Raw genomic sequence first — 288,358 nt, 5'->3', positions numbered from 1 at the left:
CTTTTCTTCTTCTCCGTCCAAGGCAAGATTTAGTTTCCTTGTCTTGGCCGGTCCTTCATAAACTGGGGTATCCTCAATATTCTCTATTTCTTTGAGCTCTGATTACCTGACTAGCCTAGGTAGTCCTATTGTTGCTTCTCCTCTAGTGTAGTTTTTGAAGTAATCGGGAACTTCCCTTAGGCCTTCATGGCACTTTGAGGTGCTTGCTTGGGTACTAGCTCCACTAGAAGATATTTGGTCCAATTCACCTGTGTTCCCTTGTTCTTCTTTTTTGTTACTATTCACCATTTCACTCTTCATTCTCACATTGGGTTTGAACTTTCTAAGCTTTTTGCTTTGTGAGACCAGTGATGGATTTTCAATAGCAATCGCACTCCCAAGGCATGGTTCTTCGGCCATACAAACACCTTCAAGCCCTTTAGGATTCCATTTAAAATTTGGGTACTCAGGTGCTTTTGTGGGCTTAGTTAAGTACAATTCTACCACTCTGGTCTACATTCTTTCGAATTTATTGAAGTTCTCTATCTTGGCCTTTTGGCGCTGTACACCCTCCTTCTTTTTCCTGGACCAGTTGCTATTAGATAGTGGTGGAGGGTCGATCTTGGGGTATTCAATGGCCATGAGTGCCTATAGGATTGCCAAGTCATTGTCAAATACTTGGCCTTCCAAGGTTGCATTATCAGCTTCGATTTCCATATCCCAATCTATGTCGGCACTGTAGCCTTCTATTATGGACTCTTCAGGGTCACTGTCCCATTTGATGCCTATCATGAAGACTGGCATTTCCTCGGCATTTCCACTAGTTCTGATTCATCGTTCTAGATTGGTGCTTGCCCAAAAAAGCAGTGAGGAAAAGGCAATAACAGTCAACACCAAATGCCACCGAGGATCAAATAACATTTTGGTGAGAAGATGACATATCAAGACTGAATGCAAGTTGAAAATTATGGTTGGAACTCAGCAATAATGCCAAAATATGCAAAATTGATCCACAAGGCTACAAGAACCGTTGTCCTTCTTATCCGATCCAACTAGGAGATAGACTATAGCTTCCACTCCTAGGTTGATGCTTTGGTCCATCAAGATTGAATCTTTTCTTTGGATATCAACTGGGAAAAAAAAGGTGAGTATAAATCCCATATAAATGTATTAATACCAAAAACCATGTTAAATTGGCAAACCATCATCACAAGCCATCTATATCTATGGATGGAGATTAGATGCATGTGAGGATGCAAGAAAACAAAAGAGTTTTGCAAAGGCAACACCAACAACAAGGTCGTACAAAATTATATATTACTATCAAAAGCACCATGAAAATTTTGGTTTTGCAAAGTTACATGGACCATGCATGCGTAGAAATGGAGAAATTTGCATGCCCACCCACCCAGATAACTTTGAATTGATATGAAACTTTTCAAGGAAATGAAACCTACTCTAATTAACACCCATGAAAATTTTTATGGCCATCTGACACTTGACCAATCCATGATGATCCACATATGTGAATTTTATGCACCTATGCATGTGTAGAAATGGGGTATTTTGCATGCCCATCGACCTAAATGCTTCTCGATTGACACAAAACTTTGTGAGTATATGGAAATTAATCTAAGTAACACTCTTTAGGTTGCATGGCGATCAGACACTTGACCATTCCATGATGGTCCATAGATGCGATTTTCATGCACCTATGCACCATGCATGTGCACAAATGGGGAATCTTACATGCCCACCCATGCAAATGTTCCCCTATAGAGACAAAAATTTGTGAGGACATGAAACTTACTCTAATTAACACCCATTAAATTATCTCAAATACTATGGTCGAAAGAGAGAACTTGATTGCAAAATAGGGTTTGTCTTTGATACTAATGATAAATATGGCATTGATCTTGCCATTGATTCTACTTAGCATGGGAAAACACTATATTTAAACATCAATTAAAATGCATAATAAGTTAAATAAGTAGACCTAGAGCAATTTAATAGATATGTCAACATGATACAAAAATGAAAACATCTAAAAAATTCACACTCAAGAATATAGACTTCCTCAGAGATACCCTAGAATGTGAAACAATCACAAACACACACACACACACACACACACACACACACACACATCATGGAATGGTCAAATGGAAGATGGCCATGAAACCTCACATGGGTGTCAAGTAGGGTAGGTAAATGTCCTTTCAAAGTTTCATGTCAATCAAGAAACATCTGGGCCAATGGGCATGCAAAATTCCCCTTTCGTGCACATGCATGGTGCATAGGTGCATGCAATTCACATATGTGGACCATCATGGAATAATCATGTGTCAAACATGAACCTTTGCATAGGTAAATTAGAGTGGTTTTCATGTCCTTGAAAAGTTTTGTATCATTTGCAAATTATTTGGGTGGGTGGGCATACAAAATTTCCCATTTTGCACATGCGTGGTGCATCGGTGCATCAAAATTGCATCTTTGGACCATCCCTGGGACCCATCATGGAATGTCCAAAGTGTCAAATTGCCATGCAAGATTTCTCACAAAGTTTCATGTACATTATGCATGTTGCGGATGGATGGGCATGTGAGATTTCCCATTTTTTTGCATGCATGGTGCAAAGGTGTGCATGAAATTCACATCTGTGAACCATCATGTAATGATTGTCAGATGGGCATACAAATTTGCATGGGTCTTAATTAGATTACTTATATGTCCTTGAAAGTTTCATTTCAATTGGCTTGTGGGAAAAAGTGTATGTTTAATGAAGGTCTCATAGCATAAATCTTGCATATTGAAAGCTTGCACGTAGATTTAAGAGCTTAGTCAGAGTATTGGAATGGGCATTCAATGATAAGAGGATGCAGGAGCTTAGCAAGTTCTTTTGAAGAGCAATGGTCCCTAGAAAGGGCATCAAATTAACATTAGAAACTTATAGCCTCCTATTTGAGAAAAGGCATACATGTGAACTTAAATGCACCAATCCAAGTCTCAATCAAGTCACAAACTAAGGGAAGAATGAATTCATACACATTGATCCCACCACATTTTTTCAAGTGCACACATTAACTGCTACTACTGATGCCTTGATTGCAATATTCATATCAAGTGCCAATAAATGTTATTGTAGCAACTAATCCAAGAGAATTTGGAGGATACAACCACTTCATTTGCACTTCAAATGGATGCCTTATGTACAACCACTTCATGTGCGCTTCAAATGGATGACGATAAATGTTATTGTAGCAACTAATCTAAGAGAATTTGGAGGATATAGCCTCTTCATGTGCACATCAAATGGATGCTTCTTGAACCTAATTCCAAAATGATGCTAGGAAGGATGCTAGCAATGACTCTATGGGTGACACTAGTAATGATGCTTGCAATGATGCATATGTGTCAAAAAGTGTATCATTAATTGAAATGATACTGTCATTGATGCAAAAACCCTCCATTTTTTTAAATTTGAATTTCATTTGGTTGATGCATATGCATCAGAATTAGCATTAAAAAACCCGTCGGAGATACTTCTATGACCAGGCATTGACACTTGACCCTCTCACCTCTTGTAGTGAGTGCCCACCACCTGAACTCATATGTGACTATCAAATATAATCATTTTTTGATGCAAGTCATCATAGAAATTGAACTTAGATCTATTAACAACTTGAATTCACACTGTGCGCGTGTGCACACACACACACACATGCACGCATGCACGCATGCACGCATGCATGAACATACACACACATGCGCACACACACGTGTGCACGCATGCACATGCACACACACACATGCACATGCACATGCACAAGCACACACACATGCACACACGCACACGCGTGCACACACACACACACAAACTTTGTGGATGCATGTGAACATCTTCATTAAGAATCCATATTTTCTTTTAGTGATTGAGAGATTGTTTCATAGTAGCAATTAGTCTAATATATGACAAAAAATGAAACCTATTCATTGATGTATGATATGTTTGGTTTTCAAGGAATTGTACTTTTGGTAATATCTATGAGGGCGTATATACTTTATAAAGTTGAATGATAATTATCATTAAAATGAATAAGATATAAGATTTTTGGTTCGTGTCGCAAAGAAAAAGGTGCACCACCATGATCTTCCCATTAAAGTGCATGGCTTTGGTTTTAATATTAAAAAAAGAGGTATGACACCTTTTCATGGATTCTAGAGAGGCCTCTTAGGTAGAATTGTAAGTTGGTGCGGAATCTTTATCTAGGGCTGAAAGATGGATGAGCCCTTGGTCTGTGCTACAAGCATTGTGGAAGCATAGAGATTACATAAGGATCTTGGTATAGTACATGAGAGCAAGGTTGTTGGAAACTGCACTTTAAAAAAAAAAAAAGGTAGAATTAAGGCAACGTATGGAAAATATCGAGGTTACTCTCAAATTTAGTCAAATTTTATGGTATGTTTGCATCTAATGAAAAGACACCATGAATATGACTTGATAAGCCATGGGTGTAATGAAGACGCTTGCTATAGTTCCTTAGTGCTACGTGAAGGCGATTAGAGGAAAGTCATTGGTGGTGAGGGACTAAAATTGATGAACATATCTTCATTATTTGGTACAATTTTTTTCATCAAGTGAAAAAGGTAAATGGGTATGTTTTTAGATTTTTAGATATATCTCAATGAGGATTGTATAGGATTTTTGGGCTGATGAGAAGCTCATGTCTGAGATTGACTTCCATGGGAAAAAGGAGTTGGTGGGGTTTTTGGTCCCTCGTGGTGGTCAAGTGTGGAAGCACTTGAGGAGTGTAGAACGTGTGTGTTAAATGGAAGGGGCATCATGCATGTGTAACATGTGAAGATCTAGCTCCTTGTATTAAACAATGGCAAACCATTGTAGTCCTAGCATAGCATTAACATGACCCCTTGTGAGGTCGCTAGGACTGTTGCAGCAGTGTAGAAGTAAATGATGTGTTTGAGCTTGACCCAACATTTTGAAACTTAATTGGTGACTTTCTTGTTGTCTTGCTCATCAACCTAAGGTTGAGCTAGAATAGCCTCTTTTCCCACTGCTTGCAATGTCTCAACATTTGCTGAGCGATCTGAGGGCAATCCATGCGGGAAGTCATTTTCATTGCTAGCAAGTGCCCTCCACATGCACATTGCCAGGACTCAGATTAGGACCTCCCCCCAGCAAGTCGAGAGTACTCTGCTATGAAAATACGTTTACATTGGGGGACGCTCTTCAAGGGCTTGTTTCCAGGCAGCTAGGTGTGAATCGCGATGGCCAGCTGGGTAGTGAAAGATGATATGAGCGCATCTCTTCAAGCCACATGCTCAATTGAGGGGTTGGTGAAAGCTCTTTGTATGAAGGCTAGACGGTCGACTGGAATGAAGATTTCATGCAATCGATTCGTTGCCCGGCACTGGTGGCCAAATGAATCCAACTAAAATTGTTGGTTTCGTTGGCGCACCCAGGTGCGTTCCAAAGCGCCAACAATACACATTTAATGAACGATTTCCATCCATTTCCGTAGTTGAATATGAGCATTCGGCTTGCGTGGAAATAGGAACCGAGAGGAGGGGGGTGGGGAGAGGGATTTTGGGGGGGGGGGGGGGGGAAGGGGGGGTTTTATACTTTGGGGGTTTGAGGTTTGAAGTTTTTGGGGTTTGGCGGGTGGAGATTTCAAATTTGACTGCGGCCGATTGAATGCGGGCTGGAACGAAGTGCAATTAAAGAGGACGGAGGTTTAAGAATGTAGGGTGTAATGGGAGTAAAGCGGGGAGGAAACGATAAGGGTGGGCGAGGGGTCCTGCGCGGTTAAAAGGAGGAGGGGAGGGGGAGGGGCGGCGAGGGGCGAGGGGGGCGGAGGAGGCGGCGGCGGCGGCCGAGGGGAAGGGAATAAATGGGAGTACGTGAACGTGGGCGCTATCGCGGGAGGTGGCGGTTCACGACCAGTCGGTGGCGGTGGTTGGGTGGTGGCGCCCTTTTGATTATTAAGAAAAATAGTAGACATTCTGCTAAAACTGGACCTAAATTTGGAGAGAGGTAGGGAGTCAACTGACCAACTTATGACTGTGTCACGAGGAGCTATTTAATGAGGAGACCCCGCCACATTTAGCCTCACGGTTTGTCACCCATTCTACAACAATATGATGACTATGAGATCTTAGCCAACCGGTCTGCGGCTCTTTGTCTCCCCTCCTCCGCCCTCCTTCTTCTTCTTCTTCTTCTTGTTGTTCATGTTCATCTTCTTCAGTTCTTCTCGAGTTTGTGTTGGCCATGTCGGTCCTCGTTGGTTCTTCCTCCTCCTCCTCCTCCTTCGATCAAGCTCCTCTCTCCTCCACCACCTCCTCCATCGCTGGTCCTTCTTCTGTTGATGCTTCCTCCTCTTCCTCCTCCTCCTCCTCCGCTGCTGCTGCCGCCCACCAGCTTAGCTCCGCTTCCTTCTTCGCAGACGACGACGACTTTGAGGAGGATGACGACGTCCCGGATTCCTCCCCTCTTGCTCCAGCCAACCTCGACGCAGCAGCTGCTGCCTCTTCTGCTGCTCCAAACGCTGTTGCTCTCGGTCCCCTCCTGCCGCTGAAAGATCAGCTCGAAAGAGACAAGGTTCGTAGCCTCCGCAAGTGCATCCCGTCCGCGATTTGCAGATCTTGCACTTGCAGTTTGATCCTTCTCTTCGCTTTCGAAATCATTTTGCCCCACCACCGAGTTTTGCATAATCATTCATCCGAGTGATCCGACCCCTCCCAGCTGAGTTTTGCCGACTGAGCTTGGCGAATCATTCATCCGACCTCTGCGAGCCGAGTTTTGCCGACTGAACTGACGCCTGTTTTCGCACCACAGGACGACGAAAGCTTGAGGAGATGGAAAGAACAGTTGCTCGGGGGCATCCTGTTGGACTCCATCGAAGGTAATATAGTTATCTTTCGCTGCCTTAGCCATGCCGACCAACTTCCCGCCATAAGTTCCCCAGATCAGCGTCTCACATTCTTCTCTCAAGCTCTCTCCTGTTCCTGATCCCACAGATGGCGTCGATCCAGAGGTCCAAGTGCTTAGTCTTAACATCTTGTCCCAGGGACGACCCGACATTGTGATCCGTCTTCCCCTATCCTCGAGTCATAGAAGCCATCTTTTCACCCTCAAGGAGGGCAGCACCTACAGCCTCAAGTTCAAGTTCCTGGTGCGGCGGAATATCGTACCAGGCCTCACCTACGTGCACACGGTTTCGAAGAACGGGATTCGAGGTGAGTGGTTGCTCGTCATAGCGGCTCCCAACGTTCTCGCAAGGTCGCCAGAATGTGCTTCGCTTCATAGCTGATCCATAAGACTGTTAACGAGCGCGCCAAACATTTTAGTCCTCTCAATTAACTCGGAGGTGGGGGGATGATTGATATTTTTCAGTGGACAGCAGCCGCGTGATGTTGGGGACGTTCGCCCCGCAGAGGGAGCCACATACCGTGATCATGGACGAGGAGACGACACCCTCTGGCATCCTGGCGCGGGGAAGTTACACCGCGAAAACTAAGGTGCGCTTTGCAACAGTCATCTCGCCTTTGCTCTGTTCTCGTCGTCTCCAGCATATCTTCCCTTGCTCTGCATTTCCTCCTCTATTATCCTTCCATGTCATTGCCTTCCTACTGCCTTTTCTTCGCAATGTTCGCTTCTCCTCTCCCTTGCGATTCTCGTGGTTGAATTTCGGAACTCTCAAATCCTCTTCAGTGCACTGATAGCTACCGTGCCAAGATATATTTTTTGCCCCGCGGAAGGAAGCACAGATAGCTAAATTGGACTATAGCTCGCTAATGCTCCTGTCGCTGCCCCCTTCAACTCGCCTGTGTGAACTTTAACTCGCTAATGCTCCTATCGCTGCTGGCGGTTCTTTTCCTCATTTCTTATACTCTTGCTCTTGTGCGCAGTTCATTGACGACGACAGCAGGTGCCATTTTGAGATCGAGCACACCTTCGACATCCGCAAGGAGTGGTAGGGAATGATTGCTCCAGACAGGCTTACATACTTATATATGCGTGCTGGCTGGCTGTGTATAACAGGCTGTACAATCGTTGAGGATAGAATTCAAGGTTCCAATTACCTCTCTGTTTCCACCTATCCTTTGGCATGCTATCGTTACAAGCTTGTTGACGATTTAGCTTAATTTCTAAGGACGTAAGCCGACGATGTAATTCCTTGTGTATACTTTTTTTGGGGGCTAGGAATCATGTTTGCCATTTCGTCCCAGTTATCATGTAGTCTTCCACTTTGGAGGATCTTATTTCGCTTTAGTAGACGTGAAAATATAATAGATAATTTTAAGACCACCCCTTCACTAGTGCACGCTTAGCCAAGTGTTTTTCAAGCTTGCTAATTCTTTAAAATAAAACGAAATATTTTAAACTCAATTACTCCAACATATTGAGGGAAAGAAGACATTGAAACTCTATGCAAAAAGATATAAAATATAAAATCGAATCTTAAAATCATAATAGTAGCATGACCCGCCTTTGATGGGTTAGAGATGCGCTTTGTTGGGTCTCAAGGTTGGGATCCTAGGGTTCTTTTAATTTTCATGAATAAAATTTGAAGTTTAATTTGCAATTAGTATTTGAATGATTTTTAAGGATCTATTGCATCGCTTTTCTTTTGGATTTTTTGTTTGATAGCTTTGCATACCTCTCTCTCTCTCTCCCTCTCTCTCCCTCTCTCTCCCTCCATGTAAAAGTTTACAAATCTCAACATTTATTTGCTTTTTCATATTTGTTTGAATTAAACCAATGAAGCCCTAACAATGCCTTTGTTTGGAAAAAATAGATTTCTACCAATACTTCCTATGTGTATTTGTGTAGAAACCACTTGTTATATGCAAATGCATGCACGTGTCAATATTGCTACAACCTTCTCTCTACCCTTTGGACCCATAGCTTGCGGGCTCTCTCTATCAAGTCTACTTTAAATGCTTGCTCTCTCTCACTCCCTTATCTCGTTGTGCAAAGACCTCTCTAGTTGCCATGTGTGGGATGGCATGTGTCCTACACTTGAGACTTCTAGCCCTTGGATGTGTGTGTCTTAAGTCATCACTATGGACATGCTTTGGACCTAGACTCTATCTTCTTGGCTTCAATCTATCACCATGTGCTTGAGCAAATGCTCATGGTATCTTGGGGTCACTAGTCTTCTCAAGTCGGATTCATCTTCACCATTAGATACTCGTCTTGACTCTGTGTGTCTTTCTTTGAGTTGGTTGTGCCTCCCATTGTTTGAGTTCAGTGGACTTAGGATTATGCGGCTACCATCTCACGTACTATTCTTGTTCAAAATCCTATTATGATTGGGGGGTTCAAGCCTAGTAAGAATGTGGGTGGTTGTGATCATTGCTCGGGTTTGCATTGCCTCCCTTTCTCATGCAAGTCTCATTTCTTGTCTTTGTTCCAAGACTCATAGACCAGAATTTGGTCTTGGTTATGGCTGATTTTCTACTCTTTGAATTTCCTAATTTGAGGTGTACCTTGCCTTTGGGCTTGATACATGCTCAACTAGTTGAGGGCCACACATGTGGCTTGGATCAATATATGGATTCATGAAAGTATTAAAAATCTTGGATTTCTATGGAAGATAGCTCGGAGTCTTCATGATACCACCACATGGACCCTTCCATAGCTAGCTCCTTGAGGTGTCTTCGGTGTAACTCAGGGACTATTTCACTCTTGGTCTCTATGTAGTAGTCAAATACCATCGCTCTATGAGTGTGGCTAGGTCTTCTCAACCCTGATGCTCTCTACTATTGGTGGTGGGAATCTACTACTCTTAATCTTTGCTATCCATCATCTATCCTTGGCTCCAAAGTTAGCGGTCTTTTTTGGACTCTTTCCACCTTGGCATGTGTCCTTGCTTGGTTGCATACCATTGAAATCCTTTTGAGCATGTCTCACATTTGTTAAGGCTTGAAGTACTATGTAAAGTGCCTCTGAACCACCCTTTGTGTAAACACATATTCTTGTGTAGGTCTTGAGGAGCCACAAATCATCTATGGATAGGCAGATTACTTGCTTATAATAATATGTTGCTCCAAGCAATTACCCATAGCTCACTACTTGTCAGCATGCACTCTTACTCATCATCATGTGCACTCCTACCTACTGATGGCTACTACCATAAGTCATCTATGGACAGATATATTACTTTCTTATAATAATATGCTGCTCCAAGCAATTGCCCATAGCTCACTACTTGTTAGCATGCACTCTTGCTCATCGTGATGTGTACTCTTATCTATTGATGGCTACTACTCATTCCACTCTGTTCTTTCACTCATTCTTACAACACTATATGTGGTAGGATTTCCAAATGTTGGTCTTTTTTCCTCATCCCTTGGTTGAACTTTGGGTACCCACTGCCTAGTGTTACACGATGCTTGGTGTGTGAAGAGAGTGGGAGAGAAGGAAGGAGTCTCACTTGTAGCTTTCTCACATATACAATGGGGGAATATATACAAAGGTGGATCCTTTTTTAATTTGATACAGGATGCAGTGCCACACCCGCATATGTTGCCATATGCTCATCGTGAGAAGGCAAAGCGTCGGCGATATGAGGATCTTCAGGAGGGATTGTTACGGATGCATGGAGTGATGGTGATGGTAGTCCTCCACCATTACCTCATGAGGTCGTGGAGGAGGTGTTTGATGATATGGTGCGAGATTTATATATCCATAAGTCCTTAGGTAGGGATGATAGCATGGAGCAGGACAATCTTTTTACCTACAGCATCGACTCCACTATTTGAGGGGTGCACATTCTATTCTACGTGCCTTCCTTGAGTTACTAAACTTGCAGACCATTTATGGATGGAGCAATGCAAGTTTGAATGCATTACTCAAGTAAGCTTTAAAGTCTATTTTGCAAACATGGTGAATTATGCTAGTGGGTATATTACTAGTCGAATGCTTTTTCTCATTTATGGTTTTCATGTGCTTATGGAAAATGCTTCCAAGGGAAAATAAATTACCGACCTCAAGAGATATGGCAAGGCAACATGTGACCTCTCTTGGAGGATTAGATTACAAGCGCACCCATGTATGCGTCAATGATTGCGTTTTATTTCGTGGACCACAAAAGGATGCAAGAGAGTGTCCTACTTGTGGAGAGGCAAGATATAGAGCAGATCTCAAAACTTTGGATGTGCCTCGTAAGGTTTTGCGACATTTTCCCATAATCCCTCGCATCCAACATATGTTCAAGTGCAAATCCATTGCAGAGCTCATGTTATGGCATTTCTCCCATCGATCAACTGATGGCAAGTGGAGAACTCCCGCAGACACTCTTGCATGGAAGCATATTGAAGACACATGGCCAAACTTCAAGGAAGAACATAGGAACTTGAGACTTGGATTGGGTATGGACGGTGTGAACCCATTTGGTCTCAAAAGCACCTCTTATAGTGTATGGCCAGTGATATTGGTGAAATATAATCTTCCATCCTCTATGGAGATTAAGAAAGGACATGTTATGCTATCCCTTCTAATTCCAGGGAAACATAAAGTAAAAAATCCCGATGTTTATTTGGAGCCTTTGATTGATGAGCTAGAGATACTTTGGAGAGGTATCAAGGTGCATGATGTGAGCAGGCCTCCCTCGTCACGAGACTTTAACTGCAAAGCAGTCTTGATGTGGACGATGCATGACTTCCTAGGCTATGGCGAGTGTTCAGGTAAGCATTGAGCTTTTAATTATGAGTAAACAATTGATGTGGCACCCTGAACCCACCTTGAACTCTTAATTGCGTCTATTGTTCAGGTCTCACTACATCGGGTTACCATGCATGTCCTGTTTGTGGTCCTTCGCTAGTTGCCTCATGGGTAGTCGCATTGAATAAGGTCATCTATGAGAATCACCATCGATTTCTTCCATCTAATCATCCTAGATATGTTGTTCCTTGGAATGAAGTCCCCCCACAGTCACTCACTGCAGGAGATTGGATGAGAATTTGAGACGATTCCATGACTCCTCCACCACTTGGCATGAGCCAGTAAGGATTTGTAACTATTATGTGCTATATTGAATGGAAATAAAGATTGCACGCTAACACCAGCTTTTGTTTAGATACTCAATCTTTTATCGACTACCATATTGGTCCCACCTCAAGATCAATCACTTGCTTGATTCCATGCATATCTTCAAGAATGTGGCATCTACCATTTGGGAATATTTGAATGGGACACGAGATTCCGCAAGCATAAGGAAGGATCTACTCACCACAAGGAGGATGCGTGAAGCTTGCCACAAGAGAGGCCAAATGGGCGTGTCTTTTTACCTCATGCACCGTGGAGATTATCAATGGTAGAGATGGTGGTGAAACGAGCTATCACTACAATTTGTACTCCCATTGGATGCATGAGGTGTTTGAAGGGAACCTTCACAAAGAGAAAGAAAAGAGGTGTAGAGCAATTATATGGCTTGAAATCTCATGATTGGCACAAGATGCTCCAAGTAATTATTTCATGTGCATAATATCTTTTTCCTTCCAGATTTGTGAGTGAATTAGAAGCAACTAATCAATCATTCCTTGTGTGTTCAGTTCATACTACCTACTAGCATTTCTCATAGTGCATCAAAGGACGTGAAGGATTGTATTTACAAGATGGGCGAGCTTGTGAGGTACTTTACAAGATACAAAATGTGAAGCCTATCAATGCTCCATGCAAGGTTTTCATATTGCTAATATGGTGTACTTTTTTCTTTCTAGGTATGTGAGCTCAAAGAAAATAGATCCCACCACGTCTGAGAATACTTGAGTTATGTCAGTGGAGGTGGTTTGTTTAGTGGAGGAGACATTTCCACGTTCTATTCTCACAAGTCAACTACATCTCATAGTGCATTTGGTGGATGAGATTGCTATATGCAGTATTGTACATGCACGATGGTTGTTCTTCCTCGAGTGCCTCATGAAGACCTTGAAGGGCTTTGTGAGACAAAATGCAAGGCCTGAAGGTAGCATGGCTGAGGGTTGTGGTTGGTACTGAGAGTCACTTGTATATATTTCTGAGTTTCTTGTTAATGTGGATAGTTCTCTCCCACGACTATGGAGAAATGATGAAGACCTAAGGATGACCTCTATTGTGCCTAAAGATAAATGACAGAGCAAAGTAATAGACACGGAGTTGCTTAATAATATCAACCTTTATTGCATGCTTAATAGTGATGTGATGAAAAGATGGGTGACAAGATACGAGGATGCAAAGGCAAGAAGAAAAGGAGAAAGGGCCCTCTTTCGTACACACCACGGATCTCGTGTGCCATACCCTCAGCATCTAAGAGCAGTTCTAAAGGATATTCATGTGGATTCGCTACTTGACGAAATGGAGAGAGCAGAGAGAGACACGGGGATGCATATCACAATGGAAGAATGGGAGTATGCTAGGGGATGCATGAGCAAGGTCAGTATATAAAATGTTATGCATAAGTTAGGAGCTTTCAACAATTTAGATTGCTTATTTAATTGATTTTGTCTTGGTGTAGTGTACTATGTTCAATGCTATATGGTGTGAGGGCAAGCATTTTCGAACACAACGGATTGATGATAAGAGAAACACACAAGATTGCGGCATCATTGCTAGCTTTGAGGGAGCCAATGGAGCCATGGATGATTATTGTGGCATAATCTAAGATATTATTAAGCTTGACTTTCGACACTTCTTTGTGTATGTTTTGGACGTAAAGTGGTTTAAGAACGTGATGGAAATGGATCCTAATGCAACAATCAAACAATGCAACAATCAAACACCATGCAAGTGGCTTTGTAACTATTGACTCCACAAAGTTTTGGCAAAGTAAGGACACACTAGTACTACCGCAACAATGTGAACAAGTATTGTACACATATAAAAATACTCACTTTTAAATATTTGATACCTTCGATGCAAGGAAAATAACATGATTATATTTGTGTTTGAATTAGGTTGTCTATCAACCAATGGTGGATAATAATAGGTGGTGGCATGTCATACCTATTACGCCACGTTCCAAAGTGATGTATAGTACATTTTACAGATTTTGAGGCCATTACCCATGAGGACGAGCCTACCATTGGTGATGATGATTTCAATGAGCACATGAGTAGCACAAGTAGTAGTGGGTTGAATGCATTTGTAGATCTCAACACTAGTTTGGATTTTAAAGTAGATAGTTTGGCAAGGGTTGATCTCATTGAGGATGGGATTGAACTGTAGCCCATCATTGATATTGGCAAAACTATTTTACATATTGTCTCATTCTCGTCACCTCATGTAATTTTTGTATATGTGGGTTTGCCAAAAAGGCATTGATATTTTTATGAAAATTATGTGCTTTAGTAATCATGGGCAATGTTTGGAAAGCAGTGATGTACATTTATTAGCCTACACCAAAATCTCACTTTTTGTATTCTCTGTTTTGTGTTTATAAAGGCATCTAAATACGCATCTAATTCACAATGTAGACGCACTAATAGACGTGTAGTTAGACGTGCAAATAGACATGCTATTAGACGTGCCCGTATTTTCACTATTCTAGCAGCACCTATAGACGCGTCCGCAATTTTGTGCGTCTATCAAGTGTGTCTATAGTTGCTTTGTCTTATAATGAATTCATCGGAATTCTTTAAAGAATATGATATTGTTTCATTCAATTCTCTATGGATGCTGGTGACTATAGTGTTACTATTTTTTATCTTGAGAGTCTTTTTTTTTCCGCATTTCTTTGAGAAGGGATTTTTTTGAAAAGTACCTTCCATACAGGGCCCTAATTTTTATTTTAACTCTCTTGAAGATCTAATGCCCTTAAGAATCATGCCACAACTTGCAAAATAAAACCTTAAAATTTGCTAGGCTCGACTCTACTTGACATAATACATTTGAGCAATAAGGCATAGTTAGCATGTCAACGAGTTCTCCTACTTATGCACAAGGATCCCTAGTACATTTCAGTACTAGAGCATGATATAATCATCATCATCTCCCATATTAAGAAGCATCCACCTAAAAGGACAATAGGAAATCTAAAACTATGGCCGATATCACTAGTTAGTAAAATCTATGCTAAGAGCTAGTGGATTTTTAAGTCATGTGATATAAACCACTCTATCGAAATGCCCATCTTGCATATTAGGAGTTTCTAAAATTTTTTAAATATTAAACACCCTTTTGTATATTAACCACTAGGCCTTAATTTATTTCCTTATGCATATATAAATATGTAAGTGATGGAATTAATAAAAACCCATCTGTTGAACTCAAGTGATAGGGTTACATATGGTGAGTGACCCCCCTGAGGATAGGAGAATAACAATGACAATAATACTCTAAGGCAAGATAGAAGACAAACGTAGAATAAAGAATTTAGAGAGGCTGAGATGTCGCTATGATGACGGTTGGAGAACGCTAGAGTACTAGATTGTGTGAAGTAACAAATGCAAGACCATAATGTGAGACATGTGAGAAGATAGATTTTGAATACAGAAATCTATAAAATAAAGTGATCAAAGGCAAGAATGATATAATTATTAGATTCTTATCATGAAATATTTATTGTATATAATAAATTAGATGTCAAATAAAGTGAAACTGATTAAATAAATTAAGAAAGGATGAGTTGTCGATTTTGTGAAGTGATAGGTGCAAGACCATAATGCTCGGGGGGTTCACTCATCATATGTAACCCTATCACATGATTTCATCAGAAGGTCATTTTTAATTCCTAAATTTTACAAAAATTAATTTACATAAGGGATTGTATGAAGCAATTTTGGAAAAAAATTACAGATTCGTATAGAAAAAGGAAAAATTTTATTTAGAAATTTTTTACCGATAAGGGATTTTACAAATAGGCCTTGAACACACGTGAAATAGAGGGGTTATACATAGTGACCCCCACAAGCCGTAATGTGAGACATATGAGAGGATAGATTTTGAATACATTGAAATCTCACAAACTCACATGAAGATTGTAAGCCCAGTGGAATCTTAGCCACCACAAACGTGGTTCATGAGAGCCACCACCGATTGCCACCACCGGTGGAAGGTGGAAGTAATTACCACAAACATAAATCATGAAGCCTAATCACCTCTAATCACTCTTTACCATGCACTTTACTGAGCATGTAAGCCCGATGACTAGTAATTCACTGTGCTCTACTGATCATGTACATGCAAGCCTGGTGGTGGTATTTGGACCGCTAACGGTAACTGGCAGGTGAGTAATTGCAGGCCCCTATGATAGTTGGCAATAAACTACCAGCTTGGTGAAATCTTAGCCGCCGCCACCACAGGCCTGCATGGTTGCAGGTAATCTTAGATGCCACCACCGAGGAAGATGGTAGTAATTACCACATACATAAATCATGAAGCCTAATCACATCTAATCACTCATTACCATGCAAGGTAGTACTTCTGCATTTAATTAATCAAACTGCAGGCCAACCACCACGGTGGCTCTTTCCTTAACCGTTGCATTCCCTTCAGTGTTGTCTAATATCCATCTTGACCGTTTCTTTCTCTCTTATAGTCGGGCTACAAATTTAAGCCTCCGCTATTCCATTCCCTTCATTGTTTTGTCTTGTATATTTCTCGACCGTTTCTTTCACCCTTGCACTCAGATTGCAAACTTAAGCCTCCACTATTCCATTTCCTTCACTAGTTTTTCTTCTATCCCTCTCAACCATCTCTTTCTCCCTTGCACTCTTCTTGCAACTTCTATCCCCTCTCATAATGGATCCCCTTGGACACATCAAGCTCCAAAATGTGCACAATTTGAAATTTCCTCACATACTCTTTCCTTCCCCTCTACATAGTTTGGGACCTCCTTACACAATATTTAATCCCCCTTTGCAGCACAGTGGGAGAGTCTCTCCTCCGTTGATCTTGAAATCGTGACATATGAGAGCTCCTCACTCGCTCTTCAAAAGCCCAATTTGAATGCTCTAAAAAACTTCACCAGGTTGGTACAAGAGGTGGTGAACATGAAGGAAGGACAATTAGTTTGTCCAGGTCAGAAGGTTACCATAGCTGAAAGCATGATTGAAAATGTGCTAGGTATTCTTGGAGGCAATTTACAAGCATATTCCTAGAGGAATGCGCTAGGCATTCCTGGAGGCAATTCACAAGTGCCACACTTTTGGAGTAGAAGTGGAAGACAAGATCTTCCAGATGTATATCCCGACTCTCAGATTAGTAAAGATGGTGGAGTCAAGCTTTCTATCTTGCCAACAGACCTCCAAGATGTGCTGAAGAAGAAAATTCACTTCTTTCCTAATACAAGAGGAACCGTGAAGTTATGGCAGGTTCAAGCAGTAGAGCAACTGAAAGGATGTGATGTCTCTTTCTAAAGGGTGATTTCCAAGATCATGATAGCCAATTTGATGAATTGCATGGATGGAGAATCCAATTGTCAGCTTAGTCTGCTCGAGTTACAATGCACCTGATGACATCTACCCTCAAAGGTATTTTGGAGAAATACGATAAGAAGATGTCTCAAAAGGTGACTTTTAAACAAGAGAAAGCCACCAATGCAGCAAAGGCATCACAAGATGAGATAATTCTCAGGGAGGGTGCAAAAGCCAAGGTTGAAAAAATATGAAGAGGGAAGAGGAGAAGAGTGGAGATGAGGAGAGAGGGAGCAGCTAGAGAGCACACCACAAATGACTAACTGTACACTAGATTTAGTTGAAAATGTAGAATATATACAAACCCATTTAGGATTAGGGTTAGGACATCTAACCCTTTTCTTTATAGCACTCTATTGGGTTAGTGCTATGCACATATGATCACATGATGGTGCTATGCACACATGATCACATGATGTTGAGCGTGAACTCTCAAAACCTTCCCTCAAGATCAACATCATGAAGTAGGCCTTCCCTCAAGATGATGATTCTAGGGAATCGAAGAAGGACTGATTATTACAATCTATCACACCCCTTTAATGGGAATGTCCTTCCTCTACTTCAAACCAAGAGCCAGTCAATGTTTCTCGAAAAGCTCTTTACCGAGTGGTTTGGTAAAGATGTCTGCAACATTCTCTTTGCTATCACAATGCTACAGTGTGATGTCACTAAGTAACACTCTTTCTTTGATGAAGTGCTCTCTAACATCAATGTGCTTTATCTTGGAGTGATATACTAGATTCTTGAACAATGCTTGAGCTGATTGATTATCACACTATATTGTTGTTGGCTTTGACTCATCAAAATAATATGTTTTTGACAATGGTCTTCTGAGCCATATAGCCTCACATGCACCTATAGTGAGTACCCTATATTTTGCTTCAGTTGAAGATAAAGAAACAGTTGGATGTTTGTTTGACAACCATGATATAGCACCTTGACCAAGGAAAAATGCATATCCCTATGCCAATCTCCTGGTCTCATGATCTCCGAGATAGTCACTGTCACAGTATCCATGCAACTGTGGATGACTTCCTCTGTATTCTATCCCAAACTGTCTTGTACCTCTGATGTATCTCAGGACTCTTTTGGCTGCATTCCAGTAAGATTGTTTTGGATTTGCCATAAACTATGCTAGTGAGCTTATTGCACAACAAATCTCTCGCTGTGTGATAGTCAGATATATAAGACATCCGATGAGTTGCTTGTAGTACCTCTCATTGGCTGTAGGCTTTTCTGAATCTTTAGTAAGTTTCAAACTCTGTTCCATGGGAGTGGCTGCAATCTTGCAATCTGCTATATGAAACTTCTGAATCAAGAGACTATTAACATACTTGAGCTGACTCATGAATGTGCTATCTGAATCTCTCAAAAACTAAATTCCAAGAAAATAGTGCATAAGTCCAAGATCTTTCATGTCGAACTCTGTAGATAAGTCTTGTTTTAGTTTTCTGATGAAGCTATCCTTGCTTCCGGTCACAATCAGATCATCTACGTACAAAAGTGCAATAGTAATGTCTTCCCCTTGAACTTTGTAGTAGAGAGTATGATCTGCATTGGATTTCATGTATCCCAGATTAGCAAAATACTTGTCGATTCTGTTGTACCAACTTTTGGGTGCTTGCTTTAAGTCGTAGAGACTTTTCTTGAGATGGCAAGCATTATTTTCTTTTCTTGGTTCAACATAACCTGTTGATTGTTGCGTGTAGACTTCCTCATCTAGGTAACCATTGAGAAATGAATTCTTGACATCGAGCTGATACACATTCCATCTGATGAGTGTCGCTAGTGATATCAAGAACCGTATGGAATCCATCTTTGCTACTGGAGCATAAGTCTCATCATAATCCTGACCATATTGCTGTGCAAATCCTTTTGTAAAATTAGTCTGGCTTTGTATCTTTGAATACTTCCATTTGGATTGTACTTCACTTTGTATACCCATTTGTTTGCTATGGCCTTCTTTCCTGGTGGAAGGTCACATAATTTCCAAGTATTATTCTTATACAAAGAATCCATTTCTTCATTCATAGTAGTTTGCCATTCTGGCTTGTCTATTGCATCTTTGAAGTACACTGGCTCTTCTGTAGCCATGATGGTAGTCATAAGAGCATAGTTGGTCGTTTCAACTTGAATTGCTTTGCCTTTCTGAGCATATGTCAATTTGGCTGGAAGTCTTCTTTCCCTAGTAGACCGTCTGAGTTGCTATGGCTCTGCTTGGGGTGTTGTTGGCAATTCTTGTTCTTCTTCATCAACCTGTTTTGTAGATGACTGTGAAGTCGATGCTTCTATCTCCTATGTGTTTGAGTTTTCCGTTCTGATTCCTCATCAAAGATTACACCTCTGGACATAATGACCTTGTGATTGATGGGATCATACAACTTGTATGCTTTGCTTTCTTCACTGTAGCCAACCATGATGCATTTGCATGACTTTGCATCCAATTTCCTACGATGATCATCATGTATGTGGGCATATGTTATACAACCAAATATGCAGAGATGCCCAATGTGTGGCTTATGTCTAGTGAATGCTTCATAAGGAGTCATACCCTGTATCGGTTTGGTAGGAAGCCGATTAAGCAAATACTTTGCAGTGGATATTGCTTCTTCCCAATTTTGTATTCGGAAGCTGCTTCTCACTAAGCATTTCTCTAGCACTGTCTACTAAAGTCTCATTCTTCCTTTCATCTCTTACATTTTGCTAAGGCACAAGTGAATTGTCTTCAAATGCCATGACTTCTGCAAAAATTCATGAATGTTGAAGACATGTATTCACCTCCTTTATCTGATCTCATGACTTGATCTTTCTGCATGTCTGATTTTCTACCATGGCTTTGAATTCTTAAAATCTGGAAAACACTTCAGATTTCTCTTTTGGAAAGTAGACCCAACAATATCTGCTTTAGTCGTCGATGAAAGTCAAGTAGTAAAGTGAACCATTGATGCTACGGGTCTGGACATAACCCCATACATCTGTATGTATCAAATCAAGAATACCTCATGCACGATAGGTACTTTTGCCAAAGTTGGTTTGCTTTTGTTTGTCAAAGCAGCATGCTTCACAAACTTTTCCAAGAAACTGTAGCTTAGGAATCCCGATTGCGCCATATTCTGATTCCAAAGATGTAAGAAGTACTTGAAATTGGCATGACCATATCTCTTGTGCCATTTTGTAGATAGTGGCATCTGTTGTGGTTGAGCTGACATGGCATGCTTATCTAGTATTGTAGCTAGCATTTTATACAAGCGTCCTTCCTTGACACCTTTTGCTACTAGCTATCTTCTAGATTTGTCTCTGATAGTGCATTCATCTCCATCGAAGATGACTCAATAATTGTGTTCCATCATTTGTTCTACTGACAAAAGGTTCTTATTGAGCTTCGAAACGTAAAGTACATCTTTCAACACTGTATTAGATAAAATGAGACAAAATTTGCACTTTGGGAATTTTGAAATTGGGTGGATTTCATTAAATTTTGGAAAGTTTTCATTAAATTTGGGAAAAGTTTCAATGTCTGAGTGCAAGAAGATAGCTACACCTATGGAGGTAAATGCAAGGCTGTCTATGGAGGATGCCTCACCACCAACAGACATCGGGAGGTACAAGAAGTTGGGCGAGAGTCTCATATATCTGTGCAACACCAAACCGGACATCAGTTTTGCTATTGGCATTTTGAGAAGGTTCTCCATAAGCCTCGGGAGAATCATTGGAATGCAGGGATGTGGGTGCTCAGGTATGTGAAGGGCACTCTTGATTATGGCATCACCTATGGTACGGGCACTTCCTTGGCTGGTCATTGTGACTCAGATTGGGCTGCAAATGTTGATTCCAGGAAATCAATTTCTAGATATTGTTTCTCTTTAGGTTCAGGTATCTTCTCTTGGATCATTAAGAAACAACCAACAATGGCATTGTCTTCTACCGAGGCTGAGTACAAGGCATCATGCTTTGCTGCATGTGAAGCAGTGTGGCTGAGGAGGATCTTATGGCACATGGGAGTGCAAGAGGATGAGGCAACTGTGCTGAGGTGCAACAATCAAAGTTGCATGGCCATTGCTAAAAATCTAGTGTTTCATGCGCGCACAAAACATATAGAGATTCAGTACCACTATGTGCATGATTTGATCGAGGATGGGATGGTGGAATTGGTCTACTATCCAACATAGCAAAATGGAGTAAATATCTTCACCAAGGTACTCGGGAAGGATCCGCTTCAGGGTCATCTTCAGAGACTCAGCATTGGGCGGAGAAGGTAGTTCACCTATGGGTGGACATTGAGGGGGGATATTTGTGTTTTCAAGCATTTTATGCCACATTGGACTTGTTTGGGATATCCAATTCTGCTGACGTGTATTGCCGAAGGTGAAAAAACCGACAGCTGAAATTTTGCTACCCCGCGAAGTTTGAATTTTCACACCTCCTGCCCATCAAATCTTGGAAGATTAAGTACCTGCAACCTGCCCCCGCCCTGCAAATGCTTTGCAACTCGCATGCACCTTGACATGACCTTGCGCAGAATTTGGTTTGCCATTGTCTTCTTTCGGGTAAGTTGTCTTCTATTCTTTGGTTGCCTCACCAAGTAGGTTCTCTCTATTTTGGTTTGGCATTGTCGTGACTCATCTTTCATTGATCATCGCCATGGAAACATGAAGCTCTCCATGGCTTACAAGAGAAGCAAATAGAGGCTATGAGATAGAAAAGCTAAAAATCTTGGTTAGGGCACAAGGAACAGAAGACTCCTTGCAGAGTAGTAGCAGGAAGCAATTGTTGCAGATGCACGCATTCAATCATTGCCATTAGAGCAAAGAAAACAAGTTGTGATGTCACGATTGTTGATAGCATTCGAGTAAGTGACATCAGGCCATTCAGGTAAATACCATTCTTGAGTCTTCACAAGCTTTAGCCTGTAGCACTCTAAAATTCATAGAGTGACAACCCTACCAACACCTTGTATTTTCATGCCAAAACATCACCACTATTGCAATGACTTCTACACTTAGGCTGCTGTCTCTCCTTTTCTTGCATTCTGTTGAAGCCCATAGACTACTTGGATTGGGATAATCAGGCATTGCTTCCACTTTCCGGGCATCTCTCGAGAGTTTTTCCAAATAACAAGGACATCTATGGAAAGCAGACGGGATGCAAGATGTTTGACGAGCACATCATACAGATGCTTGATACAATGTAGGTCAGTGGTTGCCTAAACCATCATGGTGGTTGCTTGTGACTGAGCTTTGGGATAGTTTACTTGTTTCATTTCTTGATACAATGCAAGTCAGAGGTTTCCTAAACCAGCTCGATGGTTGTTTGTGTGATTGAGCTTTGGGATAGTTTACTAGGCTGGCCTGATTAAATGTCACAACAAGACAAAACACCCATAGACGTGCACACAGACGCGTTTCCTTAACTAAAAGAAACTTACGAGTGTGTCTATTCCCGTGTCTATTGGCGCATCTACAGACCCGCATCTACAGGCGTGTCTATATAATAGACAAACACGCAAATAGATGCCCTACTAGAAATTTTAAAAAAATAGAGCGACGCGTACATAAATGTGTTTATAGAAGAGCTTATAGATGCTCTACATAATATTTTTTGTAATAAAAGAAGAATTTTGTGTGGTTGAACAGAATGCTATGTATGTTGTGTATGCTATGTAGTTACAAGAATCCCATTTCCACATTGTGCAATTCAATTCTTATAGCCAACCGCATTTTAATTAGCATGATTGCAAGCACGTCTATAGCTGACGATTATAATTCCGAATAAAACATTACAACTCCAAAGCGTTTAGTTCACAAGGCATTAATTGATAGAACGTTGCACAAGGAAATTGAAAGCCAAAAAAATAAAAGGAGTGTATATTAATTCATAGCTCAAGTTCCTCCTCCAAGTGATCAATCTCATCTATGACAATCTTGGATTGTTAAGGGACCCCTTGCGAAATGGCTTCATCAAGCTCAGGACAAGCGGCAGGAAAAATGCCATTGCCTCTATGGCTTTCCATGTCTATTCCTTCACTGTTCCTTCACTCGAGACCTATTGGGTTTTTAAACTAGTTTGCTCTCTTGCTATCCAAGATGTAATTGTTCACATATTCTAATCTATCAAATCAAGCCGTCTTGACATGCTCAACGATATAATCCAGTGATATCTTTGTCATCTTTGAAGACCCGTGTACTGATAGATTCCCCACACATTACATTGATGAATATGATAGGTTAGTTATATGATAGTTAAGGCTAGAGGAGGTAGGCAATGGCAACAAAATGCATTTTTGTTGGTTTAGGAATAACTGCAACCCCCACAAAATATAATCTTTAGTAAATGCCAAACAACCACCACGCTTGTTTCAGTAAATCCCAATCAATAAATCCCAAACAAGGGAAAATATAAATCCCAAACACTATACTAATCCCAAACAACCACCGAGCTTGTTTTAGTGACAATGACCATGCATGAGGGACCGACTAATTCATAGGTTCAGATTAGCATTTAATCAGAATCAGACTGTAATATCCATTATTGTGCATGAGGGACCATCTAATTCACAGGCTCAAAATAGCATTGAGCCGGAATCGAGCCGGAATTAGACTATAATAACAATGACTTTGCATGAAGGACCATTGAGTTCACAAGCTTATATTAGCATTCAGTCGGTTTATCAGGCTATAATAACAATAGTTTAGAATGAGAACTATTGTTATTACAACTTGATGAACTGACCCAATGCTAATCTAATGTCTTGTTTTGATCTTTTCTTTCTTCAGTTGATTGTAATAAAAATGACTTTGCATGAGGGGCCATCTAGTTCACAGGCCATCCAAATTAGCATTGAGTTAGAATCAGACTTAATAACAAGGACTTTTCATGAGGGACCATCTAACTCGCATGCTCAGATTAGCATTAAGGTGGAGATAGACTATAAGAACATATCAAACTGTTAGAATTTTTTTATGACCGAGAAATTCTCCCATGGCAACCATCTAATCGCACATCATTCCTAGACAAGGATGTATATGACCGTCTATGCTAGGCTGGGCTACCAGCAAAGCTGGGTGTATGTGCCACCACTCCTCCCCCTCATCCCATTGAATTTTTATGATTTGGGCTCCGCCGATGATCGAGAAATTCTCCCATGGCAACCATCTAATCACACGTCATGGCTAGACAATGATGTATATGACTGCCTACATTAGGCTAGGCTACCAACAAAGCTAGGGGTATGTGCCACTGCTACTCCCCCCTCATCCTATTGAGTTATCATGATCGCAAGACTCTCCCATTGCACAGTAATTACACCATAGCCCACCAAACTAAGAAGCTCTAGATCTCCATGGAACAAACAACCTCTCCAAGCCAAGCTCGCTCAGCTTGTGTAATAGTGACACCACACCACTATTGCGGCCTCTTGCACCCAACTATGCAAGCATAAACTATGCCATGTGCACGGATGAATGGCGCCTGTCTATCTATGTGATGATAGCTACCTCACAGCTTCTCTCGTGCTCGCGGAGCTCATGAACCTGTGTAGGAGCGACACCACCCCTTGTCCAAAATACAGACGACTTCTTCTAGCAGGACCCCTACAGCCCATCATCTAGAAGCTCACACACTGCCATATCTTCCATTCTAACCAGTTGCTTGGTCTCCTCCTCATCCAGCTTCTTACAGCCCTCTCTTCACATGATCAGAGCACTACCTCGTTTGTCGTCCTCCCATCTCTAAGGCACTCACCAATCCTCTATCACTAATGCCCCAGCCAACCAAAAAACTCCCACACAGGACACTGTCAACCTCCCTATGTATTCATGATCCCCCATGGCCTCTCTTTGTTGCACCTCTCCAACTAAGCTTCCCCCAGAGATCCCCCTCCTGCACCATCTCCTACTAGAAGCCACTCCTCCTTTATGAGAAGCTATCTGCTCTCTCTCTGCATCATCCTTCCAACCAAGCTCTCCCAGAGATCCCCATGAGGCCACCCCCCGTCTTGAATTCTCCTACAAGCGACCATTTCCATGTACGTGATTTCTCGTCAATCCAGAAGCTCCCCTTTCTAAAAACGTAACCACGCTTGCATGCATGTGCTAGCCTTCTCTAAAAATCAGCCACGTCATCCTTGATTAGCCACATCATGCTTTCCTTTTTACCACTCCCAAGTTTTCCCACAATACTTGCACCAAGGCACTTAAAGCACATATTCCAACCTTAGGCTCACCTTTTCCCTTGCACATACACTTCCATCAAAGCCTTTAAATCTTGATTGCCACATATAACCATACATCCATGACGCACATACTGAGTACATGAGTGCTCCCATGACTTCACCACAATACGGAACTCCACTCATGACACTATGAACACTTGGTAAAGGACTACTATGACGGACATATGTCATCGACGATCAACACTGTCACACTGGATACCATGATGTACTCGAAAGTTGCTTACACAAGATCTAATTGAACGCCATCAAGCACACACACAAGTTGAACATCACACATGTACATATGTACAAGACGAGTTTGGGGTTTCCAAAAATCTTCACACACCTTAGCAACCCCACTCTTCTGCTATGACATTCATGTCTAGCAGCGGCTAAAAGAAAAAAATCAACAAACCGCCTGGATCAAAAACAAAATGAGTTTGTACTCTATGCATCTGCTTTTCTTTTCTTGGATTAAAAGGGTAGCTTTGACATGGCAACCATCTAATCGCACATCATGGCTAGACGTTGATGTAGATGACTGCCTATGCTAGGCTGGGCTACTAGCAAAATCCAGTTGGTGGATTGTGTGCTCTTAGCAGCAAAAGGCATCCAGAGTCACACAACTGACCAAGAAACGAAGGGGGAAAGAGTGGGAGGGTGGTAAGTCTAGCTATATAAAGGCCTTAAGGGCAGAGAAACAATTCAGCACACCCAAGAAAATTTCTCTCCTACCCCCTTCCATGCTCTCTCCAAGCCCCCTTCTACCCCTATGATGAATCTTTTGCTGCAACCTCGATGCCCCTTAATAATGCTACCCAAGTCATGGGATCCATTGTCTGCCTTGGCTCTCCATCTTGCAACACTCTACCAGCCATAGCTATGACCAAGGGAGTTGCAGGATGGGGAGCCAAGGGAAATAGGTCGTCGTTGTTCCATTAGGCAGTTCCATTAGGCACTGGCAAAGAACTCACCTTGGTGATGAGACTCTCATAATTGAGCACAACCTTTGGCACTGAGAAAGGAGAACTCAACTTGGTGATAAGCTGTAACACACTAAGAGCATGTGTCAATGTGTTGGAGCTCACCACCAGATTGAGTTCCTTGACCACTGTCAAAAATGTTCTACTTGATTGTGCTCACTGCCAAATTGAGTTCTCTCTACCAGTGCCTTGAAAGAAGCAATTCTTTGATAACCCTGCCAGTGCCTTGAAAGAAGTTTCTACAACAAAGGAAATTCCTTGAAATACTTGAAAGAAAAACCTTATGACCAACCATGTTGCAGAATAGGGAGCCAAGGGAAACGGGTCGTCGTTGTTCCGTGAGGCATTAGGAGAGAACTCAACTTGGTGTTGAGCGTCTCGTAATTGCGCACAACCTTCCGCATTAGGGAAGGAACTCTCAACTTGGTGATCAGCTCTAACACACTGAGAGCATGCGTCCGTGTGCTAGAGCTCACCACCATATTGAGTTCCTTGTTCATTGACAAATGTTGTGCTCAATTATCTCACCTCCAAGTTGAGTTCCCTCTTCCAATGCCTTGACTTCTGAAGTTGCTATGAAAAATGTTATTTCAATTATGAGGTGCTCATATTGTCCCCTGCATACGAGGAGTTCCAAGTCAAAATTGTAAAAATGTCCTACCTACAATAGCACTACCAGGTGCTCGTATTGTCCCCTGCATACAAGGCACTAGGTCAAAAGTGTAAGAAAGTGCTAACAAGGGAAAAAAGTGACACCCAGTTCTGCCACAGTGGTGGTGTTGACAAGTGCTTAAAGAAGTGTCACAAAAACAAAGTGCTAGCATCTTTGTATGTAATCTCTTTTAATAAATGTTTTCTTTGGATGTAATTTATTTTGTTTCAATTTCGATGTAATACTATTATTGCAAAAACTATCGGATGTAATTTTTTATGTTTCAATTTCAATGTAGCACCATTATCGCCAAAACTATTGTTGGCTGTTACTTAGGTAGTGAAAATGACTCTAAAGAAGAACAAATGGCATATTTTTTCCCTCATTTACATTTTATTGCAACCATAGGGATCGTTGCACAAGAAATTGTTGAAAAAATTATTCTTACTGTATTGAAAATGGTTCCAATAACCAACGCAGTGCTTTAGAACTATGATAACTCCAATAACCAGTGCGGTGGTTGCAAGGAAACTATACTAAATGCAAATGTCTGCATTTTCCTTAGCTTGGAACTAAAATAGCTCTAAGAACATGTGCAGTAGTTGAGAAATTGTTGCACAAGGAGTAATATGATTAAAATATCTATCAAATAACACTATTTTCCTTGGTTTAGAATTAAAATAGCTCCAACATCCAGCACGGTGGTTGTGGATATAGACCTTGACGGGTCCCATTAGACATTGACATGCCACGGTGGTCTGCCACAATGGTATTCATGCCAACATGGTCTATCCATGACAACATCATTGCTTGAACCAGCACGGTGGTCAGCGCAGCAAAATATTGTGTTGCGCAGCGATAGATGACAAAGCTGCATAATGACAGGTGCAAAGGCAAACGTTTTGTGCTGTGGTCAGGCCAACATGGTTGTGCTTTGAACCAGCATGGTGGTTAGCACATCAAAAGATTGTGTTGCACAGTGACAGATGGCGAAGCTGCGCAAGCAAACAGGGCAAGGCAAAGGCTGTGTGATGTAGTCAAGGTAGAGCAACAGTCTCTATGCTCATGAGTAAATGCATATAGTGCCATGTTTCAATCTTTGCGCTATTGACCATGATAAGATTGCATCTCAATCTTATGCCAGTGTGTGTTTATGACATCGGGAAAATTTTCAACGAGAGCACGGGTCCACGCAAAATTTAAATATTCACCTAGAAGCACAGTAGGTCGCGGCCCCAAAATGGCCCCAAAAATATTTTTGCGATTGCTACACTCAAGCAAACATTGACCCATCCACGTAGTTGCTGGTACCAGCATTGGAACAAATGTGCCAAGACCTGCATTCATCAGTGCAATAGGTATGGATGGGAAGGGACGTACTCCTAAAGGAGGTGGGTCTTGGGGCACGGGAACATTGGTTCCATGCAATGGCCGATAAGGTGGGAACTATGGTACCCCACAGTTGACGAAGTTTGGTGGCACTATGGGCTGTTGGGGGTTCATTATGTGCCCCTCCTTGGAGGTTCCTCGCATCCCCCTCAGCCGGGATCTTGCCCTTAGAATTCCCTCATCCATGGATCTTCATCATCCACTTGTTCCCATTGGGAAGGTCTTGCATAGGCGGAGGGTCATGGGTTTGCGAAGGTGCTTTTCTGGTTCGGGAGCTAGATGTTATTGACCTTCCCTTCTTGTCGACATGCCAGCGAAGGGATTCTCCATGTCTGTCGACTCTATTCTTCCTAAACGTCTGAACATGTTGGAGAATGTACCTCTCAAATTGGATGCAACCAAAAGTGTGTTGAGATATCGAGCTCCACTCGTGATATGCCAGGGTGACCGTTGTGCATTTATGTCACCGACTTGTTAGCTGCAAATGTGGTTGGTACACCGCCCATGAATAATAGTTGGATGATAGCTATCCTTATGTACTCTAGTTTGTGGCTCAGTTAGTATGCCACCTTAGTTAGCTGAGTTTGGTTTGAGACCTACATATAGGGTTCTTCTATTTCTTTGTACTAGATTTCTTTTGGCTTTCACAACTAAGAAGAGGAAAACTATTTTCAGCCTTCACCTTTGTGTGTATTCCCCATTGTGTATGTGAGAAAGCCGCAAGTGACACTCCTTCCTTCTCTGCCACTATCTTCACAAATTGTAGGAGAGTTGGGAGAGGCCACACTAGTGAATGAGGCTTTGGAAGCCCTTGGACCCGAGGGTTCTTGCATTACTTCATCCAAGCCCTTCATCTTGTCAGAGCTAGATAGATCTTCCTGCCAGGGGCCTATTGAGACAAGTGGGGGCTAGGAATCAATATTTTGGATCCCCAGCTATGGCAAAGGGTGGCATAGCTCGAAGCACTATCTTCCCACATGGGATCCTTGGATAGAATTCTCCTAGACCTCAAGTGAATGTAGGAGACCTCTAATTAGGCACACTCAGGCTGAACTGGGGTTCTAGAATTTTTTTAATTCTTGGGCTACCCTAGAGGTATCCCAACGGTCACAGGGATAGCTCTATGGTGACGGTCATAGGGATAAGGTATCATATCGGATGGCGGGATACTGGTAGAGCAACAGTCCACGGAATAATTATAGCGACAGGCGGCAGGATCAATCTTGCCACGTGTTTGGTGGGATAAGGAGCAAGTGGTATTCCTACGAGCATAGAGATAAGGTTAAGACAATGGGCAGTGGGACAGGGAGGTCGGCGAGATACTGATCAACGCATTAGTTGTCGGTGGTATATTTATGGCGATGGGCATGGGGATAGAAAATAGTGACAGAGTAGGCGTAACACGATAGGCGACGGGATCGATCTTGACCATGAACGTGGGGGTGGCTTACCATGGCAGTCGGTGGAATAACGAGATAGCAACGGTCGATGGGATAGCTCTAAGGGCACAGGTCAATGATTGTCAGGTGGGTGGGATAATTAACTCTGACATGCATTTAATCAAGGTAGTGGGTTAGGCCATGGTCAAAGGTTAGGTTGGCGGGATACGGCTAACTCATCAGGTCAACGGGGTTTGACCAACAAGATACTGCTTATGCATCGGTTGGTAGGATAGCTCTATGGCACCGACTCATGGGGATAGTGGAACACTACATTGCCGACTAGTTTTTGTGGATTTTTGGGAGATTTTGAGTTTTTGTTCTGGTTTTTGAATGCTAGGGGGTTGCTATACTACCTAGTCTACCTACAAAATGAAAATAAACTTGAAAGAAAATAATTTTTGCAAGCCAAAATGCAAGATTTCTTGAGGGGTGGGTTCTAGCACACAAAACAACTTCGAAATTCAGCAAGAATCATCATTTTTGTTATCTTTTTATGTGTTTGGACATCACAAACTCCTTAGCAATCTTACAAATTAAGTTTCTATAAACTCAAAACACTAGAAAGCACAAAAAGCAAACTTCAAATGATCAAAATGACTTTCCAATAGAAAATGATAGCTTTCCTAACTTTTCTGTCCAAACCTCTCACTTCTTCACTCTTCCTTGGAAGTTAAGCTTGAAGCCTTGTGCAATGGGTAGATAACGAAGGAAGACAAGGGTAATGCAAAAGCATACCTTCCTCGGAAGCGGTGCCAAAAATGTGTGGGTCTCAGCAGCGGTCACTCACGTGTTGTGGGGATGTTGAAGAGATGCTAATGGAGCCTCCACTTCAAGCTACTCCTTGTGAGAGCAATGCAATTCACATGCCATCCACAAGTATCACTCAAGCAGCCTCCAGATTATTGCAATGTGTTTCCACAAGAGAAAGAGGGAAGGGGGAGAGGGGAGAAGAGAGGGGAGAAGGGAAGGAGAGGGATAAAGGAGGAGGGAAGAGGAGAGTGATGGGGGATGGAGTTGCAAACACAAGGGCACTACAATGGAAATAAGAGAACACCCAAAACAATCTCTTGGAAGAGAAGAGGGAGCTTGTATGCATAACAATGAAGACCAAAGTCAACCATTTGGCCTTTTATACAAGTCACCTTTTGAAGGGAGGGCCAACCCTTTTCCTTTTAGCACTCTCCTTCTCTTTACAACCAAAGGCTCTTGGGCCCATAGGGTGCCAAGGCATATTGCTATTATTTCCATCTCTCCCTACTAGTGGAAATAGCGCTTGTGTTAAGCATATTAGAGCAATTGGGACAAGCCTGGTGTTAGGAGGTGCTCCTAATCAGCTCCCAAATAGCGCTTGTGTTAGCCTCGTGCCTCCATGGCTTAGGCTATTTAGGGCTCAAACTCCCTAAGCGCCCTCAAGCCTTAAGCCATTTGTGGTTCAAACCCCATTCATGAGGCTCAAAACCTGGAGTGGCGAGGCTTAATTTCTACGAGACACTTAACTGCCACAGCTTGCAACTGGAACATATAGTTGTGGCAGCTGGAACCTATAATCCATGCTTGTTTCCTGGAATCTTTGTCCTTGGGGTATTTGGGGATCAAACTCCCTGAGCTTGTCCGTTGAAGTAAATCATGAAGCTTAATCACATTTAATCAATGATTACCTTGCATTCGATGACTGTACTCTATGGATGTTAACATGCACTGACTAGTGACAGGTGACAAAGCTGCAGCAAAAGGCTGAGAGATTGCACTGCACGAAGCAGTGTAGAGATGCATGATGTACTATAGAGCTACCATGAGTCAAGCTATACAGTGTTTAGAATAAATAGATTGTGTCTCATTATTATGCTAGTGTGGCATCCTGACGTCGGGAAAATTTTTGATAAGAGCACGTGTTCATGCAAAATTCAAAATTTCACCTATGAGCATGTTGTGTCGTGACCCCAAAATGGCCTTAAAAATAGTTTCATGATTGGCTACACCCAATCAAACATTGAACCAAGAATAGTGGTTGTAAAACAAGCACATCGGGAATTTACTAGTTGGTATTTACATAAAACAAGCGTGATAGTTGTAAAATTAGCGTGGTGGTTTGGGATTTATCCATTTTTCAAGGATAAGTGGAATGTACTATTTGTTTTTATTCTATCTTTAATATAGAAAAGTACTAATAGTGTTTAGCATCTGAGAGAATATTATTGTATTAACTAAATAGTACTGACTAAGATATGGCAAGTGGTACATAGAATCTAAGAGCATGATAGTAGTGTTTCATACTTCTTGTCTCTCTCCCCATGGCTTTCCATATTTGGTTTGATCCTCCGTCATCTTTATGCTCATTAAGTTATTGATTAGGCTAGTATGATCCGCACTTTGTCATGGTATCAGAGCATAGGTTTAGCTCTCCTAGTTTAGCTCATTAGTAGTTCACTAGGATTGCTCCCATTCCTAGATTAGTTTTAGAATGTAAGATTAGTTTTAGATCTCGAGAGTTCTTCATTTAGAGAGTTGAGTTCATTGTGAGCTTGAGTGTTTCTTGCTAAGAGAAGAATTTCCGTCCATTCATTCCGTCCATGAGAGAGAGGTGTTTCTATTGAGATAAGAAGTTGTGAGGTTCTTCAGAGAGATCCCTTTTGAGAAAGAGATCTACTCTCCTCCTATTCCGAGAGGAGAGACGGGCATCAAAGCCTACAATGCAGACAAGTATCCACATCTACAAGCGACATCTATGATAGACTTCATTGACACAACTAGCAATGCATAAGCTAAGCGAGGACCAGCAACATAGGCGAAGAGATAGGCATCAACAACTAGGCCGAAACAATAAGACCAAATCACAGCAAGTAGAAGCAGTTCCATAGCAAAAGAGCTCCATAGCAAGCTTCAAAAGCGGCGACAAGCAACCTCTACAGCATGGCTGTTGACCACTCACAAGTTTTCAGCGTAGCATCTCTCCAACCAATGACACTACAGTGCCACAAAGCCCGCATGCTAGACTGCGCCTCCAAGCTCCTGCACTCCTTCAACAAGCTACAGCCCATGCACGGCTAACTCCAAGCTCTACAGCAACCAAGGCTCACGGGCTTAGCGAATCCTACGGCCATCCTCTCCAGCAGTGACGGGCGAACTCCCCTCCAGCCCTCCAAAAGCACCCTCCTTGTTCAACAAGGTACTTTGTAGTAGAGAGCTCTTAGTCTCCAAACGTTGCCAGCAGTCGCCATCAGCGCATTAGTAGCCTGACCTTCATCAACAAAGCTTCCTCAACGACACCTTCTGTAGCAACTATTGATGACAACGACCACGCTCCAAGAGCCACGGCTATAGCAAACCTTAGCCCATGGATGGCCTCCTTCAAGCTCCTACAGCCAGCTACCAGGTAGCTCTGAGGCACTTATACATCAGCAACGAAGGCTCCATTCAACTCCAACTACAGCCGCCTCACCAAGCTCCAAAACAGCTTCTCACTTGGAACTGCGCAAGCCAAAATGGGCTCTGCTCATCTTCTACGAACTTCTGCATCACCGTCTTCTTCCAAAAAGACACATGGCAGGATAGGATTTAGCTATGGTTAAAGCTAGTCAGACTAAAGGTTAAGTTAAACCTTATCTTGGCCAATGGTTAAGTGAACCTGCAACAACCAGGGTTAGGGTTAGTTAAATAACACAGTCAGCAGTGCCACATAAGCATGCACAATAAGCACACAACCTCTTGTTAAGCACAGTTTTGAATTTTGCATGTGAATCCCTGTGACACATCATCAAAGGCCCTCTTCTTCACAAAACCTTTGACAAGCCGTAACTTCTCTCTCTCTCTCTCTCCTCTTTCTTTCCCCCCTCTCTCTCTCTCTTCTCCCCCCTTTTTTCTTCTCTCTCTTCCCCCCCTCCCTCCTCGCTGGCCGCTCCTCTCCATATAAGTATAAAAGGGCTTGTTAATCCCTTGCCTTAAGTCTTAAGGCCCGGCCTGACGGCGGTGCGCCAGCCCTGCCCTGCCCAACGCCTCCTACATGCCACCCTTCGCTTGCTACCCTCCACCTCCTACCCTCCGCTCCTGCCTCCTACAACCCCCTCTCCACCCTCCCTACTCCACCACACCTCCCATCGCCCCCACCCCTTGGACTCTCACCTCCCCTGTCCTCACAAACCCTCGTATCATGGCCATTTAAAGACAAAATCACACCCAATTGATGCCAAGATTCACTCACGCAACATCCAATCTCAAATGATAATTTTCAAGTCTTTTTACCATCATTTTCAATCTCGGTAGTTGCCATTATGTAGGCACTAATTTCAACTCGTCGATTGCATATTTTTTGCCATTATCAAACTATGAAGGTCAAAATCAATTGCAAATTTCAAAGTCAAAGTCACTCATTTAAAGGATACACTTAAGCATTGTGTATGCACCTCATATTTGGATGAATACTAGCCCCTGCATACTTTCACGAGCTTTCTTAGGCCCTTGACGCTCTTTAAGAATTCCACCTCTCACCATCGATAAGCAGCATGGAGGACCTAACAGTTGAAGAAGAAATAGGTAACAATAATCTGCATCTTGTAGATCCCCTTGGAGAACAATGCAACTGCAACCACAACAACAATGGCAGATGACACTTTGGTAAATTGGAAATGCCAAAGTGCAATGGATGAGGGGATCTTGCTAGGTTCCTTCAACTCTTCGACGCAGCATGTTGTGATGGAGGTGATAAGTCAAATGAAACCAAAGCCGCCTGGTCCCCGCCGATGGCCCTAACCGATGAGGCTTCAGAATGGTACCTCGACCTTCTTATAGAGGAAAGAGCCACATGGACACTGCTAGCTAAGAAATTCAGAAGAAGATTCCAAACAGAAAGGCTACAAGATGACCCCACATTACAACTAGGCAATATAGATATGCGCAAGAAAGAAAAGGTCAGAACATACTTAGGAAGAATGAAAAGATTAATAGCAAAGTGTGATTCTCCGTCTGGACGACAAGTACCTCATAGCATGGTTCCATCTCTGGCTTGAAAAAATCCATTCGCAAGGACATGAAAAAAGTCAGCAACTATACACATTTCAGCGATGCTCATGAAGTTCAATTGACATTGAGGACGGCATGACTGATTCTGATAGTGACAATGATGGCTAGAAATCAAAAACACGAGAAGAAATATTCGAAGAAGGGAAGGAGTTCCAACAAAGATCAAACCATCAAGGACAGAGTGGAAGCCATGGCCCTAAGAGTAAAAGATGAAATGATGCAGGCTATTGAGTAAAAGCTACATGTCTCTCAGCCCCACCATAGTACCCATGGAGAGAAAATGTTTGGTTCCCACACTGTATGGTCAAGTATACAGCCAATGAATGCCCAATCTTACGGAATAGACTAAACCCACTAGAAGTGGCTTAGTCCCCACGGTTATGGTGTCCCATTTGCAATGTTGCAAGGCATGACGTAAATAGTTATTTCTACAACATGAGGGTAGCACAACCCCAGACCCAACAATACCGACAGTCTCGCCAATCCCAGTGTACAAACAACTGGCACTGGCACCTAATGCACAAGTTCCACGTCTCAACCCACTCCCGATGAGAACACAAGTGCCTCAACTAATGAGGAATCCCAACCCTTCATAATATCCACGGGCTCCCAATCTTGCTCCAGTAGTTCCAATGCAACAACTCCAACCTAAAGAGCTAGAAGCTCACTATGAATATGAAACAGAATACCCTATGTACTACATGGATGGTGCCGAAGGACTCATCCCGGTGTATGCTAATCAAGTAAGGCCCACCACATAAACACCCATCAAGTGTTTTGGTTGTGGAGAAGACCACCGCATAGCAGAATGCCCACACAAGGGTAACCCCATTACATTCCAACCTGTGCATAGGGAATGAGGAGTTCGGCATGCTTGCATGGATTGCCCACTAAGAACAGAGCCTCAACCAACCACGGAAGTAAAACATGATGTACCCCTCGGGATGATAAGTGTGGAAAATCATAGTGTGGCAACACAAAGTGTGGCATCTTAGCCAGTCTTGATCATAACAAGATAGCAGAAAGAAGCGGCACGACCAAAACTCCTTTTCGCTCAAAAGCAAAAAGCCCTCTAGCAAAACAAGCCATGCCAATCCCATAATATAGTGAGACCATGCCTAGCACATCCACGGAAAGTGCCACCCAAGGAGCTAAGAAAGCATACCCCAATGCTGAAACTGAAAAGATGCATTACCAAGCCTTGAAGCAATGGGTACCATAAGAACAAGAAAAATTTGAGGCATACAGGATGGCAGCAGCAGAGGTTAGAGTACCATTAGCACCCAGCATTGACACGGTAATTGACCCCAAAAACTTCCAATAGGTAATAGAGAAACATGCAAAACATCCCTAATTGGATGGCACTACACTAGCAAGCTTGGTAAGCTACCTCGTCACAATGCCAATTAGAACCTTACTAAGGAATTTCCCTACAATGTGGGAGAGTTTCAAAGGATGGATCAAATCTTGACAATACTCCCCCCCACGTGAAGAAGAGGAAAAGGTAATTTCAGTAAGATTCGGTGCTAGGGATGACATAAAAAATGTAACCATCGAGTAAACATTCTAGCAAGAGAACTATATGAAGAATGGGGCCTACCTCCAATGCAGAAGGCCACATTTAACATCCGCCTAGCTAACCACACGAAAATGAAGCCATTGGGTATCGTCGATAATGTGTCAACAAAAATTGTTGGAGTAAGATTCACACTCTATTTTACTATCTTGGATCTTACCAAGGGATCCACATCATACCAGATATTGTTGGGAAGACCATGGCTTTGGGAAGCATCGGTACTCCATGATTGGGGCACTGATAGAATCACTATCCAAAATAGAGAAACCACTATCAAGATAAATTTGGGAACAGGGGAAATCAAACCCACTATTCCTAGAAATGTTGAAGACACTTCTTCCACTATAGCCACCAGTCATGCATCCCCTGTACCTACCAATGTACTTAAGCCCATAGAATTGGATACACAAAGTAACATCAATAATTGGATACACACGTTGCTACAATAGGTAATTATAAAACAACACATCTAATGTTGCCAGATGTGGATGCCCAAATGATACAACTGGAAGCACCAATCTGGGACGATGAATCAAAAGTAGTGGAAATGCAGTCTTCATGACATGCGTCGAATGGGATAGTGACCCTGAAGAGTCCATAATAGAAGGCTACGGTGATGACATAGATTGGGATATGGAAACATAAGCTGATAATGCAACCTTGGAAGGCGAAGTATTTGAAAATGACTTGGCAATCCTACAGGCACTCATCATGGCCATAGAATACCCCAAGATCGACCCTCCAATACTATCCAATAGCAATCGGTCCAGGAAAAAGAAGGAGGGTGTACAGCGCCAAAAGGCCAAGATAGAGCACTTCAACCAATTCGAAAGAATGCAGACCAGAGCGATAGAATTGTACTTAACTATGACCACAAAAGCACCTGAGTCCCCAAATCTAAAATGGGATCCTAAAGGTCTTGAAGGTGTTTGTATGGCTGAAGAATTACTCCTTGGGAGTGTGACTCCTATTGAAAATCCATCACTAGTCTCACAAAGTAAAAAGCTTAGAAAGTTCAAACCCAATGTGAGAATGAAGAGTGAAATGGTGAATAGTAACAAAAAAGAAGAATAAGGGAACATAGGTGAATTGAACCAAATATCTTCAAGTGGAGCTAGCAACCAAGCAAGCACCTCAAAGTGCCATGAAGGCCTAAGGGAAGTCCCCGATTACTTCAAAAACTACACTATGGGAAAAGCCACAATATCAATGCCTAGGCTAGTCAAGGAATCAGAGCTCACAGAAACAAAGAATATTGAGGATAACCCAATTTATGAAGGACTAGCCAAGATAAGATATGGAATATAGAGATTGCATGGCTTGGTCCTACAAAGAAATGAAAGGGATTTCCCTAGAAGTTTTAGTACATACCATACCAATAAGGAAGGATCCAAACCAAAAGTATGTGGACCTTACAGGACAAATCCCAAGTACAGCACCCATGTCTATGAAGAACTAGAAAAATTATTGGATGATGGTTTCATTTATGAGATCGAGCATACCGATTGGGTGTTGCCAATTGTGATTGTTCTAAGAAAAACAAGAAGCTCATAATATGTGTGAATTTCAAGAACGTGAATGCAGCAACAACAATCGAAGATCATTATCCCCTACCATTGACTGAAATAGTTTTCGAAAGGGTGACTAGATCTAAAGTGTATAGATTCTTGGATGGGTTCAACGAGTACAACCAAGTACAAATTGCACCTCAAGATTAGGCAAAGACAGTGTTTGCCATAGAATGGGGCATTTTTGCATACAGAGTCATGCCATTCGGCTTATGCAATGCCCCATCTACTTTTCAAAGGGTAATGTACACTACCTTCAAGGAATTTCTCAACAAGTTCCTACAAGTCTTCCTTGACAACTTGTGCGTACACTCAAGAAAAAAGGATCACTTGAATGCCTTGAAGAAGTCCTTAAAAAATGTAGGGAGTATGGAATCTCTTTGAATCCTCTAAAATGCCAATTCTTGGTCACACATGGAGTAGTCTTGGGACACATAGTCTATCGACATGGGATTGCAACAACTGACATGGACAAAATAAAGATCATCATCGAACTTCCCCCCACTAAATGCCAAGGGAATCTAAGTTCTCAAGGGACATGCCGGATACTATAGAAGATTCATACTGAGGTATGCCATGATTGCAAGGCCCCTATATAAGCTCCTAGTCAACTTCATCTAGACAGACGAATGCGAACAAGCATTCGAAACCCTCAAGTGGAGATTGATCACAGTCCCTGTTCTAATGGCACCAAATTGGGACATAGAATTTCATGTACATACTGACGGTTCCAATTATGCAGTAGGGAGTGCACATGTTATGTCAACCTGGCACACAACAAAGACTGGGCCAGTATACTTTGCAAGCAGACAGCTAAATGATGCAGAGGTGAATTACACCACAATAGAAAGAGAAGCCTTGCCAATGATCTATAGCATGAAGAAACTTTGACACTATCTATTGGCTATTGACTTTATCTTCTACACAGATCATCAAGCCTTATTATATCTTGTGAATCGGCCATGTACCGGCCGGATCACTCAATGGCTTCTACTGCTACAAGAATGCAATTTCAAAATCATGGTGAGAAAAGGAGCTCAACATTTCATTACCGATCACATGTCACAATTGAGGATAGGAGAAGAGCCGAAAGAAATAGAAGATGACCTACTAGATGCTACATTATTTCAAATAGACGCTATGCCTAATCGGTGTGCAGACATCATTGGGTACTTAATGGTAGGAAGACCACCTCCTGAAATGAAAGCAGTGGATGCTAGGAAACTAATTCTAAAAGGTGCACCCGATCAACTCATTGTAGGACAACTATAGAAGATGGGAAAGGACCAGGTTTTAAGGAGATGTGTGATGCCACATGAGATCATGCCAATCCTTAGTGAAGCACATGGAGGCATTACAAGTGGACATTTCCAAGGGGAAGAAATAGCAAGAAAAGTCCTTCTCATAGGATATTGGTGGCCAACACTTTGGTCAGACATCATTGGGTACTTAATGGCAGAAAGACCACCTCCTGAAATGAAAGCAGTGGATGCTAGGAAACTCATTCTAAAAGCTGCACCCTAGCAACTCATTGCAAGACAACTATACAAGATGGGCAAGGACTAAGTTTTAAGGAGATGTGTGATGCCACATGAGATCATGCCAATCCTCAGTGAAGCACATGAAGGCATTGCAAGTGGACATTTCCAAGGGGAAGCAACAGCAACAAAAGTCATTCTTGCAAGATAGTGGTGGCCAACACTTTGGTCAGATGCCTATGAATATGTCAAAAGCTGTGATGTATGCCAATGAACTACTAAACTACAACACAAAGACTTCAATCCGCTAACGATAGTCATTGCACAAAAACCCTTTGAAAAATGGGGGATTGATTTTGTGGGTCCCACCCATCCAACAGCAAAAGGAACACAGGCATGCTACATCATTATGGCCACCACTGATTACTTTACCAAATGGGCTGAATCTAAAGCCCTCAGAAAGGTAGATGCCATAAGCACAACAAGGTTCTTGTACGAGAATGTGATCACCCCGATTTGGATGTTCCATTGAAATTGTGTCAGATAGAGGCACACATTTTCTCAATGAGGTCATCCCAGGAACTCTTGTCTAGCTTTATGGTGATCCATAGAAAGAGCACACCTTACTAACCCCAAGGGAATGGACAAGCTGAATCCACCAACAAAATTTTATGCATTTTCCTCACCAAGGTAGTAGAACCAAAGCATTATGATTGGGTAGAGAAACTAAATATAGCCTTATGGGCATACCGAACCACACTCAAGGTAAGTACAAGAAATACGCCTTTTCAATTGGTGTACGGCCTTGAAGCTGTGGTCCCACTAGAATTTCTAATACCCAGTCTACGCATAGTAGTACAAGAATGTATGGGAGATCATGCATCACTGTAAGAAAGACTCTACCAATTAGAGAAGCATACAGAGACCAAATTAGTTGCCTACCATGACATGACAACAAAAAAACGAAGAAGGAAGGCATGGTTTGATAGAAACCTTGAAGACAAAGACATCAAGGAAGGTGACCTAGTTTTATTGTACAATATCAAAGTCCATAAGGGCAAGCTCAAATTTCTAGGTCAAGGACCTTATAGAGTCAAAAAAATGAATCCCATTGGAGCTGTGCTACTAGAAACACTGGATGGAGTCCAGTTCACAACAACACTCAACCGGAGCCGACTGAAGAGCTACTACATCAATATGCAAGCCATCCTCGAAAATAATGAAGATTTGGGAGCCCCGAGTCCTCCATAGTTAGGACTAGATTATATCATGAGCACTCACTAGCATATGTACGCCTTCGTATGGAACACCAAATGCAGTAACAGCTCCTTGCACAAAATGCTCTAGCAAAAAGTAGAAAGGATGTCCTACAAGCCACGGTTTCTCTCCAAGGAAAACACCTATAGCTATCTGATGCCTTGAACCAAAAGGAAGAGGTCGAGTTATCCCCCTCCCATATGCAATCCACTTGTGATGATATGAAGAAGGAAATGGTGCACTTAAATGAAAGATCACTACTTAAAGAGGATCAGCTCCATGCCACATTAGACACAAACAATGAGTTGCAGAACATCCTCAAAGAGGGTAAACGTCAAATTCAAACACTAGAGAAGGAATGCATGGCATCAAGAAAGATACTTGTACACACCAAAGCAAAACTGGATGCTCAAGAGCAAGAGATACTCCAACTCCGTGTGCTTAATGATCAATTTTTAGGGCATACAAAAGCATATCAACAATTCAATAGTCTGAAGCTTGCATACACCTCTGCATTGGGTAAGTATAAAGACAAGTGCATGGAGTGGCAAAATCAAAAGGCAATAATTTCCAAGTTGGAAATTCAACTACTAGATCAAGCTAATGACAATGTAAAGGGGTCAGCACAAGATCTTCTACTACAAGGCATCACTACATTATACCAAAATCTTGTTGCAATCCTCCAGCAAGAGGACCACCTTGAAGGAAGAATATGCATCCTCTGGAAACACTTGCAAATCAAAATGTTACATGTAGCATTTAGTCTTGATTGGACCAGACCAGTAAACACCATATTCATTGCCATGCCTCTTTGCCCATGCCTCTCAACACTATCTCCTAATCCAAGAATCTAACTCCTATCATCCAGTTACACCTAACTTTTTTCCAACACTTGACAATCCATCCCTTGAGGATTATCAAGTTGCTTTTGCCCTGCTCTCCCTCCACTTTCCACCAACATCCCTACTACCTTCTCAAATTCACTACTTGCTTCGACCTCAAGCTTTTCCCCTAAAACCTCTTCCTCTCCCCCAAGACCACATGTTCCTCCAATCTCCCTCCACTTTCCACCAACATCCCTACTACCTTCTCAAATTCACTACTTGCTTCGACCTCAAGCTTTTCCCCTAAAACCTCTTCCTCTCCCCCAAGACCACATGTTCCTCCAATCTCCCTTGAGTTTTCAATGGAAGACACCATTAATGATTCCATCAATGAGCTTCAAGAATTGGATAATCCAATTCGCACACCCACAAGGGAGTTCCATTGGAGGTACTCAATATACCTTCACATTCCAGAAGGTGTATTGGAAGTGCTTAGTTCTAGCATATTTGTTGATCTTCCATTGCAAGCTCCACTTTCACACCTTGAAATACATGTTGCTTTCTAGGTTGAACTTGAATCACAAACCACCACCAGTTATCGACTCATGGGATTTGAAAAACTAGGTCCTAAGCTACAGTTGAGAAAAAATTCATGATATTTTCATGCAAAGTTTCATGAAATCCAAGGGAAAAACACAAATATAATAAAAAATCTTACTTCCTCATAGTGCAAGAGTATAATAAATGTGATAATAACACCATCCCATTCAAGATTTTAGCTCAAAAACTTTAGTGTACCACATGTATTCAGAAGGAGGTGTATTTTAATTCACCTTTTGAAAAAAATTTAACAAGATTACAATAAAAAGAGGCATTTTCTAATTCAACTTTAGAAAAGATCCCATTAGTTCATAAGTAAAGAGGGGTGGTTTTATTGGGGGGAAATTTTAGTTGAGGGGAGGACCTTTGCAAATGACTTTGAATCAATTTCACATCAAAGAAAAATGGCTTAATTTTCTGAACAATAATTCGTACATGTTTTGAATTATTTAAATACAAGTAAACATTGTATCAAATTTGAGCAAGAGGTTATGGTGCACCCGACCAATTACTTAATCCATAGGTTGGTTCTTTCGCTAACCTATTGATGGAATAATAAGTTGAAGTTGGGGCGCACAACACAACCTCTTGAATGTAATCAAGAGAACTTTTTTAATTTAATAAACAAGGTGTGTTTTACTCCAAGGTGTTCTTGCTTGAGCAATAGGTTGCATGCACACAACCTAGAGAAAACCTTTTGCTTGAACAATAGGTTGGGGTATAGCACAACCTATTAAAACATTTATGATTCAAGCAACACCTTGTGTTTCACTCCATGGCATTGCTTGGGTAATAGGTTGTGTGGAACACAACATAGAGAGAACGTATGGCCTGAGCAATAGGCTGGGGTACAAAATAGCCTCTCGCTCAAATAAAAAGATTTTGGTTTAAGAAATAAGACTTGAGTTTCACTTGAAGGTCTTTCTTAAGGACAGGTGCATGCAACACAACATAGAGACAACTTGTCATTTCAGGAGTAAGTTGGGTACAACAAAACCTCATTCACAAATCAAGAGATTTTAGATTTAAGTAAGAAATTGCATTTCACTCGAAGGTTTATTTGGGAAATAAGTTGCATGGAACACAAATCAGACTCAACCTTTTGTGTGACACATAGGTTGGTACAATAGAAATTGATATCCAAACTCCCAAAGAAACAAAAAGAAGAATTTTTTATTTAGAGATTGTGTTGTGCCAATTTGTTGTTCCAACAAAAGTTTATATCGATCTTGTGCTTCATGTGATCAGTTGCTCGAGCAACACCGTGGAGTGAAAAAAAAATATTGATTAACTCAATAAAGTCTCTTAACCTATTGCTCAAGAAGTAGGTTCATGAAAGACCCATCCTATTATTCAAGAAATAGGTTTGGTGCCACACAACCAGCTCTTACTCAAATGAAATTTATTTTAATTCAAGTCTTTTTGTGGCAAGTTCATCATTTTTTTTGGAGTATCTTAAAAACTAGGTCATGCCATAGGTTTGTCAAAAGGTATGAAGCATGCCACACAGGAATAGGTCCCCATATGAATGATTAATCACAAGATCTAGAAAGGCATGTGAAAAAGAAAATTGTATGCATTAACTTAAAGAAAAACCATCTATAATTGAAAAACTACCAATAAGAAATGAAAGAGATGGGCATCGAGAAATTATGAGGAAATTATTCAAAGGAATAGGAGACTTTGTTCTAAAATGTATAGAAAATGGAATTTTGTGCACATGTGTGTGTGTGTGTGTGTGTGTGTTGTTATGGATAAATTTGACCAAGTTCAAAGGCATAAATATGTGTGTGTGATTGTATGTGGCAATAGAATAATAAAATATGGTGTGCATAGGGCCCAGGGTTGAGGTGGTAGGGCATGAGCATGTGCCACACTTCCACGTAAGAGGACCCATAGGTGTGTTGTACATAATCCATGGTAGTAATATTATAAAATGTTGAGGTGGCATGGTTCCTCCATGTGCCACCCCTCGACCTAGGTGGTCCCATGCTTGCATTTAGTGAGACATGGCCCAAGGACCATGGGAAAAGTAATATAAATAGGTGGAGATGGATATTATATTGGATTATTCCCTCCATGTAGGATAGGCCCAGGGGGGGGGGGGGCTTGTAGATAGTCCAAGAATGCAAGTTAAATAATGGGGAAAGTAGGATGAGGTGGCAAGATTCCTTGTTCCAACCCTCCACTTGTCCTCCTAGATGTTTGAACGTATTATAAAATTAAGAGACCAAGGGAGATGGGGTTTGATTTATGTGGAAAAATGAGGCAAAGGGTTGTCACACACAATTGAGAGTGCATACCCACCTAGCCCACATGGGATATTCCTCCACACACACCATGCATGTGGGAGGGTGCATTTATTAGGAGAGACCCTCTCTCTTGGATATAAAAGGAGGGGGCTATTCCTTGATGTGACATGCTCATTCTTGTAAAGCCACCATGCTAGTACTTTAATTTAATATAAGCCCCTTTTTGTAGAGTATTTTATGGTAGATATATATTATCCATAAGGATAATTCGACTTTAGTTAATGCTTGATACAGCTTGGAAGGAGTATCTTAGACTTGGGATATGGGGTTTGATTTATGTGGAAAAATGAGGCAAAGGGTTGTCGCACACAATTGAGAGTGCGTACCCACCTAGCCCACATGGGAGATTCCTCCACACACACCATGCATGTGGGAGGATGCAATAATTGGGAGAGACCCCCTCTCTTGGCTATAAAAGGAGGGGGCTATTCTTTGATGTGACACACTCATTCTTGTAAAGACACCATGCTAGTACTTTGATTTCCCCCGATCCTTCCTTTCAAATAAAGCACGACTCTCTTCCCTTGATGTCTCCATCTCTACACTCCACCTCCCATCATGTACATGCTCCTCTTACCCCTCTCCATTCCTCCTTGTGCCATAGTCTCCCTCTTCATTCCCACCCCTCTTAATGATCCCTTTTCCCCACCCATGTTAATGCTTCTCCCCTCACATTCCCTTTCCCCCATGGCCTCGAGCCTTGCCATGCCTGGTGTCTAACCTCATGCCTTGATTTCTTTTCTAGTTAATAGAAATGGTGTGGCTGCTGCTGGGATACGAATTTCCACGTATGAGGATCATGCCACCTTCAACAACTTGGTAGCTCTCTTGTGCAAATTCTATCTTTCCTCCCCCTCTCTTCTCATCTCACCCCCTCTCCTCTCATCTTCTCTCTCTCTAGTCCTCCCTCTAGTTGCTCTTTTCCCCCACCTCTTTTTCTCCCCCTATTCCTCTTTCCTCTCCTCTCTCCTGTCCCCTCTCTCTCCCCTCTCTCTCTCCTCTCTCCTCTCCCCTCTCTCTCTCCTCTCTATGGCAACAAAGCTTCCGGGGGCTGTATCTTTTTGATGGGGTGGAATTTCTTGGTGCCGCAAAAGGAGAAGTGTTCAATTCTCCGAGCTCTTCATGAGTGGTTGGTCAAAATTAGAAGGTATTCCTAGGCGAAGAAGACACATGAAAAGTGAGTCTCTTCTAGAGAATTCTCTCGAGCAGCCGACAAAATGACATAATCTAGTTGTTCATCTAACTCTGTCCCTTTGAAGGTCAAGAAGAAAAGAGTGGTCAAGAAAAAGTCAAGGTCCAGGAAAAGCCAAGGAGCTATTACTATAATTACGCCAAGGAGCTAGGGTTCTTTGAATTCTTATGTAATAACATGCATTTATATGTTTAAGATGTTCGGTCCTCGAAACCCATTTGCTCCTAATCAACCTTTTGTTCTACACCATGAACTTCATGTGGTAATTTTGTTTGGACACAAAGTGAATTTTCAACAGAAAATTATGAGCTTGTTTGGGGTAGAACGCCTTGCTGAGGTTTTGGCATCCCCTTATCCACTCATCCTCCCAATCCTAGATTATTGGGAGACTTGGGATGTACGTGTCTTGGTGCTCATATGACGTCGGCTTGGGATTTACACTTTGATTGTCCTTATAGACCTTCGACAAAAGTGGCGGGCGTAGGAGTGACCTTGACTTCACCTGACGGAGAAAAGTTTTTGTATGGCAGCCCCATGGCAGCAGACACTTGCAATCAGGCTGAATACTCTACACTCATTTTTGGCTTGCAAAAAGCCAAAGAACATCAAGTCACTCAGCTAGAGGTATGAGGCGACTCACAACTGGTATGCCGACAAGTGAGCGGTGAGTGGAAAGTGAGAAGTGAAGCCTTGATAGGCCACCATCAATAGGCTACTCAGATTTGTCAAAACTTTGAAGAGATTCAAGTGAAGCATATTCCAAGAACTCAGAATAGCATCGCCGACTCACTAGCACAAGCGTCTTGTGAATCAAAAGGAGATACCTCTTCAAAGGAACGAAAATGCTGAACCTCACCCCACTAGAAGAAATCTCATGGAGACTACAAGAGCTTGAGGATTCAGAAGGTGATGTGCAAGCCCTGCATCTTCTTACCATGGTAATGGCTTTCCTCTTTGCTTTGATGACCAACTTGATGCGATGCCATACCCCCAATCTTCTGCAATGATGTCGACAAAATCTATTCCCCAATTCTGATCATAGGATGATGTTGCCGAGGATGCAAATCTTTCTTACCAAAGAATTGGCATGGTTCACAAGTTTTGCAATACATAGTGACATCCTTGAACAAGGTCGGCCAATAGTACCCAGCTATAAATCTTCTTAGCTGTATAGTCACCGGCATAGTGGCTTCCACAAAATCCATCATGATAATGCTTCAATACCTTAGGTACTTCATCTACATCAATGGCCCATCTTATTACCCCATCCATGCCTTGACAGTACAACACCCCATCAAAGAGAGTGTAGCACCTACTATTGAGTCTACGGATCTTCTTTCTCTCATAGCTAGTACTTTCCAGAGGAAAGGAGAAAGCGATCAGAAACTTGTAGATACCACCATACCATGGATCCCCAACTTCTATGGCTGCTACAAGGGTTACATCGAGGCACTCCTCTAACTCAATTAAAGAATTCTTCAAGTTGGAACAACCCCCTTTTACAATTTTGAAAGGAAAATCATATTCTTGTAGAACTGCCAACCATTTGGCTAACCGGCCCATGGAATTTGGTGATTGAAGAACCTGCTTTGCAAGACCATTGCTAGAGATTATAATGAAGGACTTTCCAGCCACATAATGCTTAAATTTCTCAATGCAGAATAGCAAAGACAAGGCATGCTTGTCAGCCTCAGAGTAGCGTCATTCAGTTTCGAGCAATTGTCGAGAAGGAAATCAAACGAGATACATGAACCGATCCTCCCCTTGCCTGAGAGAAGAATACCCGCCAGAGTGTGACCATACCTAGGATTGATATAGAAAGTCTTTGACCAATCAAAATTGCATAGAATGGGTTCTAAGGCCAGAGAACTCTTGATTTGTACAAACCCATGATCACAATCCTCATCCCAAGAGAAATCAACCCATCTTTTAATAGCATAGTCATGGGTCGCATCAAAGTAGCATATTGATCAATGAAGCGGCGATAGTATCTTGCTAGATTGACAAATGAACATACTTGACGTTTGGTTGTTGGCAAGGGCAGCTTGAGGATAGCTTCTACCTTCTCGAGGTCAGGCTTGATGCCCTCAAATGAGACAATATGTCCCAGTAACCTCGCTTGAGTGGCTCCAATGGTGCATTTATCATGGTTGAGACTGCCATTTGCATCATTGAACCTTTGGAAGGCCAACTTAACCTTCATGACTTACGTCCCGAGAATATACAAAAATCATTTAAAAACACCTCCAAGAAAACCTCCAAATAAGGAGCAAACACCATCTTCATAAATCTTTGAAAGGTAGCAGGAGCATTGGTGAGGCCAAATGGCATCACTTTGAATGCAAACGTCCCTCAGGGTGTGGAAAATGTGGTTTTAAGCACATTCTCCTTGGCAATTTTGATTTCATAAAACCCGGAGTAACCATTGTAGAAAGTATACATCTCATGACCACTTACCTTCTCGAGAATGAGGTCTTGAAAGGGCAAAGGATGAGGGTCCCTCTTGGTGGCTACATTGAGTTTCTTATAATTGATGTCGACCCGCTACTTATTGTTTCTCTTTGGGGTGACTACCACTGGTGAAACCCATTCAGTATTGTGAACCAGAACAATAAACCTAGCTTCTACAAGATTTTGCAACTTTGAGCGCAAAGCGTCGATCTGTGGGGGCCCTAATGTCCGATACTTTTGAGCCACTGACTTAGCATCAGGCTTCAGCTCTATCTTTGTTCTATGGCAGTCACATGGCAAAGGTGGTGGTAGCTAGTTGCAAAGAGGTCAGGGAAACCTTTGAACATTTCTAGGAATTCATCTTTCTCACTCAGGGTGAGGCATGGAGAAAGCATAGATTCAAGCTGTTGAGGACTAACTGTTACCTTTTTTGTGGGTGGTGGGGTCGGAGACACCCCCATCATGTAAAATTCTTCCTCTGAGAACTCCTTCCCCCCGTCTGAATCTTCCATTGACTCAGACACCGAGGATGAGAGAGTATCATTGTCTTTCTCCTCTTCTTCTTCTGGTTCAGTGGCACCTAGTTGCACCGGTATCTTCTCCTTTGAAGCACCAAAAGACATGTGTCCCGTCTTCCAATAACTGACTGCATCACTCTTTCTCAACCACGGTCTCCCGTGTATGGCTGGGTAACTCCTGCCTGTATCTTCAATGTCCACTACATAGAAATTGATGGTGGTGGTCAACCCTGTGGGGGTTAAAGGTCACTGTGCCTTTACCCCAGTTATGTACAATACTCAAACACATATATAAATGAATGAAAAAGAAGATTAGGGTGGTTTTGCACCCACCAAAACTTGTGGCTCTCTGTCTCTCTCTCTCTCCTTCTTCCGTTCTTGCTTTCGTTAAGAGCACTCTCAACTAGTATCAGAGCCCGGGTGATCTAGCTGAGCGTGCGTGAATGCTTGAAGCTCAGCAGCTCTGTGGGAGGAAGGAGAAGCTCTGTGGGAGGAAGGAGAAGCTCTGTGGGAAGCTTTGTGGGTGACTTTACTTGCATCCGAGTGTGTAGAGACCTTGGAGGAACCTTTGGAAAAGTCACTTTGGCTTTGCTAAGTGGTTTTGAGAGCCTGCTAAGTGTTTTTTCAAAGAAAAAGTCGTTTTTTGAGCTTTTCCCTGTTCCGTTCGATGACAGAGACTCCGTATTGACTTGTAGAGGCAACTATTGCTTGCTTTTGGTGTCCACTTCACTTCAGGAGCTTGGAAACACCTTCATTCTTGAATCTGGGATCATTTCATTGGATTTCTGACTCACTGTGTCAGTTCCTGCGTTTTTTTCCCGGGTGTTGGAACTCAAGTTTGGAGCAACCATTTCCAGATCTGTTAGTTCCGGTGGACTCAGGAGGTCCTAAAACTTCTATGTTGCTCATCATTCGCACTCCGGTGGAGTTTACAAACAGCTATGTTTCCAAAAACGTTTTTCAGTCCGTGTGTTGGACCCAGTGATTAAGACCACGGTTTCCAAAACCGTCTGTCCCATTGCGTTTCGGACGCCCAAAAACCCCTACCTATCAGTTCTTGCGTGATTCTGTGGAGGATTTTCAGAGTTATAGATCTCTGTGTATTCGATTTCGACGCTCTGTTATGCATTTTTCATTCTAAGGTTTTGAAACCTTAGATTTATGCCACATGGCAGTGGATAAGTGTTGACTCCCATTTCTCACTCATCGGTTGGGATTTTGGAGTTCTGGTAGGAGAGAGATATTTGCAGATTTTCTTGCTGAGTCCGATTATGCAATGGCGCCCATGTTTTGAGGCATCTCAGGTTCTATTTTCAGTAGCGGTCATTACCGTGGGACTATGATTTCTTGAGCATACCTTATGCAGATCACTCTGGTTGCAGTTTGAGTAGTGTGCGCTCATTTGTGGTATGCATTGGGTTGCAGTGGATGATTTATAGGCCATTTGGATGCATTACGGTCCTTATTGGATGCGCTGATAGGCCCAAATTGCCTTGTGGGGTGCTATTTTTTATGGACGCTTTGCACATGGATGCTATTTTATGCTGAGGGACAGCTTTGACACATTGCAAGTGATGCACTGATAGTGCTATGCTCTTATGGATGAGATATTATTGATGCATATGCCAGTGGACGATGTTTATGCTTGAGTCATTTGGCACTTATTGGCATTGTGGATTGCCATTGCAGTTGGCAATTTCTTTTGGGCCAGATTTGCTCATATGGATGCATAGTATATGCACATGAGTCAGATGCATCTTTTGATGCTTTGAGCTTTGAGTTTTGGTGATATTTCACTCTATTGTGGCATACACATTTGGGTGCACCTGGTATTTGGTGTGATTCTCTCTTGCAGGCACTAGCATTTGGGATTTTGTTTCATTTGCATTATGGCATCCTCTTCCATGTCTGAAAAGGACTTTTTCAGCATTAAAAAGTTTGATGGGACAAACTTTTCTTTGTGGAAAGAACAAATAAGGGATGTGCTTATTCAAAAGAAGCAGATTAAACCCTTGGCAGGGATTGAAGCTAAGCCTGCAAATATGTCTGAGGATGATTGGAATGAGTTGGATGCATTAGCAAAGTCTACTATTAGACTTCATCTTGCAGAGTTAGTTTATTTCACAGTAGTAAATGAGCAGACTACGGAAGATTTGTGGAAGAAACTGTGTGCCACTTATGAGAAGGAAACTGCCTCTAATAAAGTTTACCTCATGAAGAGGTTGTTTGAGCTGCAGATGAAGGAAGGGGTCTCCATTGCTTCTCACTTGAATGAATTCAATATTATTTTCAGCCAGCTTCAGGCTCAAGCTTCAGGCTCAGAAAATGAATTTTGATGCGAAGACTAAGGCAATATTTCTTTTATGTTCATTGCCATCCTCATGGGATACCTTCCGTACAGCTATCAGTAACTCTGCACCTAGTGGAGTACTAAAATTTGATGATGTTGTGGGTAGCTTGTTGGCCGAGGAGATTAGACGGAAGTCTATGGATGGCAACAAGCAGGATGCAGCCTTAAATGTGCAAAGGGGCAGATCACAGTTCAGGGGGAAGTCCCAAGAAAGAGGGAAGTTTCGTAGCAAATCCAGGGCACGGAACATTGAGTGTTACCATTGTGGCAAGAAGGGCCATATGAAAAAGGATTGCTACAAGCTGAAAAGAGAGCAAAACGATAAGAAAAAGAATGCAAATTGGGGTGCAAATCAAAAGGAAGAGAGTCCAAGGGAGGACAAAGGAAAAGTGAAGATCGAGGAGATCAATGCAGTCACACATGATAGTGACAATGACGTTCTCTTCATGTCTAGTTTATCTGCAGAGTTGCTTACCACTTCAGATGATGCATATTCCCAGGATTGGATTTTGGATTCTGGTGCTTCATTCCATGTTACTCCCCATAGGGAATGGTTCTCCACTTATGATAGTGGAAAGACAGGTTGTGTGCATCTTGGAAATTACTATGCATGTGACATAGTGGGAGCAGGTGACATAAAGTTTTCTTTTGCAAATGGGTCTGCATTTGTTTTGAAACATGTGAGACATGTGTCTAAGCTGACCAAGAGTCTTATTTCAGTGGGTCAGCTAGATGATGCTGGTTTTCACACCACTTTTGGCTTTCAGAGTTGGAAAATTCAGAAGGGCTCTATGCTTTTGGCCAGGGGTGCCAAGTGTGGGACTTTGTATCCCTTACATGTATCAGGGGTATTTGATCATGTTGTTGCAATAACCGAGCAACCAAGCACTTCTTTGTGGCATTGCAGGTTGGGGCACATGAGCCAGAATGGAATGAAACTCTTATGCCATTTGGGTTATGTTCCGCATTTGAGTTTCTCTGATTTTGAATTTTGTGAGCAGTGTCTCTATGGGAAGCAGACTAAATCAGCCCATAAAAGAAGGGGAAAGAAAGAGTTTGAAAAGCTTGATTTGGTGCATTCAGACGTATGTGGTCCCATGCCTACACGGTCATTAGGTGGGGCTGAATACTATGTGACATTCATTGATGATGCAACTAGGAAAGTGTGGGTTTATGCTATAGCTCGGAAGAGTGATGTGTTCCAGGTATTTCAGAAATGGCTGACCTTGGTTGAGAATTAGTCAGGTAGAACGCTTAAATGCCTACGGACTGACAATGGTGGAGAGTATCTCTCTCATGACTTTCAGCATTTCTATGATACACGTGGGATTAAGAGGGAGCTCACATCCCCTCGTACTCCAGAGCAAAATCCAGTTGCAGAAAAGATGAACCGTACCATTCAAGAAAGGTTGCAATGCATGCTTTCCAATGCAAGTCTTTCTGGTGGTTTTTGGGCTGAGGCAATGAAGACTATAGTGCATGTGATCAATAGATCACCTAGTAAGAGTTTGGATGGTGGTATTCTTGAAGAGGCATGGAGTGGCAAGAAGCCCTCTTACTCTCACTTGCGTATATTTGGGTGTGAGGCATATGCACATGTGCCAAAAGAGCTTCGAAAGAAGCTAGATCCTAAGTCTAGGAAATGCATCTTTCTGGGTTATGGTGAAAGTGGAGAGATGGGCTATCGTCTCTAGGATCTAGAAGCAAAGAAGATCATACGCAGCCATGATGTAGTCTTCAATGAGAAGAAGATGCATAAGGCACCCATGAGGGATGTGGAAATGAGGAGAATCACTTTCCAGGATGTGAATCCACTTGCATATGTTGATAGACAGCAAGCTGTCCATGCACCAAATGTGCAAGAAATGGTACCACCAAGTACTCCCACAGGTATACAATCAAGGGTAGATCATGGATCATCTATTGGTGGAAATGATGAGCCAAATGTGGCTGATATGCAGGTGGGACAGCAAGCTGAAATGCCCTTGAGAAGATCTTCTAGAGTGTCTAGACCGCCTGATAAGTTTATTCTAGGGGTAGACTATGTGATGCTTACTGATTGCGGGGAGCATTCTTGCTACAGAGAGGCTATGATGCGCGAGGATCAATGTAAGTGGGAGTATGCTATGCAATCAGAGATGAGTTCACTTATGAAGAATAAGACTTGGGACTTGGTTTCTTTGCCACATGGAAAGAAAGCATTGCCATGTAAATGGGTCTACAAAATGAAGGTCACAGGTGATGATGTGCCTAGGTACAAGGCCCGTTTGGTTGCTCAAGGGTTCAGGCAAGAGAAGGGTGTGGACTTTGATGAGATATTCTCTCCGGTTGTGAAGATGACCACACTTAGATGCATGCTTGGACTAGTGGCATTAGAGGATATGGAGCTTATGCAGATGGATGTCAAGACAGCTTTCTTGCATGGGGATTTGCATGAGGAAATTTACATGGTGCAGCTGGAAGGCTTTGAAGAAAAGGGCAAAGAGCATTTAGTTTGAAAGCTGAAGAAGAGTCTCTATGGTCTTAAGCAAACGCCTAGAGAATGGTATCAGAAGTTTGATGCTTTCATTCGGTCCCAGGGTTTTAGAAGGAGTGAAATTGATCACTGCCTCTACACTAAAAGGGCTAAGGATAGTAGCCTGATAATCCTAGCACTATATGTGGATGATATGCTATTGGCTAGCAAGAATACTTATGAGCTAGATGCATTAAAGGCCAAGTTGCATGAGGCCTTTGATATGAAGGATTTGGGACTTGCAGGTCATATTCTTGGTATGCGCATCACGCGTGATCGGAGTAGGAAACTCCTTTGGCTTTCACAAAAAGAGTATGTTACAAAAGTATTGCAGTGTTTCAATATGGAGGGGGGGAAGGCAGTGAGTACTCCATTGCCTCCATATGTGAAACTGAGTCATACAGATAGTCCCAAATCAAATGAGAAAAGGGCCATGATGGCCAAGGTTCCTTATGCATCAGCAGTTGGGAGTCTTATGTATGCTATGATAGCTACTAGACTAGACATTGCATTTGCAGTGGGAGTTGTTAGCCGGTATATGGCTAATCCAAGAAAGAGGCATTGGGAGGCAGTTAAGTGCATCATGAGGTACATGAAGGGTACCAAGAAGATGTGCATCTGCTTTGGTAGAGGAGACATGCGTGTACTTGGGTACACAGATTCAGACTATGCAGGGCATGTGGATAGTAGGAGATCCACTTCTGGTTATGTGTTCACCTTTGCAGGTGGTGCAGTGTCGTGGATGTCTCACGCACAGAAGTGCGTTGCTTTGTCTACCACAGAGGTTGAGTATGTTGCAGCCACAGAGGGTTGCAAGGAGGCTATATGGCTTGATCGGCTAGTGGGAGATTTGGGGATTCATACAGGTGTACCGACATTGCATAATGATTCCATGAGTGCTATTCAGCTAGCACGAAATCCGGTCTTTCATGCAAAGACCAAACACATTGAGGTCAGGTACCATTTCATCAGGGAGGTACTTGAGGACAAGCGCATAGAGCTTGTCAAGGTTCATACAGATGATAACCCTGCAGATATGCTGACGAAGAGTCTACCTAGTCAACGGTTTGAGTATTGTCGTGTATTGATGGGCATTGGATAGTATGCCCACTGGTTGTTCTCCCTTAAAGGCACATTGTCCTTTAAGTGGGAGATTGTGGGGGTTAAAGGTCACTGTGCCTTTACCCCGGTTATGTACAATACTCAAACACATATATAAATGAATGAAAAAGAAGATTAGGGTGGTTCTGCACCCACCAAAACTTGTGGCTCTCTGTCTCTCTCTCTCTCTCCTTCTTCCGTTCTTGCTTCCGTTGAGAGCACTCTCAAAGCCATTGACAGTGATGGGACAAATACTCAATGACTCCCAGGGTGGCAAGTCATCGACCATCTGCTACTTTGATTCGAGTGGAGGAACGCCTTGTGCATTCCAAATTCAACTTCTTCATGATATGGGGCACCATGATATTACATGCAGCTTCCCCATCAACACACACACTTTTGATACGGCAATTATCTATGATGACATCTACTGTATGCGGGTGCCAATCAACATCTTCAGAGATAGAAGAAATCTGTCGTACCTTTCCATTTTTCTTACTCCTTTGTGTTGAGAACCCTTGCTGGGCAGATCACGTCTCACCTTAGGGCTTAATGCTATTAGTTGAGGATGTGTGGTGCTCAAAGACCGATGAGCAAGGTCCTAAATGACCAAATAGTCTACTTGCCCTGAGCTGATAGGAAAATTCAAGGGCGACCACTTACTCCTGCGAGATCTTTTTGCCTTCTCTATTGTTGGGTCTATCATCTCAGCATCTGGGGGCTCTGATAAGGACACCTTCTTCCTGGGATGGCCCGATCCACAGTTTGGAGAGGGGTCCGAGGTGGTACGACTTATCTTCCCAAGGTGAAGGACCTCTACGTCAAAATCCTCGGTGCCTGATTCACCTGGAAAATTCACCCTTGGAATATTAGGACATTTGGTGCAATAATGACCCTTCTGGCGGCACTCGTAGCACACAACATTGGCACGTTCTCTTGGAGGGCGATTGGCTTGATTTCTGATGTCCACCATCTCAAGTCAAAGATTTCATTTAGGGCCTTGGCAAGGTCATTAACTCCGGGTTCTTTCGCAGGAGGGGCCGAGGGAGTAGGAAGGAGGGGGGATCATGGGCGAGGCTAGGGAAATCTTCCAAGTGGAGGGCGAGGGTATACATCTTGTTGAGGGTAAGCATCTAACGGAGGACCATACATTTCAAGTGGAGGTGGTGGATACATCCCTGACGGGGGATTGGGGTTTGCCCTTGAGTTGGACCCCCCAGGTTGTTGTTGCAAGAATTGTTGAGAGGGTTGCGGAGGGACAACCGTCTTCTTTGAAGTGGGGTTAGACTGAACTTTGTCAAACTTTCGAGCAATCTCTTGTGCTCGCACCATGGTCTCTAGATTCTCCCATAATTTAAGCTTGAGGCAGAATTCATCACTTGCTCCTGCTACGAGGTAGCCCAGCACATGTTGAGTCATTCCAGCTTGAAATCCGACCTTGTCCTCCTGCGTGGCAATTAAACGGTCTAGGAGCACGGTTGCTCGATTCACATATCGATGCACCGTCTCACCATCTGACTACTTCAGGTTTGCCACCTGTAGGTACACATTCTCCGGCTCCTCTTCTTTACCAAAATACTCGATCATGGTTGCTGTCAACCTTGGCCAACTTTGGCGAACATCCTCAACCTGCTTCTCATACCACACTTGAGCCAAACCCTCTAGAAATGTGGGAAGAGCGAACAACCATCTATCTTCAGTAAGAAAGTAAAGAGAAACACAACGGTGCTTGAAGGCCACAAGATACTCGTTTGGATTTTCTTCAACCTGACCATAGAACACAGGAATGTCAGCCATGCTTGGAAAAGAGGAGGGGATCGAAGAATACAGTGGAGGAGGTAAGAAAATACAAGATTATGTATTGACAATAGAGAGTGGAATTTTAAAATGGAAGTGCGGGGATGAGACTTCTAGAAAGCAAGTGTGAGCTGGAAATGGAGTATTGGGAATGGTGTGATACTCTATACGAGAAGAGTCAATGGCAAAGAAGAGTTCGTAAACAACTTTTATAGGGCCCCTGCCCATGACTGTGCACAAAAAGAAGCATCTTTTGGTGGCCACTCAGAATGTCACTAAGTGGGCTGAAGCTATTGCCCTCCCCATTGCAAATGGTAAGGCAGTTTCAAATTTCATATTTGAACGTATCTGCACAAGGTTTGGGACACCCATGGAAATAGTGTCTAACCATGGGAGTCCATTCTTAAATGAAGTAGTGGAGTTGCTCATGGATCGCGATCATCACACTTCTAGCATCTATTATCCAGCATCCATGGGACAAACGGAGTGGACCAATGGCCTCCCTTGTAAATCCATGGGAAAAATGGCTACAGGGTACAGGAGCCAGTGGGATCAAAAGGTCACTAAAGCCGTGTGGGCTTACAACATCACCCATAAAGCGTCTACAGGTCACACTCCTTTTGAGTTGGTGTACGGTATTGAGGCAATTTTACCACTAGAGATAGAGATTCTGGCCTTGAGATTGGCACAAGAACAGAGGATGATAGAAGATGAACATGTAGAGGCCAGGTTGGTACAACTTGAGAAGTTAGATGAAACCCAACACCTTGCACTACATCAAACAGAGATCCAAAAGAATCGACAAAAGGCTCGCTTGGATGCTAAGATTCACAAGGGATGGGAAAGACACTTTGCTAAGGGAGATGTTGTGCTATGCTTTCATAACAGATTGGACCACCAAATGGATAAAAAGTTCCTTCCACTGTGGACCGGTCCATACAAAGTCATTAAGGAACGTAGCAATGGGTCTGTACAAGTTCAAGAGCTGCATGAGCCATATGGCAAGAAGGTGATCAAAAAGCATTATCTCAAGCCCTTCTTTGTGTGTGATGGTCCCAGGCATGGAAATGCTATGCATTCCCTGCCTGGGGGGGGAGTTGTTATGGATAAATTTCACCAAGGTAAAAGGCATAAATATGTGTCTATGATTATATGTGTGGCAATAGTATAATAAAATATGGTGTGCATAGGGCCCAAGGTTGAGGTGGCAAGGCATGACCAGTGCCACCCTTCCACGTAAGAGGACCCATAGGTGTGTTGTACATAATCCATGGTAGTAATATTATAAAATGTTGAGGTGGCATGGTTCCTCCATGTGCCACCCCTCCACCTAGGTGGTCCCATGCTTGCATTTAGTGAGACATGGCCCAAGGATCATGGGAAAAGTAATATAAAATAGGTGGAGATGGATATTATATTGGATTATTCCCTCCATGTAGGATAGGCCCATGTGGGGGGGGGGGGTGTAGATAGTCCAAGAATGCAAGTTAAATAATGGGGAAAGTAGGATGAGGTGGCAAGATTCCTTGTTCCAACCCTCCACTTGTCCTCCTAGATGTTTGAACGTATTATAAAATTAAGAGACCAAGGGAGATGGGGTTTGATTTATGTGGAAAAATGAGGCAAAGGGTTGTCACACACAATTGAGAGTGCGTACCCACCTAGCCCACATGGGATATTCCTCCACACACACCATGCATGTGGGAGGGTGCATTTATTGGGAAAGACCCCCTCTCTTGGATATAAAAGGAGGGGGCTATTCCTTGATGTGACATGCTCATTCTTGTAAAGCCACCATGCTAGTACTTTAATTTAATATAAGCCCCTTTTTGTAGAGTATTTTATGGTAGATATATATTATCCATAAGGATAATTCGACTTTAGTTAATGCTTGATACAGCTTGGTTGGTCATCCTTACTAGCCATGATGACTCTCCTTTGTCACTCTTACTACCCCCCCCCCCATTTTTTAATCACATGTACCCCCCTAGGGTTTATCGTATGGTACCACGTGAGTGTAAGGGAGGGGGGTTATATAAGGGAAGGAAGGTACATTTTATAAGGTAAAGTCCTGTAAATAGGGGTAGATAAGGGGAATTTTCATATATTTATTGCACGCAGGTGACGCCTCCTTATTACTACTAGTGAATCCCCCGTGTGTACCCCCTCCTAACCTAACCCCAACTTATCTTGGCAGCCACTTGGCCATTTTTCCACCACCCACCATCTACCACCCACCGCCCACCTCCCACTGCTTGATCACAACTACCCTTAATGCATGCTTCTTCTTACCTTATCTGGCAAGATACGATCCTTTGGTGCGTATATGGCACGGTCTTCCATTCTTTGCATGGATCTCTTCCTTTTTCACTTGTTTTTTGGCTGCCCTGCTCCCTCCTTTGTCTCAGTGATCATCTCTTGCATTTCTTCTTCGGTGCCACCCTACCCATTATCTCATAGCCTTGGCTCCTTGATTATCATGGCTTCCCAACCGCTGCTCACCTCGACTAGTTCCCCTATGCTACTTACGTATGAGGTCTTCCTCTTTCATGTTTCCAACTAAGTTAGTCATAGCTTTTGCAAGCCTTTCATGTACTTATATATTGCTTGTTCTTGCTGTCTTGTGAGATTTGGTCTTACTGTCACTTGCGCTACTGATTGCTTGAGCATGATTTATCTACACTCAATGTCTACCTATCCCAGTTGAACCACAACTCCAGCACTTGGCCGGTATTTAATGTCAAGAATATCAAGTATAATACCCTTTTCTCATTGTATGAGCACGCGGGTGACTCCTCTTCTTTACGTAGCAAAGCCATAGACCTTATCTTTCATGCTTGTATGTGCATAGCCATATTGCATTGCAGGATGGTATGAGCCACCCGAATCTAATCCCTTGTAGCTCTCGATAAGCGCTCTCTTGTATTTACGTGTCCGCCCTTATTTTCCAACTCCTCAACTAAGGTTTGCTGTGGTTTTTTTATACATTAACGATACACGAGCTTTCTTACTATGCATAATTTTGTCTTTGAACTTTGCTGCCCCACTCCCTCAGTGACTTGCTTGTGGGCCTTATTGGCACTGTACACAGTAGACTGTTATGTATGGATATTAGAGTTAGGGAGAGTATACGTTGCTTTAATGTACACAACTTATTTTAGGAAGATATATTTATTTCACATATGTCAAAGACTGTATATTAGTACTAGGATTTATATTTTTCTATGGAGACAAAGTTCGAGATTTTTAAATCTTTGGTTACTCGGTTAAATGTCTAACATTTTATAAAATTTGATGATTACCCACTTATCCTATAAAGGAAAATCAGTTCTTGACTTTAAAAGTGTTCCAATTGCTGAGTTATTGTCTTGTCTATCTTTATTTATTTTTGCCTAGAGTAATCATGTTTTTAATAGTAATTATTTATGACAATGATAACAAGTGTGTGGGGGATGCTTGGATATCTGTCACCCACACAATAATCTATTTGTTCTAGCAAAGGTTGTTGTTTGGTTGGCTGACAGGTATAGTTCCTCACTCCTTAGATAATTGGTGTTAAAGATGTGGATGCTCGAGCTTCTATTGTAACCTTGGTCCTTTTTTATCAATAATTATTTACCTTTATATTATTGTATTCAAGCAAGTTTCCTAGATTCTTTCATATGAATTATTATTTTGGCAATTCTATTCTGAATGGATTGTATGGTTCATTTTATGATGGGATATTTAAACCTAAGCACGCACACACATAGACACACACCTTCCTCTCTTTTATATATAGACCCTAGCCCCATGCTAGCTCTCTCTCTCTCTCTCTCTCTCTCTCTCTCTCTCTCTCTCTCTCTCTCTCTCTCTCTCTCTCTCTGTGACACACACACACACACACACACACACACTCTTCCTACACTTTCCTCTCTTTTTGCTGGGGCCCTGGCCCCCTTGTTGCTCTCTCTCTCTCTCTCTCTCTCTATCTATCTATCTATCTATATATATATATATATCTTGCTCTTTGTCTCTCTATTATATTTTTACCTACCTAATTAATTCCCTCTGATCCAATTTTCCCATTCCCCCTAATTTTTTTGTAATGTCCCTAATTTTTTATATTTTCCAAAGGACTAGGTTAAGAGCCATATAGTCACAACATCAAGCAATACTAGAGGCATATAGTCACAACCATAGACCAATAGTAGCTGTCTATAGGCAAGTTGAACTCTAAACAATATTTAATGGAAAAGGTTAGTAAATTAATTTGTGACTGAGTATAGTTGTGTGTGTCTAAGCTAGCGTATATAGTATGAGTGTATGTGAATATGTGTACATGTGTGTGATTAACTACCTATGACAACTAGCTAAAATGTGTGTGTGTGTGTTTAGAATTCGTTATCCCCTCAATAATTGAACCATACAATCGATTCAATCATAGATTGTCATTAAACAAAACAATTAAAATTTAAAAATAATTCAAATATGGAGATTTAAAAAGAAATGAGATACTTTTATTTTGAAGGTATTACAGCCAAACAAGGTAGGTTTACAAAAGTGTAGAATCCATTTGGTAGTCCTGGCTCTAAGGTCAGGGTTCACTTACCTGCCACCATCCAAACAAACTAGGTGTTAGAACATCATAGTTACGTTTGGGTAGACAGGTAATGCCCGTTTTCCCCAGCTTGTTATCACTTTACCTAGGAATATAGACAACCATATGGATTCTTAGATAATTAAAAAAACAATTTAGCCACAAGTGAAGTTTAAGTCACAAGTGGAGTAAGGAGTGCATGGGTTAATAAGGGATTAGAGGAGGTATGGGACGATTAGTGGGCTTGGTATGTTGGGTGGTTCAAAAGAAAGTGTAAAGGGAAGATTTCATGGGGGTACATAAAAGAATAATTCATAGTTAGGGATGTATTCGCGCGCGCGCGCGTGTGTGTGTGTGTATGTGTGTGTTCGTGTGTAAAGAAATAAGTGTCTATGTGTGTGAGATACATTTACTAATAATCAAATTTATTTTGTGTGTGTGTGCGCGCGCGCGCGTGTGTGTGTGTGTGTGTGTGAGAGAGAGAGAGAGAGAGAGAGAGAGAGAGAGAGAGGTGTAAGGGGGGAGGATTTTAATTGATTAGGGATGGTTAGGGCATGGTACCAAGGGGGGGAACCAAGTTAGGGGGCTATCAAAGATAAGAAAATGTGAGGAAGGGAGTGTGTGTGTGTAAAGTTGCAGTTAAAAAGATAAAACAGGGGAGGTTTATATAATGCAAAAAATGACACAAGTAGGAAACTTTAGAAAAATGAAGGGGGAGCTATTAATAGTTTTCTTCTCCTTTTTTAAAAAAATTTCATGAAACAAGAGCCAAACATAGAAGTGGAAAAAAGAGGGGGGGAAAAAGGTTAGAGCTTTTTACTGAGAAAATTGTTTGTGTGTGTGTGTGTGTGAAAATGAGAAAACTATTAAGCAAGATTAATGTGTGTGTGTGGGGGGGGGGGAGAGGGGGTGGCCCACCTCCAACCTAGAGGGTAAGACTACATGCTGGGGGAGTAAGCCCACCATGTGGAACTTACTGCCCACCCAATAGTGTATAAACCAAGACTATTAAAAGTGAAAATAAGTGGTAGAATATCCAAAATTGTAGTTGCTTTGGCAACCGACAAAGTAAATTCCAATACCATACAAGATATGGTACATTGGTTCTGCACATACATACTAAACGTTAGTTAATAAAGAAAGAAGAGGGCGGCAATAACTAAACTAAAATAGATTGTATGGTACTAGCCTGACCAAAGGCTAATTGGAAGACCAATGTGTGTGTTTAGGTTCTCTTTAGGTTCCAATCAGAAAATGAACCATACAATCCATTCAGAATAGAATTTCCAAAATAATAATTCATATGAAAGAATTTAATAAACTTGCTTGAATACATTAATAAAAAGGTACATAATTATTGAAAAAAAATGACCAAGGTTACAATAGAAGCCCAGGCATCCACGTCTTTAACACCAATTATTTGAGGAGTGAGGAACTATACCTGTTAGCCAACCAAACAACAACCTTTGTTAGAACAAATACATTACTGTGTGGGTGATAGGTATCCAAGCTTCCCCCACACACTTGTTATCGTTGTCACAAATAATTACTATTAAAAACACGATTACTCTAGGCAAAAATAAATAAAGATAGAAAAGACAATTACTCAGCAATTGGAACACTTATAAAGTTGAGAAGTGATTGTCCTTTATAGGATAAGTGGGTAATCATCAAATTTTATAAAATGTTATAGACATTTAACCAAATAACCATAGATTAATAAATCCCAAACTTTATCTTCATAGAAAAATATAAATCCTAGTACTAATATACAGTCTTTGGCATATGTGAAATAAATATATCTTCCTAAAATAAGTTGTGTACATTAAAGAAACATATAGTCTCCCTAACTCTGATATCCGTACATAACAGTCTACTATGTACAGTGCTAATAAGGCCCACAAGCAAATCACTAAGGGAGTGGGGAATCCTTGCGACCTTTAAGTAAAGCAGAACTTGTAGCTATCTTGAAAGATTACATTGGAAGATTTGGATCAAGAAGGTATTTATCTACTCATTTATTCCTTGTATCTACAGTTTCAAAAAGAATTTTAGCAATAGAATATTATTTTTTATGGATTTTCTTGATTTTATATACTCTTATTCTATTAAAGATATTGAAAATGTGATAAAATGACATGGGGAATGGCACTTATGCCATCCTCCCAATGTGGGGTTATAGAGAAGATGTACTATTGGAATTCTACATGGCCTCATATGGATAATGGCACTAGCGCCATTCTCTCTATAAGGTTATGTAGAAATGGTAATACTGTTATGCTCCTTTCTTGATTCTGTGTGCTTTGAAATCATTATAGAGATTAAAAATCTTATTGTAACAACTATCCCGTCAAAAGTTTGGTTTTGAGTGCTTTCTACAATCTATTTGAACATGGGGAGAATGGCACTAGTTTCCTTCTCCTAATGAGGTTATAGGCATTCTCCATGTCATCATTTGGAGATGGAACTTGTGTCATTCACTAGATTATGGGGTTATGGATAGTGGTTGCATTTTTATATGTTCCTTTCTTCAGTGTGTGTTTGATTGTAACAAAGAGAATTAAAATGTAATACAATATCTATTCCTCTAGAGCATGGATTTAAGTGCATTTTACATTTCTTTTGGGACATGGGGAGAAGAACTAGTGCCATTCTTTCCTCCCAAGGTGGATACAGGGGCCAATGATACATGGAAGGAGATGGAGAAATCAAATATAGAGGAGAATATAAACCCAAAATGGGGGCAATCAATGATGTGATGGATAAAAGAGGTGTAGAAGAAAACATAGCTCCAAAAATGGGGACAATTGCAAGGAATATCATTAATCCTATACTTTTATAAGAGAACATGGATGGACATAGTGACTCAACATTGGGAACAAGACTAGATAATATTGTTGTTGTTGAAACATGTATGAAAAATTAGCATCTGTAGTTTGGAGGAGTCCACAGCCAAAAACATCAAGGAGAATTTGGATCTCCATCCACATCCACTTTCTTTGGATATGCCATGAATGACTGTCATATTAGATTTGAATGGCTTTCTATTGAGTCGTTGCTTGTTCAAGTCACCAATACATCTGTCTATTATGCATGGCAAAAATAGTTATATGGTTATTTGTCCTGGGTGGATTGAATTCCTAAAAATCTTGCAAAGATTTAATGTAGGCATCTACTCAATCGCAAGGGAGCATAACATACTTGAGATGGTAGAAAAGCTGAAAAATTATGCAAATGAGAGCCTTCCTTTCTTTGTTATATGGTCTCAGCAAGGATGCTACACTTATAGCAAGACAAGGATAATAGACCCAACAAGGTTGGTGTTAAGGCAATGTTCAAACCCTTAGCAAAAATCTCAAAGGCATTTGGATGTGATGCTAGAAGGACAATCTTTATTGATGACTCCCCTACACGGCTTGTGTCAATCCTCTATCAAATTGCATATTTTCTTCTACGTTTGATGCACAAGACAAGGAGGATAACATTATACTAGGAGAGCTGATGCCTTACTTTACGATAGCTCAATGAAGCTAAAGATGTGCACAATGTGATCAAGGTAAATCGGTATGAATGGTTGCCTATGATGCAGGGCATAAAGATTTCAACATCGCTTAAAAACTTCTTGATGAATGGAGGGAGCATGGTCAAGAATCGAATACAAAACAAGAAAGCTTCCTCTTGCAAACCAACTAAGAGAGAGGGCTATAGGTGATAATACAAAACAGAAGGGTCTACACCCTAGGCCAATCCATGGCAGTGATGTCTAGGTGCCTGAACTCAGTTCATCCCAATAAGACTTTTAAGGAATGATCCACAATTCTCTAGAATGAATGCTATGTAGGTTTCTTAGTTGCCTATAGACCTAGGGTACAAAGGTCACTATATCAAGAAACACATTGCGAAGGCCTACATAAATCGACTACCAAATGTGTATTTTCCAAAGGTACAGGTGTCAAAATGTTATTTGATTTTATCTCAAGTGACTAACTATTTATGGAGCTAATTGGACTTGTCATTTTTTTATGTAGAGAGATATATGTTCAAATCATGCTAAAGGTACACATGTCGAAGTGTTTTTAGATTTTATCTCAAGTGACTAACTGTTTTTGAAGCTAATTGTACTTGTCTTTTTTGATGTAGAGAGATATATGTTCAAATCATTCTTGAGGAGGTAATACCATAATGAGATCCATTTGGACCACCAAAGTTACCTATCCCTATCAACAAAGTGTTTCAAATAAAAAATGTGGCTTTCAAGGTGCATGAATTAGCCATTATAGGTGATGACCTAGACTTATTTGTGCATGACTCTCCCAAAAGAGGAACTACTATTCTCCATTATGGAGGTGACAAGAAAGAATTATGTAGAGTTCATCCAAGGCTAAAGAAGTACTCCATCCAAGTGGACCCTAATGTCCCTATGAAGGATATGTTGGAGATGTTCAATATGGCAATGTGGTAGGGTTTATCAACAACAATAGAAATCCCAGTGCAAAGCCAAACTTTTGTTATGTATTTTCCCCCAACATTCCACCTTGGTTTGACTCCATGATGAACATAAATATTGAAATTTATGGGCACATTTGTGTTGAGTCCATAGATGATATACATGGGGGAGAGGAGCTATTTGTAGACTGTGAATTTTGATTAAAGACATTGTATTTCTTTACTACTTTCTTGCTAGCTTTGCAACTTCCTACGTAATTGTTTTGTGCGAATAATATGAGAACATGTTCATAACTAATTCATAATGGATTTTGAAGGAGTGGCACTGGTGCCATTCTCCATAATGGATTGTGAAAAATTAGCTACCATTCTCTCTGCTAGGGGTAGAAATCAAGAGTTTCTTTGGAATCATATTCGATTTCAAGGTTTTCAATTTTGCATCCAAAAACTATTAAGTTTTCAGCCAAAAATATAATTTTTGTCTTTGCAATGAGAAAGCAACGTGACATGTAAAGTTATCCTCTTACAAGAATGAGAGTTAGTCTAAACATTGAAAGTGCATGATAAATTTGATTGTCATTGCCACTTGATTTAACATCAAACAATTGTCATTGCCATTTAATTTTAAGTAAACTACATACCTTGCATTCATCCTCCTCCAAAAATATTTCTCATGTTTGTCCTTGCTTGGTCAAGTTTAAGAGTCGGTACATTGTGATTGCAAAATCATGGTTATCAATTATACTCTTGAGTTTTTTAAATGGTGTTATGAGAACCATTTGAACACCACAAAGGGTCACAACATGATTTCAAGTATGGGATATTTTTTATAGATTTGGATATTTTCAAATGAGAATGCTCACAACAAAGAGAGTCTCGATATCAATGGCAATTCTAGAGAGCTATTATGAAGGTGTTTCTAAACCACAACAACACAATGCATCCATAGATGCATGTACAAACGCATTTCTTGAATTTTTAAAAAAAGTGATGGGCACATCCACTACTACACATAGGCCCTATTCTGACACTTAAGCACTGACGTTTAGTGCATGCGGGGTGCTAATTATCGGTAATCAAAGTGGGATTAGTCATTGCACAAGCAAGTGCACTTGAGTTTTCATAATGCTCGAGGGAAAGTGCTTCTCAAGCAGGCATACGGCTTTGATGGAGTCCACCCTAGCCTTCTTGATGCTCGATATGGAGATCTCTTTTTGAGATATCCACCTATTTCACATGCCCATGTAAGATATATTCATAATTAGTCTACAAATTATTCAGCTTAAATTGAAGAAAATGCAATCAATGCAATTTGATAGTAAGCATACCTCACAATACCACTAATCTTGAATATAGCATTTCTAACATCTTCTTATAAGCACCCTTTCACTATAATTGGGAGGATGAACTATCAAAGCAACAAAGAAGTCATGTCAATAATATAACATAAACATAATTATACTAACGCATCACGAGTACACTAATCCTACAGCTTAGAATACCTGTAAGACCTTGTGCCAATCATGGGACTTGAGCCCACTAAGATTATTGTCCTTTGAAAATGATCCATTCAAGCAATGCATGTACCCTATGGTTGTTCGAAAAGAGGCAATGTCTGCCTTGACTGCTGCCTCGTCTCTCTTGGAGAGGATCCATGTTGCTTTCGGGAGGACAACTTTTCCTGAAGCACGCACTTGGGGCCACAAACAAGACATCCTATTCATAGCACGCAAGTCTTCTCGCACTTCTCTCGAGACTTTGGAACCAACCAAGTGTGCCCAAATAGTAGACCCCACATTCTTGAAGATATGCATGGGATCCAAGAGATGATTGATTTGTAACACATCCCAATAAGGAAGCTCATGAAAGATGGATAGCCTCTTCATACCACAAGGAGGTTCCTCTCCATTTTCCCTCCGAGCCTGAATCCAGTCACTTGCCTTCAAATATGGTGGTAGTGGTGTGACACAGAATTTGGGGGCTTAATTCTAGTCACTTCTTAGCATCAAAAGAATAAGAGGGAAAGGAAAATAGACGAATCAAAGCAAGATAAAGATATAAACATCAAAGGTGAGATCATAATTTAACATGGGAAAGAGGAAAGCTTGAGGGGAAGCATTGATTTTTGCCAAGCGTTCAGTGCCAAATGTAAGAGCAAGCCTCTGTTGGAAGAAAATTTTCATACTAAGAACTACATGGATGGAAGTGAAGGGGATGAATTGGTAGGGCACATTCTAATGTATGGGGTTGTTGGGTCACATCATCTTGATAAATCTCAACACAAGAGAACCCACAATTTTAGAAATAAAAATACAGCTATGATAGCATGGAAATAGCTCTTCCTTTGGCCCTTAAAACCCAAAACAAAGAGCACATGCTTGTAGGGTTTGAAAAGATAAGAATGTTGACATATAGTTCATGAAAAATGGAACAAGAGATGAGAAGTTAGGACCATTTTAGTAACAAACTCCAAAACTGTCTCAAAACATCCCTTTCTTCCTTACTCTAGGCATAACAATAGAAGGAATACCCAACTCATCATCAAGGCTCTGTTCTGAGCCACTGGATTCACCATCCACATAAGAGTGACCTGCATTCACATCAACCATGGGCTGATCTACTTTCTCTTTTCCTTTTCGTGATACTTGCATACCACTATCTGCATTGCTTTGAGGAGATCCTCCTGATCTCAACTTGCCTGTCCATGGCAAAGGATGTGAACCACTACTAGAGGACACTACAGGTCCACTAATATTTTGTGATTGCTGCTATGAATTCTATGCAGCATTACCATTTTGTGCATCTACATCATCAATCACATTTAGTGGTTTATACCAACTGCTCATCTCATCAAAAACAACATCTCTGCTTATTGTAAACTTATGAGTAGAAGGGCTATACCATCTATACCCTTTCTACTATAGAGAATAACCAATAAAGATGCACTTGTCAGCTTTTGGATCCAACTTGGATCTCAACTCATATGGCACATGAACATAGGCAATGCAACCAAAAACTTTCAAATGAGAAATATCTAGTTTCCTACCAGTATACCTCTCCTCTAGCGTCATGCTATGTATTGCTACAGTGGGAGTGATGTTCATTATGTAGACTACTGGAGCAACTACTTTAGCCCAATAATGATATGGCAGGTCTTTTTTGTTAAGCATGGCACGAGATACCTCTCCAATATGCCTGTTTTTCCTTTTTGCAAGTCCATTTTGTTTGGGGTATGACTGCATGAATATTGCTGCTTTATGCCATGCTTCTACAAGAAACTTGCAAACTCATTTGAGAGGTACTCTCCCCCTCCATCTGACCTTAGGCATTTTATTTATAGGCATGTTTCTTTTTCAACCATAGCTTTAAAAACTTTGAAATGCCCAAACACTTCTTTTCTTTTTCATAAAATACCCCAAACTTTTCTGCTATAGTCATCAATAAAAGTGACAAAATAATGATAGCCTCCAATAGATGTGGTTTTAGTAGTCCACACATTAGAGTGGATTAATTCCAATGGCCTCTTACTCTCTTGAACATGTCTAGGAAATGCTTTCCTTGCCTGTTTTCCAAATTGTTAGGCTTCACATAACTTATGCGTTTCTGCAACCTTGAACTTAGGCAATCCTGCAACAATATTTTGGGCATGCATTAATTTAAGTCGCTATACATTAACATGACCAATGCATTTATAACACCTATTTCATTAATTTTGGACTTTTTGTGTTGGTTTTGGACGAAGCCCAAAAATCCTTCCCAAATGAAAACTTTACTTTGTGAAAATATCCTTCCCAAATCAAAATTTTACTTTCTGAAAATATTCTTCCCAAATCAAAAGTTCACTTTGTGGCACTATCATATTCACATAAAAATATTGTTTTTTCAATCTATACTTTTGCACCAACATGCAAGAATTTGAAATAATCCTATATTAGAAATTCTAGCTATATCTAAGTTATTTGTTAATTTAATTATTTTTAATATTTTTCCTTGACGTTTTTCCTTTCCAAATCAAAAGTTCACTTTGTGGCACTATCATATTCACATAAAAATATTGTTTTTTCAATCTATACTTTTGCACCAACATGCAAGAATTTGAAATAATCCTATATTAGAAATTCTAGCTATATCTAAGTTATTTGTTAATTTAATTATTTTTAATATTTTTCCTTGACGTTTTTCGTTGACGTGATAAATTTATAAATCCATGAAAGGAGACTTAAATATTTCATGAAAATAACATTGTCACTCGCAATATGCACAAAATTTTTAAAACTTTTAATAAATAGAAAAAAGACATGATGCCATAAGACCCAAGTTTTGTATTGAACCAAAGAGGTATAATAGCAATTATAGCTATTATTATATGATTACATTGAGAGACGTTGCTCTCATCTAGAGTCTTTATATGATTGAACATATGTTTACAATTTAAATTGTTGCTCTTAAAGAGCCTCAATTCGTGCCATCTGCATAATTTGACTCCCCATTGTCTTATTGCTCAATGTCACGACAGTCCCTTGCCAGGTGCCATCTGCATAATTTGACTCCCACTTGTCTTGCCAAGCCTTGCCCCTTGGGTGCATTGACTCCCCATTGTCTTATTGCTCAATGCGATAGTCCCTTGCCAGGTGCCATCTGCATTAACTCCCTATTGTCTTGCCAAGCCTTGACCCTTGGGTGACATCCAGTGCAAAATACAGGTGCCATCTGCATTAACTCCCACAAGTTATCTTGCCAAGCCTTGCCCCTTGGGTGCATTGACTCCCCATTGTCTTATTGCTCAATGTGATAGTCCCTTGCCAGGTGCCATCTGCATTAACTCCCTATTGTCTTGGCAAGCCTTGACCCTTGGGTGACATCCAGTGCATATTTTGACTCTCATTTGACATAGGAGGTGATGACTCTGATTATAATTGTCTTGGATTGGCTCCTTGCCTAGTACCCAAATAAAATCCTTCAATGGACTTCAATACAAAGCTTTAATCATGGACATTCTTCATTTGCACTGTCTCCTTCTACTTCCTCCATGGCGAGCATCCTTAAAAATTCGTGTATATGCAAAATACTTTGCTGTGGTATTTTTATTTTTCCTTCTACCTCATATCCCATGCGCTTCTTTGATTTCTTTGCCCTTGAATGCCAAGACACTATGATTGTCTCCGTCGAAACTTGAGAGACCGCTTCATTATTTGGGACCCACTCCTTCATTATACAATTAGTATACAATGTGTTGTTATCCACATTCTCCTTCCTGCCCTTTGGCTCATACCATACCACTGTAAATGTTGTAGCTCTCCCTTGGTCATCTCTTTGCACATCAACTACTTTTGCAACCCAAAACTTCACATTCTCATATTCATCATCCGATGGCCGAACCACAACAAAACAATCGACCTCTATATCTACTTGTGGCATAAACTCTCTCTTCTTCGGTCCACAATATGGACGTGGGAGTAATGATACAAATTCATTTTCAAAGACTAGAGCTGGGCGCAAATCGTTATGAACATTTGGCCAAAACATATTGCATTCTTCCTTGACATCCTTTGAGCCTCGCATTCTCTCAAGGTCCTTTATTAAATTTCGTGTCTTGTTAATTACAGTGGTAGTGTGTTCTCTCCAAGTAGGCTTCGAATCAGGAGATCTCCGGAGCATTTCCTCTTTGTATGTAATAAATGCTTTTAATCCTTCTATTTCACAATTAGACCTCTCATTGAATTCTTGTATAGGAGCCCATGTTGGATACCTTTCCTTGCTAGGAAGTGAAGTTAAGAGACTGTAAGGTTCTTCAGGTTCCCATTTTGTATCATGAGAATACTGTTGCCATTGCATTACGGGTTTTTCATCTTAAAAAAAAAAACGAAAGTAGTGTGGATTGGTATGACCTGTCAATGCATCACCACCCGTTTGTATGAAAGGTAGAATGAAACTCTTCCAATCATACATTCTTTCGAGCCTCTCACATACTGTACTTTCCTTACAACCACCAACTTGCCTACCACATCTTCTTACCAAGTCATCTATTGTCTCCACATCCTTGCATTTAAGCTCCCTTGAGACTGTGCTAAAAACCTGATCGATATCCTCATGTGTATGCCCAACATACAAAAATCCACATTCGACCTCATTGAAGATTCGATGAGCAACTAGCATGGCACAGAATGCAAACATGAGTACATTCTTATTTTCTCGCCAGCAATTATCAGCTTGTATTCTCAAAGTCGGTGGTAGGCGACCTTTTTCTCCATGTACATTGTGAATTGCCTTCATAATAGATGTTACAACTTGATTGCTATCATGTAGATCAAGGAATCAATCCATAGATCTGCAAAGAACTTAATTCCATGCACTAACACTCCACATAGATGTGTCTTTAGAAAGTGCTTTCCTTGTAATTTAGGTGGAGTGGCAACAAAACGAGGCAATGTTGTTGTATTCTGATCCATGCCATCTACAATAAGGCACATGTAGTCATCGGGATGCGAAATAGCTTGCTCCTTCCAAAATGCATATTTTTGTCTGGAATGTCGAATAAGGTCATGATGAGATTTTCGGTTTTTTTTGTATAATTCCCTTTGATTTGGACATGTTGCACTCTCAATCGCTCGCTTTAAATCATCACAGACATTGCACTTTGACATTTTTTGCCTCCTTGGGATTTTAACATATCCAAAGTTCTTCTTCCAAAGAGTATACAAAGTATGAGAAGAAGCTACGGCATCCCCTCTTTGCCTTTGCTTTTCTGCAATAGAGTCAAATACTTCGAGCTTTGTCAAGCCCATTGGAAGGTGCATTTCAGTGATCGCGTCACCGTTAGGGAGTTTGGTAGATATATGGGGTTGAGGTAAAGCATTTTCATGTATGAAGTCTTGCAAAATTGTTGCTGCCCTGACAGTTGAGATTCTTGATTTGGACCTTCCTCTATTACCGTGAATGCTAAATTTGTTGCCGCCCTTTGCCTTGGTGACTAAATCCCAATATGTACCATGGGATAATTCCAGTAATATTGCGATATGCCTTATTGCAAATCCTTTTTCCATTTACGAGAGGTTTTACCTTTTGTCTTGAACTTAGCCTTTAATTGCCATTCTGAAGAAAGCAAGAGAGACTTGTGAGAAGGTATTCATTTCTTTTGCTTCCTCTTCTTTGCCACACGTGTCCTCTACATTCCCTGATGTCTGCAAGATCAATGAAGCGCATACATCTTCGCTTGCAACATAGATATCCCAATGCATTTAACATGTTCTCCTCCTTCATTACTCTCTTCCTCTTTGGTTGCTTTTGTGGATCTGCCTGGATTCGCTTTCTCTTCATGCATATGTATGACCGTTTTCGTTCCTCGTGCACGTTGTTATCTGTATTTATGCACTTCGTCTCCTCACATTTGTTTGTAACCAACCATCCATGATTGGTCGTTGCATCCTTGTCCATATCGCAATCAAAGTTAAATATTGAATAATCCTCTGTTGATCTCATCCTCGTTTTTAACATACTCTTAGGACCATTCAATGAATTCAATATTCTACGAGAGTATTGAGAACCTTGAAACTCTTCCACTCCTGAGAGAACATCACTCATTGGGACATCTTGCATGGCTTTCACAAATCCACAAGCTTGATTGACACCAGGTTTGTTAATATGCATGAACTCATCCACACTTGACAAGACATCGCTATTGAAACCTTTGCCCTTCTCACTGTGCAAGAATTCATCCACCCCAGATAAGGCTTTGCTTCTAAAATCATTTTGTTTCTCGGAACCAATGAACTCATCCACTCCAGATAAGATGTCACTTCTATAATTGAGTATATTGAAATCATCCACATTTGAAGTGATAGAGCCTAGCACATGGGCACGCTTTTTAGGTCCTTTGATATTGTAGTATACGTTGTCTTTATCATTGAAAACCACGTGCCTTTTTCTCATGTTTAAAAATTGCATGCTCCATCTCATATTCTTGCCTACCTCATAGTAGGGATCACATAAGGATGTTATTTTATCAACCATACCATCATCAGTGACTTTTAGAATCCTCATCTGTGCAAATGACCATTGCTCCACTTGTTCAAATCCCAATACTTCACCTTCTGCTACAGTCTTATTTGCAAATGATCTCATTTGTAAAATGTCCCCTATAGTAAAATCCAAGGTGGTGCACTTTGTATTCTTGATAATGTCTATTGCATAAGTCTCATCTTTGTCCCATGCTATAAATGATTTGTTGGATGTATTGTAGGGCATAACATCTCCAAGTGTTTCCATATCTCCACATTTATACTTTAGCTCAACATGTGCGCTAAGAATCTTTGATACAGTAACTGCCACCTTATCTTCGCCAAGTCTTCGAAAGTGGCAAACTAAATTGGGATCACTATCATGGATTGTAGCAAATGCAACTACTTCTCTTTTGCTACATAAAATCACATCCATCCTTGGAGCAAAAACTATAGCCATCTCCTTTGTGAGAGTCCTTCGCAAGCAAGCTGCAGTAGCAACAATTACATAAATATTAGTCTCTTTTTAATAATCTACTCATTTATTATAATTTTTAATTAGTACTTAATTTATTGGTGGGAGAAGTTATCCGATCAAGTACTCATTAGATGGAAATGCCAAGTTATCCTTTGCATGGTTGATCGAGCATTAAATACTATTTTTGCTCTAGTGTCATGCACATCCGTAAAAAAACACGAGCCTGCTAGGTATGTTATCCAATCAACCACTAATGGGATGCGTGTGCCACTTTGCATGTAAGTCAATTCCACCTAGTTGAAGGTGTGTGCAAAGTATTGTGCCCATCGGATATGCTTTGCATTGTCGATCAAGCATAAAACACCGTTTTTGCCTTAGTGTCATGCACAACCATGAAAAAACACGGTCCTAAGTGTGTTAATCAAACAAGAACTTATTGGATGGGGGCTCCACTTTTCACGCAAGTCCGTTTCAACTAGGTTGAGATGCGTGCAAAGTATTGTCACCATCGGATATGCTTTGCATGGTCGATTATGCATTATACAATGTTCTTCCCGTAGGGATATGCACATCTGCAAAAAAACATGCCCTTAGGTATATTATGTAACCAAGTACTACTTATCGGCGGATGGGTGTGCCTCTTTGAAAAAATTTCAATACCACCTAGGTTAAGGCGTAGGAAAAGTATTGTTCCCATCGGATATGCTTTGCATGGTCGATCGAGCATTAAATACTATTTTTGCTCGTGTCATGCACATCCGTAAAAAAAACATGTTGCTAGGTGTGTTATCTGATCAAGTACTTATGCTATGGGAATGCCACTTTACATGTAAGTCAATTCCACCTAATTGAAGCTGTGTGCAAAGTATTGTACCCATCGGATATGCTTTGCATTGTCGATCAAGCATAAAATACCGTTTTTGCCTTAGTGTCATGCACAACCATATAAAAACACGGTCCTAAGTGTGTTAATCAAGCAAGTACTTATCGGATGGGGGCTCCAGTTTGCACGCAAGTCTCTTTCAACTAGGTTGAGATGCGTGCAAAGTATTGTCACCATCGGATATGCTCTGCATGGTCGATTACGCATTATACAACGTTTTTCCCGTAGTGATATGCACATCCGCAAAAAAACATGCCCTTAGGTATGTTATCTGACCAAGTACTTATCGGATGGGTGTGCCTCTTTGAGAACATTTCAATACCACCTAGTTTAAGGTGTAGGAAAAGTATTGTGCCCATCGGATATGCTTTGCATGGTTGATTGAGCATTAAATATCATTTTTACCTTAGTGTCATGCACATCCGTAAAAATACACGCTGCTAGGTGTGTTATCCGATCAAGTACTTATGCGATGGGAATGCCACTCTGCATGTAAGTCAATTCCACCTAGTTGAAGGTGTGTACAAAGTATTGTGCCCATCGGATATGCTTTGCATTGTCGATCAAGCATAAAACACCGTTTTTGCCTTTGTGTCATGCACAACCATATAAAAACACAGCCGTAGGTGTGTTATTCAAATAAGTAATTATCGGATGGGGGCTCCACTTTGCACGCAAGTCCGTTTCAACTACGTTGAGATGCGTGCAAAGTATTGTCACCATTGGATATGCCTTGCATGGTCGATCACGCATTATACACCATTCTTTCCCTAGTGATATGGACATCCGCAAAAAAACACGCCATTAGGTGTGTTATCTGACCAAGTACTTATCGAATGGGTGTGCCTCATTGAGAACATTTCAATATCACCTAGGTTGAGGTGTAAGAAAAGTTTTGTGCCCATCGGATATCCTTTGCATGGTCGATTGAGCATTAAATACTATTTTTGCTCTAGTGTCATGCACATCCGTAAAAAAACACGCTGCTAGGTATGTTATCCGATCAAGCACTTATGGGATGGGCATGCCACTTTGCATGTAAGTCAATTCCACCTAGTTGAAGGTGTGTGCAAAGTATTGTGCCCATCGGATATGCTTTGCAGTTGTTAATCAAGCATACAACACCATTTTTGCCTTGGTGTCATGCCCAACCATGAAAAAACACTGTCCTAGGTGTGTTATTCAAACAAGTACTTCTCGGATGGGGGCTCCACTTTGCACGCAAGTCTGTTTCAACAACGTTGAGGTGTGTGCAAAGTATTGTCACCATCGGATATGATTTGCATGGTCGATCACGCATTATACACCGTTTTTTCCCTAGTGGTATGCACATCCGCAAAAAAACATGCCCTTAGGTATGTTATCTGACCAAGTACTTATCGGATGTGTGTTCCTCTTTGAGAACATTTCAATACCACCTAGTTTGAGGTATAGGAAAAGTATTGTGCCCATCGGATATGCTTTGCATGGTCGATTGAGCATTAAATACCATTTTTGCCTTAGTGTCATGCACATCCGTAAAAAAACACGCTGCTAGGTGTGTTATCAAATCAAGCACTTATGCGATGGGAATGCCACTTTGCATGTAAGTCAATTCCACCTAGTTGAAGGTGTGTGCAAAGTATCTTGCCCATCGGATATGCTTTGCATTGTCGATCAAGCATAAAATACCATTTTTGCCTTAGTTTCATGCACAACCATGAAAAAACATGGTCCTAAGTGTGTTAATTAAACAAGTACTTATCGGATGGGGGCTCCACTTTGCACACAAGTCTGGTTCAACTATTTTGAGGTGCGCGCAAAGTATTGTCACCATCGGATATGCTTTGCATGGTCGATCACGCATTGTACACCATTTTTTCCCTAGTGATATGGACATCCGCAAAAAAACACGCCCTTAGGTGTGTTATCTGACCAAGTACTTATCGGATGGGTGTGCGTCTTTGAGAACATTTCAATACCACCTAGGTTGAGGTGTACGAAAAGTGTTGTGCCCATCGGATATCCTTTGCATGGTCGATCGAGCATTAAATACTATTTTTGCTCTAGTGTCATGCACATCCGTAAAAAAACACGCTGCTAGGTATGTTATCCGATCAAGCACTTTCTTATTTGAGTTTTTGAGTTCTATTTTAATTAGTTTTTTATTTATATTTGAGTTTGTAAATTTGAGAAATGAGAGAATAGGGAGGGAGAGAAAGAGAGAGGAGAGAGAAATTAAGAGAGAGAAGAGGGGCTCTTGGAGGCTGTGGCTGCCAAGAGAGAGGGAGAGAGGGAGAGAGGGAGAGAGAGAGAGAGATTCACAGAGAGAAGAGGGGCTCCTTAAATGAGAGAGAAGAGTAGGGAGGGAAAGAAAGAGAGAGGAGAGAGGGGGAGAGAGATTAAGAGAGAGAAGAGGGTCTCCTGGGGGCCGTGGCTGCTTGAGGGAGGGAGAGAGTAGGGAGAGAGAGGGGGAGAGAGAGAAAGAGAGAGAGGGAGAGAGAGAAAGAGAGAGAGAGGGAAAGAGAGAGAGGGAGAGAGAGAGAAAGAGAGAAGGGAGAGAGAGGGAGAGAGAGAGATGTTTATCAGAATGAAATGTGGTGAGAGGAGAGAGGGAAAGAGAGAAATTAAGAGAGAGAAGAGGGGCTCTTCGGGGCCGTGGCTGCCAAAGGGAGAGAGAGAATGAGAAATGAGAGAGAAGAGTAGGGAGGGAGAGAGAGAAGAGAGTCTCCTCGCAGCAATGAGAGAGAAAAGTAGGGAGGGAAAGAAAGAGAGGGAGGGAGAGGGAGAGAGAGAGAGAGAAGAGAAGAGGGAGACTTAGGGAGAGAGAAAGAGAGAGAGGGAGAGAGAGGGAATGAAACTTCTCTGCTAGAAGAGTAGGGAGGGAAAGAAAGAGAGGGAGGGAGAGGGAGAGAGAGAGAGAGAAAAGAGAAGAGGGAGACTTAGGGAGAGAGAAAGAGAGAGAGGGAGAGAGAGAGAGAGAGAGAGAGAGAGAGAAAGAGAGAGAGAGAAAGAGAGAGAGGGAGAGAGAGGGAGGAATGAACTTCTGTGCTAGAGGGAGGGAGAGGGAGAGAGAGAATAAGTGGGATGAGGATAGAGAGGGAAACACATAAGAGTTGTCAGAGAGAGAGAGAGATTAAGAGAGAGAATGAGGTGTCTTGACTATGGCTACAGAGAGATTTAGGAGTCGAGAGAGAGAGAGAGAAAGTAAAGAGAGTTTTATATATTTACATGTTTTATATTATACTTTTAAAAAATTATAAAAGAGTGAATTTATGGTTTGTTTTGAAGGTGAGATAATATTTTTATATATATTCATCTTTTAAATTGAAAAATGTTAACTTTTCTTTAGATACTTGTTCTTCATTTATCTCACATGCAGGTTTAGCCTCTACATCACAACCCCTTCTTTTGCATATTTAAGCCTCTTAAACCCCAGCACATTAAAATGAACACAGAAAAAGAAATTATTTATTGCTTTTCTTCGCTTCGACGGTTGGTTTAGCATAGTTTAGCATAGATTAGATTGCCTTAGAGGAGAGACAATTCTCCAAGTTGCCAATCGAAGCCATGCTCAAATTTTTCTAACTAGTTCCTAATCGTTGTCAGTCCCTTCGCTCACATGCGGTTTAACACTCATAACATGCTATTAAATAAGACCTTTTACCATTTACCAAGAAGTTTATCAGTGGGCAGATTGCATGAGCAGATATCAGTGGACAGATTACATATATCAGTGGACAGATTACATGTCATGGGACATATTGGAGCTTGATGATTATTGGTTATTTTTATTGCATTTGTATAAATATTTAAGCTCCTTTATTGTCATAAAAAACCTTGTAAAGCCTTCTATGCTATTTTTTACATTTATTGTCATATGAAGCGCCTTGTAATAAACCCGACCATCCCGACCATTCACTATTTAACTAGTATCAGTGGGATGCATAAGTGGATATCATGTGGGCTGCATAAGTGGATATCAGTGGAACAATTTTTAGTGGGTAGATTGCATCAGTTGGGTATCAGTGCACAGATATCAATGGATGGACATATTACATGTCATCACGAAGATTGAAGCTTTATGACTAGAGGGCAAATCAATGGATGAACAGATTACATGTCTTCACGAAGATTGAAGCTTTATCACTAGAAGACATTTTATATTACTGTAAAGCTTTATTGGCTAATTTTTTTACATTTGTACAAATATTTAAGCCTTGCAAAGACTTCTAGGCTATTTCCCACATTTATTGCCATATGAAGCCTTGTAAAGCCTTTTGGGCTATTTCCCACATTTATTGTATCAAGGGTTGTATATTGTACTTTACTTGTATGTATCTAAATTCTTCATTATCTTTTCTTGTAGGATTATGGAGCAATCAACTAATGTGGTGGCTATCCTAAATGACTCTGAGATCAGAGAATGGGTTTCTGATGTCACTTGGAATTTCAAAGGAAAGGAATATAGCCCCAATGGCTTTGGTAGGTGGACTCGATATCACATGGGCAAAAGAGCTTGGTTTCTTCACCAAAAGGAAAAGAGACTCTTTCTACTTATGTCAAAAAGGGAGTTCAATGGTGTTGAAGATCCATGGGATGCTACTTTCTTCAAAAAATATATGACTTCAAGCCTTGTGGTAGGCATAATGATAGAGCCAAAAGAGACCTTTGTGGATATTTTTACAAAGAGTTCAGATCCTGAAGTTGGCGGTATTCATATTGTTTTGTCAAGGAGAGACTCAAAGACCTTTGTGATGCCTCCTCCTCAACCATCAAAGTTTCCAGAGCTGCAAAGTGCATTGGAGACTCTTTCATATACTTGGGAGCAATTTCCTAGTGTGGTGGCAAAAAGGATGCATGCAAAGATAATGTTTGAGTACTTTCAGGATGCAGAATATGCTCCTCATATTCAAGGATCTTCACATGAAGGAGATCAAAAAGCTCAGACTTCGATGCAGGGACAAGAAGAACAGGCACACTGTCACAAACATGTAGAACATGAGCACAAACTTCTAGAGCAAGAAATGGTGGATGTAACTAAGGATGATGAAAAACAAGCCTTGAGTGCACGGGAATTAAAAAAAATTGAAGAAGATCAAGGTCGATCCACTGCAGTTATGCTAGAAGCTCTTGCTAGCAAACCACGACGTGAAATGCAAAAGGCTAGTACTGCAAGAGCCATGGTTCCAAGCAGTAAAAAAAGACATTGTCCCACTGTAGAGAGAGATAATGTGGATGAAAAACGGTTAAAAGAAGAGAAAGATGAAGAAGACTCAGAACCTGAGGCTGAAGATGATCAGGATGAACTCACATCAATCAAAAATCTTAATCTGCGTCTTAATGAAGCAGTTACAGATGATGATGTGGGATATATCTGGGGTCAAAGGACGTGGTTTGTGAATGCCAAAGATGTGGAAGCTGCAGCTCTCTTTACTAATAGCCGAAGCCTTGATATATCCTATGCAATGCAAATATACGAGGCTTTGAGAGATGGTGAGAAACCTGTGGCAAGCAATGTGGTCTTGCGCCCAATAATGTTTTGTCCAACCAAAAATAGTTTTCTTGATCAAATAACATTTACAGGGCCTACACATTTCGAGGAAACCTTCAGTCGATTCTTTAAAGACACTCTTAAAAATATTCCACATGAACAAGGCGAAGAGGCACAAGGTGAGAATATGCTAAAGGAAGTAAAGAAGAAATTCCTCCTTCATTGCAGATTCCAGCCCATTGATGGTCAACATTGGGCTTATGCTTGTAATCAGATTGCAAGGGAAGCAAAGGAGGCCAAAAGACTCACTCCAGAACAATTTGCAAAGATAAGTTCATTCCATTATTATCCTGCAACAATCTGTATATTCAAGCATGAGATCAAGTATTTGATTGAGTCCGAAAGACTTAATCATTATGTCCATGGAAAGCGTAAGATATCCTCAACATCAAAGGTCTTACAGAAGGCAAGGGTTATATGGACAACATTTGGTTCTCCAAATCCTGATTTGAAGCGAAAGGTCACAAAAGCAGACGCCGACACACTCACGAACTTCTATACTTCTTTGAGTGCAGTTGTGCCTAGGGGAACTCAAGAGCGAGAAGAAAGTATGACAAGCCTCAAGGTGGTGAGGGACAGATATGCCAACTACACTTCTATCATATTTCGTCCTATTGAAGTGTTCAATGAGATGCTTGAAACGTGCATTGCTTGTGAACGTGGACAGTTGACCTATGAAGCTCCTTTGTTTATCTCCGGCAAGTCAAAGGTAATGGATAAGAAGGAGTTGACAGCAAGGATGTGGAGGCCTATAAAGTACTTACCTGACAAGTATGCATCCATGGCAGCACAAAAAATTTTAAAGAAAGAATGGTTTTTTGGAAAAAAAAGACAAAGACCACTGCATGGAAGAATGCATCAATGTACAGGTGAGGCGTGATGCAGTGCATAGTGCCATTAAGTATTTGCTGTCAGAGAAACAAATTCCACTTACTCATTGTAACATTGACTATAATGTGATGAAGCATATAGCTTCTTTGTCAACACCCAAGGTAAAGCTATGGGCAAACAGGTGGATTAAAAAGGATGAAGATGGGTCAGAAATAGTAACCTCTTATATGAGAAAAGAAATCCCACAACAGGTGGTTGCATATGTGGAAAGATTAATCAGCGAGATAAGGATTCCGACAGATATGCACCAAAGCTTTCAATTCAATGTAGAGGTTACGGCAGAGTCTGGAAAGCTTGTGAACTTCAGGGGAGTCTCAGAAGATGACTTCTTCAAGAATGAGTCAGCATGGGATAAGCCACAACTATTCTTTATCAATGAAGTTTCTAGCGATGATATCCATAACTTCATTGATAGAATAGTATATACCACCATTAGCAAAGTGGCAATTTGCAACATTGTCATTTTTGTTGATAAAAAAGACAAAGAAGCCATGCAGGTTACTCTAGAGCGAGCATATTCATCAGATTTGAAGATCTATAGTGGTGTTTATGCAGCAAAGAGAGGCAAGAGAGAATGTGGCATAGCGATTCAATCTGTTGAATCATTCTTTTTGTGTATGCGGAGTCCCAACCCTGATCACTCCTTACAAAAGAACATAAGAGGGAATTCAAATAATTTGAGATTGATGCTAGAAGAGCAAGATATTCCCAAGTCCATACATTATAAAAAAAACAACTATGGAAGTCCTGCAAAAAGTGGGAGTCTCTTGCTTACCATGATGGAGAATTTGCTACCGGCAGGTTGGGAGGTCACCTTGTGCAGGATGGGATATTTATTTGAGGATCTCCTCAGAAAAGGCAACTCCACAAATATTATTGAAAATAAGCATTTCATGGCTTATTTTCAGCTTCAAGCAGATCTAACCACAGGCTATGAAAAAGAGATAGACCACAAGGACACCGATGACATGGATGATTACCTTGAAGATCATAATGTCCCAGTTGATGATGATGAAAAGATGGACTTACATGACCCGTTCACAGAGAGGTTGGTGGATGAAGACAAACACGATGATGCCTTCTTTGATAATTATGGCTCGCAGGGTTATGAAAAAAGGCCACTACAACAATACTTAGCGGTGTGAACTCTCTATTTCTCAACTAAATACAATTTTTTAAATAAGATTTAAATTTAAAGATAATGAATCTAATCTCTCATATTTGTTTACAGGAAATAGAGGGAGAAGAAATGGATGAAGTCAATACGGAGGCACTCCTTTCTACTTCAACAATGCACCACCTCTAAATTTGATTGAAGAATCAAATTTAGCTGCATTGGATAAAATGGAGAGCTCATTTGAAGTTAGGATCGTTTTGAAACGAGAACCTCAGTATTTGAGATTTGGTAGAGAGGAGGTTTCAATCCTCTTCAATCCTTTAAAAGAGGTTAATGGCAATGTTATCTTGGCCATTCTCAGGTAACGTTTGTTTATTTGTTGCTACTTCAATGAGCTAACATTTGTTTATTTATTCACAGTGTAGTTATATATCAGTTTCCTAGTGCAGAATGCAAATCAATTCTATGAGCTAACGTTTGTTTATTTCTTGGTGCAGTGTAGTTATTTCTCAGCTTCCTAGTGCAGTGCAGCATCGTGTCTACATGCTCGATGCTCTCCTTTCTTCTATTCTTAGCTCTCCTCAAAAGACTATAGAAGATGTTTGTACCTAGTTAAGCCCTTTGAATTTAGATGGGGTGCGAGTCATCTTAATGCCTTATCATGAGGCATAAGTATCAACTCTAACCTTATTTTTACTATTTCTTTGGCAAGTTTGTGTAAAAAAATAATCATTTTTATTCTGGTCGTGTAGCTCACATTGGAGTTTGATCTTCTGGGACCTTGAACTCAACCGTTTGTGGTTTGTGAATTCAATGGAAGGCTATCATGCCAACTCCCCAAGGTAATTATTCTCTTAATATTTTTGATACTTTCTTATTTTGTATCTTATGATCATGACATATTAATATATTTAATATGTCATGATGGACAGTGCTGCATATCGGCTAGTATCTGCTGTTAGAACAACCACGGAGCAACAAGATCAAGTAGAATTTAAAGACGTCTGCCAGTGGAGCAAAAAGATGGACACAGCTGTGGGTGGAGAGTTGCCTACAACTGCATGTTGTTTCTTAGAGAGATTTTTGATTTGGAGTTACCAGTCAAAATGGAATCATATACAGAAGCCGATCTGCTAGCATTTTGGGCTGAGAGTATTCAACGTCTAATTACTACCATTGGGAAACAACCTGAAAATATGACTACATTGCAGCATGTATAAAACCTTATCTTTATACTTGTATGCTTGTTCAAGCCTTTAATTGGGATGTGTAAATCTCATAACTTTCCTCCAAGAGGAGAAGAGACTGAGTCTAATGAAAGCATGCTATCTTTATACTTCTATGATTATTTAAACCTTTATTTTTATTTGGGATGTGTAAATCTCATAGCTTTTTAAATTTTTCCTCCAAGAGGAGGAAAGACTCACTCTAATGAAAGCATGTATGAAACCTTACTTTTTAAATTTTTGCTCCAAGCGGAGGAGAGACTCACTCTAATGAAAGCATGTATGAAACCTTATCTGCTTGTTTAAGCCTTTATTTGGGATGTGTACATCGCATAACTTTTTTATATTTTTATAGCAGAAGGAGGATGTAGAAGACATAGCAAGTGAAGAAGAATATGATGTAGACTACTCTCTCAATAAGATGAGTCATGAAAATATGAATCTATTGGAGCAGATTGGAAGTTCATTCACCGCTATGTTGTTAATTCGACAACAACCTCATTTTTTTGAATTTGGTGAAGAAGAGATTTCAATCCTCTTGAATCCTAAGAAAGAGGTTAATGTCAAAGTCATTACAACCATCCTCAGGTTTGATACAGCCTTTTCCTTCGCTTTATACTTTGCTTATTTTGATTAAACCCAAGAAGCTAATACTTTTTTTTTAAAATATAGTAATGTTATAGCAAATTTTCTGCAAAATATACAAAGCGTTTCATATATGCTCGATCCTCGTATTTCGGAAGTGCTTAGCAACAAAGAAGAAACCATAGAGGATGTTTGCAAGTGGTTGGAGCACATTCCTATGAATGACGCACGAGTTATTTTTACAGCATATTATGAGAAGTAAGCATCAAACCCTACTTGTTTTTTCTATTTCATTGCTAGAATTGTCTCAAACACAGTAATTATTCTTTATTGATAATGCAGCTCACATTGGAGTCTGGTAGTCGTGGACATCCTTGCTAAGAAGTGCTTCTTTGCCAACTCAATGACATCTATCCATGGCAATGTGTTAGAGTAAGTATAGACTACACTTGTTGTCACTTCTTGACATGTAGATTGATATGCAATGCACATATTCACTGATGTTATATGTTTTGATGTGCAGATCAGCTCGAAAGTTAGTAGGTGCTATCGACAAAGTAATGTGGCAATGTGACTTGGCACAACAAATAGAGTATATAACATGTCAGGTATCACATCAAGAGAATAGCCACATCTATAATTGTGGATGGAGGGTGGGCTACAATTGCTTTTTGGTACTTGGTCAAATTTTTGAGATACAAAATGACACCACACTGTCAACATATACGGATTTGCATCTCTATGCATTTATAGCATGTACCATTCGAGCAATCATTAAGGGCGACATTATGGACCCTCCCACAAGGCAAATAGATAATGGCTCAGAGGAGTGCGAAATGAATGCCGTCAAAGAGTCAAAGGGGATAGAGAAGACCTCAACTCTACAAACATGGCTTCATTGGAAGAATTGGGAAGCTCTTTTAATGTTAGGGTTATGATTCAACATAGACCTCAGTATCTTGAATTTGGGGGAGAGGAGATTTCAATCCTCTCTAGAGCTTCAAATGAGGTCAATAACAACGTTATGATGGCCATTCTCAGGTTTGATACAAACTTTTTCTCTGCTTGATAATTCAATATTTTGATTAAAATCTAATAAGCTAATATTCATTTATTTTTTGGTGCATTATAGTTATCTCACGATTTGGTAGAGCCGTACAAAACCGTGTGTATATGTTGGATTCCCTCCTTTCTCCTATACTTAGCGATAGCACAAAGACAATAGCCGATGTTTGTAAATGGTTACAGCCTTTACATTTAATTGGCCTGCGAGTCCTATTTATGGCATATCATGAGATGTAAGTATCATGGCAACCTTTATTTTCATCTTATACTGGCAACATTGTGTTAAATAATAATGGTTCTTAATTATTCGTGTAGGGAACATTGGAGTCTGGTGGTTTGGGACCCTGAAGACAACTATTGTTGGTTTGTTAACTCGATTGCAGGCTTTCATGGCTCAGTGCAAACGTAAGTATTCTATTAATCTGTTGTTACTTCTATATTATGTACCTTATGTAATAGACACACTAAGTTTTTTTAATATGTCATGATGAGCAGGTCGATTGAGAAGTTGGTATCTGCTATCAGAAAAACAGGACAGTACAAAGAATCGGTAGACTTCCAAAAGCATTTAGTAGTAGAGCAGGAAGATGGGCATAGTTGTGGGTGGAGAGTTGCCTACAACTGCATGTTGATTTTCAAAGAAATTTTATCACTTAAGCCACAGATCTCATCGGAAGACTCTTTGGAGCTCAAATATTTAGAGGAGGATATACAATTGTTTAGGGCTGAAATCATTCGAGACTTAATTGCTGCCATTAGAATACAACGTGCAACTGAAGCAATATCAGAGCTTGCATTTAAGGAAGAGGAGACTGAGTCTACTGTGAAAGCACTGCACACTACAGAAGAAGTAGAGACCCAGTGTACACCTATAGCACCACAGCCTCCACTGGAAGCATCACAAGAGTTGCCACAGCCTCCGCTTGCATTTAAGGAAGAGGATACTGAGTCTACTCTGAAAGCACTACATACTACAGAGACTGAGTGTACATCTAGAGCACCACAGCCTCCATAGGAAGCATAAGAAGAGTTGTCACAGTCTCCACTAGAAGCATCAGAAGAGTTGTGATGCATGTATGATGTTGTGTTTGTATATATGCATGAGGAGCATATTCTCATGATGTTGTTTACTCCATGAATATTATGGTTGACATTTATTTGTTGCAATGTATGAATCATGATGTAGTTTTTGTTGATTATACACCAATTTTTGACTTATTACTTAAGTGGCATTTAGTCATGATATTTATATATTTATTTCATGCACACAATTTTATGATATGAATGTGTGATGATGTGATTATTAGGAAATATAACCTTCTTGATGAGAATTTTGATATGAATATGTGATGATGTAATATTTGTAATATATTTCATGGCAAAGTATCAATTCCCAATGCTCCACTCACTTAAAGTATAGCATTCCCAATGCTCTGCAAAATTTTATTCAGTTGGACAGTCTCCACTCACTTAAAGTAGAGCATTTCCAATGCTTCTCTCACTTTATTCCAACCCTTATCCTGCAAAATTTTATTCAGTTGGACAGTCTCCACTCACTTAAAGTAGAGCATTTCCAATGCTTCTCTCACTTTATTCCAACCCTTATCCTTATAATAGGGAACACATCGTGCCTTAGTGCACTTGTAATCTTCCATCGTAGTCCTTCCACAAACACTCTCTTATTTCTTACATCCTAGTCCTTCTGATTAACTTGTATTCATCTTTCACTTTACGTCTTCCCTCACTTTCTACCACTCTTGAAGGAGCGGCAGCTCACTGTGCATTCCTCGCTATTGCTCCCTCACTCTCCTTCTCCCACTTTCCCTCTAAGACAATGACTACTTACTACCCGACTTCATATTCTGAACTCAAATTCTGTCTTAGATCTCTTTTGTATGGACCAATGAAGGGAAAATCATTCGAGGAGGATATGTTACGCACATGGCTGCTTGATTTGAACTCAGCAGAAGAGGTGAATATCCTTAGCTTTCTTTTTTGCTAAGTCTTTTAATCACGTACTTCTTATGCGAACGAGTTAAATTTTTGTACAGGATATTGCGGTGGCTAGAAGCTGTATTGAAAAAAATGGTGAAGATGAGGAAAGCCAAGAGAGAAAAGAAGAGTTGTTGAATGCTTACAAGTCAGCAGAAGATTTGAAACAAGTTGTGAGGAGAGTCTGTGAGGAGATTTGCGATGCCACCAGCCCTGGTTACGCATGGCCTGCAAGTTTAAAGTCTGCTTGTTTTCATGAAGCCAATGCCATAGTAGGCACTTTCGAGGACATATGCTCTCTCTAATGACTTAATAGTCAAACTGTGATGGAAATTTAATTCCATAGAAATTTAAAGTAACTGTGAAATTTAATTCCATAGACTTATGTGTTTTCTAAAGTAACTGTAAGAGACAAAGATGACATCTTCTAGGCTGAGCTAATGGAAGGTGTTTTTTAACACCATATGGCTTTGAGTTATATGATCTACTTCTTGTACAAATGTGTCATGCTTTTTTTAAATGTACTGTAGTTTTTTAAATGTACTCTAGTTTTTTTTCTAATTTGATTTTTTAAAATCTTACTTTTTGTCTCTTTTAACAACAGGAAGTCCTCTTTTTTTAATGTACTCTAGTTTTAATAACATGTCACGTCAATTTTTCTAATTTGCTTTTTTAAAATCTTACTTTTTGACTCAAAGTTTTGTTTTATAAGAGCCTCTTTTTTTGAAGTGCTTTATCCAAAATTATCTCACAAAACGAATTTGGACAGTGCACTAGTCCACCGTGCACTAGTCCAAAATTAATGAAATAGGTGTTTTATGCCAGATATTAATATCTGCAACTACATCGGTCCCATGTGCAAACATTGCTGCACTCAATTCAGACATGTCCGCATCCAACGTAAACATCCTGCCCTTCTTCTTCCCTTTTACTATCAAGCGACCTTTATTTTTCATATCCTCAACAAAGCATCCATGAGGATTAAATCTGACCTGCAAGCCCTGCTCAACCATTTGACCAATAGAAACCAAGTTCTTGGTGATATTCGGGACATGAAAAACATCAGACAGGTATTTCTTATTTCCATCCTACATAGACAAAGGTATTTTACCAATCTGCACAATAGGATGTGCAATATCATCACCAGTGTCCACAAAACTTGGTCTTTCCATTTTCCTTGCATCCTACATCCATTCTACATGACCTGTCATGTGGTTTGATGCACCTAAGTCAACATACCACACATCATTGCTTTCTTCTACACTTGTCACAGAATTGGTCATGTGCGCTGCACCATAAATAGATGCTCATTTCTATCATCACCCTGTCTACTAGAGGATGCATAATTGCCTTGCTACAATTTTCCAGTCATGATGTCATTCTACTTTTTATAGTAGTCTTTAACCATATGACCCATTTTACCATAGTAGTAGCATTCAACATTGTTGTTTGCATTTTGGCCTCTCTGCCATCCACCACGACCTCTTTGGCTCCCCCTGCCTCTAAAGTTACCACGTCCTCCTCCATGGGACTGGTTTTCTTGAATTTGTTGCATATTCTGATTTCTGCCACGGCCTCCAAATCGGCCTACTCTACCTCTCCCTCTATCTCTTCCAGCATTTGAGAAGAACAAAACTTCTTTTGAATTTCCTCCTGCAGATGCAAGTGCATCTGCAATCTTCTTCACCTTCATGTGGTAGTCATTAATGCTCATATTTTCTCGGGTGGTAGCAAGCTAAGGGTGTCCACTTCCGGACCACTTTCGGGTGAGTGTGACACCCGCTCGAGTGAAAATACAAAGGTTTTGCTTCGGTCTCCAATACCTCGATCGAGGTATAAGCTCCAATGAAAATCACACACGAGCACAACCGAGCCAAGCCAATACCTCGATCGAGGTACTGGGCTTTTTCACTGGACCGAGCCTCTACCTCGATCGAGGCTTGCTGGCAAGCCACCTATACATGCCACCTATACATGCCACATCTACCTCGTTCGAGGTATCGTGGCAATCCAGCTCAACCTCTCGATCGAGGTCAGGTGGCATGTCCAGCATACCTCGATCGAGGTATGTGCCATCTGACAAGGCAGCCAACAGGGCGGATGACATACCTCGATCGAGGTATACTGGACACATGACTTGGCATCCCGCTTCTGCCAACATACCACGATCGAGGTATCGTGGCATGTCAAAACCTCCATCGACGTGGATGTACCGAGATGTATGGGCATGTCACAATACCTCGATCGAGGTATCGTGGCATGTCAATACCTCGATCGAGGTAGATGTACCGAGATGTATGGGCATGTCAAGAATACCTCGATCGAGGTATCGTGGCATGCCAATACCTCGATCAAGGTAGATGTACCGAAATGTATGGGCATGTCACAATACCTCGATCGAGGTATCGTGGCATGCATGCAGAATACCTCGATCGAGGTAGCTAAACCCTAATTTTTCTTATAAAAGTAGAGCGACCCCCTCATTCCGCATACCTCGATCGAGCTCCTCCTCATCCACCGATTTCGGATTTGCAGGACTTCGACGGAATTGCGCGAGCGACGGAGAGCCAGCAACGGACATCGACGGAGATGGACGGAGCCGGAGCGGGAGAGTCCAGGTAGGGTTTTTTTTTATGTAGCATTTTCTTTTTGGTAGAATTTGATTAAATTTTAGTTTATAAGAAAAATTATAAAATGCATTTTAATGTTTTTCTAAAATTTATGAATTACGAGATTTTTTATTTAAAATGTGAAAATTAATTTTTTTTTTAAATAGAGCTATTTTTAGTAAATAAAAAAACGTTCATATTAATAATTATAAAATATTTATAAATTTGAAATGCATTTGTAAATTTTTTTTTTTAATTTTTAAATTACGACATTTATAATTTAAAATGTGAAAATTTCAAATTTAAAAAACGTTTAATGAGGCATTTTTTATTCAAAATGTGAAAATGTTCTATATTTCTGTTTTTTTTATGTAGCATTTTCTTTTTGGTAGAATTTAATTAAATTTATGTTTATAAGAAAAATTTTAAAAAATTTATAAATTTCAAATGCATTTTAATGTTTTTTTGAAATTTATAAATTACGACATTTTTTATTTAAAATGTGAAAATGAATTTTTTTTTTTAAATAGAGCTATTTTTATTAAATAAAAAAACGTTCATAGGAATAATTATAAAGTATTTATAAATTTGAAATGCATTTGTAATTTTTTTTTTAAATTTTTGAATTACGACATTTATAATTTAAAATGTGAAAATTTTAAATGTAAAAAACGTTTAATGAGGCATTTTTTATTCAAAATGTGAAAATGTAAAAATTAGGTTTTTAAAAATCATCTTTGGAAAAAAAGAGATTAAAGTTATTTTTTTAAATTAGAGCTATTTTTATTGAAATAAAAAACGTTTAAATCTTAGTTTATAGGAATAATTCTAAAATATTAATAAAATTGAAATGCATTTGAAATTTTTTTTAAATGATTTTTGGAATTACGTAATTATTTATTTAAAATGAGAAAATGTAAATATTTTGTTTTTAAAATCATCTTTTTAAAAAAAGAGATTAAAGTTTAAATTAGTGCTATTTTTATTAATATAAAGAAACGTTTAAATTTTAGTTTATAGGAATAATTATAAAATATTTTTAAATCTGAAATGCATTTTAAAGTTTTTTTAATTATTTTTGGAATTATTTTTAGTCTTCAAAACCATCTTTTAAAAAATCATCGTTTATGTGGAATATTATAGATTATATAGTTGGTTAAGAGTTGTTTCATAATTTAGGTAGAGTAAGTAGGCTGTATAAAACACCACATGGGCATTATCCCTAAAACACCACACCACATGGGCAAAGACCCCAACACTAGAGTGGTTAGATGCATAAGCATATGGCTAATTGGATCTTGTAAATGCACCAGCGCATCGAAAACACATACGTAATTTATGATTGTCCAAAGGTCTCCTCTCTCCCCAAGCATGGGAACCAAGTGATGATCTATAGGAATGGCCACTAGTTGAGGTGGATTGCCCAACCAAAATAGATAATATTGAAAAGGCTTAATTATTTTCTCAAAGTTCTCGCTTTAAAAGGTCTGTAGTGTGAACCCGCTCTCTTTTTTAATGTGTAGTCTGAGAAATACTAGATGCGCCTTACTTGTGTATCGTTCAAAGTAATGTATTAGGTATCCTTCTATCTCCTCCATATCTATTGCAAACCCAAGGCAGTAAAGCATTCAAAGAAGGTCTTATTAACCAAACCTCTCCACTATCTATCCTTAGTATAGGGGCCATAAGTGGACAATGTGGTCCTTACACCACATGTGGAAAAGTTTCATATTGGATAAAAAGTGAAAAAAGGGAAACATATAAGGAAAAAATATTTGAGACATCTAAGTTTAAAAATGCAACAACTAGAGTGAAAAAATTCTAATCAAAATTAAGAATTATTAATAATATTGATTAATATTGAGCCACACATTTGGCCCATCTACCGGTAGGTGCATAGGATCTACCTCATCAAGGAGTACGTACAAATAGTTTTCATTACGTAAATAGATTATAAGTCATATTGAATAGAATATTATTTTCATTACCCAAATAGAATATTAATTTCCATGTGTTTTTTTTGTGCATGCGCCAGCCAGCGCACAGGTTCTAGCACCACTATTCGTATGCAGATAGAGATGCTGAGAGCTAAGATGAGGGCACTGCAGGATGCTAGGGCACCCGCTCACTTGGTTGCGAGTTTGGATTCAGTTATTGAGGCTCTGAGTCGATTGGACACAGTTGAGGACGTTGTGGATAGCTTTCAGGCACAGGCTGAGGCGGAGATCACTGGTGGTGGCTTGAATTGGAGAGCCATTCGACAGTTGTTTGAGCATGAGTCACATCACAGGGAGGCCTTGGAGGATATGTTTTGGGATGGCCACACCGAGGCGATGCGACCATGATCAGGGCTCCCCTTGCATATTTTACGGTATAGGCACCCCATCATAGCAGCACACATTTATCCGAGATATCTCGCTGCGAATGGTGGTCGATTGCCTCACAACCGCCAAATAGCCAGGTCGTTTGCCATGCAGCTTTACGCTGAGTTTGTCCTTGGTCATCGGGTGGACTACCTTAGTACCCGTCCAGGATCAGGAGCGGGACGTGGTAGGATGGGGCGTCAGGAGCGTCAGATTGCAGGTGTTCGGCGTCGACGCGAGGCACCAGAGTTGCACACCATCCCTGCACCGGCATTGCGAGTGGTGGGAGGACAGATTAGGGGGGATGTTCATTCAGTGGCATCATCCTTGCAGCACATGGTCTCTGCCCTATCAAGATCTATTGCAATTCCACCTCCCCCACCTCGATCATCGATGGAGCATCCCACATCTACACCACCTCCCACATCTACGCCGCCTCAGCACGAGTTGGAGGCTCGAGACACACGGATTGCAGAGTTGGAGGCATTGTTGGCCGAGTCTAGGGACGAGGTTAGTTATTTTGATTATGTTAGTTTATTTTTTTGTAGCTTGTTTTGAACTGAAGTTTTTTGGTTAATTCTCACCATGTACGCGACATGTTTGCATTGCAGGCACATCTATTGCATCAGGAGATGGAGTCTCACGTACGACTGTTGCAGACAGATTTGGAGGAGTAGAGGATTCGGACATGCATAGCATACCATCGCACAGAGCACTATATTTTGCAGTTGAGGCATATTAGTCGTGATCCATCGCGCCATAGGATCGACCCCAGCGTGGCCCTATACCCTGCTCCTCCTGTAGATGTGCCGACTAGGACACCCATAGACGCAGCAGTCATAGCGAGGCTTCCTACTGCCACTTGTGTCCTCTGCCACGAGGACTTTGACACCGTAGGGTGGTTTGGACTAGGGTGCGGCCACATCGCACATCTCCATTGCATGACCCGCTACATGGTGGCACGTTCAGTGTGCCCTGTATGCTTTGCTGACATTGATGTGGCGACATACAGAGGACTGGGCATGGATGATCTATATCCTGGTCATCGTCAAGCTGTTGATCCATTCGCCCGTGTAGTCTTGACAGAGCACTACAGGGAGGAGGCACAGAGAGCGTTGCTGATGCAGGAGGGTGCTGATACATCGGTGGTTGCATCATGCGTTCCACGAAGCTTTTCGTATGGTGATTTCATGCCAGGTGACGAGGCACGAGCGGAGGAGGCACGCCGGATTGAGCGAGAGGCAGAGCTGCAGACATCATTGCAACAGTGGGTGGAGCAGCAGCTAGGGCGGGGCCGAGACCCCAGCGTCTTTCACATGTAGAGACGATTACTCGCGCTGGATTTGAGGCACGAGTATTCACAGATGCACGGCTATGGGAGCTGAGACGCACGTACATAGAGGAGGCGAGGGAGGCAGAGATGGTAGCAGTGGCGCGTGTAGCATGCCCTCCTCTTCATCAGGATGAGCCTGGCCCATCTCATGCAAGTGATGAGGCTGGCCCATCTGAGCCGGCTTTGCCTGAGGGCACACAGCGGACGGTTGGGCAGCGGGTCATACAGGAGCCACGTCAGCGTTCCACTAGAGGATCATATGTAGAGTTATCAGATTCGGATTCAGATTGATTGTTTAGGCTTCACACGTTTCTTGTATAGGGATGCACTTTTGCAGCATGATGATGATGATGTACAGATTCATTTTGGTACTTTCATGATATTGTTCCCACTTTTATGATGTATGAGCATTTTCGTACTTTCATGATGTTCTTCACACTTTGTTTATCTCAGTTTATAGTTTGTTTAATACATAAGGTATTTAAAAAAGAATGCCATGTGAAGTAATTGTAAACATTAAGCATTGAAAAAGTGTTCAAGTTCCAACTTTATCATTTTGAATATCATATTGAATTTTGTATATATCAATGCTTGCAATTATTACACTAAACCCAAGAGCCGTGCGAAGTTTCATCCCCATGTGCGTATTTAAAATTAAGAGTATGATTTTGAATTTCAAATATCTCAATTCACACATCTAATACATAATGTATTTTAAAAATAATGCCGTGTGTCGTAATTGTAAACATTAAGCATTGAAAAGGTGCTTGCAAAAATGCATGCACTTCGATGTTATACTTCACCCAATCCGTATCATGCACAATCTTCTTTACTACATGTGAGATTTTGGATGTCTCAAATGATAGCAACATGGGGAACTGGGTTGGGATTTTTGAAAGACCATCATGGAGGAGGGATTCCATTTAGAATCTATTTGAAAAAAAAGAACCAAATACACACATATAAAACACACATTACAAATCATATCAGGGCACTCATTCAAGATATGTTAAAGAATTCATGGTACAAACAAGCTACATTCACATTCACTTCTATTTAACAAGTCATATATATCGCACAAGAATTATATTCCTAAAAAGATAATTCTAGGAAACTTTAATGCATCCACTCTCCTTTATTCCACAATTTGCGTCAATCACATGATGGACACATTGATGTAATGGGGTGTACCTAGGGGTACAAGGTTTGTATGGGTGTGTGTCTCACCACATGGTGGTTAGTGTGACTAGGTTTGGTTGTAGAAGGTTCCATTAGGTGTGATTGATAGATTCATGGGCTTGATTGAGAAATCAGTGGAGTGATTTATGGATTTAGATGCTCTATTGAGCTCACATGTGATGTCACTCTTGGATGTAAAGTGTGCCTATATATGCAGGATATCTCTCATGAATAAAATCCTCCATTTTGCTTCATCTTTTGAATACTTCTTGCTACTCCAACATGTGGCATTAGAGCTATGTTCACCCTCCTTGAGCCCTCTTTGAGTGCCATGTCATCATCTTCTTCACAATGAAGGATTTCTCCCCTCTCTTCCCACGTTTCATCTTTAAGCTTGTTCTCCTCCATCTCTCAGCCATTTCACACAACCTCTGAGCCCAAGATTCCTTGTGATGGGGCAAATCCTTGGCTAGGAGGAAAGTGCTTGAGTCATGCCGGTGCCAACACAAATACAGTGCACCGAAGTTTCACATAATTGTGCTTGCTGGAGCCACCATTCATCAAATGCTCAGAGCTAAAGTTAGGCAACCTTATGAGCTAGTTGCTGATGAAGTTTGAAGCAAATGCTCTAGTAACTAAGACGTGGTGATGAAAAGCCCACTCAGCATTTGAGCTAGTAGGGTTTAGTCATGCTAGTAGGGATTGCTTCTACGTGGCGCAAACCAAATCAGTTGCAGACCAAATCTTGCGTGGATGTACGTCTAGGGTAGCCTAAGAGGCGTGTGAAGTTTCGTCCCCAACAGGGTTTAGGATTTAGGGTTCAGGGTTTAGGGTTTAGGGTTTAGTCGTGCTAGTAGGGATTGCTTCTACGTGGCGCAAACCAAATCAGTTGGAGACCAAATCTTGCGTGGATGTACGTCTAGGGTAGCCAAAGAGGCATGTGAAGTTTCGTCCCCAACAGGGTTTAGGATTTAGGGTCCAAGGTTTAGGGTTTAGGGTTTAGGGTTTAGTCGTGCTAGTAGGGATTGCTTCTACGTGGTGCAAACCAAATCAGTTGGAGACCAAATCTTGCGTGGATGTACGTCTAGGGTAGCCTAAGAGGCGTGTGAAGTTTCATCCCCAACAGGGTTTAGGATTTAGGGTCTAGGGTTTAGGGTTTAGGGTTTAGGGTTTAGTCGTGCTAGTAGGGATTGCTTCTACGTGGTGCAAACCAAATCAGTTGGAGACCAAATCTTGCGTGGATGTATGTCTAGGGTAGCCTAAGAGGCATGTGAAGTTTCGTCCCGAACAGGGTTTAGGATTTAGGGTCCAGGGTTTAGGGTTTAGGGTTTAGGGTTTAGTCGTGCTAGTAGGGATTGCTTCTACGTGGCACAAACCAAATCAGTTGGAAACCAAATCTTGCGTGAATGTACGTCTAGGGTAGCCTAAGAGGCATGTGAAGTTTCGTCCCCAACAGGGTTTAGGATTTAGGGTCCAGGGTTTAGGGTTTAGGGTTTAGGGTTTAGTCGTGCTAGTAGGGATTGCTTCTACGTGGCGCAAACCAAATCAGTTGGAGACTAAATCTTGCGTGGTTTCACGTCTAGGGTAGCCTAAGAGGCGTGTGAAGTTTCGTGCCCAACAGGGTTTAGGATTTAGGGTTCAGGGTTTAGGGTTTAGGGTTTAGTCGTGCTAGTAGGGATTGTAAAAATGTATGCATTTGTCCTTCCACGTGGCGCATACCAAATCAGTTGGAGACCAAATCTTGCATGGATGTACATCTAGGGTAGCCTAAGAGGCGTGTGAAGTTTCGTCCCCAACAGATAAGTCCACATGCGTATTTCATTAGTACGTGCGCCATTTTTCATACGTAGTCGTGCTAGTAGGGATTGTAAAAATGTACGCAACTGTCCTTCCATGTGGCGCATACCAAATCAGTTGGGCACCAAATCTTGCGTGGATGTACGTCTACGGTAGCCTAAGAGTCGTGCGAAGTTTCATTCCCAACAGATAAGTCCACACGCATATTTCGTTAGTACATGCGCCATAGCTCATACGTAGTCGTGCTAGTAGGGATTGTAAAAATGTACGCATTGTACCTTCCACGTGGCGCATACCAAATCAATTCAGACCAAATCTTGCGTGGATGTACGTCTACGGTAGCCTAAGAGCCGTGCAAAGTTTAATCTCCAACAGATAAGTCCACATGCATATTTGGTTAGTACGTGCGCCATTTTTCACACGTAGTCGTGCTAGTAGGGATTGTAAAAATATACGCATTATACCTTCCACGTGGCGCATACCAAATAAGTTGGAGACCAAATCTTGCGTGGATGTATGTCTAGGGTTGCCTAAGAGTCGTGCGAAGTTTCATTCCCAACAGATAAGTCCACATGCGTATTTCGTTAGTACATGCGCCATAGCTCATACGTAGTCGTGCTAGTAGGGATTGTAAAAATGTACACAACTGTCCTTCCATGTGGCGCATACCAAATCAGTTGGGCACCAAATCTTGCATGGATGTACGTCTACGGTAGCCTAAGAGCCGTGCAAAGTTTAATCTCCAACAGATAAGTCCACATGCATATTTGGTTAGTACGTGCGCCATTTTTCACACGTAGTCGTGCTAGTAGGGATTGTAAAAATGTACGCATTATACCTTCCACGTGGCGCATACCAAATAAGTTGGAGACCAAATCTTGCGTGGATGTATGTCTAGGGTGGCCTAAGAGTCGTGCGAAGTTTCATTCCCAACAGATAAGTCCACACGTGCATTTCGTTAGTACATGCACCATAGCTCATACGTAGTCACGAGTGCTAGTAGGGATTGTAAAAATGTACGCATTGTACCTTCCACGTGGCACATACCAAATCAATTCAGACCAAATCTCGCGTGGATTTATGTCTAGGGTGGCCTAAGAGTCGTGCGAAGTTTCATCCCCAACAAGCAAGTCCACACGTGTATTTCGTTAGTACGTGCGCGAATTTTCTTAGTCACGTTTTTAAAATGTCCTAAAGCACAAAACAAATTACAACATTACTACTAATAAACAATTTTTTGTATTACAAACACAACAAATCCCATTGAGAAGACATCGGACATCATGTTAAAAATAGAATCTAATACAATGATTTGTATGAACGTGTATACAGCCATCATAGTGAAATACAAAATATGAGTCCATGAAAATTACAATGGTACGGTCACACAGTGAGCCTATACATATCGAATACAAAAAAGTGTAATCAACTAGTGATACCCAATAAAAATCAATCTGATCAACTGATGATCCCAAAAAATATGATATGTAATGTGCTACTCCTCAGGATCAGTTCTCATGCCAATAGTTGCAAGTATGCTCTCGTGATCCGCCACTGCAAGGCGCCATCATGGAGTGGACGTCGCCTTGCGAGTGCGAACATGACTCAAAATAATCTTGATCCCAACAACAAGATGAGAATACATGTATGCCTCCTGATCTGCCATGTACTCCTGGAACTCAATATAGCGACCACGCCTCTGTATCTGCTGAAAATAGTGGCCACCTACGATCATGCTATGAGCATTGAAGTGCATCCCATGCCCATCCACTGTATCCTCATTCAGCACACTCTTCAGCATAGAGCATCGCAACAAGTAATAATCCACACCCTCCTCATTGCCCTCCGAAGCAATAACCAAAATATCTGTAAGCTGGTCATAATCTCTAGAGGAACTGAATCCCGCATCCTGATCATCATGTATCTCCTCCCAAGGCTGGAAGGGAGAAAGCACTCGTCGTACCCATGGATCGGCCCATGGTATCATGGAGCACCCTCCCCAATCATCATCAATGCATGTAGAGCAAAAACATGCAAACCGTCGAGAAAAGATCGCGGGGTGAGACTCACCTACGCTCCTGATGGAATGGAAATCAAGAGTGCCAGGCACAGAATGACAATCAAAAGGCCTCGACCGATCAAGATTCCCAATGTCCACGCACCAAAAATACCGGCTCACCACCCTATCGTCACACGACTGAAACGAGGACGTAGCACTAGATAAGTGCTGGCTGCACCAGCGCACCACATCATGTGCATCCTTGAAGCGATCGGCACTGTGACGCAACTGGTATCGACGCAAAGCACGCTTCACGCAAGCACCTGCACCATCGTGCTCTCCCTTACCGTGCCCTGTCTCGAAGTAGCTCCATGTAATCGGAATGCCTGTCTCACGGTGCCATCTGCAGAACCAATAAAACTGTCTAGCAGATTTAAACTGACCACCGCAACCGTCTGACCAGATCCAGCGCCGCTGCCATGTGACACCATGATCCCTCAAGAAACTATCATGCAAAGTGAAGCAATGCTGCACAAAATGGGCATCATGCGATCGATCATCACTAATGTAGAAGTGATACTCTCGCACAATGATGCGTGAGTCCATGGTGCTATCAATGCCATCCACATGAGCCTGTGCATGACGATAGCTAATGTGCACAAATATAGCAACCTGCAATATGGCATTGAAAAAAAATATGACTATTGAAATAATTCAATATAATGAGGCGGGGAAAAAATCAATACTCAATCACACGTCACCTGTTCGGAGAAATAATACTCCGATTGGATCTCATGCTGTGGTGCAAAGGTGTAATTCTCCGCAAAGTCCACCACTGAGACAACCACCCCTATAGGAAATGTCCTCAAACATGCACGAAACTGACGATCCTCCCATTTCGCAGTGTGCGAGTGGCATATGTAGCGGTACAGCTTCCCTCGAAAACAATCAATGAATACAACACGTGGTGTCTCCTTCCCCACAAGCTGCAACCTCCTCGACTGTGCACCACCATCTAATGTCAAGGTACAGTACTCATACTGCTGCCAACGAACCATCTGCACATCACAAGTATCTAGTGCAACTCGTGGCACTCTAGCAAAGTCACCACACAAAGTACACGTGCCTTCCACACAATCAAGGGAGTGGAATAAAGCATCACCATCTCGTGTACACAATATGGAATGAATGAAGTCACGAGGGCTAGTAGGAACCACTCCCCTATGACCATCAAGGGAACGGAATACGTCATACATCAATCCAAAATCCACATGGTAGCGACAACAGCATGTGTCACGCTCCTGAGAGCATCGCACAAACCATGGCCTGCATCGCTCAAATGACCTCTACCCAATCTTGAACTCCGGGTGCGCCTCTACAAACTGAGTGTACAACTCAGTCTGGGTACACTCCAAAAAACATGCACCATGCTCAATGTACACACCGCGTGACACCCTCTTCCGCAATGCCTTCTTGAACACCGGGGATGCTTTGCAATGCTCCTCCCAAAACTATTGTATGAAGGACCTAGTGGAATCATCCAACAATCGATCGCTGCGAGGTGCACGACCACTCGAAGCCCAAAGAGCATCAGTCTCACTATCCTCTAGACTCTGCCTCCTAACTCTGCCTCCTAATGATGCCTGCTCGCAATGCCTGCTCGCAATGTGCGCGGTGCAATCTGAAGAAGACGTGAAGCGGTACGCACATGGCCTATCATATGAGGTCTACTAATGGCAGCCACAATAGCACGACGTGCTGCCAAGGCATCACTGGAGTTCCTATGCTTAATAGAAGCATAGGAACGTCGAACACTGCTAAGGACCTCGCTAGATACAACCCTATCTCTACGTGCACCAAGACCAGCAAGCCTCCTACACTCTACCAAGTCAGGGTGATCAATCAGGGATGTAAGAAGAGAAGACTGTGAAGCTGGCGTGAGGTCACAAAAAAAAGACTGCACAATCTTGCTAGTACGACAACGGATAGTGGACTTCGGCAAGTCACATCGTGAAGCAACACTGCTGCTGCAAGGTGGGGCAAGGGGATCAATGGGAGATGGTAGGGTGGATGGGGGAAGGGAGGCGCCAAGCTGAGCGGGGGGAGGGGAAGGGGGAGGGGGAGGGGGGAGGGTGGAGGGGGAAGAGGTAGAGGTGGAGGCCAAAATGTAGGTGGCTAGGGGAAGGGCGGAGGCTAGAGGTAGGGGAGCGGATGAGCATGGGGGGACAATGGAGGTGGGGGTGGGGGTGGAGGTGGGATGTAGAGGTAGAGCTGGAGGTGGATCAGTGGTGGCAGCACGAGCTCAAGCTCTAGAGGCTCTCTTGCGCTCATGAGCCTTCCGCTTGCGCTCCTCGTCAATGAGATTTGGGGGGGGGGTTCCTACATCTTTCACGTCTACTAGCTCTACGGCTTTGAGAACCCATTCTCAATGAAAGTAGGATGGAAGGTGTGACAAAGTGATGAGGAGGCAAGAATGGCTAAGAATGGGTGAAATGAACCAAAACGTGGTGTCTTATAGAGAGCCTCAACTCATCCACTAGATTGCTCTTAGATTGCTCTTCATTATTATTGGTGGAGAGGTGCTAAGATTGATACTAATTGGCTTAGTTTTGGTGGAGAGGTCTGCTATGCCCAGAGCCCCGATCATATACCTTGATCAGACCTTATACCTCGATTGAGGTATTCAGTGCATTACGCATGTATGTATGAACCTCGATCAAGGTATCTCTAGGTGTCCTCGGTCACATACCTCGAACGAGGTATTGTATGCCTCACCCAGGTTATATACCTCGATCGAGGTATTGTATGCCTCGCACATCGTCATGTGTATACATCTAGCTAATGTGGCACCATGCATGGTCATGATGTGGTAATATAGTCTCTTCCTGCATGGTCATGATGTGGTACTGGGCCTCTTCGATGACATTGCAAGGTGATGTGGCATGATGAGTTGGCATTCATGAGGTGGTAGATTGACATGGCAAATTGAGGTGGAGGGATTGGTGATGTGGCAAGGTTGAGGAGGTATGCCAAGGTGGCATTGTGTGATCACATGGCTGATGATGTGGAATGATGAGGTGGCACATGTGGCAACACGTGTGGCAATCTAAGGTGACATGGCAAGGAGTGATGTCACATCTGCTTGATGAGATGGCACCACGTGGTCTAACAACGTGGCATGGTTTTGATGACTCAGCCTTCCACATGGGCAGCATGCAGACTCCAAAGGCTTGCCACTAGGGTCAGTGATGCTCCTAGCCTACCTCACCAAGCCTAATACCAAGCCTACCTTGTCTTGGTATTAGGCTTGGGTGGCCCTTTTTCCCCCACAAAAGGGAGATTTAACTGTTGGAGGCCATATCGTACGTTTCCCTTACTCAAATTTAACCAAAATTTTTTCCTCTTATTCATCATGCAGAGGACTAAAAATATTGACATTTTTGAAATGTTTGGTTATGTTTGAGAATTACTAGATTTATTTTTAATATTCTTTATTGATCCTCTAAGGAGTAAAAGTAAAAATTAAACTTCAATCTTCCTAAATCTAACCGTTGGATTTGGGATTTGATGATTCAACCACACACCCTTATGTGCCTACTAACCTTCCACCGAATTGGATTTGCTTAATTATTCAAAATACTAAAAAAATGTGGTGTGCTACTAAAATGCATGTATTTTATGACTTTATTTATTATAAATAATTATTTATAATTAGATAAATCATTCAAAAAATTACCAATAAATCAAGTTAAGCTCTACATAATGCAAAGAGACCACTTACAAAGTTTCAATAACATTTAATCTAAAATGAGTGAGAAATTTAGAATTTAATATGACACTCTTTGTTCGTGACAAACGTGTGACCACCCTGGAACCATGCCGTGTGACACAAAGAAATTTTTTGTGTGTGCATCGAATTTTCAATCAGACTATACGATTGTGTGCACAATAGCAAGTGTGATGTTGTGTCAGAAGACTTCAAAGACTAGATCCATAGGGAAGTAGGTGAGATTTGCATTTTTGTGTGCTAAAAAGCTTGTTTTTCCACCTCCTAAGGATTGGGGAGTGAACAAAAAGTGGACACCCTTAGCTTGCTACCACCCTCTCTCTGCACATTATGAAACTCCTGCTTGAGCTGCATTTTCCTGGCTTGCGTATTTGTGCTATACATTTTTGTCAAAGTATCCCATGCCTCCTTCGGCGTGCTTGCGTCCTGAATATGCACAATCATAGAATCTGAAATACTAATAGACAGCCAGTACATAACTTTTCTGGCTCTCTCATGCTAGCCTTTAAATGCCTGCAACTCCTGTTGATTGGGAACATTAGGAATAATTGGTTCTTGTTCAGATCCATTAATGAACTCCCAATAGCCTTCCCTCAAGAAAATTCGTCATTCTAAACTTCGATGCTTGGAAGTTGTTCTTTTCAAGCTTTTTAGTGACAATCTATGAAAGAGCATCATACACCATTATAGAACACTACAAAATATTCTGTCACTACAAAAAAACACAACTTCTGCCTCACAAGGGCAAATCTGCAAAACTGACGAGAGCGTTATTTGACCACACAGTCACTTCCTAGTGACGATTATGCATCAACAGGCAATAAGAATGATTCTGTCACTCCCAATGTCTTTGTGCACAGGCATATGATGTAATTTCTGTGATAACTTTTCACCGACCTGCAAAATAGTGGTTGCACAGCAAAAAATAGGGCACTTTCCTGAGTGCCTGTGGAAAACTTCTGCCACCAATATGGGCCCCGAAATGGCCTCAAATCAAAAAAAAAATTTCATTGAGGGCTTTGCCCATGCCTGTAGCATATATTGCCCTCTCGCCACACCGCGAAGGGCGTCCCAATCTGAGACAGTGCACTCTTGCACTTTCCGGCTGTGCTACTTGTAGAGATTTGCTCCCAAACTCGAAAAAAAAGGAAAGCAACACTGATCCTCTTACTAGGACACCGCGAACTTGGTTTGCTTTCTTGAGCTCCTTACCACGAACCAGGCTCTGATACCATGTGAAGAGATTGGGAGAGAAGGAAGGAGTCTCACTTGCAGCTTTCTCGCATACACAATGGGGGAATATACATAAAGGTGGAGGCTGAAAACAGTTTTCCTCTTCTTACACTACTACACACGGATCCTATTGTGATGTTTAGGTACCAATGTTTAGCGCACGTGGGGCACTAATCATCGGTATGAAAAGTGCATCCCGTAAAGCATCGCTATATAGTGACTTTAGGCAAACATCACTATATAGCGACTATTATAAAGGTCGCTATATAGCGACTTTTAAGTATCGCTATATAGCGACACTGAGATACTATTTTATAGTGACGTTTTCTAGAGAGGTTTTTTACTCATATAGGCCTTAAAAGTTAGTTTTTTCCAATGACAAATTTTTTTAAATTTTCATACATGTTTGACCTTTTGAGAGAATAAAAATATGAGAGCATGTACATCAAGCCTTTGAAGCTCATATATTCATGTCCAAGTTTGAGATGAAAAAAATAAATGAAGAGCATTTACATCAACTATTTCATCTTGAGCCAAGTCTAAGGTGCCAAACAAGTCTATCTCCAACTCTATACCGAGTTGATCTCCTATATCATCATCGTACTCTAGCATCGTATGTTCACCTAAAAGTACTTGATCATCTTCTTCAATAAAGTGTGGTGATTCTTGATGATCGTTGTCTTCTTCCTCAATATCGTGATCTCCATCTTCCTCCCGTGCGATGTCATTATGTGCATCTTCCTCTTGGCTCATATTGTGATCTTCATCTTCAGCGCTAGATTCATCGGGATCAATTAGATCTGGCATTGGTAGTGGCATCTCCATATCCTCTATCTTCAAAAATTTAATTACTTCGTGGTGCAACTTGGATCATGTACCACCATGTTGGATCAGAATGATCCAGATGAAAAACCACCTATATTGAAGATGGGTGCCAGATGTCGTCAATTATATATATGAAATTATGCTCAAGTACATGTATCAATGGATCTTTAAGAATGAAAGCTTCGATTAATTAAGCCATTAGTATGCACCTACTCACCAGTGCTCGGGAAGAACAAAAGTATCACTTTCATCGGTCCAATGTTTGGTGGAGTCTATTGCAAAGAAACCGCTACTATCTTTTCTCACTGTCACATGGGGACCATTGTAAATAGTTCTAAACCATTTTACATCAAGAATGAAAAAACTAAATCGTATGAAATCAACTTCATAGATTTCGCATATGGTTCCACAATAATCCAACTGTGAGGAGAGAAGATTGGTATCCGAAGCACTTGCTCGGCTATCTTGTGTGAAGTTAGCCATGACTCCACAATCATACGTGACTCTCTTTGAATCGATGCGTTCCATGTGAAAATGTCGTCCATATGACCATAATGCACTGTACTTTTTGTACTGTAAAAGAGCATCATTAAAACAATGAAGATGCATCTATTTTATAGCATATATTGCCACAAATAATTACTTAATTACGTTAAGAGGTAAGAAACTTACATGCATCATACATCCAGATGATAACTCTCGCTCGTGCTTATTTATTGTCTCTCCATCGTGTTCGGCTTTATGTAGAGCCAGTTGTAGCCAATCAAGTGACATGTGAGTGGGGAGAAGAGCCAGATCCCATGGATATGGTTGCGATCGCCTGTACATTACTCTGAATCTCGTCCTTGCATTTATTATTTCTGCTTTGGCCACTTCATATCTCTCAATCCACTTCTGCATCTCAGGGCTATTGAGGATACAATACTTATTGAATTTCTCCCTTTTCTCTTTTCTCATCTTTCTTTCAATCCCTTTTCCTTGGGGAACCTCGCCAACGATGCGATCATCATCCTTGTTATGCCAAGCTTGCGGCATATCGGGATCAGTGGATGCAAGAAATTCCGTGATATATACTAATGACTCTTGCACAAGCCATCCGTCTACCATGCTTGCTTCTGGTCTTGCTCTTTGTCTTACAAATCCCTTCAAAGTTTTCATAAACCGCTCGAGAGAAAACATCCATCGACTATGAATGGTACCTGCAATAGCCACCTCATCAACTATGTGCACAAGCAAGTGGACTTGAGTTGTCATAATGCTCGATGGAAAGTGCTTCTCAAGCAAGCATACGGGTTTGATGGATTCCACCCTAGCCTTCTCGATGCTCGATATGGAGATCTCTTTTTGAGATATCCACCTATTTCACATGTCCATGTAAGATATTTTCATAATCAGTCTACAGATTAATCAACTTAAATTGAAGAAAATGCAATCAATGCGATTTGATAGTAAGCATACCTCACAATACCACAGATCTTGAATATAGCATTTCTAACATCTTCTTGTAAGCACCCTTTTATTGTAATTGGGAGGATGAACTATCAAAGCAACAAAGAAGTCATGTCAACAATATAACATAATCATAATTACGCTAACGTATCACGATTATCGGTACACTTGAAAAGAGGCAATGTCCGCCTTGACCGCTGCCTCCTCCCTCGTAGAGAGGATCCACGTTGCTTTCGGGAGGACAACTTCTCTCGAAGCATGCACTTGGGGCCACAAATGAGACATCCTATTCATAGCACGCAAGTCTTCTCGCACTCCTCTCGAGTCTTTGGAACCAACCAAGTGTGCCCAAATAGTAGCCCCCACATTCTTGAAGATATGCATGGGATACAAGAGATGATTGATTTGTAACTGACCCCAATAAGGAAGCTTGTGAAAGATTGATAGCCTCTTCATACCAGGAGGACGTTCCTCTCCATTTGCCCTCCAAGCTTGAATCTAGTCACTTGTCTTCAAATATGATGGTGGTGGATCAAGTTGACCTCCATGTGCGAGATGGTTGAGCGGAAGGTATGGAGCATGACCTTCATAAACATTTTTCCTCATATGTTTGAAGTATCGTGCAAGCGACTTCAAACCCGGTCCACAAATAGGACAAGCATGGTACCCACTTGTAACAAGTCCTGCACGCGTGCATGAATGTGTTGGTATAAGACATGCGTGCGAAAGAGAGTCATAAAAGCATAATCCTATATTATACTTGTAGAGACACAACTACATACCTGCGCACTCTCCATATCCTAGGTAGTCATGCATGGTCCACATCAAGATACCCTTGACCAAAATATCATTGGTATGTCTAGGAGCTCTGGAAATATCAAAGACCCGCACTCCTCTCCATAATATCTGTAACTCCTCTATCAAAGGTGCCATGTACACGTCCATATTTTTTGCCTTGTACTTCCCTGGCACAAGTAGTGCAAGCATGAGGTGTCCCTTTTTTATTGTTAGCCATGGTGGGATATTGTAATTCACCACAACTATGGGCCATGTCGACCAAGATGTTGAGCGTAATCCGAAAGGATTCACGCCGTCCATGGTGAGCCCAAGATGTAAGTTGCGTGGCTCCCTCGCAAAGTCCCGCCACTGATTGTCTATGTGCTTCCAAGCTGCACAATCTACGGGAATCCTCAATGTGTCATCAGTGGACTGATGAGATGCATGCCATGTCATCAACTCCGCTATGGAGTTGCATGAGAACATGTGCATACAGCAATGATGGGAAAGTGTCTCAAGACCTTTACCAATATCTGCTCACCCTACAAGTCATCTCTATATCGTTGTTCCCCACACTTCGGACAACTAGCCAAATCTCCATGCTCACGATGAAAGAGAATAAAATCAAATTTACGGCAAGCATGGATGATATCATAATCCATACCCACCATTGTTAGCATCTTTTTCACTTCATCTCTTGATGCGAGCATGGTATTTGGTGCAAGCAACATCTTCTAGAGCAACCTATCACAATTCAAACATACATAGGCTTCGAACAATGATGATTTGGTACACTAATCCATACATGATGATTCTCAAAACAAACAATATCCAAATAATGAGTCAAATTAATGCAAGAGCTAACCTCATTAAGGCCGAGACACTTGTATCCGACCACCCATACTTTACTTGCAGATTCAAGATTGAGAGACAAGCACGTAGTTTAGACATCCTAGCACCCTCATACAATTGTGTTGATTGCAACTCTTGCATTTTGACCTCAGACTCTGACATCACATGTACATGGGCCCTGTAGTGCCCCTAAAAATAGAATCCATCATGTCGACCATACACTCGTCATCATTCGGGAGACTATATTCTTGCTCAAAGTGTGAAGGTATATGCATACCCTCATCAGCCTCCTCATCATGTTTTAAGATTTCGTGTAAATATAAGATCTTGTATTTCCTGGTATCCAATATTAACCGCGAACTTAAATAGCTTTGAATTACCGATAATCCATCAACACGTGCAACACCAATGGTGGGTACTGGTTCGAGCTCCTCCCCATACATCCGCAAGTGGCGCATGATAATATGACGTTGATGTCATACTTCTCGCTTGCAATGAGTGCAATGACAGTATAACCTCTCTGTAAGCCACTTTGTGCTCCCGGGCATTGGTGCATCATCGGATGAGCTTCCACTCGGTCGTCCCTTCCATCTACACTTATAAAATCACAACATAAGTTGCAAGGAAATATATAACAATTATAAAATAGCATCTATGAGCTTCTTTTTTAACTTCAAACATAAAGTGTCTTAAAGTGTCGCTATATAGCGACGCTTTTAATTAAAAGCATCGCTATATAGCGATGGAACAGTGTCGCTATATAGTGACGCTGTGAGTTAAAGCCCGAAACTCGACGCGACACGCGGCGCTTTCTTTAGCACTCTCTAATCTCTATTGTAAGCAAAGAAATCTCTCCTACCACCTATTTTCAATGACCTCCTACTCTATTCTCCACTCCTCACCACTACTCACCCCTCTCCTAGCACTTGTGCTCCCTCTCCACCCTTCTCCCTCTTTGGTTTCTTGAAAGGAAGTTTTTCAAGAAGGTGAGTCTCTTTGAACAATGTAGGTAGGTTTTTTGTGAGATTTCATTTAGTGAGTGCTTCTCCTTGTATTGCTAAAGCTGTGTACTAGTTTTCATGCTTGATTTCAAAGGATTGAAACAAAAAACGAGATTTCAAGAAAGAAAGAAGACTCACCTCTTCTAGTCTTTTTTGTATTTTTCTTCCTTCTCTTTCTCCTTGTCTCCTCAATCCAATCTCTTTGAGAAGTTGCTTTTGTAATCTCCTCCTTCCTTTAACATCTTATTTGAAAAATGGTATGTTTCCTCTCTTTTGTAGGGCTAGTCCACAAAACACTGAGTGGGATGTACTATTTCAGATAAGTGCTTCTTCTTTTTTTGATTTGTTATTTTTGTTATTTGCATTGGCCTGTAGCTAGCGCCTTAAGCACTAGCTGCAGTGATGGGCATAGGAACCCTCTCTTCCCCTCTCTTCCCTCTTCTTTCCCTCTTCTCTTCTCTTCTTTCCCTTCTTTCCTTCTCCTTCTCCTTCAATCTTTCAATCTCTTTCCCCCTCTTTTTCCCTCTTTCCTTTCCCTCTTCTTCTCCCTTTCCCCCTTCTCTTATGCTCATGCATAAGCATAAGCATGAGCATATGTCTCCTTCTCTTGCATAAGCATAAGCATAAGAGAAGGAGACATATGCTCATGCTTATGCTTATGCATGAGCATAAGAGAAGGAGACATATGCTCATGCTTCTCTTTTCCTCTTCTTCTCTCTTCTCCTCTTCCCCCCCTCTTTTCCCTCTTCTTCTCTCTTTCTTTCCCTCTTTCCCCTTTTCCAATCTCTCTTTCCTTTCCCTCTTCTTCTCTCTTCTCCTCTTTCCCCCCCTCTTTTCCCTCTTTCATGCGCATGCCCTTATGCTCATGCATAAGCATAAGCATGAGCATATGTCTCCTTCTCTTATGCTTATGCTTATGCTCATAGCATGAGCATAAGCATAAGCATAAGAGAAGGAGACATATGCTCATGCTTATGTTATGCATGAGCATATGTCTCCTTCTCTTATGCTTATGCTTATGCTCATAGCATGAGCATAAGCATAAGCATAAGAGAAGGAGACATATGCTCATGCTTATGCTTATGCATGAGCATAAGAGAAGGAGACATATGCTCATGCATAAGCATGAGCATATGTCTCTCTTTCCCTCTTTCCTTTCCCTCTTCTTCTCTCTTTCTTTCCCTCTTTCCCCTTTTCCAATCTCTCTTTCCTTTCTTCCAATCTCTTTTCCTTTCCCTCTTCTTCCTCTTCTCCTCTTCTTTCTCTTTTGCCTCTTCTTCCTCTTCTTTCCTTTTCTTTCCCCCTTCTTCTCTCTTTTTCCCTCTTTCCTTTCCCTCTTCTTCTCTCTTTCTTTCCCTCTTTCCCCTTTTCCAATCTTCTTCCTCTTCTTTCCCTCTTCTTCCTCTTCTTTCCCTCTTCTTCTCTCTTTTTCCCTCTTTCCTTTCCCTCTTCTTCTCTCTTTCTTTCCCTCTTTCCCCTTTTCCAATCTCTCTTAAGGGAAGGAAGAGTAGGAGGGGCTGCTTATGTTGTGCTGACTCGGGAGATATAGACGAGTCAGCACACTCACATCCCTACAGGTCTCCACTTGGTCCGGTGACACAGTATCAGTCAGGTCCCTTGCCCTCTCCTACTCCCACTGCTACTCCTCGCTCTGGAAGCGCTCGCACAACTTCCACTCCTCCTGAATCTACTACCATCAATCCTCCTTACTCATCAGAGGATCTCTCCTATCAAATCACGGCTGTCGGAGAGATAATAGAAGATAGAAAGTGCAAAGCAGTGATGGCGACCATGAGGCGGTTGATGAGCCATCACTTCAAGAGCGGCATAGCTACCAATTGGTGGTATCAAGATGACCAAAAGAAGCAGGCGGTCATCGATCAATTAAAACAAAAATACCCTAACCCGCCAAATTGGGAGTTTAATGAGAATTATATGTGAGAGCACATGGGTTTGGTCTTGAAGCATCGTAGATCAACCTTGCAGGGACCATCCCAAAATGTTTGAGGGTCAGAGGACGGCTATGAAAAGACGGTTGGACATCGTAGGTACTTTGCACTTTGGTGCAGGTGGACGGTTGGCGTTCGAGGCAACCGTGGTAAGTCTACTTCTTCTCATTTAATGTATTGTTCTATTTGTTTTACTACATATTACATGCACTTTATCTAACTCTAACTCTCGTAAATTGGATCCACAGCAAGCCGCGATGGGTCGTCTTCCTACAAATGTAGAGACGCGATGCGCATTTCGCATAGGAACAAAGTCGTGGTTTATTAAGCAAGAGGCAATGGGATCGACAGTCGATTGGGCTGAGGTGGCTGCTCGCACGGTATAAGTCTACTCCTACTTGTAATCTCACTTTTTAAATTGTTTTATTATTTAAGTTCCAATCTAATTTTCAATTTATATGGTTCACTCTTAGGGTCAAAGCTCGAGCGTCCCATCACCGGAGGCGAGCGATCACCAAGGCTAGGGATCAGATGCATGTGACGAGGATCAGGGAGAAGGCGCAGCTCACAAGGACCAAGGATCAAGTCAACAAGATGAGGACGAGGACGATGAGGACGATTCGAATGAGTAGTAATAGTAGTAGTAGTAGTAGTAGTAGTAGTAGTAGCAGTTTGCATATACTTCGCCATGTATGTCATTTTGTATATCCGCTCATTTGAGCGATTTTGTATCACCCTTTTCGAAAGGGTGATTTTGTCACAAACAATGTTGTATATGTTCACATGTATATGCTTTTGTTGCTCGATCATTTCATTTGAGCGATTTTGTATCACCCTTTTCGTAAGGGAAATTTTATAATAAAAACTTTTTTTTGTAATTACAAAAAAAAAAAGCATTAGTGGGGCAAAACAGGGCTTGCTATGGCCCTGTTTAGCCCCACTAATGCTTTTTTTAAAGATTTGTTAATCGTCGCTATATAGCGACGTTTACTAGTGATGCTATATAGCGACGTTTACCAGTGTCGCTATATAGCGACGTTTATCAGCATCGCTATATAGCGACGGTTCTTTTTCGACACTTTTAATGACTTTAATAGTGACGTTTGCGCCCGTTTTTTTTTTTTTTTAAATGTAAAAAGCGTTGGTATTTTCATCGGAAAAGGGCCTATGCCTTGTAGTGTTAGTTGTGAAAGCCCAAAAGAACTCTAAGTAAAAATGAATAGGTGAACCCTATATGTGGGTCTCAAACCAAACTCTGCTAACTAACTTGGTGGCATACTAACTGAGCCACTAACTAGAGTACATAAAGGTAGCTGTCATCCAACTATTATTCATGGGTGGTGTACCAACCGCATCTGCAGCTAACAAGTCGGTGACATAAATGCACAACGGTCACCCTGGCATATCACAAGTGGAACTTGATATCTCAACATAACCTTCCCTGATGTCCATCCTAACATCTATTCCCTTCATCGTCTCTTTGCTCATGCCTCTCACCGTTTTCAAGTAACCCACAAAGTTACGAGCCCTTTACACCCAACTTCTTCCCTTCCCTTTGCTAATCCTACCCTCAAGGATTGCCAAGCTATTCAAACCATTTGTCTAGTTCTTCCCCCCCTCCCATTGCTTCCCCTTCCACAACTAACACTCTTCCATATTTTTCCCCCATGTCCCCATCTTCTCTCCCTACCCTGTCATCACATTCGATACTACTTGTGTTGCCATCAGTAGAAAATGACACAATATTTGATTTTGAATATCGAGATCCAAATAATCCAATTCATACTCCCAAGCCAAATTCCAATGATGGGTATGATTTTGATGAGATACCACTTCCCCATAAACCCATCAAGGAATTTTGGAGCAAATATCCTGATATGAAAAATCAAGGTGGATTGGACAACTTCCCTACCAACCTTCGTCACCATCAAATTAGTGAAGATCAGATAAGCAAGTTGGATCCCCAACCTAATTGGCGCCGTCCCAAGCTCTTTGATGTTATCTTCTTGAAAGAGCACCTGCATGCACCTCCATGTCAGAACCCATCGCAAGTTCTATGTAGTTCCACGATGTCACAGATGGGAAGCCAACATACACACTTTGGGTGAAGATCGCACCATTAATTGGCCAATGATCAAACCATACTCTAGTGTAGAATGGAATATCCAAGGCACACTGATCTAAGCACTTTAGCAGCATGAGCAAATAATGCGTGGCAACATTGACCACTTCCTTCGCCAAAGTGCTATCTTTTGCAAAACATTAGAATACATCTTGGAGGTCCCTAGCCACAATGAATGCCATTTTCCTCCACTCAATTTCAATCCCCAATGAACGGATCGATGCTCAGATTACAAGCCAACTCTATCAAAGATTCATCTTTTTAGAAGCACACCACATATCTCTATTTGAACAAATGGTGGATATAGGCTGCCTGGAAATAGAGCAAAAACTGTATGGTGCCAAGGCTTTACGGACGGATCGACTGGCATGGCACAAGTTCCACAGTCACTGGATTCACGCATGGCATCCCAGCTATGTGATCACCATAAGCCATAACCCAAGGACAGGTAATAAAATGGATTCGGGAGTATGTTGTCTCTGTGCCAACATGGAATTATGTTGTGGGTATCAGTGTGACTCATGTGTCGTAGGGTAGTTGAAGATATGCCGATGGAGTCTCCACTCCTGGCTACTCCTTGTGGGAGCAATGCATAGCACAAGCCGTTCGCAAGTGGCCTCCAGATTGTTGCAATGTGTCTCCATGCAAGAAAGGGGGAAGGAAGAGGGGAGAAGAGAGGGGAGAAGGGAGGGAGAAGGAGAAGGGAAGAGGAGAGTCAAGGGGGCTGGAGTGGTAGACACAAGGGCACTACAGTGGAAACAAGAGAACACCCAAAACACTCTCTTAGAAGAGAAGAGGGAGCTTGTATTCAAACTTGTGCAAACAACAATGAAGACCAAAGTCAACCATTCGGTCTTTTATACATGTCACCTTTTGAAGGGAGGGCCAACCCTTTTCCGTTTTAGCACTCCCTCACTTTACAACCATGGGCTCTTGGGCTCGTAGGGCGCCAAGGCATATTGCTATTCTTACCGACTCTCCCTACTAGCGGAAATAGCGCTTGTATTAACCATATTAAAGCGCTTGGGACAAACCTGGTATTAGGAGTTGGTCCTAACCGGTTCCCAAGTAGCACTTGTGTTAGCCTTGCCACTCCTAGGCTCCGATGATTTGGGGCTCAAACTCCCTGAGTTTGGGTTGTACTCCTTTTATGGCTATTTTAGTTAGCATCATCATTTCCTATGGATGTGGAGCTGAAAAGTGCAAGGTGCATGCACTCCTCACCAAAAGTGTGCATCTCCTTGTTGCTGGTATGCACCTCCTTGTTCCAGGTGGTGGTACCTAGAACATACAGCCTGTGCCTGGGATCCTTGAATCCTTGGAGTTTGGAGCGGGTCTTAGGGTATTTGGGGATCAAACTCCCTGAGTTTGAGATATACTCCTTCCATTTGCACATTGCTTCTAAACACTGATCTTGGTGTATTTGGGTATCATAATCCCTTGAGCTTGTCCGTTGAAGTAGATCATTTAGCTTGGTCACCTTTACTCCAAAAATGGCTAGCATGCATATCCTCATAAGTGTGGAGGTGATGCCCATGGAGGTTGCAGATGCGGGGTAGATGCAGAGGTAGAGGCGGAGGTCCTGGATCTGAGTTGGACCAACATCAAGGTTGAAGATAATCTGGTTGGTTAGATTGTGGATGCGGTCGTCGATGGGGCGGCTGTGGGCATGAAGATCGTGGAGGAGTAAGAGGATGAGGCAGTCAAAATGGACGTCGACGATGACAGTTGGATCTGACTAAGCCATAGGTGTCGTTGAATGACTAGAGGCAGAAGCAAAACCCTCCTGCATCATTTATTTGGGAAAGTTGTACTTAGGAAAATTGTACAACACATTGGGGTCTTGCTGCTGGAGAGCTCAAAAGGCGACCCAAGTCCAACGTTGTTCCATGGGCATGTAGAGTGTGTGAAATCGACGATTGACACGTGCGCTATGGTAATAGCACCAAAATTTCTCCAGCTTCAAAAATGGGAGCCGCCAATTTGGCTGTAGACCGACATCTGCATTAGTCGCAAGGGCAGGTATGTCGGGGGCGAGGCTGTATCCTCCTCTTGTGTGCTTGGGATGTGCACGGTGCCAGTCGCCAAATGACTATGCTATGAACTGTGTGAGGTGGTGCATCTCAAGAATTTTGTAGAGGTGGAGGTTGGAGCCCTCAAGCTAGCACTTCCAATGGTGCATTGGTGCACTATCCAGTAGCTCTTGGAAAAACTGTAAGTCCGGATGCCAATGAACATCTTCAGGGGGAGACCTTGGCAGGGATGGTAGAGCTTCATCATCTGCAAGCGACATGGGCTTTGGCTTTATGGGGCTTGCAGGAGTCGTGGCATCGGTGCTTTGTACACAATATGCTACTTTGAGCAACGTGTTGAAGGCTTCGTTAAGGAGCTTGACTGGAGCGTTGGAGGAGACCTTGGCAGGGATGGCAGAGCTTCATCATCTGCAAGCGGCATGCGCTTTGGCTCTATGGGGCCTGCAGGTGTCATGGCATTGGTGTTTTGTACAAAATGTGCTACTTTGAGCAACGTATTGAAGGCTTCGTCAAGGAGGTCGACCGGAACATTGGAGGAGATGGGCTAGGAGGGCCTGTGCTGTGCGGTGGTGGCTTTGGAGACATTAGACGAGTACTTGGGCAGTGTTGTCCGAGGGAGAGGAGGTTGGGTAGCTTGTTGGGTGGGTTGGGTGGGATCTAGGGGAGGCAGTAATGGAATATCTGCAGGGGGGGTGGTATGAAAGAGGGTGACTGCATTTTGTCCCTCGTTCTTCGTTATTTCCTCAGGGTATGCTACATGAATTGTTAAAAATTGCTCACCAAGGACTCAAGTGAGTCTTAGAGAGCTTGTAGCACCCTATTAAAGAGTATTATTATTCCGAGGGGTTGGTAGGTGGTGGACTGGTAGGCCGCAAGGTGTCCTTGAGCTTGGACTGCTGAGGCTTGGCCTTAGGTCTACATCCAATTTATGTATGCATGCAGACTTTTGGGAGTGCAGACCCAGGGCATGAGTTCCTCGGGCTTTGTGAGTTGCATCACTTCATCGTCCGCAAGATAATTAAGAGACTCAGTGATGACATTGCACCAGACATGAAAATTAAGAAGAATGGGATGGGCAAAGGGTTTGGAGATCGGAGGGGCAGAGAAGAGATATGGAAGTGGGTTGAAGGTCAAGAGAGAAATAGGACATGGCTAAGATGGGGCATTAGTGGTCGGGATTATGGCGGAGAATGGTTTGGACAGTGTTAGGTAGTGGTGGAGTAGTGAGGTCTAGGTGGAAGATAAGGTTTTGTGCACGGAGTGCATTGTTGGGATAAGTGTGATCAAGGGCTTGTTCTAAGGTACATGTGTGCATCTAGGGGAGTCACATGTGTTTGTGTGTGTGTGTGTGTGTGTGTAGTTGAAGCACACCTAGTGCTATGAGGTGTCTAGTGTGTGACCTAAGTGATGATGTAAGCACAAAGGCCTCCACATGGGAGGTCCCTTTTATTTAAACCAATCCCACTGATGTAGGGGTTGATTGCCACTGATATAGGGGAGGTGCCTACACCATCCTCTCACTCTATATAATGGAGGATGTTCCTTCATTCTAATACAATGGATTTTGCCTCACTTGAGCTCTCTCTCTTTGTGACATGATGAATCTATTCTGTCCCACATTCTTCTACATTTGGTATCAGAGCTGGTAGGCTTTGGAGAACTCACTTTGGTAGTGCCAGCTCATCATATTCTCCATCATCTCCTTTTGAAGCTTTCTTCTTCGTTCCTTTTCAGAAATGGCTTAGCTTTGTTCTCCCCATCTCTTGCGTCTTTTGCCAAGCCCTCCTAGCTGAAGACTCTACCCTATGGGGCACACCTTTGGCTCAGAGCATTCCTTCAGAGATGGTCTATATCACCCGTGTTGATCCAAACAAAGGCTGATGACCAAACGCACAATTCGTCCTCTATGCTCATCTATTACCAAATTCCTCCACGCACAAGTTAGTCCATGTCTAGAGCTTGCTACTGGTGGTGAATTCTGAGGACCAATGCATGCTGGAGCAAGGAGTAAACAAGAAAAGAACAGTCAAAGAAGGCGCAACTCTCCTTTTGACAAATACAAATGCTCCTGCTGCTCTAGTGAAGAAAGGAAGGAAAAAGGGGGAGGTGGGGTGAGGGGGAATGGAAAATGTGGGAGGGTGGAGGCGAAGAAGGGGGATGAAAAGGAGAAGCGGAGGGGGCAGGACAAAGAATTCTACCACATTGGTGGGTTGGCAGTGGCACATGCATATTGACTTAGCACAGTGTGTGACTGTGAGGATGGTGGCACATGTTTGTTTGAATTTTGCCATCGGCCAAAGACCATTGACCACCAACCAATCGATCACATGCACGAGGGCAAATTCACATGCGGATGCTCATTCGTATGCAATGGAGGACCATCATGGGCTGGGGCCTATCGGTAGGCCCCAAACCCTACCGCTAGGGGCATTGCCCCCACACCCCCATCGAGAGCGCTGCTCCCGAGCCCCAACTGGAGCATTGTCCCCAGACCCCCATGGAGTATGTTGTTCCTTCTACCATCTCCTAACCATCAAATGGTCACCACCATGAGACCTCATCTAGTGTCAAAACTAGGATCCTATCAATGTCCAATGCTCACACCATGGCTCCTCCTCATAATGGGGGCCTTACAAAAGGGCACTATGGAACATTGGTGGTTACATATGAAAGGTGGACATTGCACATATACCAACATAGCTCTATGAAGATTCTCTATCAATAATACAAAATTGAATTTGATACAAGGTGTCTGCAAAGACCTCATACATGAACTTGAGGTCTGTAAGAATTTTGTCCAAGGAACCTGATCCTAAGGACATTATTTTGAACTACATGCAGCCCACCTTTGCCCAAGTTTGGAGTCGGCTCCAACAAGGACCTCAATTCCTAGATCTCACTCAGTATTAGGGCCTCTACATGGGGAATCATCTAGCTCCCATGAGACCAAGAGCTTGAACAAGGAACTGTAGTACCCCTTTGGCCCAAGGGCTTTTGAAGACCCCTACACTAGCATAGCTCCACCTCATTCTCCTGCTCCTTCTATAGCCTCTAGGTTAAGGGGGATGATATCCAACATGTTTGGATGGTTGGGCCAAAAAGATTCAGCTAAAATGGAGAACCCATTTGCTAGTATGTCCACGAAAATGGGAGGCCAACGACAACCAGTCCTTGTAGTAGGGACCAAGGCCGTCTTTGTAGACTCAGGACCACAACAATATTTATAGGGAACCCTGACTCCGAGCGCATGGAGGACGAATAACTATGGATGATGGATTTTGCAAGGCAAAACCTTGGCCAAGGAAACACACAAAACTTCCAAGGGTAAACTCTTATGCAATTTCAACCTTCTAGGTGCCCCTAACATTTGCTTGCTATGTGGCCTCGCAAGCTCCACCTTATAGACCAATGCAATTTTTTCATACTTTTTAAGTCCCATAGTCTAATGTTAATAGTTAGGTGAATTTGACCTTTACACATTATTTGATAAGTATAACAAGTCTCAATCTCAACCATACTTTCTATGTCTTCGGAGGCCCAAACATTATAGGGTGTAGAACAACTAAAAATAAAACCTTATTTTAATTATTGGTTACATTAAAATGTATGCTAATTTCAAGATACAAGGACTAAGTGATTTATAGAAACATATAGAAACTTATAATGGTATAAATTATACTTATAGAATGCTCTACTCTTGATGAGTGATACCAACAAAAATTAGTTTATGTAGAACATTAATGGATACTTCAAAACTATTCAAGTGAGATTTGTTGTGAAGCGAGCTTTTCATCCTACCTAAGTGAATAGCCTTTAGAGTATACGTTAATCTCAAGAGAGGGTATCCTCAAAAACCATATCTAGATCAAGTTGTGAATTTTTTGCCAAAACATCAAAAGGATACTTTTATGTACTATTCTTCTACCAAAGCAATCATAACATTTTTAAAATAAGTTTGATTACATTTGTACTATAAAGAAAATTATCATCTAATCATTACAAATTATAATTCCATTTTTCCTAATGATAATGATGGTGGATTTGCCTTTCACAAAAGAAATTTACAAGGGGGCTTTCAACATATTTGGGATGCAAGTCAATATTTGGAAAAACTCAATCATGTACATTCACCTCGGCTAGAAAATTAAATGCATGAATGAAAGAGCGCACATTATTTCACTTTGCTATTTGTCATAAAAGACATTGATGATGACAAATAAATAGCACGTAACATTCATACCACATTTACTGAATTCGTTGCACCACTAATGGCAAAAGCTACCTTGAACAAAAAATTATAGGAAGCAAGTAGAGGATGAAATAGTTTCCAAAAGATAGTAGGACAAAGAAGTAGCAAAGAAATGACAAGATGACATCCTCCAACAAGAATAGGCTGAACTCTAGTGGATAAGAGAAGAGGAAGCACGAAAAAGTGAAGTAGAGATTGTAGAGAAGGTGTGCCACAAACACCACATCAAGAGTCCCATTCAGGAGTTAAAAGAAACCATGAACATGACCTAGGAGTCCATTGAGTAGACTCCCCCTCAGGAACAAACGAAGTTGATATGGACACTACTTGGAACTTATTTACCACAGACCACAACCACCATAGTGCTCTCAACCTGACACTACACCTAGCCTTGATCCCACTTCCACCATCATGGGCACAAGCCATCTATCACAACCCTCCACATCACAGAAACACAATGATAGCCGCTTGATCATGTCGGTCTAGAAGACATGGGTTAGTACATGGTACAAACTACTTAAGTCCATGACCTTCTTGGATGTGGAAGGACCTTATGAGGAGGAAGGGAAAGAAGAAGTGAGTGAGCACCCCCACAAAGAGGAGGACCCGCTACAAGAGACAACACCCAAACATGATGCTTGGTATGACGCCATCACATCCTTTTGGACCATGGAGGACGTTTTTCATGTTAACAGGTGGAAGAATAAGATCCAAATATTCCACCTCATTCGCAAGGACATTATGAAGGTGTGGGCCCTCACAAAATTAATAGAGAGGAGCTTCAGGAAATGGTAGCATGAGAATAAGAGAACTATAAGGGGCAGCTATGATAGGGCCATATTACACTCAAGTCCTCAAGACAGATGTAGACATTGGCCTCTAACCTCAATGGTGGGTCCCATTTTTGGAGCATGAGGCATTTTGGTGCACAAATCAATCTCACAGTGTTATGCCTCCACAATGCCATTGGAGTTGGCCAGATTTTGAAAGAATGTGGGCAAGTAGTTGCTACAATACTTTTTTTGGCTTCTTGTCATTTTTCTCAAGGACATAACGCTAGACCTGCCGGCAGAAGAGAACCACCAATGGCTCCACACAAAATTTGTTTGTGACCTTAATGATAGGTCTCTATTTCCTCAGGTCATGCGCTTGTATAAATATGTCCACAATCTTCATAGTCATCATATACAAACCTTTGAAGACATGTTCAAAACACATTTTTGGAAGCTGCTCCACCTATTTTGCCAAATCTCCCACAGAATCTTTCACGGTAGAGACTCATGAACAATGCCCTAAAGTCTGATGTTATGCACCAAACACAATCCAAAGATGGATTGTGAATAGGAAGGGGGGCATGTTAACCACAATGGTTAACAGTTCATGTAAGCAAAGCAATAGGAGAGGGTGTGCGGATTTTAGTATGATATCTACCTTGCACTATATGGGCACAAGTTCTTGGAATAAGAGACTGAGAGAGGTACAAGACAGTACAAGGGTTGGCCCTCCCTTAAAAAGTGAAATGTATTTAATGCCAAAAGTTTGACATTGGTCTTCATTGTGTACTTGCAACTTTTGGAATAGAAGCGCTCTCTCATTCTCTTCATTGTCTTGTACTTTGAGACTTCTTGCTTCCATTGTTGTTGCGTTGTGATTGAAACTCTAAGACCATATTGGATAATCTGGGAAAATTTTAATTCTAAGAATGGTAGTTTTGGAAGAAATTGTGACCTTTCTCCATGGAAAAATAGGAGAAATAGGTGAAATAGACTACATTGTCATTCATGAAGTATGAAATATCAACTATATTCTCAAACAATAAATAGAAGATAAATGCCTAAACTACATTATCATAAATGAAATAATACACTTCCAAACCCATTTGAGTGAGAATTATCTCATGAGCCATAGTGGTGTTCACAACAAGAAAAAGCAACTATAGACGTGCCTGATAGATGCGCAAAATTGCGGGCACATCTATAGGCATAGATAGAAGTAGTGAAAATATGGGTGCATCTATTAGAACATCTATTAGAGCATCTAATGGCATGGTTATTAACATGTCTAATAGCGCATCTATAGTGTGCATTTATAAACGCGCGACAAAGAGTAAAATTTTTATGCAGGCTCTGATAAATGTGCATCATTGCTCTCCAAACATTGCCCATGATTACCAAGCACATAATTTTAAAAAAATGTCAATGCTATGCACGTGCCACACATGATAATATGCTTTTTGGCACACACATATACAAAAATTAAGTGAGGTGAGGAGAATAAGACAATATATAAAATAGTTTTTCCAATATCAATGATGGGCTATGGGCTACGGTTCGATCTCATCCTCAATGAGATCAACCCTTGCCAAAATATCTACTTCAATATGCAAAACAATATGGAGATCTACAAATACATTCAGCCCACTACTACTTGTGCTACTGTGCTCAATGAAATTAGCATCACCAATGGCAGGCTCATCTTCATGGGTAATGGCCTGAATATTTGTATCTCCTATCTCATGATCATCCTCCTCTCTTGTATCATCATCATCATCACCTCCATGTCCATGATTATCCTCCATATGCTCCATATTAGTAAATGTACTATACATCACTTTGGAACGTGGCGTAATAGGTATGACATGCCACCACCTATTATTATCCACCATTAGTTGATAGACAACCTAATTCAAACACAAATACAAACATGTTATTTTCCTTGCAGCGAAGGTATCAAATATTAAATAGTGAGTATTTTTATATGTGTACAGTACCTATTCACATTGTTGCAGTAGTACTAGTGTGTCCTTCTTGCTTTGCCAAAACTTTGTGGAGTCAATAGTTACAAAGCCACTTGCATGGCATTTAATTGTTGCATTAGGGCCTCTTTCCACCACGTCCTTAAACCACTTGACATCCAAAACCTACACAAAGAAGCACCAAAAGTCAAGCTTAATAATATCTTGGCTTATGCCACAATAATGTGGCCAAGCTTCAGGCATCCTCCATGTGGTTAGTAGATCCTCCCTTATGCTCAAGGAATCTCGTGTCCCATTCAAATGTTTCGAAATGTTAAACACCACATTCTTGAAGATATGCATGGGATCAAGCAGGTGATTGATCTTGAGGTGGGACCAATATGGTATCCAATAAAAGATGGAGTATCTAAACAAAATATTGTGTTAGCATGCAATCTTTATTTCCATTCAATATAGCACACAATAGTTACAAACCCTTACCGGCTCATGCCACTTGGAGGAGGAGTCTTGGAAAGGTCCCAAATTTTCATCCAATCTCTTGCAGTGAGTGACTATGGGGGGACTTCATTCCAAGGAGCAACATATCTAGGATGATCAGATGGGATAAATTGATGGTGATTCTGATAGATGATCTTATTCAATGCATCTGGCCATGAAGCAACTAGCAAAGGACCATAAATAGAACATCATGGTAACCTGATTTAGTGAGACCTAAACAATAGACACAATTACATAAGCAAGGTGGGTTTAGGGTGCCACATCGATTGCCTACTTCTAATTAAAAGTTCAATGCTTACCTGAACTCTCACCATATCTTGGGAAGTCATGCATCATCCACATGAAAACTTCCTTGTAGTTGAAGTCTCATTGACGAGGGAGGTGTCATGCACCTCGATACCTCTCCAAAGTATCTCCAGCTCATCAATCAAAGGCTCCATATAAACATTGTTAGATATCAATGCTCCACTCTCGTGTAACTACGCGGGAACCAGCTAACTCTACTTGTAAGCCCCCCATATGAGGAGAAGGCATTTGAGTAGCTAGGTTATCCGGTAGGTCCTGGTTTGGACACCAGATGGGGGCCATGTGTGGCCTGATGGCTAGATGGCTTCAGATAGAGTTGGCACACTGTCAACTAGGCTACATGCAAGTGCGGGAAGGCATCCCATGACTGACCGCACTGAGGGTAGATGGAGCATTTCCCGAGGCAACCCACTCTCGGGCTGCGGGGCCCGTTTGGAGCCCCGGATGATCTCGAATGGCTCTGGGCCAAACGGGGACTGTAGGATAGTTGCTCTATTTCATGCCATGGTTCTAACGTGTGGTTGGTGGCCTATTTTGGGACCGACCTCCAGTCGGCCGTTTTGGGCCGACTGGGTCGATCTCCCAATTGGGTCTAACCGACTATGACTTGTGGCTATATAAGAGCAGGCCCATGAAGCCCATTATCATCACTGGCTACATCAACCCTGATTGCTTAGCATCGAGCCTCCGTCCTCTACTCTGTTTCCAGCATGCCATCGAAGCTTCTCACATAGGACCGCATGGCTGGGAGGTAGTGCCATCTATTGTCATGGCTAACTTCGTACAAGATAGCCGAGTAAGTGATTTTGATACTAATATTCCCTCCTCGGAGTTAGATTATCATAGGACCATGTGTGACATGTATGAAGTTGATTTTAGACGATTTAATATTATCATTATTGATGTCAAATGGTTTAGAACTATCTACAATGGTCCCGATGCATAAATTAATATAATTGATGGCATTTAATTTGCATCTTCAACATAGGTGGACTTTCATCTGGATTGTTTGGATCCAAGATGGTGGTATGTGGTCGAAGTTGCTCCTCAAAGCAAACATATTTTTGAAGATAGGGATGTGGATATGAAGATGTTGTCAATAGATCCAACTAATGATGTGGATGGATCTAGGGAAGAGGATGAAGATGATGATATGGGCCAGGAAGAAGGTGACAATAATGACACTGTAATGGAGGAGGGTGGAGATCATGACATTAGGGAAGAAGATGGAGAATTATAGGGTGAACTAAATGATCAAATCTTAGGCAAACATACAATAGAGGATGATGATATAGGTCATCATTGTATGTAAACCTAGAGATAAAAATTATTTGACATTCAAGACTTGGCTCAAGATGAAGGTGTTGATGTAAATGCTACTGATTGATTGTTGACATTGACAAGGCTTCCTATCTGTGGCCCTCTCATTTTTATAGTGGCATTATGTACATTTGTACATTAAGTTCACCATCTAGATATGAGTGTGGTCATTTTTATAGTGGCATTTTGTACATTTTTATGTTAAGTTCACCATCTTATATTTTTTATCTTTGAAATGACCAAAATTGTTCTCAAAAGTCATTTTGAGTCCCCTTGGAAACGACGTTCTATAAAAATGTCGGTATGGGAAATTTAACCCAAAGTCGTTATCAACGACAATGATAGAGTTAGTGTAGGCATCGGTATATCTTGATGCCTATATTGACTACCATACCAACACTTGTACCAACTAGCATCAGGTCGTTGATACTGACACCTCCCCCTACCCTATCAACGACAATGATAGAGTCGGTGTAGGCATCACTCTATCTCGATGCCTATATTGACTACCATACCGACACTTGTACCAACTAGCATCACGTCGTTCATACTGACACCTCCCCCTACCACAAGCCCTACCAATAATTTTTGTGCTTGGACCTGTGTAGCATTGTTGGAAAGCGTCGGTAAGCTCCCCACATGTTGTAGTGTGATTATTTGATTCACATCTAGGGGGATGAAGGAACATTTACATGAGACAAAAAAAATTTAGAAATTTTGCCAAAAAAAATACATCCTACACACACACACACATGTGCACAACCACACCTCTCTCTCTCTCTCTCTCTCTCTCTCTCTCTTTCCATGCCTTTGCAATGGTCTCGACTGAGTGTGGTGGGATGTTGGGTTCATTGCTTGACATGTGGCATCCACTCTATATCCTTAAGTCCCTTCTACCAAAACTTTTCACGGAACGGTAAAATGAAGCTCTTTTTCTCTTGTATTTATGTTGTGAATGACGGAGAGAGAAGACTTCCACATATTATGGTTCCCAATCACACGTAAAAGCTAATTCCACTAGTAAAGGAATCCATTACATTAATGCATAACCACTTAATGCATTTAATTACCTAATCGCTCCTTCTCCTCATTGCATTAATTACTTATCTCTCCCGCTCCCCTTATTACCCTAGTCTATTCACAATTAATCTAATTTATGAATAACTCGTTGCCCCTCCTCTGCTCATCCCCTCGCCTCCTCTCGCAACCTCTCCTTCACTCATCCCTTCACCTCTCTTCCTCTCCTTAGCCCCCCTCTACTCTTCTTGAGCTCCCTCTCTTCTTCTTTGCCCCTGCCTCTCGCCTCCCTCTCCTCTCATTGGACCCCCTCTCCTCTGCGTGTGCTCCCTCTCCTTCCTCCTCGCGTGCTCCTACTTGATCAAACGGTCAAATACTCTCCTCTCCTCTCCTTCCTCCTCGCCTATTCCCCCTCTCCTCTCTTTCCTCCCCTCTTCCTTCCTCCTTCCCAAATTTATATAAATAAATAAATATATATATATATATAGAGAGAGAGAGAGATGGTGGAATGAACCAACGGGGAGAAGAATATTGTGGAAACCAACCTATAACAGCATGATGCAAGGTATTGTTGCTTGTTCTCTTTGAATGCATTTGAGGCCAAAACAAATCACAAAGGAGAATGGAGAAGGAATTCATGACATAGACACATCATAAATTGGAGCATAGAGAGAGAGAGAGAGAGAGAGAGAGAGAGAGAGATGATGGAATTGGGGCACAAACTCATCAGGATTTTTGCATCTATCTCTAGGTGTTTGGTCTACCTCTTGGTGACCCTCTTCTTTTTAATTAATGGAGCTCAACTTGTTAGCTTCCATGCGGTTTCGACTTCCTTCTAGATAGTCACAATGATTTGGAGAAGTACTACACATTGTTTTTCATATATCTTCAAATTGTCTAGTACTTTCTTTTTTTCATATGTAATTGCCAATTTGTATACACACACATATATTACCTATTCAAATATTAAAATTTATTCCTTAAGTTAAAGGCCTTGGATTCTCGTCGTTGACGGGGGGTCATGGTACTCGTATATCCAGAGGCAAGATTTGCTGGCTTCTCAAAGAAGCCACCGCCATCGCTTACGTTAATTACCATGCACAAGGAAAAATTAAGTGGGTGCCTATTGAGACAAAATCCAAACTGTTTTAGATACTCGGCTGGCTGGAAATCCAAGGATGGCTTCGTAAACAGCGAAGCGGACCGAGGCAGCCGATACAACTAAAGTGGATGGAGTTTCCAAGGATGATTCCCTAGACAGCAAAGCGGACCCCCCAAGCAGCCTGTCTGGACTCTGATTAATATCGAAGGGTCCCTTCGTAGGGAGCTAAGCAGGTCCGTGTGCATTCTGTTAAATGTCACGGCAATTCCTGCGACCTGTACACAGCGCGTTTTAGCCCGAGTGCTGAAGATGGGGGGGTGCCGCTGCTGGTTGCGCTGATCCACATCGGAGCAGCAAAAGCGCAGGTACCAGGCAAAGTGATCTGCGAGACGACCAGTGGCAGCCCCTTGGGGGATGATGTCTATGACGCCACGGCGAAGATCACTTCATACGTCGCCTCCCCGGACTGCTGCCAGGACAGCTGCAACGGGGACCAAGGATGTAGCACCTTGACGACCTTGGCACAGCGGTGATAGCCATGTGTGGCACTTGTTATAAGCGCTTCAGCTGCACAGACGTCACTAACTACCTTGAATCGGTCGCCAAAATCTGCGCCCAGAACATCGACGGGCAAGAACACATAGGGGGGTAGGTATTACACAGTTTCAGACCACCTGTACGTTATCGCATTCTATGCCTATCACACCTAGTAACTTAGTAAGGTTACATTGCTTGCCTGTAATGAAGGATATGTATGAGTTTATTTCTTGGAGAATTTAAGACTCGGGCTAGGTTTTGCTTGGGCATGGAGAGGGTTGTGGTTTGGAGGTTGGGTTGGGGATTATTTTTATTTGTTGATTTGAAGCCTAAATTGTCCGAGGAAGTGTAGATCAACGATTAAAGGCACTAGATAACAAGGTGAATGACATTGTAATGAAGGATATGTTATGAAGCGAAAGGACAAGTTAAGTCAAGTTTATTTTGCTCGGGATTGGTGAGGGTTTACGGTTTGGAGGTTTGGTTGGCTATGCAGTTTTATTTGTTGATTTGAGCCTATATTGTTTGGGGAAGTCTAGTAGATCAATGATTAAAGGCACTAGATACCCAGGTGAATAACATTGTAATGAAGGATATGTTATGAAACAAAAGGGCAATCTGAGTTCATTTTGCTTGGGAGTGGTGAGGGTTGTGGTTTGGAGGTTGGGTATGTGATAACTTATAAGGGTTGTGGTTTGGAGGTTGGGTTGGCAATGTGTTTTTATTGTTGATTTGAGCCTATATTGTGTGAAAAACTGTAGATCAAAGATTCAAAGACACTATATTGTCAAAAGAAACGTAGATCTTAATAACAAGGTGAATGACATTGCAACGAAGGATATGTATGAAGCGAAAGGGCAGTTTGAGTTTATTTTTCTTGGGATTGGAGAGGGTTATGGTTTGGAGGTTTTGTTGGTGATGTGTTTTTATTATTCATTTGAGCCTATATTCAAGGAAGTGTATATCAAAGCATGATCAGGTCAATGTGTGAAGTTTGTTCCGTACATGCTATTGTTGTTTGGTGCGTTGGTTGAAACATGGTCTAAAGTTGACCCATGCATTGTTGTGGGTGTTTTAATGCATTGTCCCATATGTGATTTGATAGGAATGATGTACTTGGGATTTGTTTGGCCTTGTTGTATTGCAATGAATGTTGAAATCTTTGAAGATGTATGTTGGGGTACCTAGTTTTATAGTGGCAAGCATTTTGTGCAAAGTGTGGAGCATAGGTGACTTGTACACATTAAGTACTGCTAGGATGTGTAAATTTTGGGAGTGAAATATGGAGAGCAAGCTTATTGGACCTAATGGAGTTCTTATTTGTAATATGTGGTGATGCCTTGCCCTTATGTTCTCTAAGCATTGTGGAATTTGGGAAGGCAAATGTTATATGTTGTTGTAACATGCATTTCTTGTAGATAGAGGATTATTACTACAAGAATGCTTGTGCTCAAAATGATGTTGACTTGTCGGAAGAAAACAATACAATAATCACAGAGTACAATGTAGATCTAAAGCTTGTTTGCATTGAGAAATCAATTTGGTATAAAGGCCAGGATGATTTTGATTGAGGTGCTTCATTTCTTCAAGGAATCGAGAGTTGACATTGATGTACTTGTGTTGGAGCTTTCTTATAACAAAAGGTAGCCAAAGGATTTGATTTATAACACACCCAAGAAAGAGAAGTATGAACAACTCCATGTAGTTTGATGTTGGAGGGATCAAAGGCAAGGGAATGAAAGTCCTTGAGGACAATAAATGGTTCTCGTTGCAACCAATAGAATGGGCAATTATTTGAAACTTGTGAGTAATTTGTTGTATTGGACTCCATGTATTTGGGGTTTTCTTTATGTATAGTATTTGTGAGTCTCAAAATCCTATTTACATCATTGATGAGCCCACTGTATATATCTAAATTACCTAAAAAACTTTTCATATCATGCCCAGTTTTTGAGCTCAATATGCAGTTGTTGAATGGCCTTTGAATCATTGGGGACTCATATTGTTTTGCTATAAGTTTTTTGCCTCCTATCAAATGCATTAAGAATATGTTTGGGGTGTCAATAGATTGAAAACATAATTATTTACTTGTCCTTGGAAGCATTTGTGTAGTAAAGGCGTGCTACTATATGTTTTTGGAGGGGATCACAAAGGTATCATTTGTTCAAGTAACCAAGGTGACCGTCACTACCTGTGTGCTTGTTTATGGAAATTATATTAAAAACCTCAATGAAAAGCCCCTAAAGAGCCATTGTTTTAGTGCATTTCCTATTTGACTTCATAATAGTGAACGTGGCTCTTCCAAAAAGAAGGTACCATTGCAATGATTTGGATGGACAAATGGGAAAAATCCAAGTGTCTTTAGTTAGCAAAACACTTGGTTCAATTTCCAATATGGTGTTGCGCTTTGTGAAGATGGTCACTCTTGCAATCGGAATGTAGGGGTGCTTGGATACAGAATAGGTGCCAAGAATTAACCGTTCGGATGTCGGGGCTAGCTAACGAAAAAGAACTGTGTAATGATAGGAGAATACTGAATTATTACCAAGGAGACATTTAATTTATCATTCATTAAATCAAAGTCACTTGATACAACTAAGCCTCCTTAGCTTGCAATGAACACTCCCTAACCTATCAGAGTTAGGTCGCATAGGAAAAGAGCTTGGCACAATGATCTCTCGCTCTCTTCCTTTCCTATTACAACTTTTATACTTAAAGAACCACCTTCTAATTTAGTGTGTGCTTGGATCACCAATCGCTACTCACCGATACATCAATTTAGCAGAATCAATTGCACCTTTTACTACAAAAGGGGTGCTTGATCGCCTCCACCGCTTCTTGCCCCCAATCAAGGTCGATGCTCGGTGACCACATACAAGTTAGCCTAACCTGAGGCTAACAATCTATTGGCTACCTTGACACAAGTCACCACAAAGAAGAATATCCACACATTTAGAGCGTTCCAGGTTGTTGCATTTCATTTCACACATATGTATGTTTGCTACTAGTGATGAATGTGTTTTGCCCTATCAAGGATACTTCATTGAAGACCTCTAGGTTAACTTGTGCAAGCAACAATGAAGGCCAAAGTCAAACTTTTGGCCTTATAAACAAGTCACCTTTTGAAGGGAGGGCCAACCCTTTTCCTTTTTAGCACTCTCCCTCACTTTGGGCTCTTGGGCTCGTAGGGCGCCAAGGCATATTGCTATTCTTACCGACTCTCCCTACTAGTAGAAATAGTGCTTATGTTAACCATATTTAAGTGCTTGAGACAAATCTGGAATTAGGAGGTGGTCCTAACTGATTCCCAAATAGCGCTTGTGTTAGCCTCGCCACTCCTAGGCTCGAGTGATTTAGGGCTCAAACTCCCTGAGCGCCCTCACACCTTCACCTGTTTGGTGTCATTCAGGATGCATGAGACTCAAACTTGGAGTGGTGAGACAGCTTCGTCGAGACATTGAATGGTAACCCTATCCTGGGATGATATTTGGGGAGCAAACTCCCTTAGTTTGAGCTGTACTCCTTTCATGGCTATTTTCATTAGCGTTGCTATTTCCTATGGATGTGGAGCTAAAAAGTGCAAGGCGCATGCACTCTTTGTGGCCTAGAAGTGTGCATCTCCTTGCTCCTACACCTCCTTGTTTCGGGCGGGGGCAGTTGGAACATATAGCCTATGCATGTTGCCTAGAATCTTTGGACTTTTGGGCGGGCTTAGGGTATTTGGGGATCAAACTCCCTGAGTTTAAGCTATACTCCTTCTATGTGTACATTGCTTGTACTCATTAACCTTGGTGTATTTGGGATCAACCTCCTTTAAGCTTTGTCCTATTGAAGTAGATCATTCGGCTTGGTCACCTTTACTCATTAATTACCCTACATTTGGTGGTTGTACTCTTTGGATGTTAACATGCCCCCTTTCCTGTTGCTAATACGTCCTCGGGTCAGCCGTGCTGGAGGAGGGTGGTGGAGAGGAAGGATGGCATAGTGGTCCAGCTGCCTAGACATGAGGCGAGCAAGGTACGAGAGGTACTTCCAAAAATGGGTAGCATGCATATCCTCATAAGTGCAGAGGTGATGCCCATGGAGGTTGTGGATGTGTAGGTAGAGGCAGAGTCCTGGAACTGAGTTTGGACCAACGTCGAGGTTGAAGACAATCTGGTTGGTTAGATTGTGGATGCGGTCATCGATGGGGTGGATGTGGGTGGGAAGATCATGAAGGAGTAAGAGGATGAGGTGATTGAAGTGGACGGTGGCGATGATTGCTGGATTTGGGATAGAGCCGTAGGTGTCGTTGAATGACTGGATGCAAAAGAAAAAACCTTTCGACATCATTTCTTTTGGGAAGTTGTACTTAGGAAAATTGTACAACACATTGGGGTCCTATTGCTGGAGAGCTCGAAAGGTGGCCCAAGTCCAACGTTGTTCCATGGGCATGTAGAGTGAGTGGACTCGATGATCGTGCTATGGTAGTAGCTCCGAAATTTCTCCAGCTTCAAAAATGAGAGCCGCCAATTGGCCGGCATTTGCATCGATAACGGGGACGGGCATCAGGGAGGTGTTCTTGGATGATTTGTGCATCCATTCAAACAAAGAAGACCACTTCAAATGTCTTGAAGCAGTACTAATCAAATGCAGGGAGTATGGCATCTCCCTAAATCCAACAAAATGCCAGTTCATGGTCACCCACGGAGTTGTTTTGGGACACATCGTCTCTCAACATGGGATTGCAACTGACATGGACAAAATCAAAATCATCATGGAATTGCTCTGGGTGCTTGCTTCAAGCCATACAAGGCCTTCTTCAACCTGCAAACAAACTCAGGATGAACAGCATGCACATAACCTAGTGGCTGCTCCATATAGACCTCATCTTGCAAGTCACCATGCAAGAAAGCATTCTTTACATCCAGCTGATGTAAAGACCATCCCTTTGATGTAGCCATAGCAATGACTGCTCTTACGGTTGCCATCCTTGCAACTGGACTGAATGTTTCTTCATAATCAATGCCATATGTCTGTGCATACCCCTTGACAACTAATCTTGCCTTGTATCTATTCACAGAACCATCTGCATTGTGCTTCACATTATAAACCCACTTGTAGCCAATTGCATCCTTGTCTTTAGGCAAAGGCACCAATTCCCATGTACCATTTGCTTCCAAGGATCCATTTCTTCATCCATGGCTTTCTCCCATTTTTCTTTTCCCATGGCTTGCTCAAAAGAAGTGGGTTCTGGTTCCGGTATCACTTTGACCATATAGGCATAGTGAATGGCTATAAATCCATCATATTTCAGCCTATCCATAGGATACTTAACTCTGGTAGACCTGTGCAAAATAGGCTCACTACCAGGTGCTCTCAAAACATCCCTTGTCTTCCTTACTCTAGGTGTAACAACAGATGGAATACCCAACTCATCATCAAGGCTCTGTTTTGAGCTACTGGATTCACCATCCACATAAGAGTGGCCTGCATTCACATCAACCATGGGCTGATCTACTTTCTCTTTTCCCTTTCATGATACTTGCATACCGCTATCTGCATTGCTTTGAGGAGATTCTCCTGATCTCAATCTGCCTGTCCATGGCAAAGTATGTGAACCACTGCTATAGGACACTACAGGTCCACTAATATTTTGTGATTGCTAGTATGAATTCTGTGCAACATTACCATTTTGTGCATCTACATCATCAATCATATTTATTGGTTTATCCCAACTTCTCATCTCATAAAAAACAACATCTCTGCTCACTATAAACTTACGAGTAGAAGGATTATAGCATCTATACCCTTTCTGCTGCAGAGAATAACCAATAAAGATGTACTTCTCAGCTTTTGGATCCAACTTGAATCTCAACTCATCTGGCACATGAACATAGGCAATGCAACCAAAAACTTTCAAATGAGAAATATCTAGTTTCCTACCAGTATACCTCTCCTCTGGCATCATGCCATGTATTGTTGCAGTGGAATTCCTATTCATTATGTAGGCTACTGTAGCAACTGCTTCAGCCCAATAATAATTTGGCAAGTCTTTTTCGTTGAGCATGGCACGAGATATCTCTCTAATATGCCTGTTTTTCCTTTGTGCAAGTCCACTTTGCTGTGAGGTATGGCTGCATGAATATTGCTACTTTATGCGATGCTCCTGCAGGAACCTTGCAAACTCATTTGAGAGGTACTCTCCCCCTCCATCTGATCTTAGGCATTTTATTTGCAAGCCTATTTCTTTTTCAACCATAGCTTTAAAAGCTTTGAAATGCCCAAACACTTCACTTTTCTTTTTCATAAAATACACCCAACTTTTCTGCTGTAGTCATCAATAAAAGTAACAAAATAATGACAGCCTCCAATAGATGCAACTTTAGTAGTCCACACATCAGAGTGGATCAATTCTAATGGCCTCTTACTCTCTTGAACATGTATAGGAAATGGTTTCCTTGCCTTTTTTTCAAATTGATAGGCTTCACATATCTTATGCATTTTTGCAACCTTAAACCTAGGCAATCTTGCAATAACATTTTGGGCCTGCATTAATTTAAGTCGTTGTACATTAACATGACCAATGCATTTATGCCAAATATCAATATCTGCAACTACACCAGTCCCATGTGCAAACATTGCTGCACTATCCTGCAAACTTGATGTCTGCTAGCAGCTTATCCTCTATGCACTTTGCACATTGTAAAGTGTCGATGGGCATAGGATGCCGGTCTAGTCATCTTGTTTTTCAGCCTATGGCTGATTGTATTATACGTGTACTATACTCGCTTAAAAGGCACACTGCCTTCAAGTGGGAGGTTGTTGGGGTAAAGGGTAGTGTGCCCACCCACTTGTACAGGGCCCGTATATACTCATATATATATGATAGAGGAATAAGCTGGAGTAGCTTTTGCTCCACCACTTTTGGTGTCTCCTTATCCCTTTGTGTGTCCTCATCAATGCCTCAACCAAGGTCTGTGTCAATGGTATCATGAGTCAACCCTTTTTCCTTAAAAGATCTATAAGACAGGGTTATCCTACTGCTCCCTTACTCTTTGCAATTGTTGCAAACTCTCTAGGTTGGCTTCTTCAACATCAAAGCAAAGATGGAAATGTAAAAGGCATTGAGTTACCTTCTGGCAAACACCTTATATGCCAATAGTTTGCTATTGACACAAATTTAACCCTTAGGAATAAGGTTCAAGATATTAAAAAATCTATGGAATGCTTAGATATTTTTTGTAAAGCTTCTGGATCTAGAATCAATCATTCCAAAACTGTGTATGCAAGTCTCAAAGATGATAAGTAGGTTCTTGGGTATCCCTATGGGCTTTGACATCTCCCTCAAGCAGAGATGGGATTGGTTTTTGAACAAATTTCAAAACAAGATTGAGAAATGGAGAGGTTTCCAAGCCAACAGTCTAGCTAGGAGGAGAATGTTTCTCAACCATTGCATCTACCCAATTGTCATTTTCTTCCTCACCTCTTGGTCCCCTTCTAGAAGACGACTTGACAAGTTCATCAGAACATTAGGTCCTCCCTTTTGGGGGGCAAGATAGCCAAGGTCAGATGGGATTTTTGTATCAAACCCAAGTAGGAAGGAGGCCTAGGGGTGGTTGATATAGGAAATGCTTCTTTGAATTTATCCTCAACTTGGATAATTACAGCAATTCTCCATCCTCAAGAGGACTGGGCTCAACTTCTACTTAGGAATGTAAGCTCTTTAAGACCTTTGAGAGCTCCCAAGTGGAAAAACTATCCCATGCTATCAGCCATTTGTAATCCTGAACCTTGCAAAGCCAAAGGTAGTCATCTTTGGCAATCTCTATGGACAGCCTTTGAAGGAATTAAAATCCAAATTGCCTTCTCTGGCAAAGGGTCTTTTATGTCACTAGATTCAATTTGGGTCTCTATTATATTTGAGGAGGCTTTTCTCTCTGATGAAGAGTTTGATATGGCTTCTGAGCTCTTTAAGAAAGGACAACAATGTTGGGGTCAGCTATGAACACTTATTTTCATTAATTTTGGACTTGTCAATGTACAAATTCATTTTAATAGCTACTTTTGGACTACTTTATGGGATAAAATTTAAGGAAAAACTCACGCTTCAAAACACATATAAAAACATAAAAACAATAAATTTTTAAGAGTGCTTTGAAGGAAATAAAATCAAAATTATAAAAATTAACAAAGATAAGCTACACCAAAACATAAGAAACAACAGCAAATAAAACTAAAATTATGAAAATTAACATAACTTCTTACATAGACTGGTGCATGGTCCCGATTCATTTTTATACTTAAATTTCTATAGAAAAAATCTACTTTATGAAAATATGCTTCTAAAACCAAAAGATGACACTACCCTTTTGAAATAAAGAGTTTATTTACTTACACTATCATATTGTACTAATAATGCAAAAACTAAGAAATGTAATTCTTACATTACTCTATATTGTAGAAATCCTAGTATAATTTTTCATTCTAAAGAATCTTCATTTAAAAGTTTAAGTTTTTAATAAGTTTAATAAATAAAAATCATTTAAATCCATGGATAAACTATATATGTGTGCGTGTGTGTGCACGTATGTACATACGTACGTACGTATGCACATATGTATGTATATATATATATAAGGTCCATGCATAAGATTAATTTACAATGAAAGTCCTTTAAAATCTCCAAGACTTAATAACGGTGTTAATAAATACCTTTTAGAGTTTTGAAACTCTAAAATTTCCAAGAGTTAAACACCTTGCAATAGTTACAAACATTTTTTAAGCAAATAGCTTCATATGACGTATCTTAATGGAGGGGGAAAGAGAGGGAAATTTGTTTTTTTTTTAATTTAAACTTAAAATTTTTATTTTATTTTTTTTTGTTTTATTTTATTTTATTTTATTTTGTTTTGTTTTATTTTATTTTTATCGCCACCTGCCTGTTGCCGATCTTTTGAACAAGGGAGGGAGGAAGGAGAGGAGAAGGGAAGAGAGAGAGAGAGAGAAGGGAGGAGAATGGGAAGAGAGAGGGAGTGAAGGGAGGAGAAAGGGAAGGAAGAGGGAGAGGGGGAACGGAGCGCAACACGAGGGAGAGGGAGAGGGAGGAATGGAGGGGACCATGATGGGAGCAAGAGTAGAAGGAAGAGGGAGAGAGGAAGGGAAGAGTAGAGGAGGGAGTAATAATTTTTCAAAAATAAATTTAATTAGATAGGTGGGTGACGAGGAGGAAGGGAAGAGAATGGAGAGGGAAAGAGAGGAAAGAAGAGGGGGAAGGAATGAAGGTAAGGGAAGAGCGAGGGGAGGGGGGAGAGAGAGAGAGAGAGAGAGAGAGAGAGAGAGAGAGAGAGAGTAGAGGTCACGACAGTGCAGCGGCAGAAAAAATTATTATTATTATTATTATTTTTTGGTCGTCGCTCGTCGCCGTCGTGATGTCGCGGCAGTGCAACTCTCTCTCTCGGTGTGTCTGTGTGGGTGTTGCTGCCACACACTATAGAAGAAAGGGAGGGAGAGAGGAGACGAGAAAGAGGAGAGAGAGAGAGAGAGAGAGAGAGAGAGAGAGAGAGGGAGGGAGGGAGGGAGAGACAAGGGGAGAAAGACGGAGGGAGAGAAGGGAGGAGAAAGGAGAGGGAGAGGTGGAAGGGAAGGGGAAGGGAAAGGGGAAGGGGTGCGCAACATGAGAGAGAGGGAGAGGGAGAGGGAGCGCAACGCAAGGGAAAGGGAGATGGAGATGGAGAGGGAGAGGGAGAGAGGAAGGAAGGGGAACACGATGAGAGGGAGAGTGTGATTGAAAAGGGAGAGAGAGACGGGAGAGTCAATATACTTCCCTCAAGGAATTCAAACTTCCCGCTCTAAAATTCAAACTTCCCTCTTCCATTCCCTCCTTTTCCCCATTCCCCCCTTCCCCCATTCCCCATTGCCCATTGCCCAATCCCCCCTTCCTCGATGGAGGGAGAGAAGGGAAGAGAAAGGAGAGGGAGAGGGGGAAGGGAAGGGGAACGGAAAGGGGAAGAGGTGCACAACATGAGAGAGAGGGAGAGGGAGAGGGAGAGGGAGCACAACGCAATGCAAGGGAGAGGGAGATGGAGATGGAGAGGGTGAGGGAGAGAGGAAGGAAGGGGAACACGATGAGAGGGAGGGTGTGATTGAAAAGGGAGAGGGAGAGGGGAGAGACTGGTGCACGGTCCCGATTCATTTTTATACTTAAATTTCTATTGAAAAAATCTACTTTATGAAAATATCCTTCTAAAACCAAAATATGACACTACCCTTTTTAAATAAAGAGTTTATTTACTTACACTATCATATTGTACTAATAATGCAAAATGTAATTCTTACATATTACTCTATACTGTAGAAATCCTAGTATAATTTTTCATTCTAAAGAATCTTCATTTAAAAGTTTAAGTTTTTAATAAGTTTAATAAATAAAAATCATTTAAATCCATGGATAAACTATACATGTGTGCGCGTGTGCGCACGTATGTACATATGTATGTATGCACATACATACATACGTACGCACATACGTACGTATATATATCTATAAGGTCCATGCATAAGATTAATTTACCATGAGAGTCCTCTAAAATCTCCAAGACTTAATAACGGTGTTAATAAACACCTTTCAGAGTTTCGAAACTCTAAAATCTCCAAGAGTTAATAATGGTGTCAATAAACACCATTCAGAGTTTCAAAAAGCAAAAATGGTATAATCTCAAAGAACTTTATAATGGTACCAATAAACACCTTGCAATAGTTACAAAGATTTTTTAAGCAAACACCTTCAAATGACGTATCTTAATGGAGGGGGAAAGAGAGGGAAATTTGTTTCTTTTTTTAATTTAAACTTAAAATTTTTATTTTATTTTATTTTATTTTGTTTTGCTTTGTTTTATTTTATTTTATTTTATTTTGTTTTGTTTTATTTTATTTTTATCATTGCCTCCGTGCTGCCGATCTCTTAAACAAGGGAGGGAGGGAGGAGAGGAGAAGGGAAGAGAGAGAGAGAGAAGGGAGGAGAGTGGGAAGAGAGAGGGAGCGAAGGGAGGAGAAAGGGAAGGAAGAGCGAGACAAGGAACAGAGCGCAACACGAGGGAGAGGGAGAGGGAGGAAGGGAGGGGACCATGATGGGAGCGAGAGTAGAAGGAAGAGGGAGAGAGGAAGGGAGAGGGAGAGAGGAAGGGAAGACTAGAGGAGGGAGTATTAATTTTTTAAAAATAAATTTAATTAGATAGGTGGGTGACGAGGAGGAAGGGAAGAGAATGGAGAGGGAAAGAGAGGAAAGAAGAGGGGGAAGGAATGAAGGTAAGGGAAGAGCGAGGGAAGGAGAGAGAGAGAGAGAGAGAGAGAGTGGAGATGTCACAGCAACACAACGGCGGAAAAAAAAATTATTATTATTATTATTTTTGGTCATTACTCGCCACTGTTGTGCTGTCGTGGCAGTGCGACTCTCTCTCTCTCTCGGGGGGTGTGTGTGTGTGTCGCTGCCACATACTATAGAAGAAAGGGAGGGAGAGAGGAGACGAGAAAGAGGAAGGAGAGAGAGAGAGAGAGAGAGAGAGAGAGAGAGAGAGAAAGGGAGGGAGGGAGAGACAGGGGGAGAAAGACGAAGGGAGAGAAGGGAGGAGAAAGGAGAGGGAGAGGGGGAAGGGAAGGGGAAGGGAAAGGGGAAGGGGTGTGCAACATGAGAGAGAGGGAGAGGGAGTGCAACGCAATGCAAGGGAGAGGGAGATGGAGAGGGAGAGGGAGAGGGAGAGAGGAAGGAAGGGGAACACGATGAGAGGGAGGGTGTGATTGAAAAGGGAGAGGGAGAGGGGAGAGTCAATATATTTCCCTCAAGGAATTCAAACTTCCCACTCTAAAATGCAAACTTCCCTCCCCCATTCCCTCCTTTTCCCCATCCCCCCCTCCCCCATTCCCCATTTCCCATTGCCCAATCTCCCCTTCCCCCCCCCCTCCCCCCTTCCCCTCCCCTCCCTGCTCTCCCTTCCCCCCCTCCCATCCCCCCTTCCCCTCTACCCTATGCCCTAAATGCTAAACCCTGATCCCTATAGCCTAAACCCAAATTCCTATACTATAAACACTATTTCCTATAACTTAAACCCTAAAACCTATATCATAAATCCTAAACCCCATTCCCCCCTTTCCTCCATTTCCCCCTTTCCCCCCTTCCCCCCTTTCCCCCCTTCCCCTCCCCCCATTCCCCCTTTCTCCCATTCCCCTCCCCCCTTTCTCCCATTCCCCTCCCCCCCATTCCCCATTCCCCTATTCCCCCTTTTCCTTCATTCCCCCCTTTCCCCCATTCCCCCTTCTGCTCCCCCCATTCCCCTATTCCCCTACCCTTCCCCTCCCACCTTTCACCTTTTCCCCCCTCACCCCCCCTTTTGAAACCCTTTTAGTTTAGCTAATATTTCAAACTTGAAATTTGATAAATTAGCCCCAAAATTAACATAACTTCCTCATATGAGATCCAAATTTAGCCCTCCAAGTACTCAAATTGATTGGCATAAGCCATCTAGAGTCATCTATATGGTTAGAATTTTAAAATTCCAACTTATAGAAAACTTGTGTAAAGCATCGTGCCCGTCAAGTATGAGCACATTCGAATGACACACCTCAGATTCTCATAACATGGTGAAAAATGGCGTTTGTGGTGAGTTTGACCATCCAAAGCATATACGATGGGTACGATAATTTACATGTGCCTCAACATAGGTTGGATTCACATGTGTGAAGTATCATGTCCAACATAGGTTGGATTGATACCTACACATAGTATCATGTCCATCGAGTATGTGCGCACTTGAATAACACACCTCAGATCATGTTTTTTGGCGATGGTTGTGCATGAAACTTAGTGAAAAATAGACTGTGTAGCAAGTTTGACCATCCAAAGCATCTCCAATGGGCACGATACTTGGCACAAGACTCAAAAAAGGTGAAATTGACATGAGTGCAAGGTATCATGTCCATCCGATATGTGCGCACTTGAATAACACACCTCGAATACTATTTTTTGATAGTTGTGCATAATACTTGATGAAAATTTGGATTTGTGCTGGCTTTGACCATGCAAAGCATATTCGATGGGCATGATACTTTTCATGCACCTCAACATAGGTTGGATTGACATGTGTGCAAAGTATCGTGCCTATCGAGTATGAGTCATTTGAATACACACCTCAAATACTATTCTTTGGCAATTGTGCATAACATTTGATGAAAAATGGGGTTTGTGGCATGTTTGACCATCCAAAGCATATCCAATGGACACGATATTTTTCATGCGTCTCTAATTATATTAGATTAATATGTGTGCAAAGCATCGTGCCCATCAGATATGAGAGCATTTGAATAATACACCTCAAATGCTATTTTTTGGCGGCTGTGCATGACACTTGATTTTGTGGCATGTTGGACCATCCAAAGAAAATCTGATGGGCACGATATTTTGAACGCGACTCAACATATATTGTATTTATGTCTGCATTAAGTATAATAACCATCGGGTATGAGTGCATTCGAATGACACACCTCAAATACATTTTATGGTGGTTGTGGATAACACATGGTGAAAAACGGGGTTTCTGGCAACTTCGATCATCCAGACCATATCTGATGGGCATGATACTTTGCACACAGATCAACATAGGTTGGATTGACACACGTGCAAAGTGTCATACCCATCAGGTGTGTGCACATTTGAATAACACATCCAGAGCATGTTTTTGGGTGATCGTATACGACATTTAGTGAAAAATACGATTTGTGGCGAGTTTGACCATCCAAATCATATCCGATGATGATACTTGGCACAAGACTCAAAAAAGGTTAAATGGACATGATTGAAAGATATAGTGCCCATCAGGTATGTGCGCAATTGAATAACACACCTCAAATACTATTTTTTGGTAGTTGTGCATAATACTTGATGAAAAAGTGGGTTTGTGCCAACTTTGACTATCCAAAGCATATTGGATGGACACAATACTTTGCACGCATCTCAACATAGGTTGTATTGACATGTGTGCAAAGTATTGTGCCCATCGGGTATGAGGTCATTTTAACAACACACCTCAGATACTATTCTTTGGCAATTGTGCATAACACTTAGTGATAAATGGAGTTTTTGGCGTATTTTATGATCCAAAGCATATCTGATGGATATGATATTTTTCATGCATATATAATTATATTAGATTAACAGCTATGCAAAGCATCATGCCCATTGGGTATGAGACCATTCGAATAATACACCTCAGGTATTATTTTTTGGCGCTTGTTCATAACACTTGTTGAAAATGGAGTTTGTGACACGTTTGACCATCGAAAGCATATTTGATGTGGAAAATATTTTGCACACACCTCAGCATATATTATATTGATGTGTATGCAAAGTATAGTGCCCATCAGATATGAGGGCATTTGAATGACACACCTCAAAATACTATTTTTTCACTATTGTGAATAGTACTTGGTTAAAAAATGGGATATGTGGCAACTTTGACCATCTAGAGCATATATGATGTGCACAATACTTTGCATACAGATCAACATAGGTTGTATTGATTAAATTGAAAAGTATCGTGCCCATCGGATATGTGCGCAATTGAATAACACACCTCAAAGCGTGTGTTTTTTACAGTTGTGCATAACACTTGGTGAAAAATGAGGTTTGTGGCGAGTTTGACCATCTACATCTGATGGACACGATACGTTGCACAATCATCAACATCTATTAGATTGACTTATATCAATAGTATCGTACCAATTGGATATGTGTGTTCAAATAACACACCTCAAATACTATTTTTTGACAGTTGTGCATAATACTTGATGGAAAAAGGGATTTGTGGTGACTTTGACTATCTAGAGCATATATGATGGGCATGATAATTTGCACACAACTCAAAATAGGTTGCATTGATGAACTTGCAAAGTATCATGGCCATCAAATATGTGCACATTCGAACAACACACCTCAAAGCATGTTTTTTGGTGGACGTTGTGCATGACAATTAGTGAAAAATGGAGTTTGTGGCGCGTTTGACAATCCAAAGTATATTTGATGGGCATGATACTTTGCAAAGACCTAAAAATAGGTTGGATTGACATGAATGCAAAGTATTATGTCCATCCATTATGTTCGCGTTCGAATAACACACCTTAAACTCTATTTTTTTGTGATTGTGGATAACACTTGATCAAAAAGGTGATTTGTGATGACTTTGACCATCCAAAGCATATCCAATGGGCATAATACTTTGCACACAACTCAAAATATATTGTATTGATTCATGTGAGAAGTATTGTACCCATAGGGTATGAGAGCATTTGAATAATACACCTCAAATACTATTCTTTGGTAGTTGTGCATAACACTTGGTAAAAAACGGGGTTTGTGATGTGTTTAACCATCCAATGCATATCTGATGGCAAGATATTTTGCATGCAGGTACTATTTCTTGGCAGTTGTGCATAACACTTCATGAAAAAAGGTGTTTGTGGCACGTTTGACCATCCAAAGAATATTCGATGGACATGATATTTTTCACATGCCTCAACACAAGTTGTATTGATGTGTGTGCAAAGTATCATGACCATTGGGTTGTTGAGATATCAAGCTCCACTCGCGATATGCCAGGGTGACCGTTGTGCATTTATGTCACCGACTTGTTAGCTACAGATGAGGTTGGTACACCGCCCATGAATAATAGCTGGATGACAGCTATCCTTATCTACACTAGTTCGTGGCTCAGTTAGTATGCCACCTTAGTTAGTTGAGTTTGGTTTGAGACCCACATATAGGGTTCTTCTATTTCTTTGTACTAGAGTTCTTTTGGCTTTCACAACTAAGAAGAGGAAAACTATTTTTAGCCTCCACCTTTGTGTGTATTCCCCCATTGTGTATGTGAGAAAGCTGCAAGTGAGACTCCTTCCCTCTCTCCCACTATCTTCACATGGTATCAGAGCCTTGTTTGTGGTAAGGAGCTCAATAAAAAAACCAAGTTCGCAGTGTCCTGGTAAGAGGACCAGTGTTGCTTTCCTTTTTCGAGTTTGGGAGCAAATCTCTGCAGGTAGCACAGTTGGAAGTGCAAGAGTGCACTGTCTCAGATTGAGACCCCCTTCGCGGTGTGGCCCATTTTGGAGGCGGAAGTTCTCCACAGGCACTCAAGAAGAGGCCCTGCTTTTGCTGTGCGACCACTGTTCTGCAAGTCGATGATAAGTTGCCACAGAAATTGCATTGTATGCCTGTATCACAACAACACAAAGCAACTATAGACGTGCTTGGTAGATGCGCAAAATAGCGGGCGCGTCTATAGGCGTTGCTCTAGTAGAGAAATTACGGGCGCGTCTATTAGTGCGGCTAAATGCTCGTCTATTTGCGCGTCAATCACCGCATTTATTTGCGCGTTAGACCTGGGAAAATACGGGCCCGTCTAACATCCCGTCTATTAGCACATCTATTTGCGCATGTATTTGCGCGTTTATTTGCGCGTTTACACTGAGAATCAGATGCACATTTAGATGCATAAATAGACGCGCTCCAAAGAATACAGAAAGTGAGATTTTGGTGTACATCATTGCTTTCCAAACATTGCCCATGATTACCAAAGCACATAATTTTTTGCAAGCCCACATATACAAGAATTAAGGGAAATGAGGAGAATGAGACAATATGTAAAATAGTTTTGCCAATATCAATTGTGGGGCTACGGTTCAATCTCATCCTCAATGAGATCAACCCTTGCCAAACTATCTACTTCAAAATCCAAACAAGTGTTTAGATCTACAAATACATTCAACCCACTACTACTTGTGCCACTCATGTGCTCATCGAAATCAAGATCTCCAATGGTAGGCTCGTCCTCACGGGTAATGCCGGCCTCAATATCTATATCTCCTATCTCATGATCATCCTCCTCTCTTGTATCACGGTCATCATATATATATTAAAAGCGAGTATTTTTATGTGTGTGCACAGTACCTGTTCACATTGTTGCGGTAGTATTAGTGTGTCCTTCCTACTTTGCCAAAACTTTGTGGAGTCAATAGTTACAAAGCCACTTGCATGGCGTTTGATTGTTGCATTAGGGCCTCTTTCCACCACGTCCTTAAACCACTTTACATCCAAAACATACACAAAGAAGCGTCGAAAGTCAAGCATAATGATATCTTGGATTATGCCACAATAATCATCCATGACTCCATTGGCTCCCTCAAAGCTAGCAATGACGCCGCAATCTTGTGTGTTTCTCTTATCATCAATCCGTCGTGTTCGAAAATGCTTGCCCTCACACCATATAGCATTGAACATAGTGCACTACACCAAGAAAAAATCAATTAAATAAGCAATCTAAATTATAAAAACCTCCTAACTTATGCATAACATTCTATATACCGACCTTGCTCATGCATCCCCTAGCATACTCCCATTCTTCCATTGTGATATGCATCCCCTCGTCTTTCTCTGCTTTCTCCATTTCATCAAGTAGCCAATCCACATGAATATCCTTTGGAAGTGCTCTTAGACGCTGAGGGTATGGCACACGAGATCCGTGGTGTGTACGAAAGAGGGCCCTTTCTTCTTGTCTTCTTGCCTTTGCATCCTCGTATCTTGTCACCCATCTTTTCATCACATCACTATTAAGCACGCAAAAGAGGTTGATACTATTACGCAACTCCGTGTCTATTACTTTGTTGCGTCCTTTTCCTTGAGGCACAATAGAGGTCATCCTTAGGTCTTCATCATCTCTCCATAGTCGTGGGAGAGAGCTATCCACATCAACAAGAAACTCAGAAATATATACAAGTGACTCTTGTACCAACCAACCCTCGGCCATGCTACCTTCGGGTCTTGCATTTTGTCTCACGAAGCCCTTCAAGGTCTTCATGAAGCGCTCGAGGAAGAACAACCATCGTGCATGTATAGTACCGCATATAGCAATCTCATCCACCAAATGCACTATGAGATGTAGTTGGCTTGTGAGAATAGAACGTGGAAATGTCTCCTCCACTAAACAAACCGCCTCCACTGACATAACTCGAGCATTCTCAAGCATGGTGGGATCTATTTCCTTTGAGCTCACATACCTCATAAGCTCGCCCATCTTGTAAATACAATCTTTCACGTCCTTTGATGCACTACGTGAAATGCTAGTAGGTAGTATGAACTGAACCCGCGAGGAGGTGGTTGATTAGTTGCTTATAGCTATTCACTCACAAATTTGAAAGGAAAAAGATATTATGCATATAAAATACTTACTTGGAGCATCTTGTGCCAATCATGAGATTTCAAGCCATATAATTGCTCTACACCTCTTTTCTTGCTCTTTGTAAAGGCTCCCTTCAAACACCTCATGCATCCAGTGGGAGTACGAATTGTAGTAATAGCACGCTTCACCGTCGCCATCTCTAGCTTTGATAACATCCACGGTGCACGAGGTAAAAAATCACGCCCATTTGGTCTCTCTTGAGGCCAAGCTTCACGCATCCTCCCTGTAGATCCTCCCTTATGCCTGCCGAATCTCGTGTCCCATTCAAATGCTCCCAAATGGTAGATGCCACATTCTTGAAGATATGCATGGGATTGAGCAGGTGATTGATCTTGAGGTGGGACCAATATGGTAAACGATAAAAGATGGAGTATCTAAACAAAATAAAGTGTTAGCGTGCAATCCTCACTTTCAACCAATATAGCCAATCTTTACTTCCAGCCAATAGTTACAAATCCTTACCGGCTCATGCCAAGTGGTGGAGGAGTCGTGGAACCGTCCCAAATTCTCATCCAATCTCCCGCGGTGAGTGATTGTGGGAGGACTTCATTCCAAGGGGCAACATATCTAGGATGATCAGGTGGGAGAAATCGATGGTGATTCTCATAGATTACCTTATTCAATGTGTCTGCCCATGAGGCAACTAGCGAAGGACCACAAACAGGACATGCATGGTAACCCGATGTAGTGAGACCTAAAACAATAGATTCAATTAAGAGTGGAAGGTGGGTTTAGGGTGCCACGTCCTTGCCGATTCATAATTAAAAAATGCAATGCTTACCTGAACACTCGCCATAGCCTGGGAAGTCATGCATCGTCCACATCAAGACTACTTTGCAATTGAAGTCTCGTGACGAGGGAGGCCTGCTCACATCATGCACCTCGATACCTCTCCAAAGTATCTCTAGCTCATCAATCAAAGGCTCCAAATAAACATCAGGGTTTTTGACTTTATGTTTCCCTGGAATTAGAAGGGACAGCATGACATGTCCTTTCTTAATAGCCATAGAGGGTGGAAGATTGTAATTCACCAATACCACTGGCCATACACTGTAAGACGTGCTTTTGAGACCAAATGGGTTCACACCGTCCATACCCAATCCAAGTCTCAAGCTCCTAGGTTCTTCCTTGAAGCTTGGCCATGTGTCTTCAATATGCTTCCATGCAGGAGAGTCCGCGGGAGTTCTCCACTTGCCATCGGTTGATCGATGGGAGGAATGCCATGACATGAGCTCTGCAATAGATTTGCACTTGAACATATGTTGGATGTGAGGGATTATGGGAAAATGTCGCAATACCTTACGAGGCACGTCCAAGGTTTTGAGATCTGCTCTATATCTTGCCTCTCCACAAGTAGGACACTCTCTTGCATCCTTATGTAGTCCACGAAACAAAACGCAATCGTTGACACATGCATGGATGTGCTTGTAATCTAATCCTCCAAGAGAGGTCACATGTTGCCTTGCCATATCTCTTGAGGTCGGTAATTTATTCTCCCTTGGAAGCATTTTACACAATAGCCTGCACGTGAAGACCATAAATGAGGAAAAGCATTCGAGTAATTGACCCACGCGCATAATTCACCATGTTTGCAAAATCGACTTTAAATTAAAGCTTACTTGAGTAATGCATTCAAACTTGCATTGCTCCATCCATAGATGGTTTGCAAGTTTAGTAACTCAAGGGAGGCACATAGAACAGAGAATGTGCACCCCTCAAACAGTGGAGTCGATGCTACGGTAAAAAGATCATCCTGCTCCATGCTATTATCCCTCCCTTGATGGACATATAAATCCCGCACCATATCATCAAACACCTCCTCCTCCACGGCTTCATGAGGTAATGGTGGAGGGCTACTATCACCATCACTCCATGCATCCGTAACGGTCCCTCCTGAAGATCCCACCTCATATCGCCGACGCTTCGCCTCCTCACGACGGGCATAGGGTAACATGTGCGGGTGTGGCACTGCATCCTGTATCAAATTAAAACGGGATCATTATAACTCAAACATATGAACACCCATAGGTATCTCAATCAACCTTAACTTACAAATCCTTACCCTGTTTACAGTCACATCCCATTCTCCATACTTTGAGATATGATTGAGCATAATCCTGCGTGCACGATACATGTTTCCTCGACATCGATCACATAGACATTTGATTTTTTGCTCCAACCACATTTCGCGATGGTGGATATGGAGGGATTCATCCTCACTGGAGCTACTTGTTGAAGATGGAGACATCCTACAAACAAACAACCCACCAAATTTTCTCTTCTTCAAATGCTTAACTTAAAAACTCTGTGTCACGTCTATCGCCGTGTCTATCATCGCGTCTAATGTCGCGTCTACCTGCGCGTCTAAATGCCCATCTACTCTGTGTATTTAAACGTGCCTGTAGACGCGCTAATAGACGCGACTATAAACGCATCTACTCTGTGTATTCAGATGCGACTATAGACGCGCTAATAGACGCGACTATCCCGCGACTTTTAAACCTGCTTTTCGGCGCGCCGCTCGCTTTGCTTTTCTTTTGACTACTTAAACTTCGCGAGCGGCTTTCTTCCTTCTTTATTAGCAGTTCTATAGATTCGAAGCTTAAGAGAGAGCCTTCCATACACAGTTCCAAGCTTTCACTCAAGACAAAGGGACCGTACCTACACAGCTTGCTTCCAAGCCTAAAGAAGAGGAGGAGTACGAACAAGGAGAAGAAACAAGTTTGGAAAAGAAAGATCCTTCCATACCTTTTTCCAAGTAAGTCCTTTTGAAGTTGTTCTTGCTTGCTCTTTCCAGTTTTGTACTTTTTCGCATCCACGAAACGCAGCATCTACGTATGAGCGACACGTTCTTTTGTCGGGCGAAACGTCCTTTTCGACTTTTGAGTATTCTCGACTGTCGGAGCGCGTGTATAGAGGCATCTGAGGGCGCATCTAAACGCGCATCTATATGCGCGTCTGGCTTGTTACAAACACACACAGACGCATATATAGACGCTCACACAGACGATCTGTTAAACGGCTCGGGGGGGTCACTCATCATATGTAACCCTATCACGTGAGTTCAACAGAAGGATATTTTTTATTCCTAAAATTTACAGAAATAAATATACATAAGGGACTATTTAAAATAGTTTTGGAAAAAATTTACAGATTTGTATAGAAAAGGGGTACATTTTATTAATGAAAAAATTTACAGATAAGGGATTTTGAATATAGGCCTTGAATGCACGTGATATAGAGGGTTTATACATAGTGAACCCCCCGAGTTAAACGGAGTTTTAAACGAATTGTTAGACGCGCTGTTAGACGGATGTTTGGACGGACTGTTAGACACGATGGTAGACGCGGCTTTTTAACGCACTGTTAGACGGATGTTTGGACAGACTGTTAGACGCGGTGATAGACGCGCTTTTACTTGAATTGTTAAACGCTCTGTTAGACGCGTTTATAGACGCGAAGATTAGACGGGTCTATAGACGCACTCTGACAGAGCCTCTTTTTTTTTTTTCCCCTTTCTTCTCAGCTCCCAAAGTAATAGATTTGTTTATTTTTTTCCAGTTTAACATGTGGGGAGGAAGTGCTTCTAGCTCACCTGATCCGCATGAATCGATATGGAAGGATTTATATAATATTTTAGGGCACCCTCCTAGTCCTGCGGAGTTATACGGGTACATGACGGGTACCCTTAACACTCCCCAGGAGTCGGCACTTCAGACTTCGAGCCACCCCACACCGCCTGAGATCACCCCAGCGGAGTCCGCATAGCCGTCTTATGCCCCGTCTTATGCCCCTTCCCCCATACCGTCTTATGCCCCTTCCCCCATGCTGTCTTATGTCCCTTCTGCCATCCCGTCTTACGCCCCTTCCCCCATGCCTTCAGGAGGTCCTTCTGCCTCAGCGAGCCGTCGACGTACTCCCCAGCTGTCGAGACCCGGTTCTCCAGCTATGAGTGGTCAGCGTAGTCCCGCGCAATCCCCAGCTACGAGTGGCCAGCGTACGAGCTCGACACGACAGGGTGGCAGGCGTAGTAGCAGGGAGAGCGGTGGCGGATGCATGGCACAGTGCTTTGGGCCATGTGGCAGTGAGGAGGATGATGATTCCGATGATTTAGACGTGCCTCTGGGTGATGGTACGATTTATTATGACATCACCCAGACAGGAGGCATCTTGATGGATGCACGGGGGAAGGATATAATGGCCTTCATGCGCTCTATAATTGCTAACAATTACAGAGATTGCTTTATCCACTATAAAGACCACCCAAAGAGGTTGGCTGATGAGACCCTCGCTACTGTTCGCTCTAGGTATCCTAACCCCCCCAATCGCCAGTTCACAGATAAATGGGGGAAGTCAAAGATTGTTACGATACTTAGCAATAAAAGATCTTCCCTTAAGAGGCAGGCACTAGCGGAGCTTGCCAGACTTGAGGTAGGTCAACCTCCAAGGGGCCTGCCCCACACCGCTCAGAAGCGTGAGTGGAAGAAGGCAATGAAGTCAGCGAGGGAGGAGCCCAGTCTGCAGCACGTGGAGGCACGGAGGATCCAGATGGAGGAGTATGGGAGCGCGCATTTGCAGGGGGTGTTGAATCATGGGAGGCCCAATTTGTAAGTATCGATCTCAAATTATATTGCTTATGTAGTTTATTAGGAGGTTGGTTGTTTCTTTGTACTAATCCTTCCACAAAGTGTATCGCGGTCATGCAGCTTGAGATCATGGGTAGATACCCTACTCCAGTGGAGACAGCCTACCACCGCCACCATCGCAGAGGAGATACATGGAGGCACTTCTATGATGACGGGTTGATTACTGAGGAGCAGTATACCCGAGCTACTGGACAGGCCCCCCAGGTATTTGAAAGTAATTAAATAATGCCAAAATTATAAGTAAAGATTTGATTTTTCATACATTGATATATGTTGTCCCTTGTTTACAGGGTGCCCCTGCACAAGACGACGAGGAAGACGAGGAAGGAGGTGCAGAAGGGAGCACAGAAGGCAGCGCAGAAGGGAGCGTGGAAGGCAGCGAGGATTAGTCATAGACGTAGTGCTACTATTCTTTTTTGTACTTAAAGCCATTGGCTTGGCTTCGTGCCTCTTGTATATAGACTCCTCTTATTTTTTGTACTTGAAGCCACATCACATGGCTTAGCTTCCTTATTTTTTGTACTTGGAGCCACATGACGTGGCTTAGCTTCGTGCTATATGTATATACAAGCACTTTTTGAGCTTTCAATTTTATTGCGTTTTGGAGTTGTAATATTTTATTTGGAATTGTAATTAAAATGCGGTTGGCTGTAAGAATTGAATTACAGAATGTGGATATGGTATTCTTGTAACTATATAGCATACACAACATACACAGTATTCTGTAAAATTAAAAAAAAAAAAAGGCGCGTCTATCAGGGCGTTTACAAACGCGTTTATATTCGCGTCTGTCTGTTCGACTTGCGTCTATACGTGCGTCTATCAAAGCGTTTATATGCACGTCTATTTACGCGTGTATGAGCGCGTCTATACGCGCGTAAGTCTGATATATAGACGCGCTAATAGACGCGGGTCTCCTGACACGCAAATAGACGCGCCTGTAAGTTTTTTATTTAGTTCATGAAATGCGTCTGTGCGCGCGTCTATGGGTGCTTTGTCTTGTTGTGTATGCAGAGATATTGGGAGTTGCAGAATCATCCTTATTGCCTGTTGATGCAAAATCATCACTAGGAAGTGACTGTGTAGTCAAAAAAACCACTTTCGTCAAGTTTGCAGATTTGCCCTTGTGAGGCAGAAGCTGTCTTTTGTAGTGACAGAATATTTTGCAGTGTTCTATAATGGCATCTGATTCTCTTTCACAGATTGTCACTGAAAAGCTTGACAAGAACAACTTCCAAGCATGGAAGTTTAGAATGACGAATTTCCTTATGGGAAAAGCCTACTGGGAGTTCATTACAGGAAATGAAGAAGAACCAGTTCTTCCTAATGTTCCCAATCAACAGGAAATGTAGGCATTTAAAGGATGGCATGAGAGAGCCAGAAAAGTTATGTACTGGCTGTCTATCAGTATTTCAGATTCAATGATTGTGCATATTCAGGATGCAAGTACGCCAAAGGTGGCATGGGATACTTTGGCTAAAATGTACAGCACAAATACGCACGCCAGGAAAATGTAGCTCAAACAGGAGTTGCACAATGTGCAGAGAGAAAATATGAGCATCAATGACTACCACATGAAGGTGAAGAAAATTGCGGATGCACTTGCTTCCATTGGGTCACTAGTGGATGATGACGATTTAGTTTCTATGACCTTGAATGGTCTAGGAAAGGATTATGCATAGTTCCGAACATTCATTGCCATCCGTGAAAAATTTCATGATTTTGAGGAGTTGATTGCTCTTCTAATTTCTGAAGAGCAGAGAAATGGTGGTGCATCTTCTTTAGGAGGAACCTCAAAAGAAACTGTCTTCTACTCAAATGCTGGAAGGGGTAGAAGTAAAGGTAGAGGAGGCCGATCTGGAGGCCGTGGTAGAAATAAGAATATGCAGCAAACTCAAGAAAACCAGTCCTATGCAGGAGGACATGGTAACTCTAGAGGTAGGTGGAGCCAAAGAGGTCGTGGTGGATGGCAGAGAGGCCAAAATGCAAACAGCAATGTTGAATGCTACTACTGTGGTAAAATGGGGCATATGGCTAAAGACTGCTACAAAAAGCAGAATGACATTATGAATGGAAAATTGCAGCAAGGCAATTATGCATCCTCTAGTAGAGAGGGTGATGACAGAAATGAACATTTGTTTATGGTACAGCATATGACAAATTCTGTGACAAGTGCAGAAGAAAGCAATGATGTGTGGTATGTTGACTCAGGTGCATTAAACCACATGACAGTTCATGCTGAATGGATGCAGGATGCAAGGAAAATGGAAAAACTAGGATTTGTGGAGACTGGTGATGATACTGCACATCCTATTGTGTAGATTGGCAAAATTCCTTTGTCTATGCAGGATGGGAAAAAGAAATACTTGTCTGATGTATTTCATGTCCCGAACATCACCAAGAACCTGGTTTCTGTTGGTCAAATGGTTGAGCAGGGCTTGCAGGTCAGATTCAATCCTCATGGATGTTTTGTTGAGGATATGAAAAATAATGGTCGCTTGATAGCAAAAGGAAAGAAGAAAGGCAGGATGTTTACGCTGGATGCGGACATGCCTGAATTGAGTGCAGCAATGTTTGCACATGGGACCGGTGTAGTTGCAAATATTGATATTTGGCATAAACGCATTGGTCATGTTAATGTACAGTGACTCAATGCAGGCCCAAAATATTGTCGCAGGATTGCCTAAATTCAAGGTTGCAGAAATGCATAAGGTGTGTGAAGCCTGTCAATTTGGAAAACAGGCAAGGAAACCATTTCCTAAGCATGTTCAAGAGAGTAAAAAGCCATTGGAATTAATCCACTCTGATGTGTGGACTACTAAAGCTGCATCTATTGGAGGCTGTCACTATTTTGTCACATTTATTGATGACTTTAGCAGAAAACTTTGGGTGTATTTTATGAAAAAGAAAAGTGAAGTGTTTGGGCACTTCAAAGCTTTTAACAATAAGTTTGCAAGGTTCCTGCAGGAGCATGGCATAAAGCAGCAATATTCATGCAGTCATACCCCATAGCAAAATGGAATTGCAGAAAGGAAAAATAGGCATATTGGAGAGGTATCTCGAGCCATGCTAAATGAAAAAGATCTACCAAATTATTATTGGGTTGAAGCAGTTGCTACAACAGTTTATATAATGAACAGGACTCCCACTACAGCAATACATGGCATGACGCCAGAGGAGATGTATACTGGTAGGAAACCAGACATTTCTCATTTGAAAATTTTTGGTTGCATTGCCTATGTTCATGTGCCAGATGAGTTGAGGTCCAAGTTGGATCCAAAGGCTGAGAAGTGCGTCTTTATTGGTTATTCTTTGCAGCAGAAAGGGTATAGATGCTATAACCCTTCTACACGTAAGTTTAGAGTGAGCAGAGATGTTGTTTTTGATGAGATGAGCAGCTGGTATAAACCAGTAAATGTGATGATTGATGTAGATGCACAAAATGGTAATGCTGCACAAAATTCACAGCAACAATCACAAAATATCAGTGGACCTACAATGTCCTCTAGCAGTGGTTCACATACTTCGCCATGGACAGGTAGAGTGAGATCAGGAGAATCTCCTCAAAACAATGCAGATAGTGGTACGCAGGTATCACGAAAAGGAAAAGAGAAGGTAGATCAGCCCATGTTTGATGTGAATGCAGGTCACTCTTATGTGGATGGTGAATCCAGTGGCTCAGAGCAGAGCATTGATGATGAGTTGGGTATTCCTTCTGTTGTTACACCTAGAGTAAGGAAGACCAGGGATGTTTTGAGAGCACCTGGAAGTGAGCCTATTTTGCGCAGGTCTACCAGGGTTAGGTATCCTGTGGATAGGCTGAAATATGATGGATTTACAGCCATTCACTATGCCTATATGGTCAAAGTGATACAGGAACCAGAACCCACTTCTTTTGAGCAAGCCATGGGAAATGAAAAATGGGAGAAAGCCATGGATGAAGAAATGGATGCCTTGGATGCAAATGCTACATGGGAATTGGTGCCTTTGCCTAAAGACAAGAATGCAATTGGTTGTAAGTGGGTTTATAAGATCAAGCACAATGCAGATGGTTCTGTGAATAGATACAAGGCAAGATTAGTTGTCAAGGGGTATGCACAGACATATGGCATTGATTATGAAGAAACTTTCAGCCCGGTTGCAAGGATGGCAACCGTAAGAGCAGCCATTGCTATGGCTGCATCAAAGGGATGGTCTTTACATCAGATGGATGTAAAGAATGCCTTCTTGCATGGTGATTTGCAAGAAGAGGTCTTTATGGAGCAGCCAGCAGGTTATGTTCATGCTATTCATCCTGAGTTTGTTTACAGGTTGAAGAAATCCTTGTATGGCTTGAAGCAAGCACCTAGAGCACGGTCTAACAAGATAGGATAGTATCTTGTCACTATTGGCTTTCAGATTTCCAAGGCAGATTTCTCACTCTATGTGAGACAAACAGAGAAAGGGATTATGCTGCTTGTCATTTATGTTGATGATTTGATCATCACAGGTGATAGTGATGAAGGTATCCTTCATGTGAAAATGCTATTGAGGCAGAAGTTTGAGATGAAGGATTTGGGAGAGCTGCGTTATTTCTTGGGCATTGAGGTGATTAGATCACCAAGTGGGATACAGCTCTTGCAGAGGCAGTATGGACTGGACATGCTATCCAAATATGGGATGACAGGCTGTAAGCCTATTTCAGTTCCTTTGGAGCAGAATGTGAAGCTGAGCGCAGATGCAGGTGAGCTTCTGGAAGACCCTACTATGTACAGACGCATAGTAGGAAGTTTGATTTACATGACTATTACCAGGCCAGATTTGAGCTATGCTATTGGGTTGGTAAGTCAGTTTATGTAGGCTCCATGTGAAGTCCACATTGCAGTATGGACTATTTTATGAGGCTGGGGTTCAGATATAGTTGCATGGATACACTGATGCTGATTGGGCTGGTAGTATTTCTGATAGACAATCTATCAGTGGATATGTGTTCTCTTTTGGGAGTGCTGCAGTCACTTGGAGCAGCAAGAAACAGCCTATAGTTGCCTTGTCGAGCACAGAGGCTGAGTACAGGGGTGCAGTAATGGCTGCATGTGAGGTAGCTTGGTTGTATAAGCTACTCTATGATATGCATCAGTCTACAGATGGGCCAGTTGTCATTTATTGTGACAACATGAGCAGTATACACTTGGCAAATAACCCAGTCTATCATGTTAGAACAAAGCACATTGAGGTGCATTATCACTATGTGTGGGAGAAGGTGTTACTAGGTCTTATTGATCTAGTTTATGTCAACACAGAGGATCAGGTAGCTGACATATTCACAAAGGCATTGGGCACAGAGAAGTGCAAGTTCAGAGACCTGCTTGGTGTGCAAGAATTGGGATTGAGCTCGAGGGGGAGTGTTGAGATATCGAGCTCCACTCGCGATATGCCAGGGTGACCGTTGTGCATTTATGTCACCGACTTGTTAGCTACAAATGCGGTTGGTACACCGCCCACGAATAATAGCTAGATGACAGCTATCCTTATCTACACTAGTTCGTGGCTCAGTTAGTATGCCACCTTAGTTAGTTGAGTTTGGTTTGGAACCCACATATAGGGTTCTTCTATTTCTTTGTAGTAGAGTTCTTTTGGCTTTCACAACTAAGAAGAGGAAAACTATTTTTAGCCTCCACCTTTGTGTGTATTCCCCCATTGTGTGTGTGAGAAAGCTGCAAGTGAGACTCCTTCCCTCTCTCCCACTATCTTCACATGGGTATGAGCTGCATTCGAACGACACAACTTAGATACTTTTTTTTTACGGTTGTGCATAACACCTGGTGAAAAACGGGGTTTGTGGTGACTTTGACCATCTAGAGCATATTTGATGGGCATGATACTTTGCAGACAGCTCAAAATAGATTAGATTTATACACGTGTAAAGTATCATGCCCATCGAGTATGTGCATGTTCAAATAACACACCTCAGAGCATGTTTTTTGGTGATTGTGCATAACACTTGGTGAAAGATGGGGTTTGTTGGCAAGTTTAACCATCCAAAGCATATCCAATGGGCAGGATACTTTGTATAGACCTCGACATAGGTTGGATTGATAGAAGTTAATATTATCGTGTCCATCGGGTATGTGCGTGTACGAATAACACACCTCAAATAATATTTTTTGACGGTTGTGCATAACACTTGATGGAAAATGGGATTTGTGGCGACTTTGACCATCTAAACCATATACAATGGGTATGATAATTTGTACGTGCATTAACATAGGTTGGATTCATGTGTGTAGAAAGTATCATGCCCATTGGTTATGTGCATGTTCGAATGACACACCTCAAATACTATTTTTTGACAGTTGTGCATAACACTTGGTGAAAAATGGAATTTGTGGGTACTTTGACCATCAAAAGCATATCCGATGCATATGATACTTTGCATGTGCTTTAACATAGATCTGATTGATGCATGTGCAAAGTATCATGCCCATCAGTTATGTGCACAGTCAAATAACACACCTCAAATACTATTTTTTGGCTTAAGGTTTAGGATATAGGGTACAGGGTTTGGGATTTAAGGTATAGGTTTTAGGGTGTCTAGTTTATCTGCAGAGTTGCTTACCACTTCAGATGATGCATATTCCCAGGATTGGATTTTGGATTTTGGTGCTACATTCCATGTTACTCCCCATAGGGAATGGTTCTCCACTTACGACAGTGGAAAGACAGGTTGTGTGCATCTTGGAAATGAATATGCATGTGACATAGTGGGAGCAGGTGACATAAAGTTTTCTTTTGCAAATGGGTCTGCATTTGTTTTGAAACATGTGAGACATGTGCCTAAGCTGACCAAGAGTCTTATATCAGTGGGTCAGCTAGATGATGCTGGTTTTCACACCACTTTTGGCTTTCAGAGTTGGAAAATTCAGAAGGGCTCTATGCTTTTGGCCAGGGGTGCCAAGTGTGGGACTTTGTATCCCTTACATGTATCAGGGGTATTTGATCATGTTGTTGCAATAACCGAGCAACCAAGCACTTCTTTGTGGCATTGTAGGTTGGGGCACATGAGCCAGAATGGAATGAAACTCTTATGCCGTTTGGGTTATGTACCACATTTGAGTTTCTCTGATTTTGAATTTTGTGAGCATTGTCTCTATGGGAAGCAGACTAAATCAGCCCATAAAAGAAGGGGAAAGAAAGAGTTTGAAATGCTTGATTTGGTGCACTCAGACATATGTGGTCCCATGCCTACATGGTCATTAGGCGGGGCTGAATACTATGTGACATTCATTGATGATGCAACTAGGAAAGTGTGGGCTTATGCTATAGCTCAGAAGAGTGATGTGTTCCAGGTATTTCAGAAATGGCTGGCCTTGGTTGAGAATCAGTCAAGTAGAACGCTTAAATGCCTACGGACTGACAATGGTGGAGAGTATCTCTCTCATGACTTTCAGTATTTCTGTGATACACGTGGGATTAAGAGGGAGCTCACATCCCCTCGTACTCCAGAGCAAAATCCAGTTGCAAAAAAGATGAACCGTACCATTCAAGAAAGGTTGCAATGCATGCTTTCCAATGCAAGTCTTTCTGGTGGTTTTTGGGCTGAGGCAATGAAGACTGCAGTGCATGTGATCAATAGATCACCTAGTAAGAGTTTGGATGGTGGTATTCCTGAAGAGGCATGGAGTGGCAAGAAGCCCTCTTACTCTCATTTGCGTATATTTGGGTGTGAGGCATATGCACATGTGCCAAAAGAGCTTTGAAAAAAGCTAGATCCTAAGTCTAGGAAATGCATCTTTCTAGGTTATGGTGAAAGTGGAGAGATGGGCTATCGTCTCTGGGATCCAAAAGCAAAGAAGATGATACGCAGCCATGATGTGGTCTTTAATGAGAAGAAGATGCATAAGGCACCCATGAGGGATGTGGAAATGAGGAGATCATACGCAGCCATGATGTGGTCTTTAATGAGAAGAAGATGCATAAGGCACCCATGAGGGATGTGGAAATGAGGAGAATCACTTTCCAGGATGTGAATCCACTTGCATATGTTGATAGACAGCAAGCTGTCCATGCACCAAATGTGCAAGAAATGGTACCACCAAGTACTCCCACAGGTATACAATCAAGGGTAGATGATGGATCATCTATTGGTGGAAATGATGAGCCAAATGTGGCTGATATGCAGGTGGGACAGCAAGCTGAAATGCCCTTGAGAAGATCTTCTAGAGTGTCTAGACCACCTGATAAGTTTGTTCCAGGGGTAGACTATGTGATGCTTACTATTTGCGGGGAGCCTTCTTGCTACAAAGAGGCTATGATGCGCGAGGATCAATGCAAGTGGGAGTATGCTATGCAATCAGAGATGAGTTCACTTATGAAGAATAAGACTTGGGACTTGGTTTCTTTGCCACATGGAAAGAAAGCATTGCCATGTAAATGGGTCTACAAAATGAAGGTCATAGGTGATGATGTGCCTAGGTACAAGGCCCGTTTGGTTGCTAAAGGGTTCAAGCAAGAGAAGGGTGTGGACTTTGATGAGATATTCTCTCCGTTTGTGAAGATGACCACACTTAGATGCATGCTTGGACTAGTGGCATCAGAGGATATGGAGCTTATGCAAATGGATGTCAAGACATCTTTCTTGCATGGGGATTCGCATGAGGAAATTTACATGGTGCAGCCGGAAGGCTTTGAAGAAAATGGCAAAGAGCATTTAGTTTGCAAGCTGAAAAAGAGTCTCTATGGTCTTAAGCAAGCGCCTAGAGAATAATATCAGAAGTTTGATGCTTTCATTCGGTCCCAGGGTTTTAGAAGGAGTGAAATTGATCACTGCCTCTACACTAAAAGGGCTAAGGATAGTAGCCTGATAATCCTGGCACTATATGTGGATGATATGCTATTGGCTAGCAAGAACACTTATGAGCTAGATGCATTAAAGGCCAAGTTGCATGAGGCCTTTGATATGAAGGATTTGGGACTTACAGGTCATATTCTTGGTATGCGCATCACGCGTGATCGGAGTAGGAAACTCCTTTGGCTTTCACAAAAAGAGTATGTTACAAAAGTATTGCAGCGTTTCAATATGGAGGGAGGGAAGGCAGTGAGTGCTCCATTGCCTCCATATGTGAAACTGAGGAAAGGGCCATGATGGCCAAGGTTCCTTATGCATCAGCAGTTGGGAGTCTTATGTATGCTATGATAGCTACTAGACCAGACATTGCATTTGCAGTGGGAGTTGTTAGCTTGTATATGGCTAATCTAGGAAAGAGGCCTTGGGAGGCAGTTAAGTGCATCATGAGGTACATGAAGGGTACCAAGGAGATGTGCATCTGCTTTGGTAAAGGAGACATGCGTGTACTTGGGTACACAGATTCAGACTATGCAAGGCATGTGGATAGTAGGAGATCCACTTCTGGTTATGTGTTCACCTTTGCAGGTGGTGCAGTGTTGTGGATGTCTCGCGCACAGAAGTGCATTGCTTTGTCTACCACAAAGGCTGAGTATGTTGCAGCCACAGAGGGTTGCAAGGAGACTATATGGCTTGAGCAGCTAGTGGGAGATTTGGGGATTCATACAGGTGTACCGACATTGCATAGTGATTCCATGAGTGCTATTCAGCTAGCACGGAATCCGGTCTTTCATGCAAAGACCAAACACATTGAGGTCAGGTACCATTTCATCAGGGAGGTACTTGAGGACAAGTGCATAGAGCTTGTCAAGGTTCATACAGATGATAACCTTGCAGATATGCTGACGAAGAGTCTACCTAGTCAGCGGTTTGAGTATTGTCATGTATTGATGGGCATTGGATAGTATGCTCACTGGTTGTTTTCCCTTAAAGGCACATTGTCCTTTAAGTGGGAGGTTGTGGGAGTTAAAGGTCACTGTGCCTTTACCCCGGTTATGTACAATACTCAAACACATATATAAATGAATGAAAAAGAAGATTAGGGTGGTTCTGCACCCACCAAAACTTGTGTGGCTCTCTATTTCTCTCACTCCCTTTTCATTCTTGCTTTCGTTGAGAGCATTCTCAGTGCGTAGATGCCCAATGCGTGGCTTGTGTCTAGTGAATGCTTCATGAGGTGTCATACCCTGAATCGGTTTGGTCAGAAGCCAATTAAGCAAATAGTTTGTAGTTTCTTCTGTCCAATACTGATTCGGAAGATGCTTCTCACTAAGCGTTGCTCTAGCACTGTCTGCTAAAGTACCATTCTTCCTTTTAGCTCTTGCATTCTGCTGAGGAGTATCTGCATAAGTGAATTGTCTTCAAATGCCATGACTTCCACAAAAGTTCATAAATGTTGAAGACATGTATTCACCTCCTCTGTCTGATCTCAGGACTTTGATCTTTCTGCCTGTCTGGTTTTCTACCATGTTTTTGAATTCTTGAAATCTGGAAAATACTCTTTCAAAAAGTTGACCCAACAATATCTGTTGTAGTCGTCGATGAAAGTCAAGTAGTAAAGTCAACCATTGATGCTACGGGTCTGGGCATAACACCATACATCTATATGTATTAAATCAAAGACACCTCTTGCTTGCATTCATCTCTAGCAAAAATAGTCGATTCGGTATTTGTGTTTCTTCATTTGCCCAACTAACAAGAGGTTTTTGCTGAGCTTCGCAACATAGAGTACATCTTTCACCAATCCTTTCTTACCAACGAAATTGTTAATAGGGACAATGCGTTTCCCTTGATATGGATTCGGTGTATTCTTCAAGTGTTAGAATTTGCCGTTGAATGGCAATACTCTAGATTAGATTCTCATATGCCTCTCCTAGTCCATTTAGGATGACTTGAATCATTTTTTGTGGGATTCATGGTCTCTCCTGTTGCTACTGCTATGAGTTGATTATTGTAATCTTTGATCCTGAGTACGTAAGCATGACCAGTTTCACTGCTGTTGCGAAAACTTTGGTTTATCTTGTTTATATGTTTTCTCAGTGTGAGAATCCTGGAAGTGTTCTTGGACTCGTAAAGAGTTGCAATCACATCCTATACTTCTTTTGATATCTTGAGTGTCTTGAGCTATCCTAGCATGATATCTTGCACATTCTGCTTAATCAAATGATATGCATGTTCGTCTTTCTTGTCTTGTGTAATGGCACGATCTACTACAGGTGCAGACACTGGTGGTGCAGCTCTAGATCATGCTGCTGGTGCTGTGGCAATAGGTGGAGTAGAGCTACTGCTAGCTGGATCGTCCAATGGTGTAGGTATAGACCCATCGACATATTCCCATTTGTACAAGAATGGTCTCCATTTTGTATTTCCATGTGCCGTAATTGGAGTTGTCTAGCTTAGCAGATGTCTTCAAATTGAGGTTGCTAGTCGCTCGCTAGTCGTAGACATGGTGCAAGAAATGTACTCAAAGTGTATGTGAAATCTCTATCTGCATCAACTACAAAACACTTATTATATCGAGTGCAATCTGAACTGTCAGTGAAGATAGAACTGCAATATATAATCCAATTTGTTACAAGGCTTGTGGTAAATGATGCGGGGAATAGCCTAGAGGCTTTACAAGGCTTGAAACAAGTTTGACAAGTAGCATTTTGAATTAAAAACGGTGTTCATAAGTTTGCCAAGTGATATCATGCCTTTTCGTAAGGTTTGACGTGATATTTGGTGCCATATTCTCGAATTGTTACAAGTCTTCATGAATCTTCTTAATTTTTGGAGAAGGACATACACTCAAACACAAGTTGGGACTAGGTCGAAGCATAATCTCACACCATAATGTGAACCGAATGGGGGCAAAGTCTACGACATTTCCCAAGAATGGTATAGTTGCCAAAGACGCTCCCCTTGCTTCCCTTTCATGGAAAAGCCCGTCCCTTTGATTTATAGGGGTTAACTTATGGAGGTGTATTGTGGGTGCAACTCCAAGGCTATCTTCTTGGGAAAGCTCATCCCTTTGATTTCTTCGCGCTAACTTATGCATGGATCGTCGCAGAGCGTGGTATTCGGGCTGTTTTCTAGGTGCAACTTCTCATGGGTAACACCTGCGCTCTGAGGCTCCTCCTGGGGCCGCTGATTGCTGCCGGCTGCGCCGTTTCGATGACCTACCCGCTCCCGCCTTAACTGTTTCTGAGCTGAGCACGTTCGACCACCGTTCTCCGCGGAAGGATTCTCTTGTTAGACAGAAATCAGACTGCTATATCAGAACACTGGAAGTAGTACCTCACGTCTGGTCTTATATCTTCTTTGAAGTCGGCATTGAGAGACTTCCAGCTGCAAGGATGAACTACACATTCCTAGGAGTATTCTCGAAGGGAAGAGGTAGTGCCGTAGTGAAAGTACTTCTGCTCTTGGGCTTGTTGGCGCTACTGCCCTTTTGCCTCACGAAAGATCACATTGTGGGGAAAGACCATGGATGGCAGATTCCTGCAGACGCTGGGCCAAGCGTGAATCTTAGCTACAGCGCCTGGGCAGCAAACCAAACCTTTCTCTTGGGCGACACCGTTAGTAAGTTTTTCCCTCTCGAAAGGGATCTTGGAGTACTGTAGATTGGTAACTGTGGATCTAGAGCTACTTCGCGCCTTGATTCGAGTTTCGACGGGATCTAATCATCTTCTCTTCTCTCCCTTCTCTGATCAAAATCGCATTTGACTGAATGTGTGATTCACCCGTTTTGGAGTGACTGCAGCTTTTAGGTGGCAAAGAGGGCAGCATACCGTCTTTCAACTCAATTACTCAACATATGTGAACTGCAGCTTCAATATGTACTCCGGGCACGATTGGATCTACAACTGGACTGATCGAGTAGGCAGGGTTGTCATACCACTGAACGAAACGAAGACTTACTATTTCGCATGTGGTATGAGTGGCCACTGCGCGCAAGGCATGAAGGTTGCGATCCCTGTCATCCTGAATGCTACGGCCACCAACACCACTATTACTAGTAACACTACCACCGGCTCCCCGACAAAGACTTCTTCTGGCATCTCTTCCATCTGCGGACGTTTTCTTGTCCACGCTTTTCTTAGTATTGGGGTTTCTCTCATCTTGCATCGGTGACTGCATGATGTTTCTTTAGAAAAGAATTTTCTATTTGGTCTACGATCATCCTGTTGATCATCAACACTGTTTATGTATAGTTCGAAGTTTCTTTAGAAGTGTCGGTTGAAACGAAGGGCCTTGATTTTTGGCCTGTCCTTTACGGAAGGTCTTAATGACGGTTCGAGTTCTTTCAAAAGGTAAAATAGGGATCTTTGGATTTAAAAAATTTCTTCAATTTCATTGGTTGTTGCAGGGGGCTTTCAATGCATGCATTTGAAAGCTGCTCCGTTTTGTTCCTATAGTCCAAACTAATTTTAGGCGAGCTCATTGATTGTAGATTAATAACCTGCAAATTGCAAATTTGCAGGTCCCATGCCACCCATCCTCTCCTTCCCCTTCCAATTCAAGGCTTCCTTCCCATCTTCGCCAACATCATCCTCCACATCCCCAACCTTCTCCTTTTTGTTTTCTCCCCCTTTCTCTCTCTCTTCTTCTTCTTCTTCTTCTTCTTCTCTCTCTCAGCTTCCAAGTAGGCCTTTTGAATGTATTCAACTTGTTAGCTCAGTCGATCTTCGAACTTCAATTGGGTCCTAGGTGAAAACCTCTCTCTCTCTCTCTCTCTCTCTCTCTCTCTCTCTCTCTCTCTCTCTCTCTCTCTCTCACACACACACACACACACACACACACACACTTTTTTTTCTTGCTTTTAATGCTTTAAGGTCTTATTAACATTGTTAAGAAGTAGTAAAAAAATGATATTCTAAATTTTTTTAAATATAGATAATGGTTTATATAAAGTTGTGGTCTTTCAAGAATAGTATTCTTCTTTTATAGAGAGGGTTCCCTTTGAGGTTATTCTGCCTATTGTATGAAACTCTTATATGTATTTTTGTTCCATAGTAATTATAGCTTTATCTACATTTTCTATTTCTCCTATTACGTTAGCAATGATATTTTTCTCAAAAGGTGGATATTTATTAATGTCTAATTTCATCCTAGATAAAGGTTCTCTCTTGTGGCTTTGGATGAGTCTTGGAACATCGTTGGTATGGTCGATGTATTCCTTCCCATTAGGCATAACATAATTGATTTTGTTTATTGTTGCAAAGCGTTTTGTTTGGAGACCAATGCTGTCTTCGGTTCTCAAGGGATCTGCTTTTTGGACTAGCAAGTAAAGATGAAAATGTCATTATGATGATGTATTCGTGTTATAAATACTAGATATTGATTTTTTTTAATAATTAAAGGATGGGTATGGAATGGATTGACATGGTTTGGGGATGTGTACCTTTAGTTAGTTTTGTGAATGGATTTATGAGTGGCCAGAATCATTCATTTCATATCTATTTCTATATTCATTGTCAGGCATAACTCTGTTCAAGATGTTTTGCCCCTATATTACAATGTAGAGTTGTAATGCAATCTAGGAAAATGTTGAAACCATAATGTAGACAAGTAACATGCCATGTCTACAATGGGTTAGAGACCTATGCCATTGGATTTCAAGGTAGGATCGTAAAATGTCTTTAATTCAAGAAATAAAATCTCGAGTTTCAAGACCCCCTCCACCTTAGACACTGCTGGGCTTGGCTCAATGCTAAATTTACTTGACAATTTAGGTAAATAAATGGCCATGTGATGTTGATTGTGGAGCAAATCGTTTGCACAAAAAATCATACCCCCCTCCCCCCAACACATGCTCTCTCTCTCTCACACACTCTCTCTCTCTTCTTGGACATCCATATGCATGAGGCCAAGAACAATCACAAAGGGAAATTCCAAAAAACTCAAACACACACACACACACACACGCAATCACAAAGGGAAATTCCAAAAAGTTCACACACATACACACACAATCACAAAGGCAAATTCCAAAAAACTCACTCACATACACACACACAAAGAGAGAGAAGGGTTTGTTATGGGTTAAGGGGGTCTTATCATTGAGGGATGATTCAAATCAAACAACCAACTTCAAGAACGCAAGTGGATAGCCATGATGATAAAGACCAAACTGTATTAGTGGATGACTATTGGAGTCATTCTTGACATGTACATCTAGTTTTGTTATGCATGTACACATGTATTTGCACATGCATGTGTATCTTTGTGTGTTTTCTCACATGTAAAAAAACACTCACATGCCTAGAGAATCAATATACACATGTGCATATGTGTGGACACACCCTCCCATGTGTGTGCACATTTAGGCATATAAAGATACACATGCGCATGTGCACTTACATGTGTATACACACACTTGAGCATGCATATGTTATTTTGGATGCATCAATTTTACGAGCAAAAACCTATGAGCAGGTTTATCCGAGCGTGTTTTTTAAGAGATTTTTTAAAAATGTTTTTCTTTAGGAAACATGGTTTTTACACTTTTATTTTCATTAGAACTAGATCCCTTTATCATAAAAATATACAGACTAGTCACTCATTCATTTTTACACAACATAATTTTCTTATTTAGAGACATCCCTTTGTACCCCTGTTATTACCTTTAAAAAGTGTTGATTCCTTTAAGAAACATTCCTCATAATCACTCTCAATGTAATAATACTATGCATATATAATTACTTATTAACACATTTATATCATATGGCAATATCTTTTTAGTGTTTTTATAGCATATTTATGGACATGTTTCTAAAGAAGTTTAAATTACTATAAATAAGTATTAACTTGGGCTTATATATCACTCTCATAAAATACATGTAATATTTAATACTATATATGAAAGATTTATAACTCCATAGATGTGCTCAAATGGGGTGTTCCGATCAATTTGAGTGGTTGAATGACTATATTTGGACATTGGATATGAAAGTTATGTCACTTTTAAAAGTGCTGTCCAAGGTAGTTTCGCCAGCGAAACTACCTTGGGAGACTTGCTTCAAAGGGGTTTCATTGGTGAAACTACCTGGATGGCTTGCTTCAATGAGTTTTCTTTGAAGAAACTCTTTCATGAAGATAGGTTGAGAGAGGGTTTTCAATGTCACCCCCTATTAAGTAAAAGTTGTAAGAAGGATCATAAGGGAATTTTCATAGAGAAGTCTACTCTACATGTGGGTTTCTTCAAAAGCCATCCCATTATGCTCTCACCATTCCTACAGATTCACCTAAAGATTTTTGTATAAAATAGGCATTGCTATAATACTTTGCATATTTCTAAGTGAAACTATGTTTTCTTCTGATCGATTTTTGCCATATTTATGCATAGTTGGAAGCTTTTTTTTTCCTTCGCTCGGACGCTCAGAAGATTTCGCTCAGAAAATGCTCGTCCCCTGTTATTTTTATGCATGTGAGGTTAGTATATAATAGTATCTATTTGTGTGTATATGGCTCTTAGCATGGGAAGGTGGCTCAAAAAGCACTATCCGGGACATTTATTGCTTTTAGTGGATCGGACACCTATTTCAAACCTTAAAAAATTATTGCAATGATAAATGTGCTTTTTGACTCTTACAATATTGTAAGTTCATTAAAGAACATTGATATTTAAAAATTTTCATATATTAAGGTACATAATTTGTGCTATACATAATGTGCCATGTGCTTTCATAAAGCACAAAAAGCATGTCACCTAACCAACCATCGTGGTTCTACTTTTGAGACGATTGATTAAGGTTTTTTCACTTTTGGGTAGATTTCATAAAGATATTAGAATGCTTGAGCCAAGGCTTTTCCATTTCCCTCACCTTCTAGGACCCTTTGGATGGACGACTTTGGACAAAATCTCCCAAAAGGTAAGAGAAATGGGACACTTACATTCCATTGTCAGTTGAGAAAGCACTAAGAAAGTGTAAGGAAGTTCTAACAAGGGCAAAAGGTGACACTAGGTTCTTCCCATTGTAGTGGTGTTGAGTTGATTAGTGCTAAAAGTGCTAAAAGAATTGCCCCACAAAGACATAACAAGTGCTACTAAGTTTCTCTTTCGATGTAATCTCTTTTGTTCAACTTTTGCTCCAAATGTAATCTCTTTTGTTTCAACTTTAATATAATACTATTAGTGTAAAAACTATTGTTGCTACTACCCTAGTTTATAGTTTATAGTTTATAGTGGTTCTAAAGAAGCACAAATTACCCTAGTTTATAGTTTATTGAAACCAAGGCGGTGGTTGCACAAGCAATTATTGTGAAAACTGTTGTTACTATAAGTGAGTTTTGAAATAATCTCTATGTAAGACGTTGGAAAAGAGCTTGCCACTTGGGATACTGTGTTCATAATCGGTTTGTTCCTCAAATCAATCCTTAATCACAAGATGCAAAAGATGTTAATAGAAGCCTATATTTTTTTGTTGGGTGGTGAACTACAACTTTATGTTGGAAGTTGAATGTAAAGCCTTGTGATACATGTAATTGTTGATAGTCTCCAATGATGGGATAGAATTCTATCTTGGCAATACTAAATAGCCTCTGATCCTCATCTTTGAATTCTCTATAGGTTTCCATATCCTATCATGTTCATTACCCACCAATCATGCATAACTTGGTGGGAGATCATGTTTTGTAAGTCTTAGTGGAGTAGAGAACAAAGGATCATCATTTAATAAATTTCTTGGGTTGTACACAGTGACACATCTATCCATGTGAACAAAAGATCACCATGTGACTCAATCTTTTTGAAAGCTCAACATCATCGTAAGGAAGCTTAACAAAATGTCAAATAACTCTTATCGATTCCCCCCCCCTTTTCATGCTTGCTTTGCCACAAGTTACTGCACTACAATATACATAGAGACATATGGGTCTAAGCAATGAGAGGTGCCCAACATCTTTTGACATTTCCCTTACCTTCTAGGTGATGAGGGCTCAATCATTACCATTTGGAATGGTAGGGATGAAAGGTCCATAAGATAACCAAAAGAAAGGTGCTTGGTGCCTGGTGCCTTGCGTGCTCTGATATGAGCTAGGTCTCCATCTTTTGATGGTAGTCTTTGGACATAGCACCAATTCTGTCCAACCTTTTTTGGAAGCCCCTCATTAATGCCATTTCTCTTGGCTACCCATCCTGCAACTCCCTTGGTCATGGCTATGACTAGTGGAGTGTTGCAGGATGGAGAGCCAAGGCAAACAATGGATCCCATGACCTGGGCAGCATTATGCAAAAGGGTCATCGGGGTTGCAGTAGAAAATTCATCATAGGGGTGGAAGGGGGGTTTGAGAGCATGGAAGGGGGTAGGAGAGGGCTTTTCCTAGGTGCAATGAATTGTTTCTCTCCCCTTAAGTCCTTTATATAGTTGGGTTGGAGGACTTGCCCCCTTTCCACTTTTAAGTTTTTCCCTTTATTTCTTACGTCAGTTCTGCTATGATCACAAAATCCACCACTGGATTTCCCTATGATCTAAAAATTATGATACTAGCACCCCCTTGAATGACACCTTGGTGGGGTGAGGGGGGAGGAGCAGTCGCACAAGTAGAGCCTAAATTACATAGTCTAGCCAGCACCCACCTTGCTAGCCGAGCATAGACATTCATATACATCATTGTCTAGACATAAGTGTATATTTCTCAGGCTCCAAATCCTATGATGTGCAATTAAATGGTTGCCATGGGAGAATTTCTCGATCATCAGATCCAAGATCATAATAATTCAATGGCAAGCGACTAGAAAATTGAAAACTGTTACCATTTTGAATGGCATTATAGCTAGAAATTCTAAAATTCTAACAGTCTAATTTCCTATTATTCTTACAATTTGATTCTAGATCAATGCTAATCCAAGCCTACAAATTAGATGGTCTTGAGTGCACAGTCATTGTTATAATAGTCTGATGCAAGCTAATGTGAGGTAGAGAATTTCGATGGTCATAACTACTTGCATGTAGGGCCGGTGTTTAAACATAATCCCGGTGGCTTTTATTGCCCAAATGAACTTTGATAATCCACAATCTTAGAGTTGCCCAAGAACTAACATCAGTCCATTTTAAGGACATTTCAAGATATAATGTGGATCGGATTCTTGAAAATCTGATCCTACAAATTAGATGTTCCCAAGTCTACAATGTCAATCTTTGAAATTTGATCCTGGAAATCAGGTGGTCTCTTAGAGCTTCCCAGTTGGAATAGGCATTGGTCCATTTGAAGGACGGTATAGCAATGTGGATCTTTTTAATCATGAATGGTCTTGAGTGTACAATGTGGTTCTTGAAGATCTGAGCTTGTGAACTAGATGGTCCTGAGTGTAGTCATTCTTCTAATCATTTTTGTGCACATGCACGCATGCACGCACACACACACACACACACATACATTCTCTCTCTCTCTCTCTCTCTCTCTCTCTCTCTCTCTCTCTCTCTCTCTCTCTCTCTTTTCATCTTTGAACTCTTTGTCTTTTTAATTTACCTTAATTTGTTAGATTGGGTTAAGCTTTCTCTCTCTCTCTCTCTCTCTATCTGTTTGTCTGTCTGTCTCTATCTATCTATCTGTCTATCTGTTTGTCTGTATGTTTGTCTCTCTCTCTCTCGATCTATATATCTCCCTCTGTATATATCTCTCTCTCTCTCTTTCTCTCTCGTTCTTTTATCTCTCTCTCTCGCTTTTTCTCTCTCTTTCTCTTGTTCTCTCTCCGCTCTCTTACACATTTACACATACCAATACCTGTTGTTTCAAGTGATGGTACCATAGTTAATTCTAGTGGTGATCTGATAGCAATTTATTAATTTAATATCAACATATGTTCACACATAACGTGTGTGGCCAACACTAGATGGGTATTAATTTTTTACTTACTTTGGTTTCCCATAGCAAGCGCATTTGTATGAGGCTCCTTGGGATTAAACTTGGTTTTTTTCCATGAATATTGAAAATCCTAGAATTAATATATAATTGTGTCTAGGAATCACAACAAGACAAAGCACCCATAGACGCGCACACAGACGCGTTTCATGAACTAAATAAAAAACTTACGGGCGCGCCTATTTGCACGTCTATTTTTGCGTCTGGAGACCCGCGTCTAATTGTGCGTCTATATATCAGACACACGTGCGTATAGACGCGCAGTTAGATGCATAAATAGACGCGCTTATAAACACGTTTATAGATGCACATATAGATGCAATTCGAACAGACAGACACGTATATAAACGCGTTTTTGAATGCACTGATAGACACGCTTTATTTTTTTTTTTTAAGATTTTACAGAATACTATGTATGTTGTGTATGCTATATAGTTAGAAGAATCCCATATCCACATTGTGTAATTTAATTCTTACAGCCAACCGCATTTTAATTACAATTCCAAATAAAACATTACAACTCCAAAACGTAATAAAATTGAAAGCTCAAAAAGTGCTTGTATATACATATAGCACGAAGCTAAGCCATGTCATGTGGCTTTAAGTACAAAAAATAAGAGGAGTGTATATACAAGAGGAACAAAGCCAAGCCAGTGGCTTTAAGTACAAAAAAGAGTAGCTAGCACTACTTGTATGACTAATCTATGTTCTCCAGGTCCTCGCTCCCTTCCACGCTCCCTTCTGTGCTCCCTTCTATGCCTCCTTCCTCCTCTTCCTCATCGTCTTGTGCACGGGCCTGTAAACAAAGGACAACATATATCAATGTATGAAAAATCAAATCTTTACTTATAATTTTGGCATTATTTAATTACTTTCAAATACCCGGGGGGCCGCTCCAGTAGCTCGGGTATACTGCTCCTCAAAGCTACATGAATGCGACACACTTTGCGGAGGGATTAGTACAAAGAAACAACCTCCTAATAAACTACATAAGCAATATAATTTGAGATCGATACTTATAAACTGGGCCTCCCATGATTCAACACCCCCTGCTCCAAAATGTGCGCTTCCATATTCCTCCATCTGGATCCTCCGTGCCTCCACGTGCTGCAGACTGGGGTCCTCCCTCGCTGACTTCATTGCCTTCTTCCACTCACGCTTGTGAGCGGTGTGGGGCGGGCCCCATGGTGGTTGACCTGCCTCAAGCCTGGCAAGCTCCGCTAGTGCCTGCCTCTTAAGCAAAGATCTTTTATTGCTAAGTATCGTAACAATCTTTGACTTCCCCCATTTATCTGTGAACTGGCGATTGGGGGGGTTAGGATACCTAGAGCGAAGAGTAGCGAGGGTCTCATCAGCCAACCTCTTTGGGTGGTCTTTGTAGTGGATAAAGCAATCTCTGTAATTGTTAGCAATTACAGAGCGCATGAAGGCCATGATGTCCTTCCCTCGCGCATCCATCAAGATGCCTCCTGTCTGAGTGATGTCATAATAAATCACACCATCACACAGAGGCACGTCTAAATCATCTGAATCATCATCCTCCCCACCGCCACATGGCCCAAAGCACTGTGCCATGCATCCCCCACCGCTCTCCCTGCTACTACGCCTGCTACCCTGTCGTGTCGAGCTCGTACACTGGCCACTTGTAGCTGGGGACTGCATGGGACTACGTTGACCACTCGTAGCTGGAGAACCGAGTCTCGACGGCACAGGAGTATGTCGACGGCTCGCCGAGACAGAAGGACTTCCTGACGGCATGGGGGAAGGGGCATAAGATGGGATGGCAGAAGGGACATAAGACGGCATGTGGGAAGCGGCATAAGACGGTACGGGGGAAGGGGCATAAGACGGCTGTGTTGACTCCGCTGGGGTGATCTCAGGTAGTGTGGGGTGGCTTGGAATCTATAGTGCCGACTCCTGGGGAGTGCTTAGAGTACCCGTCATATACCCGTATAACTCCGCAGGAGTAGGAGGGTGCCCTAAAAGATTATATAAGTCCTTCCAAATAGATTCCCGCGGATCAGGTGAGCTAGAAGCGCTTCCTGGCCACATGTTGAACTGGAAAAAAGGAAAAAAATCTATTACTGATGAGCTGAGAAGAAAGGGGAAGAAAAGAGAGGCTTACTATCAGAGCGTGTCTATAGATGCGTCTGATTTGTGCGTCTATAGACGCGTCTAACAGAGCATCTAACTGCTCGTCTAACAGAGCGTCTAACTGCTCGTCTAACAGAGCATCTAACTGCTCGTCTAAGAAAGCATCTAACAATGCATCTAACAGAGCATCTATTAATGCGTATGTCTGTGTGTGCAACAAGCCAGACGTGCATTTAGACGCGCCTATAGATACGCCTATAGACGCACCTATAGACGCGCTCTGACAGACCGGATTTCTAAAAAGTAGAAAAGGACATTGCGCCCGACACAAAAACGTGACACTGATACCCAGATCATGCGCTTCTTAGATACGAGAAAGTACAAATCTAGAGAGAGCAAACTTCCAAACAAGATCAACTGCAAAAAGACTTACTTGGATAGAGGTATGGAAGGTTCTTCTTTCTTTTTCAAAGTTGCTTCTCCTCCTTGTTCGTCCTCCTCTCCTTTAAGCTTAGAAGTAAGTGTGGGTGCCTTTCTCTTGAGTGTAAGCTTGGAAGTAAGTATGGGAGTCTCCCTCTTAAGCATCGAAACTATGGATCTACTAATAAGGAAGGAAGCAAGCCGTGCGAAGTATAAGTAATATGAAGAAAAGCAAAGCGAGCGGCGCGCTAAAAAGCAGGTTTAAAATCCGCATCTATAGTCGCGTCTAATAGCACGTCTAAATACACAGAGTAGATGCGCGTTTAGACGCGCCATTAGATGCGATTTTAGACGTGCTTTTAGACGCGACTATAGATGCGCCACAGAGTTTAAATTAAACATTTGAAGAAGAGCAAATTTGGTGGGTTGTTTGTTTGTAGGATGTCTTCATCTTCAACAAGTAGCTCCAGTGAGGATGAATCCCTCCGTATCCACCATCGCGAAATGTGGTTGGAGCAAAAAATCAAATGTCTGTGTGATCGATGTCGAGGAAACATGTATCGTGCACGCAGGATTACACTCAATCATATCTCAAAGTATGGAGAATGGGATGTGACTGTAAACAGGGTAACAGTTTGTAAGTTAAGGTTGATTGAGATACCTATGGGTGTTCATATGTTTGAGTTATGATCCCATTTAAATTTGATACAGGATGCAGTGCCACACCTGCATATGTTACCCTATGCTCGTCGTGAGGAGGCGAATTAGCATCGGCGATATGAGGTGGGATCTTCAGGAGGGACCATTACGGATGCATGGAGTGATGGTGATAGTAGCCCTCTGCCATTACCTCACGGAGCCGTGGAGGAGGAGGTGTTTGATGATATGGTACGGGATTTATATGTCCATTAAGGGAGGGATAATAGCATGGAGCAGGATGATCTTTTTACTGCAGCATCAACTCCACTGTTTGAGGGGTGCACATTCTCTATTCTACATGCCTCCCTTGAGTTACTAAACTTGCAAACCATCTATGGATGGAGCAATGCAAGTTTGAATGCATTACTCAAGTAAGCTTTAAAGTCGATTTTGCAAACATGGTGAATTATGCTAGTGGGTCAATTACTCGAATGCAAGTCCTCATTTATGGTCTTCACGTGCAGGCTATTGTGTAAAATGCTTCCAAGGGAGAATAAACTATCGACCTCAAGAGATATGGCAAGGCAACATGTGACCTCTCTTGGAGGATTAGATTACAAGCGCATCCATGCATGTGTCAACGATTGCGTTTTGTTTCGTGGGCTACATAAGGATGCAAGAGAGTGTCCTACTTGTAGAGAGGCAAGATATAGAGCAGATCTCAAAACCTTGGCCGTGCCTCATAAGGTATTGCGACATTTTCCCATAATCCCTCACATCCAACATATGTTCAAGTGCAAATCTATTGCAGAGCTCATGTCATGGCATTCCTCCCATCGATCAACCGATGGCAAGTGGAGAACTCCCGCGGACTCTCCTGCGTGGAAGCATATTGAAGACACATGGCCAAGCTTCAAGGAAGAACCTAGGAGCTTGAGACTTGGATTGGGTATGGACGGTGTGAACCCATTTGGTCTCAAAAGCATGTCTTACAGTGTATGGCCAGTGGTATTGGTGAATTACAATCTTCCACCCTCTATGGCTACTAAGAAAAGACATGTCATGCTGTCCCTTCTAATTCCAGGGAAACATAAAGTCAAAAACCCTGATGTTTATTTGGAGCCTTTGATTGATGAGCTAGAGATACTTTGGAGAGGTATCGAGGTGCATGATGTGAGTAGGCCTCCCTCGTCATGAGACTTCAACTGCAAAGCAGTCTTGATGTGGACGATGCATGACTTCCCAGGCTATGGCGAGTGTTCAGGTAAGCATTGCATTTCTAATGATGAATAGGCAAAGGATGTGGCACCCTAAACCCACCTTCCACTCTTAATTGCATCTATTATTCAGGTCTCACTACATCGGGTTACCATGCATGTCCTGTTTGTGGTCCTTCGCTAGTTGCCTCACGGGCAGACGCATTGAATAAGGTCATCTATGAGAATCACCATCGATTTCTCCCACCTGATCATCCTAGATATGTTGCCCCTTGGAATGAAGTCCTCCCACAATCACTCACCGCGGGAGATTGGATGAGAATTTGGGATGGTTCCACGACTCCTCCACCACTTGGCATGAGCCGGTAAGGGTTTGTAACTATTGGCTAGAAGTAAGGATTGGCTATATTGGCTGAAAGTAAAGATTGCACGCTAACACTTTATTTTGTTTAGATGCTCCATCTTTTATCGTTTACCATATTGGTCCCACCTCAAGATCAATCACCTACTGGATCCCATGCATATCTTCAAGAATGTGGCATCTACCATTTGGGAGCATTTGAATGGGACACGAGATTCGGCAGGCAGAAGGGAGGATCTACGTACCACAGGGAGGATGCGTGAAGCTTGGGCTCACGCATCCTCGTGTTTTTTTACCTCGTGCACCGTGGATGTTATCAAAGCTAGAGATGGCGACGGTGAAGCGTGCTATTACTACAATTCGTACTCCCCGGGGGATTCACAAGGGGAAACTTATGATATCACGTGAGTGTACAATAGGGGGGTTTTTTGAGATGAGGCATAAGCTTATACATTAGGGGTGGGGGCCCTTTTTAATTTTTCTCAATCTTAAATTTAAGTTAGGGGGCCTTGACATCTTTGGGGAGGAAGAGGGAGGGGTATAGGGAAATACAAGTTTTTACCCCCTAAACATAAAAATTAAACACACACATACACATTTGACTAGTGACAATTGGTCATGTACCAATTGTGCATGAACTAAGCATGAGCTATAGCTAAATGTAGGCCATGGTAGGGAAACAAATGAATAAGTCTACCCATTGGTGAATATTTGAAGATGGTCTAATCTATGTCATCTGAACTTTCTTATGATGTAATCCAAATAATTGAGAAAGAACATAGATTTAAGGAAGGGGGGGACATAGTCTACTTTTGGTGGTATCCTTATAAGCTTAAATAGGGGTGTTTTATTATGTTACATGGACCGTATATAGGGAGTTTTCTTGAAGTTGATGCACGCAGGTGACGTTCCCCTTGTACTAAGAGTGAATCCCCCGGGTCGTACTCCCACTGGATGCATGAGGTGTTTGAAGGGAGCCTTTACAAAGAGAAAGAAAAGAGGTGTAGAGCAATTATATGGCTTGAAATCTCATGATTGGCACAAGATGCTATTTTATGTGCATAATATCTTTTTCTTTTCAAATTTATGAGTGAATAGCTATAAGCAACTAATCAACCACCTCCTCGCGGATTTAGTTCATACTACCTACTAGCATTTCACGTATTGCATCGAAGGACATGAAAGATTGTATTTACAAGATGGGTGAGCTTGTGAGGTATGTGAGCTCAAAGGAAATAGATCGCACCACGCTTGAGAATGCTCGAGTTATGTCAGTGGAGGCGGTTTGTTTAGTGGAGGAGACATTTCCACGTTCTATTCTCACAAGCCAACTACATCTCATAGTGCATTTGGTAGATGAGATTGCTATATGCACTATACATGCACGATGGTTGTTCTTCCTCGAGCGCTTCATGAAGACCTTGAAGGGCTTCATGAGACAAAGTGCAAGACCCGAAGGTAGTATGGCCAAGGGTTGGTTGGTACAAGAGTCACTTGTATATATTTTTGAGTTTCTTGTTGATGTGGATAGCTCTCTCCCACGACTATGGAGAGATGATGAAGACCTAAGGATGACCTCTATTGTGCCTCAAGGGAAAGGACACAACAAAATAATAGACACAGAGTTGCATAATAGTATCAACCTCTTTTGCGTGCTTAATAGTGATGTGATGAAAAGATGGGTGACAAGATACGAGGATGCAAAGGCAAGAAGACAAGAAGAAAGGGCCCTCTTTCGTACACACCACGGATCTCGTGTGCCATACCCTCAGTATCTAAGAGCACTTCCAAAGGATATTCATGTGGATTGGCTACTTGATGAAATGGAGAAAGCAGAGAAAGACGAGGGGATGCATATCACAATGGAAGAATGGGAGTATGCTAGGGGATGCATGAGCAAGGTCGGTATATAGAATGTTATGCATAAGTTAGGAGCTTTTTATAATTTAGATTGCTTATTTAATTGATTTTTTCTTGGTGTAGTGCACTATGTTCAATGCTATATGGTATGAGGGTAAGCATTTTCGAACACAACGGATTGATAATAAGAGAAACACACAAGATTGCGGTGTCATTGCTAGCTTTGAGGGAGCCAATGGAGCCATGGATGATTATTGTGGCATAATCCAAGATATTATTATGCTTGAATTTCGATGCTTCTTTGTGTATGTTTTGGATGTAAAGTGGTTTAAGGACGTGGTGGAAAGAGGCCCTAATGCAACAATCAAACGCCATGCAAATGGCTTTGTAACTATTGACTCCACAAAGTTTTGGCAAAGTAGAAAGGACACACTAGTACTACCGCAACAATATGAACAGGTACTGTGCACACATATAAAAATACTCGCTTTTAAATATTCGATGCAAGAAAAGTAACATGATTGTATTTGTGTTTGAATTAGGTTGTCTATCAACCAATGGTGGATAATAATAGATGGTGGCATGTCATACCTATTATGCCACGTTCCAAAGTGATGTATAGTACATTTACTAATATGGAGCGTATGGAGGATGATCATGGCCATGGACGTGATGATGACCGTGATACGAGAGAGGAGGATGATCATGAGATAGGAGATACAGATATTGAGGCCATTACCCGTGAGGACGAGCCTACTATTCGAGATACTGATTTTGATGAGCACATGAGTGGCACAAGTAGTAGTGGGTTGAATGTATTTGTAGATCTGAACACTTGTTTGGATTTTGAAGTAGATAGTTTGGCAAGGGTTGATCTCATTGAGGATGAGATTGAACCGTAGCCCCATAATTGATATTGGCAAAACTATTTTACATATTGTCTCATTCTCATCATCTCACTTAATTCTTGTATATGTGGGCTTGCAAAAAATTATGTGCTTTGGTAATCATGGGTAATGTTTGGAAAGCAATGATGTACACCAAAATCTCACTTTCTGTATTCTCTGGTTTGCATCTATCTACGCGTCTAAATGCGCGTCTAATTCTCAGTGTAAACGCGCAAATAAACGCGCTAATACACGCGCAAATAGACGCGCTAATAAACGCGATGTTAGGCGGGCCCGTATTTTCTCAGGTTAGACGCGCACGTAGATGCAATAATTTACGCGCAAATAGACGAGCTTATAAACGTGCATTTAGACGCGCCCGTAAAGCAATGCCTATAGACGCGCCTGCTATTTTGCGCGTCTACCAAGCGCGTCTATAGTTGCTTTGTGTTGTTGTGAATCTTACCCCTTGACAAAAGGATGTTTTAAATATGGACAACATGGTTTAGCTTGGCAAGATACTATTCTTGGGCATTTTAAAAAATCCCTAACTACATGTTGGAACCACCCCCCATGATCGTGTAGTGGGTGTGCACCTCTGTGTAGTTATGATCTCCTTATCCGTTATCCCTTCATCCTTATCTTGCCTCATGCGACCTGCAAGTCTCATTCTACTCCCTAGCCTCCCTTCGCAAGAGCATTCCCCTCTTGCTTCTCTACGCCTCCTCTTTTCAACAAGCCTTACTTCTACACCTTCCTCAACACTTCTCCCTCTATCGCAGTTCTGCCTTCTTGCTTTGCGTCATCGACTCTCTCGCTCTTTGCCGTGGCCACTTGTCTTTTGTAAAGTCTTCTACCCTACCTGTCACGATAGTGCATGGTGGTACTTCGCGACCCCCCCACTTCTCTACAGCTTGGTGTGCCGGTTCTCTCCTCATGTCGCCACAGTTGACCATCTCACCAGCTCTAAGGTGCATGGCCTCTTTGCTGCCACTTAAGTCTCTATCTTTTGCTCTTACAAACCTTTCTTCTATTCTCCGCTCTTGTGCGGCACTGGGCTGCCTTGCTCAATGACTGGCTGCATGGCGACTTCTCTATATTGGTCATAGTAGTTACGATTGATACGGTGTGCGCCACCTTAGCCCTTCTTGGCACAACCGGTTACATGACTGCTCTCGCCGAATCTCTTGGACTGCGTGTTCTTCCACTATATCATATAATAATTTAGCTCTTCTAGTCGATGGATTTTCTTCTAGATGGTATGTATTTGTGAGGCGTTGCTTGCAATTACGGTAGCCCGTGTGCTCTTGTTAGCCCTTGTGCTTTCGTGGCATATTATTACATTTGGTCCCACAACTCCTGATTTGACCTTATCGACACTATCTGCTTGATGCTTGCTTTATGGAGCTTCGCCCGGTCATTAGTCTCTTTATGTATAAATAGAGACCTATATATGTATGTATATATAGAGGCTTATATATACTTATATATAGAGACTTATATATACATATAATAGAACCTTGTATATATACATATAATTAGAGACTTATATATACTTTTACAATTTTATATGTTTGTATATGTGTCAATAGCCTTTATATATATTTATGCATAATCTTAATTTTTATATATATATATATATGCATAATCTTAATTTAGATTAGATGATAGGGTTTCTTCTAATGATAATTAGAAAAGCTTGGATCTCAAAGATTTGTTTACTCCATTAGAAAATTATGTGTGTGTGTGTGTGTACACTAGATATACACTTGGCTAGAATTAAATATACTCGTCCTAGGGATCCATTCCTCCATTAAAATCTAATTATTCTTGTTTAATTTTTCTATAAAAACAAAATATCTTTAGTCCTAGTTATTTATTCTTTATGGTTGTTCCTTCTTTAACCTTTCAATCTTGCTTAGAATAATTCCATTTAATAACGTATAATAGATTATATCTGTTGCTACCTATTTGTACACTTGGAATTTTGCTAGTATGAAAAGGAATCTAGATCCCCCCACTTCAATGCTCAATGGAGAGCACATACTTGAGATGTGTTAGAGCTATATATAGCTTGCCTTACTCAGATTAGTCCTTAACTATATGTATGCCTATGATCTATGAATAGAATCACTTTCTTGGGAGTAACTCTTGTGTCGGTCTCTCTCCTCTTTCTCTTCCTCTCAACACAACTCTTGTGTCCATCTCTGTTCTCTTTCTCTTCCTCTCAACATGATAACAAAGCCTGGCTATGCTCTAGCATGATTGTGAGGAGAAAGCGATATGTTTTTTTGTTAATCTGACAACACTATCATTCACAGAACATTCTTTTTGATGGTTTCGACTACTTGATCGCTAGGTTTTGAGTTGATATGCAAAAGTTATCAAAGATGCATCGCAAGTCAGTGTTATGGTCATGATTGATGAAAACAACCCTTGTTGGCTTGTTCAAAGCGTATGCGCCGGTTATTTTGACTGGTTGGATCACTATATTCCAATTTCAGGTAAGAAAGTTATGGTTAATTTTTTGGCTGCCTATTGTCAAATATAAATTGGTGGAAGAGTGTTTGGACAGGAAGATGAACACTCATAACAGAGAAGAATTGATCTAGGACATGAGGATGGAAAATGTTTATACTTTCATAGAATCAACAATATTTGAAGCAAAAGCAAAAGCAATGAAAAAATATACTTAATGATAAGAAGCTGCTTCCTAATACGGTGTCGCCCTCCTGCTTTCAATCTCCACCAGTTGATCACACCATCTTGTACTCGGTATTTGTGTTCCCTTGATATAACACATTGGCATATCATGCTTTTACATTCCCACATGAAGAAATAAGATGCTCAATCACATAATGCAAACTTCTTTAGCTATTGGACTCTAAAAATTTAGATGAAGAGGAGACCCAACACCCATCGGTCATATCCATAAAACCAAGAGCATAGGATCGTTGTTGTAAGTGTAGTCAATCTTTAGGAATCAAGAATATCGAATTGATGCCAAGTAGAGTCTCAATCTTGTCGTTAAGAGTAAGGTAGCCCAATCTACATGCTTTTGCAGTGATAATTATATATGTTCAACAAACCAAAAAGTTGATTGAGAGAATCACTTGGACAAAAGGTTATCTATCATATGAAAGCAATTTTTTATTTCTATCAGGTCATCAGTGAAAACAAGGGTTTAGCACTTCAGCACTTGTGGTTTTATGCTGCTTTTGCAAAAGTAAAAGCCAATGATACTTCACATATATTAAGGTAGTTTTTATTTAGTGCATCCTTTATTGACCAGTTTCTTATTTAGTTCATCGCTTGCTGAGTCTTTGTGTAAGTGCTTTGCTACTCAACATTCATAGAACATCCTTCAACCAAAGAGCTCTGTCAATATCTATACTTAGGTGCCTGACAAAACTTGATTGTTTTTTAGCAATCACTATGACATGCATCTATGTGTTGGAGCTTTTCTTTGCCTGTTGGTATAGAGATAGACCAACTTTCTTTAATGTTGTACATGATTGGGAACCATGATATCATAGTAGTTTAGTACAATGCTTTGTTCTTTGATATTCTACTTGAAAAGTTATGTTATTTGTGTTCCACTACATTCATATGCTTGGTGCTTTATTCACAATGACAGTACATGTATTATTATGTTTTGCTAGCAAGTTTAGCTATAGCTTTAAGTTTCCATAAATCTTGCAGGTTAAAGAGACTTGTCGAATATTCTATATCACGATTTACTTTCAGCATGAGCTGATTGATTCAAAGGAGCTTCCAAAATATTTTGTATTATTTTGAAGGCTAGATTTTCTTAGCTATGTTTTGCTAGCAAGTTTAGCTACAGCTTCAAGTTTCCATAAATCTCGGTTAAAGAGACTTGCCAAATATTCTATATCACCCTTTACTTTCAGCATGAGCTGAATGATTCAAAGGAGCTTCCAAAATATTTTGTATTGTTTTGAAGGCTAGATTTTCTTTGATTATCTTATCATTTACTTTTGATTTCCTAAATGTTTTATGTTATTTTGAAGTGAGAGTTACTTTCGATTATCTTATGATTTTGAAAGTAGGTTCTCTTTCATCTTTGTTAATCAAGCATGCCTATAGGCCATCCATTGTATTTGATCTGGAGTAGGCTAAATATCATGTAGGTGTGCTTGATATGCAAAAGAGATTATCGATCTAATATTTCTTTCTCTCTTATAAGCTAACATCTTGCTTGACTTGATCATCATGTATTCAACACTAGCTTCACTTTCATAAGTTGGTCCATCCTATGAAAGGAAAGGATTTGCCGAATGTTTTACATTGTTAACATTCTAACTTGTTTTCTTTCAATGTTTCTTTTCTATTTAGCTTTGATATCATTACTCCTTGGATACGTTACTTCACATATGCGAAGGTGCTTCTCACATGTTTTCTTATCATTTTCAAGGCACTCGTTTAGTTTCAAGGTAAGCTTATATGTTCTCTTTCATCACACTCAGTTGTTTCTCCGAGTACATGCAGGTTTGCACAGATGCCTAGATACAATCCAATGGACTAAATGCACATTCGATCCTGCAGGATGAGTACATCTACTTTGTTTTTCATACTCATCTATATTTACGAGTGCATGCAAGGTCTTGCTAGACCAACGGTTTGTCCTTCTTTGTCGATTAACTTATTGATGACTTATGGTATGTATTTACTTATTGGTTCAAGCAAGGCATACTTCTATTTCGCCCTTTATGTGGTGAGGTATACCTACATGTCTTTCATGATAAACACCTATGGCTGACTTATTGAGTACTCATTTGACTGTGGCATCCATGGATTACTTATTGCATACTCGTTTGAACGTGGTAAGGTTCAACGTCTTTCAGGTGACAATATTTATGAACACATATGGCTAATTGCTTGAGTACTCATTTGGACGTGGCATATGGTCAACTACTTGAGTACTTATCTAGATGTGGTACATGGATTATTACTGACTCCTCGTTTGGATGTGACACATATTTACTCGTCTAGACGTGGTACATGGATTGTTACTAAGTCCTCCTTTGGATGTGACATATTTATTTGGCTTTCACGATGGACACATATGGATTACTTATTGAGTACTCATTTGGACATGGTCATATTGCGTACTCATTTGCACGTGGCAAGGTTCAACCTCTTTTAGATGAACACATATAGATTACTTCTTGAGTACTCGTTTGGACATGGCACATATGGATTATTTATTAAGTACTCGTTTGGACGTGGCACATATGCATTACTATTGAGTACTTGTTTGGACGTGATCACCGTTCCCAAATGCCCATTCTCTTTGTTACTTTTGGATGTTCTTTGTAATCTTGGATGTTCGTCTTCCCAGTTGACCGAAGCAATTTCCTCATACATTCATCCTTGGTACAATAGAAACAGACATTTGAATATTTGTTGTGTTCATATACACTACATGAAATTGGTCATCTTATGTGGATGAATTGTGCAAAACATGAAGACATGATTATAAAGGGTTGAGGAGGTTTGACCAAATTGAACTTGGAGACAACAAGCTCTACTATTTAGATGAAGAGCTCAAACATCGAGCTTGAAGATCTCAAGCCCTCATTATGCATCATCACTATGTCAAACAAGTTGAGATTTCCAGGAAGATTTTTCTATTTTTCACACATACTTTGCACTATATCATGCACCAAACATAGTGCCTATACTTTGCACCATACTATGGACAAGTGCTTGTCTTATGCGCTTGTAGTATCCACATGAAATTTGCATTGTATCATCCAGCATTACACTATCATTCAAATTGGCATATGGCCATCCTTTATATATATATTTTCACATAGATATATATGGTGGCTCAGGTTTTTCCCTTGTACTCCCCAAGGGTTTTTTCATCCGTAGCTAGAGGGCCTAGTTTGAGTGGGGGTGTTAGAGCTATATATAGCTTGCCCTAACTCAGCCTAGTCCTCAACTATATGTATGCTTATGATCTATGAATAGAATCACTTTCTTGGGAGCAACTCTTGTGTCGGTCTCTCTCCTCTTTCTCTTCCTCTCAACACTACTCTTGTGTCCATCTCTCTCCTCTTTCTCTTCCTCTCAACAAGATGGATGTGGTTTCTCAATCTTTTCTAGTTATAGCTTTATTTGCAAATTAATTGTGACATCGATAACAAGAGTGTGGGGGATGCTTGGATACTTGGCATCCACACAAATATCATAATTTTCTAACTCTGATTTTTTGTGTGGTTGGTTGGCAGGTATAGTTCCCCACTCCTCAAATAATTGGCAAAAAGGGTTAAGTACTCCAGCAAAACTATTATTGATACCATTAGGTAAATCATTGTAATGGAATGATGCAATCAATTCTATTATATTTTCCAAGTAGTGATTTATTATTAGATTGAGTAATATTTAGTCAAAAGCTGATTGTATGGTTCATTCTTGAAAGAATTTTTAAATGCAAACACACACACACACACACATTCCTACCAATGCGGTGATCCATAATCACCACTATGGTGGGTGATATGACCCTGTAAATTGCAAGCCCAAACACTTGAGTATTGGTCGAGGAACAAGATGATAGTAGCCATGAGGATGATGAGTCAATGGTGTGGGATACATGGTATTATGTGAAACTAGCATGCAATTGATTCATTTAGGATTTGTGGTCACCATCCCGGTGGTTGTAGAAGATAAGTGGCATACATTTTACCTCATTTTGGATTACTAGGGGTTGTTTGGTATTTACTAGAAACAAGAACAGGGTTGTTTGGAGTAGGTGGATGTTTGAAAAGCCCCATATGCTGTGCAAGCTATGATTTCCTTTAATGGCCTCTCTATCATGCCTACTTCTCCTTTGCACTTCATTCCCTTTCACTTCATGGAACACTCGATTTACTACTCTATTCTTAAGGCATTGTTTATTTTATGTTGATTGTGCCCCTATGGAGAGGTTGGCTATAAGCCATGTTATAGCATCATGGGCATCATTGATCTTTTCTTGAGGGCATGTTAATAGGTGTTTAAATGGAGCTCGCTTAATAACAGCACCACATCCATCATCTTCACCTTGCCATGGTTAGACCCAAAGAAATTCCACATCATGTTTAGACTGGTCAGGGATTTAAACCTTGAGACAAAGTAGAGCATGTGGGCTAATTTTAATTAAGAGAAAGCACCATTTGACCAAACCCAAGGTTGTTTTTATGTTTCTTATACATGGGGATCATCTTTTTTTAGCCATTCCCAATGCAATAGAAAGGCATGATGCACAAATAAGGTGTCGTTTTCCCTATCATCCAAAATGTAGAAATAGTATGGGTGTTGCACTGACCTGGACTTCATGAGTTAGCAAGCAGATTAGCACCCTTTGTAGAAAAATCAAGCAAATGATTGTATTTGCTTATTGTAGTAGTGAGCACTTTGTATCTCATCTTGCTCTTGAAATGAGTAATTATTTGTAAAATCTATGATAGAGATAATAGTGTCATGGGAAAAATTGGCAAGGTGCATCTTGAATTGTCTATCTTGCTAGTTGGCTACAAAATTATGAAGCACATATTATGAACCAAGGGATCTATAAGCTCCATTGGCTGAGTGCTCTTATACGATAGTAGCTATCTCTTTTTCTCCAATTCTTCAACATTAACTTGTTCAAATCTCCTCCATTTCAGAGCACCAGGGCTATCTTTCCTCATTTCATTTGGATAGACATCAAATTGTCTCTTCTTTAGACCGCAATGTGTGCATGTGCCATGAATGCATTCAATGTGGTGCCACTCAAAGTCTCTCTTTGGACATACCAATGTTCCCATAGAGACCTTAGGCTACCAATATTATCCTTTCTTGTGACACATGACAAGGATCTAGGTGGCCTACAGATTGTGCATTCATTTGGGAGACATAGGTATCTATCTCCATGGATCAATCCTCCAACATGACCACATCACAAGTCATTATTAATAGCTTGCTAGGCCAAGTCCAAATTCTATATGTGTTTTGCAACAGCTCACATTCTTGTCTTTGAGTTTCCTGATGTACCATGGCTTACAATGCTCCAAGCTCCTTTTCCTAATTGAAATGTTAGAGCTCTGAGCCAGAAACTTTAGATACAACTCCATCTACTCACCCAACATGTGCAAACAACCTTACTGAGTCCCATTTTTGTAGTACTATGAGGAAAAAAAGACACAATACAACATTGTATTAGAGAAAAGTTGGGAATTTTTAGATGATTTGGGAGTTCCTAATATCGCTAGGTTTTGGCCAAATGGTCAAATCTTAACTCCTTACTTCAAAGTGGAATCCACCCTCAACTGCTATATTAGGGATTCTCCCAAGGACCACTCTTAAATAAGGGGTTAAGATTCACCCACATGCTAAAATCTTAGCCTCTTATTTGAAAGTGGGACTTGGGAGATTCCAAAATTCTCTAATATAGTGTTATACATGCAAAAAATGGAGTCTAATTAAACTAATTAAGCTACTAGAAGACAAAGCAATTTCAACCACCACTGGGTTGGTTTAAGACAATCACATATAATCAAGCCAATAATCAAACTAGTCAAGCTACTAGTAAAACCAAAAAAAAAACTTTAAGAGACATGCAATAAAGATAATAATTAAACTAATCAATCAAACCAATCAAGTAAATAATTAAATTAGTCAAGCTACTAGTAAAACAAAACAACCACGTTGGTTTAGGAGAGTCACAATTTCAACCATCATGCTGGTGTCTGACTTGAAACAACTGGTGATAACACAATTTAATGAAATTGATGAAGCTAATAATTAAACTAATCAAAGATACTGGAAAACAAAATAATTTCTACCACCGGGTTGATTTAGGACAGTCACATAATTGATGTTTGGACTTGAATAGAGCTCGGTGATATATAACAATTAGACAATAACAATATATTGCTATTCATTTCTATATTTTTTTTAAACCACAATTTCAATTGCGTAACTGGTGCTTAAGCTCAATGATGTTGCAACCACTGGCTGGTTTAGGACAATCACATTATGTCCAAGCCAACCCGGTTTGGAAATTAACTGGTATATGACCTGAACCAGTGAGAAATTAAATTTAACTAATTTAACTACTAGGAAACACAACAACTTGAACCACCAAGCTGGTCAGCAATTAGACAATAACAATATATTCTTGTTCTATTACAAAATATATTGCTTTTAATTTGGTTCAATCATGCTAGTTTAGGACAATCCCATAACTAGTGTTTGACCTAAACCAGAGCCATAGTTGCAAGTCAATGCATGATTAGGTGTAGCCAATCATGGAACTATTTTAGGGGAAATTTTGGAGCCCCAACACGACGTGCTGGTGGGTGATATTTTGAATTTCGAGTGGACTTGCGCTCTTGTCATAATTTTTCAGTCTAATGATTGGCTTACTAGCATAATAATGAGATGCAATCTATCAAAACTTGTTGTTCTAAACACCGCAGAGCTCAACACATGTCACTGGATGAACAGTTCTTCCCTCCTTCGTGTAGTCTCTATGCTGCATCTTTATGTATCAGACTGTCTATAGTCTGTCTTGTCATCTACTCGCAGCTTGGCATACTCATAGCTCGCCACCTGTCCTCTACCCATAGCTCACCACCTGTCATCTACGCGTAGCTTTCTTGCCATCGTGCTAACATTGGCTTGGTGTGACCATCGTGCTAATCCTTGGAGGTGGCCATAGCTACTCCTAATTAAACCAAAGAAAATTTATTTATGTTAATTGGCTTGATACTTGTGTTGGAGTCCCACAATCGATCATATTGTTCACATTGAGTTAAAAGGAGGTTAAAAGTCAAGCCTAAAAATATTTCCGTGTGCAACCACTGCAGTGGTTCCAAGTTAATGCTGAGCATATTTCCTTTTGCAACCACCGTGGCAGTTCTATTTTAGTGCAGTTGTAATTAATCCTAACCAAGGAAAATGTATTTCATTGCAACTACAATGCTGGTTCTATTTTAGTGTGGTAGTTGCACAAAGTTAAACATTTTCTTATGTGCATTCTATGTGTTGCATATTTGTGCATCAAACTATCCACATTCTGTCCTATCATGTACACGCAGCTCACCAGCTATCATCTACGTGCAGCTTTTTTGTGCTGATCTAGATTTGTGACCACTACAATGACGTTGTCTTGGTGTTTCTTAGAGTTATTTTAGGTGGCTACTTCTACTTAAATTGTATTAAGAAGAAACAACTAAAGGAAATTACAATGATCTTTGCAAGTAACTAGGCTCTGCAAAGAGCCAAATATGCCACTACAAAACCCATATTCTTCCTACTAATATGGCATAAAGTCCTTAATAAGTCCTACCTAATATCCTGGCAAAGTGTAGATGGAAAAGGGACATGCTGGAAAGCCACAGCATTTCTAATGAGCCAAATCTTATGGACTCAGATTACATAGAGAGTTTGATCTTGCTAGGAAACATGTCGAGTTCTTTATTTACCTTAATTGGCTTGGGCCCCCTTTCATGTTGATATGAACTCTAGTGACATGCCACATATGTATATCCTTGTGCAACCACCGGTTGGTTCTTGAAACCAAGGAAAATGTATCAGGATTGAGATAGCAATGCATTTGAGAGATTATCGCCTTTGAAGAGTGCTTTTCACCTTTGGTTTGAATGAATATATAGATTCAACCATAGCTTGATCTTCAAAATTATCCTCATGTGAAGTATTTTCCCTCTCCATAAATATACCGCCTTTTTGCCTATTCCATCATGTTTCTTGCACTTTTCGATATGTCTATTTTCCCATGCCTCTTTGCATCACGCCTCCTCTTGCAATGCTTATTATCATCAATGGTTGTGTTTGCAATTCTATGCCTAATTTCTGGCCACACAATAATCACTATGCATGCTATTTGGGCATCGCAAGAGACATCATGGGATAGGACAAGTAGGGCATATTATGGAGAAGGAGAAGACTTCAAAGGAGGATAATTATGAAGGTCAAACTATGGCAACTCTACAGATTCATCCAAATTGAAGGTGAAAAGCAATCTCCAAAAGCAATAATTTCTCAACCACATTACTAGCTTAATCATGAAATTGTCTCTTTCTCCTACCGTTCACAAAATATGGTTTAGTGGACAAGTTATATTCTTATAGGATTTGTCCCTAAACTAAGGAAAATGTATTTCCTTCACACTAAAGCTAGCCTAGAAGTTAAACTAAATGAATGTACCTAGTAGTAAACTAAAGTAATTAACTACTTGGAAAGATAGCTGAATTATATATTGTGATTAAAACCACCGAGCTAGTTTTGGATGATCACACTAAACTAATAAACCAATTTAACTACTAGTAAACAACCTAAAATTTAAACTAAAGTAATTTAGCTACTCGTAAATTAAACTAATTTAAATACTTGGAAAATATCATCACTCGGCTGATCACATCAATTTCCACCATGCTAGCATTCAATATGTAGGAAATGGAAACTTATAATAATGATGGTGGAGCGGAGAGCAAAATGATGGTGTGGTAAGGATTAAGAGGCAGCCCTTGAAGCTCAATTAGGATTAAGTGTGTTGACTTAATATAGTTTCCTTTTAGACACCAAGCTTGTATCCAATTAAATAGCCATGGGCTTCTATAGCCACCTAGCTTGCATGATGGGATGACCATTTGATCAACAAAGTGTTCAACTCTCTTGAACCACCATAGTCACTAGAGGCCCGATGGTGCCATCCAAATAATCATTATTCATCTTAATAAGCCACCTTAAATTTATCAAAATTCTAGCCAATGTGGTGACTGGAGACTTGGTGGTGCCATCCAAATAATCATGAACCATCTTACTAAGACACCTTAAATTAATCAAAATGTGAGCCGCTGGAGGCCCGGTGGTGTCATCCAAAAATAATGAGCCATTTTCAATTAATCAAAATAGAGCTACCAATTAATCACATACTTCTCCTCTTGGTCAAAGGGGGTTGGGGGCTTTGTGCTTTATCCTCATCAAAATGAAGTGCTACGTTGGGAAAAAATTATTATGATGCCCCTTCTGAAGTGATCAGCTAAAAAGATACATTGAGCTCATCATGGTGGCTTGGTAAGGACTCACTATTTAATTGCCATGTGGCCTCGTTGGCTTCACATTGCTCCACCCTCATCTCCACCACCTTTATCGACCCATGGTCGTCTACCTTCATCTTTACCACCCACTTTGACTTCACATAACTCCACCCTCATCTCCTATTCCATCGTCTCCAACCCTCATCTCTACCACCTTTGTTGACTTCATACAACTCCACCCTTCACCATTGTTTTTAACACCCTCATCAAACTCACACAGCTCCAACCTCTACCATGGTCTTTACCACCCTCATCGACTTCACAAAGCTCCACCCTCATCTCCTACTCCATTGTCTCCCATTCGCATCTCCACCACCTTTCTCAACTTCACACCGCTCTACCCTCATCTCTACCACCTTTGTTGACTTCACACAGCTCCACCCTCATCTCTTGCTCCACCCTCCTATACTCAACCCTTGTCTCCACTCTCTGGCTATGTCCTATCTTCAGTTGATTCCATTCTTATTCCTAGTTGTCTCTAAAATAGTGGCAGGTTTTTCCCATGATTGTAGAATGGCTAAGATGCTAAATTTGGAACTTAATTGGGACAGGAAATCTACCTAATTCAATCCACTTGAGAATTGCATTTGAGTCCTACACCCGATGATGTTTATTTGTGGATTCTATATGGGCCACATAGCTAGGTTGACTAGGCCATAAAAATTATCTTGCATGCATTTTTGTGATGTTAGGCACAACCATAATGAGATGGTCATTTTTCAAAAAAATTAGGTAGCTCACCAACTGGGCAAAGTGACAAGTAAGAAATTTTGGGTACCTAGATCACTAGCTAGAAATTTTGGGTACCTAGATCACTAGCTCAGCTGAGCTTTCTTGTGCCGACAAAACACCTAGCTCACTAGCTGAGCTAAGCTTTTTGTATATAAGTTGAGATTGTTGTAATAGTTTTTTGTAAATAAGGTGAGATTTTTTATAATAGGAAATTTTATTTTAAGTTCTCTAGGGGAACATATAAGTTGATCTTTTTTTATAATAGCAATTTGGACTTTAAGTTCTCCAGGGAGACATATTACGCTGAGCTTTCTTGTATTGAAAGAGAAAATACTTTCTCTATATAATATAAGGAAAAAAAAAGATCAATCTCATAAGAGACAATTACAAAACAAAGATCTGTATCAATTGATCTTACAACTTATCACCTGCATACTCTGTTTTAGTAGCATTGAGAGCTAGTCTCGAAGAAAAATCCACTTCTTGAAATGACACCCCTGACTGTACTTGTAGTCCAAATTCATCTTATTTCTCCTTCTCCATATACAATTACTTATTGTCACTCTGATGACCTTCCATAGGTCTTCGTTCACCTGCCCTTATCCCCCAATAATGCCACCATTTAAAGAGCAGTTGCTTATCTATATGGTATCAGAGCAATTCAGTCTTGCCTAGGAATAAATCTAGAAACTCATAGATGCATGATTCATCTACGAGATCAAGCATATAAACTGGGTATGCCCATTGTGATAGTCCTGAAGAAGAACGGAAGAATCAGAGTATGCATGGATTTGAAGAACGTTAACGTCACCACGAGATGTGACCACTACCCCTTGCCATTCACGGAACATGTTCTAGAAAGGGTAGCTGGAAAGGAAGCTTATAGCTTCATATATGGATTTTTGGGTTACAACCAAGTCTCAATCGTCCCCCAAAATCAACATAAGACCGCCTTCACAACCGAATGGGGAGTATATGTAGCCAGGGTTATGATATTTGGTTTAATCAATGCCCCAGCTAAATTCCAATGTATGATCACTGTATTCAAAGAATACCTGAGGGAATTTTGTGGAAGTCTTCTTGGATGATATCTGCGTGAATTGGAAATGGGATGACCACTTGAAGTATCTCAGGCTCGTCCTCGAGAAGTGCCTCATATACCACATATTCCTGAACCCCCTTAAGTGCCAATTTTGGGTCAAACATGGTGTCATCCTGGGTCACATAGTGTCCCGGAATGGAATCTCTACGGGCCACAATAAAATCAAACTCATTTTGGAATTACCGCCCCCCACTAACACTAAGGGGGTCCAATGATTTATTGGCCATACAGGCTTTTATCGGGATTTATTTTATTCTATGCCAACATAGCCCACGCATTATACAAACTGCTAGTATCCTTTGAGTGGACTGAAGAATGCCAAACATCCTTTGAAATCCTCAAGCTAGCTCTAGCCACCGCCCCAATACTAAGGTCTCCCGACTAGAATTTAATATTCCACATCCACATTGATGCCTCTAACTTTGCCATTGGATGTGTGTTAGCTCAGCCTAGGGAGCATAATTTAGATTATCCGATATACTTTGCAAGCCATCAACTAAATGAGGCCAAAGTTAACTACACCACCATAGAGAGAGAGGGTCTTGCCATGGTCTATGCAGTCAAGAAATTCAAGCACTACTTGTTAGCTAACAAGTTTGTCTTCTTCGTGGACCATCAAGCACTGTTGTACTTGGTCAACAAACCCTGCATGATGGGATGCATCACTAGGTGGATGCTGATCTTGCTAGAATTTGACTTTACAATCGTTGTGCACAAGGGCAAAACCCACGTTCTAGATGACCACCTATTCTTACAACACAATTGGATTTTTCCCTCTTGAGATGAAGAAGAAAGAACACTAAACTCTTTCTCACAACTCAAGGTCTCTCTCGCTATTTCTCACACAAGAACAATCAAAATGAAGGAAAACCTATTAATAGAAATTCTCTCAAAAGAGTGAATGGAAATTTATCAAATGAATGGATAGAAAATATTTTATCAATGGAATGAAAAGATGCTCTCTCAATCGATTTGAATCTCTTGATCACACCTCGCATGGATTGCGATGCCTTAGCGGAAGGCAAGGAAGCTCTGATACCATGAACAAATATGGAGAGGAGAGGAGAAGAGTGGATATGAATAGAGAGGGCACATCTAGAGAGAACACCACAATTGAGTAATTGTACACAGTCTAAATTAGTTGAAAATAATGAATATATACAAACCCCTTTACCTTTAGGGTTTGGGTTAGGGTTTCCATCCCTTTCCTTCTTAGCACTCTTTTGGGTTAGTGCTATGCACATACGATAACATGATGTTGAGATGAATCGTCAACCATTCGGTGGACATGATTAGAGCTCCACAAGAGCCTCAAGATAAATGGGATATATGCATGTGCAAAGTTTCATGCCCATTGGATATGTGGCCGTTCGACTAAGACACCCCGGAGCATGTTTTTGACCATTGTGCATGACACTTGATGATAAAACATGGTCTAATGTGATTTTGATCATGAAAACCATATTTGATGGTGGGCATGATACTCTGCACAAATCTCATGATAGCTGGGATTGATTGACATATGTGTAAATTATCATGCCTATCGGATATGTGTGCATTCGAATAAGACACCCCAAAGCATGTTCCATAAATCAATTTCAAGACAATAGTACATAAGTACAAGATCTTTTATGTAAAAATTTGCAAATAAGTCTTGTTTTAACTATTTACTGAAGCTATCATTACTTTCGGTCACAATCAAATCATCTATGTACAAAAATGCAATAATAACATCTTCCCCTTGAACTTTGTAGTAGGGAGTATGATCTGCATTGAATTTCATGTATCCTAGATTAGCAAATACTTGTCAATTGTATTGTACCAACTTTTGGGTGCTTGATTTAAGTGATAGAGACTTTTCTTAAGATGGCAGACTTGATTCTCTTTCCTTGGTTCAACATAATGTGCTGGTTGTTGCATGTAGTCTTCCTCGTCTAGGTAACCATTGAGGATTTTTTTTTTTTGGGGTAGAAAAAAGTTTGTAATATATTATATCCACAAAGATATGATCCATATTAGATGAGTCACCCGTATTATCAGAGTCATCAAAGGCAACAACATGAGCTTCACTGGGTGAAACTGATTCCTTCTTCAAAGTTGGAGGTTGGATATGCTTAAGAAAACAAGTAAATTCAGTAGGGATTTGTAGTGTTGTCCATCCCAAATCATCTTTGAACATGGTCTTGAAGATCAACATTAAACAGGGCAGCATCAAATTTGAACTGAGTTATTAGCTTTGCAATTTTCCTTTAGTCTTGTGCATCCAATTGAGAAAAAGTATATCATCATGCAAATCAAGTTGGTTAAGCTAAAAATTATTTTTGGCTATCCAAATAAACCACAATGTATGTGCTTTGATGGGTGCCCATATCTCTTGCTTTTTCTTTGAAGAGTCTCCTAACATAATAGCTTTCCAATTAATGGGCTCTCTTGTTTCATATTATACTATTTTCCAAACCTTTCTAGTAGTAGGATAGGCAACAAAGAGGTGGAAGATGTCTTCCTATGAAGAAGGACATCTCATGCACTTGCCATTTCCCTTTCCAATTCTTAGTCCTCTACTATTAGTCCAAACATCTTTGTGCATTATTAGCCAAAGTAGGGCAGGCATTTTATTAGGGATTGAGCTTGACCAAATGCAACAAAATCTGAATTTCCATTTGCCCCTAGAATCTTGCAATTTCCATCTAGTATTAAGGACAATGACAAGATCCCCTATGTCCTTGGTTGGGGTAACAAGCTACCCACAACATCATCAAATTTCAATACTCCACCAGGTGCAGAGTTACTGATAGCTGTACGGAAGGTATCCCATGAGGATGGCAATGAACATAAGAGAAATATTGCCTTAGTCTCCACATCAAAATTCATCTTCTGAGCCTGAAGCTAGCTGAAAATAATATTGAATTCATTCAAGTGAGAAGTAATGGAGACCCCTTCCTTCATTTGCAGCTCAAACAACCTCTTCATGAGGTAAACTTTATTAGAGGCAGTTTCCTTCTCATAAGTGGCACATAGTTTCTTCCACAAATCTTCCGTAGTCTGCTCATTTACTACTGTGAAATAAACTGACTCTGCAAGATGAAGTCTAATAGTAGACTTTGCTAATGCATCCAACTCATTCCAATCATCCTCAGACATATTTGCAGGCTTAGCTTCAATCCATGCCAAGGGTTTAATCTGCTTCTTTTGAATAAGCACGCCCCTTATTTGTTCTTTCCATAAAGAAAAGTTTGTCCCATTAAACTTTTTAATGCTGAAAAGCTCCTTTTCAGACATGGAAGAGGGTGCCATGATGCAAATGAAACAAAATCCCAAATGCTAGTGCCTGCAAGAGAGAATCATACCAAATACCAGGTGCACCCAAATGTGTATGCCACAATAGAGTGAAATATCACCAAAACTCAAAGCTCAAAGCATCAAAAGATGCATCTGACTCATGTGCATATACTATGCATCCATATGAGCAAATCTGGCCCAAAAGAAAATGCCAATAAGTTCCAAATGACTCAATCATAAACACCATCCACTGGCATATGCATCAATAATATCTCATCCAAGAGAGCATAGCACTATCAGTGCATCACCTGCAATGTGTCAAAGCTGTCCCTCAACATAAAATAGCATCCATGAGCAAAGCGTCCATAAAAAATAGCATCCCACAAGGCAATTTGGGCCTATCAGCGCATCCAATAAGGACCGTAATGCATCCAAATGGCCTATAAATCATCCACTGCAACCCAATGCATACCACAAATGAGCACACATTTCTCAAACTACAACCACAGTGATCTGCATAAGGTATGCTCAAGAAGTCATAGTCCCACGGTAATGACCGCTACTGAAAATAAAACCTGAGATGCCTCAAAACATGGGCGCCATTGCATAATCAGCCTCAGCAAGAAAATCTGCAAATATCTCTCTTCTGCCAGAACTCCAAAATCCCAACCGATGAGTGAGAAATGGGAGTCAACACTTATGCACTGCCATGTGGCATAAATCTAAGGTTTCAAAACCTTAGAATGAAAAATGCATAACAGAGAGACGAAATCGAATACACAGAGATCTAGAAATCTGAAAATCCTCCACCGAATCACGCAAGAACTGACAGGTAGGGGTTTTTGGGCGTCCAAAACGCAATGGGACAGACAGTTTTGGAAACCGTGGTCTCAATCACTGGGTCCAACACACAGACTGAAAAACGTTTTTGGAAACCTAGCTATTTTTAAACTCCACTAGAGTGCAAATGATGAGCAACATAGAAGTTTTAGGACCTCCTGAGTCCACCGGAACTGACAGATCTACAAATGCTTGCTCCAAACTTGAGTTCCAACACCCGGGCAAAAAACGCAAAAACTGACACAATGAGTCAGAAATCCAATGAAATGATCCCAGATTCAAGAATGAAGGTGTTTCCAAGCTCTTGAAGTGAAGTGGGCACCAAAAGCAAGTAATAGTTGCCTCTACAAGTCAATACGGAGTCTCTATCATCGAACAAAACAGGGAAAAGCTCAAAAAACGACTTTTCCTTTGAAAACACTTAACAGGCTCTCAAAACCACTTCGCAAAACCAAAGTGACTTTTCCAAAGGTTCCTCCAAGGTCTCTACACACTCGGATGCAAGTAAAGTCACCCACAAAGCTTTCCACAGAGCTTCTCCTTCCTCCCACAGAGCTGCTGAGCTTCAAGCATTCACGCATGCTCAGCTAGATCACCAGGGCTCTGATACCAGTTGAGAGTGCTCTCAACGGAAGCAAGAATGGAAGAGGGAGAGAGAAATAGAGAGCCACACAAGTTTTGGTGGGTGCAGAACCACCCTAATCTTCTTTTTCATTCATTTATATATGTGTTTGAGTATTGTACATAACCGGGGTAAAGGCATAGTGACCTTTAACCCCCACACGCACATTTGCAAGTTGCATAGTATATGCCCACATACATGATGATCATCACAGGAAATTGGATGCGAAGTCACGCAAATGTATCATGGTCGGCTATAGTGAAGAAAGCAAAGCATACAAGTTGTATGATTCCATTAACCGAAAGGTCATTATCTCTAGAGATGTAATCTTTGATGAGGAATCAGAATGGAAAACCTCAAATACACACGAGATAGATGCACCGTGATAACATAATAATCTACAGAAAAGGTTGATGAAGAAGAGCAAGAATTGCCAGAAGCACCGCAAGCAGAGCCATGGCAACTCAGATGGTCTACTAGGGAAAGCAGACCTCCAGCCAGATTGACATATGCTGAAAAAGGCAAAGCAATTCAAGTTGAAACCACCAACTATGCTCTTATGACTACCATCATGTGGCTATAGAAGAGTCAGTGTACTTTGAAGATGCACTAGACAAGCCAGAATGGCAAACTGCTATGAATGAAGAAATGGTTGCTTTGTATAAGAATAATACTTGGGAATTATGTGACCTTCCACTAAGAAAGAAGGCCATAGCAAACAAATGGGTATACAAAGTAAAGTACAATCCAGATGGAAGTATTCAAAGATACAAAGCTAGACTAGTTGCAAAAGGATTTGCACAACAATATGGTCAAGATTATGATGAGACTTATGCTCCAATAGCAAAGATGGATTCCATATGGTTCTTGATATCACTAGCGACACTCATTAGATGGAATGTATATCAGCTCGATGTCAAGAATGCATTTCTCAATGGTTACCTTGACGAGGAAGTCTACATGCAATAACCAACAGGTTATGTTGAACTAAGAAAGGAGAATCAGGTTTGCCATCTTAAGAAAAGTCTCTATGGCTTAAAGCAAGCACCAAAAGTTGGTATAGTAGAATAGACAAGTATTTTCCTAATCTAGGATACATGAAGTCCAATGCAGATCATACTCTCTACTACAAAGTTCAAGGGGAAGACATTGCTATTGCACTTTTGTACGTAGATGATCTGATTGTGACCGGTAGCCAAGGATAGCTTCATCAAAAATCTAAAACAAGATTTATCTGTAGAGTTCGACATGAAAGATCTTGGACTTATGCACTATTGTCTTGGAGTTGAGTTTTGGAGAAATTCAGATAGCACCTTTATGAGTTAGCTCAAATATGTTGATAGTCTCCTGAAGAAGTTTCATATGACAGATTGCAAGATTGTAGCCACTCCCATGGAATAGAGTTTGAAACTTACTAAAGATTCAGAAAAGCCTATAGTCAATGATAGATACAACATGTAGCTCATCAGATCTCTTATATATCTGACTATCACGTGGCCAGATATTTGTTATGCAGTAAGCTCACTTGCACAGTTTATGGCAAATCCAAAATAGTCTCACTGAAATGCAGTCAAAAGAGTCTTGAGATACATTAGAGGTACAAGATAGTTTAGAATAGACTACAGAGGAAGTCATCCATGGTTGCATGGATACTGTGACAATGACTATGCCATAGATCATGAAACTAGAAGATCGACACAGGGATATGCATTTTTTCTTGGTCAAGGTGCTATATCATGGTTGTCAAACAAACAGCCAACTGTTTATTTGTCTTCAACTAAAGAAGTATATAGAGCACTCACTACAGGTGCATGTGAGGCTATATGGATCAAAACACTATTGTCAGAAATAGACTACTTTGATGAATCAAAGCCAACAACAATATACTGTGATAATCAATCGCATTGGCCAAGCATCCAGTATATCATTCCAAGACAAAGCACATTGATGTTAGAGAGCACTTCATCAGAGAAAGAGTGTTACTTGTTGACATCACACTGCAGCATTGTGATAGCAAAGAGAATGTTGCAGACATCTTTACCAAACCATGCGGTAAAGAGATTTTCGAGAAACACCGACAAGCTCTTGATTTGGCGCATAGGAAGGACATTCCCATTAAAGTGGTTTGATGGAATGTAATGCTAAGTCCTTCTTTGATTCCCCAAAATCATCATCTTGAGGAAAGGCCTACTTCTTGATGTTAATCTTGAGGGAAGGTCTTGAGAGACCATGCTCAACATCATGTGATTACATGTGTATAGCACTAACACATATAGAGTGCTATAAAGGAAAGGGTTAGATGCCCTTACCCTAAATGGGTTTGTATATATTCTACATTTTCAACTAAATCTAGTGTACAGTTAGCCATTTGTGGTGTGCTCTCTAGCTGTGCCCTCTCTTCTCATCTCTACTCTTCATATTTTACCATGCACTATCCAAGACAAATCCAGAGGATATTAGCTTGTAGGATATCACCTAGTAGGATATCCAGAGGATATCACCTAGTAGGAAAAGCAGTCAAGGAAGGATGCTTGTTCAGAATGCTAGCTTCAGTACCAAATTTGCATGCTATGTTAGCTCAACCAAAACAGATGGCGCTTTTTGCAATGTGGAACAAGAGATATGGACATGTCAATTTCAAAAGCTTGATAGAACTTAGAAATCAGAATATGGCAATTGGAATTCCTAAGCTTCGGTTTCTTGGAAAATCTTGCAAAGCATGCTGCTTCGGTGAACAAAAGCAAACCAATTTTGACAGAAGCACCTCTCCAGCACGAGGTATTCTTGATTTGATTCACAGATATATGGGGTTATGCTAAAACCCGGAGCATCAATGGTTCACTTTACTACTTGACTTTCATCAACGACTACAACAGATATTGTTGGGTCAACATTCTGAAAGAGAAATTTGAAATATTTTCTAGATTTCAAGAATTTAAAGCCATGGTAGACAACCAAACAGGTAGAAAGATCAAAGTCATGAGATCACACAGAGGAGTTGAATACATGTCTTCAGCATTCAAAGACAATTCACTTGTGTAGATACTCCTTAGCAGAATGCAAGGGCTGAAAGGAAGAACGGTACTTTAGTAGATAGTGCTAGAGCAATGCTCAGTGAAAAGCATGTTTTGAATCAGTACTGGGTGGAAGTGATTGCCACTGCAAACTACTTACTTAATTGGCTTTCGACCAAATTGACATGAGGTATGACACCTTATAAAGCATTCATTGGACACAAGACACGCATTGGGCATCTCCGCATATTTGGTTGCATAGCATATGCCCACATACATGATGATCATCGTAAAAAATTGAATGCAAAGTCACGCAAATGCATCATGGTTGGCTACAATGAAGAAATCAAAGTAGACAAGTTGCATGATCCCATCAACCAAAAGGTCATTATCTCCAAAGATGTAATCTTTGATGAAGAATTTTAATGGAAGACATCAAATACACAGGAGATAGATGCACCAATTACACAGTCATCTATAGAAACGGTTGATGAAGAAGAGCAAAAATTGCTAGCAATAACAACTTAGACAGTCTTCTAGGGAAAGCAGACCACCAACCAGATTGACATATGCTTAGAAAGGAAAAGAAATTCAAGTTGAAACTACCAATTATGCTCTTATGACTACCATCATGGATACAGAAGAGCCAGTGTACTTTGTAGATGCAGTTGACAAGCCAGAATGACAAACTACTCTATGAATGAAGAAATGGAAGCTTTGTACAAGAATAATACTTGGGAATTATGCAACCTTCCACGAGGAAAGAAGTCCATCGCAAACAAATTTCTTTACAAAGTGAAGTATAATCTAGATGGAAGAATTGAAAGATACAAAGCCATACTAGCTACAAAAGGATTTGCACAGCAATATAGTCAAGACTATGATTAGAATTATGCTCCAGTAGCAAAGATGGATTCTGGCATACGGTTCTTAATATCACTAGCGACACTCATTCGATGGAATATGTACCAGCTCGATGTCAATAATGCTTTTCTCACTGCACTACTACACACGGGCCTTATTTTGATAGTTAAGCACCGACGTTTAGCATGCATGGGACGCTAATCATCGGTATGCAAAGCAGGCTTAAAAAGCATCGCTATATAGCAACACTTGCCAGATTTGTATAAGGTCATTATATAGCGATGTTTTACAGAGTGTTTTTTCCCCCATACCGACCTTTAAAGATGGTTTTACCCAATGACAAAACAAATTCTTTTCATACATGTTTGATCCTTTGAAAGAATAAAAGTACAAGAGCATGTACATCAAGTTTGAAGCTCATATATTCATGTCCACGTTTGAGACTTGGCTTCATCTTGAGCCAAGTCTATCTCCAACTCTATACTAAGTTGATCTCCTATATCATCATCATACTCTGGCATCGTACGTTCACCATAGATGATCATCTTCTTCAAAAAAGCCGAGTGATTCTTGATGATCATCATCTTCTTCCTCAATATCGTGATACTCCATCTTCCTCCCATATGATGTCATTATGCACATCTTCCTCTTGGCTCATATTGTGATCTTCATCTTCTTCTCTAAATCCATCTAGATCAATTGGATCTGGCATTGGTAGTGGCATCTCCATATCTACATCTCAAACTTCAAAAATTTACTGACTTCGTGGTGCAACTTGGATCACGTACCACCATCTTGGATCAAGAAAATCTGGATGAAAAGCCACCTATATTGAAGATGGGTGCCAAATGCCATCAATTATATGAAACTATGCTTTAGTACATGTACTAATTGATATTTAAAAACGAAAGATTCAATTAATTAAATAATTAGTATGCACCTGCTCACAATGCTCGAGAAGAACAAAGACCGTCGTAAATAGCTCTAAGCCATTTTACATCAAGAATGAAAATACTAAATCGTCTAAAATCAATTTCATAGATTTTGTGTATGGTCCCACAATAATCCAACTGCGAGGAGAGAAGATTGGTATCCGAAGCACTTGCTCCGCTATCTTGTGTGAAGTTAGCCATGACTCCACAATCATATGTGACTCTCTTTCAATCGATATGTTCCACAAAAAAATGTCATTGGTATGTCTAGGAGCTCTGGAAATATCAAAGACCCGCACTCATGTCCATAAGATCTATAACTCCTCTATCAAAGGTACCATGTACACGGCCTCAGACTTGGACATCACGTGCACTACCCCTAAAAATAGAATCCATCATGTCCACCATATCCTCGTCTCATCATCTGGCACATCCGAGAGAGTATACTCCTTCTCAAAGTGTGAAGGTATATGCACACCACCCTCCTCATCCTGTCTCAAGGTTTCGTGTAAATATAAGATCTTGTCTCAAGATTTCGTGTCGTGTATGCATGCAATATTTATCCTGAACTCAAATAGCATTGAATTTATGATGATCACCACGTGCACCACCAACGGTGGGTACTGGTTTGGGCTCCTCCCCATACATCCTCAAGTGGCGCATGACAATACGGGGTTGATGTCGTACTTCTCGCTTGTAATGAGTGCAATGACAATACAACCTCTGTAAGCCACTCTGTGCAACCGAGCATTGGCGCATCATCTGACAAGCTTCCACTCCCTTCCATCTACACACCTCCAAAATCACAACACAAAATGCAAGGAAATCCATTAAGACCCAAAAAATAGCCACCCATGAGCTCCTTCCCTCTCTTCTTAGTTCAAGTGCCCTGAACCGTCGCTGTATAGCGATGCTTTGCCCTATTTTGTGTGAAGTTATCCATGACTCCACAATCATACATGACTCTCTTTCAATCGATGTGTTCCACACAAAGGTGTCATTGGTATGTTTAGGAGCTCTGGAAATATCCAAGACCCGCACTCCTGTCCACCATAAGATCTATAACTCCACTATTACAGGTACCATGTACACAGCCTCAGACTTGGACATCACATGCATTGCCCCTAAAAATAGAATCCATCGTGTCCACCATACCCTCCTCATCATTTGGCACATCTGAGAGATTATACTCCTTAAAATGTGAAGGTATACGCACACCACCCTCGCCACCTTCCTCATCCTATCTCAAGGTTTCGTGTAGATATAAGATCTTGTCTCAAGATTTTGTGTCGTGTATGCAGGCAATATTAATCACAAACTCAAATAGCATTGACACTCCGATGATCCATCACCACATGCACCACCAATGGTGGGTACTGGTTTGGGCTCCTCCCCATACATCCTTAAGTGGTGCATGATAATACAGTGTTGAGGTCATACTTCTTATTGAGATATTGAGCTCCACTCGTGATATGCCAGGGTGACCGTTGTGCATTTATGTCACCGACTTGTTAGCTGCAGATGCGGTTGGTCCACCACCCATGAATGATAGCTAGATGATAGCTATCCTTATGTACTCTAGTTTGTGGCTCAGTTAGTATGCCACCTTAGTTAGCTGAGTTTGGTTTGAGACCCACATATAGGGTTCTTCTATTTCTTTATACTAGAGTTCTTTTGGCTTTTAGAACTAAGAAGAGGAAAACTATTTTCAGCCTCCACCTTTGTGTGTATTCCCCCATTGTGTATGTGAGAAAGCCGCAAGTGAGGCTCCTTCCTTCTCTCCCACTATCTTCACATGGTATCAGAGCCTGGTCCATGGTAAGGAGCTCAAGAAAGCAAACCAAGTTCGCGGTGTCCTGGTAAGAGGACCAATGTTGCTTTTTTTTTTTGAGTTTGGGAGCAAATCTCTGCAGGTAGCACAGCCAGAAAGTGCAAGAGTGCATTGTCTCAGATTGAGATGCCCTTCGCGATGTGGCGAGAGGGTAGTATATGCTGCGAGGAGAGAAGATTGGTATCCGAAGCACTTGCTCGGCTATCTTGTGTGAAGTTAGCCATGACTCCACAATCATACGTGACTCTCTTTCAATCAATGTGTTCCACACAAAAATGTCATTGGTATGTCTAGGAGCTCTGGAAATATCAAAGACCTGCACTCATGTCCAAGGTACCATGTACATGGCCTCAGACTTGGACATCACGTGCATTGCCCCTAAAAATAGAATCCATCATGTCCACCATATCCTCGTCTCATCATCTGGCACATCCGAGAGAGTATACTCCTTCTCAAAGTGTGAAGGTATATGCACACCACCCTCCTCATCCTGTCTCAAGGTTTCGTGTAAATATAAGATCGAGGCCATTTCGAGGCCCGTTTTGGAGGCGGAAGTTCTCCGCAAGCACTAAGAAAAAGGTCCTGTTTTTTGCTGTGTAACCACTGCTCTGCAGGTCGGTGAAAAGTTGCCACAGAAATTACATCGTATGCCTGTGCACAGAGATATTGGGAGTTACAAAATCATCCTTATTGCCTGTTGATGCAAAATCGTCACTAGGAAGTGACTGTGTGGTCAAATACCACTTTCGTCAGTTTTGCAGATTTGCCCTTGTGAGGCAGAAGCTGTGTTTCTTGCAATGACAGAATATTTTGCAGTGTTTTGTAATGGCATCTGATTCTCTTTCACAGATTGTCACTGAAAAGCTTGACAAGAACAACTTACCAGTTCTTCCTAATGTTCCCAATCAACAGGAAATGCACGCATTTAAAGGATGGCATGAGAGAGCCAGAAAAGTTATGTATTGGCTGTCTATCAGTATTTCAGATTCTATGATTGTGCATATTCAGGATGCAAGTGCACCAAAGGAGGCATGGGATACTTTGGCAAAAATGTATAGCACAATTACGCAAGCCAGGAAAATGCAGCTCAAGCAGGAGTTGCATAATTTGCAGAGAGAAAATATGAGCATCAATGACTACCACATGAAGGTGAAGAAGATTGCAGATGCACTTGCTTCCATTGGGTCACCAGTGGAAGATGATGATTTAGTTTCTGTTACCTTGAATGGTCTAGGAAAGGATTATGCACAGTTCCAGACATCCATTACCGTCCGTGAAAAATTTCCTGATTTTGAGGAGTTGTTTGCTCTTCTAATTTCTGAAGAGCAGAGAAATGGTGGTGCATCTTCTTCAGGTAGAACTTCAAAAGAAACTGTCTTCTACTCAAATGCTGGAAGAGGTAGAGGCAGAGGTAGAGGCAGAGGTAGAGCAGGCCGATCTGGAGGCCGTGGTAGAAATCAGAATATGTAGCAAACTCAAGAAAACCACTCCTTTGGAGGAGGATGTGGTAACTCTAGAGACTGGGGGAGCCAAAGAGGTCGTGGTGGATGGCAGAGAGGCCAAAATGCAAATAGCAATGTTGAATGGTACTATTGTGGTAAAATGGGTCATGTGGCTAAATACTGCTACAAAAAGCAGAATGACATTATGAATGAAAAATTACAGCAAAGTAATTATGCATCTAGTAGACAGGGTGATGATAGAAATGAGCATCTTGTTAGATATCAATGCTCCATTCTCGTGTAACTACGTGGGAACCAGCTAACTCTACTTGTAAGCCCCCCATATGAGGAGAAGGCATTTGAGTAGCTCGGTTATCCGTAGATTGGACACCAGATGGGGGCCATGTATGGCCTGATGGTTGGACGGCTTTAGATAGAGTTGGCACACCGCCAACTAGGCTACATGCAAGTGTGGGAAGGCATCCCTTGACTAACCGCACTGAGGGTAGATGGAGCATTTCCCGAGGCAGCCCACTCTCGGGTTGCAGGGACGTTTGGAGCCTTAAATGATCCCAGATGGCTCTGGTTTGAACAAAGACCATAGGTTAGTTGCTCTGTTTTGTGCACTGATTCTATCATATGGTCGGTGGCCTATTTCAGGACCAACCCCCAGTCGACCGTTTTGGGCGGACTGGGTCGGCCACCCAATTGAGCCTAATTGACTATGACTGGTGGCTATATAAGAGCAAGCTCATGAAGCCCATATCATCACTAGCTATAGCAACCCTGATTCCTTAGCATCCAGCCTCCATCTTCTACTGTTTCCAGCATGCCATTGAAGCTTCTTTCACAGGAGCGCACGGTTGGGAGGCAGCGCCATCTATTATATCAGTTCTATAGTAATCAAATTTTTGATTCTCCATACTATCTAGTTTTCTCTCTTGTGTATGAGATCCTGTTATCTGTTGAGCACAGACATTGTATTATTTTCTTACATGGTATCAGAGCTTGGACTCTAGCAAGAAGATTTGGTAGTGTGTTTCTGTTTGCGAGCAGATTGCGAGAGATGGCCCAGCCCGCAAGACTACGAATCCCACCATTCTGTGAAAGCAGAAAGTTGGACGGCTCTAACTATCCACTATGGAAGTTCAAGATGAAGACCATCCTAAGTGCATACGAGCTTTGGGACACTACTACTGGGGTGGACGTGAGGCCGGTTGCGAGACCGGATCCAGCCAATGTAGGAGAACAGATAGTACCAATTGCGGATGAGATTCTTGCATGGACAAGAAGAAATGCAAATGCACTGTGTTCTATTGTCTGCAGTGTTAGTGATTCCATCATGGCGTTAATTCAACATGTCACCACAGCGGAGGAGGCATGGACGGTCTTGAAAAATCAGTACGAGACCACGAATCAGATGCAGATTTAGAATTTGGAGACTCAACTCACGAACGAGAAGTTGTCTGAGTCTGAAGTGGCAGAGAAGTTCATCACCAAGGTAAAGAATCTGCGTGATCAGATGACTGTGATTAGCATCACCATCACCAGCGAGAATCTAGCACGAAGGTGCATATGGATTCTCCCACCAAAGTATGACGGTCTTGTTACGGCGCTCAATACATAGAACAGAAATCCGCCCCTCAACTTTGAGGATTTTAGCGCGATGCTTCTGGAGGAGGAGATGCGTCAAAAGATGAGGACTGGAGAAGATTCGGCTTTCTGGACCAGATCAAAGAAAGGTAAAGGTAAGGACTCTAGTAACCCATCTTCTTTTGATGATAAAAGGAGAAAGAAGAAGATCAAGTGCTTCTATTGCAACAAGGTAGGGCACAAGCAGAATGAGTGCCGAAAGAAAATTGCAGATGAGAAGAACGGGGTAAAGAAAGAGTCCAGCAATAGCACGCAGGCAGCACCTATAGAGCTGTTTGTAGCAATTGAGGAGATTTGCACGGAGACAATTCATGTACCTACAGATGAACCTTGGATCATTGACAGTGGTGCATCATGCCACATGACCAGTCGGAGGGATTGGTATACCTCTCTACAGCCATTAGGGAACGACATCCTGGTAGCAGTCAGCAATGATGCAAAATGTCCAGCAAAAGGAAAAGGTACGATTGCTCTCCAGTCAGATGGAGTTGTAAAACAGTTGTCCGATGTTCTTTATGTGCCAGATATCAAGAGGAACTTGTTGTCTGTTTTTGCAATCACGGATCAGGACTTCAAAGTTCAATTCGATAAGAATGGTGCATAGATTCTGGATCTTCAAGGAAAGGTCATTGGTAAAGGTACACGACGCAACAACATTTACGAACTCTCAGCTTTCAGTGCTCGAGCGGATGTGAAGAACACTAAGCTATGGCATGAGAGGTTTGGTTATCTAAACCTTAGTTCTTTGAAGGAGATGCATAAAAGTGGAATGATTGCAGACCTACCAGAAATTTCAGATCTGCCCGATGTATGTGAAGCTTGCATGATGGGCAAGCCGCATCGACAGCCCTTTCCTAAAGAGGCCAGCAGGGCAAAGGCTCCTTTAGAGCTCATTCACACGGACCTCTGCGGAAAGATGGAGACGGAAGCTTTGGGAAGTTCCTACTACTTCATGACACTGATCGATGACTACAGTAGAAGGATATGGATATACTTTCTGAAGATGAAAGATGAGGCTTTCAGTAGGTTCAAGGAATGGCATGTAATGGTTAAGAAAGAATCAGGGAGGAAAGTGAAGAAGATGAGATCAGACAGAGGTGGAGAGTTCAAATCAAATGAATTCGAAAGTTACTATAAAAGTCACGGGATCAAGAGGCAGAAACCCCCACCACATGTCTTGGAAGAAGGTAAGCTTGGCCCTCAAAAGGTGCGTGAGCTGCAAGCCTTTTTTGGTAAGAAACCTTCAGCTGCACATTTCAGAGTTTTTGGATGTGACTATTTTGTGCATGTCCCTGATGCTACCAGGACCAAATGGGAACCGAAGAGCCGGAAGTGTATTTTCTTGGGCTATAGTGAAGAGGCGAAGGGTTACCGTCTCTATAACCCTATTACCAAGAAGGCAATTGTAAGTCAGGATGTGGTCTTCTCAGAACAACCACTCAATTGGAGGAGGATGCTTCCTTCCTAGACAACCAGGACCAGGATATCCATCCAGTACTGCCACCAATAGCAGACCGAACTCCCCCAACAGTGCTTGGGAGGATTCAAGACAAAGAAGATGAATAAGAGCCTGCAAAACCACAATAGCAACGGCCATTCCCAAAGTGGGTAAAGCAGCTTTTGGATGGCAGAGAACCTCCAACCATTGAGGAGGAGCCATCCGAACACCACCGGTCCAAGAGATTAGAGAAGCAAAGAAGGGGGCAAGAACACTTGGTCAACTATGCTTTGATGATAGAAGTGATCCATGCTGATGAACCCAAGAGTCTTGAAGAGGCACAAGGCGATGATAGGTGGATGGAGGCTATGCAGTCAGAGTATGGCTCCATAATGAAGAACAACACTTGGGACCTTGTGGATTGACCACCAAAATGCAAGGTAATCGGAAATAAGTGGGTGTACAAGACCAAGTACAAGTCCGACGGCACATTGGATAAGTACAAGGCTCGGCTTGTGGCAAAAGGATTTGCACAGGTACATGGTTTTGATTATCAAGATACTTTTGCTCCCACAACTCGACTAACCACAATTCATAATGTTTTGGCTTTAGCTACCTAGGGAAGTTGGCCCGTGTTTCAGATGGATGTGAAATCCGCCTTTCTAAATGGACATCTCAAGGAGGAGGTATACGTGGAACAACCACCAAGTTTTGAGATCCCCGGTTCAAAAGGTAAAGTTTGCAAACTGAAGAAGGCACTTTACAGGCTGAAACAGGCCCCACGAGCGTGGTACCAGCAAATTGATGCCTACTTTCTACAAAATGGATTCAGGAGGAGCCCATCTGATGCAAATTTGTATATCTTCAGAGGAGGCAGGTGTATGATCGTGGTCCTTTATGTGGACGACCTTGTTATAACAGGGAACCATGAAGAGAAGATCTCGCAGACAAAGCATTTGCTAGGAAGAGAGTTTGAAATGACAGCTGATGCATTTTTGTTTGGGGATTGAAGTTTGGCAGGAGCCAAAACAGATCTTCATTTCACAGCTGAAGTATGCTAGAGAGATACTGAAGGCATTTGGCATGGCTGAGTGCAAGACAGTTGGTACCCCTATGGAGGTTGATGCAAAGCTCTCAAATGAGGATTCGTCACCACTGGTGGATGAAGCGAAGTACCAAAGGCTTGTGGGCAGCTTGATTTACATGTGCAACACACGGCCGGACATGAGTTTTGTGACTGGTGTACTAAGCAGGTTTTCCAATAAGCCTTGGGAGAACCATTGGAGGGCAGGGATGCAGGTGCTGAAATACATCAAAGGCACACTTGATTATGTCATCACCTATACCAAGGGCAACGTCTTGACGAGATTCTATGACTCGGATTGGGCAGGAGACGTGGATAGTAGGAGGTCAGTGACAGGGTATTGTTTCTCACTTGGATCTGGAGTTGTGTCATGGGTCAACAAGAAGCAACCCACAGTTGCTCTTTCTTCTACCGAGGTCGAGTACAAATCTGCATGCTTTGCTTCTTGCGAGGCAGTGTGGTTGAGGAGGATTTTGGGGGACATGGGTGCAGTGTAGAACAAGCCTACGCAGTTATCATGTGACAATCAAAATTGCATGGCAATTTCAAAGAACCTGGTGTTCCACGCTTGCACAAAACACATTGAGATTCAATATCACTTTGTATGCAAGCTCATCATGGATGGAGAGGTCGACTTTGTGTAGTGTCTGACTATGGAGAATGCTATAGACATCTTCACGAAGGCTCTTGGAAGAGACTTGCTCGAGAGGCACCTTTGTCAACTTGGCATTGGGCCAAAAAAGTAAGTTCACTTGCGGGTGGACATTGAGGGGGGTGTTAGATATCAATGCTCCACTCTCGTGTAACTACACGGGAACCAGCTAACTCTACTCGTAAGCCCCCCATATGAGGAGAAGGCATTTGAGTAGCTCGATTATCCGGTAGGTCCTGGTTTGGACACTAGATGGGGGCCATGTGTGGCCTGATGGCGGGACAGCTTCAAATAGAGTTGGCACACCGCCAACTAGGCTACATGCAAGTGCGGGAAGGCATCCCTTAACTGACTGCACTGAGGGTAGATGGAGCATTTTCCAAGGTAGCCCACTCTCGAGTTGTGGGGCCTGTTTGGAGCCTCAGATGATCCCAGATGGCTCTGGGCCAAACAGAAACCATAGGTCAGTTGCTATGTTTTGCACACCAGTTCTATTGTATGGTCGATGGCCTATCCGACCCCCAATCGACTGTTTTGGGCAGACTAGGTCGACCATCCAATTGAGCCTAACCGACTACGACTAGTGGCTATATAAGAGCAAGCCTGTGAAGCCCATATCATCACTGGCTACAGCAACTCTGATTCCCTAGCATCCAGCCTCCGTCTTCTACTATTTCTAGCACACCATCGAAGCTTCTTTCACAGGAGCGCATGGTTAGGAGGCAACGCCATCTATTATATCAGTTCTACAGTAATCAAATTTTTTATTCTCCATACTATTTGGTTTTCTCTCTTGTGTATGAGATCCTCTTATCTGTTGAGTAGAGATGTTGTATTATTTTCTTACACATCTGTTTATGGCACAGCACATGACCAATTCTGTGACAAGTGGAGAAGAAAGCAATGATGTGTGGTATGTTGACTCAGGTGCATCAAACCACATGACAGGTCATGCAAAATGGATGCAGGATGCAAGGAAAATGGAAAGACCAGGATTTGTGGAGACTGGTGATGATACTGCACATGCTATTGTGCAGATTGGTAAAATTCCTTTGTCTATGCAGGATGGGAAAAAGAAATACCTCTCTAATTATTTCATGTCCCAAATATCACCAAGAAGCTGGTTTCTGTTGGTCAAATGGTTGAGCAGGGCTTGTAGGTCATATTTAATCCTCATGGATGCTTTGTTGAGAATATGAAAAATAACGGTCGCTTGATAGCAAAAGGAAAGAAGAAGGGCAAGATGTTTACATTGGATGCAGACATGCCTGAATTGAGTGCAGCAATGTTTGCACATGGGACTGGTGTAGTTGTAGATATTGATATCTGGCATAAACGCATTGGTCATGTTAATGTACAGTGACTTAAATCAATGCAGGCCCAAAATATTGTTGCAGGATTGCCTAAATTCAAGGTTGCAGAAATGCATAAGGTATGTGAAGCCTGTCAATTTGGAAAACAGGAAAGGAAACCATTTCCTAGACATGTTCAAGAGAGTAAGAAGCCTTTGTATTTAATCTACTGTGATGTGTGGACTACTAAAGCTGCATCTATTGGAGACTATCATTATTTTGTCACTTTTATTGATGACTACAGCAAAAAAGTGAGAGTGCTCTCAACGGAAGCAAGAACAGAAGAAGGAGAGAGAGAGAGATAGAGAGCCACACAAGTTTTGGTGGGTGCAGAACCACCCTAATCTTCTTTTTCATTCATTTATATGTGTGTTTGAGTATTGTACATAATCGGGGTTAAGGCACAGTGACCTTTAACCCCCACAACCTCCCACTTAAAGGACAATGTGCCTTTAAGAGAGAACAACTAGTGAGCATACTATCCAATGCCCATCAATACATGACAATACTCAAACCGCTGACTAGGTAGACTCTTCATCAGCATATCTGCATGGTTATCATCTGTATGAACCTTGATAAGCTCTATGCGCTTGTCCTCAAGTACCTCCCTGATGAAATGGTACCTGACCTCAATGTGTTTGGTCTTTGCATGAAAGACCGGATTTTGTGCTAGCTGAATAGCACTCATGGAATCACTATGCAATGTCGGTACACCTGTATGAATCCCCAAATCTCCCACTAGCCGATCAAGCCATATAGCCTCCTTGCAACCCTCTGTGGCTGCAACATACTCAGCCTCTGTGGTAGACAAAGCAATGCACTTCTGTGCACGAGACATCCACGACACTGCACCACCTGCAAAGGTGAACACATAACCAGAAGTGGATCTCCTACTATCCACATGCCCTGCATAGTCTGAATCTGTGTACCCAAGTACACGCATGTCTCCTCTACCAAAGCAAATGCACATCTCCTTGGTACCCTTCATGTACCTCATGATGCACTTAACTGCCTCCCAATGCCTCTTTCCTGGATTAGCCATATACCGGGCTAACAACTCCCACTGCAAATGCAATGTCTAGTCTAGTAGCTATCATAGCATACATAAGACTCCCAACTGCTGATGCATAAGGAACCTTGGCCATCATGGCCCTTTCCTCATCTGATTTGGGACTATCTGTATGACTCAGTTTCACATATGGAGGCAATGGAGTACTCACTGCCTTCCCCCCCTCCATATTGAAACGCTGCAATACTTTTGTAACATACTCTTTTTGTGAAAGCCAAAGGAGTTTCCTACTCCGATCACGCGTGATGCGCATACCAAGAATATGACCTGCAAATCCCAAATCCTTCATATCAAAGGCCTCATGCAACTTGGCCTTTAATGCATCTAGCTCATAAGTATTCTTGCTAGCCAACAGCATATCATCCACATATAGTGCCAAGATTATCAGGCTATTATCCTTAGCCCTTTTAGTGTAGAGGCAGTGATCAATTTCACTCCTTCTAAAACCCTGGGACCGAATGAAAGCATCAAACTTCTGATACCATTCTCTAGGTGCTTTCTTAAGACCATAGAGACTCTTCTTTAGCTTGCAAACTAAATGCTCTTTGCCCTTTTCTTCAAAGCCTTCCAGCTGCACCATGTAAATTTCCTCATGCAAATCCCCATGCAAGAAAGCTGTCTTGACATCCATTTGCATAAGCTCCATATCCTCTACTGCCACTAGTCCAAGCATGCATCTAAGTGTGGTCATCTTCACAACTGGAGAGAATATCTTATCAAAGTCCACACCCTTCTCTTGCTTGAACCCTTTAGCAACCAAACGGGCCTTGTACCTAGGCACATCATCACCTGTGACCTTCATTTTGTAGACCCATTTACATGGCAATGCTTTCTTTCCATGTGGCAAAGAAACCAAGTCCCAAGTCTTATTCTTCATAAGTGAACTCATCTCTGATTGCATAGCATACTCCCACTTGCGTTGATCCTCACGCATCATAGCCTCTTTGTAGCAAGCAGGCTCCCCGCAATCAGTAAGCATCACATAGTCTACCCCTTGAACAAACCTATCAGGCGGTCTATACACTCTAGATGATCTTTTCAAGGGCATTTCAGCTTGCTGTCCCACTTGAATATCAGCCACATTTGGCTCATCATTTCCACCAATAGATGATCCATCATCTACCCTTGATTGTATACCTGTGGGAGTACTTGGTGGTACCATTTCTTGCACATTTGGTGCATGGACAGCTTGCTATCTATCAACATATGCAGGTGGATTCACATCCTGGAAAGTGATTCTCCTCATTTCCACATCCCTCATGGGTGCCTCATGCATCTTCTTCTCATTGAAGACCACATCATGGCTGCGTATGATTTTCTTTGCTTCTGGATCCCAGAGACGATAGCCCATCTCTCCACTTTCACCATAACCCAGAAAGATGCATTTCCCAGACTTGGGATCTAGCTTCTTTCGAAGCTCTTTTGGCACATGTGCATATGCCTCACACCCAAATATATGCAAATGAGAGTAAGAGGGCTTCTTGCCACTCCATGCCTCTTCAGGAATACCACCATCCAAACTCTTACTAGGTGATCTATTGATCACATGTACTGCAGTCTTCATTGCCTCAGCCCAAAAACCACTAGAAAGACTTGCATTGGAAAGCATGCATTGCAACCTTTCTTGAATGGTACGGTTCATCTTTTCTGCAACTGGATTTTGCTCTGGAGTACGAGGGGATGTGAGCTCCCTCTTAATCCCACGTGTATCACAGAAATGCTGAAAGTCATGAGGGAGATACTCTCCACCATTGTCAGTCCGTAGGCATTTAAGCGTTCTACCTAACTGATTCTCAACCAAGGCCAGCCATTTCTGAAATACCTGGAACACATCACTCTTCCGAGCTATAGCATAAGCCCACACTTTCCTAGTTGCATCATCAATGAATGTCACATAGTATTCAGCCCCGCCTAATGACCGTGTAGGCATGGGACCACATACGTCTAAATGCACCAAATCAAGCATTTCAAACTCTTTCTTTCCCCTTCTTTTATGGGCTGATTTAGTCTGCTTCCCATAGAGACAATGCTCACAAAATTCAAAATCAGAGAAACTCAAATGCGGTACATAACCCAAACGGCATAAGAGTTTCATTCCATTCTGGCTCATGTGCCCCAACCTGCAATGCCACAAAGAAGTGCTTGGCTGCTCAGTTATTGCAACAACATGATCAAATACCCCTGATACATGTAAGGGATACAAAGTCCCACACTTGGCACCCCTGGCCAATAGCATAGAGCCCTTCTGAATTTTCCAACTCTGAAAGCCAAAAGTGGTGTGAAAACCAGCATCATCTAGCTGACCCACTGAAAGAAGACTCTTGGTCAGCTTAGGCACATGTCTCACATGTTTCAAAACAAATGCAGACCCATTTGTAAAAGAAAACTTTATGTTACTTGCTCCCAGTATGTCACATGCATAGTCATTTCCAAGATGCACACAACCTGTCTTTCCACTATCATAAGTGGAGAACCATTCCCTATGGGGAGTAACATGGAATGAAGCACTAGAATCCAAAATCCAATCTTGGGAATATGCATCATCTGAAGTGGTAAGCAACTCTGCAGATAAACTAGACATGAAGAGAACGTCATTGTCACTATCATGTGTGACTGCATTGATCTCCTCGATCTTCACTTTTCCTTTTTCCTCCCTTGGACTCTCTTCCTTTTGATTTGCACCCCAATTTGCATTCTTTTTCTTATCCTTTTGCTCTCTTTTCAGCTTGTAGCAATCCTTTTTCATATGGCCCTTCTTGCCACAATGGTAACACTCAATGTTTTGTGCCCTGGATTTGCTACAAGACTTCCCTCTTTCTTGGGACTTCCCCCTGAACTGTGATCTACCCCTTTGCACATTTAAGGCTGCATCCTGCTTGTTGCCATTCATAGACTTCCATCTAATCTCCTCGGCCAACAAGCTACCCACAACATCATCAAATTTCAGTACTCCACTAGGTGCAGAGTTACTGACAGCTGTATGGAAGGTATCCCATGAGGATGGCAATGAACATAAGAGAAATATTGCCTTAGTCTCCGCATCAAAATTCATTTTCTGAGCCTGAAGCTGGCTGAAAATAATATTGAATTCATTCAAGTGAGAAGCAATGGAGACCCCTTCCTTCATCTGCAGCTCAAACAACCTCTTCATGAGGTAAACTTTATTAGAGGCAGTTTCCTTCTCATAAGTGGCACACAGTTTCTTCCACAAATCTTCCGTAGTCTGCTCATTTACTACTGTGAAATAAACTGACTCTGCAAGATGAAGTCTAATAGTAGACTTTGCTAATGCATCCAACTCATTCCAATCATCCTCAGACATATTTGCAGGCTTAGCTTCAATCCCTGCCAAGGGTTTAATCTGCTTCTTTTGAATAAGCACATCCCTTATTTGTTCTTTCCACAAAGAAAAGTTTGTGCCATCAAACTTTTTAATGCTGAAAAACTCCTTTTCAGACATGGAAGAGGATGCCATGATGCAAATAAAGCAAAATCCCAAATTCTAGTGCCTGCAAGAGAGAATCACAACAAATACCAGGTGCACCCAAATGTGTATGCCACAATAGAGTGAAATATCACCAAAATTCAAAGCTCAAAGCATCAAAAGATGCATCTGACTCATGTGCATATACTATGCATCCATATGAGCAAATCTGGCCCAAAAGAAAATACCAATAAGTGCCAAATGACTCAAGCATAAACATTGTCCACTGGCATATGCATCAATAATATCTCATCCAAGAGAGCATAGCACTATCAGTGCATCACCTGCAATGTGTCAAAGCTGTCCCTCAACTTAAAATAGCATCCATGTGCAAAGCGTCCATAAAAAATAGCATCCCACAAGGCAATTTGGGTCTATCAGCGCATCCAATAAGGACCGTAATGCATCCAAATGGCCTATAAATCATCCATTGCAACCCAATGCATACCACAAATGAGCGCACAATGCTCGAACATTCAAAGCATTGAAACAAAAAACAAGATTTCAAGAAAGAAAGAAGGCTCACCTCTTCTAGTCTTTTTTGTATTTCTCTTCCTTCTCTTTCTCCTTGTCTCCTCAATCCAATCTTTTTGAGAAGTTGCTTTTGTAATCTCCTCCTTCCTCTAACATCTTATTTGAAAAATGGTATGTTTCCTCTATTTTGTAGGGCCAGTCCACAAAACACTAAGCGGGATGTACTATTCCAGGTAAGTGCTTCCTCTTTTTTCCATTTGTTATTTTTGTTATTTGCATTGGCCTGCAGCTAGCGCCTTAAGCGCTAGCTACAGTGATGCACGTAGGAACCCTCTCTTCCCCTCTCTTTCCTCTTCTTTCCCTCTTCTCTCCTCTTCTTTCCCTCCTTTCCTTCTTCTCTCTCTCAATCTTTCAATCTCTTTCCCCCTCTTTTTCCCTCTTTCCTTTCCCTCTTCTTCTCTCTTCTCCTCTTTTCCCCCCTCTTTTCCCTCTTTCATGCTCATGTTCTTATGCTCATGCATAAGCATAAGCATGAGCATATGTCTTCTTCTCTTATGCTCATGCTTACGCTTATGCATAAGACTCCTCTTATGCATAAGCATAAGCATGAGCATAAGAGAAGGAGACATATGTTCATGCTTATGCTTATGCATGACCATAAGAGAAGTAGCCTCTTTCCCCCTTTTGCCCTCTCTTTTCCTCTCTCTTTCCCCTTTTCCCCCCTCTTTCCCATCTTCTTCTCTCTTTCCCCTCTTCTTTCCCTCCTTTCCTTCTCCTTCTCCTTCTCCTTCCTTCTTTCAATCTCTTTCCCCCTCTTCTTCTCTCTTTCCCTCTTCTTCTCTCTTTCTTTCCCTCTTTTCCCTTTTCCAATCTCTCTTTCCTTTCCCTCTTCTTCTCTCTTCTCCTCTTTCCCCCCCTCTTTTACCTCTTTCATGCTCATGCTCTTATGCTCATGCATAAGCATAAGCATGAGCATATGTCTCCTTCTCTTATGCTTATGCTTATGCATAAGACTCCTCTTATGCATAAGCATAAGCATATGCTCATGCTTATGCTTATGCATGAGCATAAGAGAAGAAGACATATGCTCATGCATAAGCATGAGCATATGTCTCTTTTTCCCTCTTTCCTTTCCCTCTTCTTTCCCTCCTTTCCTTCTCCTTCCCTCTTTCAATCTCTTTCCCCCTCTTCTTCTCTCTTTCCCTCTTCTTCTCTCTTTCTTTCCCTCTTTCCCCTTTTCCAATTTCTCTTTCCTTTCCCTCTTCTTCTCTCTTCTCCTCTTTTCCCTCCTCTTTTCCCTCCTCTTTTCCTCCTCTTCTCCTCTTTTAGTTCCCTCCTCTTTTCCCTCCTCTTCTTTCCCTCTTTCCTTGCCCTCTTCTTCCTCTTTTCTTCTTCCTTTTCTTTCCGTCTTCTTCCTCTTCTTTTCCTCTTCTTTCCCTCTTTCCTTTCCCTCTTCTTCCTCATCTCCTCTTCTTTCTCTTTTCCCTCTTCTCTCCTCTTCTTTCCCTCTTCTTTCCCTCTTCTTCTCTCTTCTTTCCTTCTTTCCTTTCCCTCTTCTTCTCTCTTTCCCCTCTTCCAATATCTTTTCGTTTCCCTCTTCTTCCTCTTTTCCTTTGCCTATGCCTATGCTTATGTTTGTTTTTTGTTTTTGTGTTTGTGTCTATGTTAGACATGGGGTCACGTCGCACGTTCGATGAGTATGGATAGCCTCGCAGGAGGAGACATCACGATCTATATGCTCCAAAGGACTTTGATTCCTCTTAGCGACACCTGAGGGGACTCCTCTCAGACCTAGCACTGCGACTACCCCTGGTCTGACTCCTCTCGGATGTAGCACTATGAGTACCCCTTGGGGAACTCCTTTGCTAGCCACGCATGGCTTTGTCGGGAGTCTCGACGAGTTTGTAGCACAGATGAGCGATGAGAAGGTAGTGAGATTCTTCTCTCTACTATCTTAGAGGACCTCAGCAATTCCCTCCCCTACACCGATGGCTGGACCTACTGCCCAGCCATCCCCTCATGCCCCTTCGACCAAGGGGTCATCACCTGCGCGTGCCTCTCGTAAGGGAAGGAAGAGTAGGAGGGGCAGCTTATGTTGTGCTGACTCGGGAGATGTAGATGAGTCAGCACACTCACATCCCTACAGGTCTCCACTTGGTCCGGAGACACAGTATCAATCAGGTCCCTTGCCCTCTCCTACTCCCACTGCTACTCCTCACTCCGAAAGTGCTCGCATAGCTTCCACTTCTTCTAACTCTACTACCATCAGTCCTCCTTACTCATCAAAGGATCTCTCCTATCAAATCACAGCTGTCGGAGAGATAATAGAAGATAGAAAGGGCAAAGCAATGATGGCCACCATGAGGCGATTGATGAGCCATCACTTCAAGAGTAGCATTACCACCGATTGGCGGTATCAAGATGACCAAAAGAAGCAAGTGGTCATCGATGAATTAAAACAAAAATACCCTTACCAGCCAAATTGGGAGTTTAATGAGAATTATATGTGAGAGCGCATGGGTTTGGTCTTGAAGCATCATAGATCAACCTTGCATACTTCCATTACAAAGGGGTTGGCTAAACCTAGTTGGGCAGACAAAGCTAATTGGAAGGTCTTCAAGAAGCAGAATAGGGACCATCCTGAAATGTTCCAGGGTCAGAGGAGGGCTGCGAAGAGATGGCTGGACATCGTAGGTACTTCGCACTTTGGTGCAGGCAAACGGTTGGCGTTCGAGGCAACCGTGGTAAGTCTACTTCTTCTCATTTAATGTATTGTTCTATTTGTTTTACTACATATTACATGCACTTTAGCTAACTCTAACTCTCGTAAATTGGATCCACAGCAAGCTGTGATGGATCATCTTCCTACAGATGCAGAGACACCGACACGCATTTCACATAGGAACAAAGTCGTGGTTTATTGAGCAAGAGGCAATGGGAGCAATGGTTGATTGGGCTAAGGTGGCTGCTTGCATGGTATAAGTCTACTCGTACTTGTAATCTCACTTTTTAAATTGTTTTATTCTTTAAGTTCCAATCTAATTTTTAATTTATATGGTTCACTCTTAAGGTCAAAGCTCGAGCATCCCATCACCAGAGGTGAGCGATCACTAGGGCCAGGGATCAAACGCACATGATGAGGATCAGGGAGAAGGCGTAGCTCACGAGGACCAAGGATCAGGCCAACAAGATGAGGACGAGGACGAGGACGACGAGGATGATTCGATTGAGTAGTTGTAGTAGTAGCAGTAGTAGTTTACATATACTTCGCCATGTATGTCATTGTATATATCCGCTCGTTTGAGCAATTTTGTATCACCCTTTTCGAAAGGGTAATTTTGTAACAAACAATGTTGTATATGTTCGACATGTATATGCTTTTGTTGCTCAATCATTTCATTTGAGCGATTTTGTATCACCCTTTTCGCAAGGGAAATTTTATAATACAAACCTTTTTTTTGTAATTAAACAAAAAAAAGCATTAGTGGGGAAAAACAGGGTTGCTATGGCCCTGTTTAGTCCCACTAATGCTTTTTTTTAAGTTCTGTTAATCGTTGCTATATAGCGACATTTACCAGTGTCACTATATAGCAACGATTATCAGTGTCGCTATATAGCGACATTTATCAGTGTCGCTATATAGCAATGGTTTATAGCGACGGTTCTTTTTCGACGCTTTTAACGACTTTAATAACGACGTTTGTGCCCATGAAAAAAAAATTTAATGTAAAAAGCATCGGTATTTTCATCGGAAAAGGGCCTATGCCTTGTAGTGGGAGAGGGATTACGTATAAATACACCGAGATATACTATCTTATATATACATTCCTAGATAAAAACTAAGATTACATATAGTTATAAGGTAGAAGAGGGAGAGAGAATTAAATTAAGAAGACAGGTAAGAGCCAATGGGTGGTGGTGGGTAAGAGCCCGAAGAGACATCCGAGAGGCAAATGAGAACACAGAAGCATGCGATCACGTTGCATGCACAAAGCAATTGGAAAACTATTGTGTCCATGCATTGTGGCCGTGCATACGTAACAACATTTAAGTGAAATAAAGACGATAGTGATTCTACTCCCACTTCACATAGGGTGTAGGAAAGGACTAAGAATCTTAACCGGTGCCGGCTGGAAGGTCAAGCATGATCGGACACACTGAGCAAGAAGCAAATCGAGTTCATAGCGAGTAGAAGAGTAGGATAATAGCCAAGCAAGTTGATCCAACCAAAGGTCTCCAAGCCAGCCACAACTTGTGTAGCCAGGGAGTAAGTGGGAGCAGCAGTAGCTATGCACTAGAGAAGACAAAAGGTAGTTCAACCAAGAAAAGCTACGAACACAGTTACCACGATAGTAAGTTGAAATAGAAAAAAAAACTGTTGACTCAATGTGGCTTATAGAGTTGACAAGGGTGTAAGCCTAATGTGAAAAAAGGTCCGTCAAAAGATAAGAAAGCCAGCAGGAAGGGTTGTGCAGCTGACCGAGTCAAGGAGAGAAGCCTACGCACAGCTGATCAAGTTAAGGAGTGGCACCTATGAAAGTGAAGAACTGAGTAAGAGGCTGTGAGCAAGACAGTTTGGAGCAAGAAAGAGCTTGCAATAAAAGAAGTTATGAAACACACAAGCTATAAGTCAGAGGAGCTTAGAAAAATGGAAAAGCAACACACGTAAAAGAAGGGAGAATAGAACCTGAGTGACTGCGTTGGCAACTACAAAATGGAACAAGTGCAAGGAATGATAACGTGAAGGAAAGGTATCAAGGAACGCTTAGCTGAAATGTAAGAACCCGCCTTCATGGAGAGTTTGCACCATAGAGTATCATGAGGGGAAGCCAAGAGAGGGGAGGCCATAAAAGAGCAAGAAGGGTACTGGCAAGAGGTGGTAAGGGCGAAGGATGGAAGGAGGAGCCAGGCAAAAAGAAAGTTGTGGATATAAGGGTCCAACAATAAAGTGACCAAGAACAACCAAGAAAGGAGATAAGGGTAGCGTGGCAGTGAGAAACGACCATGGAGTGATGGTTGGTTTGTGTGCATAACAAGGGAAAGAATAGTGTTGTGTAGTTATGAGGGCAAGGCAAAAGTGAGAAGGGAGGTAAAGGTAAGTAGTGAGAGTATAACAAAGATTAGGGCCCCTTTGGGGGGGCTTAGAAGTGTAGAATTCGAGCGCGGGAGAGGGGACATTCAAAACAAAATAAATTAACCAAATCAATAGGGGGGAGAAACACATTACATAAGGCCGGAAAAGAGAAAAGCTTAGGGGGGGAGGGGAGAAAAGCATTATGAAAGGAGAGGGGGTAAATGTTCATTTTTAAAATTAAAAAATAAATAAAAAGAAAGAAAAAATCAGGGTTTGAGAATTTGAAAACAAGGGGGAATTTAATGCAATAACCAACAAGAGAGTTTAAGATAAAATAGAATGGGAGGGATGTAGTGACAAAATATGAAGAGGGGAGAGGAGAAGAGTGGAGATGAGGAGAGAGGGCACAGCTAGAGAGCACAGCACAAATGACTAACTGTACACTAGATTTAGTTGAAAAAATAGAATATATACAAACCCTTTTAGGGTTAGGGTTAGGGGATCTAACCCTTTCCTTTATAGCACTCTATAAGGTTAGTGCTATGCACATATGATCACGTGATGGTGCTATGTACACATGATCACATGATGTTGAGCATGAACTCTCAACACCTTCCCTCAAGATCAACATCATGAAGTAGGCCTTCCCTCAAGATGATGATTCTGGGGAATCGAAGAAGGACTGAGCATTACATTCCATCACACCCCTTTAATGGGAATATCCTTCCTCTGTGTCAAACCAAGAGCTAGTCGGTGTTTCTCGAATAGCTCTTTACCGAGTGGTTTGGTAAAGATGTCTGCAACATTTTCTGACGAAATGCTCTCTGACATCAATGTGCTTTGTTCTGGAGTGATATACTGGATTCTTGGCCAATGCTTGAGCCAATTGATTATCACAGTATATTGTTGTTGGCTTTGACTCATCAAAGTAATCTATTTCTAACAATAGTCTTCTGAGCCATATAGCCTCATATGCACCTGTAGTGAGTGCTCTATATTTTGCTTCTATCGAAGACAAAGAAACAGTTGGCTGTTTGTTTGACAACCATGATAAAGCACCTTGACCAAGGAAAAATGCATATCCCTGTGTCGATCTCCTGGTCTCATGATCTCCAGCATAGTCACTGTCACAGTATCAATGCAATCGTGGATGACTTCCTCTATATTCTATCCCAAATGGTCTTGTTCCTCTGATGTATCTCAAGACTCTTTTGGCTGCATTCCAGTGAGACTATTTTGGATTTGCCATAAACTATGCTAGTGAGCTTACTGCATAACAAATATCTAGCCGTGTGATTGTCAAATATATAAGAGATCTGATGAGTTGCCTGTAGTATTTGTCATTGACTGTATGCTTTTTTGAATCTTTAGTAAGTTTCAAACTCTATTCCATGGGAGTGGCTGCAATCTTGCAATCTGCCATATGAAACTTCTTCAGGAGACTATCAACATACTTGAGCTGACTCATGAATGTGCTATCTGAATCTCTCCAGAATGCAATTCCAAGACAATAGTGCATAGGTCCAAGATCTTTCATGTCGGACTCTACCGATAAGTCTTGTTTTAGTTTTCTGATGAAGCTATCGCTTCCTGTCACAATCAGATCATCTACATACAAAAGTGCAATAGTAATGTCTTCCCCTTGAACTTTGTAGTAGAGAGTATGATCTGCATTGGATTTCATGTATCCCACATCAGCAAAATACTTGTCAATTCTACTGTACCAACTTCTGGGTGCTTGCTTTAAGCCATAGAGACTTTCTTGAGATAGCAGACCTTATTCTCCTTTCCTGGTTCAAAATAACCTACTGGTTGTTGCATGTAGACTTCCTCGTCTAGATAACCATTGAGAAATGCATTCTTGACATCGAACTGGGACACATTCCATTTGCTGAGTGTCGCTAGTGATATCAAGAATCATATGGAATCCATCTTTGCTACTGGAGCATAAGTCTCATCATAGTCTTGACCATATTGTTGTGCAAATCCTTTTGCAACTAATCTAGCTTTATATCTCTGAATACTGCCATCTGGATTGTACTTCACTTTGTATACCCATTTGTTCACTATGGCCTTCTTTCCTGGTGGAAGGTCGCATAATTTCCAAGTGTTATTTTTATACAAAGCATCCAATTCTTCATTCATAGTAGTTTGCCATTTTGGCTTGTCTACTGCATCTTCGAAGTACATTGGCTCTTCTGAAGCCATGATGGTAGTCATAAGAGCATAGTTGGTGGTTTCCACCTGAATTGCTTTTCCTTTCTGAGCATATGTCAATCTGGCTAGAGGTCTGCTTTCCCTAGTAGACCATCTGAGCTGATGTGGCTCTGCTTGGAGTGTTGCTGGCAATTCTTGCTCTTCTTCATCAACCTGTTCTATAGATGACTGTGAAGTTGAGGCTTCTATCTCCTGTGTAGGTGAGGTTTTCCATTCTAATTCCTCATCAAAGATTACATCTTTGGAGATAATGACTTTGCGGTTGATGGGATCATACAATTTGTATCCTTTGCTTTCTTCATTGTAGCCAACCATGATGCATTTGTGTGACTTTGCATCCAATTTCTTGCGATGATCATCATGTATGTGGGCATATGCTATGCTGTCAATTTGGGAAACAGGCAAGGAAACCTTTTCCTAGGCATGTTCAAGAGAGTAAAAAACCATTGGAATTAATCCACTCTGATGTGTGGACTACAAAAGCTGCATCTATTGGAGGCTGTCACTATTTTGTCACATTTATTGATGACTTCAGCAGAAAACTGTGGGTGTATTTTATGAAAAAGAAAAGTGAAGTGTTTGGGCACTTCAAAGCTTTCAAAGCTATGGTTGAAAAAGAAACAGGCTTGCAAATAAAATGCCTAAGGTCAGATGGAGGGGGAGAGTACCTCTCAAATGAGTTTGCAAGGTTCTTAGAGGAGCATGGTATAAAGCAACAATATTCATGCAGTCATACCCCACAGCAAAATGGAATTGCAAAAAGAAAAAACAGGCATATTGGAGAGGTATCTCGGGCTATGCTAAATGAAAAAGATCTACCAGATTATTATTGGGCTAAAGCAGTTGCTACAGCAGTCTATATAATGAACAGGACTCCCACTGCAGCAATACATGGCATGACGCCAGAGGAGATGTATACTGGTAGGATTCAGATATTTCTCATTTGAAGATTTTTGGTTGCATTGCCTATGTCCATGTGCCAGATGAGTTGAGGTCCAAGTTGGATCCAAAAGCTGAGAAGTGCATCTTTATTGGTTATTCTCTGCAGCAGAAAGGGTATAGATGCTATAACCCTTCTACACGAAAGTTCACAGTGAGCAGAGATGTTGTTTTTGATGAGATGAGCAGCTGGTATAAACCAGTAAATGTGATGATTGATGTAAATGCACAAAATGGTAATGCTGCACAAAATTCACAGCAGCAATCACAAAATATCAGTGGACCTGCAGTGTCCTCTAGCAGTGGTTCACATACTTTGCCATGGACAGGTAGATTGAGATCAGGAGAATCTCCTCAAAGCAATGCAGATAGTGGCACACAGGTATCACGAAAAGGAAAAGAGAAGGTAGATCAGCCCATGTTTGATGTGAATGCAGGTCACTCTTGTGTGGATGGTGAATCCAGTGGCTCAGAACAGAGCATTGATGATGAGTTGGGTATTCCTTTTGTTGTTACACCTGGAGTAAGGAAGACCAGGGATGTTTTGAGAGCACCTGGAAGCGAGCCTATTTTGCACAGGTCTACCAGGGTTAGGTATCCTGTGGATAGGCTGAAATATGATGGATTTACAGCCATTCACTATGCCTATATGGTCAAAGCGATACAGGAACCAGAACCCACTTCTTTTGAGCAAGCCATGGGAAATGAAAAATGGGAGAAAGCCATGGATGAAGAAATGGATGCCTTGGATGCTAATGCTACATGGGAATTGGTGCCTTTGCCTAAAGGCAAGAATGCAATTGGCTGTAAGTGGGTTTATAAGATCAAGCACAATGCAGATGGTTCTGTGAATAGATACAAGGCAAGATTAGTTGTCAAGGGGTATGCACAGACATATGGCATTGATTATGAAGAAACTTTCAGCCCGGTTACAAGGATGGCAACCGTAAGAGCAGCCATTGCTATGGCTGCATCAAAGGGATGGTCTTTACATCAGATGGATGTAAAGAATGCCTTCTTGCATGGTGATTTGCAAGAAGAGGTCTTTATGGAGCAACCAGCAGGTTATGTTCATGCTATTCATCCCGAGTTTGTTTGCAGGAGGTTGAAGAAAGCCTTGTATGGCTTGAAGCAAGCACCTAGAGCATGGTCTGACAAGATAGGACAGTATCTTTCACTATTGGCTTTCAGATTTCCAAGGCAGATTTCTCACTCTATGTGAGAAAAATAGAGAAAGGGATTATGCTGCTGGTCATTTATGTTGATGATTTGATCATCACAGGTGATAGTGATGAAGATATCCTTCATGTGAAAATGCTATTGAGGCAGAAGTTTGAGATGAAGGATTTGGGAGAGCTGCGTTATTTCTTGGGCATTGAGGTGATTAGATCACCAAGTGGGATACAGCTCTTGCAGAGGCAGTATGGATTGGACATGCTGTCCAAATATGGGATGACAGGCTGTAAGCCTATTTCAGTTCTTTTGGAGCAGAATGTGAAGCTAAGCGCAGATGCAGGTGAGCTTCTGGAGGACCCTACTATGTACAGACGCATAGTAGGAAGTTTGATTTACATGACTATTACCAGGCCAGATTTGAGCTATGCTGTTGGGTTGGTAAGTCAGTTTATGCAGGCTCCAAGGAAACCACATTTGGATGCGGCTAGACGCATACTCAGGTATGTGAAGTCCACATTGCAGTATGGACTATTTTATGAGGCTGGGGTTCAGATACAGTTGCATGGATACACTGATGCTGATTGGGCTGGTAGCATTTCAGATAGACGATCTACCAGTGGATATGTGTTCTCTTTTGGGAGTGCTGCAGTCACTTGGAGCAGCAAGAAACAACCTACAGTTGCCTTGTCGAGCACAGAGGCTGAGTACAGGGGTGCAGCAATGGCTGCATGTGAGGTAGCTTGGTTGCATAAGCTACTTTATGATATGCATCAGTCTACAGATGGGCCGGTTGTCATTTATTGTGACAACATGAGCAGTATTTGGCAAAGAACCCAGTCTTTCATGCTAGAACAAAGCACATTGAGGTGCATTATCACTATGTGCGGGAGAAGGTTTTACTAGGTCTTATTGATCTAGTTTATGTCAGCACAGAGGATCAGGTAGCTGACATATTCACGAAAGCATTGGGCACAGAGAAGCTGCGCAAGTTCAGAGACCTGCTTGGTGTGCAGGATTTGGGATTGAGCTCGAGGGGGAGTGTTGAGATATCGAGCTCCACTCGCGATATGCCAGGGTGACCGTTGTGTATTTATGTCACCGACTTGTTAGCTGGAGATGCGGTTGGTACACCGCCCACGAATAATAGCTGGATGACAGCTATCCTTATCTACACTAGTTCGTGGCTCAGTTAGTATGCCACCTTAGTTAGTTGAGTTTGGTTTGAGACCCACATATAGGGTTCTTCTATTTCTTTGTACTAGAGTTCTTTTGGCTTTCACAACTAAGAAGAGGAAAACTGTTTTCAGCCTCCACCTTTGTGTGTATTCCCCCATTTGTGCATGTGAGAAAGCTGTAAGTGAGACTCCTTCCCTCTCTCCCACAATCTTCACATCCATAGCATCACAGCCATTGTAGGGTTAGTTGGCATTACGGATCCCCAATCCATTGAGAATGAAACTGCTAAACTATTTCTTCTCTAACAAGCTAAAGAGGGGGTAGAACCCAATGGGAAGAAGCATAGGCTAGATTAATATGTGCCCTAAAGGCTTATCATTGTAAATCTCTCTTTGAATCAATAAAGCCTATATTTTTGAATTGATTTCTTTATTTGCTGCTCAATATTGTTCCTGCCATTTGAATTGCATGCAAGCAAAATAGAGATTGCAAAGACTAAGGATAATAATACCTTTTTCCCAAATTACATTTAAGTGATTTGGAAATTGTAAAGATAAAGTCATAAAGTGCAAATGATGTGGGAAAAAATTAACTTTATTATATTGAAATGATCCAGATACAACATCAAGATTGTCAAAGATGTAATACACACATCAAAGCTAACTATTGCCCAAGGAATAGTATAGAACAAAACCTAGTATCTTTGCCTTGCCTAAGGCATACAATGAACTACATATGATGACTCTGCCCCTATGGATGGTAGCCATCTAGACATCATCCAGGAGGTCTACCAAGTAGGCCTTAGATGTGTGCTATAGGATAAGTAGAGCATCTACCAATAAATGCCAAGGGGTCGCCTCTGTGACCCTAGTCTACCGGTATCACCCAGACATCTAGCCAAGGTTGATAAGTTTGTTACTTTGTTTTAATGCTGCACTTTTGTTGAGTTGTTTTCCAGCAAGTATTCATCTCTCTTTTGCTTCCATTGTATTGTGATTTCTAACATGGTATCAGAGCCCATGTTCCAGGGCTCACCTGGGAGCTTGAAGGAAGGGACTTCCACGTGAGAATATTCACTGAAGACGGTCCCGGTTCAAGTATTACTTGCTACCCTTGCTGTCCGAGCAGTAAGGAAGAAGATTTTTTTTTCCAAACATGTCAACAAAAGCCTCATCCACAACAGCCCCCTCTCCCTCTTCTTCTCATCCTTTGCCTCATTTTTCCAAAGAAATCAAACCCCATATCCCAAGTCTAAGATACTCCCTTGGTCCCTTCTCAATTTTATAATATGCTCAAACATCTAGGAGGACAAGTGGAGGGCCTGGCACAAAGAGTCTTGCCACCTCATCCTAATTTCCCTTTATTTTACTAATACCCCTTGGACTATGTACACCCCCCCCCCACATGGGTCCATTCTTCATGGAAGGGTTGGTCCAAGATTCTTTTCCACCTCTACCACTCACACATTTTACATTCTAGCACCCATTAGCTTTGTCCCATGCTGCATTTAATGTTGTGTAGTTGGAGGCAAGGCACATGGGGGTGCCTTGCCACCTCAACCAATATACACATAAAATATGGCTAGTATTATGGACTATATGCATCATTTTCCAAGATGCCTCCTACATGGAAGGGTGGCACATGGACTTGCAAAGCTTGCCTTAGGGATGAGAAGATCAATAGACTTCTAATACTTGCAGATCTCCCAAAGTGCCATAGGCCCCGATTTGAGTATGTGCTTTCTCACTAGTGGAGGACCACGAGCAGGAGTTCTTTGGCTAAGGTGTAGTGGTGGCTGCTATGCTCATGGTGGGTGTGGATGAGGTGCTTGCTACTATGCTACCCCCTCGCATGAAGGATGGGCTTGCAGATCTTGCCTCCTCTTTTGTGTAGCTACCTTGCATCAAAGGAGTTTCTCATTGAGCTCTCTATTGATGCTACTTTATCCTCTGCTCCACATGTCATTGCACTGCTTCCTCACTCTCTTCTTTAGTTTCCACATCCTCTTGCTTTATAGTTGTTTGAATAAGAATCTTCTTATGGTTTTGGGGGCCTGTTCTCTAGTGGGGATTACCAAAATTAGAGCAACTACGTTTGGGCAAGGTGGAATCTTGAGCAAAGGATCTTATTGATTTTCATATTCCAATGCATGATTTATGTTGAAAAAGTAGTATGTATTCCTATTTTTTATGTTTGACATTTTCCCCACCATTAAATACTGAGTAAGCATTGCTCTTACTTAATTTACCTATATATTGAATAGAGTGGAAATTTTATATTGTCATTGCGTATATTAGGCCTTTGCCACAACCACTAGAACTTTTTGCACACACATAGAGAAGATGCATTTCATTTGGACTATCTATTGTCTTTTGGATAACTTGAGGAGGAAGTACATTGGGCCTTCTGAATCCTCTCTTGAAATTATTTTCCCATGTTTAATCTGCACTCCACTATTCTATTATCATAATGACTAGGCCAAACATGACTCATTGCTACATGTTTGGTGGGGCACATTCAAACTTTCGTCCTCCTCAACCACAAAAGATTTCTGTAAAACTGATCCTTTTCATTCTTTTTAATAAAAGTTCTAACAAAAAATCCCACAAAAGTTTTCCACACTCTAGGTGAACAACCAGCACATGAAGGATAGATTGATCCACAATCCACATATGGGAAGGGATATGTGTGTGTGTGTGTGTGTGTGTGTGTGTGTGTGTGTGTGTGTGTGTGTGTGTGTGTGTGTGTGTGTGTGTGTGTGTGTGTGTGTGTGTGTGTGTGTGTGTGTTACATGTGTTCAAGTCTTATCTGTGAATTTTTAATTAATAGAATGTAGCCATTTTCTATTGAATCTGTAACTTTTTATCAAAATTCTTTCCATGGCACCCTTTTGCCACTAAAAACTTGAGGAAAAAGTAAACCCTTATGTTCAACTTACATGATAGTAACATCTAGTGTTCAGAGGTGACCCTAAAAAAACCTCACAAATTGTTTCAAAATGTTGTTAGGAAGTTGAGTCCTCCCCATGAAGCAAGCTGCACAATACTTACTACAAAAGTGGAAGTCTAGAGTAAGCGTATAAAATGAACAGACACAAACAAAAAACGAGCAGTGAGTAGAAATGGTTTGTTTTGTAGATTAGTTGTGCAGCTTATACCCAATGGATTTATGAGTGCTCCACATGTACATCAAGCATTTGTCACAGGGATGAACCCCAAGCATGCCACCACACATTGTGGCTATGTTCTTTTGATAGTCTAATTAGCACCGTGGACCATATGCATGTCTTGTATGATGGAATGTAATGTTTAGTCCTTCGATTCCCCAGAATCATCATCTTCAAGGAAGGCCTACCTCATGATGTTGATCTTGAGGAAAGGTATTGAAAAACCATCCCAACATCATTTGTTTGATATTGTGCATAGCACTAACACATAGAGTGCTATAAAGGAAAGGGTTAGATGCCTTTACCCTAACCCTAAAAGGGTCTATATATATTCTACATTTTCAACTAAATCTAGTGTACAACTAGTCATTTGTGGTGTGCTCATCTTAACATCATGTGTTTGATATTGTTCATAGCACTCTATGTGTTAGGTCTATGCACAATATCAAACACATGATGTTGAGATGGTTTCTCAACACCTTCCCTCAAGATTAACATCATAAAGTAGGCCTTCCCTAAAGATTATGATTTTGGGGAATTGAAGAAGGACTGAACATACATTCCATCGCAACCCTTTAATGGGAACATCCTTCATCTACTTCAAACCAAGAACTTGTTGGTGCTTCTTGAAAATCTCTTTGCCAAATAGTTTGGTGAAGATATATGCAACATTCCCTTTTCTATTACAATGTTGCAATGTGACATCACCAAGTAACGCTCTTTCTCTGATAAAGTGCTCTCTGACATCAATGTGCTTTGTCTTGGAGTGATATACTAGGGTGAAAGCATGTTAACGTGTACAAAAAAATCATGTCTAGTCATAGCATCCATGCAAACCTTGAATGACTTCCTCTGTATTCTATTCCAAAGTATCTTGTACCTTTGATATATCTCAAGATTTGCATTCAAGTAAAACTATTTTGGATTTGCCATAAACTATGCTAGTGAACTTACTCCATAACAAATATCTGGCCATGTGATAGTAGATATATAAGAGATTCGATGAGCTATCAATAGTACCTGTCACATTGACTATTGGCTTTTATGAATCTTTAGAAGTGTCAAAATTTATTCCATGGGAGTGGCCGCAATCTTGCAATCTGCCATATGAAACTTCTTCAGGAGACTGTCAAAATATTTTAGCTGACTCAAGAAGGTATTGACTGAGTCTCTCTACAACTCAATACCAAAAAAATAGTGCATAAGTCCAAGATCTTTCATGTCAAACTCTACAGATAAGTCTTTTTTCAACCTCTTAATGAAGCTATCATTACTTCTGGTCACAATCAGATCATCTATGTATAAAAGTGCAATAGTAATGTCTTTCCCTTGAATTTCGTAGTAGAGAGTATGATCTGCATTGGATTTCATGTATCCTAGATTAGCAAAATACTTGTTGATTCTACTGTACCAACTTCTAGGTGCTTGATTTAAGCCATAGAGGCTTTTCTTGAGATGGCAAACCTGAATCTCTTTCCCTGGTTCAACATAACTTGCTGGTTGTTGCATGTAGACTTCCTCGTCTAGGTAACCATCACTACAAGGCACAGGCCCTTTTTTGACGAAAATACCGACCTTTTTTACACTAAAAAGTTTTTTTTTACAATCACAAAGGTCGGTATTTACGTCACTATTAGCATCAAAAAAGAATGGTTGCTATATAAGTGTCGCTATATAGCGACACTAATAAACGTGCTATATAGTGACACTAGTAAACGTCGCTATATAGCGACGATTAAAAGAAGCTAAAAAGAAACATTAGTGGGGCTAAACAAGGCCACAGCAAGCCCTGTTTTTCCCCACTAATGTTTTTTTTAAAGTAATTATAAAAGAATGTTGTTTGTTACAAAATTTCCTTTGTGAAAAGGGTGATACAAAATCGGTCAAACGAGTCGAGCGATAGAACCATATACATGTTGAAGATATACAACATTGTTTGTTACCCATGGCTTGCTCAAAAGAAGTGGGTTCTGGTTCCTATATCACTTTGACCTTATAGGCATAGTGAATGGCTATAAATCCATCATATTTCAACCTATCCACAAGATACCTATCTCTGGTAGACCTGTGCAAAATAGGCTCACTTCTAGGTGCTCTCAAAACATCCCTAGTCTTCCTTACTCTAGGTGTAACAATAGAAGGAATACCCAACTCATCATCAATGCTCTATTCTGAGCCACTGGATTCACCATCCACATAAGAGTGACCTGCATTCACATCAAACATGGGCTGATCTACCTTCTATTTTCCTTTTTGTGATACCTGCATACCACTATCTATATTGCTTTGAGGAGATTCTCCTGATCTCAATCTGCTGGTCCATGCCAAAGTATGTGAACCACTGCTAAAGGACACTCCAGGTCCACTAATATACTTTGAGTAAGACTATAGTCTCTCGGATGATGACGAGGGTATGGTCGACATGATGGATTCTATTTTTAGGGGCACAACATCCCATGTACACATGATGTCAAAGTTTGAGGTCAAAATGTGAGAGTTGCAATCAACACAATTATACGAGGGTGCTAGGATGTCTAAACTACGTGCTTGTCTCTCAATCTTGAATCTGCAATTAAAGTATGGGTGGTCGAATACAAGTGTCTCGGCCTTAATGAGGTTAGCTCTTGCATTAATTTGACTCATTATTTGGATATGGTTTGTTTTGAGAATCATCATGTATGGATTAGTGTACCAAATCATCATTGCTCCAAGCCTATGTATGTTTGAATTGTGATAGGTTGCTCCAGAAGATGTTGCCTACACCAGTTACCTATGTATGCTTGAATTGTGATAGGATACTGGTAAAGGTCTTGAGACACTTTCCCATCATTGCAAGAATACAACACATGTTCCGATGCAAATCCATAGCGGAGTTGATGACATGGCATGCATCTCATCAGTCCACTGATGACACATTGAGGATTCCTGTAGATTGTGCAGCTTGGAAGCACATAGACAAAGTCAATGGCCGGACTTTGCGAGGGAGCCACGCAACTTACATCTTGGGCTCGCCATGGATGGTGTGAATCCTTTTGGGTTACGGTCGACATCTTGGTCGACATGGCCCATAGTCATAATGAATTACAATGTCTCACCATGGCTAACAATAAAAAAGGGACACCTCATGCTTGCACTACTTGTGCCAGGAAAGTACGAGGCAAAAAATATGGACATGTACATGGCACCTTTGATAGAGGAGTTACAGATATTATGGAGAGGAGTGCGGGTCTTTGATGTTTCTAGAGCTCCTAGACATACCAATGATATTTTGGTCAGGGGTATCTGGATGTGGACCATGCATGACTACCCAGGATATGGAGAGTGCGCAGGTATGTGGTTGTGTCTCTACATGTATAATATGAGATTATGCTTTTATGTCTCTCTTTCGCACACATGTCTTATACTAACACATTCATGCATGCGTGCAGGACTTGTTACAAGTGGGTACCATGCTTGTCCTGTTTATGGACTAGTTTGAAATCGCTTGCACAATACTCCAAACATATGAGGAAAAATGTTTATGAAGGTCATGCTCGATACCTTCTGCTCAACCATCTCGCACGTGGAGGTTAGCTTGATCCACCACCATCATATTTGAAGGCAAGTGACTAGATTCAATCTTGGAGGGCGAATGGAGAGGAACCTCCTCCTGGTATGAAGAGGCTATCAATCTTTCATGAGCTTCCTTATTGGGGTCAGTTACAAATCAATCACCTCTTGGATCCCATGCATATCTTCAAGAATGTGGGGGCTACTATTTGGGCACACTTGGTTGGTTCCAAAGACTCAAGAGGAGTGCGAGAAGACTTGCGTGCTATGAATAGGATGTCTCGTTTGTGGCCCCAAGTGCATGCTTCGGGAAAATTTGTCCTCTCGAAAGCAACGTGGATCCTCTCTACTAAGGAGGAGGCAAAAAGTGGTCAAGGCAGACGTTACCTCTTTTCAAACACCGACAGGGTACATGCATTGCTTGAAAGGAGCATTTTCAAAGGACAATAAGCTTAGTGGGCTCAAGTCCCATGATTGGCACAAAGTCATACAGGTATTCTAAGCTGTACAATTAGTGTACCGATAATCGTGATGCGTTGGGTAATTATGATTATGTTATTGTTAACATGACTTCTTTGTTGCTTTGATAGTTCATCCTCCCAATTACAATAAAAGGGTGCTTACAAGAAAATGTAAGAAATGCTATATTCAAGATCCGTGGTATCGTGAGGTATGCTTACTATCAAATCGCATTGATTGCATTTTCTTCAATTTAAGCTCATTAATATGTAGACTGATTATGAAAATATCTTACATGGACATGTGAAATAGGTGGATATCTCAAAAAGAGATCTCCATATCGAGCATCAGAAGGCTAGGGTGGAATCCATCGAAGCTGTATGCTTGCTTGAGAAGCACTTTCCCTCGAGCATTATGATAATTCAAGTCCACTTGCTTGTGCACATAGTTGATGAGGTGGCTATTGCAGGTACCGTTCATAGTCGATGGATGTTTTTCCTCGAGCAGTTTATGAAAACTTTGAAGGGATTTGTAAGACAAAGATCAAGACCAGGAGCAAGCATGGCAGAGGGATGGCTTGTGCAAGAGTCATTAGTATATATCATGGAGTTTCTTGCATCCACGAATCCCGATATGCCACAAGCTTAGCATAACAAGGATGATGATCACATCATTGGCGAGGTTCCCCAAGGAAAAGGGATTGAAAGAAAGATGAGTGAAGAGCAAATGGAGAAATTCAATAAGTTTTGTATCCTCAATAGCCCTAAGATGCAGAAGTGGATTGAGAGATATGAAGTGGCCAAAGTAGAAAGAATAAATGCAAGGATGAGATTCAGAGTAATGTACAGGCGATCGCAACCATATCCATGGGATCTGGCTCTTCTCCCCACTCACATGTCACTTGATTGGCTACAATTGGCTCTATGTAAAGCCGAATGCGATGGTGAGACAATAAATGAGCGCAAGTGAGAGTCATCATCTGGATGTATGATGCATATAAGTTTCTTACCTCTTGACGTAATTAAGTAATTATTTGTGGCAATATACGCTATAAAATAGATGCATCTTCATTGTTTTAATGATGCTATTTTATAGTACAAAAAGTACAGTGCATTATGGTCATATGGATGACATTTTCACATGGAACGCATCGATTCAAAGAGAGTCACGTATGATTGTGGAGTCATGGCTAACTTCACACAAGATAATCGGGCAAGTACTTCGGATAATAATCTTCTCTCCTCACAGTTGGATTATTGTGGAACCCTATGTGAAATCTATGAAGTTGATTTCAGACAATTTAGTATTTTCATTCTTGATGTAAAATGGTTTAGAACTATTTACAACGGTCCCCATGTGACAGTGAGAAAAGATAGTAGCGGTTTCTTTGCAATAGACTCCACCAAACATTGGACTAATGAAAGTGGTACTTTTGTTCTTCCCGAGCACTGTGAGCAGGTGCATACTAATGATTTAATTAATCGAAGCTTTCGTTTTTAAAGATCCATTGATACATGTACTTGATCATAATTTCATATATATAATTGACGACATCTGGCACCCATCTTCAATATAGGTGGTTTTTCATCTGGATTGTTCTGATCCAAGATGGTGGTACGTGATTTAAGTTGCACCACAAAGTACTAAGTAAATTTTTGAAGATAGAGATGTGGATATGGAGATGCCACTACCAATGCCGGATCCAATTGATCCCAATGAATCTAGCGAAGAAGATGAAGATCACAATATGAGCCAAGAGGAAGATGTGCATAATGACATCGCACAGGAGGAAGATGGAGATCACGATATTGAGCAAGAAGACAACGATCATCAAGAATCACCACACATTATTGAAGAAGATGATCAAGTACTTTTAGGTGAATGTACGATGCTAGAGTATGATGATGATAAAGGAGATCAACTCGATATAGAGTTGGAGATAGACTTGTTTGGCACCTTAGACTTGGCTCAAGATGAAACAGTTGATGTAAATGCTCTTCATTGAATTTTTTTCATCTCAAACTTGGACATGAATATATGAGCTTCAAAGGCTTGATGTACATGCTCTCATATTTTTATTCTCTATGAGATCAAACATGTATGAAAATTTTAAAAAATTTGTCATTGGAAAAAACTAACTTTTAAGGCCTATATGAGTAATACTCATATAGACCTCTCTGGAAAATGTCGCTATAAAATAGTATATCAGTGTCACTATATAGCGACACTTAAAAGTCACTATATAGCAACCTATAGCAACGTTTGCCTAACGTCGCTATATAGCGACACTTTACGGGATGCACTTTTCATATCGATGATTTGTGCCCCATGCGTGCTAAACATCGGTATGTAAATGTCGCAATAGGATCCATGAATAGGATCCATGTGTAGTAGTGTCCCTCTTCTACCTTATAACTGTACATATTCTCGATTTATATATAAGACTGTATATCTAGTAAAACTATATATACTACATTATTGCTTGTATGTTCTCATCTTTTTTACTTATGGTGCTCATCTTTATTGCAAGTCTCATCTCTATGTATTCTTTCTAATTTTACTTCTAAATTACTAATGTTCCAATTTATTACTAACATTGTAATTTCCTTGATTTATTATGCCTGATCCCCATCTCCCCCCTTGGTCCATAACCCTATTACTTTAATTTATTCGTTTGATTAAGTAGCCTTTTTCCCAAAACCTATAAGTAAAATTTTCAGAAAAATCCTTGGTTAATTCTATTCATTCAAGGTAATTGATTTTAAATTTTTATAATGGAAATTACCTTTGTTAAATTAATTGATTGATTCTTTTCATTTTCTTTAAAACACATTCTTAAGAAAATTGTTAAAGCAAATAGGCTTATTTTCTAGTAAAAATCTTTGTCTAGATGGTCCTTGTTGTGCAATCAAGGGTGAGGAATACCCCCCATATTTAAAAAGGGTGTGGACTACCCCCTGTAACAAGGATTAATTTTTTTCTTAAGATGGTGAGTCATCTCTTGGTCTATGTCAAATGATGGTTCTTCTAATGGTTGTGGACAAACCCCTCCCATTTTTCACACATTATTTGTAGATTATCTCCTTTTATTTTTTAGAATCTAAAAGATTGTGCATGTTCCTAAGTAAAGCAATAACAAGCAAGGGAACACAAGCATTACCTGTCTACCCAAATCAGGCTATATTGTTTTAACATATAGTGTATTTGGATGGTGGCAGGTAAGTGGACCTTGACCTTGGAACCTAGACTACCTGATGGATTCAACACCATATTCCAATCTTGTGTTCCTATTTCAAACTCAATATAATTATAAATTCTCAATTTTGTTAGAATTTTTGAAAACTCTCAATTTTTTGTAATTCCCAACTTAGATGTTGTAAATATAATTTTGTACTTGTCTCATATATAACTTTTTATCCAAATGGTGGAATTAATTGTATGGCTCGTTTATTGATGGGACCATTAAATCTACACACACACACACACACACACACACACATGTATATTTTCCCAAAGTATTATTTATTCTTTTATGTGACCCTCGTGAAATCTCTCCTTTACATTATCTTTTTAATCAACCCATGGACCAAGCACATTAATCCTCCCATACCTTCACTAATCCCTTCTCAACCCATGCACTCATTCGCTCCTTAGTCCACTTGTGAGTTATACTTTGTAGATATATATGTAATCTAAGAATCCATATGGTTGTCTATATTCCTAGGTAAAGCGATAACAAGTTGGAGAAAATAGGCATACCTATCTACCCAGTTGTAACTATGATGTTCTAACATCTAGTTTGTTTGGATGGTGGTAGGTAAGTGGACCCTAACCTTGGAACATGGACTGCCTAAGGATTCGAAATTTTTTTTCAATATCGTGTTTGTCAAACTCAATATTATTGAAAATTCTTAATTTTGGTGAATTTTTTTGCAAACTTTGGCTATTGCATTTTTCAACTTAGATGTCTTAAGAATTTTTTTCTTATATGTTTCCCTTAACGAAAAACTTTTTATCCAATTGACGGAATTAATCATATGGCTCAATTATTGATGGAAGTTTTTAATGTAAACACACACTTTGTTTTCCTAGCTATAGCCTTTGGTCGGTAGGGCCATATAATTAATTCACATCCATTGGATAATTCTTTAGCATGGAAAATCCCTAGTTATTTTTTAATCCGCCTTAGTGTTTACTAACCTTTATATCTATTTTGTAGAAGCGGTTTACGCATTTACTATTGGCTTAATTTTTTTATTTTGACACTTATCATACAAATCCACTTTTATTCACTTATTACAAGTAGGTGGGGATTAAGGTCCACACCACAACAAGACAAAGCACCTACAGACGTGCACATAGATGCGTTTATTGAACTTTAAAAAAAAAACTTATGGGTGCGTCTATTTGCACGTCTAGAGACCCGCATCTAATGGCGCATCTATATAGCAAATAGATGCGCGTATAGATGTGCATAAAGACGCATAAATAGATGCTTTGCTAGAAAATTTAAAAAACAGACAGACGCATCGTTAAATGCGTGTATAGATGCATTTATAAACGGTCTTATAGACACTTTTATAGATGCGCAAATAGATGGTCCTCGAATAGACAGATGCGTAAACAGACACATTTATAGATGCCCTGACAGACGCGCTACATAATATTTTTTAAATTTATAGAATGCTGTGTATGTTGTGTATGCTATGTAGTTACAAGAATCCCATTTCCATCTTGTGTAATTCAATTCTTACAGCCAACCGCATTTTAATTAGCACTCTTGCAAGCACGTCTATAGCCGATAATTACAATTCCAAATAAAAAATTACAACTCCAAAACATTTAGTTCACAAGGCATTAATTGATAAAACGTTGCACAAGAAAATTGAAAGCTCAAAAAGTGCTTGTATGTACATATAGCACGAAGCTAAGCCACGTCCTATGGCTTCAAGTACCAAAAATAAGAGGAGTGTATATACAAGAGGTACAAAGCCAAGCCAGTGGCTTTAAGTACAAAAAAGAGTAGCTAGCACTACTTCTACGACTAATCTAAGTTTTTCACATCCTCACTCCCTTCTATGCTCCCTTCTGCTCTCCCTTCTCTGTCTCCTTCCTCGTCTTCTTCCTCGTCTTCTTGTGCAAGGGCTTGTAAACAAGGGACAACATATATCAATGTATGAAAAATCAAATCTTTACTTATAATATTGACATTATTTAATTACTTTCAAATACCTCGGGGGATGCTCCAGTAGCCCGGATATACTGCTCCTCAGTAATCCCTGTCATTATAAAAGTGCCTCCATGTATCTCCTCTGTGATGGTGGTGGTGGTAGGCTGTCTCGACAGGAGTAGGGTACCTGCCCACGATATCAAGCTGCAAGATGACACAATTTGCGAAGGGGTTAGTACAAAGAAACAACCTCCTCATAAACTACATAAACAATATAGTTTGAGATTGATACTTACAAATTGGGCCTCCCATGATTCAACACCCCTTGCTCCAAAATGCACGCTTCCATATTGCTCCATTTGGATCCTTCATGCCTCCATGTGTTGCATATTGGGTTCCTCCCTCACTGACTTCATTGCTTTCTTCCACTCATGCTTGTGAGCAGTGTGGGGTGGGCCCCTTAGTGGTTGACCTCCCTCGAGCCTGGCAAGCTCTGCTAGTGCCTGCCTCTTATAAGCGAAGATCTTTTATTGCCAAGTATCGTAACAATCTTTGACTTGGCCCATTTATCTGTGAACTGAAGACTTGGGGGGTTAGGATACCTAGAGCGAACAGCAGCGAGGGTCTCATCAGTCAACCTCTTTGGCTAGTCTTTGTAGTAGATAAAGAAATCTCTATAATTGTTAGCAATTACAGAGTGCATGAAGGCCATGATGTCCTTCCCCCGTGCATCCATCAAGATGCCTCCTGTCTGAGTGATGTCATAGAAGATCGTACCATCACCCAGAGGCACGTCTAAATCATCTTAATCATCCTCGTCCCCACCACCACCCCTCCCAAAGCAATGTGCCATGCATCCCCCATCGCTCTCCCTACTACTACGCCTGCTACTGTGTCATGTCGAGCTAGTATGCTAGCCACTCGTAGCTTGAGACTGCACGAGACTACGTGGACCACTTGTAGCTGGAGAACCGAGTCTTGACTGCACAGGAGCACGCTGACAGCTCTACGAGATAGAAGGACCTCCTGATGGCATGGGGGAAGGGGCATAAGATGGCATGGGGGAAGGGGCTCAGCTGTGTAGCTAGCTAGGCTGTGCTGACTCCACTAAGGTAATCTCAGCTGGTGTGGGGTTGGGGTGGTTTGGAGTCTATAGTACCAACTCCTAGGGGGTGTTTAGAGTACCCGTCTCTCTACGAGATAGAAGGACCTCCTGATGGCATGGGGGAAGGGGCATAAGACGGCATGGGGGAAGGGGCTCAGCTGTGTAGCTAGCTAGGCTGTGCTGACTCCACTGAGGTAATCTCAGCTAGTGTGGGGTTGGGGTGGTTTGGAGTCTATAGTACTGACTCCTGGGGGGTGTTTAGAGTACCCGTCATGTAGCTGTATAACTCCCCAGGACTGGGAGGGTGCCCTAAAAGGTTATATAACTCCCAAAATATGGTCTTCCGAACATCAGGTGAGCCTGAAGAGCTTCCTGGCCACATGATGAACTGGAAAAAAGAAAAAAAAAAGATTACTGATGAGCTGAGAAGAGAAAAAGAAGTGGAAGTGGAAAGGGAAAGGGAAAGGGAAGAGGAAAGAGAAAGGAAAGGAAAGGGAAGGGAAGAGAAGAGAAGGAAGGGAAGGGAAGAGAAGGGAAGGGAAGGATCTAAAACTATCAGAGCGTGTCTATAGATGCATCTAGCAAATGCATCTATTTTTGCGTATAACAGCATGTCTATAGACGCATCTATCTGTTTCTGAAAATAGAGTAGATGCATCTATAGACGCACTTGTAGATGCAATTTTAGACGCGCTTTAAGACGCGTCCATAGACACGCTCTGACAGACGGACTATTCTAAAAAGTCGAAAAGGACATGCGCCCGACACAAAATCGTAACATTGATACCAAAATCGTTCGTTTCTTGGATACGACAAAGGACGAATCCAAAGAGAGCAACTTTCAAAGAAGATCAACTGTAAAGAGACTTACCTTGGATAGAGGTATGGAAGCTTCTTATCCTTCTTCAAAGTTGCTTCTCTTCCTTGTTCACCCTCTTCTCCTGTGTGCTTGGAGATGATTTTGTAAGCATGGAAGTAAGTGTGGGTGCCTTCCTCTTAAGTGTCAGACTGTGGATCTATTAATAGCAAAGCAAGCAAGCCGTGTGAAGCTTATGTGAAGAAAAGCAAAGCAAGCATGCTAAAGTAGATTTGAAAACCACATCTATAAGCACATCTAATGGCGCATCTATAGATGTGTCCGAATATACGTGTAATTGCATGTCTAAATACACAGAGCAAATGCGGTTTTAAATGTGTCTATAGACATGCACCATAGAATAGACAAACGTGGTTTTAGATGTGCCTTTAGATGCACCACAGAGTTTTAAGATTAAATATTAGGAGAAAAGCAAATTTTTTTGGATTGTTTGTTTGTAGGATGTCTTCATCTTCAACAAGTAGCTCCAGTGAGGATGAATCCCTCCGTATCCACCATCGCGAAATGTGGTTGGAGCAAAGTATGTGTGATCGATGTCGAGGAAACATGTATCATGCATGCAAGATTACACTCAATCACATCTCAAAGCATCGAGAATGGGATGCGACCGTAAACATGGTAAGTGTTAAAGAGTTAAGGTTGATTGAGATACCTATGGGTGTTCATATGTTTGAGTTATGATCCCGTTTTAATTTGATACAGGATGCAGTGCCACACCCGCATATATTGCCCTATGCTTGTCATGAGGAGGCGAAGCATTGGCGATATGAGGTGGGATCTTCAAGAGGGACTGTTATGGATGCATGGAGTGATGGTGATAGTAGCCCTCCGCCATTACCTCATGAAGCTATGGAGGAGGAGGTGTTTGATGATATGGTGCAGGATTTATATGTCCATCAATCCGAAGGGAGGGATGATAGCATGGAGTAGGACGATCTTTTCACCGCAGCATCGACTCCACTGTTTGAGGGGTGCACATTCTCTATTCTATGTGCCTCCCTTGAGTTACTAAACTTGCAAACCATCTATGGATGGAGCAATGCAAGTTTGAATGCATTACTCAAGTAAGCTTTCAAGTCTATTTTGCAAACATGGTGAATTATGCTAGTGGGTCAATTACTCAAATGCTTTTCCTCATTTATGGTCTTCACGTGCAGGCTATTGTGTAAAATGCTTCCAAGGGAGAATAAATTACCAACCTCAAGAGATATGGCAAGGCAACATGTGACCTCTCTTGGAGGATTAGATTACAAGCGCATCCATGCATGCATCAACGATTGCGTTTTGTTTCGTGGACTACATAAGGATGCAAGAGAGTGTCCTACTTGTGTAGATCTCAAAACTTTGGACATGCCTCATAAGGTTCTGCGAGGTGCATGATGTGAGTAGGCCTCCCTCATCACGAGACTTCAACTGCAAAGTAGTCTTGATGTGGACGATGTATGACTTCCCAGGCTATGGCGAGTGTTCAGGTAAGCATTGCACTTTTAATTATGAGTAGGAAACCGATGTGGCACCTTGAACCCACCTTCAACTCTTAATTGTGTCTATTGTTCAAGTCTCACTACATTGGGTTACCATGCATGTCCTATTTGTGGTCCTTCGCTAGTTGCCTCATGGGCAGATGCATTGAATAAGGTCATCTATGAGAATCACCATCGATTTCTCCCACCTGATCATCCTAGATATGTTTCCCCTTGGAATGAAGTCCTCCCAGAATCACTCACTGCGGGAGATTGGATGAGAATTTGGGATAGTTCCACGACTCCACCACTTGGCATGAGCCAGTAAGGGTTTATAACTATTGTGTGCTATATTGGCTAGAAATAAAGATTTCCTCCTAACGCTAGCTTTTGTTTAGATACTCCATCTTTTATCATTTACCATATTGGTCCCACCGAGGTCCCACCTCAAGATCAATCACTTGCTTGATCCCATGCATATCTTCAAGAATGTGGCATCTACTATATGGGAGCATTTGAATGGGACACGAGATTCCATAGGCATAAGGGAGGATCTATGTACCACAGGGAGGATGCGTGAAGCTTGGCCACAAGAGAGACCAAATGGGCATTTTTTTTTACCTCATGCACCATGGAGGTTATCAAAGCTAGAGATGGCGGCAGTGAAGCGTGCTATTACTACAATTCGTACTCCCACTAGATGCATGAGGTGTTTGAAGGGGGCCTTTACAAAGAGCAAGAAAAGAGGCGTAGAGCAATTATATGGCTTGAAATCTCATGATTGGCACAAGATGCTCCAAGTTAGTATTTTACATGCATAATGTCTTTTTCCTTTCAAATTTGTGAGTGAATAATTATAAGCAACTAATCAACCACCTCCTTGTGGGTTCAGTTCATACTACCTACTAGCATTTCTTGTAGTGCATCAAAGGACGTGAAGTATTGTATTTACAAGATAGGCGAGCTTGTGAGATACTTTACATGATACAAAATATGATGCGTATCAATGCTCCATGCAAGTTGTTCATATTGCTAATATGGTGTACTTTTTCATTTCTAGGTATGTGAGCTCAAAGGAAATAGATCCCACCATGCTTCAGAATGCTCGAGTTATGTCAGTGGAGGTGGTTTGTTTAGTGGAGGAGACATTTCCACGTTCTATTCTCACAAGCCAACTACATCTTATAGTGCATTTGGAGGATGAGATTGCTATATGCAGTACTATACATGCACAATGGTTGTTCTTCCTCGAGTGCTTCATGAAGACCTTGAAGGGCTTCATGAGACAAAATGCAAGACCCGAAGGTAGCATGGCCGAGGGTTGGTTGGTACAAGAATCACTTGTATATATTTTTGAGTTTCTTGTTCATGTGGATAGCTCTCTCCCACGACTATGGAGAGATGATGATCCATCAGAGTTTGTAAGAAACACCTTGTTTCTTTGATCCAAAAATGCTAGAAAATATGCACATCCCAAGTTGTCAGACTTGTGGCACAAAACCCTTGCCCATATCCTTCTCCAATGATTCATAGAGGTGGAAGGGAGCATCCCCAACAAATAGCAGATACCCATATACTTCATTCAATAGGTGTATGTCCGTGGCATCTTGCATCGACGTGTGGATTGGAACGACAAGCATCAACTGTTAGGAATAGGAAAGGAATGTCCTACGGAGCACAAGCAAGCAAGAGCTGAGAACTGAGACCCCATGTCTCTAAGGCCTCACATGCTAACTCCCCAAGCACATAGTGACGTTGTTGATTTGGCAACGTTTGCCATACCTCTTTGTCAACAGAGTGTTACTACCGAGGAGTTACAAACTCGCCTTGCATTTCAAGCCAAAGAGATTGAGGACTTCTGAGCATGTGTATACATGTTGGAGGATGAGCTTGCATGCTACATAGATGATTTTGGGGACTTGGATGCCACTGAGGATATTAACACATTTGAGTTTCAGGACCTCACCAATCTCGATTTGCAGGCTACAAAACCAAGCACTCTGGGAATGACAAAGGTGGGACCTAGTACATAACTATGTAAACATCATACATAACTCTATTAAGTTCATCTTCAAATATAATGATCTGGGTTAAAACTTTTTTAGGGGAATGTCTCTCCATGCCCCAAATACTATTGGGGACCAATTTTCGGGGCATGGAGAGACAATCCCCCAAAAAAAATTTGAAACAAGATGGCCAAATGGCCCCAGGTGTGAGCAAGCATCGCGTGACTTCAGGGCATGGGGAGACATTCCCCCAAAACAAATTTGAAAAAAAATGGCCAGATGGCCCCAAGTGTGAGCAGGCATGACTTTGGGCCAGACAGTGCTCACACCTGGGGCCATCTGGCCATTTTTTTTCAAATTTGTTTTGGGGGAACATCTCTCGATGCCCCATCTCTCAACTATAGTTTTCTCACTCACAATGAGGAAAGAAGAATGAAGAACTCTCTGAAATCTAAGAAATCTCACACACACAATATATCTCTCAAAGAAAATACTCAAGGGACTCTCTCTCTCTCTCACGAAATAAGGAACACTCAAGCTCACAACAAAATTTCATAAAGGAATGAACAAAAATCTTTCATCAATGGAATGAAAGAACTCTCAATCTCTCTCGATCTCTCAATCTCTCAATCACTCTCACAAGAAGGATGGCGCCTCAGCGAAAGGCAGAACCATGCTCTGATACCATGACAAAATATGAAGAGGGGAGAGGAGAAGAGTGGATATGAGGAGAGTGGGCACAGCTAGAGAGCACACCACAAATGACTAATAGTACACTAGATTTAGTTGAACATGTAGAATATATATAAACCCATTTGGGGTTAGGGTTAGGGTATCTAACCCTTTCCTTTATAGCAATCTATTGGGTTAGTGCTATGCACATATGATCACATGATGGTGCTATGCACACATGATCACGTGATGATGAGCATGAACTCTCAACACATCACTTGTCAGGAACAGGAAAGGGACATCTTGCAGAGTGCAAGTGAGGAAGAATAGAGAAGAGAGAGCCCGTATCTCAGAGGCCTTGCGTGCTAACTCCCCAGTTACACAGTGATCTTATTGACTTGGCAACATCTGCCATACCTCTCCATCAACAGTGTGTTACTACTAAGGAGTTACAAGATTGTCTTACATCACAAGCCAAAGAGATCGAGGACTTGCAAGAATGCATACACACATTGGAGGCTGAGCTTGCACGTAACAGACATACCTTTGGAGTCTTGGATGCAGCTGAGGATATTGACGCATTTGATTTTGAGGACATCACTAACATAGATTCGCAGGGTGCAAGACTAAGCACTCAGGGAATGGCAGATGTGGGACCTACTGCATAATTATGTAAACTTCATACATAACTTTGTAGTACTCTTCTTCGAATATAATGATCTGAATTAAGTGCATAATGTGGATTGATTATGGCTAACATTTGTTTCATTGTACAATTTTTATCATTCTCCAATTTTTGGTGCAATGATAGTTCAAATTTGTTTTGTAGTATCTCCTCTAATGACATCAATGGTGAGATATTAGACTAAAAATTAATAAGTTTTCATTTGTTGATCCAATACCAAAATCTACCAAATCTAAGATAAACTTATCCCTCCATCCATATTGAGTAGTACCTTGCAATCCTAGAAGCTCTTCAAAATTAATGATTTTGTACTTTTTGCGAAGCTGTACTCAATGAAAAGAGAGGGGTTGATAGAAATGGTCATTTCCACGAGCCCATGGAAAACACCTTTTACCTACCTCTATGTTTTCATACAGTAGAGTTTTGTAAAAAAATATAAAAGCATTAACTTTGAAAAACTCCATTGGTTAGGAGACACTACTAGAAAAGGATGAAAGATGAGGCTTAGGATGCTGGATCTAATAGTTATTAGAGGAGATACTACGAATGAAAAGTTATTAATATTTGGTCAAAATATTCCACCATTGATGTTCCTAGAGGAGATACTAAAAAGCAATTTTGAACTTTAATGTTAATGTCAACACTGTCAGCACAACCTTGAACCTAAAAGAAAAAGCTATCACCTAAAGTGATCTAATGAATTTTAAGTGTGTTAATGTGAATTAAGTGGACGAAGTGGAGCTAATGTAATGTTAAGTGAGTTAATGTGAATTAAGTGGATGAAGTGTGGAGCTAATGTAATGTTAACTGAGTTAATGTGAATTAAGTGGACAAAGTGGAGCTACGTGGTTTTAAGTCCATAATGTGGAATAATCATCCACAATCTCAATAATTACAACACAATCTTAATAGCATCAAGATTCCAAGGATCTCCAAAAAAGCCTTTGCGACTCATATACCTCACTCATTGTTGGTAGGCCAATTCGCCTTGATCTCCTAGAAGCAAGTTCTTTACAATCCTCTCGAAAGTTACTTATGACTTCAAGATTCTGTGATTGAGCATGCATTTGATATTGTAAATGTATTGTGGATGTACTGCAAATGCAGCTCCATGAAAATAAGTGTGCATTTGCTTTCATCTCTTATCGGCCAAATATACCACTTGTTGCTTTTCCCTAGGTACAAAGCACATGAATTTCTTTAACATGTCATATTACTTCTGACATCTTCCAATACACTTTACCCATAACAAAGGCATCAGCGTCAACCATCCTCAACACTATCTCACAAATGGCTCCACACCTTCTCTTATTCTTTCTACATTTCTCTAGAATAATGATGATTGTACAAGATGCACAAATTTACTACCTAGTATTGCATACTGTGTCTTTTTCTTGAGCCAATTCGCCCATCGTCTATCAGCAACTGTCTTGACTAAAGCTTGATGCACTTCCAACAATGTAGCAAGAACTAGAAAAGAAGTGGCAAATCTAGTTTGACAAAAGTGACTTAGTTGCTTCATAGAGTGCTCTCTGAATACTACATGCAAGTATTGATGACTCTTTATAAAACTCACTACGGCATTAGTATCTTGTATTACTAGGCAATTGTCCAATATCCTTAACCAATAAGTTGAGAGTATGAGCACCACATGGCACCATGTCAGAGTGGGATACTTTGCCATGATCATCTCACCTACAGTCTTGTAATTCAATGTATTATCTGTTACTAAGGCAGTAACATTTTCACTGCCACCAACTTTATGAATTGCTCTTTCCTATATTTTTACAATATATGCTGAAGTTTTTTCTTTGAGATGTGTCAATACTCTCCAAAAACATAGTTCCCTTAGCAGTAATGCACATTACATTTATAAAGGGTCTGGCCTGCTTGCTAGTCCATCCATCAAAAGCAAGAGTGCACCCATATGTAGGAATAAAACCCAATATCTTTTTTTTCAAGCAATCCGCCACAGTTTGTTTGACTCTATCAAGATGATCTATATGCATTTTATTATAATCCGGCAAAACAAATCCTAGTCTAGCACATGATTTCAAGGCATTATGAAATGTCTCATCTCTTATAACATTGAATGGTATACCATTTCTTACAAATGCTTCTGTCCATCTTAAGTGCATCTCATGCACTTATTGCCGAAGAAATCCATCCTCCATAGAAGATTGTTCTCCCTTTTTTCTCTTCTTTACCTGACAGGCATTAGTCACATCAAAACTCACATGCAACCCACTTACTTAAAAAATCTACATCACCTTCATGTATGGATACACCCCTTGCATTTCTTGGTGCTTCTCCTTCAACCGTCTCATCAACCTCAGCGCTCACATCTTGTTGACTTGGACAATTCCTTATCAGGGTCAGATTAACCACTTTCTTCACTTTCCCTAAATATGATTTGCATAACGAAAAAACATCAGACGGAGTGCATGAGCAAGCTTCAACATCACTACCTATTATGAGAAAATGTTGCTTGATGCATGTAGAACCACCCGTGAACTTCTGTCCACAATATTTACACTACGCGAAAGAGACCGAGGCATGTACTTTTCTTATCTCCATCACATATGACCAAATCTTGTCATACACAATGATTTTGAAGCTGCACAAGAAACAAAATGCAAAAAAATTAACTTGTGTATGCAATAAAAACATACCACAATACACATTTTGTGGAAAACAACACATATCCTTTAAAAAATACTTTCAAGAATTCAATATATTAATTGTCATTCATTCACATTCTATTAAAAGAATATGAAATATTTATTCAAAAGAAAGTGTAAGAACGAGTAATGAAAATTAAGAGACATGGATTCATTTCTATTGAAAGAATACACTCAAACTGTAAATCATTCATTCACATTTTATTGAAAGAATATTAAATATTCATTCAGAAGAAAGTGTGAGAATGAGTAATGAAAATTGGGAGACATGGATTCATTTCTAATGAATAAACACTCAAACTGTAAATCATTCATTCACATTCTATTGAAAGAATATTAAATATTCATTCAAAAGAAAGTGTAAGAATGAAGAATAACAATTGAGAGACATGGATTCATTCCTATTGAAAGAATATACTTAAAGTGAAAATCATTAATTCACATTCTATTGAAAGAATATTACATATTCATTCAAAAGAAAGTGAAAGAATGAGTAATAAAAATAGAGAGACATGGATTCATTTTTATTCAAAGAATATATTCAAATTGAAAATCATTCATTCACATTCTATTGAAAGAATATTAAATATCCATTCAAAAGAAAGTGTAAGAATGAGACAAGTGTTCTAATAACCTTTAAAACATTAAATTCATACATCCTTAAAACTCTTTGTATTCTTTCACATTCTATTGAAAGAATATTAAATATTCATTCAAAGAAAGTGTGAGAATAGACACAAAATAAAATCATATTTCTCATAAGAGATCTAAGGAACTCAACAAAGGAATCCTAGAACTCCCACATACAAAATTTTTCCCACAAGAGATCTGAGGAACTAAACAAGGAGATCTAGAACTCCCACAAACAAATTTCATAGACACAAAAACAAGCACATTTCTCACAAGAGATCTAAGGAATTCAACAATGAGATCCTAGAACTCCCACAAACAAATTTTCTCACAAGAGATCTAAGGAACTCAACAAGGAGATCCCAGAACTCCCATGTACAAAAAATGTCTCACAAGAGATCTAAGAAACTCAATAAGGAGATTCTAGAACTCTCACAAAAAATTTTCATAATAGACACAAAAACAAGCACATTTCTCACAAGAGATCTAAGGAACTCAACAAGGAGGTCCTAAAACTCCCACAAATAAATTTTTCTCACAAGAGATCTAAGGAACTCAACAAGGAGATCCTAGAACTCCCACAAACAAATTTCATAGACACAAAACACCAAGAGCAAATTTCTCACAAGAGTTCTAAGGAACTCAACAAGGAGATCCTAGAACTCCCACAAACAAATTTCAGACACAAAAATACCTAAGACACTTTTCTCACAGGAGATCAAAGGAACTCAATAAAGAGAACCTAGAACTCCCACAACCAAAGACACAAAGACCAAAACCACAAATCTCACAAGAGATCTTAGGAACACAAAATGAGATCCTAAAGCTCCCTAACCCAAAATCCATCTTATTTCAGACCTTCTAGATTGCTTTCACAACCTTGAAGGACCTTTCTTCTTCTTTTCCTTGTTTGATCTCTTATGTTTGGCTGGGGAACCAAGCGTGAGATAAGAGATAGTGGTAAATAGTGACCTTATATACATAAGCATAGCCACATATTTGTCCTAATATAGGTTTATTCATACAAATACGTTATTTGTACGAAAAGGTATTCATATGAATAAAATCTATTCGTATGAATATAGAGGGATGATGTGTCAATTTATGTAAAAAATGTGATGTGTCACCGCCTTTTTACCCGATTTTTTCTTTCATTTGAATCATTCAAACGATTTAGCTGCATTTTTCAAATCACAAATTTGAATTTTACTACTTAGGGATGAACAAGGAATTCTTGCATCATGCTTCAAGGGTAGATGGTAGCATCTGAAAGGGATTATAGAGAAATTCATTAGATTTTGCAATAGAGCAGTTCCCTACACATGGAATGTGGATTGTTTAATTCAAGTCTAGAAATTCTCTAGGAGTATGCAAGATTGCTCGAGGCACCTCTGTAATTGTGCAAGAGAAAGATCAATTGGTCAAAGAAGGGTTTACCCTTGATAATGTTTTCCAAGGTATTAAAGTGTAGGAAGGTAGTATAACAAGACATGCATGACCACCTCATCATGATGATCTAAATTGAGAAATAAATTCAAAGATAGGAGAGAGAAGGAAATGAGGGAGAATGGGAAGGTTATGAAGAAGGATATCATTATTTCCTATGAGGTGCATGTGCATGTTAATATACAAGCTATAGGTTAAATTGCTATAGGCCTTACCTACTTTGTCATACTGGCAAAGTTTCCATGTTGCATACGTATTTACTTTTTGCAAAAGATGCAAAGAAGAGAGCATACATGCCATCTTAGCACACTCTTAGCACATATACTCCATATTTTCTTCTTTTCTTAGATCAAGTGCAATGGTCCATCAATTCATGTATCAAGCTATTCTCATAAAAGTGGAACTGTTTTAGGCCTTGAGTGGTAGAAGAAACCTCACATTAAAGCAACACACATCTTCATTTTGGATTTGCACAACATAGGAATGGCATGCAATGAAAGTTTTTTTGTGAATAGTACAATTTTGGTTTTTCCAAAGCAAAATACCTACGGTATTCCTTTTTGTCTCTACATGGGAAGTGAGTGGTTTACCTCTCTCCCACAAAGAGCATCTATTTTGCATCCTTTTGGCTCCTTTTTTAATTAGATAGTAGATTTTTGGAGGGTTAATGGATTTAGTTTTTCCAACCATGTATTGGATATGTATTCACTATTTTACACTAGTGGTGTCATGGTTTGGCAAAAGTAAATGCATTTATTAACATTAAACCTTGTTTTGATGGCTTAATTACCTTCATTTATGTTCCCTTGCTTAATTCCCTCGCTTTGTGGTAATCCTCTCATGTGTATGGATGTCTATACCAAACTAAAATAAAATAAAAGTATCAATTTAGACATTCATGTAGTCTCATTATTCAATTTTCATGCAACCCTCTCCCTTAGCTCATAGCCTTTTCTTGTTGTGCATGATACCCTAAACCCTAAAACATGCTACATGCTATGTGATTGTCTCAACTCTCACCTCCTCTAAACCTCACACATGAAGGGACTATTGCAATGAGCTTTAAGCTCATAGAATGAGAAGAATTGCTTTATTTTCCCCTTCAAACCAATCTCTAAAAGAATGAAGCCTCTACAATGTTTTTCTCTCCTCTTTGGTCTAGAGACCAAGGAGAGAAGAACATTGCAACATACTAACAACCTTTTATATTTGCATACAAATAGAAGTGCAATCATGATAAAGCAATGATGCCCCAATTACACCTCTAAGCAGTTAAAACACACAAACATCAAATATTTATGGCACTGCCACAACTATGCTTTCCTACCCCACCCGATTTGAGGATTGGACAGAGAAACCATGCCATCATGGAAGCCCTAAACCAGTGTGAGGAACTCACCAAGTAATCTTTTAATAGGTGATAATAATGGTGGGATCTCACAACTATATACAAATTATACCCATTGTATAAGCCCGTACATCAACCGTAGTTTATATATACCTCATATATATTATATGAGGATTGTATTTATATTCACTGAATCATGTGATTTTTTTGAATGATTTGAATTTGTGAAAACCCTTTTCATACCAGTCTCAAAAAATGAAAAATTGACAATTTATTACCAATACGTCGACAATATGCCAGCAATACTAGCTAATTTTACCACTAGTATAAAGATGCTTACCACTAATAAAGATCAAAGTAGTGGGCAGTCAAAGAAAATTTGCATGCTTTAATATATGAAAGATTACATGTTTAAGTCATTGATATTAAATTTGTGCTTGTTCTTGAATTTACGCTTGTAGTTTATTTTGCTTGCATCCACCAATATCTTCACATAGCATCCACCCTCTACCTTCACACCACCTATGACTGTTTTTGTTGGGGCCTGACAAATCTGACTCAAATAAGTCTGACTCCACAGTTAGCATCCCTGTCAAGCCTTAAAGGATGTATTGTGGTAGGATTTAAATAGTTGGGCATTTATGTAGCCTTTGTCTATGGCATTTAGTTAAAACATTAACTCTGTCTATACACCTAACAATATCATGTCACTCATTTGTAAGGGTTAACCATTTGAAGTATTTTAAACTATTTTTTCAGCTTAGTTATATTAAACGTTGGGTTGTAGAAGTCCATATTGATATAAGTAGTGATATTTTTAAAGTATTCTTCCTATTCTTTTTTGTTATTTGTTATCCTTGTCATGTTTATGTATGTCAATGTCTCAAGCCTTTATTCCATGCTTAGTTAACAAGATAAATAACAGTGACGCTTTGGAGACCAAGATTTTCACAAGCACTCGAATGGTACATGTTTGTGCATGATGAGTGCTAATGACATCAAGACGAATGGCGTGCCATTGATGTCCTAATTCATGGTGAAGAAAGCAGTGGCATTTCCTCATAATCCCATTCTTTAGAGGTCTTTTATCCTCATCATTTCCTCATTTTTATACTAATGCATTGGGTGTCATTCTTGTTCTGCCACTATATCCTCCCCCAATCTAGCTTCACCAATACATTCCCCTTTGTTGCCCCATTGGACTTCAACATGGCACCATGACCTCAAGTACCCCATATTCACTAGAAAGTTCAATGACAATGCTAATGCACTATTTTTTTGTTTGAAATGCTTGGTTGTGTCTATCATTTGGGTAGCAAGTGTTGGTTCATAAGACTAAACACTCTTTTCAAGAAATGTCTATCAAACTAGAATCTTTTGATGAGTTCACATCCTCAACATCAGAGGTTGGTAGTCCATTAAGAATAGAGACAAGTGAGCAAGAAGTTACACAGATGACATTAGAGGCATTGCTCCCTAAGGCTTAGATCTTTGAAGATGATACGAGTGCAACTACACATCTCTAACCCAATGTTTGGTGTATCCGATTCCAAAACCATGAACATGTCACCAAAGAATGCATAATGAAGGTGCTTTGGTGTGCCATACCACCAATTCTCACTGTTGTTATGCAAGCAATAACCTATTCTTGCAGCAATATTCAAACTCTTACAACAATCACTCCACTAATAGTTGCAACATTTGTCATGTAGTTAGACCAAGTGTGCTGACCTTATCACCCTTAGAAACATCATGCCAATAGTGGCATGCCTCAAGAGATTATTTGTATTATTTTTTACCTTCCAATCATTAAAAGACAAAGTGTGGAAGAACCATCAAACTAAAAAGAAGCACTGATGAGCTTAATGAAGCTCATCATCTGCCACTTCCCAAGTTAACATGCTAGAGATTATCATTGATGATGAGCAAGATGAGCTATCCACAATTGAGACAAGTTCCTCTAAGTCTAGTGTAAGAAGCCTATTAAATGGCAGAATAAGAAGCCCTTCATGCCAAAGTTATAGAGTGGTGTTTAGGAAAGGTAGCTTCTAGTGGTTGATGCATAATATTTGAAGCCCGAATCAAATGAATAAGACAATTTCCTAGTGCAGCAAGGTCACTCCCTAACAAAGGTTAAGTATGCCAAATGACATGGTAATGAAACTAGTTTGGGGAGAAGCATTGCAAGACCAAAAAATTCATATACAGTTGAGAAACTATTGTCTCTAGTGCCAAACTATTGATCAACTATTATCTCTAGTGTCAAACTTCCATCACTAGCTGTGCCAACAGATTTTGAGATCGTAGAGAAGGCACCAATTCCAAACATCCTTGCTCTTGTCATTTGTGATGCATAGGCTAACTCTTGGTTGAACTCATCTCTGATGAGAATATTACAATCATCAATGAGACATCAAGGCCAATCAATTCTAGGCGTGTTATTCAATCAAGGCTCCTTAGCCAACATTGTGTTAAATGCTATGTCCAAGTAGTTGGGTTTTTCTAGTTGGGATCAGACTCCATTCGTGGCTCAAAAAACACACCTCAAGGCCTATGTAAAGTACCATACCCATTGGATATCATTTGCATGATTAGGCACACATTTTCCCTTGTTTCTCACCACACATCATGCATGCGTGTCAAAAACAGGCATCAAGGTGCATGTCTCCAATGGGTACAATACTTTAATCTTAGCCACTTTAAGGACCTTGCAAAGCTCCATACCCATACAATATCATTTGCATGGTTGGGATCCTTCCAATTAATGCCCTTGGTTTGGGGTGGGGGCTCCTTAGGACACTCTACATGGCCTTTAGACGTGGTAACATCATTGGCCTTGATTGAGTTTGTTAGTTCCTCCAGAAGAGCTCAGCACTCGGGTTTAATTTCCCTTCTCATGGAATTTCTCTAGAGAAACTTGATGTGTTCCAACCAAAGCTTGCACTTGGCGTTGGTATGACCATGCTTGCCATAAAAGTAACATCAGATCGTGGCTGCTGTTCCTAGTTTTTCCCTTTGTCATTTTCATCTTCCTCTTTGCCTTGCACGGGCCTCAGTGTGTGTCCATCTTTTTAATTAGCCTTTTGTATCACCTGATGGACATGTGCAATGTGGTTCTTTCTGTACCAATACTCAGAATCATCATGACCAAATTTGGTGCATGTGTTGTAGGACTCGGTCCAACACTCATCCTCAATGTGTCCTTGGCAAGAACATTTGTTGCACCTTTTTTTTTTTGGACCAGGTTTACCTCTAATACCCTGTTCCTTCAATAGATTCTTAAGCTTAGACTTCAACTTGTCTTTCTTGGACAAGGCATCTTCTTCATTGCTCTCTATGTCCTTTTAGGGCTTGGATTTTGCAAGTCCACCTTTCTCTAGGGCCACTACTCAATTTAGGAACCCTTCCTATGTATTGGATGGATTGACAATTTCTAGGGATCCCAAGTCCACCATTATCAACCAAGCACAAAAGGATTTGTCATCTGGTGGCATGCTCACCTGATTGAATAGGGCCCGTATTCATAACAAAAAGGCTTGGATAGACTTATTCTTTTTATTCTTCAGGTCAAATGAGCTTGGTGTAGGATACACCCACACCAAGCTTGGACTTAAACTTGTCTTTGGACAAGGCATCTTAGTCATCGCTCTCTTTGTCCTTCTTCTTTGGCTTGGACTTGGCAAGTCCACTCTTCCCCAGGGCCACTGGTCAATTTAGAAACTCTTCATACATCTTGGATGCATTGACAATTTTCAAGGATTCCAAGTCCACTTGGGTGTAGGCCATAGGCACCCAAGCACAGAGGGATTTGTCATATGCCACGCTCACATGATTAATTAGTGCTTTTATTCATAATAAAAAGCCTTGAATAGACTCATTCTTTTTCTTCTTCAGATCACTCAGCCTATTATAGACATCCTCCTCAGTAATCTTTTGTTTGAACATCCTAAGAAAAGCCTCAGACCTCTGTTGCAATTCTATGAAAATCCATCAAAAATTGGTAGAACCAGTGCTATATTCCGTTGGACAAAGTCATGTAGAAATTCATGTACTTCCTCTTGGTCATAGTGCCTTTAATATGACATACTCATAGGAAACTTTGCAAATGGTTGTAAGTGTGTTCATCATTTTCTTCCTTTGGATCCTAAAGTTTTACTCTGATTGGTTGTGCCAACTTCATTGCGATGGGCTTAGCTTTGGTACCATGACCGATAGGTCATGATCCACTATGGGCACCTTGTCTTGGTTAGGGGTGTAGTGGGACCAACACTCTAGCATGAATTTGATAGGTATGAGACTTTTTGGTCATGGTCATGACTCAATGAGCCTAGGTAGAACCCGACAGCTTGGTGGCCTTTGCTACTTCCACTCATCACCATTGACCATCTATCCTTTGTTTGGATTCCATTTCAGCCTCCATAGCTATATTCTACCAACTCCTTTTGCCTTGGCATAGGTAATTCTTCTCTCTTGGTGGCATACATATGGCATCTCTCTGAGCCAGACATAGGTCAAAGCTTGAAGTATCCCTGGATACCTAGGTACAGTATTCCTTCCAGACACCACTAGTTGGAAAGGTCTTAAAACAATGCAAATCATCCTTAGACACTTGGATGTATCTTTTATACTCGAGGGATTCACTTAGTGTAATATGTCTATATCACGTGCGTTTAGGGCTTCTTTTCTAAATCCCTATGTAACCTAATTTTATCATTTCCTTATGCCCCCTCTGTAAATTTTCTCAAATTTTAAAAATCCCATAATGTAATTATATTTTTTTCCTAGAGGACTTTTAATTGTCCTTATGTGAGAGATGCATTACTACTTTTGGAGTCATTTTGGAGGCAATATGAGAGATATAGAAGTATCACACATGTTATTTGAGTCTACACACATGAAGGAGAGGTACTAGAGTGCAACAATAAGCAACATGCAAGTTTCAATCTTGCTGAAAATGCCAAAAGACTAAGAGAAACAGAGAGTAAACAAGGCAATGCATGTATACCAAAAGTAGGAGAGACAAATAGCAAAGAGGCTAAATCTTGTGTGCCACACACCAACTTCCAAGACCAAAAAGGTATGCAAATTAACTTGAACTATGCAAAGAGCTCTTGCAACATTTATAGAAATTATTCAAAGATTGGAAACCTTTATAAATGATATATATGCCTCAAAATGTCACAAAAACCATATGTCAGGATTAGTCAAATTGACAAAATATTTTATGAGAATACATAACAATTTTCTCTTGCCAAATATAAACATCTAGAGCTTTCATATGTCAAAGATTTTTGTTGTTACAAGAATTTAACAACACCATGGATCTTTGCCACATCCATAGAAGGCCTTGCCACTTTTTTGCTTCCATGAAAATGATAATATTCAATAATGTAGTACTAAAATCTCTATGGTAGAATTCACACACGATTGTACTATATCCAATGCCAAGACATAATATTCAAGCTCTCTTTGTTTCATCCATGCAAAACTTGGTTTTATCTCATACTAAAACATAGTATTTAGATTTGCGGTGCCACTTCCATGTACAACCTTATTGTAACTGATGTAGAAGCCAATGTCCAAAACCACTTTGTTGTAGGGGGGTGATAGAGAAGAGTTTAAGGCTAAGTGGTTGAGGAAATCATGGAAGTAACCACAAAACTATTGCAAATCATCCACTTGTGTGATTGAAGGTCTTGCAAAATGATAATTTAATAAGGACATCCATCAAGCTATATCGAACTCAACACACAATAAAAATGTATCTTCTTTCTTAGATAGGACTATAAAAAAGAAGAGAAAAGAGAGGGACATACCAAGTACCCTAAATGCCCCTTTACAAATCTATTGAATACATTCCAATCATTCTCATCCAAAGTATATTTGTTGCTATTACATTCATAGGTGAGGTTTGCCAATGCTATGATGCTCTCAATATCTATCATCTCAAGGTCTGTAAGGTCATATGTGAAGCATCTTGAGCCTTTTGCCTTTTGATACCACCCATAATGGACTTCTACTCTAGAAGGTCTATCTGAGAGGTTGAACCCTCTCTTATATTGCACATATCCCCCACCAACCTTTCTCCTCATTTTTTGAACTCGTCCAAGATATTATGTAGCTTGTTTCTTCTTTCTTTGCAAGGAGCTTGGATTACATTTCCTTTTGCTTTTTCTTGTTTTGTCTTCTTCTTGAAAGTATACAGCACAATCAAAACCGATTCCAAATAGGTTCTCATTTTGATGTAGCAAGAGGTATCTCTTCCTTACATTAGTATACTCCTTGCCGAACCCTTGTAAGTCTATCTTTAGAGAGTGTGGGATTTCCATTAAGTTGGCTTACCAATGTAGACTTGAATAGAGTTTTACCATCAATGCTAACAATTGGGTTCACTGCTTCTTGCTCATCTAGGAGAGAATCTACCAAATGTCTAATTTCAGTGAGGTCATCAGCATGCAAATAGGCCAATTAGAATGGGAGGTCAATGAGCCAAATACATAGTCATGGGAACACGAAAAGAAGAGCGGACCGTTCAAGTGAGATCTGAGTTGCAGGCAATCATATCTGACACAAGGTCTGATTGGGAGCTAACAAATCTCGTTAAAAAAATAAAAGAACAGCACTGGGCTGTGAAGTAAACCCGTTAATAGATGGGATGTTTTCAAGATATAGACCATTTTGTAACACACCTTTCATTGATACTGTCATTAGAGACGGCTTGGAGATGGAGAATGTGTGCATGAACTCGAAGGGCGGCCTGATCCTGGTGAACATACCAGAACAAGAAGTCCAAGAGAACATATCACATATTCCCAAGCTCTACGACTTGTGGACTAAACTATATGCTCAATGCAGCAACATAACCAACGCGAGGTGCGCAAGATTCGTTCTGGCGATGGAAGTTCCAGCAGTGGACACAGCAAGGAAGCTTGCAATAACTGAAGCTCTACGTGCGTGGCTGCTACTGTTGGAAAGTTGTTGGAATTGGCCTACCACTATAGATTTATAACGAGCCTGACAAAGGATGCCCAAGGTGTAGAAGCAGAAGCAGGAAGAGATGGTGGCAGAGGGGAGGCTGGAGGTACGTGTGTGATGGGGTGCCAATAGCATCAAGCAGAACAGGCCCAAGACAAATAATACAACAACGAAAGCTCCCACTAGAGCACCATCCAATAACTATGAGCTTTTTCAAAAATCTGGTTTATGGAAAGAAACCCACGAGGAATCGAAGGCAACTATAGGCGAGGAGGGAGGGCGAAGATAGTTTGGGGGAGGTGGTGTAGCAGCAGCAGCAGAGGGGGGGTGGCAAAAAGACGAAGGAGGAGTGGTGCAGCAGCAGCAGCAGAGGGGGGGTGGCAAAAAGATGGAGGAGTGGTGCAGCACCAGTAGCAGAGGGGGGGTGGCAAAAAGATGGAGGAGTGGTGGAGTGAGGGGAGACTGAGGAGGAGTGGTGGAGTGAGGGGGGGTGGCAGAAAGACGGAAGAGGAGTGTGTAAAGATGGAGATGAACCACAAAATCTAGCTGGACGAAGACGGCTATCTACAGATGAGGTGTGGGGTCCCAAAGCTTGACTAGAAGCCTATCATCAATCCTCCATTAATCAAAGAAGGAGGCCCATAATGATAGCCCTCCAAGATTTGTTTTGTTCATCCACTTCTTTCTAATCATAGGAATTGGCTATGCTGGTAGAGTCGATGATAAGGTTGCTGTGATATTAATGATTGAGCCACTCAAGTAAGCACACCTATCACAAGAAGGTCATATGGTCTAACTATTTCAAGAGACTAGGATTGTTTTAATGTAATTTTTTTCACAAAAGGACCTCTAATAAAATTATATAACTTTATATAAATACATGGTAAAAGAATTTAAAATATATATAAGAACCCAAAAATGCCCAAGACAAGCTTATTTCACTAATCTTCAACAACAAATAATAATAATAAATATTCATTAGAAGCTTAACTAAAAGAAATCAAACCTATGCACTTGGATAAATACAAAGAAAGATTAAAACAACTAGAAAGGCCACCTAATACGATATTAAAACTAAGATCACAAGACCCGAGATATCCCTAAACCTAGCCTGCTCGAGACCCGCTCTAACTCTAATGAACCAAGACTTTAAAATTAGCTACAAGATTAACTAAAATAAATGAAATGAAGTCTGTGTGTCTATATGCACTTAGATATATATATAAATGAAATTAGCTTATATAAATATATAATTTATATCTAAAGCCAGCTAGGAAGATAACCCTTAGTGTAGACCTTGTGTAGACCAACTAAATGCAAGATCAAGGACCACACAATAAGAATTTGAGAAGATATTAGACTCTAACACGAAGGGATCTTACTACCAATTGATATCAAACTCTGTATGTGTGTGTCAAAATTAATATATAATTATCTATATCTATGATGAAGTGAACTCAAAGAGAAAGATACTACTTCTAGATTAAAGTGTGAATTATATAAAAATACAGATCTATAAGTAAATATGTACAAACAATTAGAAAGGTTGAATGTCACTTTTACGTAATTAATTAAATGTCATGACATTTATAACTGAGATAAGGAACCTAGAGGAAACCTAAAACACTTCATTTTTATAACTCAAATATTTATTATTAATTGGTAATACATGCCAACCGTATTATAGCCATATATCAGAAATCCATTAAATGCAATAACGTATAGGAGCATATAACCTTTAGGACCCTTCTATGAAAGCAACTTTGCTAAACCACCTACTAATTAGTCATCATAAGTATCTATCTAGTCACTCTAGTCATCATGGATGAAACAATAACACTTTAATAAGAAAATCACAAATAACCGACTTAAAATTTCTTCCAAATTAGGAAAAATATGAGCATCAATTCTTTGATCACCGCATAAATTTAAACAGGGCATAGATTTAAAAACCAATAATCCATAGCTAGCAAACCTAAACATATGCTCCCATCATATAAAAAATGTGAAAGATTATAAAGATTACATATCACCACAATAATCCAAGGTAGGGATTTCAACCGTCATAGGACATAAATCACTCAAGCTTCTGAAACTTTTGTAATTTTCACTACCCTTCTATATTTTAACATTTAGGCCTTAATTTACTTCCTTATATATATATATATATATCTATAAGTAATGAAATTAATAAAGACCCATCTGCTGAACTCACGTGATAGGGTTACATATGATGAGTGATCCCCCGAGCTTTTATAGTAATATTATATTCTAAAAAATTGTTGTAGCTCATTGCTTATCAGCATGATTTGTTGGTCTCAATATCTGTGCACTTGACCCTTATTCCTAAGACCATTATGCTCAATCCATTCAATTCCCCACTCATTCCTACAAATGTCACTACCTAGTAGGATTGCTAAATACTGACGGTCTTCTCCTCTTACCCCTCAATTGACTAGTGAATCGTGTGCTCAGATGCAAATAGTGCTAGTGCTGGGGTCAAATATGACCTCTCTTGCACTTTGGGGTTGCTTGGTATGCAAAACGTACGTGGTGCTCAGGTCCAAAAGTTAGACATTAAAAGTACTACCATGAGGGTTTGTGATACGTGCACAAAACTGTATGAGATGGGTAGATGAGAAATCTTATAAAAAAGTAAACATGAGAATTGCAAGTTCTTAATAAGCCCTCAAGGTATCAAAACCAATCCTTGTATTACCAAATAGGCCTTGGCCAACCATATCTACAAACCATGCTTTATGCCCTCTAGACTCTCACTTTGGCTTGTGATACTACACTCACTAAGCTCTATTTGGACTCAGAGTACAAGAGTAGTGAGAGGGCAAGTGAAAACCTCATTCTACATTGGCCTTCAAACTTAAGTAACCTAGGACTCTAGACTGAGTACGTCTTGGTGAACCGCCTTCCAATGTCAGACCTAGGGACCCACAAAACCACTACTATGGATTGGCTCCATAGTGTGGCCTCGGTTGGTTCTTCACGGATTCTTGGGGTCGCACCTCTTGACAAAGAGAAAACAGTTGATCGCCACTAAGCCTAGTGTGACTAGATGAGTATAAGAACTATGGAGGCTCAAAGCACACTGAATAAGACATGAGAGGAAAATAGCAAATCTATATCTCTTGCAATGTGTGTTCAACAATACATGATAGGCCTCTTATATAGAGAGTGCCCTTTGAATAGTCAACACATGTGTGATCCTCTCATCCACATCTCTCCTTGTGGATATCCTCAATCCACATCTCCACATCATGTAGTCCACATCCTAGGGTGGCTACTTTAATTCTTTCCTATACCATACCTTAGCCTTTTAATCTATGTGCTCATGGCACCATATCTCAACACCTCCCCTTGGTGCCATGATCCTTTGGCTACTGCAAGGTGGTCAGATGTGAGTTCCATTCCATCACCTCCCCTTAGTGCATGCATTGCTACTTAAGGTGGTCAAGTGTGGTTTCTACATGTCAATACCTCCCCTGGGTGCTTTCATAGCTACTCTCAGGTGGTCAGGTTTGATTACAAACATATAGGCAAGGTTGGCAAGGGTTTTCGTTTCTCAATACATTCTATTGATGTCACCATTTGGCTCATGGCTTGATGACGATGCTATGTAGTTGACATGATGGTTCTTCAATCTACAATCTTCTTCCATGTCCCTTAATGCTTTCTGTGTGGATGCCATGCTTTCTGCTATGGTCATCTCATGCACTTGTGCTTCTGGCATGCTTTTTGCATTCATGCGTTGCTTTTTCATTTGTTGCAAAGGTCTTACCAATTGATTTCTTTCAATATTGGCAGTGTCTAATTGCATACAATGATTCTGACATGACAGGCGCGTAGAGCTTGAAAAGACGATCACTTTTCCTTTTTGGAGCGTGTGCAAATTCTTTCTAGATTGCAAGTTACGCCTTGTCGAAATTTCTATGAAGAAGAGGGCCTTTGATGATGTGGCACAGGGATTCACATGCTGAATTCCATACTATGCTTAGTAGGGGCTATGTGCTTAGGTGGCACTGCTAACTGTGCATGCTTATGTGGCACTCTGCCATGTGTCATTCTTACCTGACCTTACCTCCAAGGGTTTACTTGACTAGCCCTATCTACAATTAACCTTACCCTGGCTACAAGTGTGGTTTGTGGAGTGCCACGTGGCCTTATCTGCCACATGGCAGTTTCTCTATCAGAGGAGTTTTGCGGAAGTTGGAGAGGTCAAACTCGTCTGATGATGGCAAGGCTTGGAGCGGAGAAGTCTTCTGAAGAGCCGTGATGAGCCTTCTGAAGCGGGAGTCGGACTAGGAGCTTGGGCTGGCGAGAGAGCTAGGTGATGCAAGACGCTGTGCATAAGATGGGCTTGAAGGCCGCTTGATGGAGCTCTAGTTCGATGGAGGCGCACAGCTTTGGAGCTGGCCCGTGGGTTTTGTAGAGCTGCTCATTGCAGTGTTGGAGCACTGGTCGGGTCATTGCAGAGGAGCGTCGGTGAGCTAATTTCGTCGGCTGAGCATTGAAGGAGAAGGCTGTCCACTGTGTTCTTGGCTATTGCTTGCATCAAGTCTTCCCACAAAATGGGCAACCGAGGACTTCTGTGTCGCGGCTGAGCGTAGGAGGCGATGGAGCTGGGAAGTTGTGGGCATTGTTCGACCAGTAAAGGTTGTGGTGCAGAAGCTCGTGGCTAGCAGAAGCCTTGGTTTCTTTTACTCTGCATTGGGCTAGAGCGGAAGTGCTTCTCTTCAAGGAAATGTTGACAGAAGGAGGAGGCATGAGTACTCGCAAATGTTTCGTTTTGTGTCAAGATCCCTTTGTTCGCCCTGACAAAGCTTCGCAGCAGAAACGGCGACAACACGAGAAAAAAGAAGCTGCTATGCAGTGCAGGATGTATAAAGCCATAGGAAGCTGAACTATGCTCGTTTGATTCCTGTAGCGCGCCTCCTGCATTTTCGAGGGAATGCGCTTCGGTGGTGGTGGCTCCATCTCGAAAGTGTCTCCATCTTCATCCTCAGCCTTGGAACTCGGCTCTTCTCATTCCTTCAAAACGGTCTGCACGCATGTATATTTGGAGGAGGTAACATTCTCTGATGTGGAGGCCTCTGCTACAATCGCAAGCTCAACTTGCTGCCCTTCTTAGGTTACTTCGTTGCCAATTGCCGAATCCCTGCTTTCCTGAAGCTCTGATACCATGACAAAGAGAAAACAGTTGATCGCCACTAAGCCTAGTGTGACTAGATGAGTATAAGAACTATGGAGGCTCAAAGCACACTGAATAAGACATGAGAGGAAAATAGCAAATCTATATCTCTTGCAATGTGTGTTCAACAATACATGATAGGCCTCTTATATAGAGAGTGCCCTTTGAATAGTCAACACATGTGTGATCCTCTCATCCACATCTCTCCTTGTGGATATCCTCAATCCACATCTCCACATCATGTAGTCCACATCCTAGGGTGGCTACTTTAATTCTTTCCTATACCATACCTTAGCCTTTTAATCTATGTGCTCATGGCACCATATCTCAACACCTCTTAGCTTCTTGATGGTAGCTTCTAGTTCACCCATGCCTAGCTACTCAAACGTGACCTAGGTTGCCTAAGTAAATGGAGGCCAACAACTTTAATTTTTTCTTATCCTAACTTTCTTTTTCAATGCCCTTCATAATGTTGAAGTATCAATCTAGTTATACTTGTCATTAAAAATGTTGAATTATCACTCTAGTTATACTTGTCAATTTACAATGCCTATGGAATAAACATTCATAAATAGGAATCCAAAAACGATTTTGGGATCTCAATATGATAAAACTAGTTATAAAGTGTTTACTCTGGAATATATTGTACACTTTTTAATGTCTTCACCTTTAAATATTTCATAAAGAAAAAGCACAAGTAAATAATGATTCATGAGTAGAACATGACAATAAATCCTCTACTCTTTTTGTCATAAAATCATAAAAACATGTACATCACATTCACATTTATTCAAATCCAAAGTGAAAGGGGAGCATCAGGAAGGAGGGATCCCACACCCCTTCTCCCTAGCCATGTAGGGATCTCCACATCCAAAAGGAGTTAGTGGGATCATTAGAAAAGGCTACAATTACCCCACCAATGCACGTTGTATTCACTATCCATTAATTCATATATTTGCGCCTGGGACTAAGTCCCCAACTATCCACATATAATCTAGTGCCAAGGCCGCTTTACCACTTTGCATGCCTAGGATCCCATAACTTGAGGGAGCTTGGCCACATGTGCCAACAAAGGCATGGGTGGAGTGAGTTTTATTTCAAAAAATGAGCATAAGAAAATTATAGCACCCATGTATACTTTCCATATGGAAGCTATATTAATTTAACTTTTCTTTCATGTTGTCCCATATTCTAATATTTCCAAAGAAAATCTTTCTATTTTCTTTATTTTGACTATTCATAATCTATAAAGTTATTCCAAGCTTTATCCTAGTATTCATGGAGCATATTATATAGATTTAAAAAAGCATAAAGATACAAAAGATTTTAACCACTTTGTGCATCTACATCCATCTATTCTTGAAAGAAACTCAAATAGACATAAGTGTAGTGGACACAACATGTTGTGATCACAAAGCTTTCTTAGAGTTTGCCTCATGCCTTTTCAAATTTATAATAATTTCAATTTCCCTATTATAAAGACTTTTCATTTGATAATAAAAGTGTTTAGTGAATCTAAAGGCATTTTTGCTCTTTAGATGTTGTTATGTTATTATTTTAATTGTATAATAAATTGCTTTTAGTTGTTCTGTCACATTGTATCTTTCAACCTATAACGTTTCCCACATTTGGGCCCTATCATTTTCATGTGTTGCATCCTCTTGTAGATAGATATCCCATGCTTAGGAATCTACTAAATAGTCTTACGCATGTGTAAGATTGGAAGTGGCATGGATTATCTAGTGATTCACATTATATGAAGATAATGATGCAATTAGCATTAAAACTTTGGATTTTGGATTAGCAAATGCATTAGGGCAAGAGCCTCTTATTGCTCCATGTATCAAATTTTGCTAATACAAAAGATTAAGGTATATCTATTATATCTAGAAAAATACCATGCATTAGGGTTAAAGCCTCTTACAGCTCCTATATCACCTTGTGCTAAATGCATGCACATAAATGCTACCACAACACATGCTACCCCTGAGCTCTCCTCCCTTGTACAAAGTGCCCAAAGGATGGGCGGCAGACCATGGGCTGTGTGTTATTAATAGCCATATTTGCAACCATTGTACATGCTGTATGTGGGATTAACCCCTTTAGGATGTCACAGATTGCCAACATGATAGGTTTGCAATTGACTTCTACTTTCACAATATCTTTCACCATTTCTAGCTCCTCCCAAGGTGGATGCATTAAACCGAACCCTCCCCCCTGCCCTATACCCCCCGTTTTTTGGATCATAAAAATACTCTTATGCTATCCTCACACCTCCACTTCCTTGGATATTCTATTGAATTGAAAGAGGACAATTGAGTATAATTCACAATATGGAGCACAAGTGCTTTTTTATATTTAAACCCAATAAAAGTATCATCTTCTCTAATGTGGAAAAAAGTCCTTAAGTTTTAGTGTTTGAGTGATGTAATGAAATATCAATTACTTTATATTCTCATTCATGAAGCTCATATTATTGGAAATCTTTGAGTCAATATAATATGTAGTCTTTAATTAAAATCTTCAATGTGTGGGGCAAAAGAGATTTCTTCAATAGGTGACCATATCAACTTGCAATAATATGGGATGTTATCCAACATCTGCACCAGTTGTGTTTTTATTCCACCATATTTTCAGTTTGTGTTTACCCCCCCCCCCCCTTTATATGAAACCCTTCTCTCTCTCTCTCTCTCTCTCTCTCTCTCTCATTATCATTATCATGTGTGTATATGTGTGTGTGTGTGCATGTGCATGCACACACACACGTGTGCAAGAACCTGGGGGTGACAATTCACTTTGTCAATACTCCCTTTATATGAAACCCTTCTGTATGTAAACATTGTATAAATAGGAGATTTAAAACACTCCTTCAATTGAATTGAGGTGATATGTTTACATATTTGTGAGTGACCCATTGGAGGCAAGAACTTGTGTGTACGTGTGCGTGTGTGTGTGTGTGCACGCGCACGTGCATGTGTGCATGAGCACACGTCGCGTGTGCATGTGCATGTGTGCATGTGTGCATGTGTGCATGTGTATGGACACATGCATGTGTGTGCACATGTATGCATGTGTGCTGGACACACATGTGCACACGCTTGTATATGTGTTGGGAACACATTTGCACATGCTTGTATACGCTTGTGCATATGCTAATATGGATTTCAATTAGACATGCAAAACTAAAAGTTGTCGTTATAATAGATACCTACTTGTAGATACATTAAGTGGCCGAGGCTTGTATATGTGTTGGGCACACATTTGCACATGCTTACGTATGTGTGTGCATATGCTAATATTGATTTCAATTATTGATGCAACATTAAAAACTTCTTATTATACTAGAAGACACCATAGCCGTCCTTTAGAGTTTACAAATTTTATGAAAAGGAAGACATCATTTGAAGTTATTTTCTACATCTGTTCTTAAAACTTTGGCATTAATTTGACCTTCCACAAGTTCTAATATAGAGAACCAATACAAATCATAATGTGCTAGCTATTATAGAATGTTCTACCAAATTAGCTTGCCATATTACTCATGAACTAGTCACAATAAAATACTTATGAGCATGGAAGATTTTTAAAAACAAGAAGTAAACCAATGATTGTAGATTGTGGAGTGGAGGGGGAAGGGAAGAGTTGAGGGGATAAGGTACAATGCATAGAACTTTGTTAATAATTTCATGTTTAGGGCCACAGGGCATAAGGTCTCGTGCTTGGTAGGGTTGAGTAGATTGGTAAGAAAGTTAGCGCTCCAAGTTTGGCAACATTAATTTTTTTGTAGGTGGGATAATAAAAAGAGTCTCGTATACAAAGAAAAACAAAATGCTTATTGACATACCTTGAAATGGGGGACTCAATTTTTAATTCTTTTCAATTGGGGGAACTTATAAAGGAGGAGGGGGATCCTTCTGTCTAATAATTTAATTCAATATGATAGTCCCCCCTCCAAGCCTACATCCAAGAGCTCCTTCTTTGTGACACGTGGTAGGCTCTTCTCCTCCAAGTTGCAACATGTCGTCTCTTTCTTTTTTGGGTGTCCGTGGTTAATAGGTTAAAGATTATAGGCACGATTTTGATGCCATTTGGACACCCAAAAATAAATCTAAAGGGAGACCAAAATGAAAATACAACTGCAAACTGTTGTGTTTGTCTACGCATGCCAATGCTATGAGGGTCCAAATCGTTGTAAAGTGAAAAGCTCGCATTCACTCCAAACAATTTCGAATGATAAGTAGTGGAAAGCCTTTGTATCAAACTCTCAAGCATAATTCTACCAGTCACAAAAAGATGTGGAGTTATAAATATGATTGTTGTGAATAAAAAAGGAAGTAACTGGAAAGACAAGCTTTTGACAAGGGGAGTGGACCCTTTAATAATCTAAAAAAATGAGGTGAAGGACTTGGGGGCGGGGGAGGGGGAGCACAAAATGCACGATGTGAGAAGATAAGCTTCCTTAGAGTGGAATAAGGGTATGCTAGTGGCCTAACTTTTTTTCCAACAAAGAAGATTCTTCACTTATTATGTGCTTACAGTAGAGGTGATTCAAATTGAGATTGCATATTAAATCATTGGAATGGGAATTATGGTATGTAGTTTCAACATGCAAAACATTTTTCATATAAATCTTTATGCAAAACGTTATTCATGGAATTCTTGTATGCAAAACATTATTCACGGAATTCCAGTATGCAAATATATTTCTCTAGTTGGCAAGGAAGTTTATGTAGGAAATTTTTTCTGTGAAGTAAAATAATTTGGAATTAAAAGACAGTTACAATGCAGTTGTTCAAGTGTAACCCTAAAGGACTACTTCTAGGCCCTAGAAGACTATCCAGAACTCAAAGGCTCTCATGCTATGAAATTAAAGCACACTGAAATACTATGCTTCGAATCAAGATGCAAGATGGCACACCATACTTTTTATTCCTCTTTGCTATACGATTGAGGAAAGTGTGTGGTTAGGATTATAATTCATGTGTCTGACACACATGTATGAGTTGAGCATCTAGGATGGTAGAGTAGAGAGTGTGAGCAACACTTTACAGAGATTATTTTCATTGTTTACACAACCATGTGTGCATAGGGCAAGCCCTTAAGTGAGTTAAGAGTATATTCCACCTTCTAGAAAGATTATGCATTTGTTTACGACGACTATACTTGAACCTTCAAACCTAGGAAATGGTAGGTGACATGGCTATGTGTATGCAACCTTGCCCACCACAAGAAGCCAAGTTATTGAGGCTTGGACGGGTGGGTTGTTTAGTGTGTACTCACTCTAAGGCCCAGTCCACACCTCCCATCAGCCATCTCTAAAAATATGAAGTTAAGGGTTGCCAACCTACTTAGCCCAACATGAGAGAAGACCTATACTACTGACACAAAAAAGTTGTTTCCGACATTTGATGGCGGCTATCCTACTCCATGGTCGTGTGCGAAAAGCTCCAGTGAAGCGATGAGTACTACTACAAGAATCATACCTTGGTGACATAGAATGGCAGCTTGTTGTCTAAAAACATGACTAGTGGGGTTGTGAACCACCACGCCATCCTCCTACTCAACGGGTGATCTTGGATTAAGGAGCTAGGCAAGAAAGTTAAAAGGGGGTTTAAGAATGGGATTAGTGGTCCATATAAGCTCCCAGCCCCCTTGAGAGCAAAGCACAAGCACTTGCCCTCACGCCATAGCTACAGATGCTCTACCGAAATGAGATGCTCTACCGAAATGCTAGAGTAGACACCCCATAACTGTCTCTAGCAAGGCGAACATTTGCTGGCATCGATTTGGGGATACATCTTGAATTAAGGAGGTAAGCGAGGTAGTTAAAAGGGGGGTTACGAGTTGGGATTAGTGCGTCTATATAATCTCAAAGCCGCCTCTGATTTGAGAGCAAAGTACCTGCCATAGCTTTGTTATGTATAGAGCTGCTTCAAGGATGAAAGATGCTCTGCAGTTGAGCCCGCTCGACCATGACCAGTCCCCTCCCAAGAAGAGCGACGTTGCTCTATCCGAGCTCACCCAGATGATGGCCGACTTCGCCAGCGAGAGAGATTGGGAGAAGTTCCACAGTCCCAGAAATCTTCTGCTTGCCCTAGTATGTGTCTCTTTCCCTTGTTTCTACTTTTCTTGCTTGACACGAACTTATGCAAACAGTTCTGGGCAGAGCGTGCTAGCTCTAGGCTGTCCTCGCGGTTTTGAGTTGTGAGCCGTTCATATTGCGGTCCGTCCTCTCTGATGGTGGTGGCCGAGATGCCTTTAAAGGGTCTATAGATAACAGTAGATCAACTTTAGAAATGTACGCGTTGGCCGTAGGTTGCTCCTACGAACGTTATCAATGAAATCTCCGGCGTTCTTCCTTTGAAAGCGTGCTGGGTTTCACATGGACGATAATTTTATTGTTCGATTTGTAGCTATATCACCGGAATATGAAGAGCAGCGAGATGTTGATGTAATCTTCGGTCTCTCTTTTCTTCTAGTCTCTCATATAAGGCGGGTTTTATGATTTTGGCAGGTTGGGGAGGTGGGCGAGCTGTCGGAGATCTTCCAGTGGAAAGGCGAAGTTCCAAGGGGCCTGCCTGATTGGAATCCGGAGGAGAAAGAGCATTTGGGGGAGGAGCTTTCGGATGTGTTACTGTATTTGGTTCGTCTAGCAGACATATGCGAAGTCAATCTGGGGGAGGCGGCGCTCAGGAAGCTGAAGAAGAACGCTTTGAAGTACCCTGTAGAAAGATGCAAGGGCTCCTCCAAGAAGTATACACTATACGAGGATGATGAGAAGAACGTCGAGGTACAGGAGCTGTGAGCTGACGCGGAACAACATCTACGCTCAATTTTTGGGCGCTTTGTAAAGTCGTGATCCTGCCCTCCAAAAGCTTTGAATGTGACTATCTATATAGCCCGACTCAACAAAATATTACACGCGTAGAATAGAATTTTCAATCTTGTGCACTGTCAATCTGTAACGTCACAAACCACAGAGAAGCTCTTGAAGGGTCTCTTCTTAAATCATGCTGTTCCCAGTCCATGTGTAGGTTCTGTTGAATTTATCCAACAAGGCACAGGAGGCCCCAATTTTGCTGCACCTTGTAATTTTCCCTCCCCAAACATCTATGCTTCGTAATATACATCATAGTTTAAAGTTGGTGTTACTGTAGGCCAAGCCATTTGCCCTCTGGACCTCTCGACTGTTCTTGGTTGCGTGAAGGTTAATCGGGTGTCGTGATCTTTGCTATACTTTGCAAGTGACCGCAAGTGACCGTCACTGGCGTTTGAAATTTTATAATCTCTACTTTCCAAGTGATTATAGTGGCCTTTTGAATTTTGCAAATGGTTCGTCCCTAAACTCTTCCTTCTAGGATCGATAATGCAATTCTCGAATGGCTTTTATGGGTCATTACCTTTTCATGGCCACATCCTTAACCTTTTTTAGATGTTCACCTGGATTTTCTGCATTGTTAGACAAGAACATAATGGAGGTTTCCCTGGCACAGGTTGAGACTTTACTGCTTTTTTAGCTTCCTATGTTTTTTCCATGAAACAACATTTCTTCATGAACTTTTATGGCACTTGATCGTAATTGTTTCTACCCATAGGGTGATTGCCACGTGGGACTGTAAGGGAGAGTTTGGATGACTGTCAGTGGCTTTCCTATGTACCCAGTTTGTGTCTTTGAAAGCATGGTAGCGTTTGCGTTGTATCACGGTGCTTAAAGCTCACTCTGGGAGTGCTGTAGTAAGTTCTTATGAATAGGCTTCCCACATTTGCGTCAAGTACAGCTGTGCGAATTGAAGGGGCAGAGCAGTAAACCTGAAAATGATCAAGTACAACCTTGCGAATTGAAGGGGCAGAGTAAACCTCAAAATGAAATTTTTACTTGAAAGCTCATAGAGACGTGCTTTTGAATTTATAGCTTCAAGTTTTCAAGATTGTATAATAGATAATTTGTGGATACACAAGGTCCCAAGAGAGTGTTAGTGAAGACTAGGCTCGTATCCTATTCAAGAGTGCTAATAGCTATTATGTATTGAGGCAACTCCCTACATTATGTGACATGGGAGGTTTTCGGTAGTTTGTCTCTTTAGTCATATCTATAATTGGTTGAAATCTCTCTTGTGAAAAGTCCATACTAACCAATCCATTCATAAGAGACTATGGAGAGTAATTCCATGTTTTAGCATTATTTTATACACTTGTCCTCCTTAGTGTAGTGAATGAAATTTCACCTTAAAGGTCTCTCTAGTAGGATCTCTAATAACAATCAATACAAAAAAAAAATGAGGGACTTGCATAACATCTGTGATTGGTGGAAGTGTGGCAAGGAGAGATGAGTGCTAATAGCTATTACGTATTGAGGCAACTCCCTACATTATGTGACATGGGAGGTTTTTGGTTGCTTGTCTCTTGAGTCATATCTATAATTGGTTGAAATTTCTCTCGGGAAAAGTCCATACTAACCAATCCATTCATAAGAGACTATGGAGAGTAATTCCATGTTTAGCATTATTTTATACCCTCCTTAGTGTAGTGAATGAGATTTCACCTAAAAGGCCTCTCTAGTAGGATCTCTAATAACAATCCATACAAAAAAAACATGAGGGACTTGCATCACATCTGTGATTGGTGGAAGTGTGGCAAGGAGAGATGTCCCTTAGGCAAACACTAAGAGTTTTATGCTTATTAGATTGTCTACACATGAGCAAGCTATGCCAGAAAATGCAAAATTTATGGAGTGTAAACATTGACATCCTTGCTTGGTGCTTCCACACTAGTAGTAGGCCCTACAAAACCAATACAAATGCTCCCAATTTTCTTTTGAAGGTTTCAATATTAAGGTGGAATTACGAGATAAAAACATTTTAAGTTGATGAACTTTGAAATTGCCACTCCTATACAATACATGCCCTTGTGACTTGAGCCTAAACCATAAGAGTTGAAGAGTTTTCTTGTGGATATGCACAAGGTTTACCACCATCTGGTGACCATTCACTACTTTCTTCCTTAATTCAAGGCGTTGTGATTATAAAAGTTGTTCTACTTGTAGTTGGTTTGTTACAATGCCTAGAAAGTGTGGATAACATGCTTGAACCATATTACACCAAGAACCACTTCGGTTGTCATGTTTCAGCACTTACAAATTAAAGCTTTGCAAGAAAGGCTTTCTAAAGCATTACTAAACTAATATTAGGAAAGGTGGGTAAGTGTGTTCTTATGTGGGTTTGTCCACTACTGAAAACATTTTCCATTCTCGAATTATTCTTAGCCTTACAAAGTTTAATTAACATTATTTTCTTTTTCACTTGATGGGTAGCGAGTTGAGGATGATGAGGATGTTTGATGAAATCTTATTGAAGATCATCTCATTGCAAATTGGCAATGTGTATTTGTAAAGACATAAAACTCTCATCATCAAGAATACTAATACTTCTTACCTTACATCATGCAAAGTTCTTTTGCCATGTTCCTCCTACATGATTGTGCCTTAAAAAAGCTCCCAAGTAAGATGAGTACTTCATGCTACAATTGACCATAAACACATTCTCTAACGGAACATTTAAAGAACAAACACAAAATCTAGAGTTCATTACCATACATTTTCTAACGCATGAGACAACACAAAATCCAACTTGAGATTATCTTAATGAACAATTTTATGATATACTCATTAACTAGACTTGTCATATTATGAAGACTATGCCCCAAGTCTGCCAATTGATGAGTATTAGGTGCTAAAAAATATGAACACTAGAAAGAATGTATTTATATCAAAATGATTGAAACTCATAAAGTTGCAACCATTGAGGATTGACCACAAACACAAGATTTGATTATCGCACAATGTCCAAGCTACGACACATCACAAACTGCACCTGGGAGCAATAACTTTGCATTTACTCTACAATTGTGACAATGAGCTTCGTGCCCCTATCATTGAGGTGTTTTTGTTTGTGATCGTACAGAGGACAATCTTTGACGCTTCCTTGCATAAGGGAAACCTATGGATGCATGCATCATTTTTATTGGTAGCCATTATGTTATGCATAAAGTGGCCTTAAGAATAGATTTTTTCCTTACAAAATGGTTTATCTTTACATCTTGAATTCCATTAGTTAAGCTTATGATCACAATGCCTTCTTCTTTTCAAGGGCTGACTATCAAAGAGTTTTATTGTTTTGATTTGGTCTAAACTCAAAAGACTACTTAATGAAAATCTTACTTACAGTAGCATTTCAACTATCGCCTGTTTCTAGTACCCATCAATAAGGTAGATTGTTTTTCTATATATTTCAACCTGTTTCCCTTCATAAAAGGTCGTTAAAGTACTTATTTCAAGGGGGTAAAACTATTGAGCATCTTTAACATATTGTTAAGAGATTTAATATAACTAGGACCCCTTCTTGAATCCCAATCGGAATACACATTTCCTGGAGATCCCTACAACTACAATGGAGATCGAAGCTATTCATCAAGGGTGTCACATAGCTACTAGCTCAACCCGATTTTGGCAACCGGCTATGAGGCTACCGGCCAAGAGTGATGCCACATATTCGATAGCCTTGATTGGTCTCGATGATTGAGTCGGGAGTCCACTAAACACCCGGTAATGGAGCCAAGAGTCCACTCAACACCCAATCGAAGATCTCCTTAGTTTGTGTCTACACCAAGGGACATACATTGGACAACTAGATTACATGTGCTTTGGTACCTTAAGCATACACACAGATACTATGATTCAAATTGGGCTACAGTCATATGACACATGGCATTGAACGTCACTGTGGCTTTGTTGTCAATGGAGGCAGAGCGTCGGTCAACATGCATGTGTCTAACAAGTTGTGGCTGAGTTGGATCGTGGAAGAGATGAAGGTCTTCCAACGTAGTGAAGTGGAAAAAATCTATACGTGGTGCACCTCCTCTCGTGTGATAAATGTAATTCCATGGAGCCCACACAAGTTGTTGCTTTTCCAAACGGTCCCATGGATGCATTCATGCAAAACATGCTCCATAGTACATACATACTCGTCATGCAAAACATGCTCATACACAGTGGCAATGCGGAAAGTGTTCCAATGACCTGGGAGTTACTGATAGACAAGTTCTCCGTGAACTTGCACTCATAGCTGTGTATGAACGTGTGAATGTTCTCCAACTTCCGAGCTCGAGCAATTCAGAACGCTCATGGCAAACGGGTATATACAAATGTCGGTTGTAACTATAATGGAAGGCTATGTCTCGGGCAAAACTCCCGAAAATTGAGTGCCGACTGGAAACTTCAAAGCTTGTGCGGGAGAGCTGCATGTGTACAAGGAACCTGAATCGTGATTCGTGGGACTGACTACTGAGACGTCGTGCCTTTCCTTACAGAAGAGAAGTGTTCTTAAGACTATGGGTGCTAGTCAAAACTGTAAACTCTCTTCTGACAGGATTACGGTGGCTCACGGAGTAGGGTCGGCGAAAATTGATTTTTTGTTGTTTGGATCGAAGGTGTAGCTAATTGAAGCCCGAAGGGCCAACTGAGCACTCGGATATTGTTTTGGAAGTTGGGACTCGGGAGAGGCTTTTTGCAATCACTCGGGTATTGTTTTGGAAGTTGGGAGAGGTGAGACTCGAGAGTGTCGGCAACAGGGAAAAGTTCTTATTATAGAAGCCACAACGACGACAGAGCATATTGAAATGGCTCACGCGTGACGGGTGAAGCCATTTAAGAGCGCATCGCCAAGTTGAGCGTAAAGAAATCAATGCCTGACATGTTCCCGTGTGACGGGTGAAGCAATTTTATAGATTCAGAGTTCAAAGTTCAAACCTCTAAGAGCCTGCAGTGACGTGGACGAACACCTAATGGCCACGGATGCGTGCGTATAATATCTGGCCAGCGACGAGCGCCGACGTGGCAGTGGCGTGGCGGGTGGTTATTAGTGGACGGGACCCACGACGTGGAGTCTGGAGCACGCATGCACCGCCAGCGTGGAGCGCATGTCTGCCACCCCGCCGCCAAATATAAGGTAACCAGGGAATACCACGGTTAAAGTAACCACGGTCAAGAGCTCTACAATCTATTTCGTGTTGAGTTCTCTCTCTGCTTTCTCTCGAAGTCTTCCGGCTTTTTATATCCCTGCGTCTCTTTACACTGCCTACCCCCTCGAAAGTCTCATCGCGAGGCCGCAACACAAACAAGCAGACAGACAAACAAACAAGACACAGTACACGGCTCGAGCGAGCGTGAACGACTCCTCGCGTGAGCCATGCATTCATATTGGGTACCGTCTCGACTTTAGCGGCCTCAGTGGAACCACGCATCATCCGACTTTCCACATCCCACAACCACCACCACCACCACCACCTCCTCACGCAGTGGATTGACGAATCTTCAACCTTTCTAATTGCCCTTGTTGTTCAAGTCTCTCGTTTTTCGATCCAGTTCCAACTCCCCGCCTTTCGTTTCTCTCCCTGTGAATCACGCGGACACGGACGCCCTAGCTTTTGCTCGAATGTACTATTGGCTTTGCACCACATGCTTCGCTGCCAAGCCTGCCTTTTGTCCCCCTTGAAACTCACAGTTTTTTTTTAACAGCGATGGTTGCAAGTTGCCAATGAAGCCTGCTACCTAGTCGTTTTCAACGGTCCTTGTTGCCGCGCCCGTGGACAGAGAATTCGCTGTTGTTCTTCGGGCTCCTCATTCTTGGACTTCTCTTCTCTAAGCCTTTATCTCTATCTCTATCTTTATATTTACGGTAAGAGAACATGTGGCAAGCAAAAGAAGACCACGTGGCACTCAAGAGAGGTGTGCCATGGCCGTACGTTTTGAACTCATAGTTTTTCCCGCCCCAGAAAAACTTCTTTTCTTTTGCTTCCTTTCTTCGCTTTGGGCACTCTATCCTGTGTTGTGTTTGTCAAAGTTGTTTCTCAGCCCTACATTGATTCTCCTTTCCTTTTCCACTGCAATAGGCTAGCCTCACGTTCACTTCATTTGCTGCTCTTTCTTCTTCTATTTGGTTGGTCTCCCCGTGGGCTTCCCACTTCTTGATACTAGGTGGATCATTTCTGCCTCCTTTCGGTCTATTGTCTCACTGTTTCACGCTCTCAATGATGTAAAATTCTCATGGTTGCACCTGCTACTACTCCACTTCTCTATGTCACTTCTCGTTGGCTTTGCTTTGTCTCTTCCTTTCTCTTCTTGCGTACCTTTTGTCATCTCTCTCCTTCAACCCTTTTGCCATCGCTTAGTCTAAGCTCATACATAAGCTTCGTGTTTGTTACCTCAATCATGTGGGGATTTGGAAGTTCATGGAGGCTTTGAATGGCTCACTTTAGAAATTTGTGTACAAAGCTCTATGATCCTTTTCCCTCCTCAAGGAGAGGCGCAATTCATGCAATCGTTTCAATTGAACTTTGTTCTCTTAAAAGCAATGTGGATTTTCCTTGAGTTTAGGGAGAATGTGGATTTTCGTTGATTTAATATGTGTTGCTGTTATCCAGAGTTTTGACCTGTTTTGAATAGTTATGAAAGAGACGTGGAAATCCATCATCTATTCTAAAGAACATATAGTGAATTATTAAGCATGGAAGTTAGAGAAATCGATTCATTTACTTTTGCTTCTCTCTGTTAATGGCTGACTGAAGTGGCTGACTGAAGGTGATAGATGGGATCATGTGGGGCCGTAACGGACTGTGCATGTTTATATAAAGTGTTGAATAATTTTGAAAGGCGGTTTGGATAGTTTTTCATTGAAGTTTGCATTTGTAGGTTTGAATCTACAAATTCTCTGCAGTATGTTCATGTGTCAAATTCTCTACAGTATTCGTTGATTGAGGGCTTGAATGCATTGGATTGCTTTGCTTTTGTGTTTTGATTTTTTAGTATTTTGGTCTTTCATAGCAATTTACCTCAATAAATTGGAAAGTAAAAACCAAGTGGTAGGATGCGTGTTGATTAATTGGCCATTGTATATGGAGAAGGTTATAATTGTCTCGATTTTTTAAAGTATTCCATTTGTCTTGCAATATCATTTAAATTTGTCTTTTGTTCTCTTTTCCATCGTTTCAATTTGAAAAGTATGTGAGAATGGTGTGGGGGCTTGTAGAAGGAATAATTGAAATTGAAAAATATAGAAAGTTTATTATTTCAACCTATGTTCAAATGAAATGTGAATGGAACTTTATGAAGTTCAACTTTTTGTGGGCTTTTATGTGCATGAAATTATGCTTTTAACCCATCTTGGGAAATTGTAACATTGAGACCTAAACCTAACTTCCAACAATAGCAAATCGAAATGTCGACCAATTGGTATTGGCGCTCTATACAACTTCGCACTGCCATCATGTCTTGCCAAAAGAAACCTATATCATGAGCTTGACAAGTACTTTAAAGGAGCAGGAAAACGAATAGCCATGGAAATTAATATTCACCGTCTTTGCTGACTCCAAGTCATGCAGCCAATTGCGAAGTATGTCCTCTTTGTAGCTATTTTCCTCCCTCTTCTCCGGGTTTTTTTCTACAAGGAAGTCATCCAATATTGTTCTCAGATAAAACATGAGCATTCCAAAGTCTTTTGGGTATGCCATAGATTTTTAGTAGGTGGATCGGTGTACAGAGTTTTGGGGCTAGATTTCATAATGGGCTTGTAGTTGTGTCTGCACTGCACTTAAATAGGGAGAGAGTTCATTGAGCCCAGCCTTCTCATTCTTCTTTCATACAACTTGACATGTCCACCTCTCATCAAAATATTTTGTCTCACATTAGTTGTCTAATCAAAATCTGTCGTCTCACATTAGTTGTTTGATCGAAATCTTTTGTCTCACATTATCGTCCTTGGCCTATTAAAGGATACTATCTAGTCACATAGCTGATAAAACATCACTTCAGACACTTTGAAAATATTATAATATTGCATATATATATATATATATATATCTCTTAACAACTGCACTTACATTAAGAAATATGAAATCCCATAACTAATCCACAATTCCTAAACAAATTAATTGTATGCCTTTCACCTTGCCTTGTAATAATAATAATAGAAGCAAACCACCGCGCTGGTGGTAGTTATATTCCTAGTGTGCAACCAACCACAGTGCTAGCGACCAACCACCGCACTTGTGGCAGTTAAGTTAATATCTTTGTAATAATAGAAGATAACCACCACACTGGTGGCCATTAATTTTTGGGTGTATGATTCGTTGTACCCAAGCAAATGTTGACCCATGTAATACTAGAAGCAACCACTGCGCTGGTGTTATCCCAAAATAGATACATTGCCTAAGCAAAATTTGGAGAAAATTAATAATCCAATAGATTACATCTCAAAGACTCCTTTCCTTCAGGGGGCTGGTTGCACATTTCTTTCAGTAGGTCACCTTTTTGAGTTCCCTGATTGCAGGCTCGGCCCTCCTTGCTCCTTTCTCGAAGGGGGCTGGTTCCTTCAAGGGCCTGGTCCCTCCCTTCAAGGGGCTGGTTCCTTCAAGGGCCTGGCCCCTCCCTTCATGTTGCTTCCTCTTTCCTTGATTTGAGCTTCCTGGTTGCAAGATTAGCCCTTCTTGATCCTTTCGTGAAGGGGGCTCCTCCCCTCCGGCTCCTTTTCCTTGTAGTTAGTGGCTTTCTTCAATTTGAGCTCCTTGTCTTTTGCAATTTTTGCACAAATGGCAAATTGAGTTGCAACATCTACTTTCTCATCGTAGATAGCTGTAGCAGGCAGGCACATTTGATCTGTCCATGACTTGGGCAATGGAAAATGACATTTTCTACATACCGAGCTTGCATGCACCAAAACTCCAAAGAAAAAAATGTGCACAGGGTGGTAGCACGCAGGCCATTGGATCATTTAGTCATCTATGATGGGGGTATGGCAGACCATGCATTTTGAACCCTATTGCATAGCAAGATAGGCATCCAATTTAACTATTGCGGCCGTCAATACCACAGTCTTGCTTTATACATGATGAAGTTGCTTCTTGATTCTTTCCTCCCTTATCCTAAGGCTGCGGATGTTCTCCTTCATCTCCTTCACTCTTTGCTCACTCCATGCAATAGCTTCATCCAATTCCCTCAGCATCTCTTAAAGCTGCATGAATTGCTCAAAAACATCAACATGGGCTGTTTCCAAGATTTCCACTCTAGTTTGGAAATCTCTCACGACGACGGACTACTTTTCCAAACTTTCAAAAGCCACTGCAAGCTTGTGCACAACCCTATCGTAATCTTGTTGCATTGTCTTGTAGCTTACTCTTTGAACGTCCAATAGTGTTTTGAAAAAACAACCCCCATTGTGGCTGTTGCAACTTGCTCCACCGTGGCTGCTCTCTACATCCTTCCTGGCTTGGAGAGCTGCCTCATTGTCTTCTCCACCCTGGCTTCTCTCTACCCCATCCTTGCTGGCCTTGAAGCTCTCTCGTAGATCATGCATCACCACTCTGGTTTCTGCATTCTACCTTTTTACTTCCTCCATCATCTCATCTTTTTCAATGTTCAATGCGTTCTGCATGTTGTAGAGATGTTTGTAAAGACCCTCCTTTTTGGCTCTCTGATCTTCAAGCTCCTTTTGCCTCATTGCTAGCTCCTTATCTGTGATGTCCCCATCACTTCTAACTTCTCGTTGATGCGCTTCTATGCTTCTTCTCTTCTATGCCTTTCCATGTCGACCATTTTTGCAACAGCCTTAGCTTGCTCTCGTTCTTGAAAGGCCCCTGCTTATGACTCCTCTACCTTGGCTTCTGCACCCTCCCTGAGACTTTTCTCATGTTGCACTGCCTTTGCTGCATTGGTGGATTTCACTTGTAGAAAAGTCACCTTCTGAGACATCTTCTTATCGTATTGCTCAAAAATCCCTTTTGAGGGTAGATGTCATCAGGTGCATTGCAAATCTAGCAGACTGAGATGACAATTGGGATTTGCCATCCATGCAATTCTTCAAGTTGGTTATCACGCTCTTGGAGATCGCCCTTGAGAAAGATACATTATGTCCTTTCAGTTTCTCTACTGCTGCTTGAACACAGTTCCTCTCATATCAAGAAAGTAGTGCATTGTCTTCTTCAACACATCTTGGCAGTCTGTTGGCAAGCTAGAAAGCTTGACTCTACCATCTTTATTAATTTGAGCGTTTAGGTACACATTTAGAATATCCTGTCTCTTCCAGTGCTTCTAGAAAAAAAGTGCTTGCCAATTGCCTCCAGGAATGCCTAGTGCATTTTCAATCTCTCTTTCAGTGATGGTAATCTTCTGACCTTGATAGACTATTTGTCCCTCCTTCATGTTCACCTCTTGTACCAACCTAGTGAAGTTATTGAGAGGATCCAAATTAGTCTTTTGAAGAGCAAGTGAGGAGCTCCCAAATGTCACGATCTCAAGATCAGGGGAGGAGAGTCTCTTGCATTGTGCTGCAGAGGGGGATTAAAGATTGTTTGAGGAGCTGCCTGATTGTGCAAGGTCCATTACGAGAGGGGATAGAAGTTGTAGGAAGAGCGCAAGGGAGGCTTATGTTAAAACAATGAAGGAAATGGAATAGTGGAGGCTTATGTTTGCAGTTCGAGTGCAAGGGAGAAAGAAATGGTTGAGAGGGATAGAAGACAAAACAATGAAGGGAATGGAATAGCAAAGGCTTAAGTTTGTAGCCCGACTGCAATGAACTGCCAAGGTGAGAACCACCACGGTGGTTGGACCGAATTTTGATTAATTCAAGGAGGCAGTACTACCTTGCATGGTAAAGTGATTAGAGGTAGTGGCATCTAAGATTACCAACCACGTCTATGGTGGCGGCTAAGATTCCACTGGGCTAGCACTTAATTATCAGCCACAGTAGTGGACAGCAATTACTCACCTACTAGTTACCACCATCGGGCTTGCATGCATGATTACTACAAGTGCAATAAATTACCAGTCACCAAGATTGCATGCTGAGTACTAGAGTGCATGATAATGAGTGATTAGAGGTGATCATGCTTCACGATTTACTTTTGTGGTAACTACTACTCGGTGGTGGTGGCTCTCATCAACCACGTCTGTGGTGGCTAAGATTCCAAAGGCTATCCGAGCTCCCTTGCCTTCTACTGAGGCATTGCGTTCTGAGAGCGTGAGAGAGTGTGAGAGATCGATTGAGAATTCTTGAGTGATTGTGAGCACATTTCTTTCACTTCCGTAGAGTGAGAGAAAATTCCGTCCATGTGAGAGGAATTTCTGTCCATTCATTGAGAGAGTTCTTGAGAAGTTTATGTCAGAGATTTCCGTACATAATTCTGTTCATTGTGTGAATTCATTGCTTGAGTGTTTTCTTTGGGAGAGAAAGAGAGAGATAGATCTCTATCTATTGTTCTACTTGTGGATTGAGAGAGGGCTTAGAGATCCTACTCTCTCGAGCAACAAAGGCTAGTTGTCGTGAAGCGACATATTAGCAAAGAAGACCTTTTGCGCCCGGTTGCCCTCAACGTCTACCTAGCTTCTACAACAAGCCTAAGGCTCGACTTTGCAGCATCGACTTCTGCAAGCCTCTTCAGCACTGACTTCTGAAAGAAGGCTCTTACATAAGCCATCTATAGCTACACTATAGCCCGCCGACTGTAGTCTCCTACAGCCTAAGCCAGAGGAACTCTAACACACGTCCAGTCGGCTACGCTCTTGGCTACGCTCCACAGGATCCACAGCAAGCAGCTCCATAGCCAGCTCCTTGCAACCGTTTCCAACGCCTAGCCATCAATGGGCCGACGGACTTCTACAATGCCTTTTAAGGCTGCTTCTATACCAAAGCTTATCCACAAGCCTCTAGCTCATAGTTGTGCCTCCAAACAGCTCAGCCCTTCATCCAACGCTTCAAGCTGCTAGCCCAAACCTCCAAAGATGACAACGCTCCAAGCTTGCACCACATTCGCTCCAAACGGCCGACAACCACCGACAGTACACTTAGTGCTCCAAGCATTCCCGATGGCAACTCCAGCTCTATCATAGCTCTAGACGCGCACAACAGCAAAGCCTTTCCATCACATAGTTCCAGTAGCCTGCCGACAGCTACTATGACTCCCTGCTCACGGGCATCTCTCCAAAAGCACAGCTTATCTCACCAACCGGCTCCTGCAGCTTCCTCCACAACCAGCAACGAGCACTCAGAGCACAAGGATCACAATAGCCATAGCTCAGTATCTATCTGAAGCTCCCACACTACACACTCTTCCCTGCAAGGCTCCAACATCTTTCGAGCTCCTACGACTCCACAGCATCCTCCAAGCAAGGCTTCCGATGCCTCCTCATACCCGTCGCCACTAGCTCCTTGAGATTCACAGCAAGCTTCTCTCTCTGAGCCTCCCTTTGACATGTGGCAAATCGGCCTTGACTCGAGTTAGGTTAGTGGAACCTGGGTTTGGTCACTAGTCATATTTTGTCCACGTGGCAACCTTATCCAATCCCACATGCCACATCATCATTACTGCCACATCAATAAGTGCCACATCAACAAGTGCCACATCAGCAAGTGCAACGTCAGCCTTATCTGACACATCATCTTATCTACCACCTCATCTACCAAGTCAGTAGTTAAGGTCAAAGAGCCATGCCATCACATTGACTAGTCAACAGTCAATTACCACATCATCACTGTCACATGGCACACAACCCCCTGCCAGGCACTATTACCTCCTATTGCTAGCACACACAGCCTCTGCATGTGCACCCAGTTGCCACATCATCACAAAGTGCTTCACTGGCACACCTCTTGCTAAGCACAATGCCACATAATCACTGCATGTGACCCACAGTGACACATCATCATTGAGCAGATTTGCACTTCTTTTGCCCCTCCACCTAGATCAAGTTGTATCTCTTGATCTAGGAAGAATTTGAGGGCGCTCCAAAAAGGAAAGTCACTCAATTTTTTGTACTCTACTCGCTCGTCACATCACATGCATATTTCGGTGCAAGTTACACTCACTTTTGAGCCTCGCCAACAAAACCACTTCCTACACACACATCAGCCTCGATCCAGCCACAGCAGTAGCTCTACTCCACCTATTGTCACAAAACCAGTAACGACAAGTACAACAGGATCTACAGCTACACAAATAGTTTTCGCACTTGTAGCAGATCCTTCCATTGCCTGCGCTTAGGTAGAATGGGATAAGAATGACAAGTACGCCTATCATCCGATCAAGCAAAATGTGCAAGATGTCATGCTAGGATAGCTCAACACAATCAAGACATCGAAAGAAGCATGGGATATGTTCGCAACTCTCTACGAGTCAAAGAACACATCCAGGATTCTCACACTGAGAAACCAAATCAACCAAAGTTTTCACAATAGCAACGAAACCCGTCATGCTTATGTACTCCGGATAAAAGACTACAACAATCAACTTGCCAGCAGTAGTTAAGACTATGAACCCCGTAGATATGGTTCAAGTAATCCTGAATGGACTAGGAGAGCGATACAAGAATCTAGTCCAGAGTATTGCCATCCAACGGGCAAATTTTGACACTGGAAGAACTCTAGTCAGTCCTACTTGGTGAAGAACTCAGGACCAAGGCAATTCAAGCATGAAAAGGTCATTCTAATGATCAGGCATTCATAGCTTCAGACAAAAGTAGAGGCAGAGGCAGAGGCAGAGGTAGAGGCAGATCATACCAGAAAAGTGGTCATCATCAGCAACAAAATCAAAGTTAGAATCAGCATCAGCATCATCCTCAGCAACATCAGAGTCAGCAAAGAGGAAATCATTCCAATCGAGGAAGATTTCAAGGACGAGGGAATGCATCCACCAACGTGTCAAACATTCAGTGCAACTACTATCACAAGTTTGGACACTATGAAAGATTGTAGCAAGAAACAATAAGGCAGTCAATCCAGCAGTAACTGAGGGAATTTTCGTGACAGAGGAAATCATCGTGGTGGACATTCTAGTCACAGTCATTTTGCAAACGAACATGGGAATATGTTTCTTGCAAGCGAGGAAATGTAGCAAATGGATATAGTGTACCTAGACACTGATTGCAATCCCAAAGAGAATTTAAGCTATCAAGTCGACCAAGTGGAACAGGATCCTTGGTATATTGACAACGGTGCATCATCTCACATGACAAATCATCAGGAATGGTTCACAGAGATGAAACCATTAGAAGGTCAGAAAAACGTCATCTACACAGCAGATAATACACCGATGTTATCCCTATGAACAATTTCACTAGTACAAAAGGATTGGTGAAAGATGTGCTCTATGTTCTGAAACTCAGCATGAACCTTTTGTCAGTAGGTCAAATGACGGAACACAATTATCGAGTCATCTTCAATGGTGATGAATGCACTATCAGAGATAAATCTAGAAGATGTCAGAGTAAAAGGTGTCAAGGAAGGATGCTTATACAAAATGCTAGCTACAATACCAGAAAAGCATGGCATGTCAGCTCAACCACAACAGATGACACTATCTGCAAAATGGCACAAGAGATATGGTCATGTCAATTTTAAGTACTTCTTAGATCTCACGAATTAGAATATGGCAATTGGGATTCCTAAGCTACACTTTCTTAGAAAAGTTTGTGAAGCATGTTGCTTCGGCAAACAAAAGCAAACCAACTTTGGCAGAAGTACCTCTCGTGCATGAGGTATTTTTTATTTGATTCGTATAGATGTATGGGCCCGCAGCATTAATGGTTCACTTTACTACTTGACTTTCATTGAGGACTGAAAGAGAAATCTGAAGTTTTTTCGAGATTTCAAGAATTCAAAACCATGGTAGAAAACCAGACAGGCAGAATGATCAAAGTCATGAGATCTGATCAAGGAGTTGAATACATGTTCTCCGCATTCATTTACTTTTATAGAAATCATGGCATTCAAAGACAATTCACTTGTGCAGATACTCCTCAGTAGAATGTAAGAGCTAAAAAGAAGAAAGGGACTTTAGTAGACAGTGCTAGAGCAATGCTTAGTGAGAAGCATCTTCCGAATTAGTATTGGGCAGAAGCAATAGCCACTACAAACTATTTGCTTAATCGACTTCCTACCAAACTAATACAAGGTATGACTCCTTATGAAGCATTCACTGGACATAAGCCACACATTTCGTATCTCCGCATATTTGGTTGCATAGCATATGCCCACATACATGATGATCATCACAGGAAATTGGATGCGAAGTCATGCAAATGCATCATGGTTGGCTACAGTGAAGAAAGCAAAGCATACAAGTTGTATGATCCCATCAACCGCAAGGTTATTATCTCCAGAGATGTAATCTTTGATGAGGAATCAGAATGGAAAACCTCAAATACATAGGAGATGGAAGCATCGACTTCACAGTCACTACAGAACAGGTTGATGAAGAAGAGCAAGAATTGCTAGAAACACCCCAAGAAGAGCCACAGCAGCTCAGACAGTCTACTAGGGAAAGCAGACCTCCAACCAGATTGACATATGCTCAGAAAGGCAAAGCAATTCAAGTTGAAACCAACAACTATGCTCTTATGACTACCATCATGGCTACAAAAGAGCCAGTGTACTTCAAAGATGCAGTAGACAAGCCAAAATGACAAGCTACTATGAATGAAGAAATGGATGGTTTGTATAAGAATAATACTTGGGAATTATGTGACCTTCCACCAGGAAACAAGGCCATAGCAAACAAATGGGTATACAAAGTGAAGTACAATCTAGATGGAAGTATTCAAAGATACAAATCCAGACTAGTTGCAAAAGGATTTGCACAGCAATATGGTTAGGATTATGATGAGACTTGTGCTCCAGTAGCAAGTTGGATTCCATACGGTTCTTGATATCACTAGCGACACTCAGCAGATGGAATGTGTACTAGTTGGATGTCAAGAATGCATTTCTCAATGGTTATCTAGACAAGGAAGTCTACATGCAACAACTAGCAGGTTATATTGAACCAAGAAAGGAGAATAAGGTTTGTCATCTTAAGAAAAGTCTCTACAACTTCAAGCAAGCACATAGAAGTTGGTACAGTAGAATTGACAAGTATTTTGCCGATCTTGGATACATGAAATCCAATTTAGATCATACTCTCTACTACGAAGTTCAAGGGGAAGACATTACTATTGCACTTTTGTATGTAGATGATATGATTGTGACAGGAAGCAAGGATAGTTTCATCAGAAAACTAAAACAAGACTTATCTACAGAGTTCGACATGAAAGATCTTGGACTTATGCACTATTATCTTGGAATTGGGTTCTGGAGAGATTCAGATAGCACATTTATGAGCCAACTCAAGTATATTGATAGTCTATTGAAGAAGTTTCATATGGCAGATTGCAAGATTGTAGCCACTCCCATTAAACAAAATTTGAAACTTACTAAATATTCAGAAAAGCCTATAGTCAATGACAGATACTACATGCAGCTCATTGGATCTCTTATATATCTAACTGTCACATGGCTAGATATTTGTTATGCAATAAGCTCACTAGCTTAGTTTATGGTAAATCCAAAACAGTCGCACTGGAATGCAATCAAAAGTGTCTTGAGATACATTAGAGGTACAAGATAGTTTGGGATAGAATATAGAGGAAGTCGTCCACAGTTACATGGAATACTGTGATAGTGACTATGTCAGAGATCATGAGACCAGGAGATTGACATAGGGATATGCTTTTTCCCTTGGTCAAGGTGCTATATCATGGTTGTCAAACAAATAGCCAACCGTTTCCTTGTCTTCGACTGAGAAGCAGAATATAGGGCACTCACTATAGGTGCATGTGAGGCTATATGGCTCAGAAGACTATTGTCTGAAACAGATTACTTTGATGAGTCAAAACCAAAAACAATATACTATGATAATCAATTGGTTCAAGCATTGACCAAGAATCCAATATATCACTCCAAGACAAAGCACATTGATGTCAGAGAGCACTTCATCAGAGAAAGAGTGTTACTTGGTGACATCACACTGCAGCATTGTGATAGCAAAGAGAATGTTGTAGATATCTTTACCAAACCACTCGGTAAAGAGCTTTTTGAGAAACACCGATTAGCTCTTGGTTTGATGCAAAGGAAGGACATTCCCATTAAAGGGGTGTGATGGAATGTAATGTTCAGTCCTTCGATTCCCCAGAATCATCATCTTGAGGGAAGGCCTACTTCATGATGATCTTGAGGAAAGGTGTAGAGAGTTCATGCTCAACATCATGTGATTGTGTGTGCATAGCACCATCACATGATCATATGTGCATAGCACTAATCCAATAGAGTGCTATAAAGGAAAGGGTTAGATGCCATAACCCTAACCCTAAATGGATTTGTATATATTCTACATTTTCAACTAAATCTAGTGTACAGTTAGTCATTTGTGGTGTGCTCTCTAGCTGTGCCCTCTCTCCTCATCTTCACTCTTCTCCTCTCCCCTCTTCATATTTTGTCACCAAGTGCCCCCAACATTTGCTGGCTATGTGGCCTCGCAAGATCCACCTTATAGTCTAATGCAAGGAACATCCATGAAGATGCTTGGTAACCTGCCTCCTTTTGGAGGCCGACAGTTTGCTCCCGCAATTGTAGATTCAATGTACGGGGGATTAGGCTTCATAGCCCCAACATGGGTACTAGCAACCAAATGGATCCCCTACCAAGGCAAGGCTTGAGGCTGCCTCTACGACCCATTGGACCACAACAATGTTGCCTCCACAAGCTACCCAAACAACTGTATCTAATGAGGCGATGCACATCCTGATGGATGCACTAGGAAGGGGGGACACCTCACCCCTGGCTGCTCCTGTATTCCTAGCAGCACAGCTGGGATCACCAATCCTTCTAGGAGTCGACCCATAGCCATATCCAAATTGATATAGTAAATTTCTTGGGGAAGGATAACTGATCTCCCACGTGGAGCGATTTGAGAATATATACAAAGCATTCGATGATACCGAAGATATGGAAATGGTTAATGCATTTGGCCTCAGCCTAGATGGCAAGGCAGGCCAATGGTACATGGCCCTCATTTTAGAGGAGAAAATCAATTGGGAGGCATTATGAAGAGCCTTCATCATAGGGTTTTCCCCCAATGGTCATAAGTGGAGCTCGATTAATCAGTTATATGAGCTAAAACAAAATGATAAGGAATCCCTCCAAGATTATATCACTATGATCAAACACCTCAATTGCCTCTGCAAACCAAAAGAGAGGATGAGTGACGAATGATTGTTTCTATGCTTCCTCATCAGATTGGCAGACCCAAAGCTACATGACCACTTAATGGTTACGAATCCCACTTCCTTTGAACTTTGCAACAGAGTATCCGTCCATATAATTCATCATATGATGGATAAGGTTGTCTAGGACAAAACTACAACTCCATCCGAGGTATCACAATTGTTAAGGTCTTCCAGTATGAAGCCTACCAAGAAGGAGGTCAAAGAGACTAAGAGTTTAGATATGGGCAGGTTGGCCTCTAGCTACTGAATCAACTGGGCCACAATGGAAGTCGGGAACCTCCAAGGAGACACCATGTATTCCCTAGGAGGGACAATGTTTGGTGCAGGGGTATGCAATGGAAATCACCCCTCAAATGGGTGCCCCCGCCTTAAGGTAGGGCAAGGCAAGCCCTCGACTATGCACACTACTATAGATGGGAAAACCACAACACCTCTCCAATGTTGATTTCACAAGGTCCTTCCCCAACCGATCTACCAGTCGAGATCCCAATTAGCCTTGATGGTCCCAACCAACTCGATGAATGCACAAGGAGCCCCTCTAGCCAATCCAGGTCAATATAGGGCACAACATGCTCCATTACCACCACTCATACTAGTGGGTTCGC

The 288,358-nt window shown here is 41.1% G+C and overlaps 2 protein-coding genes across 2 annotated transcripts; both read left to right on the top strand.

Annotated features, from left to right (window-relative positions):
- The first annotated feature begins 6,157 nt into the window (after positions 1–6,157).
- On the top strand, positions 6,158–8,158 carry LOC147901048 (rho GDP-dissociation inhibitor 1-like). The gene is made up of 5 exons (XM_087375864.1): positions 6,158–6,595; positions 6,833–6,899; positions 7,015–7,233; positions 7,391–7,515; positions 7,906–8,158. Exons 1-5 carry the CDS (start codon positions 6,266–6,268, stop codon positions 7,972–7,974), a joined length of 810 nt encoding a protein of 269 aa, XP_087231990.1. The 5' UTR covers positions 6,158–6,265; the 3' UTR covers positions 7,975–8,158.
- Positions 8,159–268,480: 260,322 nt separating this feature from the next.
- On the top strand, positions 268,481–269,762 carry LOC147901047 (uncharacterized). The gene is made up of 2 exons (XM_087375928.1): positions 268,481–268,709; positions 269,127–269,762. Exons 1-2 carry the CDS (start codon positions 268,530–268,532, stop codon positions 269,415–269,417), a joined length of 471 nt encoding a protein of 156 aa, XP_087232054.1. The 5' UTR covers positions 268,481–268,529; the 3' UTR covers positions 269,418–269,762.
- Positions 269,763–288,358: the final 18,596 nt, after the last annotated feature.

Source organism: Dipteris shenzhenensis, chromosome 6 (genome assembly GCF_047967505.1).
Source record: "Dipteris shenzhenensis isolate YYH24624 ecotype China chromosome 6, Dip_SZ_1.0, whole genome shotgun sequence".
Classification (NCBI taxonomy): Eukaryota; Viridiplantae; Streptophyta; class Polypodiopsida; order Gleicheniales; family Dipteridaceae; genus Dipteris; species Dipteris shenzhenensis.
The sequence above is the reverse complement of the archived record's forward strand: the minus strand, read 5'-3'. Positions and strand labels throughout refer to the sequence as shown.

Bases quoted from the DNA above. Each gene is read 5' to 3' on its own strand.
- LOC147901048 (XM_087375864.1), top strand. From the start codon at position 6,266: ATGTCGGTCCTCGTTGGTTCTTCCTCCTCCTCCTCCTCCTTCGATCAA. The intron at 7,234-7,390 runs GTGAGTGGTTGC...GATATTTTTCAG, and splicing joins TTCGAAGAACGGGATTCGAG to TGGACAGCAGCCGCGTGATG. The intron at 7,516-7,905 runs GTGCGCTTTGCA...TCTTGTGCGCAG, and splicing joins GTTACACCGCGAAAACTAAG to TTCATTGACGACGACAGCAG.
- LOC147901047 (XM_087375928.1), top strand. From the start codon at position 268,530: ATGTATAGAGCTGCTTCAAGGATGAAAGATGCTCTGCAGTTGAGCCCG. The intron at 268,710-269,126 runs GTATGTGTCTCT...TGATTTTGGCAG, and splicing joins GAAATCTTCTGCTTGCCCTA to GTTGGGGAGGTGGGCGAGCT.